A 249303-nucleotide genomic window follows, 5' to 3' on the forward strand; every position below is an offset into this window, starting at 1 on the left:
TATTGGCGATGTTTCCAATATATCGACAACGAATCGTTTATTAAAATATGTGTGCGTTATCATATTATATTTTATTATAATATTTATAATTATAAATTATGGTTATAGAACACGCCGACCACTCGAGACGGAAATCCGGCGACTACAATACAGAACGTGGTAAAAATTAAAAACTAAAAAATACTTAATTTCGGTCCTATTTAAACGGAACACGCGTCCAGCAGAGGATATCCTCTCGGGCCCGGCGCACCGCGTACGTCCACCGATAATATACAGCGCACAATGCCGTACCTCACATCACACAACAGCGTAACCCAAGGGTCACTTCAGCGTTTTTTTCGCCCCTCCGTCCCTATTGTTTTGCTCGTCGTCGTCGATCATTACAAAGGCCACCCCGGGAGCCTCTCGCAACTGCACACTTTGTATCCTATATAATATATTATTATATACACACTATACCTACGTATATATCCATAACAACAACAATTATTATTATTTTTATTATTATTACGATACATTAAAGTCCAGCCAAGCATGTTTTTTTTTCCAAGAGTGAAAGAGCAGTGAGAGGGCGAGAGAGGGTGACTTGCCTTGTATTTATTTTTTATTTTTTGCCCGTTAGCGAATAATATCTCGTGTACCTATACATGTATAATATTTTATTTATTTTTTTATTCTCATTCTATATACGTACCTATACATATATATTTTTTAGTGTGTGCTCCGTCCCATTTTCCGCCCCGCCGTGATCCGATTATGGATGTATACGAGTTTTTCCGACGCGCGGTGCTGCTGCAGGTATATAATAATAATAATAATAGTATGGTACCTATAATATTATGTGCGTAATACGCATCCGCGAGGACCCGCCGCGCGTTTGCTGTACACACTACATTATTATTATATATTATTAATATTACACGGTATAATTTTATAATATTATGTACGCGCACTGCCGGTCGGCGATTTATTTGGGTATTGTAACGTGCCGCGGCCCGGAACAATGCGGCGCGGCTTCCCGCTGCGAATCGGTTGCATTCGGCCGGATTTATGACGGATTATCTTCATTTTATTTTGATGTTTCAATGGGTTTCGCGTGTATATAATAATAAAAACAACAATACGCGTATAATACATACGTATGTGTACCTATATAGTTGTAGTGCTCTGGTGCGTGTGAAGATCGCGGACGTGCGTATAGACAACGACGACTGGTTGCGTCCATTTAGTAGGTAGGTACCTAAAAAATAAACAGCTAATTAACGATTGAGAAAAGAAATATATAGATAATATTATACAAAGTCGTAGCTGGGGGGGGGGGGTGATGGCATTAAACAGCTGAAACGTTAGTTACACTTTTCAACTTAACTAGAGTTAGTTAATTTTGTAATTATATATAGTGACTTGACAAGTTTATAATCATCGACAATTTAAATAACTTTGCTTTATAGGTTGATTTAAAAACTAATCCATCAAACTATAGTGAAATCATTTTTATTTTTTTTTTTTTATTGTTAGTTTGAATGGTTTTGCACTAGGTACCGTATAAACTACAAAAATTTTAAAGTACTTACTTAAACAATCACATAGTTTTAAATAAAAATTATCTATGTTACAATTTTAACATGTTTTCTGATAAAATAATTTTATAAATTAAAAATATACCCAGAAAACTATTGATGTTATCCACGTAAGTAAAAAATTAGATTAACTCTATAGAAGTTGAGTTGAGTTAATATATTTTCTAGGCTAACTTCAAATTTGGTGAGTTATATGTTTTATATTATGTCAACTATCAAATTTAACTTGACGATCATGACAATCGCTTATAAATATGACACGTTCACTAAAGATAATAATATTTATCTTGAATTAATAATTTTCATTAACTCGTCAATCGGCCATCTTTGAACAACATTCGTATAAAAATACTAATATATTATACTAATGTGTTGGTAGTTATAACTAGTTGTTTTCATTGACCACTATTGTATGATAAAAAATATAACAATTAAATATAATACACGTCTCATGGGTTTTCGGAACATTTCATACCTATGAATGCTGGAAAATGGGGAACGAATGAAAATTCCCTATAATTTATTTTCACTTGCAGACCCTGTGTCAGTGCAGTATACCTGCAGTTTTCCAAATATACAGTATGATCACGATAAGTGGAAACACTAAATAACTATGTGCAGACATCATATATTATGTTACTGATGTTTTGGCTTCTAAGTTAAACAATTGCCGAGTTATATTTGATTTTATGTCATTTGCATGGATATCACGGATTATAAAATACGTAGTTAATAAGAATAAAAATTAATATTTTTATTCATAATAGTTTTATAACAACATTCAACACGAATTAAAAATTCTCAGTTAAATAGACTAGTTAAATAAACTTTGAACGAATATAATATTAAGTACCTATACAGACTACAGTTACAACGTGTATGTATTACCTATATAGTCGATGACAGTTTATTTGATTCGGATCAATTGTAGTGGGGGGTGAAAACTAAAAAGTCACTCTGTATACACACCTCTTGTGTGTGATGTATATATTGTGTTCGGCGTTCGGTCTGTAAACTGTCGCCGATTTGATCTCAGCCGATCGGTGTGTTGGTTGAAATATAATATATATAGGTGCCGGGCTTTTTGATGTGCGCCGCCGATGTAAATTTCTAGTGAACCGTGGGGATTATGTGCGCAAATTTTTATGCATTTCGGGTGAATTTATTGAATAAAAAGTGTACACAATGTATAATACGCGATGCTCACACGCTGTGCGGGATTTTGAAGAGGGATTTCCCTTTGCCCCAAACGCACCCGCCGCAACAGCCGCCGTCCCGTCATACATTTATATTATTTCCAAAACAATCGCATTACAGTAGCGGCTTTTGACCGGCTTAAGGTGTTTGCGGACATTTGTCGCATGGCACACTCGAGATATTAGAATATTCATGCTCAAAAAGGTAAACCTATTACTTTTGTGTAAGTGCATTTCCATATAATAATGGTCTTATAGTATATTATAAAATTGGCCAATGAGTACCTAACCTATACCTATAATGTTTAGCTGGGATCAGTCACTGTTTCGGCTACAGTCGTTCCCATGCGTTTACCGCATTATAGCTTATTATTATTATTATTATTATTGTTGATGTTTATGCATGTTGAGGTTTATTTTATTTCGTGCTTATATATTGATATCGTCGTTCGAGACGATATAGCTTATGATGTACAGCGAAACCTCGGAAAAGCGGACACTGTCGGTCACTCAAACGTTGTTAACTTTTCAGATGCAAATTTTTTTCTTGAACTTTACTAAATTGCAGGCGCTTAAAATTCGTTATAAACCATTAATCTTAGTGCACTCTGCCTTCACATTTTTTTTTAATTTCATTAATTTTTCCGCACTGATCGTTTCCATTTTCTTTCCATGCTTTATAAATTTAAACTTTCTTTAATACGATATCCGTAATCCGAGTCTGTCTACTTAAAACTTTTCTGCTAGTCCACTAACATTTATGTCAGCTATGGGTGTCTCCAGCCAACCAATAGCTAATTGATATTCTGAAAATGTATTAAGTCTTTCGATTATAATATTGAAAACTATTTAAACTAATTCTTATAAATCTTTAGTTTCATTACTTCTATAGTTCTATATATCTATCAAAACAAAAATTAAAAATTAGCCCATGATATCAAACCGTATCATAGATTTGGCTCACTGTAAAAAAAATTGTCACCGTTGATCAATATGTTTTTGAAGATTTTTGAAGTGATGAAGTCAAAAATTTCACTTTTTACACAAGACAACCTCTTTCAAAGGCCAAAATTGTCACAGAAAAGATGACAAAATTTCGTATATTTGTGTAAACTGTGATAAGTTTTCGTAAGTGTGTCTATGATTCTGAAGTTTATAGCTATATTATTATATTTCGTACTGGTCACCAAATTAAATGTTTTCGAAATATAACTGTGATGGTTAACTTCCTAAAAATGCGATTTGAACCTACTATTAAAATGTTGTTAAATTGTAGATATTTATGTTTTCGATTTATAATAGTTACCTACTATATGTAATCTAAATTTTAGATAAAGAGTGTTATTGAACACTAGCTGAGACCTTAAAAATTGTCTAAAAAGTTATTAATTTAGAAGTTAGGATTTCTAACTTTATTGAGTAATCTTCAAAAAGAAACCTAAATATACCTACATAATACATCTAAACACTATATTTGCCGAATAGATCTTAACGATAGAGTAGCTGCTATTATATGTAATACATTCAATATATTATATAAAATCGTGTCAACTTTCATTTGTGAATTCGTATAAAACGAAAACAATGTTTCAAAACTTTAGTACGACGATAAACATCAGTTAATTACAAAACGTATATAATATGCATTATATATTCCATGGTGATTTCAAATTTGGTGTAAAAGGTTTCATCAAGGATTCTGAACACGATTCGCTTGTATCTCCGTTTAAATAAATTAAACTAGAGAAATATTTCCATTGAGCGGAGCTAAAAAGACTCCAAAGCGGGTAAAGATGAATAGCTGTGTTTAAAGATGTCCCTCCTCGTGCAACCCTTTTGCCGCGCGCAAAAGGTTCCGGAAAACTTGTATGAGCTTCTCAAACACACTGTTTTCCACCTCGGATTGTTCGGGACGATATGACCGAGTGCTTCTTCTTTGCAGCTATCCCGGTTCAATTTATTTTAATTAGCCCATTCAAAAAGAGAACTAAGAAACTGAGAACGGAGCTTTCTAGTTTTATACGTTAATTAATCTACTGGTGCAGTCACCACCAGCCGCCATCGCATCCCACTTTACCCTGGCTACGACGAACGGCTCAACTAACTTTATCCTAAACGAACGAACGAGCTGCCATTCAGAAAAGAGAAGTAATTTGTTCCCATAACAAATTACATTATGAATAACTGCCACTGCCTGCACAGCGCGAGTGGAAAAGATTATATAGTACCTATGTGTGGTGTGTAGGTATATAGGTATAATATAGATTTATACATATTATTATTATCATCATATTATATTATATACACGTAAAACGTACGCGATAATAAGCTACCACGGGCATAATGTTTGCGTATGTAAGCGCGGAAAGTTTCTTGGCGGTATTCAAAAAAAAAATCCACTTTGAAAAAAGCCTGCAAAAAAAAAAAAATGTATAATATATATAGGGTATCTATATTACTATTATTATTATTATTATCATCGTGTACAATCGACCCTCTGCCGAGGAACGATTCATACGCAATCGGCTGAATAGACGGATGATTAGCTTTCTCGTGTGTGTGTGTGTGTATGTATATGCGCGCGCTCTGCAGCAATCCTATTCTGTTGTTGGAGACGGACAGGATGTATATTGGAGACTATATAACGTCGAATTGGCTAAGGGTCGGAACATACGTATAATCGCCGTACGTAGACAAGCACACACTCACACACACATCATTTATATAGTACACATATTTTATGTAAGGTTTACACCGTACACATTGCAGTAGTGTGTATATATGTATACATGCATTCATTTATATAAATACGCTTCATGAGATATACTCTTTCGAGCTTATTCGTCTTTGAGTGAGTGTGTGTGTTTGTGGGTATAGAAATGTCTGCGCCGCGCGCCGATAAAAGATCAATTGTAGTTTTTCGCTAGCAATCATTTGACTCACTCTCTGCTCCCCTCCACCGTTTCCCATTCTTTACACACATCGACCGACATCATCGTCGTAGACTTTAATTCCCCAAGTAAACTCCGATAAAATGACAAGTTCAGCCCGGGTTTCAGGCCCCGGAACCGTTAACTCTAAACCTACATCGTCACGGCTTGGACATAATATGAAATATAAATATTGAATTTATATCGCCGAGAAAGTATATTAAATGTTTATACCGGGTTGTTCATTTAACGTAAGATATTATCAATATTCCAAAAATATTTATTTTTATCGACATTATTATTTTAAATGTTTACTTCGTTTAATAACAACATGCATTTTCAATTCTTTATTCCAGAACAGAAATTTTTTGGAGTACTTTGATTTATAAAAATCGAATTTTGGACGAATACATTATGTGTTATTTTTTAATTATTTTAATTATTAAAAGTTATACTAATAGTAATAGACTTGTTCAAAATTTAAATTCTATAGATTGAAATACTACAAATATTATTATGATTTAGGATATGAAATCAAAAAAGTATGTCATAATTCAAAAGAGTAAAAACATAAATAGAATATCGATGGAAAATCATAAAAAGATCATTTATTTCCATTGTTTTATTAAAATTATTTAAATAAATACATATTTTCGAAAAAAAAATGTCATGTCAACAATGAACTTATATGAAATGCATATGGGTTAAAGAATTGAAAATAGTATATACATATTTTTTTATTTATAATATGTATTTGGATTTATTTATTGGTTTTACAGTGATGTTTATTTCTTTTTCTTTTTAATTTTTATTCTGTAAACACTTTTTCTCCTTCTAAATTGGCTCAAAAGTATCAAGCGTAGTATTTTTTCTGAAAAATAATGTTTTTGAGCTGGTACTTTAAAGAGGTCATTTTTTGATTTTCGAAACGGTATTCGAAATAAAAGTGGTTATAGGAGAAAATTAGTTTGTTCCTTATGGTTTAAGGTTCGGAAACTTTTAGCCATTTTTGAGCTATATTTATAGAAATTTTAATTTTGAAGATTTTTTTTTTGTTGTTCGGTTAAAATCATTCGTAAAAACTTGAAATTTGGGATGTTTACTTATATTCGCATTACCTAGACATGGTAAAATTTTCAAAACATTTGAGTGGTTTTTGAGTTTTTTCTTTTTTTTCATTTTTATGATATTTCTTAATTTTAAATTACCTATTTATATAAATCGTTCTTTAGCTGTTATTATAACGCTTTGTTTATCACTATAGAAACGAATAAAATTAAATAAAAAAGATTCCCTCGTCCGTTCAGAATCGTTTTTTATCGAATACAATCATTGCATTCAAATCGAATACAGTAAAATTACACTATCCTGTTCAAGGATCGAAGGGACGATGGACACACATCCACCACCGAAATGCTGACCTATTTTTTTAAATAATAAACTGTCTAGTATAGTTAATAAACTTACCTGTCAGCTGAATGTCACTAGAATAAGTCAACGTATTTAATAATTTTAATATATTACATGCCTACTTATGGGAGTTAGAACACATGATTTTTCAATTTCCTAACTCAGCTACTTGTGCTTCAAAATATTAATATGTCTAAAAGCCAACATATATATGTATACCTTATGTGTAAGTTTCGTATTCGTGTTACCAGATATTATATTATACGAACTGCATGTACCTATAATAATTTTTTTTTCCTTTATAGAGTATTATATTGTATGACTAAAAGGCTTCAATGAAGGCCAATCGAATGATAAAAAAAATGTTTTCTTCTCCTATAAAACTCAGTTTGCTTTATTCACTGAAAACCAAATATTGGAAATGTATTTTAAAAATCTACAACAACGGCTTAGAGAAATGCGGCGAGTAGTTAATGTAATAGTTTAAACACGACATTGATGTTATACAAAAGAGTTTGGTTGGTAAACCAATGTTGATTTTTTTTTTTTTTAATTTTATTTCACTCAGTCTAGCTGGGGAATGTAACTAAAAGAGCTTTGCTATAGAGATCAAAGAGTATTGGTCATATACGGATACCAAACGCGTTTTCCCGCCGTCAAAATGCGCGTAAAACTTTTAATAAAATATACATTCATACAAAGCACTAAGCATAAAAAGAGAGATCTGATAGAAGTATACATATTATTATAATGATGAAGGGTATTGCCGCGTTATGTACTGGGATTAAAAAAAAAAACCCCTATACGATTGTAATAGTGACTGTATCCCACCAAAAAACCTCGTGGTCAAAAGTTAAGCACAAAAAAATCCATTTAATAAAAATACAAAAAATATACCCTCACAAACGGAAGTATATATACAATTTTAAATTGATTAGGTACCTACCTACTCGCCGTTTTTGTCGTAAATACGGAAGAAAATATTGGTTTGATTTCACTCATTCAGACATATTATAATGAATGTAATCAAGTATTTTCAACTTAAGTTTAGTAATTAATAATTCACGTTGCATAACGAGTACCTATATATACACTAGAAGTAACTATATACTCGTAATAATTAAATACTCTAACATTTTAAAGAGTTAAGTCTTTGGGTAAATATATTATGTTTATTCCATATAATTTGATTATTTTTAAACTTACACAGATTATCATGACGCGATGATATAAAGCTCAACATATTAAAATAGTATGTTATTATTATTTATTATATCAGTAGTTACGTTACAAAAAGGAATACTATAAACAGCCCCGACCAATTTATTATACTATAATAATAATACTATGTATTTATTTATACAACAAAACGAGCTTACATCTTGCAAAATATATATTATTATGCAAATTTATAATTTTTTTATTAAGTTATACCTTACTGCTATACTATAGTTAATCATTATTTTGTTTATTATTGATTATAAAATACGCGTCAATATCGACTGTGAATTTTCTAATTATTTCGTTTAAGTAAGAAGCGGATATAATTAGAGTATGAAATATTTCAAACTTGAAATTTTCAACCTTCTTGAAATAATTAAATTTTTTTTTAAATTTTTTGTTTTTGGTATGTTTGACAAAATCATCAATAGATGGTCACACTGATTTCATAGCTGATTAGAGATTAGCGGTTCACAGTCATATTTTTCTTTCATGTTTATAAATTAAAATAGGGGGACGAGGTGGCCGAGTGGTCTAAGTGGTCTTAGAGGTAGAAAGTCTTAGTGGTCCTCGACCATCGGGTGACATTTTTCTCCGGGCAAGTCACGGTGTCCGGAGAACAAGTGCCGCCATCTCCCACACCGGGGCATGGAAGAAACCTACGGGTGCCCCAATAGAAATTCTGCCAAATAGGCGTCTGAACTAGGCCTTCGGAAATGAAATAGCGCCATAGAAAAAAAAAAATTAAAATGATAATTGATAATTGATAATACTAATATATATATATATATTTTTTTATTAGAATTAAGTCTCGGCAACTATGGCCATTGGCAACAATGGGTTTTACACTCAATTATTTACAAGTTATATATTTTACATCTTAAATACTATTGATAAGGTTGGACTTAATTATAAAGGTTATTATTTGTCTTATGTTGTCTGGGTGGAGGGCTTCTGACAGGATGTTTGAGATAATACTAATATAATATAATATATATAACATATTAATATAAAAATATATTATATTAGCCATATAGGCTGTAAATTATAAATTATAATACCTAATGCTATTATACTTAGGATTTAATAAACAAAAAGTTTTTATTTTATTTGAATTAAAATAGGAATATTATATAAGGTTTTAACTCATAGATTATTATAATAGGAACTCTGCTCATAACTGTACCTAATTAGTAATTATACAATATTAAATAAACATGAATTAAGAAATTTAAAAGGTAATTCACGTGTTATGAAACTTTTTTAAGTATGTTTATATGAATTTTATTTCATTTGTATAGGTATACACTACTACACTAGGTATGTAAAAAATATTTTAATAACATTTCTACCCTAGATTTAAATAAAAATTATTTTTATTATATTTCATAAAATATAAAAAAAAAAAATTCTATGAAATTTTATAACCCTAGATATAATATATGATGTGTGACGGGCATAGTTGGATGAGACTTAAAAGTTACTGTTTGAGATTAGGTTAGGTTAGTGGTATCGAAAAATCAATAATGACATCACCTACGATTGCTCGATAAATGTAAGACCACTAAGACCCACCAAAATAATTATCAATCCCAACAGGAAAATAATCGATATTGATTTCAATTATTATTAGGATGTGATAATTCCCTAACTGCACCTATGTGCACCGATGTGCAGTTTTAAATGATTTAATACAACCATCATTATACATTTCATTATAGTGTATTATTGTTATATTCACGACTATCATTCGTTTTTCTACAGCAAGACGTAATTATTGGCGTTTAGGTATATGTATAACGAAAGTGGTTAAATTGAATAGTTTCAGGTTACCATACGAAAAAAAAAATGTTTAAAACGAAACTTACGTATGTAGGTAGGTACATTTGTAATGAATAACGAGGGTCGTGTACATTTCATAGTGCGGCTCTTCAGGGATATCGAACAAAGCGTTTCGACTAAATTATTAAACAAAAAAAACATAACAAAATCGCATTTTAACCGAAACAGCTGCCGCCCCACAACTCGACACTTGGTCGTTCGATTTTGATATTATCCCCCAAGATGGGCGGTTTCCAACGCGTAAGGTGTCGTAATCAACAATTACTATTCGTAATAAGTGTATACCGCATAATATTATAGTACTGGCCGCGCAGGAGTTTTATTGTTACATCAATCACGTTTTTCACACGTTTCCATCTCCCCCAAGGAGTGCTGCAGTGACGTAGGTACATTAAATTATGCGAAAATCAACCCGTTTCCTCCGGCCAATGATATCCAAACACGAATAATACACATCACGTATATGGCACGCCTCCGAAGACTGTGTGAAAACGGTCTGTTTAGTCTGATTTCATGTGTGTAACCCTGCACCTTAAATATCACACACACACACATATATATATATATTTATATATATAAATTTGATATTTTGTATACAACATATAGGTACGTATATTATAGGTACCTATATGACGACGTATATAACTACGCGCGTTGTTTTCGAGTCATTAAGTCAATAGGTATATACCTATAGCAAACAGGAGTTTTGCGATCGTGTAATAATAATATTACAGTAGTCGCCGCTTATTGGACTCACTTTGGGACCCGACAATTTGAGTCAATTAACCGAATGAGTCAATAAGGCGAATGACTCAAAAAAAATTTAAGAATGCTTAAATTTAAAAAATTAAAAATTAAAAATATGTATTGAAATTCAAGGAATAAAAAATGTAAAAATCTAGCTATATAAAATAAAATGTATTATATCACCTGCGAAAGATCATGTTGACATAATAATTATCTCACATGACCCAAATTTTAATCATCATCGTATTGAATACGTAGTGATGTGGATAAATCTTCAAAATTTTTAGGTAAGTCCCACTCTTCTCGATTTAGAGACCGTCGTAGATCTTTTAAACATCTCTTTCTATGCATCTTTAATGGTTAGAACTGTTGAAACTATGAAGTTTGGTTCAATTATTTGGAACCTTTACTCTATAACAGTATATGGCAGTCGATTGAACGAGTTCGACGACGCTTTATGAACTGTATAGCTTTTAAACTAAAATATATTCTACTGGAACCCTATATAACTACGAACTACGGTCCAAATTGTTCACTGCAGCAACTGATTTTCACATATATAGGTACTTAAGTCAATTTACGTAAAGTAGCGGGTGTGATAGATGTATATAATTATTTCTATAGAGCCTTATTATCGATGGACACTTTAATTTTCTGAATCTCTGTATTTTTAAGATCATATTCGGCATAAAGTTCCTCTTCCTCATCACAGATATTCTTCACTTATCAACGTGCCATATCAAAATACTCTAATTAAAAAATAAAAACTCATCTCTATCCAAATATTCTCTTGGTCCCTGTGTCCAATAATTATTCTCGCCTCGAATTCTTTTCTGATACCTAATACATTTCCGTAACTATAGAGATTGGCGACATGGGCGCTTACCAATGGTGCAGTAAAGTAGGGGGCGCATTTGAGCTAAATTAAAATAGTTTTTTTTTTAAATAATATTTTTTCTCTCATATATTGTATAATGTTTTATTAAAATTAAGCGTAAATGTGTAATGCACAAACACTACATTTTGAATTGTGCCTTGATGATGTTTATTAGTGTTAACTACATCAACATTTATATTGTACACTGATATATTATAGTGTTATTTTTATTAACACGTAAGAATGTTATATTATTACATTTATATATTATAAAATAAAACTAAAATAAGCGTCAAAATAAAATTCGCCAAGGGCGCCACGGGGGCGTAGTTACGGCACTGATCGCTCCGCTCAGAATCTAAAATGTCAAAATAAACAACATACTTATTTACGTTTGTTTTGCTATAGCCAATAAGTCATACACACATAAAATGAACACTATACAAAAAAGGAGTTGAAACAATTATAACATGTAATTAAAAAATGAAAATTCGTAAAAGTATAACAACACAATGTCATATACGCATCACTGGTCATTACCATTAAGTGCGGTTATTTATAGCGTTTTCCACCACACTGTACCAGTGCATATTTTAATATTCCATCGGAAAGATTAATGTGCACTGAGTGGACTTTTTTATGTTTCACCTCAATGCACCACGCTAGTTTTTTGCACCCAGTGTAATGATAAGAGCTCCAGGAGCTCACGAACCTTGTTATTATCATGATAAATACCAAAATACCATAGATATTAAAGGATTTTTTTTCAATACCCATTAAATATTTTATTATCTTTATATATATCTGTGATAAATATAGGTTTTATGTTTTATCTACACTTGCACCAACCCGCGGTAGGACGATTATCAATGAACTTTACCAATGTCACCTTGGTGCAATGGTGCAGTATAGTGAAAAACTCTATTAGAAAAATGTGCCAATAAGTAATCATATAGGATATAAATAACGGCTTCTTATATTATATTACAGTGGTTCCCAAACTTTTTTTGCTCTTTTTGAAACAATGAGTTTACATGGTGCCCCTCATAAAAAATAATAATAAACCAGAAGAATTTGTAATATATATTATGAAAATATTTATATAATTGTAATAATTGCAATATGTTATAAGACATTATTTATATATAACATTCTACCGCAGCGCGGCACATCTGCAAAGACACAAAGTTTAGGAACCGATTTTATATTACATTATATGATTTTTGGCGTATGGTATTTAGGTATAATATAATCATATACCATACTACTGTATTGGCTACCACCTTTTTTAGTGTATTAGACGCACCTATAGGTGCTATGTACAACGATTATGAAAAAATACGGAACGCTAAAAATGTAACATAATCAATTTTTGTCAGTGACACAGTTGACGAGGTATAAATATGATTATAATATGACCAACTCGTGGGAGGCTACTCCAAACACAAATAAACTTAAGGAAATCAATCCATGGATAACCCCCTCACCTTCATCCAGGCATGAAGAAATAGTCATCACAAGGTCTCGAATTGGACACTCCCATCTAACGCACTTATACCTTATTAACAAAGAAGACTGCCCGGCCCGCATGCGACAAACAATTGACAATTAAACATATTACTCTTGAATGCCCCAAGTTCAACACCTCCAGAAAAATTCTCGGAAATCCATCATCGATGAATCAAGCACTTGGAGAAAAGAACTGAAAAAATATATATAATTTTTTCACAAATTATAGGTTAATCAAAATTAATGTAATTAAAAAAAAAAAAATTGTACATAATATATTTTACACCCCCCTTAATCCAGAATAATAAAATTTTTGTAAAATGTTGCGAAAAAAATAAAACTTGAATTATTTTCTTTATTACAACTTGAACATAGTCGTGACTCTCATTTTGATTTTATACCATGTAAATGAAAAATTGAAAACAGTGTATGTTTTTAAGCGATTTTAAAATTCAATATATTAACAAAAATATATAAAGCAATATTTACTCAAAATCAAAAAACGATTAAGTCACTTACGTTTTAACATCGCAGTTCGCTTTAAAAAACTATTGTGTTGAGGTTCACAGCGATTTCAGCTACCATTTCTATCAAAATGATCGCCATATTTCTCAAACATACACCATATTTATTCATGGACGTCAAGTCAACTTGATCGAATATTAAGGGTAACAATTTGAACATACTCGTTTCCAAAAACATAAATATTAACATTTATTGAGATATTCCATAGTATTCATTTTTATAGTATAAATGACGTAAATCCATTAGACGCAATGTTAGATTTTAGTGATTGACTTATGACGTTTCATGACAAATTGACAACTACAGTGCAATGTACAAAACGAATATTTCCTTGATAAAATAATTACCAAACAATATAATTCTTTAATTTTTAAACCACATCAAAACACACTAGCTATTTGAAATTATATTTGGCATAAACGATAAAATAAACAATGTTCACTTTTCATACATTTTTAAATCACATTGTACTATTACCAAACTGAAGCGTTCTAATTCCCATATTTTAATTTATTTCACTAATAAATTAACGTTCCATTTTTGTAAACTTACTATTTCTACGTATAAAAATCCAATAAACTTATAATATTTAAATGTTTCACTTAAAAGATCAAACATAAAATTATTGTACATTTTGACTATTTATAAATATTATGAATAATAATTACCATAATAAAGTTACATTTCATCGCAAAAATTAAAATTAAAAATTAATCTAAATACCTTGTACGTAATAAATCGATATAAAATCGCTTTTTTTGGAAAATCATCACGTATTAACAACACCGTTGGTTTTGATGACATCATTGTGCACTAAAAACGTGATTTTAAATTCCAAAAAATTTTCCTCTATAAAAATTAAAAACCATAATAATATTTACGTAAATACCTACATGGGACAAAAAAAATAAAATAACGGTAAAGAATGGACAACTCAGGACAATATATTAGAATACAATAAATATAGATAAGAGAATAATTGTGAGCAATGTATATATTGACTGTACTTACAAATCACTATTAAGTTTATCTTATACAAGTTAAAAAACTTGACCATTGTCTCAAATAGAAGTTGGCTTTAGGGGACTTAGTATCTCTAAATTCTAAATGAGCCCTCCTCCACAATTCAAAAGTTAGTAGGTACTGAATTCGCCCTAAAAATCTAGGTTATTAGTGACTATATGTGGATTTTACTATACATTAAGTTATTTATATTGAACGGTGGTGTTATGTTTTGCAAAGGCCGTGCATAGACTTTGTGAACATTTGTATTATGTACCTATTATTATTCATAATAGGTTATAAATTATAATTGTATAACTATATATTTATAGTTATGATATTTTATTATAAAAATGTTTTTATTAATATTATTTATTATATATTTCTTTATTAATATATTGATGAATCAATTCAAATTTCTACGGAAAACAGCAAACTATAATAAAATTCAATTTGATGGCGTAAATTTGAAAATAAATAACACATTTCTAAGCAGTTTCAATTTTTGGAATTTTCAAAATAATCATTTAGTATAATAATATTTGTTTTCAAAAAATTATTAAAATTTACTAAATATTAACCAACAATTGCGCTTTACGTTTTCGATATTATTTTGAGTTAATACAATATATCGATTGTTAGTCAGATATAAGTAATAACAGTTATATTAGTACTACTACGCTACTACTTGGAAGTAAAACATGATTTATTACATTTAAATCAATATTGTAAATGTATAAGCACTATAAACATTTACAGTCAAATAATCTATAGCTGCTACATTTCGAATACCAATTACCGATATAGTGTAGGTAGCGAGACCCGGTACCTTAGATCACATACTATGGAGTATGGATAGAGCTACAGCGTATTATTTTGAAACCAATATTAGAGACAAGTCTCTGAATTAAGTGTTCGATATGGGGATGCGTGATTCATTTCGTCACATAATTATCTATAGGCAGTACCCAAGGTCAAAATATAACAATATAACATGTGGATAAATAAGTGACGAATTACATCATGCATGCACATATTGAACACCTAATTCGGTGACTCGTCGCTAATATCGGCTTTAATCTTTTATATTGGAATAATACGTTTTGGCGTAATCCATAGTTAGTACCTATATAATCTAAGCCCCAGTACCGTTAGTAATAACACAAATATTAATTATTAATACATATATTTTTAATTTATTATATTTTTTTAAATAAAAACATCGTCTTTAAGTAAATAAATATTCTATAGACTCTTTTATATAAAAATAAATATTGTATATATAAACTTTATGTACTACAATACATTATGTATTATAGGTGCGCTCAAACTTAAAGTCACAGTTATTCAAAATGCATAATTTCTTTTGTGTACATAACTCTCCATATCATGGTAATAAATTGGAGATTTCAAAGTTTTCTTTCTTAAAATATATATTTAATATAATATAGTTATATGCATATAGCATATATCTTATAACATTGATGTACCAGATCGGTTTAATTTTTTATCCATATCCTTTTAAAGATTTAGTTAAGAAAAATTTCTATACACATCATGTTATAATAGTATAGTATAAACATTTATTTATTCTTTTTATAAACATTATACATTTTTTTCTGTATTTTGGTTTTCATAGCTAAGCCTATATAATAGTATAAGTTTCCTTTAAGGTATTTAAATCGCTAATATTGCAGAAAGTTTAGGAAAATAACGCGCTCGGAATTCTAATGTTGCTGGCCGATAAGAACGATTACCTATCGTACTCGCTGACTAGTAACAAACGTTTTCGTCTAGGAGATTTTTAAATTTATCGGTCTCTGTGTTGAAAGGGACGTTTTTAGTTCATTTGCAATTCTCAATTCGACCAGCGACTACATACGCACATTTAAAAAATGGATACTCATTACCGTAACATACACGAAATCCAAGTCGAACTAGTCCATATCCTGCATGAAATAGTTGTGGGCTTCATGGACGGATTGTATGACGATAACTACAACATGCACACCTGGCTCCTTACTTTCCTGAATTCTATCGACCAAGACACGATATCGAAACTTGTCGAGCTGTTTCAAGAGTCGGAACCCGTGGATTCCACTGTGGTCCTCGAAGACGTAACGCACGACGCAGAATTTACTAACGACACCAATGACCAGGTCGTGTCAATTTTCGTCAGCAGAAGTGCAATATTGTCGAGTGGCGACGCGCCGTCCTTGGAGTTGGGGCCTGTCGAACCCACCCCGATTACCGAGGACGGCCCACTCGACGATACGGTGAAGAAGACGTGTGAAGCTGAGAATGAAATTGAGCCGGCTCAGGGAATTGAAGAGCCAGACAGCGGTGAGGTCGTAGGTAGGCTGGACCCGCCAGCAACAACCGGAAAATCCGACCAGCCACGAAGGTACAAGACCTCGTGCTGGAAAGGCGTCAGGCGGATTTTCCGACGTCTATGTTGCTGGCGAAGAGAAACCGTCCGCGACCCACGTTAGTCTGGCGGTCCCCTAAGGGCCGAAGATGTCGTCAGGAAGACGGCGACGTATAGGAGGGGAGGATACGGGAAAGAGCACGGAAGGTGCACGGCGGTAAGTCACCCGAACGCGTTTCCCGACCACCCACGTAGCGACGGGTTCACGAGCGTAGCGCGCTCGGTCGTCGTTGACGCGCGAGACCCTCTGGCGGCTTGGCGAGCGCCCGGCAGTTACGGTCGCGTGGATCGACGGACGATGATGTCGACGGCACGGTGGTTAGTTGAGGCGACGGCGAGGGCAACGATTCCGCCCCGACCGTACCTACGATGATGACGACGGCGATGGCGACTCGTTACGATGGCAGTGGCGGACACCTTGGCACGGGGTAAGTGATATAGAGATTTATGCGCTAGGAACACGGACGTCAGCGGCACCGGACCCGTGGAAACTATGAACGTTTCAGGGTCCGGTGGCGTGCGACTTCGTGGCGACGGTCATTGCCGGACAAAGACGCGGCTGAAGCGACGACGCCAGGACGAAAATTACCGATTGTCAAGGATCGCGGCACGTCGCTCGTGCGGCGGTCCGATGGCTCTCGCCTTTTCGTCCCGCGGTAAACCCACATCGGCCGGGTCGCTTGTCCGCATAGCGATCACCGTCCACTCCGCATGCGCCAAATCTCGATTCTCTCGCTTCGTTTCCAACGGTATCCGCCGCAAGTCTGTCGCTAGAGTCGTCTCGCCGTCAACCATCAAAGCGCTAACATCGCGCACTAGCCGCCGTTGCTTGTCGCCGTCGACCGTCGCTCCCGCAGCCGTCTCGGTCTGGCCTCGCCGGCTGGGCAAGGTCGTCACGCGTCCGAGCAAACGCGCCCGTGACACTCGTCTACCCGTGGGACCGGTCGTGAAACGTTGTGGAGGTGACCAGTGGCCAAAACTGTTACAAATCCGCACCCAATCGCCATCCCGTATCCTCCCCTCCTTGTTTTTGTGTCTCCTGACTGACGTATTTTTTTTTTTATTTAATTTTATAACTTTTTTTTGTGTATATACTGTTGTTGTTTATAGATTCTTCTACATTGTTTGTCCCCCTCCCCCCTTTTCGACTAAATCTTGTACATGCAATATTTAAATTATAGTCATTTTGTACTATTTTTTCTCTTTTTTTAAAAATGTTTCCCCTTTTTGTATTTGGACCGTGAGCATTCCTCCTACCCCTTTTTTGACTTTGAAAATCTTTTACTTGTAAAAATGTAATAATTTAGCCATTTTGTGCTAATTAATAAAAATTTATACATATTGTATCTTCAAAAATGTTTTCCTTATGATAATAGCAACTTTGCTATGTTTTTTTACTGTTATAAAATATTTTTCCAAAACTGTATGTTCATTTTTTTTTTTTTTTTTGAAACATGTACCTATATAAATTTATACATATGTAACTGTTCGATCAATTGTTATAGTATTTGAATTTTGTAATTGATTATAAATTTGTTAAATTAATAAACGATAATTTTTGTATACACAAGCAATTTTATGTTCTTCTTTTTTTCGTATTGTTAAGTGTGTAAATCAAATGTTAATGACTAAAAAATCATTAAAAGGTATAATATGTCTCACGTTGTACAATATAAGGTATATAAAATAATCATCTTAGAGTGATTTACTACATTATTCATTTTGTGACTAGATTTTATTTGCCCAAATAAAAAGAAATACGAAAAGGTTTGATGTTAAATTGACAATTCTACATCATCTGGAATATTTAGTTTTAATTTTTTGAGCCCTTTAAAAAAAATAATGAATATCTTAAAACGTTAAAACTCTACCATCACTTTCTCTCTCTCTCTCTACCATATACACAAATTTAACTCGAGAATTCCTTATCAAATATTCAAAATAATACCAATTTTCTTTTCCCATGCATTTCGATATAATAACATGACAATAGTAGGATATCTTCCCCTTAACCTTTTTTATAAAAATAATTTCTATTTAATAAAACTATATAACTTGTAATTTAATATGAAATTATTTATTCTTTCTGTTGTATAATTTTATCTAAATATAGAATACCTCATATTCATATATCAGAGGTGGCGAACCAACTGCACGTGTGCAAAAAGCGGAAAGTTTGTCAAATTTCAATGGCACGCGAGAAAGTAAAATTGAGAAAAATGTTGTTTGTAAAAAATTAAAATAAATAAATTATAAAAATGTTTAAAGTTATAATATTCCTATAATATTATGCAAAATTTATCATGTTACTATATTATCACTATATTTATTATGTTCTCTTTAGTGTTTACAAACCTTGGGCACGTAAAAAATTGTCAAATCCTTGCAAAACTTTGGCATTTGACCCAAAAAAGGTTCGCCACACCTGTTATATTTTATATATGATAAATTACGCATCACTTAAAGTTCTAAAATATACTATTTTTATTGTTTTCTATAATCTCATATTCTTACGATCTAACTGCAGATAACATTATTATCATTATATTATATTTTATTACGTTCTGTTGTTTTCAAAATTTTTTTCTTATACTATATCCTTTTCTGTCTATTTTACCTATTACGTTTATATATTAACCCGTTCGATTTAATTTAATTATAATATAATCTGTTATTTAAACTTGCGTAGCTTCTACCCGTTGTATTCAAATGAAAAATAATTATTATTTAAGACCGTCCCGATAAATCTTTTCAAATCGTTTCGGAGTGCGTATTCGCTTGATGTATCTACCTATTTATAATTTTTTAATAAGGATAAATAAAGACCTATATATTAGGTATAGTATGAAAGTATAATGTAAGTATAACCTATGGAGTATATTATATAATATTATGTATAGCCGGCTGCTGTAAAATAATGGAAAGACATCGTAAATACAATAATAATATAGGAAATATTGCGGTCCGAAGTACGAACAATAATGGTTATTATCGCGAGACTGCGCTCGGGTAGATAATATATTATACATCAAGTTATATCATGTGAGAAGCATTATACTTGTGATGTGTAGGTTATGTTGTAGAGGTGGGTAAGTGTACCTACAGTCGAAATCGGTTTATCTCCCGTCGCCGTCGCCAAGCCGGGGAGCATTTACGCGTTTCGACACCACAATGAACACAATATTATTCGATATTTAATAATAATAATAATAAGTAGCAGGAACACGAGCAAGCCGGCTGCAGTGCAGTGTTGGCCCGTAAAATTTACGCCGTTTGCGCCTATTTCCGCCAACGTTATTGTTGTTCACGACACCGTAAACATCGGTGTTGCGCAAGTTCCCTGCAGTCGTATCGCGCATTGTTGTGCGTTTATTGGTATAGGTTGTTAGGTATCTCTCTAGACGGTTATTTTATATATTTTTTTTCTCGGCGCCGAATCACTGTTGCACCAGTGCACTTGCCGTTTGTTTCTCACCCGCGCGTCCCGTTAACCGTAAAATTAATTCTATTAAAAAAATATATATTATATTAGTAAATAACATATATATATATATATATATATATAACAAAGACCACACGCAGTTCATCATAATAATATAATATATAACACACAAAACCACTATTTTCATGAATTATTCGACAACGACCAGAAATCAACGTTTCGACGGAAAAGGTATATACATAGTTAGTATTGCAAGTTTTTGCGTTTCTTCTTCGTCTACTTCTTCTTCTCCTTCTTCCTCTATAAAAGTATATATATATATAATGTGTGTGTGTACTTGCATTTACTTTACCAAAACGACTCACTTCATAAACACACTCGCTATAATGTATATATACTTCGCACTACCACCACCGATCTACTTATGTGTTTATAGTACTGCAATGTATATATATATAATAGCCTCGATTATTTTATACGCGCTGGTTTTCTCTTTCGGGGCACAAAGATAATGCGGCGAAGAATGTTAAGTGCTTAAGTGAGAAGTTAGCTGCGGCTTTTCGCGTTTTGGATCGAACTTTTTCGGTCCTTTGGGGACTCCGTCCCTTGTTTTAAACACATCGATTTTCCACCGTCTACTCTTTTTCTTATTATTCCTCCACCCCACACGGCCGGAAACCCCCGACACCGCAGCAACCGTACGTAGCCGGTGGGTACACGTACAGAACCGGATCTGAGTGCTAAAGCGGAAGACCTTTTTACGTTCAGAGGCTGACCCGCCGTCATCCAATTATTCGGACAACGACGCGCGTATGCCATAAGTGGATTCCGAGACGAGCTTTTAGAGGACGCATATAATGGTAATGGTGGACCCGTTTACAAAAGAGAGTTTTGACTTGGAAAGACTAACGCAAAGCGGGCCGAGTGGTTCAGATATTAAATTTGGTTGTGTTCCAAAATGTATACGCCATGTGTTGACCTTTTATATGTATTTTTGTATTTTTCTCATTCCTTTATTAAATTACGACCACCCCTCTCCGGTAAGTGACATCAATTCACTTGGAGAAAAGTCTTCGTTTAAAGGGATTCACACTGCAGCACGATGTGTTAAAATAATAATAAGTATATTGCATATGTATATAGATACCGAGATCCATTTATCATCCTCATTATTTAGTTTTTTTTTAAATATTTTATTCGATTGATAAAACATTTTTATTTACTTAACAAACTATACCCATACTATATAGTACAAATATCTTTATTAATTGATTTATGATATATCGAGAAGAAACAACATTTTTTTTTTTAATCCTCAGTTTTCGAAATGATTCTATATCTGCACATGTGCAAAATGCATTTTCATTACATGGTTTGTTTAAAGCTACTCGTAGGTATGTACTTTATTTATTTGTACATTAATAGGTAAATTTCCGTTTATAACTTTCAACATTTTAAATGTTATGTAACTTAGCATCATCAAATTAAATTTAAATTTATTTTATTTTAACTTTATGGTTTCCCATAAGTATTTAAAAATTACTTTATAAACATTTTTGATAGAATATGTAAATAATCTGTTCATAGTTGCCATTTAATCATAAATTCATAACTGTTAACATTATATTTAATATTTGTAAAGAACTTATAATTACTTTTTTTTTTTATTTTAGTTTAATTGTATAAGTCTTTCGGTTGATTTATAGTTTATTTTTATATCCTGCAGAATACGTTGAATATGATCGAAACTAAGTTATTAATTGGCATTGAATTGTTCTAACTTAATTATTATACCAAAAATAATAGCTATGAGTATTTGGATCACAAAAAATCAATTATTGGTACATCATATCATATAATAATGTTTAATGATACGTTATACGTATACGCACTTTTACGGGAAATCTAACAATCTGTTTTAAATGGTATCAAATAATGTTGTAAATCAAAATAAAATTTAACAGTTATGATTAAAACACTCATATGAATAAATTAATCTTGATTACAATGATTCATAAGATACGATAATTTTAAACAATAAATATTATCCTGTATTCAATACGCCTTATTATCGTATATGCTTTATCTGCGGAAACGCACTGAGCGTATGTACTAGCCACCGTTGCTAGCTCTCGGATGGGTGACCACCCGGAATTTTTATCCTTGCCACACTGCATACACAAATACGTGTTACAACCGAACAACTTAAAAAAAAAACCTTAAAAAAACAGCCCCTACCGTACCACCTCACATGCAATGGCCTGTGTTTCACGGGTTCTTCCTAATAAAAAAAAAATTCTAATGCGTTGTTACGTACAACGTGCAATGAACCATGCGATTTTTAAGGATGTGCTTTATGTCTATGTATGGACACCCAATGGAGTAAGATTTTGGTAACTTTGTGTGCAGGAGAATAAATAGTAGTATCTATAATAACTATATAATAATATATATTTATATAATTATTATTTTTTAGATTCTTCTAAATAAATATACAACGCTATACGGCCTATACGTCGCTTTAATTGTAAAAAGGAGTAACTGGAGTGGTCACTAAGTTAAGGAAAAGGTGATTTTCTACTGGTGAAACTTATTTATAAGGAAAGAGAAGTGAACGCGCAAAGGATATTCACAGAAAAATAGCCTAAAAAGCACATACAAATATGTCGAAATTTTGTATAATTAACGCAAAATTTATCTGCATAAATGTACGCGAGTCAAAACGGTCGAAGACCACTTCCACTGTACAACAAAGTTTTTGAATTTCAAATTTACCGCAATTATATTATTGTGTATGAAAGTATTGTATGTATTTGATTATATGTAATATTATGTAAAAGTATAGCAAAATTAATTTAATTAATTAAAATTTTCGTTGGTTTTTTCCCACTTCATCTCAGATTCAATCAGTTATAATTTGGGCTGTGTCAAGTTTTTTGGTGCCGAGGGGCACTAATACAAGTCAAAGAGTCGCCAACAGTGGTTTCTCAAGCTCGAAACAACCCTCTATTTTATCAAGCTATGGCGCTCAGTGGTAAATTACCTCTTTGCCCTCCCCTCTCTTACACGACCCTTCAGGTTATGATAGACTTAAACATTGTGCTAGCCCGAACGTGAGTTTCATAACTTATAAGCGACGTCTAAAATCTGTATTAATTAAGTTATTTCAGCCGCAGTTACCATCGCACGCTATTATTGTATTATAATGGCTCAATAAGATACTATATTTTTAGTATACATGCGTATTCTTATTGTTTCTATTTAGAACAGATTTAAAACACAAAAGAGATAATAAAAACGCATCAAGGATTAATTCATCAAATCGATTCTATATACGAATCTAATATTTAAGACTTACTACAATAACGACAGACTGAATATAAAGACGAATTTTCGTGTTGTCAATTTTTTTTTTAAATGTATCATTGTGCATTTATAGTGTTATAGTATAGGTAAGTACCTATCTTAAATTTTTAAATTTGTTTTCCAACAGCAAACGATTACAATATCTTGTCTCACTGCAGTAGTCATATTATTATTATGTTACAACCAACTTATTTCTTGCCCTAACCCTAGCTATATAAAATAAAGACAATACCCGATGAATAAAAATAAGCGGTAGGTACAATATTACGTTCACAACTACCTATATATACATACATATACGTGTAGGCATATATAATAACAAAATACAACATAACTTGTGTACAAGCGTTAAACGCATGTTACATATATATTATATACAATATTTAATGTATATATAAACTACACCGAAACCTCACGTTTTATCTCACCGTTGTAATCAAAAGATAAATACATCTCTGCGGATCCGGGATCATATTATTATGTATGTATATATACCTAACTTGCTACCGGTGCCAACCCGCCGAAATAATCGTTTACTCTCGTTCACAACAACAATAATTGACGCCGGATCAATTATAGTTTCACGGTCGGCCGAGCGGCGGCGTCCGTCCATCGGAGTGGCGGCCGATAACATAATAACATATATAATATGTATGGGCGGTTTACCTACTTATATACATTATATTTTATTTTATAATATTATAATGTACCTACAAGGGCCGCCGTACGTCGATAATGAATAGCTGTGCGAACGGGTGCGAGTGCGACGGACGATGGAAAGCAACCCCTCCTCATAAAAATAATAACAACAATAACAATAATAATGGTGAGGTACCGCAGTAATGTGTAGGTATACCTACGCTGTAGCGTCGCCCGTTTTCGTAGATGATTTGGCACACTGAACACGCTCCCGGGATAATAATATTGTCTTTTGTTCGCGGTGTTCAGAGTTTTTAACCTGATTGTAAGTACCCGTATATAATATATACTCGTATATATAGGTATTATAGGTACATGTACAGGGCGATTGCATGCTTAGGCACCCCATTTTTTTTTTCAAAATAACAATTTCACTCAAATGTTGTATACCTATATTAGAATTTTTAAATACACCTATAGATTTTCAAATTAATGAGATTTTTTGTACTACTCGTAGTTTATGAGTTTCTACTAGCTGTGATTACTGGAAATTGTTCAATGGATAAGTTTTTCAAAATTCAAAAGAGTAGTTCTCAAGTTATTTAAGTAGGTATATGTTTGCACTTAAAAGTTAAATGTCCTTCAAAATAGTTTCATAAAAACGTAAAATAGATGTAATATTGGATCTATAGTGTTTATTAGTTTATTTGTGGCTATATAATTGGATTTATTATTTTTTTTTTTGAAAAATATCTATGTTAATAGATTAATATTAGTTACTATAAGATGCTCAAGTGACAATAGACTTCATATCGTCTATTATCAAGCCTACTATATCGTAGTATTTTTTTATCATAATAAATTAATTCAACAATTCGACACTCGTTTGAGCTTTGATTTTAATAAGTCCAAATTTTTAAAAACACTATCAGATGGATAATTTATAGTAGAAAAAGAATTTTCCCTTTTCAAAAACTGAAGTTAGTATCTCCACAGGACACTCCTAAAGTATATAGTACCTACCTACAACGAGTTTATGGATTTTGATATAGGTACCATATTAATATGATGATGGTCTTTGAGTAAGTATAATAAATCTAAAATTTCCAAAAATCCTATTTCGAAAAACTGCAAAATTACTGTAAAAAGCGGTGTTACCATTTTTGATGAATCACCCTGTATATAATATATCTACCGGTTTTTTCCCTCTTATTTTCTCGTCACTTTATAGGTATACTTATGAATATAATAATATAGTATTATATAGGTGTAGATACTATATAACGTCCGTCTTTATAATATACACGCGCGTTCGTATTCTACCTATTTCTTTTTTTCGTGCGATAAACACAATAATAATAATAATAATGATAATGTATACATATACACAATACACATGCACTCACACGGTGAATGCTAATCCGCCGCGTGCAGCGTGTACGACTATATATATAATATATACGCTTCAGCCAGATACAATAATATATATATATATATATGTATATTATGATCCTATTCAATAAATCGGTTTCTGGCTGTTTGGTCAGTCTATATACATATAGTATAATATACTGCGATGGCTCTCGCGGGGACATAATGCGTGGTGAAGAAATCGACGCCGCCGAAAAAGTGTCCATTTGACACCGTCAGTTCGGGGAAATAATGACCTTTGTTCGAAACGCGTCGGCAGCCTTTTCGCGACGAGACGTCCGTCGTCGTTTATATTATTATTGTCCTGCAGATACGTATCTGCGACGACGACGTTTGTTGTGTACCTATTATTATTATTTTTTTTTTCGGCCATTATTATTTTTATGTTATTGTTATCTGCATCGCGATGGATTTCTACGAATAGGCGCACGATAATTAGTCGCGCAGTACACAATATATATTATACATAGCATCACATTATGGAGGGTGAGTGAGACCCGCGGGTTAGACATAACATGTTGTACTGCTACCAGGTATGACGAAAAATAATCCCGAGATTAAGACGAGTAGCTGTAGTTATTATCGAGTACTGTGCTAATATATATGTATTTTATTGATGTGTAGGTATTATACATATATATATATATATATTATATATATAGATAGAAACTCACACAACGTTCGGTTTTATGAGAATAACCGGCGAAAATGTCACGGGGTAGACGTAATCCGATACCTATTAGCCTAATACATATTATACAATATAACGTATTATTATTATTATTATTATTATTATTTTACACTTTACGTATTGTATTATATAGTTGGATAACAACGTATATACACTAAATGGGTATATCGAATTTTACATGGAAACCTGTTACACGTCCAGACCACTTTAAGCAGTGCCGGTCTGAAACGAAAACTTCGTACGATAACCACCCCGCGACGTTGCAGGTACACTATATATTATTATATTATTCATTATTGTTATTTATTATTATTATTATTATTATCATTATCATTATTATTATTATTAACTATTCTTTACGTGAGAGATAAATACCATATCTTTACCGCAGTTATGTAGAAATATTATATGTATCGTTAAGCCGGATTCACAGCTGTATGTAGTATTGTCTCGTATGTCACATCGTGTCGATCAAACCACATTCTGATTGGATGTTTAACTTTTGGTATGGTGTTATAGTAATCAAGTTAAAACCGAGGACACCAAGAATCGAATACTGCTCAACTTTTAGACCAATTTGGTTACCAGTTGTAATCATAGTTACCACAACCTCACCCGCAATACAACACTCGACGTAGCTGTGAATACGGCTTTAAACTTAATTATATTATACTACCTACCTTATGATTGATGCATGCGGTACCGGTTTTCGTTTATTAGGTACAAAATTTGTTAATTTGTTTAAAATATAGTGTGACCTCTCAATAGCGTACCTACAGTGTAATAATACCGGAAATTCCAAGTCGCTGAAATTTTGTGGGCTATTCAGAGGGTTCAAATTGTTGAAAGCTTATATATAGTTGGTTGCCGAGAAAATGTCCTCTATTTTGGAGTTATCCACTATATTGGAATGTGTCAGTAAGGTGAAGTTTTACTGTATGTATATAGGAGAGTTTAAATGTGCCGGCTATTAAGGGTTAGGTGTACTATATCTAGATAACTGCTATAATTCGGGTGCTATAATTAAGAAGTGTCCGCTATTAAGGTGGGTGATGATGTCCTTAAACAGAAGTTTCGCATTTCCATTATTTTCTATTGCATTATATAGAACTCAATAGAATACACGCAAATGTTTAAGCTTGTTTTTGTTTTCTATTCGAAGACAATTATTTTAAAAGATACTAAATAAAATAATGGTTTTACTCGGTCCGATCTTTTTTATACTATACATAAATAGTATATGCATTCTAAAAATTGATGGGAAAATAACTACATATGCAGACGATACATGTTTGCTTTTTTCTGGTCCCACTTGGAATTCAGTATACCAAAAATCAGGAAATGAACTGACAAAAGTTATCAATAATTTAAGTTCAAAGAAACTATTATTAAATATTAAAAAAACCGTTTTTATGGCTTTTACTATAAACAAAGAAAATGTACCTTTCGATAAAATCACTGTCCATTATTATAGAAATAAGAAGCAATGTAATGATAATACTTGTAAATCAATCTCAAAAGTACATTTCACACGATACTTGGGAATTACCTTTGATGAAAATATAAGGTGGAATGTAGGTACATATTATATAGATAACATAGTTATGCGTTTAAGAATATCAGTGTATAAATTCTGTAAACTTAAAGACATTTTTCCTATTAACATTGTACGTAATATATATTTATCTTTATACCAAGCAGACTTTCAATATGGCATTCGAGTATGGAGAGGTCTTACCTAAAAAGCTATTAAACCACTACAACTGCAACAAAAGAAAACTGAATATGTCTAAATAAATACAGTTTAGAAGGTTCTACATCTCTAAATTATAAAGAACTCAAAGTTTTGCCTATTAATTCACTGTATAAGAAATTTGCTATTATACATGCGGCTCTACAACTTCAATGAAACACATTCTAACAGAATGCAGACATCATAGGCCCAATAAAAATTTGACATACCCTGCAGCGCGAACACCTTCATGACGCAATGAACACCAACGAAGGTTCCATTAAAAAATGTTATTAATTATTATGAAATATATATAGATACTTGTACAATAATTAAAGATGAATTACAAGCCAATGCGGTCCTGTTAACGAGGCTTCAATTCTATAAAAAAAATTAAGCAATCATATAATAATAAGTAGGTTGGTAATATTACTTGTTTGAGTTATTCAAAAAATATTTTTAGGAAACTTACCTTATACCTATATATCATTTTAATGTGCTATTTCTATTGCCTTATTGTTAAAATCATTAAAATTACAAATTGAATATTGTTATGATAATGACTAATGAGATGTATACTTGTATATTGTATAGGTATATAGGAACTTATAATTAATATTTGTGACTTGTAAGTGATTCGCGGATAGGTGTGTGCGTATACGTATATATCATACGTTTAACTTTTAACTTTTATGTATCTACTACAATTCTGTTGTAACGCAAAATCCAAGTCAAGGCTGTTTCATTGTTGTATCTATTGTTACCGATTATTATTAATTGTTGCAATAATTTTTCTGTGTTGCAGTATCGAATACAAAAAAAAATATAAATATATAATTAAAATACTTGATCACTAAACTTTACCACCGTTATTGTTACATATTTTTCTAGCCTGAATTTGCAGAAGCATGATAATACCGATAAAATTCGCTATAGTACCTACTCAACTGTAATATTGACGTTTTGAACGATCACCCTTCGTAGTGTCGCAGTGTCGCGTACATACAGACTTATACTTATGCAGCAACGATTGTTTTGGTATTTATATAATTGTGTGTGTGTGTGTGTGTGTGTGTGTGTGTGTGTGTGTGTTTGCGCGTGCGCGAAATCGACACGCGTGAGTACAACTGTTATATTATTGTGTACATACACACACACACACATATATATTCGCAGATGATAAAATCCGCGCGCTATGTCCGCCACCGCCACCGTCGAGCCATTATCATCATTACGACCCCTCGGCGAACGCGCGGTAACCATTATAACCACCATAACCATTACCAACCGGGTTACAATCATCATCATCATCATCATAAACATCATTGCCGCGCGTAGTCGACGAGAAAAAGCTTTTAATAGCTTTGATTGAGTGCCACCCTGAATGCAGCTCTCGTCCCTGCTGCTCGCCACCCCGCGAGATTGGTTTATTAATACTGAACACAAGCTGTTCGAATTTCCTGCAGGGGATGTTTTGCACGGCCGCACTTCATCTCCCCCCCCCCCCCGCCCGGGGCTTTCGCCCACGCGACATTTGTTCCGCCCCATCGGCTAATATTAATTCTGATGCACGAATTCCGCCGGGGATAACCGCCGCCCAGCATCATTATTAAGCTGGTAACATCATAATCGCGCGCTTTTGCGAGGGCTGTTTTTGTTTTGGTATTAATATTATTTGTTGTTGTTGTTGTAGTCGTTTTTTAAATCTCTCCATGCAATGAGGGTTATTATATCCACTCGATTGGAAATGGTTGGTTTTTTTTTTGTTTGTATTTCTGACCTAGGAAAATAAGTTATATTGCGGTTACCCAATACTATTATTATACATATTATGTGATGTTATATACTTATATATAGTTCATTTATTATATTTTTCAGACCACGGCGGCGCGGGTTCGGAAAGTACCTATACATAAACATTATTTTATCTCATTTTGATTAATAAATGTACGCTAAAAATATTTCATACAATAATATATAACGACCCTATAGTGTTATGGCGTATATAATAGTCTGCAGACTAATAATGTCCTGCAACTTTTACAATAACTTTTAAGAAGACCCAATAATGTTACATGTTATGCATACAGTGATGAATTTATTAGTTATAGTTCAACGATGATATATTAAACGTTTTTCTTTTAACTTCTAGACTAAAAATTATAAGTCAGCAGTTACTCTTATATCTATATGATATTCTTAAATATTCGATAGGTACTTATATGAGAATATTTAGGCAACTATAGTTGAAGCACTAAACTAAATACTATAATATTATCAGTTTCCTTATATTATTGTAATTCAAAAAAACAAACAGTAGGTATCTATAATATATAATTATATATGGTGTGATTTCAGCATTTTAATTTCAAGGTGCCAGGCTGACGGACCTATACAGGTAAACGATATAACCATATAGCTAGATATTTTAACTTTATTACAGATTTTAATTGACATTTTAATTTATTGACTCGTTTACATTACTTATAATATATATATATAGATAATATGTCATTAACCACAGTTATTTTTAGGCTAAGTCAAAATATTATATGATTGAAAATCGGAAAATTTAATACCAGATACCTATTATCATAGCAATATAAATTCATTGAAAATACAAATAAGTATAGCCACGATTTTTTTAATATTATATGTTTGAAGATAGAATTTTGAAAAATTCGTTAAAATCACAAAATTTTCAAATTATTCTGTTTCAAAAATTTTGTTTTATTTCACAATAAAGCTTAAAAACATTTAATACAAGGCTAATACTCAGTGCTGATAAGTTTTCTATCATTAAAAAATATCAAAAATACATAAGCATATTTTTTATATACTACATATTATAGATTTGAAGTTTAAATTTAAAAAATATTTTATTTAAATGTGACCCATCATTCAAAATAACACTCATTATTAATATACCTACATGCGCTGAAACTTGAAAATGTAGTTTTATTTTAATATGTATATTACATTAGCCAATATATATAGCTTTATAGTGTATGAAGACTAATAAATAATAGTTTTAAATTTTCAGCTATACCTATACGCATACCATATTATTATCTATTTATGAAACGGAAAAGTTATAGGTACCTTATACAATGGACATAAGTCCATATTAATATATGAATCCTATATAAATAGGTACTATACATTATCATAATGATACCACCTATACTAACATTATATTGTTGCATCTATTGTTTAAAAAATTTATGAATATATTAATTTGTTTTGTTTTGCATTTACCTACAGTTCTGAATTGATGTACCTACCTACATGAATATTATATTATAATTTTCTATAATCAACTATATGATAATGTTTCATGTTTTTTCACACTCTATTACATTATCTGTTAAACGAATCTGTAAATTAATTAATTATAATTTTTTCCCCTCCAAGAAACACACGTTATATAGTATATATACTATATATACCTACCTATATATTTTTATCTATATATTATAGAATAATATAATATGCACACATATGCAGTATAATATATATATTACATTTTCGGGACTTTTTTTGCGTTTAACATGCTTATAATAGTTGAAAAACAAAATCGAAACAAACTTATAGATACATAAACACGCCCTTATAGGCTTAGCTCAACATTTATGATATTATATTTTATACAAAGTATATTGTGATGCATAAGTATAATAAGTGTCAGTTAGTCTTAAATATACACGCGTTACCACATAATAATTATGGTTATATATTATCAATTATCAACTCGTATTATCTTAAAAACTCTCGATAGATGATGTGTGTGCAGTGGGGTAGAATTGGTGAAGAAAAATGTACACATCCATGCATATATTAGGGATATATAGCCATATAGGGATTATACCTGTTATATAGGCATTTACTACAGCTGTTCAGACGTGTTTTAATATCATTTAAAAATATATGCGTATAAATATATATATATATATATATATATATATATATATATATATATATACAATTTACATTATTCTCCTATAAACCGCGCGCCGCAGTAGATTATAACCGATTCGAAGGAGGCAGCCGCGGCGACTTTGACGTTCAAGTGGAATCCGATAATCGTCGTCGCGATTTACCTACGCGCTAGCAGTCTAATATATCGTACTATTAAATACCAATATTATATAGTTTCACTCGAGGCCAAAGACGAGGGTAAATGACGACGGCAGACGAGGGTAGACGACGACGACGGCAGCGGAGACGCGGTGGTATTATAATATGTATATATGATCGCGCATAGGTATATACGCGCGCGTGATGGGTGGGTCGGTCCGGACGCGTGCGGTGGGGGATGAAATCCGTTTTTGGACCAATGGAGTGGGTGTGTCTGTTACGCCGGGGATGGGCGGAGCGTCGCCGGCGCGAAGGCGGTGGCCGCGGGGTTAAAATGTCCGCGCGCGCGGCCGTAAAAACCGTGACTGGCGTCGATCGGTAGGGCTGTTGAAGTGGGGGTGGGAGGGAAAAAAACCCGACAAGGGAAGGAATAATAATAACGATAATAATAGTAATAGTAATAATAACAATACGGCGGCGGCCCGCTTAAGTGCTCCGACACCGCAAACCGTAGTCGTCTCATCAGTTAGTACAACCACCCGACCGCTCAGCGACGACAATCGCGCGCGTACCGTCGTCGTACACACACGCACGCACGCACTCAATCGCTAAGTCGATTTACGCACCGCGATCGCCGTGTCCGACAACCGTCGTCGGTCCGTCACGACGACGACTATATTATACGCACAGCGAGTGTTCATCATAGATGACGATTTATTACGCTACCTAATAATTAGTGTTCACAATATTATTATAAAATTTCATTATATCGTTCGTCCTATTAATAATAACATAATATCGCGAGAAAAACGACAAAGACGCGCGCGTATCGTCCTGGAATAGTATAATAATATTATTATTATTATTAGTATTATATAAATTTATCCATCGTGCGGGCAACACGTGTGCGAATATTATACGTGGGTGCACACCCGAACGGCGCATCACGAGTACGGGGTATAATAGTCATCGGAGAAACGGATTTTGCCGTTTGTTTCCGACGTCGTCGCGCGAAACGTTCCGGTTACCGTCACATTCCGTCAACATCGGTTCCGCCGCGGATATCCGCGACCGTCGCAGCGACCGCGGCATGTCCGAGTCCCCGCGAATCGACGTGACCGGCAACGACGACGACGACGAGTTGTGCTGCACCAACGACCGGAGCCCAACAACCGGTGCCGGTAACGGACCGATGACGGCGGCCGCCTGTAAGACGATGATGATGGCGACGGCCGCGGCCGCGATGACGACGGGCAACGGCGGCGGTGGCGGTGTCGGTGGACGCGAATCGCCGGCTGTCAAGTCGGCCGCACCGCCGTACACGTCGTTTTCCATTTCGAGCATACTCAGCAAGGACAAACCCGGCGGCGGCGCCGGCAAACAGCACAGGAGCGTGGGCTCCACCGTGTCGCCGGCCACCGCGGCGGCCGCGGCGGCTGCAGCGGCCACTTTCGACGTCACTGCGCATCTAGCGGCCGCCGCCGACCATGCTATGTTATCCAGGTAAGTCCGCTGCAACTGCGTTCACTTGTGTCTTGCAGTTATACACTACGTATATATAATATATAGGTAGCTGAAAGGTTCGGTGGATAAATGTGTTCATATATGATTATAACCGACAGATTTTTGAAATGGTCCACAAGGGCTACTGTTTTGTGATGAAACTACTTATGTCTTAAATAAAAGTATAATATGTGCAACAAATGGCGGGTCCATACTATAGACAGTGGCGTACGCAGGAGTAGGGTTCTGACACTCCCTGAAATTACTTCCTTTTACAAAAAATCTTATTTACCACTATTTCAATTTTCAATACACTGCAGAGTCGATCAATTGTTGGTAATTTTTAGTAGATATAAAATACATTTTTATTCATTATTGATTATAATTTGTTATAATTATAACTAATACCTAATATAAAAACTGTTTAGCGAAGAATAATATAAATTATTTACTCATATAAAACCCTAACCAAACTAAAATTGCGTACGCTCTATATGCTGTCTATAGATGCACATGCGATAAATACGGTATATGAAATCCCATTATCACTCGATCTGTTCTAAGAAATTGTTGCATCACCTTTATTCACCATTATCCTTTATAAGTACTTGAAAATACCTTTATAACATTATGTATATTTGAATCAAAACCTTTTCCGGATACCTTTTCAGACTTTATTCCCCAACGTAATCAAATTACCGTTCGATTTTGTCGTAAAATGTATTCTACTGCTATATATTTTCGAGCATAGATTAAGATCTCAATACGTCGTATAGATTCCCAATGACAGATAATTGACTCTGTTCTTCTCTCCATTAATGGAAATACAAATATACAGCCTGATTCTTATCCGTATTTTAGCATTATAATACTGCTGTCTTAAGCCACTAAGTTTTTTAGAAAACAATAAAACAGTTTTCAACCTTAAATTAGACCGTAGAGTAAAAATAATAATTTTTTAAACATTAAAGAGATCGTAAATTATTGTATTTTTCATGAGGATACTATTGAACACAAAAAAAAGTTGTTGGATACATCTTTATGGGTTTTAATGGACTTACTGTTTTTTGGCTTATATCAGTCAAAAGACTAAAAGCATACTTTTATTTGGATTTACTGCCAAATGACTTCTGATATAATTGCCATGTGTTGGAGATACTGTTTTCTGAATACAATAGTTACTAGAGAAAAAATCAGTAACTCCAGGAGTTACCTGATCACTTTCTGCTTTTTGTTCTAGTATTAGGACATACTGATTTTTTGCTCATTTTCTTATAAATTTATATGGATTTCTAATGAGATAAACCTTAAATTATATTACGGGAATCGATAAAGAATTAAAATCTCTATTGATAGACACCAAAAAACTCGATTTTGACAAAAAACTGCTTGATGGCATATGACGATATAGAATATTGGACGCACTGGAATATAAGCCATAATATAACTATATTATAATAACTTAATACCTATATATTATATTACACTATAGGTATTGATTATTAATTATACAGTATAAATGTTATGTTGTTATGTACAATTAATCATTGACATTAATCTCATTAGTGAAAATTAACATTTAATAAAAATAATATAAACATATTTCATATATTATACCATCTATATTATAATATTATTTTCAATTTCAAAATTTATAATTTAAAAAGTAAAAACAATACATAAATATTAACAACACAAAAGTATGGTAGGTACATTTATATGTATTAATTATAAAAGTGAGTTATCTATTAAAACAATATTGTTTAATTGTAAATGCACAAAAATTATGAATATATTTTAATCAATTATTTTATTTTCTAAGTTAATTATTTTTTAAATATTTATAAAAATATTCAAAAAATTTTTTTTGAAAATTCTATAATTGTTGGATGATTTAAAACAAATTTGTTCTAATTCCTCTTCTTTATTATTTTCTTCGATGAAACCCTTTTTTTGTATATAAACCTAAGTATTGATATACCACAATATTATACTGACACATTTTTCATTTTTAAATACATTTTTTAAAGAATATAGGTATAGCTCGATATATACGGATTTATATGAATAAGGTTTAATTTATTTTGACTATAATAAATTATATGAATGATAAAATGATAACAATACTCGATACAATCATTGCTGTTGTTGTCATCATCAACCTTTTTTTAAAGTTTAAAAAAACTTTAAGCTACCAATTACGCTATATGAATCCTTGTGTCACTGGTTGGACGTGTCTCGCCTGTTGCCCTTAATCCAGGCCTGACTTTATTTTACCCTGGAGTGACGCTATTTTGGAAGATAGATAGTATTGCGTTTCTATACACACCATCTAGATGTTTCGTAATGATCTGTATGAAGTCTTTATCATATTATATTATATGTGCGATGTTTTAAATGAATTTCTCTATGGTCATTATGCGCTTGCAGTTTATCTAATTTTTCATTTCATTCAACATTACTGTACTCATAGTGTCATGCATAGTGCAGTTGTGGTTTTCTCAGTAAGGTTATATATATATATATATAATATATACTATAATATTTAGTTTTATTCGTTTTTATCTCTTACAGAAAGACTGCAGTTGTTAAACGAAATTACATGATATTAAATTTTCTACAGCAAGAAGTATAGCTGTATCACGTAGGTTACACAAAATGTTAATACTGATATTTTTTTTTTTAGGTATTCAAAGAATATTATGGTAATGACGTTGTTTGAGATTATTTTTTTCATTACTGTCTTTTAATTTTTCTTTTGTAGTTGTGTAATAATCTGTACAACTATTTTAACAATGTTTAAAACTGTGTACATACTACATACCTATTATGTCATTTTATTGATGAGTATAGAGTATATAGCTTGTATGTTGTCATGAATAAATCTCTGCTTTTAATTTTGCGAAGCATTATATTATTATATCTATACCTAGTAAATAAAAATACATTATTATTTTATATTTGAATTCTAGAGAATATTTTCAATACATTTCCAATAACTTATAATGAGTAAAAACCGATTTGACCTATACTTTTTGTTTAAATTTGTTTTCGTACCTTTTAATTTTTAGTGAAGTTTACAGAAAGGCGATCAGTGTACATTAAACATACATTATTTTATGTGTTTAATGTATATGCCATATAGTATAAAGTTTTTTTTAACTGTGGGTATTGATGATGCAATAATAATGTACAAAAACAAAAATTAAGATAAAGTTATAGGTGGTATAAAGTAGTTTTTTATGTATTTTTATCTCCATAAATGATAAACTCATATAATATCAAACAACTGAGAATTGAGTGTCAGTTCTGATATTCATTAAATTCATTTATTTATTTTTATATTTTATTGTTAAATCTAATTACAATGTATAACATCTTAAATTTGTATACATGATTAACTGATGACAACAGCAATAGGTTTGGTATTCAGTTTAATAATTTTTTTTTTTTTTTAATCGTAAAATTGATTTGATAAACAAATAAAATAAACAATATTTACCTTACAGTATACCTAATAGTTAAATATATAATGTATGTACCTACAATCTACATCTTAATGGCATGATAAGCTCCTTATAGTCCTTAGTCCTTATATTATACGAATGTATACTCAATACTCATCGTATCATTATTATTAATTTTAATAAATATACGTATTTTTACTACTAGTGTTTATAATTATTATCAATGTTAATTGTATCATGATTTTTTACTGGGAGGAGGGGGGATATAAATTCAACAACTTTGGATTGCACACAAACGGGCGTAAAGAATGATACCATCGTTGTTAATAGTATGCCTATATTCTAACATCAAAATTCGCGATGATACCATATTATGGAAAATAAAATAATATATTTTTTCATGTGAATATCAGATTAATATTGTAATGCCATTTGTTTATTCCACTGTGTATAATAATATTATTTGGGTAGGTGCCATAACATTATATGCATATACTTTACATGATAAGATCGGTTTACAATTTAAAACTAAAAATGTTCAATTGGGCTTGATAAAAAAAATTAATAATAATAATAATTAATAAACAAATAAAAAGTCTATTATGTTGAAACGTCCCGTTTAAGATCTATTATAAAAAACGTTTATATAATATTATTATGTTGTTTGGTATTATAATATTTTGTGTGTAGGTATGTTTTTGTAAAATAATCGGCGCGAGTCGACGGATTCTCCTCGCCACACACACTGCGGCGACACGCCACCCCATATGAATATGCGAATAATAATAAATAATTGTACTGGCACAACAAAAAGATTAAAAATCTACTAAAACGTTTTCCTATTTCTTTTGTGTCAAACGTCCCAATTGTTTTAGTCAAGAATTGTTGTATATATATAGATACCAATCCAATATATATATATATATTTTTACTGGTATATATATAGATACCAATCCAATATATATATATATATTTTTACTGGTATATATAAATTGCTCTCTTAACTCTTTTTTATTATTCACTTTTTATTATTATTATTTTAAAACGACCCTCTTAATTACACGAAAAACGCTGCTCGAGCACTCAATAGAACGCCCGGTCCATCACAAAAGACGATTGAAAACGGACCCCTTTTCTCTTTTCTGCACAAAAAAAAAATAAAATAAAACGAACGAGCTATTCCGCTGCCTGTCTGTCCGATTGATATCCAGTTTCCTCCTGTATACAAACAAACAAACACACACACACGTCCACACATATTATATTATATACTTATTTAAAATATTACCCCGTCACACCGATTTTGTTAATTACAATCGACCGGCACTGCTGCAGAACCGGCCACCGATTTAGATGTTTTTATTTGTTTAAAACCTGTGTATAGTACACGGAGCGGGACCGTATTTTCATTATATCGTATATAATAGCGATGAATGTGGAACACCCAACGCGCCTTTTTTCAGCGCATTGGCCTATGCAAACGGTGGTGTTTAATGGATGAGATGTTCTTTCGTTGGATGTATATAATTATAAATAAAACAACAAATAAAAACATTTTCGGCAAAATGTTTCGTTTATTGAATCCGACGTGTCATTCGTGCCATCGTGCTAATGTGTCATATAGGTACATACTATATTATTTATTATAATATACATGTTTGACTAATAACATTGCATTGCCAATAAACGTTTTATCTTAATAAAAAGTCATAATATGATATAATATTAAATATCACGAATTAAATTCTTTAGTTCTAACAGTAATTGTAAACTTGTGGTTATAGTTCATACATAACTGACAACTACCCATATAAATTATTATGCGTAAGTGCATAAGTATTGACAAAATATAAATAAAAACTTGTGTTGTATAAAAATATATTTAACTATTTCATCTACATCCAAAACAGTATTTTGATGATACACAAAATAAAATCATTTTATTTCTGATGAGTATTATATACATTAAATATTATTAAGTAAAATTTATTTGAGTATTTCAGACTGACTACTTCAGGAATACTACATACCTATCTATACATTTTACCATTAGATAAAAGTTACAGTTTAACAATTAAAAAACCGTATAATTTATGTTATGTTAGTTAATTTAATTATGATTTTATTTATATACTTATTTTATTTTATTTATAGTTTGGGAACACTTTTTCATTAAAAATACAATATTTGGTTAATAAGATTTATATAACACGTCCATTTTATTTGTTTATAAAATCGTATTAGTTGGATATAATATAGGTACCAAAGTGTTATCTAATTATAATATATAGAACGTAAAACTTATTACCTATAATGAATCATTTTATTTTGAAATATATATAATTTAATATTTTTTATTGCACTTTACTCAAGTTCTGTTAATAATTAGCTAATTTAAAACCACATATAGATAATTCTGATTCATAAAGCACTTAAAATTACAGATAGGTAGTTAGGTAGGTTTACATAATATAACGAAAGCATTTCGTTATCATAATTAATTTATAAAGTGAACTAATAGAAAATAACGGGGTATATAATATATATTTACTATATTGTTATTATTGTGTCATAAATAATATTAACGAAAAAAATGTTATGACGTTTATGAACTTTTTGTAATTTAGTTAATTTGCCATTTGGAAATGAAAAATGTATAAAAAGGTAACGTCGAATGTTGCTATATTATTTTTATTCTTTGTCGACGGAAAAAAGCACTTTTAGCATTATAATATTATTGTGATTGTGGTTTAGGTATGTGTTTATAGTAACTAATAATAAATTGTATAATTTAAAATACTAGGTAAAAATATAATAATAATACCTGCAATATTGCATCTTTAGCTATCTTGTAAAACATTTTTATAATTAATTAGACGCAAAAAGCATTTACGTACATTCACATCACAATACTATTTTGATATCCAATAAAATACTGCACGTGATAACGCTTTTCCCTAATACTTTAGCGCTTTACCAGGAAAACATAATAACGTAAATAATACTAACAAATCGTCAAATCCATAACGAAGCTGATTTTGTTGTAGGTATTATTATATTATCCTACAGTGCGACATGATATAGTATTGTGATTGCACTTTGAATGGTCGCCAGACTGACGACCGTGATGTGGTCAAAATAATAACCGTTTTTGTGTCGAAGTAGGTACCTATAAACTATTTACAGGAAGAGTAGAAACGAGAAAAAACTATATAATACAATACTATTATCATGTTATTATAATGATGCAATATCACAATATTTTATACCGAAATACCGTCCGCAGTTCGATGATGCATCATATATTATAATACCGAACTAATAATATCATAAATTCATAATATATTTTCAGCGAGAAAAAAATTCTTCAAACAAATGTGTGAGAGAGTAAGAGGGATTAAGATAGAGAGAGAGAGTGAGAGAGAGTGAGTGAGAGAGTATGGCAGACATATAGGACGAATACGCGCGATATAATGATAATAATGATAAAAATAATATATAATATAAAATATTATTATGACGGGCGATAGGCGCGCGGTTCAGCGAGCGGGCGGCGCGCAATCATAACTATCAATTACGGCTAATGCATTTGTCAGTATAAAGCCGGACGCGCCCGATATAATTGGCAAACGGCGGCGGCAGCCATTTGTGACGGCGATAAATTCCACCGTGCTTTGGGCGGCGGCGGCGGCGGCGGCGGCGGCGGCACGGGAATAGCGGATATAACGCGATGACGGCTGGCGGCGGGTGGAATATAACGGGCCCGAGTGGGTGCGTGCTGCAGGCGTGTTCGCCAGGAATTCGTCGATAACCCTCGGGACACCCCTGCAGTAGCAACCGTGTACATTGGCGTATGTGTGTGTGTACATACCGACCGATGGACCTATACGGACAAACCCATTCGATTCGGTCCCCGTTTCAACCCACATACCCAGCAGTCACCCCATCCCCCCCCCGACCCACGGCTCCCAATGTAATATATATATTATATTGTATGTATAAACACATACTGCGCAGAGTTGCTCTATATAGGTATTGGTTGCTGGTTAGTATAATATATATACCTACACGTAATATGTTGTATGCCCGATAGGATCGCTTTTAATGGGTATTGTTATCATCGAGTATATTGTACATATACAATATATTGTCAAAATACTATATAATAATGTTTATAAACATATTATATGTACCTATACAGAAATCATTATTATTCCTTTGACGGACAATCGAATTATTGCAAGCGATTTGTATAGGCGTATATTATAACTTTATAGGTTATCGCTATTCAAAGCTGAGTGACACTGCACGCTGCGACAGTGTAATATTGTGAGTAATAACAATTATACTAACAAATGGGTCCAATGGGTATTCCAATACGAATTCAAATTTAGTGAATCATTGCCCAAAGTACAGAATACAGTAATACTCGTATAATACTGTAGTAAAAAGGATTAAAATAAATGTATGCACATACTTAAAAATAATGTATTTCTATTTTCTATATACACATTAGGTATAGATATACCTACATATTATAAAAAATAGTTAAAACGCGTGTACCTAACCGTAATTTAACTTTGAATTTTAACGCACATGCGTAAATATTTACTTTTGCATTTAAATGTTTATAATATACAATATATACGCACACGTGTATATTATACTACGTTATATTTATACTGTATTAGTGGTAATAAATATATTTTACATCCCAGCCAGTACCCAACCATTAATAATAAAAATTGTCGGACATGAAGGTAATCCAACCTGAATGATTACGTGTTTTATTGTTTAAAAATAAATGGTGTATAATTGTTAGTACTGTTTTAAAAATGTTTCAAATTTTCAATGAAATATTAATTTTTTTCGTTATTTTTAAAACAAATATTTATTACTTTAACTGGTGTAGATTTACTTTAATACTTGTGAAGTTAAATATAAGAATAATGAATTTCGGAAAATATTATCATAATTTATATTCCATAAGTTTCAAAACTATAGTTTTATTTTTATATAATTTGATAGAATAACGACGATTTTATACAGGTTAGGTTAAGTATTAATCATTGCTTCAAACGCTGTAGGATAAATAGGTAATCCCGATTTACCCAACGGTTTCAGAATAATTAAATTTTAGGCTGTAGCTATATAGTTGCGATTATTATATATTATATAAACATAAGTACATTATATTATTTCGTACAATAGATTCAAAATTAAAAATAAAACTTGCAGTAAGTGAGTTATTAATTGTAAAAAGGTTTAGTATAATACCAGCTATTATGCTCGTTATTAATTTTATCAAGTGAAACTTAGTAGTAAGTACCTACTACACTGGTACGTGAGTTCAATGTACAACTGTTCAATATAACCAACCCTATACCCGATGAGATTATATAAATAAATTATATGAATATATAATATATGAATATATAAATTATATATATATGACATGAATACAATATAACCTAGTTGGTATTGTTATTTGTTACTAAAATAAATACGAATTACTTCAATAATAATGGGATGTCGTTTTCTTCAGCTATGAAAAAATTACTTTTTTTCTCCACTCGAACGAATTTCGCTGAGCTCCCAAAAATCGTCATTACTATACCTGCAGCAGCTGCAGCGGTGTCACGCGAAAACAAGATTTCCGGATCTCAAACCGTTACCTAAATAATTTTTTCAAACAACCAGCGACGATTTTCTCGGGAAAAATAAAACGGCCTCGAACCAACCACACCGGTCGCTTCATAATCATATCATAAATGGTGTTTGTTTTTCGTTTCACGCACCCGGCAATTTTTCCGGCATTTCGATTTCCCCTCGTCGAATCCGCAATGCCGCTTCTGCAGGAATCTACTATAATAAAGTAGCGGGTAATAAAAAATACATAACGAGCGACGCCACCGCCTTTGCAGGGATATCGCCGTCATTATCATCATCGGCGGTGAAAATGGCGATGGCGAGGCGAAAACGGTCGGAGGAGGGTGTGTCTCGGAGCATAAGGATTTGGCGGGGCCTAAGCGCGTTATATACGCGTTCTAACACGCACACTCACATAAAATGATTATACACATACATATATACTTATTACTTATATATATATATATATATATATATATATATATGAGCGAAGACGGTTTAAATGCTTTTAACGGTTCGCTGTTTACGGCACACACCGCCGCCGCTCCTCTCCCCGCAGGAAGAGGAAAGTTTGTTACGCGCCCGCGCCAGCGCCATTATCGGACGATTAAATATTAATTTTAAACTAAACTTTACCCAAGTCAAAACTGTTTAGCTTAAAGTTTCAACAAACACGGCCGCACACACACGGCGCTATATTATATTAGTATAATATATAATATTATGGCGCAGTGCAGGTGGTTCGTATAATGCTCTTCCGGGTATATATGTATACGGCGATGATGTTGCTGCAGATAATATAATAATAACATTATTATTATTATATTCTTACACGCGCAGTGTGCTGCAGGATGACGAGCACTGCAGAGCCGTATAGAGTGGATCCTGCAGGATTCAAGACCGAGTAGGAAGAGGACGTCGTTTACATGTATATATACGCACCCACACTGCACAGATGACGATAGTTATAATAACATGATATTGTTATTATATTCACCTCATCGTATACATAATATTATTATTATTATTATTTAGCTCGTCGTATACATAATATTATTATTATTATTATTTAGCTCATCGTATACATAATATTATTATTATTATTTAGCTCATCGTATACATAATATTATTATTATTATTATTTAGCTCATCGTATACATAATATTATTGTGCATAGGACGTACATGTTTGTAGGTCAATTGAAAAATATGCGTAATTCGTGTCGTCACAATTCAAACTACTATATACGAAAACGAATATTATGTTTATTGAGAACGATACATACATAATATTATCTTGTATCACTCCATTATACTGATAATCAGGCTACTGATATTTTAATTTTAACTGTTTCAACGAAAGATTTGTAATATTGTTATTATAAAGTGCAATATATTATTTACTTTCATAATGCATTCTTTTATTATATCCTACATTAGATTGGTTTTCTTTCCGCTGCACTTTGAATTGACTGCGTTGAATTCAGTTTTGGCGTCGTTGTCTACAAAAATGCCTTTCCTTCTCCTCCTAAACTCCCAAACAAACAAACAAATGTAAATAAATAGATTAGCATAATAGAATCTATTTATTTACATTTGTTTTTGCAAAAATTATCGTTTAATATATTTATTTATTTTTTACTTTACATAAATACTAATTGTGCGGCACTGACGACGCATCGTATCGTATAATATATTATTATACATATACGTTTTGTATGATATGTGTTTCATATTATGTAATTCATTGTATTCGTCATGATTGACGAATAACCTAACCTATAAGATACTCATTGAAACTCATATAGGTTTTTAAGTTTGTGAAATGCACTATATTGGCTGTATACCTTTTGTTTAAACTCACATATATGAATAGTAAATTCACATACACAGACTGAATAACAAGATGAACCTCTACCCCGCTGTATACTATTATTATTATTATCATTGATTGCAAAACGTTCAATTAGGAATATTGCATGCCTGTTCATCGAAAAGCCGTATAGTAGTACGTATAAATTAAACAATAAGTGTAACGACCGGTTAAGTGGTTAATATAAATATTAAATGTGCCCACGCGAGCCTGAAAGCGAATAATCAATCGAAACTCATTGTATATTCTTACCGAGAATAGCAGCTTAAAACGGAAGTATTGTAAAAAGCCGTACAAATAAACCGCATAAATTTTTAAACGCGATTATGAGTACGAATTGTTTTTTTTTCTCGATTTCTAGATACGTATTTTTCAGGGGGAATAATAATTATTAAATTACACATCGATGATGCGTACATTTGTATAGGTTCCTTCGCCAATATTCCGTATAACTATCTACCAATCTACGTTGTTTTTATAAATTAAATGCGCAGATGACGGACATCATAATATTGATTATACGACTCACTAACCAAATGACCATTTCACCATACTACCAATAATTATTTACATATTATTAAATTTAAAATTTATAACATTAAATGAAAAAAAAATAGATATAGGTTTTTTATTATTATTATTTGTTTTAGTTTTTGTCAATAAATAAATATAGAATAGATTTTTGACTCAGTGGAAATTTGTCTCGTTATTTCAAAATTTAAAATTTAGAATTTTTTACAACGTAGTTTTATACGTTTCGGATTTTATGCTATTTATATATATATTGTAACAACAATTTAAACTATTAATACAATTAACTAAAATGTTTGACTTTAAAAATAAAAAATTCAAAAAAAATTAAACGATTATCGTATATTAATAGATACAATTATAGGTACTTAAAATACTTAACAAAAAAATACAAATTACATACACATAATTGCTGTTTATAAACTATAAGCTTGAACAAAGAATCGTAAGTTTAATTTCTCTGTTAATAATATTATATTATCAATAGCGATGATCATATTATACATAATATATATATTATAATGACAACATATTTCAACGTGTTCCGAGCCCTAACTAACAGTGTCACTTGATCGAAAACCGTATATAATGTATATAAATATAGGCGTAGAATGGAGGACTTAGGGGGCTACAGCCACACCGAAATTTCGTTTAGCCCTCCACACGTTTCTTTACCATTTTTAGAATATATCTTATATAGATAGGTACCCGAAACGTTGTAAGCTAATGACTCCCCCTCTCCCCATAACAGTTCATCACGCTACGCCTATGTATATATCCATATCATATTTGAATATTATATGCTATCACACAATAATAATAATATGTCAATCAATATTGTTTACTCGACGTTTTTGTGCGGTTCCTCTCGTGTAATAGCCAATCGTTTTTCTTTTGCAGACTGGGCTTGATGAGCCACTTTGGAGCACTGGCCGCAGCAGCTTCTGGTCGCAGTCCGTTCATGCTGTACCCTGGAGTAGGGATCGCGGGCACCACAGCCAGCGCGCTGGACAAACACTGGTACTCCGCATGGTCACAACCCTTGTCAGCCGCCATCAGTCCTACCGGTAAGTAACGCGTCCTCAGAGATTTTCGGAAAACCTTAAAATATTCACTGTTTTTCTGTTTTTTTTTTTTTTTTTTTTTTTATCCCTTGTGCCAGCGGAGACCGAATTGTTTGCACACAATAGTGATTGACCCCCCCCCCCCCCCCTCCTCGTGTATACGTTTTTGATTGAAATGTTTATGTTTATTGTTACGAAACGTTAGATGGCACTATTATAAAGAGCCCGGGACTATGTTTTTCTTATCGTGTGTTTGCATATAGACTCAATAGCTAGGTTCCGTTAGGGTACATCACGTATGTTGATAAAGTGCATCAATACCGACCATTTTTAAATCGTATATACTTGACCATAACAGAGGTGTATGCGTTTTACTGCATTTTAAAATGGACCTGCAATAAAAAAAAAAAAATGTCGTTATTATTGAAAAATAATCATGATTATTAACTGCAGTTACTGTAGCGGGCAGTGATTCTGTTGGTTGCGCAAGCACTTGAGCCCTTCAATCCATGAGATCTGCAGTGTTTAAAGATTCTTGAATTTTTGTATTCTAAACATACAATAAGTAGACATTTTAAAAAGTGAAAATATTGATTTCATGTAAGCTGCATAGCGAATTCAAATTTGTTTCGATTTTCTTATCGAAATTCTATCGTCAAAAAAGACAAAAGGACAGAATATAGTCAAAGTACTTATATAGTTTTCGTCAAAAAAAAAAAAAGGTCGGAATAGAATCCCATAAACCGGCATAAGCTGTATAGACGTGGCAGTAATACAAGACTGCAAAGCTGTCGTCTAGAGTTGAGCAGTAAATCTCTATACGTGCAGATAATATATCGACGGATACGTTTAAATATTCTAATATTATTACGTGTAGATAATTTATTGTACAGTGAATAATTTAAGATTGATTCATTTCGGTAAATATTTAATATTATACATTTATACCTACATTAACTTGACTTCAACGAGCCATTGCAGTAATATACAGGGTGTAACAGTACTATTTGACAAATACAGTAATATTTGTAATGTAAATTTGTTAAATAGTCCTTAAATACACCTTATATATAATATATAAAATAATATTAATCAAAAGTAGATACATTTTACTATTGACGATGATACAATATAAGTTACATAAAATATTTATGATTGAAAACAATTGAATTTTTAACCGTAATATAATATTAAATTAATCAACAATTTTTTTCGTACCTATAGTTAAATTCTATTTCCTCGTCCGAGATTATTGACGGACACACCATAATATGATAATGCATAATTATCGAAATTTATGATTTTTTTTTTAATCCTATACACATGACGTAATTTATTAATAATCACATCATTTTGCGCTCAAATCATCGGTTGATGATATATTTTTCGAGCTTAACATTTCACGGCTATCTTCAGTAAAACATTAACCGGTTGAAAGAGTATTTGAGTAAAAGAACTTATACGTATTTGAATACATTGTCTATAAGCGTCAAAATACTTTTGAAAATATATATATTATGTACTTGCAGAATACTTTAAAATTGTGTCTTTTAAAAAACAGGCTATGATGCATTATGGCATATTATTTTGTTATAAATTTATATTCTCCATTAACCATTTCACCGCTTAATTATTTTTTCTTAGTTTAAAGCACTGTTCTGGGAAACAGTTTTATTTCTAAATATTTATTTTTGTCGTGTTTTTAAATATTGTTTTAGTTCAAATATTAATTATCAATAACATTTTTTTTTTTAGTAAATTTTAGTTGATTAAGTTAGCTTGTTATGTTGATTAATTATTTACCATCATATTTATGATACTATCACATTATCGGTAATAGCTTTTATTGATTTTTAAAATGATAGGACTCGTGTTTGTGCGGCGGCGCCCATAGCGCACTAGAGTCGTTTACATTGAACGCATAATATAATATGTCGTATAATAGTTATGTAGTCGTATTATACTCATCGCTTAGGTATATAATACGGCATTGTAAAAAACGTGGTAGAAATCCGATAGGTATTACAATAAGCATATATATATATATAAGGTATTACCTATATCGCGGCGATTCCGTCGGAAGTGTCATTTATACGGATACGCAATCTACGTGCGCGTCCGGAGCAATAGCAGGACGCAATAATTTGGGTCGACTCGCAGGCACGCGACGCATATATTATAGAGGTGATGGTCGTCGAACGGCGGCGACACATTTAAGTGCTCGCTGCTCGTATGTATGTATATACCTGGGTACATAATATATATAACGCACGCACGACACACGGCAATATTATTATTATGTAATGTACCCCACCCGTGCAAGCTATATACCCATTCATATATATATATATATATACCAGCTAGGTATTATATAATATATAGTTATAGTCGTGATTATATTGTAAGTTCCTATATATTCGTACAGCGGATGGACTCTTTTTTTTTGTCAATCGTCTCGCGCGACGAGGGGTGGACAACCCCCTCCCCCCGTCATCGATGTAAAAATATTGTGCTGAGAGTTAAGTTCGCCGAGGTATACATATATGCCTTTGTACTTACGGTTGATTGCTATATATTATTATAATTCTCGTCCGTCTGGCAGATTTTTTTTGCTTTTCGCTTCGCATATTTGATGATTCCATACCGATAACCGGATAATTCCATGTTCGTACATACACACACACACACTCACACACACGACTCACCGAATGCCCACGGTTTAATCGGCACGAACCACCACCGCATGCAATCGCGGTATATACCCGCCGACCTTCCAGTGATAATATATATATATATGACGGTGCATAAATCGCACAGTGACGAAAGGCTTCGCTTTGCACGTGAATACCTTCAGAGGCTTCGTTTTAAACTGCCGCCGCCGCCTCGACGGGTGTACGGCTTCACGTTTTAGATCGGTCCCGGCACGCCGACGGCAACCCACTCGCAATCCGCTCGCACGAGCGACAAAGCTATATATAATATTGGTATAGCAATAATAATAATATGATATTATTATAAAATGCTTGTCTACTCGACAATAATAATATTATAAGAACGCCAGAATAGCATCATCGCATATTATACAGAGTGTGCCGAGCAGTATAATTATAATATAATTATAGCTGAGGATTTCGGATCGATGCGGCAGCACGCATACGACCATCTCGTGTAAGTCCATAGTTTTTTAGAATTTGCTCAAAAAGAAATAAAATAAAATCGAGTATGTATATATATATATCTAATCCGACGGCGCCGGCAGTGGATTTCAAAAGGTTAACAAAAATCGTTCCGCAATATCTTACCTGATATAATATATATATGAGTGTGTGTCCTTATCTGTCCTTAGATGTCATATATATCATTATTGGGTAGAAATCACGACTGAATGTCCGCCATTTTTGGGTAGTCGCAAATAATCCGATCAGGCTGTACCTATTTTCGACTGAGTTTACGTATATCGAATAGGTACTATGTATTATCGTAATACTATAGCCTTAGCGATTAAATTATTATATTATTGAGGACACCCTGTATGTATATAATGATATAAACATATGGTATATATATATATATATTATTATATTGTTGTACGTATTATGTTCTATTGTTTCGACATGACGTGACACAATACATAATATTTTAGCCCCTCGTTGTACGCGCACACACACACACACAAACGAGCCCACCCCGTATTAATATAACCGTTTCATTAGCCTAATCGACTTGTATCTGTGACACTCGATATATAAACGTCCGTAATCAGCCGTATGCGCTCGTCCCGTTCGCATTACGCAATTATAATAATATACGCACCGCATTTATTGTTAAGATATATTATATTTGGTACTCGTCTAATATGCTACCTACCGCTACTTCGTTGGTGTAGTACGCTACTTACCATAAAATAATAACAAATTAAAACAATTTATTACTAAATAATTTATTTATTTACCGTTTCAAGTACTTCATAATATTTCAATACGTCATTATATATTATTATACATTATATACTATTTTTTTTTATAATATTTCAATTCGTCATTATATATTAATATATTATTATACATCATATACTATTTTTATATCATTCCAGAAAACTTCTAATAAATCGTGTTGGGTATTAACGAACCGCCACCATTCTTCTATTAATTGTCGGTCTAACAAATCTGTTGTTCTTCGGATTTTAATTCCGTATATAGTTTTAACATGTCTCCATATTATACACTCGATCGTTTGTGTTTGGGCGCGTTGTAGGATCAACAAAACACTCGGAATGATTGACGGTTTCGTGGTGATAACCTATATCTTTTAAGGTACTACTCGCCATTGATCTGAATAAATAATTTTGTATTATTGGTAAAAAAGTTGCCTAACTATGGTAGGTAGCATACTAAACGGCACCCGCATACAGTGTTTTGGTAGATACGATTTTATGGGTAGGTAGCATATTAGACGAGTACCTTAAACTCATATTTCCTCATATTTTCATCATTATATCATCCAAAATTTAAGGTGATTTTGGTTTTTGATGTAACTTTAAAAAAAATGACCAATGACAATAGATACATGACATATTCAGCGAATATTTATATAAGTATATTCTATCTACCATGCAATTTTCAAACTATTTATAGGCATATGAAATTTTAGATCATTATTAGTTTTTTTTAAAATTAATATCGATAAAAATGTATTTGTTAGGTATAGAAAACTAGAAAAGCTTGAAAATGTAATACAAGGCTCCTAACGTATTGTTACAATAGCAGTTGAAAAATAAAAGAAATACGCAGTCACAATTTTTTCTACAAGCATTCAATGTTTGAATTTTGACAACATACGTAAAAATCACGAAAATTCGCAAATTATTTTAAGCTAGAAATTTATAAAAAAATTTCTTTTTAAATATAAGATTTGAAAATTTTTAATAATCTATAACATATCCTAGGCAGATAAACCGTTTCCGCTCAGAATCGTTTTTCGTATACAATGATATAATATTATTGGATTCAAATTTAATTCCATCCATTACAGTAACCCACTTGTTAACCTACTGTACAGCAGAGCGACATCCACCACTTATCCTCTTTTTTTTTGGAATTTCCCTTAGTTTTCAAAATTAGAAAATAGTGACAAAATAATACCAGTTATTAAACTCAATCTACGGTCAATATAATATAATCAATGTCTATGGCCTCGATAAACGATAGATAACGATTTATTAGTACGTGTTATTTGCATTTGAACTACTGACAGTGGGTCAGTATATACATACATTAATGAACGGGCCTAGTTTTAATTTCGTGGGTTTAATCTGTGTTCGTTGTTCGTTATTTACGTATGTGTAAATTATCAATATTGCCAAAAGTACGATCGTCTAAGACTTGAAAAGCAATAATTCATGTTAATACTAATATTGTAATCAAGATGATTAGATAGTTGGATAAATATTTTTTTATATATAGTTCATTATATTATTAATTATTATCATTTTTTTTTTTTTTTTTGATAATACATTTTATGAATTTTTTAGCACATATTTATGTACATATTTTTGTCGTATAAATACATATAAATACAAGCCCTAATGATGACATATATTATATACAGGCGATGGTATGTCATATTAAACGTAGCTACATGAATATCATTATTATTGTTTCACGTATAATATACATAAAGGCATTGTATTGTTATACATATAGGTATCACATTGTGTTAACATACATGAATGAACACGAATAACATTGGACGTGTGTAGGTATTGTATTTTATTATTAAAAATTACAATTACCATGGTCGAGTTGGATTTCAATTTTAATTGTTACCCCGAAGATATATATAAGTGGTACGTTTCATTAGACGAGTACATCGAATGATATGTTATTCAGAAATATCAAAAAATATTTGGCATTTAACTTTGATTTACGATATGCTATTTTCGACTGTTTACGTACGTGGTGTATTTTTCACGAATACAATCCGACCTTTAAGTAAAGTTTTTTTTTTTACAAAATTAATGGGGATAGTTAGATAAATAATAAACATACCATTTTTAGAACCTATTACCTATACACGCGGATGTATTATCACAACTATCTATGGGGGGAAAAAATGTTCACGTATTACAAGTGGTCTTTAATCTACTAAAAAAATTTAATAAATTTTTATTTATTAACAAGAAGAAAGCCTCGATAGCGAGACCATTGGATTTTTAACATATTATGAGGTACTTAAATATTTTAACCTAGATTGCACAATTTAATATTTTTCATAAATAATAATATACTTTGGATGGATTCTTCGTCAGAACCCAGTGCGTCTTGAAATCGCTCAGGTATGTTTATTTTTGTTGGGCATCTTGTGTGTCTCTACCTTCATAAAGTGATCATGTGTTTGATCGAGGTTGGATGTCCGCGTGTAAGGCATATTCTTGATGGCTCTTTTATCTTTAGATGGCCATGTGTGTAGTGTGCAGTATAATGACCTATTCTGAGGCGATTTAATATAACTTCGTCTTTTCTTTTGAAAGGTATTGGGCCATTTTTCAATTGTTCTTTTTACTTCGTTTAATTTTAAGCCATTCGTTTTGCATTTATTTCTTATACGGTTGTAAAACTTTATTTTTAGACCTTGTCTAACTTTATATTCTAGAGAGTTTGTTGATGTAAGTTAATGGCTTTTTCCTTGGCAAGTATGTCCGCTCTTGCACTACCAGTTATTCTGCAGTAACCGGGTATCCATGAAAAGATTATGTTATTGTCAAATTTATTGGTCAAGTTGATTATTTTATTATCAATAATATTGACGTTACTAATATTACTAATACTAGTTAGATAAAGTGCTCATTGAGTCTGTTAAAATTATGTTATTCATATTATTCCTATTAAAGCTAGTTACTAGATAAATTAACTCATTAATAATAATATGTTTTTAACGAAAAAATTTCAGATAACAATATAATGATTAGAATCCAAACAATTTTATTGATTTATATTTTCACTGGTAGACTGGTATTAAATAAAGTAATTTAGATAAAATGTCACTCGGGCGACTACGTGCCGTCTTGTCTTAGACTTTTAGTAGAGTCATAGCTAATGGACAGCTAGTGTACAAACCGTTCGGCGCATTACACTATTTACTATTAATTTTATATTGTAATATAAAATTAATAGTAAAAATAGTAAATTAATAGCTGCAAACTAATTTTACGTATTTTATCTATAATTCCCGTTAAACAATAAATACAATAATTATACACCGGTGAACGGATTATTATAAATATGAAATACATCCTATTTGGGCTATAGTAAAATGTGATTCCTAAAAGTGGCTAAATTAATAATATGCGTACGGTAGTTGCTTTATTTTTCTATTATTTTCGACGTCTACAATTCACTCATTAACCATGATGATTAAAATCGAACACTCTGTGTCGCAAATTAATTTGAATCGGATCCCTCTTTTTCCTATTCATATATACCTACAATTTTATTGTATCGCAAATAGTTTAAATTTTTCTTACTTATTTATTACTTGTCAAAACTTGTTATATTAGGGTAGATACTTGTTTATTTGTTGTCACATTGAAACGTTGTACGGCGTATATAACTTACTGATGTCATATATCTTAAGGTTAAGTGGTTTCCCCGTTTTTTTTTTTTTTAAATTTGTTTTATATTGCTGTTGATTACCGTTGAGGATTACACATATTATATACTTTAGTTTTAACGCGATATTCGACCTACTTATAGTAATAATACGATGTATGTACAATATATACCTATATTATATTGTACTCAAGTAATTTTAAGTTGCCTAAACCCGAAGTTCTCGAATCGCGCAATAACAAAGCCACTATATATATAGGACCTACATATACGTAATATAAGTGTCTACGAAACCTTTCTTTACAAACCATCAAATGGAGAATCCATCCAAGTGATTTGAAAATCATTGTTTTAAGTCGATGCAAACATGTACAATATTCTTTCACGCATGCACATACCCTTAGGTAAGTACGTAAGTACTCACATAAAACATGTACGACATCGGATACATCCGTAAAAAATATAATATGTGATTTTGATCGAATTTCAGCGATATAAAACTGCAAAATAGTCGCAAGTATGTTATAGTGTAATCTAATAAGGACTGTGTGCCGATTTATATTTTTGTAAAGCGTTAAGTGTTAATATACCTAGTAATATCTTAAATATATTTAACATATATTCATGACCACATAAGCGTAGATTTGGTTAAAAATATAGGCCCCGGGAGGGAGGGGGGTAGAAATAATATCAACTAACATAATTTATTATACTTGCGAGATTAATTTAGGAAATACTTTTGGAGGGGGGTCTTCAGTTTGTTTTAGGTAAGCCCCCAAATCCCTCTCCCCTAATTTACTTCTATGTTCATGACGTGTTTTGGATTAAATGTTTTACAAAATTTGTTTAAAGATGCTATCATAAGCGAATCAGAGAAATGGCATAGGAGCTATCAAATAATCGCAAAAGTGACTCTCATACTGTCCTGCATGCTATAGTGTAGTATATAGAGTCAACATTTGATTCATGATAAGAAAAATAGCGTGAACCAGGAAATCGTTCAATAAACCCAAAATTGAATCGGAGTGATTGGTTTTTTTTTTTAACAATGTGACATATTATAGTATTGTTTTTTCTCACCAAACCGTGACATTCGATTTACAAAAGTTGTACAATGTAATAAATAAACTCAAAACTCTTTCGTCTCAATTTCCGAACAAAATTCGATTTGGGAAAAAAACGGTCGGTTAATATAGGAGACAAAACTACAATATAATATTGTACACTACAAAATAATATAAAATAATTATTATTTCACAAAAAAAATAATAATAATAATATTTTTAATTTATAGTTATTATTTCGACTTGATAATATAAATAATAGATACATTTTATTAAAATCTAATAATTCTAACTATGCAGTATTTCTGTTAAAAGTGTTAATGTTGGTAAATGCATTGGGGACGTGGGGAGAGATGATATAGGTGAACTCTATCAAATATTTAAACCCCCTCCCCTTAATATTTTCTATACAGGATTTGCGTTTAGCTCCGGTTTAACGTCCAGAGAGCTTAAATATTATATTCCGAAGAAGTATCAGCTCTTTATTATGCACATAAACACCGATTTGCATATAAAGTGCATGGACACGCAAACCTCTACACTCTACGAATCTAGCGTAGCCTGAGGGGAATTTCAAAGCTGATTTTAAGCGCAATCGGTCTCACGAACGTGAGGATATAAAATGATTTACATACGACGCGATTTATAATATAATATTATTATCATCGTATTATAGATACGACCCACAGTATTAGGTAGGTACTTATAATTTATATGTATAACAATATTATTATTATGTCGTCAGATCATGGCGTAGAATATCGACTTTCGAGTGGGATATAAACAGGCTGATGCGGGTGGGTGGTTACAATGTTGGACTTAGACATTTGAATTTTCCATGATTTCAGACACAAAGATTCAAAGCGTACGATAATGCATTGTGTTATATTATATTTTCATACTACACGAACACATATTATATTTAGGGTGAGCGGAAATTTTAAATTTTCTAACTCAGCAGAAGCCCGTGTAAGTACAATAGGTACATAATATTGATAATTCGTATTAATTATTGTACCTATACCTATATGAGTACTTTTGTATAGATAGAGAATCGGCTAGTGTACTATATAATAGCTTTAAATCTTTTTTTGTTTTTATAGAGTGCGGCGTAACAGTTTTAGAATATCCACGCACGTACTACTTCAAAAACAACGCTTATTAGGACATAGTTATACGAGTAGATTAAATGGTTTATAAAAATTGTGGAAAACTGATATTTATGATTATTATATCCAATACCAATAAAATCAAAAAATTCATATTTTATAAATTACCAAAAAGTACAAAATAGAAAAAAAATCGAATTTTAAGTGCTCGTGTTACGATAACAGTTTGAGGATACAATAAATACACTCGCTACATTATTGCTAAACCATATAGCTATATTTTACGATGGGTGCCCATTAAGGGCGTAAATAGTATAGAAGATGAGTGCAAAAATAATTTATGTCCTATTTAATACTGAATCCCGTTGGGAGATTTTCTCTCCACACCCCACATCCATCATCACCACATATCCACCCACTCGAACACCCTCGATTACCGGTCAATAACGTATATATAATCCTAATATAAAATATCACGACTTGACTATATATTAATATATAAGCCAACTAAATGCTAATGAACGAAACACTTTTTCTGTGTTCTCAGGCGGATCGAGCTCGGCGAACGAAGAGAACAGCCGACCCAGCACGCCGCACAGCGTGGGGGTCAACACCGGCGGTACGTCGTCGTTGGCCGGCCACAGTCCGGACGGATGGTCGACAGGCGAGGACGGCGGTGGTGGCCGCGGCCCCGGGTCGCCCAACCACCAGCGGCGGTTCGTTGGCAACTGCGGCGGCGGTGGCCGTTACATGGACCAGTCGGTGAACGCGGCCGCGTCCATGGACGACGACGACGACATGGCAGACGACGGTCCTGACGACGATGACGCCGGTAAAAAGGACCACGGTGGGTGCGGGACCGGTGGCGGTGGTGGAAGCGGAAGCGGCGGGGCGGGTGGCAAGCGGAAGAAGAAGACCCGTACGGTGTTCTCCCGGAGCCAAGTGTTCCAGCTCGAGTCCACGTTCGACATCAAGCGGTACCTGTCCAGCTCGGAAAGGGCCGGGCTGGCCGCGTCTCTGCACTTGACCGAGACCCAGGTGAAGATCTGGTTCCAGAACAGGCGGAACAAATGGAAGCGTCAGGTGGCGGCCGAGATCGAGGCGGCCAACATGGCCCACGCGGCCCAGCGTCTGGTGCGCGTGCCCATCCTGTACCACGAGTCCAGTCAGCAGTCAGCTGCCGGCCATCATCACCATCACCACCATCATGGTGGTATAGCCGCCTCGGTGACCACGGTGGCCGGTGGTGGTGGTGGTGTTGGCGGAGGAGTCGGCGGCGGGGGTGGAGGCGGCGGAGGCAGTGGTGCACAGACGCCGCCGCACACGTCCGCGTCCACGCAGGCGTCCGCGTACCAGCCTCAGCAGCCGCCACCGCCGCCGCCGCCGCCGTCGCTGTTCTATCACCATCAGCCGCCGCCGCAACACCACCACGCCGTCAGCACGTCCACCATCACGCACACCATGTCCAGCAGCCCTAACGCGGTGTCCAGGGCGCCGCTCACCGGACTCGTCTAAATAATATTATTATTACGTCATCGTCGCAGTACGAGTGACTCGCCGCTCTTCACATATTATTACCTCTTATGCATTTCTCTCTCAGCCGTCTCCCACGTTTTTATAGCAAAAATAATATAATATAATTTATGCGTTGTGAGTTCTCAACCAGTGGGTGTGGGTGGGTGTCTATTGTGGGTTGCCATCGACCACCACTATAATAACACGCGTTGACGACTAGGTATATACTTATATATTTTGTAACCTATATAAACGTGTGCACGAAGATGTAATAATATCAGCTGATTCGGGGGGGGGGGGGTGTTTTATCGAGAAGAAGATTGGTTGAGAATTATCACTGGCGTACCTTATTTATTGTAATACGATGCCTCGTCCCAATGTTTTTCGTACATTTTTCTATATTCGTGAATAATCGCCTATAACTGTAGAAAGTGCCCTGTCAAGTCCATATCTATATATTACATGATTATCGATTTTGATTTAGTCAGGATTTAATATTTGTTTAGTCTAAACAGTTTAGATACTCATTTATTACGTATGGTTAACAAAATACGTCCATAACGAGCTTTTTTGTCTCCAGTAAAAAAAAAAAAAAAATACAAAGATTCGGTATATCTTAATGGCCTTTCTGCACAGTCAAAACGATTCAAGCGTACCATTTGCATTCAGATCAATTATTATTATAATATATTAATTAAATTTTCGTTCATATTATTATAATTCACTGCAGTTTTATTAATACACACACACACACATATATATATATATATATATATATATATATCGTGTTAGGAATCGACTGCTGTTGTACCTACTCGTAGGACCGCCTCGATACGATAATATTATTTTATGTTATAATATTCGTAACAACGCAATAATAATAATTATTGTTAATCGTTAATATTATTATTATGGCCACGATATCAATTTTTAGTCGTTTGAATAAAAAACAAAAAAAAGTTTTTATTTTTAATTTAATAATATTAAACTATTGTACATAATAACATAATGGGTGTGTAAAATTATTATTTATTTACGACCTTATCATTATAATTATCATTATTATACTAATTATGTAATATTTTATGTAAAGTCGCCGAAATCCGTAACGGGTTACCCGCAGCGCAGTTATTTGTGCGGACGCCGTCGTGTACATAAACGAACTATAACGGTTTTTAGAATAGTGACACTCTTCTAATTTATTTTAATTAGACCATAAGATACAGCGTGTAGATATTATTATTATTATTATTATTATTATCTAAAAATAAAATAAAATTATTGTTGTATGCAACATACTGTATATTATAATATTATATTATTCGAACGGTAATTCGGGCCTCGTGTTTTGCTATACATATTACATATATTTATATATACCTATAATAACATGTGTAATGTATAATATTATGAATTTTTATTGTATCATAATAGTTAGCGATTTATTTTTCCAGTTACCAAATATTATAAGAGTAATATTATGTACCTACTTAATACATTGTAATTATTATTGGATAGTTCGTCTGTTATTGTTTTTATTTTATCGGATTTTTTACTGTTAATTTTTTTTCGACTTTATTACTTTGGTTTAAAACACGGCCTAAATTCCGATTGAAAATGTGTCATCTTGCTCTATATTATATTATGTTATAGTGCGATGTTCAGTGAATAAAATATTTTAATGGTACTATAATATAGCTAGATAAAATACTAATCGTCGTTTTTCTGTGAACACGCTTCTTATACTTGACAGTTGGATCTCATCATACCATTCAAACGAACCCATAAATGTTTGAAAAAAAGTGTTATCCTATGTAATTTTACGCATAGTAGGTATGAAGTTTTCTTTTTTACCTGGGTCCGATGAAATATGAAAACACAATAAATACTGCATCGTCTAATCGGTGTAATTAAAATAATTGGATTATCGAAATATCGTAGGGAACGAAAAAAAAAATTTAATAATTCATGGGCATTGTACCGCATCACCTGGTGGTCTGGGGTAGGCTCTTTTTTTAGAAGGCGTTGTATGAACAAAATCCCAAAATAACATTTTTTGGAAATAAAATAAAAACGTACCTATAGGTATTTGGTAAGTACGATCTATGTTCACATGCTGAATCATGTGACAAGAATAAATATTATGCAAATATTATAATAGAATATAACCTTTTTCAATATAAACTTCAATATTCTATTTATAAAAAAATGTGTTTTAAAAACATCGTAACAAAAAAAAGAAATACTGATCAGCAATAAGCCGAGTAACCAATTATTTTCTGGGTAATCAGAAGTTGCACTCACAAAAAAAAAAATGGTTTTGATAAATATTTTAATTTCGATCATATGAGCATATTATATTTTATTTAGGATAACTTATGTATTATACTGGCTCTGTGCAGTAGTGGCCAAACATTTCGCACACCAATATGGATTAGATGATATAAAATGTATTTTTGTCGCATTTCATTCATACGAAGACGTCAAAATGTATAGTCGAACTTTTCGATTAACCAGCGATTAAAGATTTAAAGGGCTTGTCTCGCTTTATCTATAAATTTAAATTAAAAAAAGAAAAAAAAACAATACAATAGATTGTTGGATTGGCCCGTTCGCTCTTTGGCGCAATATTTAATATGAAAATATACTTTAAAATATTTATTTTTTGTGCGATCGAAAATCGATAGCGATTGAGTTTTCTATCTATTTACCATATTATAAAATGCTACTTTATAGTGATATTTTCGTGATCGAAATTATAACACTAATCTCGTAGACGAACTCGTCGAGTGCGTAGGTACTTGTTAAATTTATCGCACCTAATTTATGCGATATTAAACCAAAATAAACTATATACATAATATTTGAATCAATCAGCGAGTTTTTTCTTCTGTTCGATACTGCAGCACACACTTAGTGGTGTAACGGAGTAGGCAACACACGACTAACAAAAAAAAGTCAGTTTTTCGTGGGCACCGCACACGGATACACGTAGCTCGGCTAAATTATATTATTGTCATTTGGGCGGATTTTCATCACGCGTCGCGGGCTACGACGAAGACCTGCAAACAATCCGATTTAATAAAATAATAACAATAAATATTAAATTACGGAACGTTAAGCACGATAGTGATGGCGGTTAATTCTCTTTTTTTCGTTGGTCGTTTCACGGCGGACAGAGAGAGAGAGAGAGAGAGAGAGGGAGAGAAACATAAAAAAAAAAACTGCAGTGTTTGTACATCAACCGGAGCGTGCAATGTACGTAAATACGAAATAATATAACATGATGTGTGTGCAGTAACTATATACCTACCCACTGCAGCATATAATATATTGTTGTACAGACGACCGTCGTTCTTATATTATTATATCGTTTTTTTAGTTTTCGGCGCTGATCGCATTGTAAACGGTAATTCGTGCGCGGAAAACCATCACCGGAAGGATTGCCGCTCGAGAACTACTGAGCGACTTCAGTGGCGGCGGCCGAAGGGTACCTACTATAGGGTGTCGCGTTACCCGCCGCGTGGTTGCAGCTAGAATTACCGCTATCGTGGTACCTACGTACCTATATACCGAGCGCGGTTACTAGTGCAGTGCAGTGTTCACCGGGCATAGACCTCGCGACGAGCACAAATTGTGTGCGGTCCGAATACGAAACACGTCGAGGTGAGGACTATGGTTGTTTAAAAAAAAAAATGATCATCAAAAAACCGTATCGTGAGAATTCGCTGTTATATTCTTATAGGTAATAGATAACGTATAATATTGTCTAATCTAATTCATATCTAGCCTAACCTACCTATATAGGATACTGTTCTATTCGTACGAGCCCGTCATATTATTTCAACAAACTGCTGTGATACGAAAGAATAAGTTTTTAATTTTTCGACAATATATAGCCCGCGTCTGTCGAACAAATGACGAATCGAAACAAAAACGAATCATCGCAGATTTTTTTTCTTATACATATATATATTTTTTTTATATATATTGTATAATTGTATACCTACGTATATCTTAGGTAATATGTATAGGTATATATTATTTTTATAAACACTCTTCCGGTCTTCTGGACAAAAAACAAGTGCCCTTAAAGTTTTTTTTTGCCTTATCAGCTATATCGATCGGAAATCTATTCCGTATACCTTTATACATACTTTATTTATACCACATATACTTTGAAAAGTATATAATAAATTGTCGATGGTCTCGATGGATTGCCTTAATGGCCAACAAAAATGCAGTTTGAGTACCCTTCGAAGATGTTATAAATATCTACGATTGTAATCCTTTTGGGTTATAATTAGGACTTAAGACTTAATTAGAACTTTAAGAAGCAATAGAGTGATAGAGTATATACAATAGTGGCCAAATATAAATAAAACAACAAACTTAAAATGTGTTAAATTATTTTTATATATTTTATAATTGTGTAAATATTTATTTTACTATGGCGTGTAAAGGTGGATAAAAAAAAAATTGGTCAATTTTCTTTCGTTTACAGTCCAAAAAATATTAACCATGCAAAGGTGCTTGGATCGGTGTCTTAGACAACTTGAATGAATAAGTGTATATAATTAGGCTTACACAATTTTAATAAATTTGGTATATAATAAGCGTAAACAATGTTAAGAAAAAAGGTTTCACATAATTATATAGAAAGTATACTTGACTTGGAAAAGCAGTTCATACTGTTGATACTCCACGCTCTTGTGGGGTCTTGGCTTGAAAGGATCACGTGGGAAGCATTAACTAAGTGGTCGGTAGGTCTCATCCTTTCATTTTTTCACCAGTTCGAAATAATTTTTTCTTATGAATGTCGTCTGCAAGGAGATCAGTTAAAGACTTCAAAATCAATAAGAGACAATATTTCGTAAGTTTTTCTGCAATAATTTGTTTTCATTTAAATATTACATCCTGCAAGTCTGCTTGTAAAATTTGATTTGCGTCATAAAATTTCGAGAGGCATTTGTGATTAATCGAGAAAATATACCAAGTGCATGCGGTTTGTTTATTTTGAGTATAACTTTTGTGCCGTGAATTGTGCGTATCATAATAATATTATTTTTTTTTTTTTTTTGGCATCATATAACACGTAATAATATAGTAACATAATTTATGAGCTTCAAGTTCATACAGCATCGCACCACGTTGGTCAGCGTCGGAAGTGTGTGGGGTGTCGCGCTACAATGGAAAACGTTATTATATTATCATAATTGTCACGTCGTTATTGTTGTCGTACGTCCATATATTATACAATCATAATATATAGTTGGTACAGCCTGCAGTGTGTCAGAGAGAGAGAGAGAGAGAGAGTATAATAGTATAATATTGTACCTATTTGGTCAGGTTTGGCCGTCATTATTTAATAAATCGCATCTAGCTCGAACCGAGTAATAGCCGCCGCTGTGCCGCCGCGAAGCTGGAGTGTTCGGAGAGAGGCGAGTAAAATAGGCGTCGGATAATAATATATAATATTATTGTACATAGCGAGCCGAAGCGCACAATGGGGGTGCGGTAGTTTTTCGTATTATTTTTTTATTCGACGTTATGTTGTTTCGGCGTATCGTTATAACTTTTTTTCAGTGTTAATATTATATTATAGTCCGCACCGTACCACGTCGCGCCAACCGAGATAATAACAACCCGCCGCCGTCAGAGTGAATAATATTTAATTATTTCCTGTTTTTTGAGGAGCCGGTGCTACTGCAGCAGCAGCGTGTGTGGTGTGGAAATAAACAACGAGCCGATCAAACGAACTCTTTTTTTCGCACACGTACACACAAACAAATGTAGATATACAATAATATAATATTATTATTATACTCCCTTGAATTTTTTTTTTTTTTTTTTTTTACTCAGCTTTCTGGCCGACGACGTCCACGGGGTGAACCACTGCAGTGAACACCGGCTACACGCTGTAAGTGAAAAATACAATACAATAGTAACAACACATAGTGGGCGGACAAGAAAATCGCCGGGTTTGTATTGTGCTTGATATATAATATTCCAAGTATATTATATATATATATTTATACATGTAAAAAAAATAATGAATAAAAACGTAGTGCGAAAATGAAACAAACAAAATATAATATACAAACGTATACAATAATATTTATTATTATTATTATAATATAATGTATACACTGCGAGTTCCGCTCAATGGCGATTGTCATGTGGTGGCTATTATTATGGGTATTAAAAGGCTTGACAGTTTGTTGAAATCAAAAACGAAAAACGCTATCACCGTTTGCAACGCCGACCACGATAATAAATAAATTAACGTAATATTATTATGGTGTGTATCGATCGAATCTTTGTATTATTTATATTTCATAAATAACAGGTATCCAGATCCCCTCCCATCAAGGTCACCTGTACAAAACGATTTAAAATATTATTTGATATAAAATAAGTATCCTATCAAAATTACAAATTTATTTCAACAGACCACTAAAATAGTGGAAACCCTGAACCCAAGGCCAAAAGCCCCTCTCCCCCCCCCCCATACACTTTTGGAGTCCTACAAATAGTTACCAGCATCAATGTAAATGTTCAAACGATGTTATGTACGTTTGAGAGGAAGTAATAATGCTCACGTGGTTACCACATGCAGTGGTTTATAAAATCAGTAGGAAAAAAAGGTAGGTACCAATACCATATTGTTTAATATCGACATCATAAGACAAAAATTAATTGATATTATACACACATACGAGAATCTTAACTTTTGGCAATTACGGAAAATAAATTATTTGACGTTCAAGTGAGCAATACAAATAAGACGCTAAAATATTGACAGTTTTTTTTTTCTTTAAATGAAACTAATGTATGACGTGTTTCAATTGTATTCAATTTATAACACGATATTAATATACAATATAATAAATAATAATAAACAATAAAATATGATTTATTAAAATAGCTCAACGTCACCTACGGAACCTGCACGTTCTATAGAAACAATAAGAGAGCTATGATTTTTGAAATTAATTTTTGATGCAACTTTTTGAAGAGTTTCTAACTCCAAATTTGTGTGAGAGGGTGGAGAAATCTACCTTATCGCCCTCCCCCCCGCTTTTCCCCTGTACAATAGGCCACTGATGTGGAGGTTGACCTGCCAAAATCAATTATTACAATGAAACCACCATAACTATTAACACCACTAAATAACGGACGTCAGATTTTTTAGGAAACAGCGATATTAATTTCACTAAGTATACCGAGTCTTGCCGAAATGGCGTTTATACAGAGAGTGTTCGTCGCAACGAGGATATTAATGCGTATACACAGTGTGTACGACAATAATATACCGTTTTGTCAACAACAAAAAAAAAGGCTTCAAATTTCAACTAATTTTTAACTTGAGTCGGGTACCGCACACACACACCACCTAAACGACAACGAAGGACCGGGTAATGAACAAACGGCCGGAAGGGTCGATCGCCGCGCGTGTGTGAGTGTGTATTTTATTTTATTTTATTTTTTTAATTTTGCTGTATACCCCGAGGGCTTGACGTACCAAGTATGTATATAATGCGTACGGCGACTGCCTAGGGGCAGGGTTGGTTTCGAGCCAAGTCTCTTTTTGTGTTCGCTCCCTCTCGACGGTACACACGCTCTTTATATATGATGTATAATAAACGCTACTTCGCTCTCTTCATCGCGTTTTACCCGATGTACATATAACCATCATCATCGTCATCATCCCCTCGTGGTACGTCCTATATTGTGTAAAATGTAAATTCTGCAGTGTGTGTGTGTGTGCAGATTGTGCAGACCACCTCCGCCGCTGTTTGCCGACCGATTCTATCATTAAACATTTCCTAATTGACCAAACGCGCTCCCCCTCGCCGCCACACGTTTAGGCATACACACACCATACTATTAGGCGTATATTATTATATTACGATAATGTTATTATTATTATTATTATTATTATATACACGTCATGAAATGCCATCATTGCGGCGTTCCGATGTTATTATTATACTAACGCCAAAAACGGATGATATTATAATACAGTTTTGTTATGGTGCTTATTATAATATTAAGATGAATGTGCAGCGCGCGTTGATTGGTGCTCGTTGTCGTCGTCATGAGGTCTGCTGCGAGTAATGAGCATACCATAATAATAATATTTATTACAATCGTGGTTCGCTATAAACATTTTACAAACAATAATGACGACGGTAATACACAAGCTGCTAAATATTAACCAGTCCCGTCTGTCGTTATTTTAATATACCCGGAAATGGGATTTCGCCTTTTCGGTACGGCACTTTGTTTATGATTTATCTCGTCTGCGGACAAGCCGCGGGTTGTCGCGTATTCCGCCCCGCGGACAATACGAGCGTGAAATTAAAAGAGCTAAAAAAGCCGGTGGGAAAGGGCGTGCAGAGCGGAAAGAGTTGGGCTCTTTACAATGTTTTGAATGCTTTACACTATATCCACATTGTAATAATATTATATTATTTATTGTTGCGCCGTATATGGACCTACATCGAATCGGCTGCGGGGTAAGTGCATTATTATTATAACGTGCCAAATCGGCGCGAATGAAACGTGATTGGGATTAATCGGATCAGATTTGTCTATCGATCGGAAGTAAATGTATTATTACTTCCTATTATAATATTATATACCTACGTTACAGACAAGAACGTAGTGAACGTTGTATATGTTTTAATGTGAGTGTTGTCTTGTCATCACAAAAAGTCTATTAACCTTTACCATAAAGTAAAACTATAACAAAAGTAAAACCCACTATTCATGTGTTTACTTTCACGGTACTGCCCAGATTATTTTTTTTTTTTAAATGAGGGACATTTCAATTCATGCCTTTCCTTGTAATTTGCATGATGGATAGTCCTTTTCAAAATTCAAAATCCGACCATTAAAGGTTTATTTTTTTTTTCTTTAATAGATATAGCCTAACCTGAAAAATATTGAAATATTGGATATTAGGACAAATGCCAATTATTAATATATTAAAAAATTAAATATGTGATATTTCTTATATAAATTTAATGATGATTGGTAAAAATTTAAAAAAAAATTGACCTGGGGGACTCATCTAAAATCCAATAGAAAGACTCTAAATTCTAGATTTTATTTACTATAAGACCTATATTAAAATTCAAACTTTACCTCTACATACCAAATTCTTATCTACATGTCATTGCTTAGACAAATTTGGTCATACGGGGCTCGAATATGGGGCTGTGCCAAACCATCACAATTGAAGCTTTCCAATAAATTTACCTCCACATAATCACTTCCAGTCTTTGGTATGTCTCAAATCTTACCCTACATAAAGACCTAAAAATCCAATCATTTAAAAATGTAGTTAAAACGCACCGTAAAAAGTTCTACTCAAAATTACTTTTGCATCATAATCCACTAATTGCTCGACAACATACAGTTATAATCCCCGACGACCCATCTCGCCGTCTTAAAAGACGTTAGTGCCGTGACCTTTTAGTTTAAAATAAGGTCTTGTCAAATCTAGCCGAAACACGGCTAAAGGGTTCTTTCATTGGAGGATAGCTTCCCTTCTTCACGTCACCATGTCCAATATAATACATATTATGTTCACCTATTTACTTATTGTAACTTGGACCTTTCGTCGGGACATCATGCGAGATACAAGTATGGGACAAAAGGGATCTCTATACTCACGACGTTTGTCGCATGAGTATATGTACCTATGTGGTGTTTGTAGTCTGTAGATGACGAGAATTTCCATGCATATAAGCAGGTAATAAATATATTATATTATAATAATAAAATGATGACGATTTTGATCAAATGAATAGGTACTTATCAGTTATCATATACATGATGCACTTATCAATATATAAAACGTAAGCTTTCTATCATTCTTATATCCTATATCATTTATATAATGCAGTTCTTGTATACCTTTCGTGGAAAGTTAGTTTATAGTCTACTTATACATATTTAAACTATATGTGTGCCTAGTGAAATAACATTATAGAAAAGTAAATTATGAAACAAATCTAAATATAGGGTTATTCAGGTTACCTGTACGCATGATACCTACGACGATTATTCATATTTTTCTTCGGTATTATCACAATATAGCATGTCATAAGCAGTTCATTTTATGATCTTAAGGGTTTTAATTTTTTTTTATTAGAAACTATATTTAAAAATGTGTTTTTAAAAATAATGCATTTGATCTGTCTCTAATATGACAATAATTATTTGTATTATAATTTATAGAAGTAATCATATTATACATAGCACCAATACATTTTACACATTAATATTTATATGCGATATAGTATAACTGCAATAGAGATAAGTGGTTAAGTATAAAAAATTATATTTAATGACATTTCGTTATTAGTTATTTCTGTTATCGAAATTCTGTTCAATAATTAACCTTAACTTTATAGATATTATGTATTTTAAGTTCTAACAGTTATATTATAACGATTTTATGAATTGTGCGATAAACAGTTTAAATTTAAACCAATTTGATACTAATTTTCTCTGTGATTATAATTTCACTACGTGAAAATGTTTAGATAAATTACATTATTATTATTATTATTATTATAGCCTAAAGGATATTTCTATTATATTATTAACGTTGCGATTTTAGAAGATAATTTAAATGTTTTACTTGACATATCGTGATACATCCGACATTTCGAACTTCATATAGTATTAGACCTCTATCGACTATTATTACGTAAAATAAAATATCGTACGATTTGAAAAATGTATTATTATACTGTTGTCTGTATAAGATATTATAAGTTTTTTTTAAATTATAATATTTTGAAGTTTCGAGAAAATCAATCGTACCTATATACGTCTTATAAATTATAATATTGTGTGCAGTAAAATAATATTGAAACGGTGCCAAAAACACAGTTGCCGAAACCCTTGACGTCGAATCACTAACGTCCCCTGAGTATCTTATCCAGCATCATACACGAATCAAGAATCAAAATAATACGTTTCCGGTGGCTGTGCACGCGAAACATTTTACATGGAATTCGGAAATCAGTCAGAACTCTCCCGTTACCGCGGCACCGGATATTGCCTTGGATACTGGATATAGCCGTATAGGTACACCATGACGTATACCTTGCAGTAAATAATATTATAGGAACCTACGACGCGTGTGGATGAAAAAAAAAATAGTAATAATAATAACAATAATTACGATGGAGATGACGATAATAATAATAATAACACGAGCCACCGCGCCGGTGTCTTCTCTAATATGTTTCGAGTTTATTAATTACCGAGTAATGTATGCGCAACAGAGTGGTGCAGGTTCGTAAATAATTGATGAGGCGCACGCCATGTCGTGAGCGTTTCGGGGGTAGATCCGATAAGACGCATTTTGTCGGTAATTGATTTAAATTAGGGGTTTCTGGCCAGTAATTCCGTTAATGGCCCTCTGCATATACTGTTCTGTGGTAGGTATGTATATAGGTACCTACACGGCCGAGGCGGCTACCCGACGTCAGGGGCTGTGTAATATTGTATAGGTTATATTAATAAGTAGGTAATAACTAATCGTACTGGTATAATATTAATATGATGACGTACCATACGTATGTGCGAGCCGACGAGTACATACCGTTCGTTTTCGACGAGTTTTCTTCTATTCCGCAGATAAATAGTTTTGAAAAAAAAATTTGCCATGAACAATAGTTTTAGTTTAGACTGAATAGTATAATAGTACTGTTCTATGATACAAATAGTGCAGTGACAATATTTTGTGGGGTAACCTGCAGTGCCATTTTCACGCACACATTAATTTTTACATTAAAAAAATATACTTATCTACTGCAGCTTAATCACATTGCAGCTACTTCAGTTAGGAATTCGATTTTTATTTTTAACCATGGCATAACATTGTTTGGGTACCTATATGAAATGAAAATAGTATATAATATAATAAACTACGTGTACAAAACCAAAAAAATAATAACGATATAAAATAGTAAAAATTTGGTTTTATTTTAGATATGACTTTAAATTACACAAAAAAATAAATAAATATATTTGACATAACGCTGCACTTTGAGTACACGAGTGTTTATCTTTAAAACAATCACTTTATTAATTAATATTAGATAGAACGGCCACAACACGTGCACACAATACAATAACTATATACACGCAATAATGTGTCCCCGACCTAACATGAAAAAAATTCAAAATTTTTTCAATCGAATTTTTAACATGCAATTATCATTTAATTACGGTTGAGGACACGCACGTCATATATACTTAACTATTATGACGTAATTGTTCCGGATAAACAAGTAATATACGAGTAACATCGTTCAGTCGTTTTTAAGTATTAAACGTAAAATAATGTCACACTGACAATATTATTTTGCAATCGCGAGCAAAATATGAAGTACAGGAGATCGTTCAACCGCATCATAATTAATTAAATAGCTCACTTAAATCCAATGTGAATAATGCCCCTTCGCATATTTATTACTATCAAACGTATAGGTAGTATGATATGATATTATTATTATGATCGTAATTAAAAATATGAACTTTTAACAACTCGACATTCATTTAAACCTTTGCAGGTCATTAAAAGCGTAATTCATAATATATCGTGTACAAGAGAAAAATTATGTGATTAAGGTTTTCTTTCTTTTCTTTTTTTTTTTCGTGCATTAATTCATCAAATATTTTATCTACTCGCTACTTTTAAGTCCCGTGTAATTAAAACACACTAAAAGTATTTTTTTTCGCCGGCCGAGATCTTATTATTATTATTATAATTAAAGTAATCTACCCGCACTGCAGGATTTAGTATCAGAGCTAAACAAAAAATACTAATAATCATAAAACACATTGAGTTGTCCAATCAACGAAATTAAATAATACGTTTGTTTCGCCCAACGATTTTCTGTAAATTTCAATAAATATTATATCATATATTTTAGTTTTTCCATCTGCATGCGAGACGATTGTCTATATTATTCTATTACGCATGATAAAATAAATGTTATCCAAAATGAGTCAATACCATACACTTTCGATGAAGCCGTTTTTGAGATGGCAGTGATGATACTTAGGTGAAATACTATTATTGTTTTATGTAAAAAAAAAAAACACTCCATAGATATCCATCTAATGCGTCTAATCCATCCATTCTGACATGCGGCCGAATCGTAAATCGATCGCAGCCCTTACGTTGAGACGGGCATAGCCGTTTTCAACCAAAAACGTACCCTTCCCTTTTCGACCAAAATCGTGCCTTCCCTTTTCGGCCGATTCACTTTTCGACCAAATTTAAAAAAGACTGATTCCCTTTACGACCAAAAACAAAATTTTTTGTAAAATTATGGCAATTATATAATTATATAATTTTGACAAATTATTAAAAGTAAAAGTTGGTACTGAATAGTACCAAGAAATTTGAATTCGATTTGAAAAACCTTCAAAGTTCAAATAAATGAAATAATAGGGATAATTTTTAGTGTGTGTGTAAAATTGATATCGTTTTGTAAATAATTTTGTCACGAATTGTAGTTTTAGGAGTATTGTTATATTTAACAACATTTTATGCAACTTATAAAAACCTATATTATGTAGCAACAATTATATTTTTTTTACATATATTATATTCATTTTTATTTTGGCCGAAAAGGGAATCAGTCTTTTTTAAATTTGGTCGAAAAGTGAATCGGCCGAAAAGGGAAGGGTACGTTTTTGGTCGAAAACGGTCTCGCCCGTTGAGACAATATATTAATAATAATTGTTCGTTGCGTAAAAAAAAAATAACCAAAACCAGTTTTATGCGTTTTATTGCGACTGATGGAAGTTACACCGTAGTACATATTTTGATACTTCGTCGTTTCTAATTGACTTATTGTGTTCGGGGTGCAATTTGGTGGATACGACATACGCAGCACGCGTATATTAATAGTCATCGGTGTCAATTACAGCAGATTATTGCTGTATAATAAATATTGGGCATATGTTTTATATATAATTCATGACGTAAAAACAAAGAATATACTAACGAAATATAATTTAGGAAAAAAATAACGATAACAATACCTTTAATTTAATTTATTTTAAATTGACGTCTATAATAACCTACTATATGACTATATTATTATGTGTAATAAAAGCAAGGGCGTGGATGTCGGTTTGCTGTACAGTAGGTTACAAGTGGGTTACTGTAATGGGTGGAATCAAATTTGAATCCAATGATATTATATCATTGTATACGAAAAACGATTCTGAGCGGAGACGGTTTATCTTTCTAGGATATATCATAGATTATTTAACATTTTCAAATCTTAGGTTTAATAATAAAAAAGCCGCTCAAATGTTTTGAAAATTTTACCATGTCTAGGTAAGGCTAATATAAGTAAACAACCTAAATTTCAAGTTTTTACCAATGTTTTTAACCAAAAACTTTGAACTGTAAGGAACAAAATCCAAAATCCAAAATACAACATAAAAGATATCTTGTCATTTTTCATTTGAAGCAATATTTCTGGTAGAAAAAGTCGTCCGTAATTATTTAATATTATAAAATCATGAAATCGTACGTTTTTCTCCTTTAACCACTTTTATTTCGAGTACCGTTTCGAAAATCAAAAAATAACCGGGTACTTTAATCAGCTCAAGAACATTACCTTTCAGAAAAGATGCTACACTTGATACTTTTAAACAAGTTTAGAGGAAGAAAAAGTGTTTACCGAATAAAAAAGAAATAATCATCATTGTAAAACCAATATATTCCTCGCTCCGCTCTGAATCTAAAATACCTGCAATGTCACCACAGGTATCGGAGTTCGAAGTAGATATTATATTATTATGCAAATAATACACCGTGTATTTATAATTTATAAATGCTGTTTTTTTCTCGACAATTATCAACGTATTATACAAAAAATCCGATTTCTCGAAATTTAGAAAAAATTGGTTTTCGTGCAGTTTGATTTAATTAATCTATTCAAAACAAAAGTATAATAAATTACAACGGGTTAAAGGATGTCTGGAAAGATATTTTTCATATTTTCAAACATAGAATATAACAAAAACTCTTATAAGATCGCTTTCGTCTTAACTTCGTTCGAAAAATCTTAGTCCACAAATTGTTTTGGAAATCTTGAAAGTCAAATATCGTACAAAATACGTTTAATAATATTATAATAATATTTTAGCGAGACTATACGATATCGCATCAGCACTCCGCGGTAATCAGTATAATAATTATTTAGATAGGTTATACCTGGGCGCGATACGATTGCGCGCGGTCCTTATCAGCGGTACCTTTTGATTTTTTAATTTTAGATTCTGAACGAAGTGATGAATGTATTGATTTTACAATGATGTGTGTTTTTTTTTTTTTTGTTTTTTTTTTTTTGTGTCTGTGTACAACATAACTAGTCGAAATAATGCTTCGATTTCAAACTTTGGGGGTGGTTTCCGATGTAAAATTGAAGATCCTTGGTGCATTATAGAGGTCAAAAGTAAACATTTTCCAACAGTTTTCAAAAAAATCGAGAAAAACAAAAAAAAAATGACAGAAAAACGGGAATTTTTACGCAAAATCAGTTTTCGACCAAATCGATTTTTTTATATGGTTGTAATTCAAAAAATAATCACTTTAAATACTTGAAATTTTCACCAAATGTTTATGTTAGTGTTCTCTATATACAGTTTAATTTTCAAAAATTGTTGACTTTTTTTGAGTTATTTATAGACCACTGAAATTTACACTTTTTTTGAGAATTTTTTTTTGAAGTGTCGGTAAAAAAATGTTGGACAACCAAAAAAACTTGAAAATTTAATACAAGGTTCCTTATAAGTTTTTCTTATTGTAGCTAAAAAAAATTAAAAATCGTAAGTCACAATTTTTTTTAATAAGCTTTTATAGTTCAAATTTTTACGAAATCTGTCGAAAATGTGAAAATTTGCAAGTAATTTTGAAGCTGAAAAATCATAAAATTTTTTGTGTTTATAACTAAAGATTAAGAATACATCACTAAGTTGTCCATAAGTTTTACTTCAAGTAGCTATAGAGAAAACTCGAAGCGTCATTATAGGAAAAATTTTAATTGCGTTTGAATTTTAAATTTTTACGAAATAGCGTAACGATAACGATTTATCCTGAAACGATTTTAAATATTTGTTATTATTCAAAAAGTATGAGTCCTAGATACTTGAAAATTTTACCAGTTATTAAGATTGGCATTTTCTTTACATGATTTAATTTTCAAAATATTTTGACTTTTTTTGAGATATTTATAGACAACTGAAATTTTCAATATTTCTGAAAATTTTTTTGGAAGGGTCGATAAAATTTTTTTGGCCCTATCAAAATACTTGAAAATTGAATACAAAGTTCCTCATAAGTTATTCTTATAGTAATCAAAAAATTATAAAAATACATAGGCACAATTTTTTTTTATTAGCATTTGAAGTTCAAATATTGACTTAATACGTAAAAATTACGGCAATGTTCAAATTATCTTAGATAGAAATTCATAAAAATTTTTCTTTTTTGATCTAAGATTTGAAAATTTAATACAAGGCTCCTATCATATTTTTACAATTGCAGTTGAAAACTAAAAGAAATATATTGTCACAATTTTTTTTTATAAGATTTTACAGTTCAAATTTTGACCAAATACATAAAAATTACGGCAATGTTCAAATTATGTTAGATCGAAATTCATAAAAGTTTTTCTTTTTAATTCTAAGATTTGAGAATTTAATACAAGGCTCATAATATACTTTTGCAATATCAGTTGAAAAATAAAAGAAATATATAGCTACATTTTTTTTTACATGCATTCAAATTTTAATTTTGACAACATACGTAAAAATCACGAAAATTCGTAAATTATTTTATTCTATAAATTCATAAAAAATTTTCCTTTTATACCTAAGATTTGAAAATTTAATACAAGGCTCCTTATAAGTTTTTCAATCTTTATCACAAAAAAAATGTCCATCGGAAATTCAAATTAAATTTTTATTAGCATTTGAATTTCAAATATTGACAAAAATTCGTCAAAACCATGAATATTTGCAAATTATTTTGTAGTTCAAAATTCATAATATTGTTTGTATTTATATCTAAGGTTATACAATTTAACACCAAGTTTTCCATAAGTTTTGCTTCAAATAGCTATAGAGAAAATTTGAAGTGTCATTATAGGAAAAATGTTTTGAGCGTTTGAGTTTTAAATTTTTATGAAATCGCGTAATGATAACGATTTATCCTCAAACCAGGTATTCGTATATCTATGATAATATAAGGTATTATGAATTATGATAACTACACTAATTAATTAACCGTGCCTTATGCAAAATGCGTCTTAATTGAAAAATAAAATATTTGTTTCAAAATAGAATATATGACAATATTTAAATATAATATATCCTAGACTGACAAATCATCTCCGTTCAGAATCGTTTTTCGTATACAATGATACCTATCATTGCATTCAAATTTAATCCCATCCATTACAGTAACCTACTGTACAGCAGAGCGACATCCACGACTTACCCGCTTTTTTTTAATTTATTAATTTTTAACCTAACCTACGAGTATTATATTTTTTCAATTATTAAATTTCTTTATTTTGTATTATTTTTTTTTTTGATATTATTAACTTTTTTTATTTTTTATTATTTACGTTAATTTTTTAATTTTTTTTTAAATAAAATTTTTTTAATATTATTAACTTTTTGTATTTTTATTATTCACGTAATTCATTTGGCAACGTCGCACCCAATTTCACGCGCAATCGTACGCCTTTGAGTAATTAAAATGTTGTCTTTTGTTATTCTGGCACTGCGCGCAATCGTATACCTAAAAAGGTAAAACGCGTGCAACCGTACTCCGCCGTTATACCTAGCTAGATAGATTTACTGAAAACGTCGTATAAACCAGTCAGAAATCGTATATTGAAGATGCCCGCTCGCAGAGCCGGTATGAGTTTCTATATAAAATATTTATACAAAAATAATATCGTGTAGATATTATATTATTACATTTTGTCGGCCAAATGTCGCGGTCAAATAAATTACACGGTTAGGGGTCTCGTGCGTTTACGAATTTTTTTTATCTTAATTTCCCGACACGAGCTTAAATGGACTGCTAATAATTCAACGAGCCTATGGAAAAAAAAAAAAAAAACAAAAAAATGTTAATTAATTAACGTAGGAAATGACTAATGACCGGTGTAAAGTATAAGGGTGAGGTTTTTATTTTTATTATTATTATTTTCGTAAAAAAAAAATAACATCGGCATCGCAGACGATATAATTAAACAGGAAATGAACTCCTCCTCCCGTGTATGTGACTACCGAATGTAAACAATGAATTATGTAATTGCTTGTAAATCTATAAACCAAATACGCACACACACGCGAATAGGGCACATGGCTTCACTGCCCCTTTAAATATACACGAGCGCCCTTCTACGGGTTATCAGGTTTTAGCATCTGACAAACTATAGTCCTCTTTATATAATATAATACATTGTATATATACGCGCCCGCGCGCGCGTGTGTGTGTGGGTATATACGACGTGTGTAAGTGCCTATTTGCCTCTTTTCGGTCGGCGTACAATGTATATACCCGCCGCGTATAAGTGTATTTAATGTACATAATATTATATATCTATTTATTTAAAGACCGTCCTATCCATCTGTTTACAGATGGATGGAACGGTTTGTGGAGGGTCGTACATATTTTATAGGAACACTAGCACAACAAAGTAACTGGAAACACTAGTTTTGGGGTCAACCGTTGGTAATTGAACCGGTTGAAATTAATATATATATATATAAGTGTAAAATATTAATAACAATAAAAACCGTAAATCGATTTGTATCTATTTCAGAAAAAAAATCGGTAGGTACTTGTGTTATTGTAAATGTTTTACGCGTCCATCGTATATACGCGGTGTATTCAGAGTGAATATTAAAAAAATGTATATATTTCCTAATTTAACACACTCTATTGAAAGGGGTCAATCAATTCAAAATTATTCTCTCAAAATTATTTATTTTCATCATCGTTACAATAAAAAATAAGTCTAGAATGCTACTGGATATTTTTCCTCTTTGAGGAATACAGTGCAGTGAAAAAATATACATAAGCATGCTACAGTTTTCTTAGTAATTTAATATTTTTTTTTCGGTTTTATTGTTGAATTGTGTTTGTATGACATCGAAATCTGCCTCGACAAAATCTATTAAGAATAAAAAAAATTATACCAAAAACATAATATGTATGGTAACATTTTTTGCAAGCATAACTTCCTCAGATAATACATATTTTTGGTTTTTATTGATCTAAATTACATCGACAACTAGGCCATTAGTAAAATAATTTTTTTTTTTTGGTTACATTGTTATTATTTTAAGTATTCACATTTTTTATATTACATTAAATTGTACAATTCTGTTTTTTTTTTTAAGAATAAAATTAAGTTTTTTACGTCCTGTGGGTTTGGTCCAAGTGCTTCACAGATTTGTTCAGAGATGTGAAATTGATTTCGATACTGGTTGTATTTTTTATATTTAGTGATGATGTGGTTGATAGTTAAAAATACGCTGCATGAGTCACATAGTGGAGGATCTTCTTTACTCATCAAGTATATAGCTGTGTGTTAAGTGTGTGTAATACATTTTTTGTTTTGTCCAATCTCACAATATCAGCCACTATTATAATACACGACACAAAATCCCACCCGTGATCAAAGTAATACCAGTATACCACACGTCACGATATATTATGTCTTCTGGAAAAATCCTAACAGAATGAAATTTATTATAATTTCACTAATCCGTTGCCTGTTGCCTGTATTCCTAAAAACATCAAACATGTAAACTTTAATCAATAGGATATCCAATTGTATCCACCTTTCTCTGCTCTTGAAAAAGGAAAAACCGCATCAAAAAAAATTTATTATACTCAAAACACTTTTATAGGTTTTTACATCATTTCAGAACGAAAGCATTTATCTTATTCATACCATAAATCCATTATATATAACATATACGTCTATTCAGAGGCAGAATATTTTTCTGGGAATTTCATAACCTGTATAAAAATCGATAAGAAAGTAAATTTACAATTTATATATTGTGTGTATTTAAAGCTTATGTGACCTGAGTAGTGTGGTGGAGCAGTGTGAGGAGGTACTTATTATAGACACCAAAGTTTACCTGGAAAAAAATAAATATATTTCAGACGTCAATATTTATCGGTAAAATGAAACGTTTCACCGTAAAAATAACGAGTCAATTGGTTTACATTATTAAAAATATATTATTAAATTATATTTAATTTAAATTATTAAGAGTGGGTATTATACAAGTAAGAGAAGGATAGAAAACGAAAAATAAGACAGTAAAATTATATAAAGTTATAAAGTTTAGTTCCTTGTAGAAATGTTATTATGATGTTGCTGCAGTTTTCAAGAATGAGTCCTGCAAGTGCTTCCATATAGTTGATCCGAAATTTTTAGAGATGTTCTGGTATCGGCATAGTTAGGGCAGTGTAGGAGAATGTGTTTGGCAGTTAGACCTTTCCCGCAGGTAAATCAATGGGCAGAGTTATCTTCACGTCTCACGAGGAAGCTATAAGTAAGTCACGTGTGCCCAATTCGAAGTCTGTTGGTTATGACATCATGACGTCTTTTAGTAAAGAGTGCTGACCAAGGGTTTATAGAAAACTACACAAAGTTATAACAATTTAATATGACAATACAGGTACTACAGATGTCCTACAAATGGTTTGCAAACAAAATACAATAAAGTACTCACTGACGGAAAAACGATATTGATTTCAAAATATTGTATTATTATTAATTTGATCGGATGGCACGAGTTTTGATTGAAAGGATTCGTTTTATACGTCGTCACAGTTTATTGTTTTAAAAAATCGAAAACTCGTTGGCTACCTATATATTGTCTATTTCAAAGAACGAAGAATATACGATATATCAAATCGACGTTGTATTTTATGATAAATATAGAATCCAAGTGCCAATTATGTGTTTGTTTTTTTAGACATGATGTTAGATAGATATAGGTAGATAAATAAATATTTTACAATACTGCGGGATACTCATCATTACCTAATCGTATGTTTTTGCTACCGCGTCTTGTATAAAATAGGTAAATAAATATTCTAAAATATATAATATTACTTTGGGTATAAAATATGTGTAGCATTTATATAGTATTTAATATTATAATAATATATTTTAAACATTATAAGGTAGATAGGCACATTGTATTATATATCCAATATCCATACGAAACGTAATCGCCCCGTTTGCCGAGTTTTGGCTCTTAAACTGTCAATCCGACGATGGCAAGTGATTATATTAATATTATTACAACAGTAATATTATTATAACAGTCTATAATATTTAACGACCCAACTCTATTAAACGCGCAGCGCCTATTATCGTTTAATGATGTCGGGTGTGTGGGCTATTCAAACACACCGAAGAGACGAGGCGGGGATTAGCCGTAACTCGAAACAAGGATTAAACGAGCTGGATAGTACGAGGGCGGCGATCGAACATGATTCAATTTTAAACATACGTCGCAACTACTATAATGCAGTCCCCCGTAGGATAAACACAAACAAATCAATGACAATGAGAGCGCACCAACGCAGTAGAATGAGGAAAATAATAATAATATAATAACAACAACAATAATAATAATAATAATGAAAAAAAAAAAAAATACGAAACATAAGTCTCATACCAGTTTTAAACACGGCCAGAAGCGAGTGTTAAGTTTTCCGAAAAAAAAACTCGTCTAGAATTACGACGAACGCGTTCCCAAGAACAATACGGCGGGGATAAAAGATTGAACAAAATGTGCCAAAGGGGATGTGTTTGTTATCGGAGACGTATTTAACACCTACCCGGTTAGAGTATTGTCAACTAAAAAACCAATTACGATAATTCCAAGAAAATGTATTTTAAAACGTCTTCATTTTTATTAGGTATTATTATTATTATTATTTACCGTCTGCCTTCTTTTCTTTTGTCGTGGAAACTTTTATAAACACTTCAGACGATTGGAGGTTTCATTCTTTTTCTCATTCTTTCCCATCCACTCAACTCCCATCTACCTTTATTTATTTATTTTTTAAGTAATTCCGTCAAAGTTTTTTCAACTTTGTCGAATAAAACAAAAATATTTCATCACTTAAAATGAAATCAATAAAACATCATTGCAAAAAAACAATATTTGACTTGTGAGACCTCTTATATACTCTTATATAATTAATTTTTATTGTTTCTATATTATATTGCAATTTTAATCCTTAGGTGTATACAGTTAAATTCTCGTCATCAACCGTTTGATAACTTTATATATATACGTATACTTTGGGAAAATCAGGAAATATGACATTCTGTGAATATTTTTTTAAGCTAGTTTTTGAGCTAGCGGCACAAATGCCTATTAAAAAATATTTGTGTACTTAATCATACTTGACTGTATTTTTACAGGCTACATGACACACGATTTTTAAAAGAAGAGTTCTTATTCTACCTGTGTAAAAAAATAAAATAAAGTAATGAATAAATATTATATTATCTTCTCAGAAAGTACCTCTTATTTTAAATAAATTATTACTCATTTTTATTAACTTTTACCATTTACTTTTATACTTCCTAGAATTAATATTTATTTTTAATAATTATAAGGGAGCGAGCACGAAATAATTCTATCATTTTATAATTTAATGTTTATTTTTGATCACCCAGTGAAAATTCCTTAAAAAATATACTGAATATAACAACAATAGCTAAGTGCTTATGGCACAATGCACATAATATAAAACTTATGCCACACAATTTTAATACTATTGCATCAGGCTATGGCTTATGAAAGTGGTATGGTAAGTGCGAGCACTCAACAATTTTCACATTCAGTCGAACTCGAATAAATCATAGACCTAATATAGTTGTTATATCTATTATTCAACAATAATAATTACTACGTTTTTCGTTTTACCGTAATACTTGCAGCGATGGCTCCGGGACAAAATGCAATTGGGCTAATGAAAAACTACAGCACATTAACATCCTACTAGTTGCATAAAAAAATTTTGTTTTTTATTTGTATTAAAACGTGTACAACACTAGTATACATTCCAACACGAATTTTCAAAATGAATTATTCAAGTCCACAATTATATTAATATTAGTGTTGGGAATATACAAAACATAACTGTGAAACTGCAAATTCCTCTGCGTTAGTGTAACTTGTGTAAACGTGTAAGAATAATATAATATACTATAATGTAACGTAATTTATTATTATTATTTTTTTTTTTTTTATTAGATTTTAACAAATACTTATTTTAATGATTTTGAATTTAAAATTTTAAAATCTTTTTAACGACTGATCAACTTTATCTAATCAAAAAAATTATATTTAAAACAAAAAAAAATATTAGTAAAATATGTATTAAAAACATTTAGTGCGACGTGTAATGATTTTTTTTTTTCGTAAATTCGCGCGTGGTCTCAGTGGACGTATAGTTGGGTGAGTTGGGTGTGACGATCGAACTTTTTATTGTCGTATAATTCTTTACTCGTGCAATCTATTGATAATTGATGTTCAACAATTGGGAATCAACTCATATACCTAGTACCTACCTCTTAATGATTCGGGAATCAATTCGTACATAAAATAGGTCTCGAGAATCAACTCACCTATAAACCAGTGATCACACAATTAAGCGGAACTCACTGTATTATTATTATTGTTTGTCCACGTCGCGGTATCCCCAAAGCATTTTGACGTTATTTAAAAACAACAAAAAAATCGGATAATAATAATATTAGACATGACGTAGTTGGATATGTATATAATGTACACAAAACAACAACGATGCCCGTTCGAAACGCTTTATATTATAATATGATGACGGCCGTCGACCGTTTATCACTGTAATCATAATAATATAATGTGCGCGGCAGTTGCAGTGTATAGTCGTACGCCTATATTATTATTATAAGCTGCAGGAGCAGCAGTAACCCGAAATAAGCTTTCATTCCGATTAAAACGTTCGTCGACCCGCGGGATTCTGGTATTGTGTATATGACGTGCGCTGTATATACAGCGTGTGTGTTACTCGTTCGATGTAATTTGATAAATTGAACTGGAATAAAAGCCACACACCACTCGTCCTGCTCCTTGCTGCCAAACTACACACACACACACACACACATTCGCATACAAATTGCACCAGGTCGTGTTGTGTGTGCGCGCGCGTCTTCACCTCGCACCCATTATCATTATTTTGTATTATTATTATTTTTATTATTTTGTGTGTGTGTGTGTGTGTGTGTGTTGCACAGGGGCGAACGACGATGACTAAAATCCTGCATCGTTCGAGCCAATAATATTATATACATCGCGTATATATTTTTATCCGACGCTCCCCGAGGCTACTGCGGTGGGTTTCCCGGGCATCATAATATATATGATGCAGGTACTATCTAGCTTTATAAGAATTAATAACATCTCGATCTCGGCTGTTGCAGTAGTGGTATATAATATTATTATAAACGATGCCATTAAAAAAAAACATGACATAACTTAATATATATTATGCGTGTTTTCGTGGAAAAATTATACCTATACGCGGAAGGTTTTTATTTTCCGGACAGAAAAAAAAAGAAAATATGAATTTGGATGCATACCCTTTGGGAAGAATAAAAATACATATACCGACAGACAACGACTACGCTGCACGCGAACGACGTTGTTAGGAGTCGAATGTTTTTCCCCATTATCCCTTAAATACCTATCCCTACGTCGGGTTCGTTTCAAACTATCTCGATCATTTTTAGTGGACCGCGTCTGCGTGTGATACGTATTCTAGGCCATGACAAAACTGGTAAGTAGTTGGCACAGTTGTAATAGCTTTTTTCGTTATGTACATCACCTTCACCTCCGGCCCACGTCGTAGTTCTTCACTTCTCCCTGATTGATTTTTGTCTATGTCATATATAATTGACAACCAATAAGAAGTAGATAACTGAGATAGTTATAGGTGAAGTATAAAGAGCTGAGGATGCGCGTCAAAAACCATGAAGATGCCTATAATTATATAATTTATTTATAGATTTTGTAATGTTTTAAATTTAAATTTAATATAATCGTTGATAGTGATAATAATATAAATATGATATTGGACATTGGTCATTATATGTTTGCAGTCGAACGATGTTTCAGCAATAGGTACAATAGTCTATACTCTATACTCTATAGGTAGTATAATTAACTGATTAAATATTTTAGATTATACGTCTTTTTAAATTTACGAATTTCAATAAATATAATTAAACATTCTTCGAAATTTGCAACACATAAAAGTTGACACTAACATAATGCATTAATAAAATTGATGTTAAAACAAATAAAATTTTACAAGGAATAAAATAATTATATATATATATATATATATGTGTATGTGTATATGTATGTAACGCATCGACATTTTGAATTATTAATTAGATATAGGTAATATTATAATATTGTAATCCTTTTAAACTTTAATCATAAGAGATTTTTGCCAAACACTACTGACAAGTCAAAATCAATATTTTACATTAAAATGGAGGGATTTTACAACAATGATATTTATTTAATTATTCACCAGCAGTAGTTTTAATATTATAATAGCTTCGTTGTTTGTATTTACCGTGCGGTTTTTAAAAATATAATGGTTCCCGCAGGTATAACCGAAAAACATGACATTCGGTCAACTGACACAAATTTTAAATGGGTTTAATTTCAATAACTTGGTACACGTTATTATTATATAGATATGAAATATCCATAAGTATCAATAATATTTGATATCATTTTCGAGTTTGAAATATAATAAAAGTATAAACATATTATAATATTTTAAGTTCTAATACTTTTTATGTTGCAGTTTATTGATGGCTACATTATTATAGGTACGTATATAATATAATTATATAAACTATGTTTTATTCAATGATTCAAATGATTACTATAAAAACTAGTGATAATTATATGTATGTATAAATTTTAATTTAAATAAATAAGCCTCGGCGTCTATGGTCATTGGCATACGCATATAAGGTTAACCATTTCTTAGGATACAGTATTTGGATAAACAAATTACTGATTATAAACTATTTATAAGTTTGGTCTTAACTAAAAAAATCATCTTGTGATTTATGTTATCCGAGTGGAAGGCTTCCGACATGATATTTGATAAATATTTTGAATTTTTGATATTGTTATAATGGTGTTTATGCAATATGTAATTTTTATTAACGATAACTACAAACATATTATAAAAAAAAGATAGTGAATTTTTTTGAAATTAGGTAATTGGACATTTATCATTTGGCATATTTTAATCGTATCGTACTCAAAATTCTAGTGATTCTGTGTATGTATATGAAGTATTCAAATTTATTTCAATACTTTAGGAAAAACGAATAGTTACATTTATTTATGTTTATTTTATTTTTTAAATATACACTTTTATCTGCTATTAGACTTTAGTGACCACGTCGACGTCGTGTGCTCCGCCCGGATGCGGTCACAAAAACACATATTAATCACGAATAGAATAATATATTTTATATGTTATAATATAACCGAGTGGCGTATAACAAACAAATACTTAGTTGGTGCTCGGTATAACAATACGCTCGCGACCCGAGTGCATATGAAATCGTCGTGCAAAATAATAAACAAAGTATTGTGTGTACCTATATGGCTATATATATTATATATATATATATGTTATATTGCACATATATGTATATTATATGAATATTATATATATGTATATCATGTATCGTGGTTGCAGTTGCAGTGAGAGAAGACGCGTCGTCGTCAACGTCGTCTTTGTGTTGGCCATTTGTCGCCTACAGTATAATAATAATATGACGTATACGTTTTTGCTCTTTTTTATTTTTTTTTTGAAAAACGCGGAAAAGAAATAATAATAATAATAATTCTGATAATGGCAAAAGTGGTGTAACGTTGAACCTTTGCGGTATTGTTTCGCCGCACGAATAAAGACCGAACCTGAGACAATGGTTGCGAATTGTAAATTTACGCGCGGACGGCGCGCACACAATGCGAACGGCGCGCGGTCGTGGTGGGTGGGGCGGTGAGGGGGAGTGAGGTAGAGACGCCCAAGACCTTTGCAATTTTGAAAATGCAATCGTCTGTGTAACGTGCACGAACATGAGCAACGGCTGTTCGTCCCTCTTCTCCTTCCCCTCCGGTCAAACACATTGTTCTCCATGGTTATCATTGTCCGTACACGGTTGTCTGTCATTATTATAATTTTTTCTCTTTTTCATGCACACACACACATTATATAATAATAATAATAATAATAATATACGTTTTGCGTGAGGGCAAAAAACTTTTACCGCCGTAAACTCGTATGACGTTATGATGTCTACGAGTGTACATATAGGGTATATATTTATGCGATACACACTCGACCGCCGTACGGTCGTCATCATTCACTGTAAATAATATTATTATGGTAAAGAGACAATTATTATTTATACTTTTGCTAGGCAATATATAGTGTTATGTAAGTTTATTAAATATGTTTTCTGTGACCATTCAAGTTTAATAAGTTAGGTTAATGGTAAGTGCTGCAGGTTATGAAAAAAGAAAAAGCCGAAGAAAGTCGGAGACAAGCTCAGCCAACATGTTGGTTGAGTAATAGGTTGTAGGCAAATAGCCAAAATAAAGAGCCTTCATGCTTTGTTATGTATTAAAAATGTAAGAGTACATCCTAAGGGGGTAGTCCCGAAGATTACTATAACAACTGTAATTTTTTAAACAAACGAGGGAATTCAAAGACATCTATAGGTTAAGGTTGTCGGTTGATATGTTTATAAAAAATTTTAAGTTAGGTTTTGTATAAAAACTGAATAAGTGCATTAACGCTATTACAATAATTTATTTATCATACGTTGTTCATATTATAACAACAGTAAGCAAATAGCAATAAGACTTCATTAATATAAAACTCGGTACCTACATACTTTTAAATAAATTAACACCATATTTAGGTATGTTCAATAAACCGATACAATATATATATCTCAAACGACGACGCTTATGCTTATTTGTAGAAAGTTGACTACGATCAACTGAGTATTAAATTATTGAAAATGTATTCTTGAAATCGTTATTTTACAGTGTGTCAGTGAACCGCGCGGCGCATAAAGAAACTGAATAATATTCCGAAACATTGTGGAAATAATATGAATATCTTTGACACCTGTTTGTTTCCATTATGGCCTACAACTATTAACAGTGGGAAATACGGGAGATAAAGCATGCTACTCAATCTGCGTGAAGTGTGCACGAGGGAAATGGCCGCCTTAGATCCACGACTGGCCCGTGTGTACCGAATATTGCGCTTTCGATTCCTTCATTCTAATTTTTTTTATATTTGCATTATATTATTATCTTAGATTCAATAATGCATGAAAATTCAGAGTTCTAAAACTGCATTTCGCACAACATGCTTTTCGATCGTTTAAAACACTGCAGACATGGACGATATTTTGAGATCTCGGAGCAAGGTTATAGGCTGCGATATTGTGAATATTTTCCGGCGTAATCGATGTTTACCTGTATTTGAATTGGATAAATCCATCGACGCAAAAGATGTATACAATAGCTTTCAGGTAATCAAGAAAAATCGGTGCAATTGACGAACAACAGACTAGTTGCTTATGCATATAATTTTATCATACATGTTTACTTTGCAGTAATTCGAGCTTATAAACAGCATAAATATAACCAATTGTAAATATAAACTTGATTTAACTTAACAACAATATGAGCATACGATTCGTGTTGGGTTTTTATGTTTATACGTCAATGTTGTCAATAAACATTTGATTTTATTAACTATAATATAGTGATCACATTGAGGGTGACTCCCTGTAACGTGTTATCATTATGCGTATTACACTTATATTATTATATACTTATCGTGGCGGTGCATCGCGGTTTTCCGCATCCGATTCGAGCGCGTGCTGCAGACAAAACGTTTCGCGGGTGGTGCGCATCGGCCGCATGATGCCATCGCGGGGTCGGCTTCGACCGTGACGAAGGGGGGAGTCTTGGGGGGCAGGTTGCGGGGGCGTCGCTCGGAGAGCCGTGTAATCATTAGCGCGCACGAGTGCTATCTGCAGGGGGAGTTGAACGCAATTGGCGCAGGGTCGGCGCACGGGATGCTCGTATAGGTGGGCGCACGGAATGGTAGGGGTTGGCGACCGGAGGGGCGGCACACGGGCACTCGTTGAGGGGCGCATAAATTATCAGCGCTATCTAGGCGACCGGATCTGTCGGAGGTCACACACAGATGGCATGTGCCAGATAACGACGGTGTCCCTCTTCGCCCCACAACCAAATATCGGTGGCGGTGGGGCGGTGGCCGCACGCGCATTAACACGTCTTATTCCCACTCGTCGGGGTCGTTTATTATATATAACACAATATATTACATAATAATAAATTTATTTAAAACATATGGTCGATATGTTATAGTATACGACGACACGCGACCGCAATAAGAGTATTATTATTATATTTATTATTATTACAGTCGTAGTCTCAATCGGACACGCGTGGCGTATATACCAGTTAGAGCGAACAAATTAATTTATATGAGATTATATACCTACTCGATTGTAATAGAGTACGCATATCGAACCATTACAAAAAATATAAGTAGTGTATTTTAAGGAAGGGAGAGGAGATGATGATTAGTGAATAACTCCAAATCAGGTTAGGATTCGATTTATTGTTTTATTTATAATTGCAATTGCAAGTGTATATAGCAGCTATAAAAATATCGGAATTAGTTAGGTAAAACTACTGTGTGATCTACCGAATTGTTATTATCAACGTTTAGTAAGCGTCATGCGGATTAGAAAGTGCATACAAATTATAGAAATATAATAGAAAATAATATTATGATAATATACACCTGGAGGTGATCACATGTAAGACCATAAACGCTACATTAAAATAAAAATTAGTGTAGGAGAAAAAATACCAAAAAATCAATTAACGCGGGATGTCAAGAGTTTTATCTATATATATATAAAAAATAATAATAATAAAGATTAATCGCATTGTTTTTCTCTCCCTCTTTCTTTTTTATAGTATCACACCCATAGAAGTTGAGCTTTGCTCACACCACTGATAAAGATATTATTATACACTTCAAATTGTAGTGTATCGTACATATAAGATCGAACGCATCTGCGAGAATGTGAAAAATGCAAAACATTTCGTTTGGCAGTTTGGCGTGTATTATTATGACAAACTATTGCCATTTAATATGCGAGAATAGTGCCGAAAAATTGTATCATCGTATAATATAATAATAAAAATAATATTATAAAGCGATTTGTTATAATCTAACGTCGTTACGTTGACAACGGGCTTAAGTATTGCATTGCAATGCTCGAAAGTATAATGACGATACCCTGACATAGTTTTACAAAAATACACATTACGAATAAAACGTATAATTCGTCGAGCGTATACAAGACATGTACATTAATAGTTGACAGTAAATTAAATTTTTATGAATAATTAGTAAGTCATTTGAAAGTGTCAATTTGTATAAATGTAAATTGATGATTGTAAGTTTAGCCGTTTTTATAGTAAAAAATTATTAAATCAGTGTTTATTGATGTTTATAGGTATTAATATCGAATTAACAGCTTTAAAATCATAATGGTCACAATGAAAAAAGAAACTCGAATAGTCATAATAATTACCAACATATTATATTAAGTTAGCGAGGTAAAAAAATTGTTCATTTCTAACGGACGGTTGAAAAATAGAACATTTTTAAAGTGATGTAATTTTATACAGAAACATTTAAGGCTCTTATATTTGACAGAGCTTTATATCTAATTTTATTTTAAATGTGAATCAAAGAGAATTTCTGAGTCACCAAACAGATAAGTTACATATAAACTATAATCTAATTGAGTGTTACCTACTTTTCTTACTTGTATAAAAGAACACTGGAGAACGCATTTATTTATTATACTTATTAAGCTTTGTGCCAGTGGTGCGTTACAGAATAATTATCTAAATCTACTATTCATACGAGTGCACTATTGTAAATGTATAAAGATCATGCTAACGAAGTTAAAAAAAAAAAAATTTTAATTTCTTTAACAACGGAGCAACTAAATATTACAGTATATGCATACAAAGAAAATATTATTATAAAACAAATTGCAATACACACAGTAATTCATATTATTGTCGTCAGTAGTATAAATAATATAACAAACATGTGAAAAAAATGCACGTTTAGAATTAAATTGAAATATAAAATTATAGTTTTACAGTGTGTGTATGATATGATGACGGGGTTTTTTTAAATACCTAAAAAACAATAAATTATTCAATATTATCCTCATTCAATTGTATTCTCTGAGGATTAAAAGAAGTTGTTACACAATCATAAATTATATATACATATAATACGTATGAAAAAGTTCTGTAACTTTTTAATGAAAAATAATACGAATAATATGTTTATTTTTTTTCAACCCAAAAATTTGCTTCATTTTCAATTATTGATATCAATAGTTATGTTTAAAACTTTGTCAAAATAGTTCGTTTTAAAATCAATAAATCTATAAAAAAAAGAAACTTTTATATTAGGGAAATATTCATTAATGCATACACTAGACTAGATAATTACCATTATTCTAAGCATCATATAATAACACTCGTATCTGTAATATAATATATATATATATATTGACGCTTTTAATGATCACCGAAACTTATATAAATAACAACTATGTTTTGGTTCTAAATAAAGTTATATAAATTTAAACAAAGAACGTTGGACACACGAAAAGTTAATGTACGTCATCAAATATTGTCATATACATAATATGACTTTTATTCATTTTGTATATTATAGCGGGTAAGCAAAAAGTGGACTGATTTTGTAAACTATAAATTAGTATATTTTACAAATACAAATAAAATTCAGACGGTTATACTCAAAATCGATATCGTTAATAATAGAGAGAGGGTTTGAAGCCCCCAAATTATTGCTATATCTCTCCAAATCAAGTTTTTATTAAGTACCTACCTACTAAGGAAGTATAACTTTTAAATAGAATCCCATTAAGAGGACGTTATACCCACATGTGTTGTCTCCGTCTTACAAGTGCGTAACATAACAAATTTTATACTCGGCAGATCACGTTTAGCTTCGTGATGAGTTTTAGTAGTTTAATTTTTTATTGGCGAAATAGGGATGCGCCATGAACGGTTGTTGTTGTTGTCCATGGAAAATGTTGCGAGAGTATTGTGATATTATTGCGGTTACTATAAAAACGTTGTTTATAACTGGCACTGGAGGAGTGTCTACAGATATAGTTATAATGACAAACGGGGGAATATAATAGAATTTATAGATGATATAAAAGACACTTCATTAAACCGAATAAATATATTTAATGTTTATCAAAATAAAATATTAATAATATTTTTTTTTTTATTCACCGATGACTAATTAGTAATATGCCAATATACACGGAATAATAAGTGATGAAACGACTAACGAGACTATAATTAGTTATTCGAAACATTATGTTATATAGGTCAAAAGATTATTATTATAAGTTTTGCTAATTTATTAAAATAGTTTTTTCTATATAGTTTTAGCACACTGTTACAAGAGAATAAAATAATATAACACTATAAATATATATATTATGTATACTTCTCAGTTCGCCTATTAAATAGTAGAAATAGTGAAAATTATCCAAACAAAAATTTATAATTTGAAATAATCATTATAATTACATGAAAAAATAGTTTTGATGGTAGGGTGGGTGGGATGGGGTGAAAGCCTTGTTTTAATCGATACAAACATCCAGTGGAGGTCTTAATTTTTAATTCTTTGTGTCAAATCTACAAAAAAAATTATTATTATTATGGCTCAAAGTTCATAAAATTATTTTATTCTTGCGTATACATACATATTATACAACAGATATATATATATATATATTGACTTTATTATTACTAATTATTAGCCGTTGCAAGCTTATATTATATTACGACGTAAGTATCGCTTATTTAGTTTTAATCTCATGCATTTTTATAACTTTATAACTGCACTCTAAAATAAACAAACTTTATAGGTACTAAATACAACTTAATAAGGGTAGGTACAACAACTTTTTTATTTAGTAAGTGTTATAAAAATTTATTTATTTTTTATATATTACCATCACGGTATTATATTATTTTAATAAACCATTATTATCATAAATGAGTTAAGTAAATTTTATGATAATATTTGTTTTATGTTGAAAAACATATTTATATTTAAACAAAGAAAACATCAATAATGGACTAACTATTGTTCGGTTAGTATGTAGTTAAGTATAGGTATGCAGTAAGAATAAAAATAAACTCGTAATTATTATATAATATTGATAATTATTTGGTACAATTTCTTAATTAATGTAAATAGTATATAATTTATATTATACTTATTATGTATTATACTGTTTCAATTCAAAGGACTTTGAAGGAGACTGCAGGATTTGTCCGAAATTTAAAACTTGCACTAAAATGAGTCTTATCTTCATTCAGTCATGTTAAGATGTTTTGTTACATAGACAGATTTACAATACCTGCATTGTTATTATTATTTTATTTCTCATTACTTGTGTTCAATTTGAAAAGTAATTTACTGCGAATCGGAAAATTATAATACGTACGTCAAATACATCATTTGATTAATTTTGATAGGGTACCTCCGTCATAATACCGTTGAACGTTGATTAGTGAAATCACGGCCGACGACGTTCGTATTTAGAACATATCAAATTATTTTCCATTTATCCGTACCATCACACATATGTGAGACATTTGTAGGGATTTTTTTTTTTTAATACGTATAGTACGTATACGCTCCGGTGAATAGAAAATTCGAGACGCTTTCCCTTTGATCAGCCCTCCCACAGTATTAAATCCTAAAATGGAACGGCATCTGGGATTGTGCATCCCATTTAATCTTCTTGTACGTCAATTTCCACTCTTGGTGAATTACTTTTCGCTTTATGAACAACTTAACAGGATTGTTCTGTAAGTTGCTCCTTACTCTAGCCACGCCGTTTTAGGATTTAACGCCCCTCCCTCCGCCGGAACCCATAACCTTAGCGACCGCAAAAATCAATAGACCAGTACCATTTTCGACCAATAAGTGGCAACCTTGTTACTAGCTAATCTAAGTATGAGAATCTTGTGATAACCATTGAGTCTGCGTATGTAAAAGTTCATACAAAATACAACGCCAAACAGATTTCTATCATTTAACTGACTTAAATGCGTATATAGGTAGGCAAACCTATATAATAATATGATATGTATTTGAACAAAATAATTTATTGAGTAAAAATAATTTACAATGTATTATGAAATATGAAAACCATACTTTTTAGCACTATACGAGTGGTTGTTATTTAATTTAGAACGATGAATTAAAATTAAAAGAAAATAACTCCTAGCTATATTAAATATACTTCTTATTATCAATTTCATAAAAATAATTGGTTTAGATAATTTTAGACAATGATTTTAGATTCATCATTTTCGGCTCTGACCTACTTTAACCACTTTCAAAGTTGTTTTGAACAACATTCCCGACAAAGCGACCAATGGCGCATATTATAATAATGATTCTTAGTAGTATGAGTTTTAGTATTCACTAAAATAATGTAATTATTAGTCGATATTTAAGCATAGAAATAAAAAACAATGAAAACATAGAACCATATAAAGATGTTATTATTTACGACTATATTATGTTTAAATACTGACAACAAATTACAATTAAGAAAAAAAAAATTGAACTTAAAGTGTTTTATTAAATTCAAATTTTGCAATAAGACAATATTTTAATTTAGAGACATCTACGTACTGCGCAGTTTCTAATAAATCGTAACGATCCGCTGTAGATTTATTGCTGTCGTATACTAGCTGGTATATTATAAGGTATATGAATTAATTTATTCTTGCGAATGTACCAGAGTGTGTTGTACCAACAGATACCATTATTGGTACATGATATTCATATATACATTTATACGAAGTGTACCTCGTAAGGAAAATTTATTAGCGTTTATACTCGCCGTCAGTACAGGTATTTAACAAATAATTAAAACATACATACGTTATGATGTACCTATGTATTTTCATATCCATTAACATTAACAAATTACGATAAAAGGTACCTACCTACATATAGACCGAAGTTGGGATTAATAACTAAATAGTTTCACGAGCGATAAAGTTTTGTTTCAGTTATATTATTAAGTATTTAAAAGCAAAATTAAAAACAAAAACGCTTGATATTTCCGCTGAGTTTTAATGCCCACTTAATCCTTGTTATTCCTGTAATAATAACGCAAAGTTAATAAATTGTTTTGACGAGGCTTTTCAGTCGATTATTCGATTTTCGCTGAGCCACCGTTTCTTCTTCATTATTTGTATAATGAAAGCTGTTATGTATTTAAATGATGTGTTCTTTGTCACTAATTATTCTCCGTTTTTATTATACTAACTACTCAAAATTGTCTAATCGTTAAACTGGTTTTTCTTTTTGTATGTGTTTTTTTTTTTCATTTCGTACACATCGCACGTGTTGTTACTTACAAAAAAAAACCCCCAATTACACGACAACTTGTCTTTATTTTTTTTATGTCTTAATTTAAATACGCGCGTCGCGCACATGTTAAATACACATATAAATAACAAATAACAATGACCAGTATTATAGCCCAAGGTACGAATGAAACATGTCTAAATTAATGATATAATATAGAGGTCGTAATGTTTCTACACGAGCTGCTATTGGTTTAAATGGTCAGTACGTGCGCAATAACCGTATACCGCAGTAACCGCATAATATTATGGTAATTGAAATAAATTAAGATCGACTGAATAGACAATCCGAGCGTGTTGTTATTAGGTTCGAAAATAAATAATAAACTAGATATTCGACGGATAAGGATTATCATTAAAATAATTAGTTAATTGTTAATTTAAACCTAATTAATATTAGCTATATATGATGGGTGCAGCATTATACGTATACTGCGTTATTTTTCACTCCAGAAATAAATACAGTAATTTTTAAAAACCGTGTTCATTTATTTGGCTTCAACTGAAACTACATTCCCCAAATCTCTTGAAATATTATGTTACACGTTTGAGCGTTAACATATTATTATTATTAAAACCCTTTCGGCTGTTTCGATATATACCTCTTATAACAATGTAATAATAACTGTGGTGCTCGAGTCAAAAACCAACTTGAGTTGTCCACCCCCTAAGCAAGAAAAAGGCTTTTCGATAATTATTATTTATTGAATAAGAAGAAAAACGCGGTTGATGATGTATTACTCAGGTATATAAGTAATATAGGAATCACCTTTATCTCTGTTTTTCACAAGTTCGTCCCACAAACATTTAAGTTTAAATACATTATCATGATATAGGTAGCTAATAATTGTTGATGACTGAACACGCAGATAAACGTAATATTTTTTGGATTGATTATACTTTTGAAAAATACATTTTTGAGCTATACCTATGCATTAACCAAATGCTATGCTTTTGTAATAAAACAATTGTGCATTGATGCATTTACTTGGTAAGCCTTTATTGTTTTATTGTTAATTAAGCCACAAGTATACTTATATACGATACGTATAAGTATCTACTTAATGAAAATCTAATTCTGTTTGTTTAAATTGTTCTATATTATAATACCCTTGTAACAGACTCATATTTCCGAATCATGGGGTTTCACATATCAAAATAACGCGTAGACCGCTAAAAGGATCATGTTACGCTAATTATAAAAAATAATCAATAATTTTTTTAATGCCAAGTGGGTGTATATGTAACATAATGTTTATTGTTATCTCGTAAACGACATTTATATAAACACACTGATCGAACTATCTATTTGATATATATAATATATATATATATATATATATATATATATATTTCAATCAAACAATATAATCGATGTATTACCTATATTATATATTGTAATAAACGTTAACATTTTTCAAACGCGGATCCATTACACAACATTGCTTAATCATAATATAATGTATAATATTATTTTAAAATATTTAAAAAATAGTTAACTATAATATATTATGATAGGTATATGGATATATTTATATTGTATGTAAAATACAATATGAGAAATAGTTCAAAGTTATGTAAAAATGTAACTGCTTTGAACGTAGATTTTTACGCTGGGACCAGTGGATTAAAAAGTTTCAATGTTACCTATGCAATGTGTAATATTCTCAAAAACATATTATTTTTATGTGAGCAATTCTTTATATTATGATGTTTATACTTTATAGTTGCTTTAAAAACATATCTACTTATATTGTGATTTGTAGTATTTTAAAAATTATTTTTGAGGATAATATATACTATTATACTTAATGTCTTCATAATATTTCGTGGTTTAAAGTCATTTTCTAAATCAAATTATTTATTATTTTATATTTGTCATTATGGGTACACCAATCGGTATACTGTATCTTTAATTATTTAGTTATTTTTCAGTAACATATCACCGGAACTCGCGGCTTAAATAGATCAGTTTATGGCAAAGTTGGACTATCTACTCGTAATTTATTGAGTGCACTGAAAATAATAAAAAATTAATAATATCCGGTCAAATTAAATTGAACTAATTACAATTCAGACAGGACCGCAAGTAGATTTAGAATTTAAGGAACTATTAATATATAAAAATAATGTAAATTGAAATTTAAGTAATGATTTTATAGGCATAGACACTGGTACTATTCAAATTTTTATGGGTTAATCATTGTGAATACTGCATAATAGTATTAACATTTCCAATCAAATACGTATATATATATATATATATATATATATATATATATTACAAGTATATACAAGTATACTTGTATTCATGATTTATTTAATTAAATTGTTTAATTTATCATTCATCAGGGACAAATATTCGCTTACAATAAATTGATTGTTTTTGTTAAGGAAATAGATTTCAGAACGTTTTATTGCTATATCAACCCCGCACGACATACATTCAACAGTGGGTCACGTTTCATTGTTTCCACCATTGTCTTATACTTATTGTAAGTCGTATATCATTGATGTTCACAATAGTCGTTGTGCGATAAATCGACGTTCAAGCGTTCCCTTCAACGTCATTTATGTGTATATATATTTATACACAATACATACAAAAGGAAAATCGTGAAATATTTACCAAAAATACCTACTACGAATTTATTACTTCTACACTTCGTCTTCCTCAGCGTCCAGTCCGTTTGTTTGAAATCATAGTGCCGTCTACGTAATTCACGATTTTTTTTGTACACAATATATATATTATATGCACGAAAAAAGGCGCTTATTGTGTGTGTGTGTGTGTGTATTTGTGTGTTGTTATGTCTGCGGAGTGGCAATGAAGTCGATCGGTGAGGGTTGCGGGTGGAGATATGATTTAGGGGTGGACGGCGTAAGCAATGCGCGGTGTACTGCTGCTGTCGTATAGTATCGACGACGAGCGGGTCGGGCCAGAGCGAAGTGTTTTGCCACCGAGAGATTTTGACACTCGGCTGATCATCAAGCGCGCGCACCAGCTGCTCATCTTAACACACACACAACGGTAGTCTATACATTATACATGTAAATACCGAGAAATACGTTTCCCAGTCCCTCCCCGTCAACAGCGGCGTACCCCTCCATTCACCCTAAACATACATATACTTACGGAACGGCACTCACACTACCGTTATATGTATATGCATAAATATTATGTGTACGACGTGAATTATTATGTACATACATATATACGTTCCTAACCATCACCTCCACGCTTCACATCGTTTGCCGCCAGTAAAGTTTGTTTCAACCAAACGCACGCACTTCTGCTGCGTAACACTCCCCCTCCTAACCATCAATCCATCCCAGCCAACACGCGAGCCCGTTCCGAAATTTCTTTTGTGCCGGTTGGCACTGAGGCGTTTGATCTCTTCTCTCGGGCTGTGTTCTTCCATCATCGACCCCCTCCCCCCTTACGTTTATATATACTTCCATGTCATATCCCACCACTCAACCCCACGCCCCCTACCGACAGACACCGTGGCGGCGCGGCGGCGGCGTCGTCACAAAAGTATAATGAAAAACTTCACGCGCGCTGACTTGTGACTTTTGGTTCCCAGAAACGAACAGTCGTGTATATTATATGTACAATACATACATATACATGTATATATACACACACAATATATTATATGTATATATGTCGCTCGAAGCGCGAATTATAACCCGACCGTGATGAAAAGGAGATTTGACAAAACGGTACTCTTTAACGACACCGCCGCCGGAGGGGCGTTTTATAACGTATATTATTATAGTGTTTTTCGACCGAGTTTCATTACTCACTGAAAACAAAAAAAAAAAAAGCCATAAAGGTTACGGGCGTGTTTACATAGCTGCACCGATGATTGCACTCGCTAAATTACATTCGTAATCCTTTGCCGTAGCAGTGCAGGATTCGCGACTCTCTAAAACCTTTGGAAGATTATTGTTTTTATAATATTTTTATGTTATGAAAAAAAAAAATAATAAAATAAAAATTACGTCTGTAGTGAGATACAAAACCGTATCTATAACTTACACTTGCTGCACTACTGAATTTCAATTTAACATACGTTATTTGTATACTTATATAGTTATATATTTTCATTTTGAATAGTGACGTTTACATTTTATTATATTATATAATAAATGGATGATAATATAATTAACGGGTTTTCGATAATCTACCTTAATATTATCGTGAACTCGGTATTAATTTAAAATTTTGTTTGATTTGCAAATAACTTTTAGAGACAAATAAATATTTGATCTATATATTTAATATTTTATGTTTTATTTTGATTAAAATAAATAAATAAACCACGAACATGTATAAAATTTTAAATATGATAAATGGAGGGGGTCTGGCTTTCTCAAAGACACCGATTTATATGTATATATATGTTCAAAATGATTTATATAATACACTATTTAATAATACTACATACTCTATAATCCACATGATATATATTATATAATATTTAAATTATTAAGATATAGTAAACACTTATAAAAATAATAAAAATAACTTTGTCCTTTAAAATACATATAATATTTTAAAACCCTCCCCTCCCCCCCCCCCAAATCGCTGAACATTTTTTTAAATCCACCACTTAATCATGATATAATATTATCACAAATATAAATAAAGAAATCTTTTATAAATGATACCTAGTTAAAAACAATTTAATAATAATATTAAATTGTTTTAGTGCAATGCTCATTAGATTTCTTTTTCTTTTTAGCTTGCAATTGTCATAAAGATTGTTTTAACATATTATTATGAAATACATTATGAAGTAAATGTTTGTCAATTATTATTGTTGAAAAATATTGTCCTTCTGAATTAACTACATTGCGCTAATAATAATCCAATGCAAATATTATATACGCAATCGCGCGCATGTGTGTGTCGCATTACGCGTGTAAATAATAGATTTATGTATATTATTATGTACATATTATATACAACAACAACAACAAAAAAAAAAAAAATGACGGGGAATCTTTTATTTCAAAAGAATTTATGTCTAATGCTTTAGAGGAGTTGGTTAAGGATTTCGGATAGTGTTATTCATTATAGACTTTTGTGGACAACTCAATAGACGATTCAGGAAGTAAGTATATTTACTCTCGAAAAGTAGTACAAATCCTGTCAAAAACTGGCAATAGGCTTGAAATCTCGTTTTCAGAGGGTTCAGATAGTCTCACGGGACAAAGTTGGGGACAATAATGTGTTCATCCATCTGCCCCGTGTCTTATTTTACTTAAAAGGACCTCAAATCGCCAACCCCGAGGAATTTAAATTTCATAACTTTAATATATACTTCAAACTGCTACATACTCGATTAAAATTATACTTGACAAGTGAGTTCAAAGTTTACTTAAAACTTTTTTTTACGTGCAAATGCTATAAGAGAGAAACAACCATCTATCTGGAGGTTACGCCTTTACTTTCTATTGTTGACATATTGATTGTAATATATTTTAGCGAGAAAAGTATTTTAATATGATCTATTAAATAATAGACTCGTGAATTTGTATCTTAATACCTATTTTATTATAATATAGATATACTAAACATAATCAAACTAAAACAACAAAATATATAATAATATGAATATAATAATAATGAGTAGATAATGATATGGAAAATCCTAATAAATGAAAAATAATTTAATTGCATGTGCTTGTAGTAGTTGGTAAATACTAAATACCATATTATTTATTTTATAACATTCTTGTAAAAATAGTTTTATTGAATTTTTTCAAGTTGACAAACATAAATTATCGTTATCTATTATTATTATTATTATTATATAGTTGAATGATATTATGTATGTCGTGTTAGTTGATAAATATTAAATCAAACATTACACGCGATGCACTTAACTTAATGAACATATTTTAAAACCCCTTAATACATTTATAAAAAAAAAAATACCAACTCATTTTTATTTATTAGAAATTACTTTAAAATCTGCTTTCAATAATAAAAATGTTTCAAGTGTTGTTGGTTTTATGACTGTCAAAATAAATAAATATATCGTTAAATTTAAAAAAAATGTAAGGTATTATTTGTGAAATGTTTGGATCATTCCTACTCGTGATTGAAAAAAAAAAATGAAACTCAAATAAATAATAATAATAATGAAAAACAACTCAAATCCTGATATAAAGGATTATATCGTTGCGTCATGATTGAGCACTTTCATTTTTTAATACCTTAAAAAAATAACACGGCTCTATATACCAACAGGAAAAAGCAAATTCACAATAAATTTTCCATATCGACAATAATGGTATTTTAAAAACATAATAAAATATCATCATTGAACTACTATTAGCACATTTTAGTGGTTGAACATTTTCGCAAGTAATTATATTGGACATTGGTAGATTTATATTAAAATTATACTTATTGGTACATTACTTAGATATTAATAATTATTAAAAAAAAAAGGGAATCATCGACTATATTATTATTATCGTTTCTGATTGATAATATATTTGCTGAAAAATATGAATAAGGAGTAAAATTCTTCGAGAATCGATACATCGACTCCCTGTGTTTGGGAAGAAAAATTGTGAATTTAAAATCTTGTCTCACCGGTGTGCGATCACGCTGTAACTTTTCCATACAAACCAACGTTCATTTTATTTTTTACATCAACGTTGTGATGATGTAACAATTATTTTTAAAATTATAATCCAAAAAATCATACTTTCACGTCATAATATGAAATAATAATATATACCACCGCCGTGTCACTGTACAGCTATAATATTTTAAAATCGTCCAACAATTTCATCGCGTATCGGACGTATTTTGTCTTTCACACCACCGAAATCGGTAAAATCGTTGTTGAGATAATTCGATCGTACTGGCACGGCGGGGTTCTGGAAAGTCTATGTGACTGTATACCGTTTCGTGACTTACATGCAGTTTCTCCTTACCAAACAAGCCAATTACGTGAGCTGAAAAGCAGGATAACCTTTGTTAATACAGCCTGTCGTCTCGACGGCACTACTGCAGTAATCCTGCTTTGAAATACGAACAGGCATTTTGGATTTAATAGTGATCGGCGAAGGCGGGGATGGTGAGCGCACGACGCCGGACAACACGGTTACTGGTTAGGTATTTATCGGTAATCACTACATCGCCGGTGTGTTGATTCGTTAAAGACTATATACACGTAGAGTTTCAATTTTCATACACAGCTAGACCTGTAATTTTTATTGGAGTCCAGAAGATTGAAATAATGAATAAATGAGGTCCAATGAAAACAATTTTTGTCAAATCTTTATATTTTCATAATAGTATTGCCAGGAAAAAAAAGTTAAGGCATGTTACATTTTTCTTTCATATTCCATGACAAAATGTATTTGGAGGGCATCGCTTGATGAAAAAAAACTTCGATAAATTTGTCAAAGCATTAAATTGTGAGTCGAGTAGAGTAGTACTGCAGGTACTCGCAGAAGGTTGTCCATATCTAATCTAATAGCTTTAAATCCTTTCAAATTATAACTCAAGACCGACTTTAATTAATTTGCAACTTTATATGAACACAAGATAAATCAAATGGGATTAAATATACTATAGGTATCTATATATTATGTATAAAAATATACATATTTTATTTTAGTACATAGTTTTTCTTTATACAGAATTTGTAGTTATATATATATACGGTATATACGGAAGAATAATATAGTAATCAGGTAGTGGTCTATTTATCGGATACTTTTGAAAAATTTAATCCATCCTTTTGTTGCACAAATTGCATGAAAAAGTTTGATATGTAATGAATATCGTAAATAACTATACCCGTTAAAATAGTACAGAGCCATAATACTGATTAGCTTTTTGCTATGTTTTTTTGTTGGTCCTGTAAAATATAAACTAATATCAATAATAAGTGATTGTTGCATAGAACAATTTATCTGAGTTTACAGTACATGAAATATTTTAAGTGATCAAAAACTCTAGTTAATAATATCAGTTGTTAATAGAAGCATGTTACAATATAAAAATAATACCTTGTGCATAAAAAGGTTTTCCATGTATTGTAATTTCTACCCTTAAAGTTGGAGGTTGGTTACGCATAATTTCGTGTTCATATTTAATCCCCGGTATAAGTTGATGCAGCGGTGCGACAGGGTTTATCGATTGTTTTTTCAACTCCGTATTAATCATCGGGCAATGAGGCTGAAATTGATGTGTGTAAGTTTAAAATTTTAATATTTTTATCGTAAAATAATATATGAAGTAAGTTCTAAATTTAAATTATATATTATTTTTGATTTATACCATATAGTCGGGTAAAATAATGAGAAATCTCAAATAAGGGTAGAGAGAAATTTAAATAAAGTGTTACCTCCGGAGGTAATATGTCATTATTCGGTAAATTCGGAGTTGGCATTTCGGTACTTGACTATTGCACGATTTGAAAAAATTACGCAATAAATTTGATCATTTACAAGAGTAAATACATAGGAAATTAAGTAGTATTTCTCAAAAATATTTTAAAATTTAAAAAACATTAATCAATTGTGTTCAGCTTACTGTGTATCAGTTATTTGTTTTTCGTCGTCTATATATAATGATTGAGCAACCGAAGTACTCGGCCCATGTATTCCATCTTGTTCGCTCTAAAATTTTAAATAACAATATTTTATAAAACCGGATTGCGTGAATAAATGGATATTACTTTAACTTTTAAGTTTTAACTCCCCCTCCCATAATTGTTAATTGGTTTAATATTAGATTAATGGTCTTAAAATTTTAAATTTTTATAAAACAAAACTAACTTAAATGAACATAATATGAACATTATTTGACATGATTATAATTTGTTTACCTTAAAATCTGCTCTTGTTTTTTTATACGAATATTTTATTCTCATAATATTTTTATAGTAAAATAATATATTAATCTATGAAGTGAATTCTAAATTATTTTTGATTTATACCACATAGTTAGGTAATCATAAAATGTCGTGATATTTGATTAAGGATCTTAAAATTGTCAACTTTAATAAAACAAAACGAACTCAAATACCACTCGTGAATATATTTGGCAAAATTATAATTATAATTTGTTTACCTTCGAATCTTCTTTTGTTATTTTATACAAATATTTTCTTTTCATCCAAATTAATCCAATCCCTACAACGTCACCTAGTGCTATCAAGGATTTCATCATCATTATTGAAATACAACAAATGTTTCTAGTCCAAAAAAATTTCAAAAATTTCCACGGACTCATCCGATTCGATTACAGAAACCTAACAAGCAGCCCAATTAGAAAATCACGTGTAATGAATAACAACTGAATCCAATAGATCATGTTTTTTCAAATATATGGTGATTGTTTTTAGGTATAAGAGCTCTATATTGAGGACATTAAAGTCTTCGAATAGTTTTTTGGTCCGATTTTTTTTATTTGTGACCCTGATTGATTTGCTTTTATGATTGTTTTTAAATGTTTTAGATATGTTTGAGATAGCTGATATCAGGCGAAAATCTTCTTTGTGTGGGAATTATTATAACAACTTTAAATCCATTTGGTACTTTATTTTGTGATATACATAAATTAAAAATATGGCTTATGGTTTACAAAATATTAAACTATGTTTTTTTAGTAAATCAAAGGAAATCTTATCAATACCTGGTGAAGATCCATTTTTTAATTTAGAAATAGCTTCCAGAATTTCATTATGAGGTATTGGATCTAATTAATCAAAGCAAACCTTGTTATTATCCTTACTGCCTACTCATAAACTAGGTCGGTACTCGTTTGAATTCCGATTTACCTATTTTCAAAATTATCTCAAAATAACATTATTAAAATGTGCAATCATCATTTAAAAACAATAAAAAATATGTATCTTTACATATACTAATTTAAATTATGCGAAAAATGTGTTTGAAAATATGGTTTTTAATTAATTTATACTAAAATATTCAAAAATCGGAATTTTAATAGATTAATAACAAAAAAATAGTGGAGGTGAGCTGGATTGGTAGTGGATCTATTGTGTATCCTAAATCCTATGTGGTACCTATTGAATTTCCGTATTTTTTTCAAACCATACGTTTATCACAATATTATGATATTTATTGGATACGATTTACTCCTCTGGTAAGTTGTATAGTTCGTGAAAAGTAAATAATTTAACTACTTAAAAAATACGAACGTCTTATAATTGTGTTTTTCGAGAGAGAAGATTGATCATCATAGTTGTGCGTAGTACTTTGCAACTTTCCGCAATTCGTATTGATTCAAAAAAGTTAAATAAACGGAGCTGACGAATAACGAGTATCTGAAAAGTGTGTTCAATAGATTGCTCTAAAAGTTGTCGGGAAAACAATATGTTTTGCAAGAATTGTTTGTGACATTTTGAAACGTATTCAACCACATTTGACAAATAGACGTGTAATGTAAAGCGTAATGTTTTTCGAAATATTGAACGTGGGTTTATATAATAGATAACATTTAATCCATCTGTGCTATATCACGCTTTGTATTTGTCAAATAAATTATTATGCAATTAGTCATTAGTGTTTTTTAATTAATTTTCTCCTCAATATCTATTGAAATTGTCTATAAACACATCATTGTGGAAGTATATTTAGGTCAATACGTTACTCTTGGTTAATAGCATTATTTTTTATAGGGTATTTTTTTTTTCAATGATAGTTGGAATATCTAAATTTAGTGAATTTACAAAGAAGACAATCGTGGTTTTTCAAAGACTTTGTGAGAATAATGTTTAAGCACAATCTATATATTTTATTCTTTCTTGTCAAGTATAGCTACTAAATAATAATTACATTAAGAAGTTTGATTTATAGGTTTTTGTTTTTACTGTCCAAATGTATATTATTATCTTATGCCTTTACAGTTAATACTTTTGCTGTAGAGGCACATAAAATTAAATGAGTTGTAACTTGTAATGCGGTTTAGATGTATAATACCTATAACGTATACAACAGTTTATTTTATACAGGGATACCTCAACACCTGCCATATATAGATGTATATATTTTCAATTTCAAAAACTAACAACAGCAATAAAAATGAAAACCAATTATAAATATTATTCATTTTATATCGGTAAATAATCATAACGTATGGTTAATTTTCTGTAACAAGCTTTATTAATTTATAATAAAATAATTATATTGCTCCTTTGACATAAAAGTTAAAACCACATTGCAATCATATACAGGCAATGTTAAGACGTACCACATTACTAAGTATAGTTGTTATCTAATACATTTTTATTAATACAATAACATTTTTTAAACAATTAAAAATCATCTATTTGTGTCGACTTTTTGTGTCAATAATTACGTGTTTATTTTTATGCTCTGAGAAGAGCAATATAATATACCTATATATTGTGTATTTTTGAAAATATAAACGGGAAAAAACATTGGGAGAAAAGTTGGAAATTTTTACGTTAAATCTGCAGATTTGGAAAAAATTGTTTTGTTTTTTGCTAGCTGTATAATAATAATAAATAAATAACTATATACTATGGACTTGAATTTTTTCTCAAAATATTTATATTGGAGTTTTTTTTTAGAGTTTATAATATACATTTTTAAAAATATTTAGGCTCTCTATTGAAATTTGAATCATTTCGAATTATGTAGATATAAACAATTTTTTATGTATAAGTAAAAAGGTTAACAATTAAATTAACGATTCGACATACGTTTGTCTTATAAAAACTTATAAATATGAACAATATGGTTATATAAAATTAATTTTCGTAATGGCTTTTGGTCCAAATATTTACAAACATCGTAGGTATAAATCGCACGAAAATATTATGAAAATCATTAATAGTTGAAAACTTAAAACATTTTTAATTTTTACATATTTCAAGTGTTGAAATTGTAATAAAATACTCCCATTATTTTTTTTTACTTGGTAAGTTAAGCCTCTTACATATATTATTATATGATTTGATTTTGGAAAAAATGTTTATAGTACAATACTAATTACTATAATATTAAAGTAAAATATATTTATTAGAAAATATACCTACTAAAAATAAATGCAAACTGACCGTTCCCTTCTGAAATGTTTTTTATATACCTAAAATAATTTATCAATAACCATATAATTAAAATTTAACATTCATTACATTGACCTATTCAATAAAGACCAACTATAATTAACCTACACTCGAAATCTACCTTTAGTACTATACGGAAGAGAGACTTCTTTTTTTTATCGTTGTACCTACTTATTTTTAATTTAAATTTATTTTTAAAATTCACGCTGAAGTGACTTCACTGGTTAGTTCTCCCTTCAAGTCACTCAAGCCAGCACATAATAAATATAAATAAACCGTTCTTTATGCTTATTATACTACTATTTTATTTAAATTGTATCATTTCTAAACTAAAAAATAACGAAACAATTTTTATCTAGTGAAATACGCGTCATTATGTTTTCATTAAATTTATCATTAATTATAAATTTATAATTAGTTATAATTTTATAAATATTATAATATTATGTACAACTTTAATATATTATTTTTGTTAAGTCTTAAAAGAGCACATACTTCTAACACATGATTTCAAAACGCCCTATCGTCGATATGTAATTCGATTATCGCAGTCGAATATTGCCTATAAAATATAATTTCAACAAATATAAACATTAATTGATTACTGAATATAGGAAAAAGCTCACAAAATAGTTTTCATTAGGTAAATTTTATATCAATTAATTATACAAAAATTTCTAGATAAAACACGTTCATAATATTATTAATTTAGCTGTATTGGCGACGTTGACGATCCAAACATTCCTTCATATTATCATCATTCATCGTATCTAATGTGCACAAACATTTTAAACGGTTACCATACCAATAAAATGAGGCGATCGTAATCGTATAACCCCCCCTCAACATTAGTCGAATTAAATGGTCCGTCTCAATATAGTTCGGGCCCGGACAAAACGAATGCCGCGTATTAAAAAAAAATTGCGCGGGGTCCTTTAAAAATAGATTAATATATACAAACAACGCAATCGTATTTAATGATTCTAACGATCGGATAAAGTCTTCGACGGAGGCCAATTGCGCACACTTCATCCCCATTAAAAAAAAATAAAACTATATATTCCCCCATGTGTATACGTGAACAACGCCACAGGGGGCGGACTGTTAAAAAGTAGCCGACGACCCATCTGTCGCCCGTTTAATGTACAACGTTGCCGCGCACACACACACACACACACGCACGCACGCACTTGTCCAGTGTATAGCTCGGCGGTAAAATTTCAGACGAAAAACCCATTAGACGATCGTTTGTTAACGAGCCCTTAACCAGTGCACCTATATTATATATAATATACCTACGGTTGTCGTTGATACTTCAGTGTATTTTTTTTTTTTAAATTAAAATCGTGTCGTAGAGCAGTTAATTCCGTTCGTCAATACGCCGTTGCGGTGTTCGGGTATTTTAACGAAATTAAATAATGTCATATACCTACCTATACAGGAAATGCTTACAAATTGACGGCGACCGTTTTACCTGCAGCCGAAAGCGTCTCTGTCCTCAGTCACCGGGTATATTATAAGGGGTGAAGTGAGGTGTTGCAGGGGCCGAAAAACCAAATCCAGAGCCCAGAGGGTGAGCTATGTACGAAAACAAAGACACACAACAGCGGGTGGACACAGAGGACATTGTCCCATATAATATACTGTTGCAATGTAGTGTAAGCTAATAAATAGTGTTCGCTATTGCGTGCGCTGACATGGCTTTTTCCGAGGTAATCAGAATTTCTCCTGGAGCACATAGGTACTCGGAAGTTTTAATTACGTCTGCGCTAATTGATCGTGGTTGTCCGTCATTTAACGGGGGGAAAAAAAAAAGAAAAATTTAATTTAATTTCGACCTTAATTGATAATAGTCACGATGTGTTTATTATTATTGTTTTTTAAGAGCAATTTGTTTTTTAATATTGATTATGATCTGTATGACAAACGAAAGAGTTATAGTCATTCAAATACTCACGAGGGAAAAAATAGTTTCACAATTACGTCGTAACCATTATAAAATGTACAATAAATTATGTATTCATATAATCATGTTATTTTCTTTTTTTGTAATACACAAATTTAAAACTTAATTTTTATTAATTAAATAGTTTATATTTACCATAATGTTATAAAACAAATTTTAACAGAATAAATAGTATTCGAAATTCATTAACATTATATTTTATAACCAATAATATGAAGTATTAATTAGATATAAAAATAATATTATATTTAATAGAGTATTTAGGAAACTCACGGGTGCACCCATTTTTACATCTCAAATTGTTTTTTACATTCAGACCTAAAACTAAAAACAGTAAGTGATAAATCTAAGTGTTTCTCTACAAGATTCTTCAACCACATAAGTACTCATTCGAATCCACTTATCAAAAATTTGTCCTACGCTACGATTCCTGGTAATCCCCCCCAAGACGCATAGAGCGCACGTCGTGTCATAAATAATTTATTATTGTTATATGAAAAAAAAAACAACATATTAAAATAATAATAATTAAATGTAATAATCAAGCAACCATAGGAAATGTCATCATTGGGTGGCTTCTTCCATTACAATAATGTTACTGTCAATTGTGCTCTTAGCATATATTCTTATTGTATAATGTTATAGGCATTAAATTATATATTGCTTGTAAAAAAAAAAAATTAGAGTATTTAAAGTTGTTAGAATTGAAAACTGAAAAATTGAATGAATAATTAAATAGTTATATAGGTGTTTTAATGACATAATCAAAGAATTATTTTTTCGAATCTGGTTATAATATATTTTCGTGCAACAAAATGTATACCGAAAATCTATTCTACAACATTTATAAAGAAATATATCGTTCAATAAAAATATTTACAAAATTAGTACAAAAGTGGGTTCTTAATTTTCAATTTTCTGGTATATTATATTATAATTTTAAAAGATATTGATACAAATCGTAAAAGAAGTTTAGTATACTATGTAATATATCCATTCGATCAATTGAAATCAACGGATCCACAAATTAAAAATTTCACGTTACAAAACCAAACTTTGTAGATAAGTACCTAAATAGATGTAAAAAAAAAAATGAACATTCATTTTTGTAAGCGGCAATATTGCTGATATTTTTATTCGTTAGATAGGTGTGTATGTGGATAAAAAATGATAATTATTTATAAAGAAATAACGAACACAATATTGTAACAGGTTTGTGATTGTATGAAATAAAAATCGATTACATTTAATTAGAATATGGCAAATAAGCGTTGCATTGACTTACAATTATATGTTTTATAATATTTACCGCCTCGATGCAGCTGTTCTAAAGATGTTAATCTACGGTTTTTCATTTAAAACTATAACGTTTAAACAAAAAGTAAATAAAACAGGTTTCTTTATTTACATAACCATTCAAAAAATTCTTATTAGAATAACTTCAAAATAATTTATTTATAACACACTGAAACATTAATAGGTAGACAGTGAATTATAAACCACAGGTAATCGCTGATACATTTTTACTCATTAGTTTCCGACATAATATTTGGTTATTTAATTAATCAAAACATTTAACATAAAATTAAAAATTAGTGAGTTATTTATATTATATGTACCTTTAGGGTATAAATTAAATACCTAGGTGATGCATGCGTGAGCGTAGGTTTATTTTATAATACCTAATATATACAAAATAGTGAAATTTATAAGAAATCCGCAAATTAAATACACACCAACTAAAAACCTTCTCACTAAAATATGTTTTCAAACATGATTTTTATCGGTATTTTTTTTTTTTTATTGGAATAAAAGGCTTCAACATCCCAGGTCATTAGCCTAAAAGTAATTACAAGTTAATAATATTATGGGGAGACATTTCTATAAAGGGAGATGTAAAATATATTATGTACAACTTTTTTTTTTACTTTAATTTTGATAAACCTATATTTGTGAAAAAATTATATATATTTTTGTAGTTCTCTTCTCCCAGTGCTTGATTCATCGATGATGGATTTCCGAGGATTTGTCTGGAGGTGTTGAACTTGGGGCATTTAAGAGTTATATGTTTGTCGCATACTTCGCAGGTCGGGCAGTCTTCTTTGGTAATAAGGTATAAGTGCGTTAGACGCGAGTGTCCAATCCGAGACCTTGTGATGACTATTTCTTCATGCCTGGATGAAGGTGAAGGGGTTTTCCATGGGTTGATTGATGGCTTGATTTCCTTAAGTTTATTTGTGTTTGGAGTCGCTTCCCACGAGTCTTGCCAATGGTTTTTTGTTAGATTGTAGATTTTTTTAAGTGCGTCTTGGAATGTTATTTTGTTTATTATTATTGAGCTGGGAGATGTTATTGCTTCAATGGCTACTATATCAACAAGTTCGTTGCTGGTTATACCAGTGCGCGAGGGAACCCATAAGAGATCAATTTTTTTTTTGAGTGTGTTAATTTTTCTTGAATGGCTTGTATAATTTCATTTTTGAGGTAGGGATTTTCGAAAACAAGAAGTGCACTAAGAGAATCGCTGATAATGAGTATTTCTTCGGACACTAAAGTCGTCGCGTGTTGAATTGCTTTATGGATGGCTTGGCTTTCGGCAGAGAAAATGCTGGTTTCAGGCGGAGGTTTGAACAAGGTAACAGGGGTTATTTTTGTATATTTGCTTGTAGGTTTTTAAGTGGGTAGGGTTGTAACTCGTGTTTATGTATGTGGGCAAGGATATGTTGCTAAAAATCCGGGTAGAACACGATTCCGTACGGTCCTTATCGGTGTACGGAATCGTGCCCTTTTAAAGGCACACGGTTCCGTACGTTTTGTACCCAAGATTTTAGTGCAATGTTGCCAGGTTTCCATAAAATTACGTATATATTTAACTTTTATAGTGTTTTACACTTTTAAGTACGTTGTGCGTATTTGTAACATTGTAACTATAGTGAGGGCCCAAACAGAGTACAGACGATCGGATTTTGCCTACCGGTCACCGTGTTCCTCCAAACGCAGTATGCCGGAGCCAACGCCAGGCGTACTTGGCGAACTGACCGATGCCGGCGAAAAACGGCATTTTCAGTTTACCATAATCGAACTCTATATATAAAAACCAGACGGTAAAATCCGGTCATCTGTTTAGTTACATGTTAAGGTTAACGTACCACAGCGATACAATCGTTATATACTTATATATATCTAATACCAAAATATACCAAAGTCTTGAAAGACAAGTTTTGAGAGAAAACTGTAAACGAAAGGCAAGTGGTTCTATTTTTGTCCGACCTATAAAAATAATTCGAACAGAACTTGTAAAAACTGTTAATTCAGAAATTGAACATAAAGATATACAGTCAATCAGAAAAGCTATGTACGACAAACGACGACAAATTTATCCGGCATTTCCAAAATCTGTTATAGAATCAATTGAACAACTTAAAAGTATGGAGAATTATGATGTACTTAAATTTAAAGGTGACCAATTTGTTTTTGTACCCGAAAACAAATTATTCGTTTGTATTACTACAAAGCAAAATCTGAGATGTATGGTTGATTCATCAGATTTTTTTGCCGATGGTACTTTTAATTATGCACCAAAGTATTACATTCAGCTTTATACAATTAGTTGTTTACAAAATGGATTTTATATACCCGTGGCTTATTTTTTCTAGCCTGAAAAATCCAAACAAACTTACATTGATATGTGGATATTTCTTCAGGAATTAAGTGAAAAACTAATTTTCAAAAGACTTATTATTCGCAAGTTACATTTAGACTTTGAGATAAGCACTCATGAAGCATGTAAAGAGGTATTCCCAAATGTGGAAATTCAAGCATGTCTATTTCATTTAGGGCAGTGTTGGTGGCGAAAAGTAATTACGCTTAAGACATATTATAAATATACACACGATAAAATGATAAAATTTAACGTATTGTATTAACTTTACAGATAAATTCTGAGCAGCAACTCCGAACATCATATACGAACGACGATGAGTTAGGAAAATGGTTAAAACTATTTTTCGGGTTGCCATTCGTACCACCACATGACATCGAAAATGCATTCGTTGAACTTGTATCTATATGTCCAAATATATATATAGCTAGGATGCTTATTTTCTGATTACATATTGCATACTTACGTAGAAAATGATTGTTTATTTCCACCAGCAATTTGGGCTCAAGAGCCGTCAGAAAATCCTCGGTAATACTGTTATAACTATATATAAGGTGTAAAACTATTGACATAAAAAATTAATATCTATAACGTTTTGTTTTCATATTTTTTTTTTTAGTACAACAAATGTATCGGAAAGTTCCCATAGGACATATAATGCACAGTTTCATAGTCCACGCCCTTCTATTCATTTGGTTATGTCAGTTCTGAAGGAAACACAAGAAGAGACTTGCACAAAAATAAAATCAGTATCTAAAGGACGTTTTAATCAAATGGCCTTAGCCGACAAACAACGTTTATACCACACAATTGACGAATATAAAGAATATTTAACTCACAAAAATATAATCAAATATTTGTAACAAGTATCAAGGTATCAAATTATAATTTTTATTTTACATATTTTTTTGTACAACTTACCTATACTTTTTTTTTTACATATTTTTTTATTTAACAAACTTTCATCAATTTTTTTAAATGACAAATTGAAAATAAATATAATAAATGGCAACATTGCACATAAAATCGTACGGAATCGTGTTGTTTTTGGGGTCATTTTGAGAATCCATTGTTTGATCAAAATCGTACGGAATCGTGTTCCCAAAAAGGTAAAACGTACGGAATCGTGCTTTACCGAAAAATCCCGGGTGGTCACCCATCCGGGAGCTAGCAACTGCGGCCAGTACCCTCAGTGCGTTGTCGCAGATTAAGTGTACGATCGCGCCTCACCAAGCCACCATTCCATTTAATTACAAAATTAACAAAAAGTCAAGTATAGCTATAGGAATTATTGTATAAATATATCTACCTCTATTTTTATTTTTTATTAAATAATTCAAATTTTTTTCTGTATACCTTCTATGATCTAGACACATGTAAAAACTTATTTTACAACAATTCTTTTTGAATAGGTATAGTAAATGTGAATGTAGAGTCCAGCTGTCCCGATAAAAAGTTTCAAGATGAACAATCCTCTTGGAATCAAACTACAATAATTTATGTAATATTGTATACAGATTATATAACATTTTTTCATTTAGTCTTTCACTAAACATTTCTGTTAGAAAAACCATCTTTTTTTTATTAATAATAAAATAATCGAGTACCTATTGATTACTTGATTGACTGATGGATTTAATTTTAAAATTATTTTTCTGGCTTGGTGACAACAATATTGCTACTCTGAAAAATATGTTTATTGTTTTCCTACTCCCCCTTCGAACATTTGTCGACACAATAAGTTTCGATATATGTACTTACTCGTTCTGGTGTCGTTTAAAGTTGATAAGTGTTTTTTTTTTTAAATTTAATTGGTATAAATGGTGCACTTATGTAAAATCATTTTACTAATTTATTCTATTTTGTATCTAATGAGCTTAATATAAAAACGCTATGTGAAATAGAATAATTCTCTCAATTTGCTCGTAGTAGGTATTGTTCAATTTAAAATGACGTTTTTGTGGAAATGTTTCCATAATATGGTCGAGTCCGATGTTTGTACAAAATCAATGCAACGCATGGGCACATATGTTACGTAATTTAATTTATATTTTATGTCAGACCTATGAATGACACTTTTCTCCTCAATTCGATATTGGTCTGATTTGAACGCCAATAAATTACATGCTAATTATTGGCTATAGATTTTAACTGCAAAACAATTTGCAAATTTTTATCAAAACGCTCATTAAAATGAGTGTGACCTTAGAGTGAAATTTTATTTTGGTCAAAAGTAGAATAACTATGAGGAATCGTTTATTCAATTTTCGAATCATAGATGTAAAAAACACGTTTTATGAATTTTCAATTCAAAATGGTTATCAAATTGTTGTGTTTTGTACTAATTTCGTCTCTTCATAGGCAACACTAGTCCATTTTCTCGCTGCCATCGGCCTACAACAAGACGTAGAGTTAAATGTTTGGTTTTATAGTTATTCATAAAATATTGCATTTATTGCATGACATTGGCTGACGCCTTAAAACGTATTGAAATGCAACTCATCATGCTGCTTATACTATGATTTAGGTTGCTTACATAAACAATGGATATAGGCCTTCCCAAACACTAGCTGTGGGGCAGTGCTTCCGATGTTTCAATATATGACCAGCAGTACCACTGTTACTTGTAGTAACCAATAGGTAACCATTCTGATTAATCATTATAGGTACTTTTATACTGATATTCAATTTTTTTTTTAAATATCAATATTTTCGTTAAGTAAATTACGATCAAGTTTATGTTAGAAACATTTTAATTTCAAATAATATAAAGTTTTTCAAAAATATTTTATTAGACTATTTTTAAATAAGTGCATGTTAAAATCTAATTATTTTTTTTATTTTTTTTATTTTAATAATATGTGATGTATAAACTATAAATTACTATAATTAACTATAATTTACTAAACGAAAATATTGATATTTAAAAAAATTATAAGAAATTAGCCATTCGACTTAAATAAGTGTTTTACTATAAATTTTTCTGAAAATCAGATTTACCAATCGGCTATATTGAATAATATTTCGAAAAAAATATTTTTATCAATTTTTATATTTTTTATTTTTAGTATTAAAAAATAAAAACCGTATTCTAAAAATGTAGTGCAAGTATCTATGAATTTTATTTAAAAGAAATGTTTAAAAATATTGATTAAAACAAAAGTTATTTCATCTCTCAGACCTCCGCGGGATACCCTGTATATACATATATATTGTTATTTTTAATTAATTTTTGTAGGAATAAATAAACTGTGATAATATTATTCTATCATATTTTGAACAGCACCACTGTCCTCTTGTATAAATTACGTTCTTCAGTCTTTTAAGTGAGAAGGAAAATTGCGAATGTCATCATCGATATAACCCGCGGGCACAACTCGTATGAATCTTGAAAATATCATCACCACGGGTGCCACCATGACGAAATATAACTTATAGATGCAATTCGGTTAATTTTGTTATCTAGTTTAGTAGTTTGTCCATATGGTGTCCGAACCGAAACTACATATAATACTCTAAAAAATCGGTATTTATTTTGTCTAAAAATACGAAGCAATCAGCAGAGATAACACCGTACCGTGATTATAGCACAGTCCCATCGTTTACACATAATTGTATTTGAAAACTCACTGCATTGAAATATTGCTTCGTGATTATAGTTTTTGAAAACATATCAACAACTTGAATATATTTTATTGATTTTTTTGTTTATATTAATGATAATTACTTTAATTCAAAAATTCAACTTGTAATAGGCTAAAAATATAAAGTTATTTTTAAAACCGTTTTTACCAAGTTTATTTTAACATCGAACTCATTCTAAATTTATTATAACTTAAAATATAAACGATTTACATTAATATTAATGTAAAATATTACGAACATTATAACAATCGTTACAAAAAAAGGAAATAAATTAACTCTTGAGCATATTAATACATTATTAATATAGAATACGTATATAGTAGGTTCGGTTTAATACGTTAAAATGACAATCGCGAATATAATAAATGGATTTAACGTGTCTCGTATTATAATCAAATATAAAATATGTTATGGTATTGTTATGTTGATATTTTTTTCGGGCAATCATTTCCATAGGCATCTGCCATCTCTATCGCGCCACACGCATTCCGAAGCTATATAATATGTATTATTATAACAATATATAGTCTTACCACCTGTACATAAAGGCTGTATAATATTATTGTAAGTTTTGCAGTGAACGCTCGGGGAGTGAAATAAAAGCCGAACGTGTAGCAGTCTACAACAAACCTCCGCCGCCCCGTTCGATCGTGGTGTTCGCGGATTAATAAAATATCGGGTCGACGACGAGAGCCTTGGGAGCCATTTATATCAAGTTCGGCCCACAAATAATCAAATCAACCGTTTGACATTACGGTACGGAAGATTTACCGGTGCTCTGGTAGAACCTCTATACACCGTGTCTCAATGGTAATGCAGTCCAAAATGCGATCCGTCTCAATTTGGCCGATACCTCCGTCGAATATTTACGTTCGCGCGAATAATACATAGGTATATATGTACGGATGTGCGATATATACAATAATACATATTATTTTATCATATATATATATACGCACATCGCATAATATATAGGGGTGGGTGAATACGACGTAGGGTGACGAGTGGTGAGTGGGTGGGTGGATACGTGCCGCGGCAGAGATGACCCGGCCAGGGGGTGGGGAGAGACGAAGAAAGAACTTCCGCGTTTACCTGCCAATTAATTTATTGGTCACCAGAGGATTATCCTAACGGCAACTATTGCTCGGCGAACCGCGCATTGATCCGACGAAATCGCGTACAACACAGTCATCCATTAGGTACTTGTACTCACTATCATTATACCGGTGTTTATAGGTATACATTTTAAAAACCATCGAATTCCGTCAAAGTATCCATACGTGTGTTTTGAATAGGTATATAGTGCGATAGTTATAATATATACATATATATGTAATATGTATCTGGTATAATATAATACATGATTGAACACGCTTGATCTCAAACTTTTATTTTCCAGAACGAAAGTTATAGCGGGGATCCTTTACACGAAATGTTTTTAGGTAGAAAATAAAGTCGGCAACGATTTTTACATTCATTATAATATCACTGCGATTTATCACTGTCAATTTACAAATCATTTAAGCTCCACTGTAGAATTTAATGTTATAATAACGTCATTATAGTGTTCAACAGCATATATCGCAGTTTTGTAAAAACAATGCGACAATTATTGTTGTTTAAACATTTTACATTAATTTTAAATAACAATAATATTATATGAACGGGTTTGACTATAATAATAATATCCATCATAATGGCGAACGGGAAACCCAAGGTTTTTATTCTCATTGTTGAGATACTATTATTAAAGTCGAAACTCGTAAAGTTAAGATGTTAAGGACATGAGATAGTATAAATATAATTATATCATAATCCGGAGTACGACTCTGAAATAAAAATTTAACATTAAGTCGTTAAAATTATAACATATAAGCTCGGTGAGTTGATGAGCTCGTTAAAAATGAAAACCGAAAAGTTTATGAACAATTTAAATGAGTTAAGTGCGGATCTGGATTAAACACGGGAGACAATTAATACTTATTTGTCCAACAAAAACACTCTAAATGCAAATGTAATGCATTAATTTTGATTCTTGCCGTTGAAACATATTATATTATAAAATAATTAACGTACTGCAAAACAAATGCAAAGTTTTGATATTATGTTTCTGTCACGGTGTCACTACGGTTCACAAGAACCACATTTCAGCCCGTGAGGAAACTTCGGCAAGATGTATGTATTTATTTTGTTATAAAGAAAATGTATGTTTCTAGAAATAATAATTATAATAATGTAATAATGTATACATCGCAAACAAAAATATAACGTTATCGTTTTTTACAATACATCATCGCGAGTAAGCGTGGAGTGTTAAAATTAAAAAATGTATATAAATTATTCCAGATGAACTAAAAGAAATAAATAACATTAATTAACCTATTTTATTTTGTGAACGTAAACAGTTCAAAAAAATATATTTACAGATAACTGTATACTTGTATACTTAACTGTTCATTTTATAAACTATAGATTTTATAAGACTAGCAAATGGCAAAAAAAAACATCTAATATACACACGAGTTTACGTGATTTAAAGTCAGGAATAATTTGAAAAAAAAAAACATCTTATGTAATCGTTTTCCGATAGTGTTAAGCGTTGTTTTTCAAATGCACAAAACGCACAAACCTATTGTCTGTTAAGATGATAAAAGCGTGGTAGGACGTGTTTCGTACAATACTTAAATTATCGATGTGTCCGGCTTTATTTTAAAATAATATTAAATAATATTATTATTTCAATAGACAATGATTGTGTAATACGGCGTATCGTATAGGCAATTTGGTAAGTCAAGTAGATTACTTACATTCAACGTGACAAAAAAGATAAATTAATCGTCTGAAAAAGAAAAAGAAAAAGTTTAATATTTTAATCTTTACATTTAAATTGACTTTCCAGTAGAAACTTTTCTATTGATTAAAATATACAAATTTATGATGAATGATGTTTTAAATTTTTGATTTTTGGAATTAGAAAAATTTCTATGAATTTTGAACTTAAAAATAATTTACAAATTTTCGAGATTTTTATGCATTTCAAAATAATAAAAACTTTTGTGGATTTACGCTCAACTTTTTTTAATTTTAAAGTTTTTTAACCAAGTGTAAATTTTTACATCACAATTAATTGTAAAAATACTATAAATAATCGAACATATTTTCATATGCCTACAAAAAGCTCATTATGATTTAAAATATTCTTAAAATGTTAAGGTATAAATAAAACTTTAAACTAATATAAACATTCAGTGAATATTTAATTTGTTTACAGTGATATTTTTTTAGAGTTATCCCTCAAAACAAAAATGGGTTTTGTCGAAAGCTAATTTTTCATAAAATTACAGTTTTCTTTAATTTTTTTTTTTAAGTGTCAGCGTTTTTAAATTTTAATAAGAATCTAAAATGTTGACTTCTTGAACGCATCAAATAGGTTTACTTCCTTACCGGAAAATATTAAATGAAAATTCTATTGTATATCGATCATTGCTTGTAACACTATCTTAAATCTATTAATGTAGGTATATCGTTAATTTGATAACCTAGTTATTTTTATCTACTACATATTATGTTAAAATTGTTTTTATAAATAGCTAAAAATGTTGTACATTATACCTAAGTTTAGATGAATTTGTCAGGAAAACTTTATAAATAATAAAAAAAAAAAACCGGGAAATATACTGAGATTGAAAATCAAAGCACTATTATGTAATGCTATAATTACAGTACTTATCGTGTATAGGTACATACACACACACACATAAAAAAAACTTTTACATATCATTGTAAAATCAATACATTCATCGCTCTTCTCAGAAAGTAAAATTTTGCTAATGTTTTATTTACGTACCTGTCCAATATAATTTAATTTTATACCTATTTGAAAGATTTACAAATATTCATTTTATTTGAATTTTGATTGTCGTTAATCATCGTGACATGAAATTGTAATGATAACAGCAAAAGTACAACTGTGGGAAATTGTTTTCATTAAAGTATAATAAAAGCTTGCAGTTGTATATAATTTATATTCCTTGAAATATTGAAAGTGTGGTGAGGGGGGAGAGACAATAAATTCTTCTCATTGATCTGAGAAAATAAAATATGTGGGTGGTGCAATTGTAATTCTCTTGTATTATCTGATAGAAAGATTGAGCCACCATCGTACTAGGAGGATGTAATTTTCTTTTATATGTTTTAATTAAATAACCAACAAGTTGTATATTATAACGAGTCATTATATTTTTCATTAAATTCTGAGTGGATCTATGAGTGCAATGATTTTATTATGAAATGTGCTTTTTTTTTTTGTGATACTACCACTTTTTGGAGGTGGTTTTTATATTCAAAAATATTATTCGTTAGTACTTAAAACTTTTATGCACCTTTAGGCATTATAGAATTTTTTTTACACTTCAACATTTATAAAAAATTTAAATTAATTTAAATATATTTCTTATTTTTAAAACAAACCCATTACTTTTTACGGTAAGTCGGTATTGAACTAAAAATCCATACTAATAATATATAGTCGAATGTTATGTATAATGTTATGAATATAAAATTTTAAAATGATTAATAATAATAATTTCAATATAAAATATATACCTTAAACTATAAATATACATAATAAGGCTTACTTTAAAGTCAAAGTTTATGAATGCTTTTCATGCAGATAAATTACCAATAAAAGGTACTTATATTTTTACTAATAATTATTTTATTTACTCATTAGGTACACTTATCAAAATCATTACCAAATTTAATGTTTGGCCCGAAATAAATCCAATATTGTTTTTTCTTTTTTATCTATCCTCATACATTTCTATGAACAAAGCAATTTTATTTTCTCTATGCCCCACAAATCATACGGATGTTTCAGGCTATAGTGCAGGGCACAGGCGATATACCTTCATAGTATTAATATTATTATCATCGTGTATAAGTGTACAATCGTAATATAAAACGTATATAAATAATTATTCGTTTTTTATTTTAAAATTAGCCGTATTATCCTACTTCATTCTTTTAAAAATGAAGAAACACACAGTATATTAGTATAACGAATGCAGTACCTCATCAGTTCGTGATCGAAAATCGACGTCGGTGCACCTAGTTTCGAAAATTAATTTGACCAAGATAGGCAACCCACTATTATGGCAAATTGGATATAGCATTTAGTATATTTTCGAACGTGGTTAAAACTATATTATGTACTCTCTACATTTTCCTGAATTCCTGATATCTAATCGAACGATTAGTAATTTTCGTATAAATCAATTTTTCAAGATTAACGATTAGTTCTTGAGTATATACGCATTATAAGCTACAAACATAAATTGATTTATGATATGATTCAGATTGATTCATTAAACATGCTCACTAGTTCACTACCTATTTTCTTCAATAATGCAGATTATTGTAAAATATTTGAAGCAGGTTTCAAAAACGGAAATTTATACTACAATCCCAAAAATCAGAATTAGAATAAGTGAGCATTCTTGATGAATCACTCTGTTTATTATATATATATATATATATATATATATATATACATTATACATATTATATAAAAATCCCTTTTATATCTTCAACCTCTGACAGCCTATGTAAACAAAAATCATGCAATATAATTTTCGTGTATATAAATGGAATTAATATATAAGCTACCTAATAGCAACCTATATAGGGATTAAAAAACAAAGCTGCCAACATTTCAGGTCACACATGGTCTTTAGGAATAAGAAATTTTTTCGATTTACGTATAATAATGTGTTTGTTTCGTATAAAAACTTTGATATTTATTATAAAGTTTCTAATTATTATAGCGATTGGCAGTTGTAAAGTATACCATACAGTAGTACTTATATATATATAATATGTACATACATAATTTGCGTATTTGACAAAACCAAATTTATTTTAATATCAAATAAAAACAACGCCCGAGATGGTGAGATCGCATTGCTGCTGCCAGTTGTACCACTGCAGCTAGACGGCACATCATTGTGGTAATAAATTATCCGGCTTAGAGAACAAAGAATATAGGCAAAAATGCCAAAAACAGACCTAAATAAAGACCATATCGGATTTGTGGACGGGAATATTATCATTTTTTTTTTTATTTAACAGCGACTGCCATCACATCAGTCACTGTTAATTCGGTGAAGTTCATGTATTAAGCATATAGGTACGATAGTCGTCAAAGCTTGGGCGGGTGACGGGACGATTCATGGAGGCGGGAAGCAATGGCGCGAGAGGAGTGAGCAGAGTGTGAGAGAGAAAGAGTGAGAGAGTGGAAGGGAGGTGGCACTGATGACAGTTTCCATTACTGTCGGTATATATTTTATTATATAATACGTGCGAGTGTATATATTTACCTGCGGGGAAGTGCTCGCGCACGAGATAATAACGACGGTATATATATATATATATATATATAGGCACGTATACATTATATTATTTAGGCCCTCCTCTCTTTCTAAGCGATCATCGCGTGGAGCGGGCGGCGGGTGTTTTAAATTTATTTAGCCAACGACGCGGAAACGTCAACCGCGCGCGGTATTTAAATGATAAAATAATACGCGTGGTGGCGGGTGCCAGCCCCCGTGACTGTGAACCGCTTGGTAAAGTAAAAAGCCGTGTTTTTGCAACCACGGTTACTCTTCCCCTCCACCATAATCGTTAAACCGCCGCTTGCGATCCCTTCACCGCCGCGGACCCGCCAAAAAGTCACTCCGTCATGGCGCCGTTCGCTATACTACGGTCGCCCCTGCAGCAGCCGCCGCCACACAGCCGCGGAGCAAGTGGCGGAGCATAGCAAAAGTTTGTTGACGCACACGCGATGACGATAATGATGATATCCACCCACCACCCGCGTACCCACCAAACAAAATCGGAGCTGCGGGATATAACCAGCTTCGCAATCCTCAGTCCTCGTAGAAACAAAGGATGTCATTGTTGAGGATACGCCGACGAAAACGTATTGGCGGCTGCTTCAGGTGCGATAATAGATAAACGTTAATGCATACTATAATAATAATATGATGTAGTAGTAGCCAGTATAGGTACGTCAAAATAAGTTTGTATCAATGACTAGAAAAATAATTTAATATCTGTGTTAGTAGGGCTTGGAACTTAGATCAAATCCACTTCGAAAATAAACACTTGGGTGGTTAAATCTATGTTAATACATCTAAGTAAATCTTTTAAACGATTAAAAATTCTAAGTATATTCTAAAAAAAAATGTATTGAAATTTGAAAGACATAAAACATTATTATTCAATTAAAATCTGAAAAATATAATTTTTATTTCAAACATTTTAATTTATGGGTACTCCTAATGTTCCAAATACGGTTAATAGTTAATATGATAATTTATAGGTAATAGCTTTTAAATTTAATGACGTGGTTTATTTTTTAAATTTTTATACGTTTTGATATTCCATATATGACAAAATATAATAAAAGTACTTAATTTGTTTTTAATTTATGACATTTTTGTCATTAACTATAAAATATGCATATCAAATTTTAATAATAGCAAATCAGAGCTTTATATTCAAACTGTTAATTATTTAGTTCTAATCGTCATGCTTCAAAACTAGTTCGTACGAAAATATACAGACAGATCAGAAACAGCTAAACTATCTGTCAATTTGTAAGTTCTACACTAAAAAATATTTACCGGATAATTAAAAGAGTATTATTTAATAAGTGATGCCAGGAAAATGTTCTCTCGATATTATATAGAGTATATGAACAAATTTGTGAACTATTTTCAGATTCTTGATGTTAATAAATAGATAAATAATAATGTTATTAAATTAAATGTTTTAATTTGGAACATGATTATTGCTTAAATTATTAATTTTCATTAACATTAGGGAAGAATAGGTCTTTAACAAAGCTCTAATTAACAATTGTAGAAAATAAATGTCGTTTCCCCCTAACCCAAACTTGTGAATAAAAGATGGAAAACTTGGATAAATGCAACAATTTTCTACGTAGATGAATTTGAAACTTTTAAAAATGTAGTGGATAACTTAGAATACGATGCAATAACTATTAGGAAACTGAAATCGTTAGTTAACAATAATGTAGTTTAACATTTTAAGAATTATAAATTTATTTATCTGAGTTATCCATAAAATTCAAAAGCTCATATATGAATAAAATTGCTAATCACAAAAGTTAATAGTTTAAATATATTTAGTGAAATTGAAAATTTTTTTTTTATTTAATGAGCCTCGGCTGCATAGGCCATTGGGTTTACATAAGTTTAGATTATATTACATGTTAAATCAAGTTACATATAGGAGAAATTAATTTGAATTTTGGATTGGAGGTTTGCTGCTGTGATGAAATGTATGGTGTCGGCTATGGCTTTGGGATGATTGTAGAGTATCTTGGCAAGCGATTCAGGTAAGTTGAGACTTGATCGGAAATATTTTGATAAATATGGTATTGTTATTTTTTTATACATAAATTACAGTAAAATGTTATTCTTTTGGTAAAAAAAAAGCATCAAAATTAAATACAAGGCTCCTAATAGATTGTTACACGACAGTTAAAATATATTAAAAATATATAATCACAATTTTTTTTAAATAATAATTGAAAGTTTGAATTTTGACAAAATACATATAAATCACAAAAATTTGACATTTATTTTGAATTAGAAATTCATGAAAATTTATCTTTTTAAATCTAAGATTTTAAAATTCAATACAATGTTCTCCATAAATTTGTATACTCCTATTAAACAAAACATCTCTACCGGAAAGTCAAATTCAATTTTTATGATCATTTAAATTACAACATTGGACATTTGAAATTTTCTGTTTTTTAGTTTCTTGTTTAGTAAAATTGTCAATATAATTTTATTCATTGGGTCAAAAAACTTGAAAATTTAATACAAAGTTCCCCATAAGTTGATTTAATAGCAATTGGAAAATATTAAAAATACAAAGGTAAGGTTTTTTTTACAATATCTACTATACCTGCATCTGCACAAAGATATTATTTTTATTGCTGCAAGCCTACAAATAAATAACTATGTTATAACTAGTAAAAAAAATTAACTTAAAATCAATTAAATGAAATCGAAAATATTTGGCCAACAATATTTCTTAACGTAATACATTAATATCAACGCTGATACGAGAATGGTTGAAATAACATCTATCTGTTCTGAAAAATAATTTAAAAATAATTAAAAAATAATTATTGTGATAGCCTGTAGATAAGTACTGATAACTAATAAAAATTTCATGATGTGGCGTAAAAAACTTTTTATAATTTTTTATGTTATTTACTTATTTTTCAATGGAGTTGTTGCTATTACATGTAATGCTATAAAATTGCATACCCAAAACGCCGTGTTACTCTAGATTCTATTATTATTATTTCTATTCTATTATTCTATTATTCTATTCTATTCAGCGTTTCCCAACCTTTTTCCCTCGCGGCACCCTTATCCCAACCCAAAGTGTGCCGCGGCACACTTGTCTTGTCACTGACTTATATATGTATTCATATTTTTTTTTATACTAAACTTTCATCATAATATCACTTATTAATACTAATGTAGTTGTATATCAGTATAATATTACTATAACAGTTTAAAATGGTAAGATAGGAAAAACATATTATTATAATTATCCTAAATATTAAATTTATTGAAATGTAAAAACAAGATACATTACAATCACAGCAGACAACAAACGACTAATTGACTAATATATATTTTAAACTTATTTAATAAGTAATAGTGAATAATATCCCCGATAAGAGAATCGTTAAAACTATTTTAACCAATTACCGAAATTTTACGTAAACGTTTATTAATAGTCGTGAAATTTCGGGCCTCGCGGCACACCAATGAAACGCGAAAACCCTGCTCTAAAATATTATATAACGTAAAACCATTTTTCGTAAGTCAAAAAATATGCTTCAGTAATTATGTTAAGAACTATACTATTTTCATGTTCTTTAACGCATTGATGAACATGTGTTCATGTTGTCAGTCCCAATATAAAAGTACTTTTTTCAATACTAAAATCCAATCATATATAGTCCAATAAAGTTCTTTACAATTGAATGATAGCTGTAATAAACGTAGTGTTTTATCTTCATTAAATAAACTTTATTTGAAACAAATGGAATTTTATGATCTAGTTGGTGAATGTGGAATTCGAAAAATCTATCTAGAACTAAGTTTTTTAAATATAAACAAATTTAACTCTAAACCCCTTGATTTTACCTATGATTGGATATCGTCTAATAAATTGTTGTAGTGATATAATTAATTAATGCTAAGTGCACTAGTAGATATATATTAAATAATGATTTTAACCAGACGTATTATTATTGAAATAGCTGGAAAAAACTTAGTCATTTCTATGAAGTCTATAACTAGTTAAGATATTATGATAATTAGAAAATGATTTAACTGGTTTAATTGAGAAGTTAAAAAATAATAAATGAACCTTAACTTTTTAACTTTTTTATGCAGCCCACCTTTTTTAATACTTATATACATGAATACTAATTTATACGCAAATAAAGTAAGTTAAAAAAAACTCAAGAAAAATATTAACTGGGAAATTCATAAACATATTAAAATAATAAATTTAATGGTATCCGGACAATTTCCCCTGGACATTTTCCCCAACTGTTTTTGGCGTAGTAGGATATTCCCCCCCCCCTCCAATATATTTTCGATGCAGACATTTCCCCCCTTTTTTAAGTTTATTATTGAATAATATAATATAATTTATTATTTAATAAGAAATTATTTTTTTTTTTTCATAAATATAATTAATTATACTATAATTAACTTTATAAATTTGTATTATAAATTACATTGTTTTTTTTCATAAATATAATAAAAATTGTATAATAAAACGTAAAAAAATTATATAAGTAGAATAGTCTAAAAATTTCGGCATAAAAATGATATATTTTGTGAAAAACATTTAATTTCTGATTCTTTTTTTATATCTAAGCACATATTTTGTAATCGTCTTTCATATTTATTTTTTTTTGTAAAAAAACCATACCTGTTTTAATTTTAATAATTTATTAATTGCCATTGAATTTGAATTTTGTAGTGCTTCAATGAACATCCAAATATTTGGATGCTGAGTTCTTACCAAAGTTTTAAATTTATTATTGAAAACTTCACTTATATTATTTGTTCTACCTGTGTTTCTCTTTGTAGCATTATGTACATTCCATAAATAAGGAGGAAATATTGGTGAAGATCGCCATAATGATAAACCATTTGATTGTGTAGTAGTTCTCTTGTAAGTCCCATCGACGTACGTTCTATCAAAGTATAACAATAGTTCATCGATATCTGGATCATTGAGGTCTTTTGATAAATCATACAAACAGACATACCTAAACAATTATTAGTTTAATAAAACGTACCTATATAATATTGGTTATTGTAATAATATTTTTTTTTTTTTTTTTTTATTTAACAACTATCCGCGGCGTTTATGGCCATTGGATGTAACAGTACATTATATATTAGTATATTTACATATTACATTAATATTTAAAAAGATATACAAAGTGATTTAGTATTTAAAACAAGACAAAGTAGTAATAATTAGGAGTTAATGTAATAATATTATCAACATATATAATAGTACATACCTTTCTTAACATATTTTAAAGGCAATAATGCTGAACCTTTAATCATGCCAACCATTTGACGAATATTTTCATTTTCTTTATACTTTTTACTTTTTAGCTAATCTTATGTTTTGAACTTAACGCCAAATACTTTGGAAAAGATGATAATAACAACATTGAATATTAATGTCGACAAATACTAATTCAATAGCTTGAATCATTGATTGTTCAAAGTCAATACTTATAGTTTTTAATTTCAACTCAGACAGCATACTTTTAAGTTTTGATAAGAGTTCAACATAGATTTCTTTATTTTTTCTTTGTAATAAAGCATAAACACACGGGATTGATGTGTTTTTAATACATGCATGAATTATGTATACTTGGTAAAATTATTTAGGACAAGTAAAAGATGTTCCATCCATACACAACTTAGTCGATTTTGACAACTCTAACATTCCTTCGGGAGACGCAAAAACAATTATTCGATTGTTATTGTTTTCATTATCAAATAATAAAAATTGTTTTGGTTCGGCACCTCCTGTAGTAGCCCAATTACTATTTATTTTCAATTCTGATAAAGGGCATAGCGAAGGGTACTTTTTATTTCGAATTCTTCTTAGTGATCTTTTGATCGATTTTTCATCTGCCAATAAAACCATTGCAAATTCATAAATTAGACGTTTCTGCAAAAACTCTGGAAGGAGTATCAAAATTATTTTGGGCTTTAGTATGCATATGGCTTTTGTTGCTTCTACTTGCGCTGAGGACGGTAGATTATTTTCATGTTCAATATTTTTCAACATATTTAAAATCGATTGATCAGTTGTTATACTACCTTTACATTTATTCTTTTTTTTTTCACACACTCCCATCTAATTTCGTTGTTAGCAAGTTTTTTTTTGTTTTGTATACATATAATCATAAAAAACAATCTTTAAACCTCCTCTGTCTGTTTTAATAATTTCTATTTTATCCATGATCATAAAGAAAAAAATTCTAACGATTTCTATTTTATACCTTTTTCACTTTACGAATTTATTACGAGTTACAATCACTAAACCACTACTAAATGACTACAACTGCTTTGAACAATTTTTATACAAAAGTACAAAACCTTTGCTCATGACGATATAAGATTGTAGAAGAATATTATCTTAATAGTCTAAATCAAATAATTAAGATAGTTTTTGACAACCCAGCAATTGATTGGGTTTTAGATACAATTTTAGATTTCAATGTTACTAGCGAATAATACAGTATGCTATAGTACTATTATTTTTTATTTAAACAATCTTATAATAGGTAATTATAGTATAATTGAGGTATGGTATAATTAATGGTGCAGGAAAAACAATGATTTTTTGATTTTGTGGTGCCAGGGAAACCTACCTGTATAATTGATTATATTTATGAAAAAAAATAATTTCTTATTAAATAATAAATAATATTATATTATTCAATAATAAACTTTAAAAAAAAAAAATGGGCGGAAAATGTCCGCATCGAAAATATATTGGGAGGGGGTGGGGAAATGTCCTACTACGCCAAAAACAGTCGGGGGGAAATTGTCCGCCATTCAAATTTAATGGGAATGGGACATTTCGGCGCTGCCGTTTTGGCGCTGCCATATCGGCGATAGATATTTTCGGCGCTGCCGTTTTGGCGACGCCGATTCGGCGATAATGACAAAATATATATTATATAAGTAGACAAATAAAAAAATAAAAATGCACTATAAAATTGCATTTAAATTATATTTATTATAATAACAAAAAAATTGGAAAAAAAATTTATATTTTATTTTTACAGTATTGTTACTATAATATTTATTAGTTGTTTAGTTCTGGACTTACTAATTGGTTACTATTACTGCTAGCTATGATAAAATTGTTATCGAAGATAATTTGTACCTATGTATGTGTAATGTATATATGTACCTATAGTGTAATAAAAATAATAATAACAGATACCTAGCCAATAGTAATGGCAATAATTTGAACGGAAAGGCCTAGCTATGATAAAATTGTTATTGATGATAATTTGTCATACCGTCTCATTCTAAATTATAAGTTTTAACACTGATATGTAGTGAAGTGTATATCAGTGTGTGTGTAGTGTTGTGTCATGCGAAGTGCAGTAAAAATGGCATTGATTGAATCGAAACGTAATCGTGAAATTTTAAGACACGATGGTTATATGTACATTTTCGATAAATTTAGTGCGAATAGTCAAGTGAAATTTTGGAGATGTCTAGAACGGATACACAGTATGAGCATTTGGTTTCGGGTAATAGTCCACGGAAAAAGTTAAAACAATTTAGAGACACAGACAATCGTATTTATAAACTAGTTGATAGATACGATAAAAATGACATTCCAACATTTATCAGGGGAATATCAAATAATATAGCGTTGAAATAAAATGTTGACTATAATTGTATAATCACTATAATTGTTAAACTAAAATTGTCTAAAGACTAATTAGTAATTATTAGTAATTAATATTAATTGACTATATTATTTTTTTTCCTAATAATATTTTTTATGAGACCATAAATTAAACATAATTTTTTACTAAAAAAATTTGACTATTATATTATTGTTATTATGTTATTTTTTTTTCTAATATTTTTCATGAGACCATAAATTAAACATAATTTTGTACTAAAAAAATGTTCACTATAACGTGAATATTGTCATTATCGCCGAAACGGCAGCGCCGAAAATATCTATCGCCGATACGACAGCGCCGAAACGGCAGCGCCGAAATGGCAGCGCCGAAAAGTCCTAGACCCAAATTTAATCACTACTGTAGTACTTAGTTATTGTATTAAAACTGACCTGAAATGTTATTATTATTGTTATAAAATAATATGAACCTTGTACTTCCTCTATAAAATTATTTTTAACATTGTGGAGCTGAGAGGTTACAGTAATGATGTCACAATACCTAATTATTAAATTAAAACTGACATAATACGAGCACTGATATTAGTAAACAGTGGCATACCTACTTGTTAACCACGAGGTAGATAAGATAAGGTGACACCGCTTGTACATATTTCGGTCGCAAATTTTCTCGGCAGTATGGTAGGTAGCGCTCTCGCCAGAAGGCCGGTTTTTATATTGTGATTACATTGTTTTTAATGTAAAATATAAAAATTAAATACATTTTTGTCGTTTTCGATACTATATTCGTTAAGAATTTAGGATATTAACCAAATAAAAATTATTTGTAAGTAATTATTCTATTCAATTATGTACAATTTAATATAGATTTTATGAAGGAAGTTTTATTTTAAAAATATTATATTTTAACAATTATATGTTACATAATGTAACTTACATTGTTATACGAGTTTAGACTGCTTATTGCTTTTTTTTTCTTTTTTATTTTTTTCTCACATACAAAATACATTGCAAATATGTAAATAAAATGTTATTATATTTTTGGTTAATGCATTTGCATGTTCATCACACCCGAGTAATTTTATATTAAATTTGTCTGTCCTTAGCTCATCTAATATTAAAAATAATAATTTTTTTTGTATTTTAGTTTTTGCAATAATTGAGCAAATGGCATCTTCGAGCTAAAACTAATAATAATAATTATTAATTAATATACAAATACATAATATATTAAAACTATGTAAATTGTTTGCGTGTTTATATTTATTATATATTTATATATTATTATATTACTTGGTAAATAATTTCATAAAGTTCTTTAGATGGTACAAGTAAATAACCAATTAGGTACCTCAATGAGAATTAAAAATAGAATATTTTCAATTTATAAGTATTATTAATTATTATTATGTATATTATATTATTATTTTAATTGATGATATATTCAATACTCTATTGTAGATCTATTTTCTCTACATCATACTTAATATTTAATTTATTTTTCTTATATATTATATGGATACCTACATAAATATAATTAAGATTTTTTTGTTTGGGTATTTGGGTGTACCTACTTTGCACTTGGGTTGGTAGGTAGTAGCAGTATATTTTAGCTTTTATTAGCAGTTTGAACTAGTTTTTTTACGTAATTTTATATTTTATATTGTTTTTTTTTTTTTTTTTTATACAAGCTTAAGTTCGCAGTGCGCCGAGTCATTGAACTTCTATTATTGTAAAATAGTATTGTGAACTAGCTGTAATTTAACAGCGCAATCTATTCCATTATTTATATTATATTATATATTGTGTTACATTGTGTATTATTTGACTGAACCAAGCACCCAGACCAGCCCAGACGCCTAAGGCGTTTATTAAGTTAAATATTCAATGTTACATAATAATAACTAAACATTAAAAATATACATACAATTGTTTTACATTACACGAATAGTCATATTTTGTAAAAACGAATAATGGCCATACTTCGTTACGGTGCTCACTGGTTACGAGCGACCGTTATGTATTGAAATAAAAGTCAGTTGGTATTGAATAATTAGATTGGTTTATTTCTATATTAGGATTATATACAAGTGAAGTTTTGGGGATGGAAGATTCGCAGTTCCCTCTACCGTGGATACGGACGTTGGATCCGAGACCTTCGTACAAAACATGGAATATTTACAGTGTACAACTCAAGGATGGGTTTGCCTGGATAACGTGGCCTAAGCTGGCGCGCTTGGAGGGACTAAATTAGTCACGGTTGCCCTAAGGGGGCGCAATTTTTCGTGTCTTCAGTTCCTGGTATCGTCGTTGGTCTCTCGGTCTCTGATTCTCGCCTTATGAAGTTTCTCGGAAGAAGATTGGTGGAACACGTGGCTAGGAATTCCAGTGTTTGCGGATCGTCACCCTAGAACTGTTTATAATTCGCGTTAGGGATAACAAGATGTTGTTTGGTAGGAATTTAAGACCCATGTTGGCGATGAGGTCGTCACCAGGGGCTTTCTTTTTGTGTCTATGGTGGTAAATAGGTTGGAATTAGTTATGTTGAGGTTGTGTAGTGAGTAGTAATGATCCGTTAAGTTTGTATCGGGGCCTATGTTAGTTTGAAATTGGTGTTTGAGTCAGCTATCAGTTCATCACGATCTTTGGGCGAGAAAACTAGACCGTTTGGGCCGGTTAGTGGGTGGGATGCTGGACGTTTGTGGAAGAAACACTTGTTAAGTTTGTAAATGGATCTGTCGTGGAGGTCTGTCCAATTGGTTAGTTTTGTGAGATTCAAGTAAGGTACGGATAAGTGAGATTTTGGCGTTAGGTTTTCGTTTAGTAGTCGGGTCGCGGGTTCTATGCGATTCACGACGTAATTTGTTTTTCTCAGTTATTTCGTTTTTGATATAGTCTGATAGTAGGAATGAACAGTTTTTAATTTTGAGTATGAAAATGTTAACTTTAATTGTGTGTTGTACCTTTTTTGTCAGATTGATTGACTGTCATTGGTCGGTTGAGTAGTTGAGTTAGGTAGGTTAGTAAGGATTGTTTTGTATTTAGTCCAGTTAATGAAGCGGTAAACCTAACCGATGGTGACAGAGTTAAACAATTTTGGATTAAGTAAACATATTATTGCATGTAACGATCATCGAACAGAAGATTGTTAGTGGTAGAGTGGTGTGACAGATTTGAATCATGAGTAGGATAGGGTCAGCGGTGACTTGTATTTATATTATATAAGCGGAAATCAGAAGGAGAACGGCAGTAGTGGGTCGACCCGGGGGAGCTATTATCACATGCTCTCACCCTGCAGTCGCACTAAATCTCACCCCTCCCTTACTCTCTTACTCTCGGTAAACCCCTTTTCTATCTCTCTCTTTCTCCCTCCCTCCCTTTCAGTCTTTATAGGGTGAGAGACTGCTGTAGTGTATCCATTGCGTATTCGCCAGGGGAGGGATTTGGGCTTTATCGCTACAATAAACATATTTTTCCAGTTGCCCCCGGGCCAGCGGCGCACACAATAAAAGTCGTCCACGTATAGCATCAGCTCTCCCCCCGCACCCCCTACATCGCACACCGTTTTCTGACGCGGTACACCTCTCTCGCTTTCGCCCTAATCAACATTTACGGCGTCCATTAACCGAGTTTTTCATTACTTTTACACGAGCTTTTCCGGGGCCGCAACACAGCCCATCACCCTCCGTACACCAATGATGCTTCACCCTCTGTCGTTCCCCCACCCTGTCATCGACCGCCGCATTCGCGTGTATTATGTATTTTAATGGTTGGCAATTTTTAGACGGTGTTTTAAGCGTTAAGAGCGTTTTGTTATTATGATTATGACTATATTATTACACGCGTTAGGTATGGCTTTTCGTGTAGCTGCAATAGTATAAAAAAATAAATCATGATGACGTATTCACCGCATTACCACAACGTTTATGTTACATTATATATGTGTATTGCACAGTGGTGGCTCTGACTCTACAACGGAATTTATTTGTTGGTATTAATATACTATGTATATCTCTATATTATTTTTCATATTAAAATAAAACCATAATATTTTATTTTATGTGAAACTTTATTATTTACATTTTAAAAACTGTTACAATTAAAATAAAATATGACGTGTATAATTTTCGGTTATACAACCCTGATTTCCTATCATTTTATTATAATAGTGTAGTCTCTTCTATCACACGACTATATTTTGTTATTTTTTTGTAATAACTAATGTTAATAATTACAGATTAAATAAATTATATTCGTTATACTAATAACAATAAAAGTTGACATTTTATAGATGTAATACTAAAATTAATTACGAAATAAACATATTAGATTAATCAAGGAAAGTTAAATAATTTTTTTTTTTTTTTTATTCCATATTCTATGTAATATATATTTCGTAACTAAAAAAATATAATTAAAAATGTTTACTTTTGTATTTAAAATTAATTCATTATATTATTATAGGTACTTATAAAATTTGCTATTACAGTCAAATTGGGTTAACTCGTAAACCTCGAACTCTTTCCCAACCTCCAGAATTGTCTATTATTGACAATAATTGGTTGGATAACTTGTACTTTTTTACCGGTCACATTTCAACTGTGAGTTAACCTAGTCCGGCTATCCGGCTAAACTAGATTAAAAAAAGCGGGTATGTGGATGTCGCTCTGCTGTACATTAGGGGGTGGGGTGGACCTCTGACTAGGGTAGGTTAGATTTGAATGCAATGATAGGTATCATTGTATACGAAAAACGATTCTGAACTGAGATGATTTGTCAGTCTAGGATATATTATACTTAAACATTGTCATATATTCTATTTTGCAAGGCTGGGCATTAACGAGTTAAAAAGTTAAAGTTAAGTTAAAAAGTAAAGTTACTTTTAACTAAGTTATTTAACGAGTTACTTTTATTTTCAAAAGTAACTTCCAGCTTAACGAGTTTCTTTTTTTTTTAAACAACTTCTAACTTAACGAGTTAATTTATTAATTTGTCCTAATATAAATTTCATATATCTAAAATTATATTTTGATTTTTATAACTTATTGATATTATATATACATATATGTATATTATATATATAAAAATAATAATTGTGGGAATAACCAAATACTTTACGATATGAATGTGAGTGTTTTGCATTATTTCTATATTTGAAATTCCAATAGATATTAGAATAACGTGTATAAGTACAACTATCTACCTATATAAAATTTGGGAAACGATTTACGAGTATTAATAATAGTATTAGATGATAATATTTTATTTTATCCTGCTTATTCGCAGAAAATATGTATATATATAATATATTATTATAGAACAAAAATGTTATATATGTGTAATTTATCTAATTAAATCTTAATAACAAATTTAATAATTACAATTTACAAATTTAATGGGTATCAACAAGAAAAAAAAATTTTAAGTTAAGCCATCATTTTGGAAAACGTGTAGGTAAAAAAAATACATTGAAATAATTTATTTGTTTTGTTAGATTTTATAATTGATTGAAGTATGTAAGTATTACTTACTAAGTACCTACTGTAATTAATACAATTACATATGTTTATTGAAAATAGTTAGACTTCCATTATATTGTGTTATTTGTTAAGCTTTGATAAAAATGTATGATAATTTATTGTACATGAAAAAAGAAAATTAACTTATTTTTAACTAAGCTAAGTTACTTTTTTTCAAATTAACTTTTAACTTTTATCGAGTTAAATAAATAAGAAAACTAACTTTTAACTTTAAACTTAACTTACATTTTTCTGTATTAACTTAACTTAACGAGTTAAAATAATTAGTTAACTTGCCCAGCCTTGCTATTTTGAAACAAATATTTATTTTTCAATTAGGACGTATTTTGCATAAGAAATGTTTAATCAATTTTTCCAAAAACATTGCATGTAGTTATCATAATTCATAATACTTTATATTATCATAGATATACAATATACATATACCTGGTTTGAGGATAAATCGTTATCATTATACGTGATTTCATAAAAATTTAAAACTCAAATGCTCAAAACATTTTTCCTATAATGATTCTTCGAGTTTTCTCTATAGCTACTTGAAGGAAAACTTATGGAAAACTTAGTGTTGTATTTTTAATAATTAGTTATAAACACAAAAATTTTATAATTTTTCAACTTCAAAATTACTTGCGAATTTTCGCGTTTTCGACAGATTTCGTAAAAATTTGAATTATAAACGCTTATCAAAAAAAATTGTGCCTATGTATTCTTATAATTTTTTAATCACTATAAGGATAACTTATGAGAAACTTTGTATTAAATTTTCAAGTTTTTTTGGCTCTCCAACATTTTTTTAGCGACGCTTCAAAAAAAAAATTCTCATAAAAATCAAAAACTTCAGTGGTCTATAAATAACTCAAAAAAGTCAAAAAATTTTGAAAATTAAACTGTATATAGATAACACTTACATAAATATTTGGTAAAAATTTCAAGTATTTACAGTGATTAGTTTTTGAATAAATTACAACCATATAAAAAAATCGATTTTTTTGAAAACTGTTGGAAAATGTTTACTTTTGACCTCTATAATGCACCAAGGATATTCAATTTCCCATAGAAAACCACTCCCAAAGTTTGAAATTGAAGCATTATTTCGACTAGTTATATGCTGTACACAGACACAACAACAAGAAAAAAAACACACACATCATTGTAAAATTAATACATTCATCACTTCGTTCAGAATCTAAAAAGTTATTTAAATTATACCAATTCTATATTTTTATTGTAATCTTTTTTCATTTCATTCGATAATTTATAAAAACTTCTCCTGCAATAATTTCAATCGTGCATAATTTAGTTGCCGTCATGCAAAAAATTTCTAAGCGAAATGTACCTAAACATTGTTGTTAATTTAATCATTTTTAACTTTAAAAAAACCCCATTAAAACGAACTTAACCTTGAGTTATAATAACTTGATAATAACTAGCAAAATAGTTTAAAACTTAAAAGAGGATAGATAAGAAAATGACTAACTCATATCACCTGGTCAACAAGTGTAAGAAATAGAAGAAAATTACTTTTATCACTGAGCTGCATTTTATTGTATTTTTTAATATAATAATTATTTTATTAATAAAAGGGAAAACAGTGTGTCTATTTGATCACATTTTTCGTCTATATCGTTTTGTAATGAAAACTATCACTTGATCATAAATTAATGTTTTGTAAAAATTGATAAAATACACTTGGACAATTTTTCCACACTTAGGTAGGCAGTCAAAATATATGACAGCCCATAACTTGGTATATTTTTACTATTTGCTTTCCAACCGTAATAAATATTAGATTAGTATATTTCTGTAAATATTCGAGAGCTTTTATTTCGATTACATATATTCGGCCGCAAAACAAAATTGGTTTTTGACTTCATCAGTGACATGATGTTATTCACGTAGGTTGTACAGAAATAACCCGAAACACTGTTAATTTTTTGTTTACCTCGTTCATAAGTGAATTGAAATGTTCATATTTTTCTAGTATTTAACCTCTATGATAAATATTTGCCCTGCTGCTGGTAATTTTAAATCGTTTCGGTTAAGTTTATGTTTTTCGTTGCAATCATAGAGATTTCCGTGGAAAATTATTATAGGTAAACAAAAAAAAAAAAAAATAAATATAGATTCAGTTATGCCAAAATAATCATTTTGTGTAATACACAATCACATGTTTAGCCTTTCTTGACTTTCTCGTCTGAATGATAAATTATAACATTAAAGTTAAACTATGCAAATTGAAATAATATATCTAAAGTAATTGATAAACGTCGTTGTATTGATCAAATATAATACGGAACGCAGCTACTGTTTTTAATTTCGATCATTACTTTCATGTATGATATTTTAATAAAAAAAATTATAACAGAGATATCATATTCGTTGGTGGTACGTACCTAAATATACATTTAAGTAAATACCACCTACATCTTTAATGTGATGAATATAATTTTCCAAAGTAGTTATAAATAATAACAATTGTATTTAATAATAATACATTAATAAATAATATATTATATACAATACAACAAGGAAGTATTAAAATTCTATGACTACATATTTGAAACTAATTAATATCACATTAGTAAACTTATTATTTGTATTATAATTATTAAAATATTATATTATACTTAATTTAGAGCTTAACTTAATAACAATAAATTACTAAATTATTGCGGTTTATTAAGTAAAATTTAGACATATTTTGAGTATAATTATGATTTTGGGATGCTATGAATTGAAATTAATGAAAATAATATCGTTGATGCCAACAATGATTGACAATGAAAATTTTTCAAAAGACAAAATATTACCATTGTGATGAATAATAATATTTGTTATAAGTTATAACATATATTATTAAATAAATAATGCCAAAATCTTGTAAAATAATTTGTTTACATATCTATTTTTTTTTATATATTATATTCTAAAAATATCCATTTTGATGGAAAACATTTGATTCTTCAATATAATACTTATCCTAACAATTATACATAAAAGTGGGTTACGAATCGACGAACGACATTGCAAAGATTTGCTCTTAACAGTTTTTTTTTCTGAATGGAAATATTATATAATGTATTTATAGGTATTCTTATTATATTATTATTTATTAAACATTAAAAAAATAAATAAACAATCCAAAGAAAATTATTTACAAATTATAATAATTGAGGTGATTATTATTAATGAATATAATATTATAATAGAATAAAATCAAGAATTAAAGTATTGTTTTCGTAAACATTTTTTATACCTACAACTGAATATTATATTATTTTTATATTTATTTTTTTTTTTTTTAATTAATTTGGAAACGTTTGCATGGAAATTGTTGATTAATTTGCATGGTCGAATTATTATTAAAACATTTATTTTCAAATTCTGTGACCAAATGTATTATATTTCATATTGTTTTAAATAAAATTTAAATGATAAAAAGATAAAAATACAAATTTAATAAAGGTAATGATTGTGATTATTTTTTCACTGTTCTAAGCTTTACTATATATTTATAGATTGTGACAGGGTTTAACAGATAAAGTTACTAAACATCACGTGATGTTAACATCGTTACTATTTTGATTCAGCAGCCCATTCAAACTAATTATCCTTCTAAATGCAATATTGTTTCGTTCGAGCAATTAATTTCATTCTTTTCAGTCGGAATAACAAAAATCGATTGGAATTTATAACAATAAAATATTATATTGTCGATGATTGACCGGATAAAAACACAATTTCTTTAAACAAATTATCATTTATAATATTTTTACCTAAACATTTCCGACATATTTTTAATAATAATTTAGAATACTTTTAAACTATATTACTATATACTCTTATATAAAACAGTCCATATTTTGTAGACAACAACGAAAACGAAGGTCTATGTAACAATAATTATAATAATAATAATAAAATATTTTAGGAGGGAAGTACGTAAATTTTGGCGTGGATGGCATTGCGAGTGGTGTGAGGAATGGGGATGGATACGAGGGCTTGCAAAAGTAAGATAATATTTTGATTTTAAAACTCTGTACAAAATCATACTGTAATTTTGTGTCATTTGACAAGATATCGGTTTATAAAAAAAAAAAAATAATAATAATATAATAATAAAAAAATATGCGTATACGAGTCGATCACATGTTATTATAATATTTAAGTACCCATAATACAATTATAGATATAACTACACAATATAATAATTCTTCTAACATGCTTCTATAGATTTAAGTCTGAGGAGATTTAATAGCATCACCTATATTATATTCTACATACCACCCAAACACCCTTCACAATGAACTCCCCAATTCAATGTAAACAATTAAACTCAACCGAATTGTACTGTCCGTACCATCAAATCTGAAAGTTTTTAAGACAATCTAAGTTGAATCGGTCATCATTAATATTATCAGTCGTAGGCTGGACATAATATCGTCAATATCATTATAATAAAACTTTCGTATTTATAATCGACTCGTTTTCAAAAAAGAAATGTAAAAGAAAATTGTAATTCCAAACATGAAATCGGTATCGATAGGTACTAAATACAAAGATTTAAAGTTTTTCGAAAGTTTCACGTAGGTATATAAAACGTTTTGGAAGGTTTTCTTTTCGAAAATTCCTTGTTTCAGTCCCCACCTCCACCACTCACTGCTAGTTCGGATATCACTACCTAGGTTAGGTCAATCGGAAATTGGTTCGACGGACGATCCGTACGCAATACGAGCCAAGAATATTAATATAAACTATATTATATTAGGGCGGGAGACGGTAAAATAAAATAAAAACCACAGCGTGAAAAAAAAACGGAACGTTTATCACAGAATTCGGCAATATTTGCTCTTATTTTTCACTGGCGTGGCCGACATTGACGGCGTGTGGGTGGGCTGCTTGCCACCACCGCTGCTGTAGCCCGGCGTGGACGCCGGCGACGTGAATACCGGCAAAGACGCAGAACTTATCATGTTGTGCTGGTCGGCGGTGGTCGCGGCGTCGGACGGTTTCGCGGTGACGGAAGTCATGGAGGCGGATCCGCCGCTGCTAGCGGTGCTGTTGTACAGCGACCGGCTGACTCGGTTCCGGAACGACCGACTGGACGTGGGTTTTTTCCGGAAACTGGAAAACTTGGCGCCGTTCCGGTGGAGCGCCGAAGAAGTATCCAGATTCAGGTCGAGGTTCTGCTGGATCAAAAAAAAAAAAAAAAAACAGTTTCAATGAGTTCAGCAGTGACAGCGAAGCGAGGTGCCACATTGATAATATCGTATTATAATAATATTATCATATGAGGCATAATACACGTATGGGATGGATTTACCCCCAAGCGTGCTCACCAGTGTTTTTTATTTCATTTGACGACGAATTTATTTAAATTCTTCTTTTTGAAAATTCTTACGTAAAATAGGTTCATGAAGACTGTATTTTTGGTGTCTTAAGATTAATTGTAGTACACTTAAGAAGTTTGTTGTGTTTTCTTAATTAGAACCACATCTCTACCCCCTTTAAGTAAATTATTCAGTGGATAATTTTTTTTTGGACATTTTTATGTACGCAATTCACAATTTGGACGAGTAGTTATTCAAATGTTTATACAAATATAGGAATACGAGTCCTTGGAAATAGATTTACAATTGAATTAAGTATTTATTATGTTCGGACAATCTAAAAAAAAATATATATATATTAATGCTGGTAGATTAATATTGATAATTAAAAACTAACATTTTTAAAATACCATCGACCCCATAAATCCCAAACATATAATTATACAAAAAAATAATAGTACACTTAAATAATGTATAGAATAAAAATGAGAAAGTATACTCGAACAGAATTCTTTATCTACTTAGGTTATTCCTTAAATAGGTAATACGAAAAAATCTCAGATGTTTTATAATAAAGTCTTCTAGTTTATTTCAAAAATTAAAAAAACAGATTTCAAATAACTGTATATTTAAGAAAAAATGGGTGAACATGCTTAGTATGTGGTTTTGGTGGTATTAGTGGTGGTGTGGTAAATAGGTAACTGAATATTGGTATACTGGTATGAGTGATAAAAAAGGTATTTAGGTATAATACAAAGATGGTACCTATTTCAAATATCTTAAAACGGAACAACATTGAACACGATTTGAAGCGCATTTAGAACATTAAAGAGATGTTTTGATATCTTCTATATTAAATCTACCGGTATTGTAGTTCTATCAACGATCTCGCGTACAATTCAAACGGTTCAATATAAGTAATTTCATCGAAATTTATTTATTTAAAAAAAAATCATATTAGATATAATTTGTTACTAATTATTACACAATTTATTATTGAGGATAGGTAAAAAATGTGTTGCGTGAGGTGGCCAGTCTTATTCAACCTTAAAATAATATATAGGGATATATTTTTTTGAATTTTAAAAATAATGAGTGGCCCAAAAAATGTGATAAAATTTTGTGAAATTTAGAAACAAGAGTGTATAATATTGTTATCGTGTGACAATAATAATATTATATACTAAAGAAGTACAGTGAGTAGTGCTAAAGGAAAGTTTCGATTCTAAATGAATGTATTGGGAATTATATTCTATTTACTTATGTGAATATAAAACTATATAAGTTATGCATAGATAATACAATGTGAGCCTAGAATATAATATAGGTAATAAAATATTATAACAATCGTACTTTATAGAAACTTGTTTATAAAACAACACACAAAACAAATTATAATAATGAAGTAAGTAATCAATATAATATTATCATTTAGTGTCTTTTTTTTGCTGTAGGTATAAGCCATATAAATTCATTCTCCAATGAAATAAAAAATTAATAAAAAACTTCAACGTCCACGGAAATGAAAATATGTGTGTGTAAATATATCAAGGTGTATAACATGTTGCCTATGACATAGCATTCAAGGCTTATAAAATAAATTAATAATTAAAAATATGAAAAGTGTTCAAATAATTTTTGTTACGGTCCTATTTTGGACTGTTGGAATATATATTAATATTTTTTAAGATCATATGAGTAATGTTTACAAGAAAATTAATAAAAATAAAAAAAAATAAACAAATTTTAAGTGTTATGACTTTTTCAAATTTCTAATGAAAACATATTTCATTGCTGTATGATACAAAAATAACTTTTAAAATACATCGCTACATACAAGAAATTTGGAACAGATCTTTACCAAACGGTGCTAAAACTAATAAAATAATAGTGCTTATTTTGATGCTTAACCATAGTTAAAATTAAATATTCAGACAAACCAATGATGATCATCACAGTAGGTTTCATAATATTGCCATTGGAATAGTCATAGTTCCGATTTTTATTTATTTCAGATTTCAAAAATTCTTCAATTCTCAAAATAAAATTCTTCCGTGGTATATGACGTAAATTATTAAATAAATATTAATCTATTCAAACCTGCTATTTAAACAACAATAGAATTTAAATTTTTAACAAACAAATAAATAAATGAGATTAATTTCATTAATTTCATTAAATTTGTTATTAATTATTGAATAATTATGACATTAAAAAATATTATGTAACATTACTTTTAAATCTTATTTTCTAATTTCAGAATAAACAATTACAATAATTTGTATATAGTATTTTATACATTCAAATAAATTCAAAAATTAAACTTAAATATCCATAACAATAAGTAATCTATAATTTTATTATATTTTCTTAAATGTGATATCATTTTTATATTTAAATGAAACGAATACAATAGAAACTGTAATAAAAATTTTATATGATATTTTTTATATGTAAATATAAACTATTTATGATTAATTATTTATTATGATAACAATTATTCAATATTTGTTTGACGTTTTAGGTACATTATAAAATATGTATTTGGTTAATACCAAATATCCAATACTTCTGATAGAGTATCGAAACTTCCCTTATTATTATTATGAACAGAAATTCAAGGAAAAAATATAGGTACCTTAATTAGGTATGTTTACCGTGTTTCTTACTAACTTTTGTATTGCTTTTCTTCGTTGAATTTTGGGTAGTATTCAGTGTGGTTACTGTAAACTCTATGTCTTTCGTGCTTTTGTGAGCTACAAATATACAAATAAATTAAACACTGCGTTTAAAAAAAAATTGTATAACTCACTAAAAAATTCTTCGACAGGAATTTCAATTTTGTCGTGGTCAATCCACGTCAAGCCCATTTCAACTTTTTCTGCTAAATCTTTCCAGTGCTTTCGATTTTCTAGTGTACCTTCGTACAATGGCGTGATCCACGGGAAAGTGTCACATAATACCTACAAATAAATTTGAAAATTTAGCATATTAAATAATATCAAACTTGTTGAATTCAATATCATTACTTTGTACAGCGGCAAACAAATTACATCAATGAATTCAACTTGCATCTGCGGGAGTTCGTCTTTTTTTTCTCTATCCATCATAGCCTATCAAAGATTGTTGACGTTAAAATGTATATCTTATATTTTATCCTACATAATTGTTACGTTTACCATCGGTTGTTGGTTAAGTTGTAACTTTTCCAAATCGCCTTGGTCAAAAAATTCGTCGGCCACGAGCTTAGCCATTTTATGTTGAACTTCCCAAGGCTTTGCTATAGCGCTCACGTCGCAAGCAGTCATCAAAATACCACACAATACTAAAAAAACAATACAAATATTACAGGCATTTAAATTTGCCATCATAAGTTGCGTAGGTATGAGCTACAAATCGAGTAAATAACAACAACACAATTTTAAAACCTATGCATGATAAATTCCAATGTTGACTCAATTGTCAAATAAGAAATTTGTATTTTAGTATAAAAATAAAGTTCTTAAGAAATCCACTCACGAGCTTTTTTTTCTTCACTTTGCCAATCAAATTCACCGTTTTCAACGACCTCCATAAATCTGTTTTTCTTTTTGAAATACATGGCAAGGTCTGTAGACAGAATCGAGTTCTCCACCAATTTCATAACACATCGATAATCTTCCGGTGACAGCGCTTGGAATATGTTATTGCCGTCGCTGTTTAGAATCATTACGCATTGATCGAAGTGATGGTGTTCCATTGTACTGGTTGTATAAAGAATTGCTAAAGGTGATTCGGTCTTCGTCTGGAAAGCATTGTTCGTGCCCCGGTGGTCGAGATCGTGACACAAACATGCCACCAGCAATCCCAAAATCTAACAATTTAATTCAACCAGAGGCATAACTACCATGATATTAATTATTAATTTATAATAATCATCAGGCGTAAACCCTTACTTAGAAACTAAAACTATAAATAAAAATAATAACACGATCGTGATAGTTTTAGAAAATTATATTTAAGCATTATGCTTTAAATATAAAAAAATAGTGTTAAGGATAGTGGAGATTATTTTGTCATTTGAAAAAACTCTTAAAAATAATAAATTAATTCCACAGTTCGTAATAAATTTTGGTATAAAGAAAAAAAATTAAATTACAAGTAATTCTAATAGAGATTCTAAATCCAATTAAAATTAAAATTTTTGGACATCTGATATAGCTGTTTAAAATATCATTGACAAACAAATATTCATCAGATCATGTTTGATCGAATGAAAATCTAACCTTATAAATCCCTGAATCAAAAGAAAAGAATCTCTAAAGATTTAATTCAGTCGATGACATAAGAAATTTTTTTAGAAATTTATGTTGGTTATTGTCAAAATCATTTAAATAAGTTGAATGATTACCAAATCAAGTTAATGAGTCTAATTCTAAATTATATATATTAACGGAAGCAGTATATAATTTTTTTTATACACAAAGCATTTTTAAGGTTCTTAGTATTTTTGCTGTTAAAACCCAATATATCTTATATGCTTTATTTATAATTATTTTACAAATTATTCTGTAGGACAAATCAGATTCAAAGCAAATATCTAGATCGACTAGATTTATGATGAAATAATATCTTTCTATAGAAGATAATATAAGATATTATAATATGATATGATTTGTCTAAGAAAAATAAATGCATCTTTTTTAATTTTTTATCTTTTTTTTTTTTTTGCTTGCGTACAAAACACAGTCATCACAACTGACTCGTTCGATGCTTTTCACCGGGGTTCTTCCATTGGTCACTGAGTTTGTCGTCAAGTGAATACTTATTTTGGAGCTAGGTTAAGATTACTGTGTACTTACAATGTACACAAACCTGCTGCACCACAACCAATTACCACGAATCAGGCAGAAAGAGGAACTAAACAGCCAGTTGAGTCAATTACAACAAATATAACATTATAGGAGACATGAGATGATTTAGATTATCGATTCATTTGGGATATCATTCGCGTGACTAAGAGATGCCACATGCGCGCATCGAACACGCGTCTTGTAAGTACCAAAGACAGAAAATAAATATTAGATTTGAAAATGTATTTAATTTAATCTACCTACCTATCAATAATCACTCTAAAAGTGTACAACTAAGAACTTAAAATATATAAATGTTTGTAAGCATACAGACGAATCCTGATAGTAACGAAAAACAGGCACTCTTTGCTAGCACTATATTTTTTATTTACTTATCTATTAATGATACACATAAGTACATAACAATAGTACAGAGGATAACTTGGCAAGTCGTATCGGTCCAATAACCGTATTATTAATATTAACGATGAGATATTTAATTGTTCCGTTACAGTATCGGTTTCCAGGGATGATAAAATAAGTTATATTACACAATTTTACCGTTATATCGGTAAACGCTTACTTCCAAGTCACTCATGAACCTTTCCATCTTTCCGGTTTTCAGCATGGCAAACATAGTCTGTGCCACGTTTAGCGCGTGTCTCCAGTTATGATATTTTACTGGTCGATAGTTTTTTCTCACACTCAAAACCCATTTACAAAGGACCTGGAAAGATAATACAAGAAATACAAAACAATAATTATAAAATATTGGATAGTACGCATGGTCGATATGAATTAGGTATTGTAAGTCAAATATAGGGTTTTGAAACACGATATTTTTCGATTCATCATCGTTTCACCGGACAGAATATTATTATTACTAAATAATATTATGTTAATTAAACTATTAGTGTAATATTCTGTAATAATATTTGGTAATTATATTATAAGTATAATACTAATGATATTATATTGTATAATTAGCGTAATGATGCATGTGTTTTGAGTTAGAACTTCTGACTGGCGGATTAATATTATACTATAATTTGCTATACTTACGTGATATGGAATTTGGAATTTTTGCACTAGATTGCACTGCAGGAACATACGTATGGTCGCTTTACATGTATCGTCGTCTGACAAATCGAAGTCTATGAATTTAAAACTGAAATAAAATATAATAAAATATCAATAACAATAATATCTCGATTGAAGTATAAATTTTAAATTACATTGTAAAAATATTATATACATATATTTAACTATACTATCTAGGTATTCACTGTTCAGATATTACTGATATACTGTTCAGATAATAATTATTATAATGGTACCTATTCATAATAAAATGTATTTATTTACATTTTATTATAATGTTTACGATAGTTAATTTAGCTTATATTTTGAATTTGAATTTTTAACATTTAAAATATACATTAACATAAGACTGTTTTAAATTGACACATTTATGTGCTTTAATATGATGTATAATAAACTACAAAGTATAGTTTACGAATTATCTCGATTTTGATTATTTATGAATATTAAATTTGAAATGCATACACATATAAAAACAATTATGAGTAGGTACCCATGTGTTTTCGATATTTTTTAATTGTTAAGTATTATAGGAAAAGTTAGTGAGATATCTTTTAATATATTTACAAACTTTTTAAATCACAAATAAATATCACATAGGTAACATATAAGTCAAATAATAAGAAATAATAAGTAACTGAATAATTCCAAAGACTCAAAATATATTTTTTAATTTTCTAGTGTCTAGAAAATGCTTTTGCTTAAATAGTTCATGACAATGTCAAGTAGACTTTTAACGATTATTATAGAATTCGAATTATATCAAAATAACGAAATCAATTATGTCAAAAACAGATAATCTTAATTTTCCGTATTTTTTTGTCTGTTGTTCCAGATGATGTAATAAAGTTCCAACAGGGAATCGTAACTTTTGACACCCTTACCCTCCCAAGTATCAACTAGATCCAATTTGTCCACCCTCAAAGTTCCTTTGTTCCAATTTAACCATTCTTCTGTCCCTGTAAGAGGTGTGTCAGAGACACTGCAAAGGAACACATTATTTTAAACTCTGTACATTCATCACTCCGCTCAGGATAAATGTTCAACATTAATATTGATAGTGATTAATACTTGAGTAAATAACTGTTGTTTTAATACTGATATATATATATATGGGTAAGTAGGTAACGGATGTTATTATCCGTTGGTTTTGTCCAATCAATCGATTTAATTAGTTAGAAATAAACAGACTAGATAGGCAGATAAGTACCTATATAAGTTGTACGTCTCGGCCGAAGGAATTTTGTCTTGCGCTAATTTGATGGTATCGTCTACGGACGCGGTCGCGTGGTACGACAAACATTCGAGCGCCACTTTTTGTTTGGCCATTAGTTTGCCTGAAACACGAACACAATACAGTGAAACGATCAAGTCACGGAAGTGGCGTATCTAGGATTTTATTTGAGGGAGATTTCACCGAAATACTAATCATTTAATATAATATTGGTATCATTATGGTTAGGTCACAACGTGTATCACATAAATATTTTTGTATACTTAGTTACAAAATAATTAAAATATAAAACGTGCTAATAAGGGGGTGTCATTCCACCCCCACCAAACACCAATTCCCTCACATACGTCACTGATCCACGGTAATAAGCCAACGATACTCACATGCGCTTTCATACATCTGAGTGTTGTGAATGCCCAGACCGCAGAATATGGCAAAAGCCTCGAACGTCGCCACGTCACAGTCGGTAAACGGAAATCCGGTTTCCTGTACATACGAAATCAAACCACACGATATCATTACTATTATATACAGGCATTTAATATATCACTTAAGACGCTGTCGTTACAAAAAAAAAAAAAAACGAATGAATTTATATCGTTTCCATACGTCATCGTTAATCTCCGTTCATGTGATTTACACCATATTATTGTGTTAACAATTCTGAAAATATTGAACTATAAGAATAATGATATATCACTAACCATCGTTCTTCGGTAGGTATATCTAAGATATATTGCGCAGATCATACGCTGAATGCTATTCTACCAAAAATGCTACTGTTATTTTTATATTTTCAAATTTAGAAAATGCAAGCCAGTGTTTAGGTTTCGTCTAAAGTTATTAAATTTCTAAAATTCTTGACTTTGGGTTTTGTACTGCTGTCAAATTTATAAAGTGCAGGAAAACATAATTATTTAATGTATCCCATTCGAATATTTTTTTTTAACTCTATCATTTTATTGTTTTTATTTTTAAAATATTACAACTGATTAAATAGTATTCGTATAAATTGTAATTTCTAATGAAAGCTCACGCTTGATCAGATTATAAATACTTATCTCGTTTGATTATCTCTATTAAAATCGTATAGTGGTCTTAGGTATTTCGTATAATAATATGTAAGACGTGTTGTAAAAATAGATAAATGACGGAGACAATATTGTTCCTTGCACCTATATAGTTAATAGTTAGAAAATTACGATTTATTGAATATTATAATATTTTCGGTACAAACTAAGCGCGCGCGCACACACACCTTATTTATCAACTGTGCAACTCCGATCACGTCCTTTTTGCCGTTCAATATCGGCATGCACAGAATGGACTTGATGGGAACTTGATCCGTACATCCGTCGTCGCTCTCCATGCTCGGTTGTCGGCTTAACGAAGCGGCCCACACTTGCACGTCCGCTATGTTCAATAACTGTGGGCGCCAAAGCGCTCGGGATTAGGTACAATACGCAATCATTACCTAGGTTATGGTATCTATGACGTGTCGTGCTACCCGAATAAATCGCGTTACCTGTGTAGAGCTGGCCACTTCTTGCGCTATCTGAAGTAGTTTGGACGGCTTGACGTTCTTATTGATTTTCTTCACACCGAGTTCCGAACCCAATTCAAAAACCGTGGTGAAATTGATGTCCTGAAAAATATCGATCGTTAAAACAATTTGCACAGGCATAGGAAGAGGTGGCAATATTATTTCAATCGACAGTGTTGTATAAGACAACACCAATAGCAACTGTGTACGTACATAATAGATCTTAATATTGAATTATTTTTATCATAATAGTTCGGTGTGGCGATAATATTACTAACCTTTTGCTGTTCTTGAGTGACGGCAACCTCTTCGGCCAACGTGTCGGTGCTCTATAAAATACAAGTGAAACACATCAAATCGCATTCAAATTTCAAAGTGAATAATGAGTATGGTTACTCTTATTGTGTGTTTATTTATATATATATTTTTTTTCGTGGTCTTATTACGTTTTTGGTGGACGCTTTTTTTTCCAGCGAATAATTCCCTGGCTTGGCTCCAAAGTGTTCCAAATGGCTCTATAAAGGAATGAAATAAACTGTACACATACAACTGCACACACGCACACACACACATATGAATTGAAAAATAACGTTGCCAAAAAAAAAAATCATACCGCTTCTTCGCATTCCAAGTCCAGCAGGAAGACGACGCAACGTTCGCATTTGATCAGATCTCTGGCCTGGGTCATGATCTTCGATACTAGACAATCAAGATTGTTCTGTTCTTCGAATATGCTTCTAGCCAAACTGAGTAACATCTAGAAAAGTCGTACGAATACATCACAAATAGTTAAAATATTGTCGAACATCAATTACCTATACATACTTAGCAATAGTGACCAAAATATTGGAATAAAATACATTTTTTTTAACCCATATAATATTACAATACATTTAATGATAATTATTATTACATATTAATACTCGCAATTTAAAACGGAAAAATGTAGGTATGATATGAAGAATTAGTTTTTATTAATAAAATAACTAAGTAATCAAATTATTCCCATGAAATAATGGCATTGAACACTAAGGCTAAAAGTTTATAACACCAAACTATTGAAATCACTTCAATGTCGGAAGATTTATAAGAAAATTTCTCCGTGGTAGTTGAAACGCTTTACAAAACTTTACATACATTATGAAGTGATGTTAAGAAATTAAATTGTTTAGCTTATGCAAAATCAATACACAAATAACAATTAATTTAATTATCACAATAATATAAGTTATGCATAATAATGGGTCTGATATGTTTGCCCGACAATACTTTTACCCGACACTACCTTTACCCGACAACTACATTTACCCGACAATACATTTGCCCGACAATATATTTTACATATTTTTACTGTACGTAATACTAATATACAATCCATATTATTATTATTATTTATTAATATACAATAATTAAAAAAAACCAAAATCAGACGTATATTTTATCATGCGGATGATGTCGTTCTATGCGTGAAAAAGTAAGATAAGTAAAATGATATTGCGTTTTCGGTCACGAACTATAATGCTATTCACGATAAGATTTTAATTGCCAAATAAACCGATAGGCGATACTGCGATAGACAAATAAAATTACCGTAGGTTTTTAATGCGACATTTGATAGTTCAGTTCCTACAGTACAGTTATAGCCGTTATAGGTACACATTTAGTACGTAAAGTATTAGTATTTAGTAAAAATATTATAATTTTGATTTTATCCAGTTTGATTTTATTTCAATTATTTTTTTAAATATAAATCGGAAAATGGCACAGATTTGTGAAACTGTTTTATCAAATAGAGGTGGTATAAAACTTGTTGTCGATGGTTATATAATGACAAAAGACAAAAATAGAGATGATTTATATTATTGGTGCTGCGAAAAGAGAAAAACTCTCCATTGTGGTGGTTATGCTTGTACCATTTTAATTAATGGACAACATAACTTAAGAAATAAAAAAGAGCACAACCATAGCCCCGATGCTACTAGAAAAGATATTATCACGGCTGTTCATAATTTGAAACGAAAGGCTTGTGAGACTAATGACACGCCTGCACAAATAATACAAGTTGAAACCAATGCTGTTTCTAGTCTAAGTCAACCATCGTTACCGAATAATCATGCTTTACGTCAAATTATAAAAAGAGTACGCAGAAAAGATTTACCGATCCAACCAACTTCTATTGACAATATAGATGTGCCATTACCCCTTAGAACTATTAATGGACAAATTTTCCTAGCAAAAGACGCAACCTTTGACAATGAGAGAATACTTTTGTTTACAACTAAATCTAACGTTGAACATTTGAAAAAAAGTTCATATTGGATCATGGACGGTACTTTTAAAACTGTTCCGACACTTTTTCGACAATTATATACAATCCATGCTTTAGTAGGAACAGGAGAAAATGCAAAAGTATTGCCTCTCGTGTATGCTTTAATGACTAGTAAAACAGAAGAATGTTATACTCGCCTTTTTGAAAATTTAAATGATTTTGCAGCCGAAAATGAATTAGATTTAAACCCTCAATTTATTTTAACTGATTTTGAGCAAGCGGCTATAAATGCTTCAAAACGTGAATATCCTGACTCTAATTGTATAGGTTGTCTTTTTCATTTAGGGCAAAGTGTATGGCGTCAAATTCAAGCAAATTCTCCTAGTAAAAAATATGGAGAAGATGAAGAATTTAGTTTGAAACTACGTCAAATTATTGCTCTTGCTTTTCTTCCACCCACCGAAATACCAGGTGCATCCGATGAACTGAAATCTACTATTCCCGAAGAAGCTTCTGAAATAGTGCAGTGGTTTGAAAATAATTATGTGCATGGTAGAATTAGAAGGGTAATGAGAGGAGGTAATGTAAGTCGCACAGCTCCTTTATTTCCACCAAAATTTTGGTCCGTGTTTGAGCGAATGGAATTAGGAATTCCTAGAACTCAAAATCGAGTAGAAGGTTGGCACAGACGTTTTGAAACTATAGTTGGAAAATGTCATGTTGGTATTTACACAATTATTGATGAAATTAAAAAAGAGCAAATTCAAATTGAACGGAGAACCGAAGATATAATTCGTGGAAGGGCACATACTCCAACTCGAAGAGAATACGCTGAAAGAGAAAAACGTATTAGTATAATTATAAATGACAGAGGAAATCGATCAAATTTATCATTTCTAAGGGGAATCGCTCATAACATTAAATTGTAAAAAGTACCTATAATGTTATATTATTAGTTGTATAATTTTAAATGTAAGATTAATTTGTAAATAACATGGTGTAATATAATATTTTATTGAAATTTATTTATTTATAATATAATTTGATATTGTCGGGCAAATGTAATGTCGGGCAAATGTATTGTCGGGAAAATGGTGTCGGGCAATTAAGATGTCGGGCAACTGAATGTCGGGAAAAAGTACTGATCCCATAATAATTTATTCATTTTGAAACACGTATTTTACACAATTTATAAATCACAGACTTGGAATGGATTTAAAATAAACCTTTCTGCTTATTCAAGATTTATAAAAATATTTCTAGCTCAATAATTATATTTACCATTCATTTATTTATTGGTTTTGTTAAAATTCATTAATCAATTATATTTATTATTCTTACCACTAATAATCGAAATCGTAGATTTATTTTAGATTATTGATTGTTATGTAAAATTGTATACATTTGTATTCAGATATTATCCAAACTCCAAGTGTTAAACTAATATTATTCATATATACATATATAATATATATAAATATTATTATTTTTTTTATATCGTTAAATGTAGGTTTCTAAAAAGATAAAATTTCAATTACTATAAATTTTTAATTTATGGAAATTAAAATAATAATAAGAAAATGGGTTTTTGAATACTTACATGTTATATAAAGAAATGAATTCAAATTAAATATTAGAAGATGAAAAAAATATTCATTCGAGCAGAGAATATTTTAAAGAACTAAATTAATGTATATTTCGTTATATATTATGGAAAAATATATGAATTGGATTTGAAAAAAGCAATAATCCAAAAATGTCTAGCGCAATTTATTTTACTATGATGTATCCTTTAAAAATGCATCGACCTGGTAAATTTTCTACATTTATATTATAATATTTTAAATTAAAATATCATTACCTACGAAACTATCAGTGAAAAGCAATTGTTCATTTTGGTTTAAATTGAAATAAAAATATTATGTAAAATACAAAATGCGACGAGAAATTGTTTCGTTTTCAAAGGATAAACGCCGTGCGCCGTGGGCTATGAGACTAAAGCAGTTACTATTATATAATCGTGTGAAAGAAATAATATTTTCGAGGAATTTTTTGTTATTAAGGTACTTAAAACATAGAATATTAAGTAATTTTATTTTTTAGCCACATAATATCGATTTAGTAAACATTTAGAATTATATATATGTATAATGGTAAGAAATGTATTTCTGTATTTGTGCTAAAATACTAGTAATACTACAGTCGGCTATCGGTAACTCAAAATTTTCGATATCTTGAATAATTAAAATTCCCTTTCAAATAATAAAAACACTAACTGTCTTATCCAAATTTGTACTGCACACAATTTAACTTCGACTTTTAATGATATTAAAGTGCAGTTTTACCTCCTAATACTACATCTATATTACAACCATTAGACCAAAGCATGATGAATAATTTTAAAAATATTTTACCGGAAAGAAATGGTAAAAAATATTGTATCGGCTATAAATGATACCAATCAAATTGTAAAAAACTTATTGGATGCTATACGGCTATGCGATAAAACATGGCGACACGTAAAAAAAGAAACAATCGTAAACTGTTTTACAAAATCGGGTTTTAGAACTTCGACGGAAAATATTCCTTATGAACCCTTTTCTGATGATAATAACGATGAATGGGATCAATTAACTGAGAAAAAATTTTTTTTCCCTCTTGAACTTCGAGTTACCGAGAGTCGACTGTATTCTAAACTATTTTTAAGGACCTATTGACAAAAAATTAAAGTACATTACATTACATTATTTTTAGTATATTTTCGTATAACAAAATAGTTATATGAGTATCTAGTATATTATGACTAAGCAAGGCATTGTGATTATTTTGTACAAAATTAATATTACTCCTCACTTCAGTTACATAATCTTATGCATTTTTCTTGAAAAATTTCAAAACATTGATTTTTTTAAATATTAGATTAAACACTAAAACTATTTTCAAAAAATCCTAATAGTTGTCAGTTATTGAATTTATAATTGATTGTAAGTTAAATTATTTCAGCCAATTTATATTGAAAATATAAATATTTTAAAATTTTTTCTCTAATTTGTTTTATGCATTTTTTAGAGCGATATCACCGATTTTTAATTTCACACTTCAATGCGGAATAGGTCTTTTTTACCAATACTTATGTACCGTCGATTAATATCTATAATAACCGATTTAGTATTTGTATATTATAATATATAAGGTATGATATTTTTAAAATTTAAAATCGTAGGGCGCATAATATTTGTGGTCATAGAGTGGAAAAAAACGTAAAAAAATGTTTCATTTGTTCTGTCAATTTTAAGTGTTCAACACTGTTCAAGTATACTCGACGTATAAGTTAATAGTTTATTTAAATATCGATAAAATATAAAACCCGAAAATATGTTTTGTTATTACAATTCTTCATCATTCACAATATTCTATAAATACTGTCGCTGCAGTAGCGTGCGATATGCATCAACCTGTATTTTATGTTGTAGAAAACTAGAGAATATATCACTTACTTGATTTCTCTGAAATTCCTGTATAGACTTTTCGAACAGTTGAGCATTTTGTATTCCGATTGCACAGAACGTCAGGTACCTTTGGAATATCTGCACACGCAAACGAGAGTCATTAGATACAAGCTGAGACGTTGGTGTTGTTAGTTTTTTATTTTTATTTTATTAAAAGAGAAAGACCAGCCGTGACGGGTACATGTATCAAACAGGCGCACAAAACAATAATTCCATGATAATTATGATGGTTTAATATGAAATAATTAATATTAATATTGTCAATCAAGTCGACCGGACTCAGTCATACAGGTTGTATAGGTAGTAATCATCCGTGGGCGTAGAAGAGAGCTTTTCCTGTACACTACACCTGTATAAATTTTAAATAGGCACTTATACGTTTGTAGCTTGTTCATTAGTCGTTCGAATTTCTATTTTTATAATAAAATAATATCGAGATTCCATGGAAAATAATTTGCATTGCTAGGAATAAACAAGAGATTAAAAAATGTATGATGCCACTAAAAAAAAAAAAAAAATGATTATTTCAAAAACGTTCAAATGTTTCGTGAAAATTAGTGATAATCTTTAAAACAATCACAGTACAATTTATATCTAGGTGTATATAAGTAGTATACATAATAATATTATTATATTAAAATTGGACGTGAATTATTTTAACTAGATATTATATTGCAGCTTATTATTATTATTTTTTTTTATTGATACGGCTTCAACATTAAAGTCATTAGCCGGGAACAAAACATGTTTACAAGTTATTTACAGTCATCTTATTGCTTATTATTGCTATTACAATTATGACAAATACTATTAATCGAGTCGTACAACATTGCAATGACAACAATAACATCGACCACAATAAGAACACGCCTAATTTAATATTATAATATTATACCGTTGTATTGACGACTGTCCGTCGTCGTTTGTATTCAATTATTATAATAATATTAGACACTTTTAAATGTATTATTATTGAACTTGCCTCGACGTCGTGTTCGGTAAATGAGTGACTGCCGTCGGTCTTATTGATTATCTGAGCCACTCCGATCACGTCGTTGTCGTAGTTGCAGATCGGCACGCACAATATCAAATTGGTCGTGTAGCCCGTCATGTGATCGATTTCCCGGTTAAACCGCGGGTCCTGCACAAACACGAATAATAATTACTATCGTCGTGTAAGTACCTATATAATATTCATATAAAATAAGTCATGGGCGATATGGTCATAAAAAGTACGTAGACCGCACACGCGTATATATATATATATTACATATGTCACGTGTACAAAGCGATTCACCGAACGACCAGCACAACCCCGTCGGTGTTCTATTATGTACATAGGTTGTCATCTATTGAAATTTTGATTTTTCAATTGGGTTTTCACAATAATATATTTTTTTTAACGTTTAAAAAAAACAAGTTTGTACGCCACACTCTTCGTATAACTCAAGTAACTCTTCATACTCCTCACGCGCGACACAAAATAATCCGAGCGTCTACTTGCAAATATTAAAATATGTGGCAGACTTAACAATTCCAAAACCCCTCATAAATGTAAAATATAAACGCACAGCAATGCGTTGGACGATATACAATGTGAACGAGCAAAAAAGGTGAATTATCCGGTATAGTTCTGTATATATTTCAGTTGGTTTTTTTGTAGTACACATCAGATGCCATAATATTGTTTTGAATGCTTAAAAAAAAACAAATTTGTGTCGTCACGGGATAGACTCCATTTAACATTCACACATGACGTAAAAGAATTTCAATACATTTTTTTCTTTTTCATTTATTAATTATAATTGTTTCAACAAAATGTTTGTTTTATTTCAATAAATAAAATATATAAATAATTATAACAATTATGAATCAGAATTTTAGATACAAGCGAACAATACTGGAAGATGATACAGTGTAGAGGAAGAGAACGAACAGTGAACCATCCGGGGTATAATCTATATAGGTAATATTATTATATAATATAACGTGTCCTGACTGATTCATCATCACCTAGCTAGAAGCGCAGAAGCTATATGAGTATGAAATTTAGACAGTAGTTTCATTCTATAATTTGAAAACCCCTAATAAAAAAATTTTCATAATTCAACCACTCGTGGTTAAAAGGATTAAAAATTAATGAAAATGGGAAAAATATATTTTTGCATGCATCGCTTTAAACAGTGTATTTGCACTATTTGCTATAATTATCTAAGTAGTTATTGTTAAAAATGTATCATAAAGATATTACAGATATGTTGTTTATTATATTTGTTAGTTAAAATTATTATAATAATACATTTAATGAGACCACTAATAGTTGATATGTATCGGATAAATTATATTAATGCCTATATTCAACATCTCGTCGATAACATATTATATTACATTTCGATTTTCAAGAAATAATCACAGCGGCGCGTGTCATTAGTGATTCTGTTTTTAGTATGTTTATCTGTTTTTGGTTGCTACTTAAACCTGTAATATAAAAACTGATAAAAAATAGTTATACCTAACAAAAACTGCACACGGATAAACATTCAGCCAGTATTAATATAATATAATAATTATATCTGTGATGCAGATATTTGTTTTCCAGAAATCTCATAATTTCGAGTAGACTTAGTTTATTAAATAAACTGAACACGACCAAATAAAATACATGCTTACGCTATATATTTTAATATTAACTGTATATTTATGTTTATTATATATTATATCGAACTCGACATTTTTGATATACCTAACCAAAAAAATATTATATGATCAATTCGTACTTCTCAATATAATGCATTATGTAATATAATGTACATACATCACCGTGGACAAAATAATACAAAATATTCAACTCGGAATAGTATTATTACGATTGCGTGACGGCGTGCTATATTATATAGCTGGAACGTGTGAAACGTGAGTTTAAAGCTTTTTTCTTTAAAATGGTACACCTATACTATTATAATATGTACCGAGTACGCATAATATAATATTATCGGTTTTAACTACTATACTGTATAGTCATTATTATTATTATTATTATTGTATTTTGTGTTGTATAGACCGCTAAATAAAGGAGATTCACCTAACAGTTGTAGGCATAAGTTGTTTCGAAATCGATTCATTATCCGACATCGAAAACAAAACGAAAATATGTGTGTATGTGATTTGTATAGCTGCAGATACATTTATTATATCATTGTTTTTTCCAATAGCTTAAACGATATAATATTGTGAACGCGGTAGGTGTCTTTTAGGAGCCTACATTTTGATTTAACAAGAAAATATAATATCGGTTAATTTCGTTCTTCGGTATAGCTATGCTGTGCTAGTATAACGAATAATATCCATTTTTTCTTACAGCAAACGCATTTTTATCCGCTATAAAATTAAATACATTCATTAGGTATGCAAAATTATGAAGAAACCTAAACGGGATAAATGTCCAATTAAAATGTTTAAAAGCATCTACACTTTTTAAATTTATATGAAATTCTAGCTCGTTGAATATTTTAACATTATAACAACGTTTTGATTAGCATCCTTTAATTAAAAATATTTCACTTTCAAAAACAGAGAAACATGTTAGGGCTGTGGTATGATGATAAATTAAGTATAAATACGTCGAAATTTGAATTATAAGGCTTAAATTTCCAAAACTTTGCTTGCAACTTTTTACTAATTTGGAAAAATTATAATAGCGCCTTCAGTTTCTAAAAATATGATAATATTTGAATTTACTTTTTTTTTTAAATAAGAATTCGCAATAAACTTAAGCCATATTATAAATTAATTAAAATATAAGCACAATAAGCAGAGTTTATGTTTTAATTATACTCGTAATTATAATAGTCCATATAGAATGCTTCCAATACGTAGATGATCGCTAACACTCTAGATGAACACTACTAAGACCTGACGCGGGCACAACCACACCAATTCTTATGTTCTTAAATAAAACCAAATCGTATAATCTAATTTAACAAATAATAATAATAATATTCTTTTAATCATCAAACAAAATATTATATGATACAAATTAAACACATTATGTTCAAAATTTTATAACAAGGATAATAACATAATATGGTTATTTGTTTTTGAATAACAGCAAAGTAGAGAAATTGGTTTTGTTAAAAAATGGTTTAAAATTTCAGATTTCCGATAAGTTTGTTTGGTTTTCATTGATTGTTTTTTAAGCTAATGACATTAAATATATCAAATTCGCTCTACCAGAAATCATCTTCGAAGTTTAAGATTAAATATTTTTACTGGTCCAAGTTGTGTAGATGACAAACAAACAAACAAAAAAAAAAATAGTTAAAACACTGTTTAAATGATCGCTTTGTTGTTCGGTGTACTTATGACGTGGTTCAGACTGATTTGTAATGGATACGTTTAAAAAAAAAACTTCAACGATAAATCATTTTGAATGCGATGAAAAACGATTCGTGAAGACAGTCTAACTGTTTGGTAACTTACTAGGTTACCAAATAATTATTTTAATAATAATACTAACATCCTAGCAATTATTAATTTTCGTGTTTTTTTTTTTTTTGCAATTTCCGAAAAATATAAAGGATTTTTACCTTTGATCTCTCAAAGTACAGAATAAATCCAATTTTCTACCTGCAGAAACCGTCCTGAACGTGGAAAATCAAAGCATTTTTTACACTATAAAAATAATGTTTAGATACAAAAATCATACAAATACATATCAATGTAAAATCAATACATTTCTGCTCAGAATCTAAAATAACTGTTAGAATATTTTGATAGTATTATTTGTATATATGTATTATAATTTATAACATTGTTTATTTTGCTCAAACGATTCATTAATAAATATTTTAATACGAAAATGCTAAACATTAATATGAGAATGAAACGCTGACCCTGCAAAACGTGCTACTGTCAAACAGCTGAAAAATTCACTAAACACTTTTTACAATACAATGTGAGTGTACAATATATGCGTCGAAACGTGTACGATAATAATCTATCGGGCCAATATGTTAAATCAAACTCGAAATAATTAAATATATAATATATAGTTACTAAACAATATGATGTGTTCCAGATGCACGCGTGTAGTAGATTTACTCAGAACTTCTGAGTCAGAAGTAACCCCGTATACGTCATCGTATGTATATATTATGCAAATTACCAAAAATAATCAGAAAAACTGGAAATAAGTAATTTTTTTTCTTGAAAAATCGATGAAGAGAGGTGCAAAAAAAGCACTTTTATATTTCATAATTGAACGTGTTGTAACATGGCATACACTTCCATAGTACTCTGCTACATTTTAAGTCGATCCATAAAAATAAGCAAATGCTCCAAGTCCCGATCCCTGTTAACATATATAATAATATATAATATGTTCAAACAATTTATTTTGAAAATTTTCGTATTGCTGTGTGTATTTCATGTGCACGTCACCGCACTCGGTCATATCCAGAAAGTTTGTTTACTTTGTAGACGTGAACTTCCACGTAAGTGTGCCAGTGGCATTGGAGGCGTTCCGTCCTATTGATTATACCATAATAATAGTGCCGTTTGTAAAATATTATTTACTTAGAATCGAGGTTTCTAACACACGCTAAGCATAAAGGCGCATTAATTAAAAAAATTATCAATTTAATAGTTTAAACACTACACGCCGTGATTATACTATGCAGTATAATATGCACAAACAGTCGTCAACCTTATTTTTAAACTTGCCGACGGTTTTATACCAATAGTTATTTCTTTGGTAGTTAAACAAATGTGGATTATATAGTTACATTACGTAAATATTCGATTTAGATCTACCAACAAATTCCAACTCTTAATGTTTATTTTCCGTTCAGTCGATTTTGTTTAACAAAAGGTTACACGCTTGTGGCGTATATTGTTTTGTCTCCGTCTTATATTACTATATTGCTCATAAAATTGCAAATTTGTGTCTAACAAAATCTGCTTTGTGTCGTTAATTTTAACTTAAGGGTGGATTACTTATTACCGCATTTATAGTTAGGAATAACTTATTTATCCTATAGCCTACAACGGGACGGGGCTTCAATATTGGTAATCATTTTTTGTACCAAGCTATATGTATTTATGTTCGATCATGTTTTTACATATTTTATCAAAATCAATTAGACAATTTCCTATTTTATATGCGAATTGCATGCCTATAAACAATATAAACCTAGTTGTATAACAATTCGATTTATAATTAAAACATCAATAAAAAACCTTTGACATCACAGAAATAATATTTTTATTCTTGAAATTAATTTTAATAGGTCGATCCCTTACCCTTAAAATAAAATTAAGCAACGCATTCTCTTGAACACAAATATTTTTCGATGTTGATCGTTTGTATGATTAAGACGTAGACAACACATGTGGGTGTAAGAAAAGGATTATAAAATATATTGCAAACAGAGAACATGGAGAAAATATCAAGTTCGTATATATCGGCGTTGTATAGAATATATGACATGGCATAAAATTGTCCATGCATAAATATATTAGTCTAATCAATAATATTATAAAAATAAAACGAATATGTATGCTTTAATAATTACAGTAAAATCGTAATAAATAATAATATAAAAATATTACGATAGCTTTCAAAGTCAAGAAATACACATGCAGGATATTGAATACAGACAAATATTTTCAATATCTGTGAGACTTATTGAAATCAAACAGGATATGAAGGAAAATTACTTTTAGTAGATATATTTTATTTTATTTGTGCTTTATGCTGCGATATACACTAAACATTTCTACGTCTACAACTATTGTGTTGTATCTATTATTGTTTGACTTTTATTTTGAAATGTTCAAAAATTTAATCCTCTCTAGCTCTGTCCGCAATAATATATAGCGTTGCATTTTAGATTTTTCATTTGATGTTATACTATTATTGTATGTTTGAAAATATATCGAAAAGTTTCATAAGAGATAACTTCCGTAAAAACGTCACTTGAAAACGTTAAAGTTATTATTAATTTTACTTTGTGAGTTCGGCAACATGAAAAAGTTTTTTTTGGTTTAAGTTTTATCGTGGTAATTATTACCACATTGATTATAAATATCATGGATTGATCAATGCAATATAAAATACACCGTCCTTAGTTTTGGCGGGTGCAGTAATAATCGCTAGTTCAGTCTGCAATGACGGGAGTGAAGTCTATTCTATATTAGCAGTTACCTACACCTATGTGGAGGACCGAAAAGGCGAGAACAGTCTACAAGACGTTTTTCCATTTTGGTCACCGATTTAGCGTTTAAATATCTAAAGATAATAAAGATGGTCTATAATATATCAAACATTATTGAGTTAAAATTGACAAAAAATTTTATGGAGTAAAATAATGTATGCACACTGTAATGATTTTGAGTCGTCATAAGCCTAATACATTATTTTAATACTCACCTAACATTAAATATAAGTTACTAACTTAACAAAACACTTTTGCCATTTAGATGTCATTACATTGGTTCTTTATTGTATACATCTTGAATATTAGCCAATTTATTTGAAGTACATTACTTTTATTATGGTTACTTGGACACAATATAGGAATCCCCAATACTTAAAGAACCATATTTGTTATTTGTATTTCATTCTTCGAAATAAAAAACAATTTGATAGTACTAATTTCACAAAGAATAATAATAACATTACACGAGTTATGCATATTCTATAATATATCTAATTATAAAATGTTTGCAACTAAACACTGTGATTCACCAAGAATAGGTACTCATTCAAATTTCATACTTTAATAACTATATTTTCAAACACTTTCAATGTTCGGACAATAAGAGGCAACCCAAACTCACTACTTAAGTTTGATTTTCCAAATGTTAGTATAAAGTCAAATCAAATTTATAAATAAATTTAACAAAATAAGAGATGTCAGTAAGCTATTTGAAACGAAATTGATATTAAATAACTCGATAAATGTATATAAAGGTGTAAACGGCAACCATATTTCTTAGATTGAAAAATTACTTAAAAGTTAAATTCATTTTTTTTCACACAAAAAAGTTTGACCAAAACATTATTGAAATATAATACGCTTTAAAAATTTATGGACTAGATAACTTAATGTCATTACAAAAGAACTTTTCGCGTATAGTTTTCCTTAAAATTATGTTAAAAAGTTTTTTTCCCGAGTACTTGAAAAGTTCTCCACTTTATTCTCTATCCCTCTAAATCATTATACGTACTTGCCATTCTTGATGGTGAATGTGATAATAAACACTAAACTAAAATAATCGAAATTAGAAATAGTGTTTTCGAATGTTTGAGCTGAAACGTGTAAAATATAACAAATTATTCTGATAAAGTGTTTTTGTTGATCTAAAGCTAATAATCAATATTTTAATAATAGAACGTAAACATTTACAAAAACATAAAAACATTGCAATCTTTTCACACTGTCTTGCATGGAATTTAATTTTCAGACGTATATTAAATAATATAAATTACTTATTTCATGGTTATATTTTCTTGATATTATATACAAAATGTCAATAAATACATAAAAATTGAATGTAGTTAACATATTTTAGTATACCATCAAAATATTACAAAATATATTTTAGGTATTTTAGAAAATCTATGTTTATGATTGCATACAAATAAATTTTGAAAATGTTAGTGGTACTGTACCTTACTGCAAAACTAAAAATAATGAGCAAACCAAATTTTAAAAACTATTTAAATTTAAATGCGTACTGTATACATATTTTTAAATAGCAAAATTTCAGTATGTTTATAGTATGATGATATTGTTTATCGTTACTGTAAGAATTATTAAAAGTTAATTTATGAAACCAATTAAAATGCAAAAGAAAAAAAAAACCATAAAAGTAACAGTGATTGAAAATAATGGTGATTTGGTACCACCCGAAAAGATAAAATACAAACATATAAAATTTGTGTCGTTTATTGTAACTTTGATGTTTTGGAAACGTATAATTTGGTCAAGCTATACTATATAGATCTCTCTCTCTATATATATAGTAACGTTTTGCAACCTTTTTTTTTTTACGTTGTTCATTCAGTGAATTTTTGAAGCCGTGCCAATTTGCGTTTTATACTTTCATGTAATATATTATAAAATACAGCACGCACGACCGTAAACGACGGACGACCACGATAATAATAATATCTGTACAAGCGCTGGCGATTACCGAAAACTCGTACACGTCCTACAATAAATTCGATTCGAAATACGAATTTGACATTGATAATTGCGGATAATTAATAATGTACCGGATGAACACCAACTCGTGGAAATACAATTATTAATTGTCGTATAATTATTGTGATCATCCGTTCAATCAGCAATCCCAGCGGGCCAGTACATAATAATGCAATTTGATCATTCATTATAGGTTTTTGTTCGTCACCTGCTTTTTAGTTTTTGTGGTGTATATTACATAATATTATAGGTATTACTGTTTTGTCTCTTCTTCTTTGTTTTCTGTTTTCACTAAAGCACTTTGTACTCGCTTAAAACTCTACCGACGCGCGCGTCCGATGTAATGGCGTACGATAATAAATAGAGCTGCGATTTCGACGCATTTTCATTTTGTCTGTGTGCGTGTGTGTGTGTGATTAATAATACAGCTTTATAAAATGGAAAATGTGCTTCACTTGTAGTACATTGTTCATGTATTATACCGGCTACATTGATAAAACTTTATATTGTATTTTTTTTTCTTTTTTAGGGTATTTTTTGAGTTTTTTTTTTGTGCTTTTCATTATGTTTAAACTTTTGCCTAAAATAACGAAATAAATTAGGTACCTAGGTACGCAAACAAAAATAAAAACAATAATAATAAACAGATCGGATTACTGTTGCTATGAATAATTAAGATTAGAAAGAATTGGTTAACAAATAGAAAAACATCGAATTGAATAACTTTTCATAATTAATATTTTAAGTTCTTATTATTTTTTTATTATAATTTAAACACTTTTTAGTTTTTATATAACTTATCGTTTGAGAAATCCAAATAGTTGTTACATTCTATAAATACAACGTTTTAGGGAGCATCAAAATCCCAACCTTAATCATTATAGTATATAATTGTGTTGCGGTAAATACAATGTTGTAAAGTACTCTAGTAACCTTACTGTATTTGAGTAAAAATATTCAAACATTTTAAGTACTCATATACGCATTCTAAATGGTTTTTCGAAGTATTTTTATTTATTTAACATCAAACACTAATTTTCAAATATTTTAATAATTCTATTAAGTTTTTACGTTTTGTATTTTAAAATTGAGAATATAATATATTTTTTTTTTATTATTTTAACAAATGCCTCTGCAGCTATGGGCCATTGGCTACAAAAAAATTACATAGTATTTATATAAGCAATAGATGAGTTACATTAAATATGGTAGGTACATTATATTTATAGCATATTATATTCAATTTTTTTATGAAGTTCTGTATCCCTTAGGAATTTGAGATCGTTGGTTGTGAATATAATATTGTAGTATTGTAATACTGTGAATAATACTTAACTAAAAATCAAATTATTTGGATACGGAAAACAATCGGGAATTTTAAAGTTCCGCCAAATGATTCTGTGTAAAATTCTCTAAAAAGTTAATTTAACACCTGAAAATCGGTTCAGTTGATTTATAAAAAAAAAACATTTTATACAAAATTTGAAAATGTTTGTATCTGTACTCAAATGTTTTTTTAATGAGCCTAGTCAAATACGTTTCAAAATAAGTAATTTTATTTGAACTTAAATAATTTTTTCTAAATATCATTTACAAGACTGTGGATATATTATATTTTTTAATCATTTGGTCAGATGACGATCACCGTTGTATACAACACATAGAAATATTGGAGTTAAATTCAGATTCAATCAATTGTTAAGTAACTAAATGTTAAATTAACTGTGATTTGAATATTAAATAACAACATTGGATTGTTGTATTGAATGTTGAGACTTACACTACGTATTGTTAGAACACCTATTACTTATATTCATTGTTAACCATATTCTATATTTGAAATGAAGAAAAAAATGTATTCTAAGTATATTAACGATTAAATTAAGTTTTTGTTATATAACTTTAAAATTATATACGTTAATAACTTAACAATTCCATGTTTAGTCATTTTAACATCCAATATTTTGATAGCTGACAAGCAATTGTTGTTAATATAATCATATAAATGTTAATTTTACTCTTGATAAATTGTTAAATAGTATAATAATATTTGTGGTTAAAACAACAACAGAGCTTTTTTTAATTTTAACAATTTTTTATTTTAAGATTTACTACTTACTATGCTTATAATAACAATCGCTGAATCGCTACATAATGTGATTTTGAATTATGAAGTTGCTTGTTAAATTAAATAATTTGCGGTTAAAAATTGTCTTAATTCCTGACATGCAGGTTATAAAAATAGCATATTGTATACATAATATACAGGATGATTCATGGAGCGTAAAACACTCATTATTTCCAAAAGTGTAAATGGTTTTGAAAATATAACTTATAGCATCGTTCGACATAAGTCGTTTACAAAACAATGTTTTTATTAAAAAATTATATTTTTAACATTTTTTTATCCCTATAATTTTTTAAGTTTTTTACTTTTTGAATGACAACATGATGTAGTTTTAATTTGACATTCCAAAACAGAATATTTTTCTAAGTATTTCGATTCATAAAAATTGAATTTAGGGCAAGTAGTTTATGAGTTATAAATATTTAAAGTACGGATGAGCGGAGTAGTGTACAAATATGTCGCGGGGTAACCCAGTACCACTCTACTCCGCTCATCTAAACTTTAAATACCTATATCACGTAAACTACTCGCCCTAAATTAAATTTTTATATATCAAATTACTTAGAAAAATATTCTGTTTTGGAATATCAAATTAAAACTAGATGTTGTCATTCAAAAAAGTAAAATACTTAAAAAATTATAGGGATAAAAAAATGTTAAAAATATAATTTTTTAATAAAAACGTTGTTTTGTAAACGACTTGAAGCTATTTAAAATTATATTTTCAAAAACATTTACACTTTTTGAAATAATGAGTGTTTTACGCTTCATAAATCACCCCGTTTATATATATATAGGTATTTACAAATGTTAAATAATTAAAAATATAAAATAGGTACATGACTTTGGAGAGTCCAATAATCCTGGAGACTAGTAAATACATCACCTCCAAAGTAGGAAAATTAATATATTATAATATAATATAGGTACATTTATTATATATTATATGCATACAATATATTATATGTATATAGGTAAAATCATTAGTAATGTACCTAACACAAAATGTGGAATATGCGAAGATTGTGACAATGAAAAACAGTGTTTTGCGGGTTCTATACAACTTCCAATAATGAAATACAATCCATGTCCCATAATTTTACTTGTTTAAATAGTATATTTTTCATACAAAATACAACCCCGATAGGTAGTCTAATGGTTTACCGTTAGGTAGGCGTAGGAATGTAGGTAGGACATTCGTTAGGTAGTAATTGTGGATGATAGTCAAGGATTCAAACTCCGTTGAATGGGAATAAAACTTGATAAATTTTTTCTAAAGAATTACAATATTTTAACTGTTTAAAATTTTTGTTAATTCAACACTCCGATCGACAGTTATTGATATCACATAAAATTTATTTTGAACACAATAAAATATTTTTAAATTTGTATAGGTACTACATGTTATTTTTGAAAATAAGTGGAATTAGAATAATCTATGATTGGTTGTGTAATGATAAAACATTTATGGATGTTAAATTAACTCCAAAATAATTAAAAATTACTACCTTTAAAAGAACTTATTTTGACTTATACGTCTAATGTGGTATCAACATCTAGCTTCTAGTGAGTGAAAACCTACACACCATCTTAGTAATGTTAACACCAATTCGTTTTCGAAAAGTTTATTTTCAATTTGTCATCACAAACAGGATTTTCTTGTTTCCCTTTACCTGGTATGCGTTTTTGATGTTGACGACTTGCTTTGTTTCTGCCACTGTGCCGGCCACCCCAACTCCAAACGGTATTTGAATTTCTTCCTCTTTCGCCTTGTCGACAGCTTCGCTCAGTTCTGTAAACATAACAACAATGATTACAATACGATATAATTACTCGGTAGTCGGGACTTATTAAGTAGTGAGTACTTATATTTCATTTGACAACGACGTTTGTCGAGGTCACATAGAAAAAACATTTTAACTAATTTTGTTTTTAGTTTCTAATCTTTTTTCTATGTCTAACGGATAATTCTAAATTTTCCACGAAAAATGGATTAAAAATTCACCACAATTGGTATTGTTTCCGATTGAAAAATATGGAATTTTGATAATATTCAAGTAGTTGATTAAGAATTCTCAAAAAACTTTAATGTAAAATAACGGTAAGTCTTGCAGATGACCAAAATCAGATACCCTATATATAATAAGTAGGTAAACTTTAATATAAATGTATTATATTTTCACAACTAACATTAAACGTGTTTCAATCAAACCTATAATGATGTTGTCAAATTTCAAATAGATAATTTGTACAGATATAGGTCCAAACAAAGTAGTCGTATCAAAACTATAATTACATTGTTGGTATTTAGTCAAAGATGAAAATTAACACTTGGCAGTAAACAAAAAGATAAGTTGGTTTACCTATCTAAAGAAATCTAGAAATAAAATGTATGTAGGTAAGTACTATACATAAATATATTGTTATGTGTTTAAACGTTACCTATTATAGGTGACTTATTAAAAACATAATGTTATGGCTGTGAAGGCATTTTCAACATAAAAATGAATGTTTATATTGTTCCAAATTTAGCAGCTTATATTAAATGCGCGAAGACGTAAGCTTATAATATAAATAAATGTTTATAATGTTTGTATAAAAATGTTTAAATTATCAACGTTTATTAGGATAGCAACGAGTTTCGATTTAATTCGTAATTTAAAACGAAACAAAATGTATTTTGAAAAAACTAATGTACAAGAATAAAATGATTAAAATGTAGTGCAAAAGAAAAGTACAATAATATGAACAGAGGTAGGACCTAAGTATAAAGTTATTGGACATTGGATACCAAAAATGCATATATCGTACATTATAGTCGTTAAAAAGTTCGATTAGCCAGCCGTTTTTATTCAATTATTATCTACGGCTACTTGTTTATAGTGGGGAATAATAGTCGACATACATAGAAATATACTTCAAAATAGTAAAATACGTCATTTTAATTATGGTCACAATCATAACTTAACAATAATTCATTATTTTGATCACGAATTAAATTTTATATAGCTTCACCTTTTAAGCTCAACTCCATGGACGTTATAAGCATTGACCTATTTAACAATAAATAAAAATGTAAACAAAACTATAAGTGTAAATTAAATTTCTTAACGATTAGACATGTTGTTTTTTATTTTATAATGGTTTCATTAGAAGAACAAACATCTAAACGTAAACGGTAATGCTTCTAAAAACTGATTGTGTGATATCCTTTATTAACAAATTTTATAATGAAATGTTACCATATTTAGAAATGATGTATTATATAAAAATGTATTCATTAATTTAAATCGAATAATTTGTTTGTGATCATAATATAAACAAATTATATTTTTATTGGTTTTAATTATTATAATTTTAATCGTTTTATTTCTTAGGATACATTTTTTTAATAAGTATATTGGCATATTGATATATTATAACTAACATTATTATTTTAAATTACAAAATTCGTAACTATTTAAATCAATTGGTTTTCTTTTAAATTAAAAATTATATATAAAATAAAATATAGTAATATTATAATGTAGGTATAATATATTTATATTTTTATATATTTCATATATTATTCTGCGGTATCATCGGCTGTAGTTGCTGTGACTTCGCTATAATCTCAAGATGAATTGTATTGACACGTTCTCTTCTTATAATATGTAAAATGTTTGAACACTTGTAACGCTGCGAAAAGTGGTTATTTTTCCGAAGGAAATGAAAACGTCCATCTTAACGTAAAGCCAATATCCATCTCATTATGCTTCGCTGAGAATGTATATCATTATCATAATGTTCAATTTTAAATTTTAAACACATAATTTATTCACATTCCGTCTACACACAATGTGTAGGCACACCTGTACTCGGTATCTACCTACTACGAGTTTCTAATAATATGAATTCGAACGATATATTTTACCTATAATGGTACGTTCGCAACAATAAATTACAAGACGTCAATAATAGTTCACGTCATATGTAATGATCGATCTTAACACCGTCACAGCGGTTAGTTTAAGTTAGGTGCCTGTTGCGAATGACGTCAAAGTTCGACAAAAAAAAATTATAATAATTGGAACATCGTGTTTGAAACTTGGTCATTTACCAATCATCGTAACGAATAATTATTTCAAGAGTTGTAAATAAACGGCGAATGATACGATGCAGTAGGATATACGACGCGTTGAATCGTCGAATATTATTATCATGTTTTATACCATTATTATTGTCGACTATTTAGGGTGATATCATTTCCCCTCTATAACGTCTTATCGTCGAAACACGGATGTACATGATGAAAGTGATGAACTACGTTTTCTGTACATCGTAATAGACAAATAAGTATATTTTTTTTTTCCGTATTGCCCAAAGGCCTAGTTCGGACGCCTGTTTGGCAGAATTTCTATTGGGGCACCCGTAGGTTTCTGCCATGCCCCGGAGTGGGGGTATGGCGGCACTTGTTCTCCGGACACCGTGACTTGCCCGGAGAAAAATGCCGCCCTATGGTGGAGGATCGAACCCGGTCCGGCTTAGCCACAGCCGACGCGTTAGACCGCTCGGCCACCTCGTCCCCCAATAAGTATATAGGTACCTCCTACACTCTGCAGGTATAAACCACCTTCGCCGTTCAAAGTTTAACTTACTCTGGCAAAAGACACTCGGGTATGCACTTTGAATTGGCTGTTATAAGGTATATAATATATAATATCATCGATAGTTATTGTATTATTATTAACGAATAATCATTTACAATGATAAAATAAACAATTGTTTTGGCGTATAAAATATGTATTTTTAAATAACACCAACTACCTATATACCATCGTAACTCGTAAGTATAGGTAACATTATATGTGTAGCTAAAATAAACAAAAATATGCTACATATTAGTACCTTAAAAAGGCCTTGGGTAGGAAAAATTTGAAAAGCCACTATTAGTTTGCGGATCGTCATCCACACCTAATTTGCGTTTGGCAAATAAATTGATAATAAAACATCGTTTTTAAAAATTTCGTAATCAAACCGAATTGAATATAGACTTCTAAAGAGTACATAATACTACGCACTCTGACGCTGTAGAACGTCGAATCAAATAAAATATTTTATTCCTTTATATTATTATTGTCGATTTCCGACGATTCGAATGGGTAGGGTGACATTTCCCATCCGGGACACTTATCGTCAAAACGTGAATATACTGAAAGAGCCAGACAACATTTTCTGTACAGCATAATATTATATTACGTCATGGTATCAAACATACATAATTTACGATGGTAAGATTTAGCCAGTGTAGGCAAATAAGACGTGCTAAGACCTACTCGCCACTTCTTCCATCCATGATTTCTAACAACGTACCTAATTAGTTACTTTAAATTTGGAAAAAGATACTTGTGAATGTATACTTTGCATAAGTATGCGCAAAATGTATATAATTAATGATTGTATTATTCATAACGAACAGTCATGTACATATCTCGAGAAGATGATAAAATAATTTACAATACAATAAACGATTGTTTTGGTATGTAAAATATACGAAATATTTTTAAGTAATAATGTAAACAAATACATACGTGATACGTGTACCTATAGCTAAAGTATAGTTACTGATTATAAAATGTTTAAGAGAATGATATGAATAATAATTCGATGGTAAGGTAGAATAATAGAACACCATGTTAGGCTTACAGCAGAGTCAAAGGTATAATAATATGCGAAACCAATTTTTTTTTTTTTAAGTGCCTTTTAAGGGGCTTGGTAAAAATGTTATAAGTTTTCCCTGCGTGAGACACAAGAAATTAGATTTTTATCTAATTTATGATTTATAGCCCTTTATCCATACTTAATTTTTTTTTCAAAAATGTATTGTATTATATTTAATTATCATAAAGTCGGTGATGCCAAAAAAAAAAAAAAAATATATGGAAATTATTGGATTTTGGGTTATGCTCAGAAACATGTTTCTAATACTTTCTTGACAAAATCATTTTAATATATTACATTTTTAAAAAGGTTGATCACAGAGTAAACATTTTTATATCGACGTATAGATATCGGGTTATATGTATACGATACATACGAGTTGACACAATTTTTTGATAATTATATTTATATTATATTACTATCATGATAATTATATGAATACAAATATTTAAAAAAGATTTACATTTAGTTGTATCTCTATAATAAGTCTCATCTATAAAAAAAAATGTTTTTTTGCGTATTTTCAATTTTTTATGTATCTCTTTTTATGAATTTAAAATTATAATAGATTTAATAATAGACTATATTATTAACAAATATAAAAAAAATAACTACTTACAATAGTAACAGTTTTATTTTTTATTTCATACAGTTCTGTAATTTATATTTTAATAAATAAATAAATAAATAATAATTTAACGCTATTTTAATAGTTATTTTTTTATTTTTTTTGTGTGTAGTTTGGGTGAATAAATTACTACTCATAACTAGTTTTAATGTCAAAATACATTGTACACACTATTCCGAAATTAAAATTGCGTATATTATTGTCTTTAATATCTCAAACATTTTAATTTAAAATATAATTAAGTTTAAAAAATAAGCTTTTAATTAACATATTTTTATAACGTGGAGAATATTCCATTAGTTTAAATGTATGATGATATGAATACACAACAATCATTATTATTTTAAACTATGTATAATATCGTACTCGTTATATTTGTTTTAGTCGTGTAAATACGAAAACGTGAGGGGAAATGATAATAGTAATAATTTATACCATTATGTTTGTCGTGTAAAACGAACGTATTCTCGGAGATTGGAGGTCCAAAAAAAAAAAAATAAATAAATAAAAATACGATACAATATAATTTCAATAATATTGTTAAGTCTCGATAAAAAAAAAAAAAGTCTATTCGCATTAAACAAGGTAAACATATAGAAATCAATAACCATCAATCTCATTTTGTGTGCCATTCGTGTTACGTAGTGGCTTGTGGTTAACAAAGGAAACATTACATTTTCCGAAGAATAAAATTGAAAAGTAACTCTTGTATACCTGAAGGTTTGATTGACGCCTGTTGCACAAGGCAGCCTATAGATATATATTATATATATATTTGACACAAGTATATACCACTTTGGTTCGGTAACTGAATGAAAAATATCGTATTTGGTCGACGTCCACGTTTAATACATGATTTTCAAGCTTAAATTGAACGTTTTCAGATTGATGGGTTTCTCATTCACACCACGTTGTACATTGATTGTGCCAACAATGAGCTTGACATATTTTGTAAAACAACCATTATTTTAAATAGCCTTTCTCGACTTAATATAGTAATATTTTATGTATGAAAAAAGCCTTGAAAGACATTCAACGATTATCGCTTTGTCCGCCGTCGGAAGGAAGAATTTCCTCCAGACAAAAGCCACATTTAATTGATCGTTCCGTTCCACGATTTCATCCCCTGGGATTACGTTATACACGAGCAAATTAAATAAAAGATAATAAGCAAACAATCCACAATACATAGAATATAAAACGATAGTGGTTCTATGTTAATTAAAATTCCTTGTATTCGACGAAAATCCAATTTTGTTGAACGCTTTACATCACGAGTTTTGGTTATCAAGCCAAATGACAACTATTAATGAAATAAATTAACTTCGTTGCATAATATTGACAAATCGAGGCTTAGAATATTTTAACCATCATAAACAAAAATTTTGGTCTATCGATCTAAACGTAGGTATAGGTGTATAGGTGCAAGGTGCCTATTGGAAAGTATATTATTCATTTACCGATCGCAAACGGTTTGATTTATTTATTGTTTAGTTTGCAAAAACTCTGCAATATATTCCGTCCAGATATTTTTTCTACCATTCATTAGAGGGGTATTATATTTATCTATATTTTTCAACGTTTCGTACGTTTTTATATTTTATTTACCAATTGTCAATACCAGGGAATAAAATATATCACAGATAATAAAATTAAAAATGTTGGGCAATCCACGTTTTTAATTATCAAATCTGCAATAGTTACATCACGCAATTATGAATAATAAAATAATATAAAAATTTTCATACATTTTATAATATACTCAAAGAGTAGTCTAGTAAAGGTATCCAATTTGATATTTGAGTATTTCAACTTTTGTTGTTATTGTTGTTGTATACACAATACATATACTACATATAGGCTATGGCATTCTATTGTGTTCCATAATACATAAGGCCTGTCAGCGATTTTATTAAAGTTTATAATATTATATAATAATAGTCCATTGTCTTAAGCTCACTATATTCGCTGTCCATTTACGAACATATTTTCCACGGCAATATACGTTAGTAGTTAGGTAGTAGTAATATAAGCTTACTGCAGATTTTTATAGCCATCATATACTGCAATTCTAGATTAGGAACTCCATTAAGAATGGAGTTTGAACGAATTCAAAATGATTTAAGCTCGTTCGCCATGTTTCGTTGAAAAACGTCCATAATAAGGATATAAAAACTACAAACTGTTCGATTAAATTAATATACCTTAATGCCAAAGATAGGTTAGAGGATCTTATAAACTTTTTACATATCCGGGTCAATTTGTCAATCAATGAAACGAGATTAATTTAAGGAAACGAGTTTTACGGTGTTCCTTATCTATACGTATGTAGTATTATACTAAAGAATAATATAAGTCTGTCTCCGATGTGTATTAAAACCATGTCACACAATAACAAGATCATGAATGATCGCAGTAGTGGCCAGACAGAAACGTCACCCTTTGAGACAAGGATGAGATAATTCGTGTTTTGGGTATGTTTTATTACAACAATATATTCTTACATCCGAGATTGCATATATATATAATTTATACGGACGGAACACAATATCATATTATTATCATAATTTATTCACGTTTTATTTCATTTGTTTCCATTTTGTACGGATAAATTCTGACGTTGTAAAATTGGAAATGTGTATTATTTTATATACGCATCGAAATAGCCGTTTTAAAAGTTTACATATCTATATGAATGTATATAATATTATAAAAGTATAATACAAAAGGTATGATATGAGGATAGTGTTTCATTAAATTATGTTCTACTGCAGGCGCACGTCGATCATTGCGTCGTAAAATTTCCAAAGAGAAATCGTGAGATAAAACGAAAAACAGAAGAAAAAAAACCGAACCCCTAGAGCTCTTCTTATTCAGTCTACGTATAGCATAAAATGACGATCGTTTAAAAGTTTCAATATTTATTCATATTTTTACGCGATAGAGTGATATTACGAAACCACGTGGTAGAGTGCTTTTAGATATATGTATTATTATTGTCATGTATATGAATGATATAACAGATGTGGTGGTGGCCACTAAGCTTACCGTTATTGTTTTAACTATTAACTTTCACTTATCAGTTATTATCCGATAATTTCGGTTGACATCTGTCAACCGTGCGGCGTATCCGAATTGAAACTCGCTAATAATTTAATCTTCATGCATGCGCAGTCAAAGACCATTATCTAAAATTAGTAAAGCTGATAGGATTATTATTACTATGTATTAGATTATATTGTTCAGTTTTGGCAAAATAACAATATAGACAAATAACCCAGAAACTACCAGATTGGTGTTGTTTAATTGTTTTGTTTAAATTTCGGCCGAGAACTGATAAATAATTATCATTTCAAAAACCATAAATTTAGGATGGTATTTAAAATGGAGCGTAATAATATTTAAAATATATATATATATATATATATTATATCATTTAACTAAGTCTACGATTCCTACATTAAAAATAATGAAAATTTATAGACATTCAATTGAACGCGGATTATTAACATTCTATTATTTAGCTCCTTAAAGTCCTATCAATTTAATGTAAATGATGATTAATAAAAATAATCGAACGTAAACGAAATCCAAAAAAAAAAAAATCGAAACCAAATCGTTCGTTTAATATTGCGTCCTCATTCAAATTTTATAACAACAACTCGGATCAAAAATTAAAATAATGCCTATCATAAATTATCTACTCACAACAGTTTTACCATAACATGCGGTACAGCTATCCATAAAAATCACAACAAAAAATCGCGGGTAATTCGTGGATGTTGCTCTGCTGTACAGTAGGTTACAAGTGGGTTCTGTAATGGATGGAATTATATTTGAATCCAATTATATTATGTCATTGTATACGAAAAACGATTCTGAGCGGAGGCGGTTTATCTGTCTAGAATATAATATTATAAATTATTAAAAATGTTCAAATCTTAGATTTAAAAAGTCGATTAAATGTTTTGAAAATTTTACCATGTATAATTAGGTTAATATAAGTAAACAGCCCAAATTTCAAGTTTTTACCAATGTTTTTAACCGAATTACAAACAAAAAACTTCTGACTTCTCTAAGGTACCAGCTCAAGAACATTACCTTTCAGAAAAGATGCTACACTTGATATTTTTGAGCGAGTTTAGAGGGAGAAAAAGTGTTTACAGAATAAAAAAAAGAAAAAGAAATAAACATTATTGTAAAACCAATACATTCCTCGCTCCGCTCAGAATCTGAAACTAACCACCCAAATCAATGCCCGGCTACATCTAAAAATAAAATGGCATTGTGGCGTATTTCAGTTTAATATAACTCTATAAAACAATCAAAAGGAGTGTTGGTTTAAGTTAGTTTGTCACCAGTAAGCTTAAGTAGCCAAGCTATATGATATACCCTATCATCAAATATTCTTATCACATTAAGTATCACACAAATAATATTTTTAAGTTAATTTTTGTTTAGGAAACATGTTTCAGATTTATGAAGTGGTAAAAAAGCTCGAAAATATTCATTTATTGATTTTTACGAATTATTAAGAAAATGTGAATAGCAACAAAAAAGACCAAAGTTTTTAACAACATCTTCACCGTTTCGGCTGGTTACCAATGTTTGAAAAGTTTCTTTTTTAGTAATTAAATTACCTACATTACAAATTACTTTTCAAAATTGTAATTAAATTATTCTTTATTTATTTATTTTTTCTATTTGGCCTGGAAGTACATTACTTTTGTGATAAAAAAGTTACTTTTTATTTTCAAAAATATCTGTAGAACTTATGTAATAATTATGTTATCAATACATTTTCTTAATAATTACGTCAATGAAAAATATGAAATTATTATAAAATGTTCATTCAAGGAACAAAGAAGACGTAATATTGTTTAATAATATTAAAAAAATTTCTAATCAACAATTTATAGTTTCAATCTACATAATATAACCACCTAATAGTTAAGAATATTTTTTTATTTTTTTTTTTGATCAAACCGTACATTATTATATTTAACGAAAAAATCGAACTTTAATTACATTTTATAAATTGCTTTGTAAAATAAATTTATTAAATTAAAATAAGGTAGAAATATGAAAATACTAGATAGTTTGGTAATTTTACTACAAACATACAGTGTTGGGTAGTAACGTGACAAAAGTAACGTGTTACTGTAACGGCGTTACTTTGCTTGTAACGCGTTACGTAATTTCATTAGAATTATTTCCAAGTAACGAAAATGCAATGGAAATTACTCTTAATAAGTAATTTCTATTGAATAACGCGTTATTGTTTCGAATTGTTAAGTACCTATACCTTTTACAAATTGAACAAAAATAATATGTCTATAATAAAACATTATTTTTCAGATAATTAAATAAAATCAAAATATTTACACTGCACTGTTATAAATAATTATAGCCATTTGGCATTTATAAGAAACAGTTTATTTTTATAATTTTTTATTTTTTTTTCTAAAGAAATAACCCTCGGCAACTTGGCCATTGGGATAAGATACATTTTTTTTTATAATTTTATAAACTCTCTTATTGTATTATATATTATATATTATATATATTATATAATTCTATATTAATAGTTATTTCCAAAATTTGTTTGGAATATTTTCATTTTAAGTAGGCATTAACTGTCAATGCAGATTTAAATAATTAGATTAGTTTAAGAAGATTTGACTATTCACACTTCTATTATTTAATAAATGTATTAATTATAATAATTAGGTAATTTACATAGATATACAAATTATTAATTATGAATAATATGATGATTCATAGTGATATTTAATATAATGATGATTTTACAGGATAAACATGATATTGATATTTTAATCAATTCAAAGGATAATCAAGTTACCACAGAAAATGTTAATAAACGTGCATTTGATGAAGATAATGTATCAAATAAAAATAAACAACTGTCTATCATTAATGCGACCTGCTAATAAATCTCAACCTCCAACTATTAATCAAGGTACTATTATAGGTACAACCTACCTATATTAATATAGGTAATATATTATTTATTAGAAAATATATACATACATTACACTAACTAAATTTTTTTAAACATTTTAAAGTAGGTACCTACCTATCTATTTAATTCAATAAAAATTATTAACCTATAGCAGCCAGCACTCCCTTAATGCTTATTAAAATTTAACTTTTAAGACATGTTATGTTAAATCAAAATTATCTATAGTTTAAATATCATATCATATAAGAATGAGTTTATTAAATTTAAACTTAAAAAGGTTTTAATAATCTAAGCTTATGCCCACTATTAGTTAATAGATAATTTGATACTTCCTTGTTATGCAAGACTAACTTGTTTTTTGACAACATTACAATACTGTTATCTAAAACTACCAAAGTGGTACTTTCCTGTTATACAAGACTACGGCTATTTTCGTAACTACCACCCAAGGCTACCTCTGTTATCGCGACTACCACAATTAGCTGAACGATATCCATAGGCTGCGTTTTAGCGTCGCAAATACATATAATACACAATAAAAAATTTAAAAAAATTTAAATTAAAAAAGCGGGAAAGTGGGTATCGCTCTGCTGTACATTAGGTGGTGGGGTGGACCTCTGACTAGGGTAGGTTAAATTTGAATGCAATGATAGGTATCATTGTATACGAAAAACGATTCTGAACGGAAATGATTTGTCAGTCTAGGATATATTATATTTAAATATTGTTATATATTCTATTTTGAAACAAATATTTTATTTTTCAATAAAGACGCATTTTGCATAACGAATGTTTAATCAATTTTTCCAAAAATACTGCATTTAGTTAATTCCTAATACCTTATATTATTATCATAGATATACAATATACATATACCTGGTTTGAGGATAAATCATTATCGTTATCGTTATCATTATACGTGATTTCATAAAAATTTAAAACTCAAACGCTCAAAACATTTTTCCTATAATGACGCTTCAAATTTCCTTTATAGCTATTTGAAGAAAAACGTATGGAAAACTTAGTGTTCAATTTTTTAACCTTAGATATAAATACAATTAAAAATATACCAAATAATTAACTTAATGTTTCTTGTCAGGTGGCACTACTGAGGGACTTCCTTTTCTAATATTCAATGTCATATAAATAAAATTATGTCATCATACTTACTGATTATTGTAAAAATAGATTGTAAATATATTCTTCTAAAAATATTTTTAAAAAAAAGAAGATAAATACAAACAATTTTAATAAAATTTTGAACTACAAAATAATTTGCAAATATTCATGGTTTTGACGAATTTTTGTCAATATTTGAACTTCAAATAGCAATAAAAAAAAATTGTGCCTATGTATTCTTATAATTTTTTAATCACTATGATAATAACTTATGAGGAACTTTTTATTAAATTTTCAAGTATTTTTATAGGGTCAAAACAATTTTATCGACACTTCAAAAAAATTTAAGAAAAATTGAAAATTTCAGGTGTCTATAAATATCTCAAGAAAAGTCAGAATATTTTGAAAATTAAATCATGTAAAGAAAATGCTAATCTAAATAACTGGTATAATTTTCAAGTATCTACGACTTATACTTTTTGAATAATAACAAATGTTTGAAATCGTTTGAGGATAAATCGTTATAGTTTCGCTATTGCATAAAAATTTAAAATTCAAACGCACTTAAAATTTTTCCTATAATGATGTTTCGAGTTTTCTCTATAGTTACTTGAAGGAAAACTTAGTGTTGTATTTTTAATCCTTAGTTATATACACAAAAAATTATATGATTTTTCAACTTCAAAATTACTTCCAAATTTTCGAGTTTTCGACAGATTTCGTAAAAATTTGAACTATAAATGCTTATAAAAAAAAAAATGGTGACTAACGATTTTAAATTTTTTTTTAGCTACAATAATAACAACTCATAAGAAACCTTGTATTAAATTTTCAAGTTTTTTTGGTCATCCAACATTTTTTTGCCGACACTTCAAAAAAAAAATTCTCATAAAAGTCGAAAATTTCAGTGATCTATAAATATCTCAAAAAAGTCAAAAATTTTTGAAAATTAAACTGTATATATAATATAACACTAACATAAACATTTGGTGAAAATTTCAAGTATTTACAGTGATTAGTTTTTGAATTACAACCATATAAATTCGATTTGGTCGAAAACTGGTTTTGCGTAAAAATTCCCGTTTTTCTGTCATTTTTTTTTTTTTGTTTTTCTCGATTTTTTTGAAAACTGTTGGAAAATGTTAACTTTTGACTTGTATAATGCACCAAGGATATTCACTTTTACATCGGAAACCACCCCAAAAGTTTGAAATTGAAGCATTATTTCGACTAGTTATGCTGTACACAGACAAAAAAAAAAAACAAAAACACTCATCATTGTAAAATCAATACATTCATCACTTCGTTCAGAATATAAAATGGAATAATAAGAAATACCTACAATATAAAAAAAACTTATGAAAATTAATTTTAAACACGAACAAACGACGGATTGTGATAGGTATTTTATAGTAATAATGGCACATTTTTTTCGTCGAATTATTAGATTATTTATTGTACGATGTATTCATTGTTATACTTATGGATGGCAGAGCGATAACAAACTTGAGTAGCGGGGCCATTAATTTTTCACTCACCACGCCGGAACTTCAAAAAACCAGTGCCGTATAACAATTGTGGCCGTCGTATTTCACGTATTTTTCGTTATATTAATTTGGATATGGACGTAAATTACGTAAGCGAGAAATTAAATTCACAGTCATTTTAAAAACAATAAAAACTCAATTTCCACCATTACACTAATGTTATTTCATTTTTTTTTATATATACATATATAATTAACAATTTATTAAATAATAAATAACAATAGCTGATTACTGATTAGTGATTATAAAAAAAGTATTTAAATTAAATAAACATTGGTGTTTCATATTTTCGTACATCAATGTCATATTGTATAAAGTATTAGAAGATTGTAATTCTTGGCTTTCTATATAGGTTATGGAACCCTTGGTAAAAGCCCTTGTTGTTTTACTTGGAGACAAATCAGTTTGTATGGGCTATCTTCTACAAACAATTGGAAGAGTTTAGTGTAACTGGTGGTTGCTACAAAGCATTAGCTGCTACTTGTGTCCAAGGTGTGGACCAGAGGTACAATTATTTTAGCAGCAGTATCACATCCAAAATTTAAGCCAAGGTGGATAAGCGGAGATGAACAAAATGAAGCAAATGATCTATTACAATCAGAAATTGATGAAACTCCAAATGCCCATATCAATGATGAAATTAGTTCAATATCATCTCCAGGCGAATTTCTCTTCAATGATGAAGTCGTTGAAGAACCATATCCAGAAATTGAAAGATTTCTTAAAGTTCCTTATACAGTTGATCTCACAATTTTGAATTCAATGGCATCAGTAAAGAATATTTTTATTAAATACAACACAGCTTTACCATCCAGAAACATCCAGTTCTTCTGTAGAGCGATTATTTAGTGTTGCAGGGGACATTTGTTCTAAAAAAAGGTCGCGTATGAGTGACAAAAACTTTGAACATACACCATAAGTTAATTTAAAACATAGATAAATACAAAATAATGATATTGTTTTATTTGTGCATCTTTTTCAAATTATACCTATTTAGTATTTACTATAGGTATATGTATTTCTAGTAATATTACTGCCTGCACATTGCACAATGATAATATTGTCAAGAAATATGAAAACAATTTTTTTTTTTTGTAACGAGAAAGTAATGAGTTTTCAATTTGAAAAGTAAAATAATTTCATTACAATTTTATTATGGTAACGAATAAAGTAACCCTATTACTTTTTAAAAGTAATTTACCCAACACTGCAAACATTTTACTTTTTATAAATGACTAGCAATAAAATGCAATCAAATTACCGTCGAATTACTTAAAAAGTAATTTCGTTACACTAATTTGTAACTGAGTTAATCGCTACCCACTTTTCGAAATAGCTAATTACTATTATACTCCTAAACTGTTCGGTAATAATTTATCGTTTCAATAAACGTTCTACGACTGAGGGTTAAATGATTTTTACGTTCGCAAATCAATATTGTTCTGTCACTTAAATAATAATCCGCACGAATTGAATTAGAGTTGTTTAAACAGAATTGAAATTATTATTGGTTCTCCGTAGTAGTGTAGTGACGTCGGAGATGCGAATTATAGTTTCGGTTGGTACACTAATCAATAACTACGGTTTTATTTTAATACAATTGAGTGTTCTTTTCTTTCTTTTTTTTTTTTTACACACAATCTCCCGAATACTATTTGTACTTAGTGTGGTTTTTATTATTATTGTTTGTTGTTTCAACTAGCGTCGTCCGAATGTATTATTTGTAGGGTACTGGGGTATAACTATTGATTTTGTACTGTCTGTTGTGTGTATATTATATTATAGTGGCTATATTTTCGGTAACCGACTATAAAAATAAAATAAAAATAATACGTATAAAGAGAATCATATTTAAGGAGTGGTCTTGCATTTTTATCTTAACTAAATATTATTATGTATTCTGTACGAGATAAAGACGCATTTGAAAAATTAGTTTACAATTATTATTATTATTATTATTATTATTATTATTAATACGACGCGTTCGAAAAATATAATAATATATTATAAAAAATAACCGATAAAAAAATATTTCCTCGGTAAAATTCCTTTAGCTCTATAATAAATATTGTTATACGACAATAATTTATCATTAACCACTCGGCGATAACTACTGCTGCAGCGTGGTAACGCATTAAAGCAGCAATCGGTCTCGATATTATTTATACGTGCAAATGTTTCGCCCTCGCTTACGAATTATAATACTTGACTTTAAAGTGCATCCACTGTAGATATAATTTACATTTAAGTCGAAACCGGTGTATCGTGTACTGCAGTAATTTCATGCTGAATGGTTATTATTGTGAGTACGTTTCATTAATAATTCACGAACACTTTAGGCACTGATCTCGTTTATAGTGGATAGGTAGTTGGTACCTGCATTATTAAAAATGCAGTTTACTCGAATTATGCAGTATTTAACAAATTATTGCCATTTATAAGTTCGTTTGTTCGTTTATTTTCATTTGATATAAAACTATAACATATCAACATGCCTTTCAAATTCCCTGCTCAAAGGACTTTTGTACCACATATTCAAACACAAAAGCTAACGAGAAGAAGTACATACGCCGTTTCGGGTTGAATAAAAAATCAACTATTCCGCTCCACTCGTATAATGTATTTACACTGTAAAGTGTACACTTGGTGAACACTCGGTGTACTCATTATGTGCAACATGAGTACATGAACTAATTTTCTTTTTTTAGGACAATAAACATTGCTTCATTTTATCTATAATAGAATAAATGATCTATTCTATTTTAATAGGTACTAATATGACATTTTTAGAAGCTCGTATATAATAGGATTATTGTCCATTTGAAAAGTCTAAATTAAAACTAAATACATTATTTTAATATTAAAGTAATATTATATTAATATCTTTGTATTTTTCTTTCCGTCAACACTAAAATGTTCAAATATTTCATTAATTGGTACCTGCTGTCATTGTTTAATTTTAAAACCGAATAATTACGTAATTACATTTTCAAAAAATCATAGGCAATTCAAAAATATTACTCAATTTTAAAGCTTAATCATTATTTACGAGAAAGAAAATAATTAATTTTACTTCTAATAGAAATAAATAACAAACCACATAATTTAATTTTTATGATTTTAGTTGAAAAAAATTTTAAAAAACAATTGGAGCTCATTAATATTATTCTGGTTGTCACTATAATACCAATATAAATTATCGATGCAAATTAGAATAAGGATGATAATATTTTTAAAATGTAAACAATTGTCATTTGCATAAAATTGACATTATTTGGATCAATACATTATATAATAATATCATGGTAGTATTCTTAAAATATTACACAAAATGCAGTTATAAAAAGTCTTTTTGTCGTTTTCAGTGTACATATTATATTATATCAATAGTTACCAATATTACCATGACTGGGGAAGCTCAACGAATCGGAATCTTTATATTTTAATTTTTTATAAATTTTAAAACATATCGTTACCTCCAAGTTAAGTGTTGCTATTGGGTGACTTCTCAATCGAGTAATCAATGTAAAAAAAATACCCTCATCACATAATATGCTTATTGTGTAATTTTTCACGGATTGTATATTTACTTAAGAAAAAAAAAGTATCGTTATTAATTCCATGCAATAAGTGTATTAAATTATAGACGAATTTAAACGAGTTTCGTTATTAAAAAATCATTTTTGTATCATGTTATCCTATTAAATACACCTGTCAGTGAATCATAACTGTACGTTTAAATTACACAGGTGAAAAAATCACACAGACTCGACAGACATTTACGAGTGTAAAACCATTTTTTTTTTCATTTATGTCTGTTGTGGTTGTTTAATGTCATTCATAACAGTAGAGAAATATCAGTTTGGGTACAAGTATAACAATAGGTCACAGGTAGTAGTCACATTATATTTTATGTTATACGAAATATATTAAATTCACTTTGTTATTAAAAACCATTTCGAACACAAGATTCTGTCTACGTTGATTTTATTAAATAAAAATATAGGTAATTGCATGTTGATTGTAAAATTCACTTAAACGCTTTTCAACGCACGTTATATAAAATTAAGTTAAGTTAGTTTGATTATTAAAAGTTACTACACATACCAATAATATAACACTTATTACTGTTTTTATTATTTGAATGCTAAAATATTATGCAAAAACATTGCAATTTATGTAAACATATTGTTTACAAAATGTATTATTTATTATTGAAAAATGCAAGATTTTTTAACTATTATTTTCCATGTATTTTTTTCAATGATTCTCTCAAAAGTGGTGAAGCTCGATCACCCGTTCACAGATCAAACGCCAACATAGTATATTTCTTACAGAAAATTAAATTATACCACCTAACTTAAACCTCAATAAAAATAACCTATGCCCTAGTAGCCAATGTTTTAATGTTCAATAAAAAAAATATTCTATTAAGTTTTATTAAAAAAAAAAATTAAAATTATTATTTATTTATTATATAAAAACGAACACACACACACACACACTAATAAATTAATACGTGTTATCGGAATTTTCAGTTATTAAAAATCAGCTGTGTTCCATAAATTATTATAAATTGATAAAAAATTAAGGTTTTCATTAATATTTTACTTATTTGACAGAAAATATAACATTTTTGTGCATACGTATAATATAATTTTTAACAAATACACTTTTTTTTTATCACAACCACTATTATAAATGTTTTTATTTCATATACGTTGGCATATAAAACAAATCAGTTATAATTTTCATCATCCGATTTGATACGATTATTTATGTGTAGATAACTTGCAATGGATAAAATTTTATTTTTTAATTGTTTCCTATAATTTTTCCAGAAAACAAAATATTTTTTTTTTTTTTGTAAATTGAAATATGGTCAATAAATAATTATGTTTTACTTGCACAATGTAAATTTATATAATTAGTAATTTACACATAATATGCATCTTCCTCAATTTCCCCTTAACTTTGGAAAATATAATGTGCTTTATTTTAAAATCGTATAAACATGTCGAGGGAACGTTTATCTTCTACAATGCAGAAACCATTAATTTGCGTTTTTGGTATGACTATAGTATACCTAATGGTATAGTACACACCAAACAATAATCATCTGAAATGCGTATTATAGTGATTATAATCCTTATGAGATTCAAGCAACGTAATATACATTTAAAACAATTTTGATAATAATAATATTCCAAAACTACGTTTCACTTAAATATACTTTAATGAGCATCCTATTCATCGTTATCTCCCCTTTTGGTTTTCAATAAAATGTATACTCATTATGTGATGGGATTGGCCTCAGATGTCGAAGCAGAAATTATTAATGATTTAAAGATCAATAAAAAAAATATCTATATTTATAAAATTATAAACTCGTATTACACAATATAATATAATTATATAAATGCATCAATAACTTTAAACTTAATAATAATATCATATTCATTCATTAATATTTTTGTCTTTAGTACAATATGTTGTGTTTGATGTGTTTATATATATAATATATATATTGCATAAGATACTTGCATTAATATGCTTTTAGAATAAATTAAATTAAACCTTAATTTTATTCAAAAATATGAACGTTCGGAAAATTAATGAAATAAAAAATTTTTTAAATTACATCATTAGATACTTTAAAATAAATAGCCAAAAAAAAAAAAAAAAAAACATTTAAAGTTTTCAAAAAAGTATAAAAATAATAACAAATGAAATTTTTTTAGATTATTTTTCCCAGCTGTACATGTTGTAGTTTTTTCTCCATAATGTTGATTTCTATTAATTATATTTGTTTCTTTCATTTAATAATTTTTACTTCGTTTAAAAACTGATACTAGTATATCAGTTGAAATAAACGTATCTCCGAATAAAGATATGAACTGTTTTTAACGTTTAATAATTTTTAAACTTACAATTTTTTATTGGTGTTTTATCCGTCATTCGCTCATATTATATTATATTTTCATTTTGTGAAATTCAACAGATTTGGTGTACTCTCGTACCAACTCAATATGACTCAATCTGGTGTAAAAAAGCAATTTTAAGATTATTGAAATCGGAGGAAAGAATCAGAAATAAAAAAACTAGATCGATATAATATACTATTATACAAAAATACGATATAAATATACCAAGTTCTGCGTATTTTTCAACACAATAAAATGTATTTATTTTTAAATTCAAAGAACTGCAATAATAAGAGCAATAAGAATACGTTTACTCATGTATAAAAATAAAATTTAACTCTGTTTATTTAGAATCAAAATAAGATAAAACGAACGAATTCTTTTACAGAAATGACCTTTCCAACGCAATATAGTCATAAAAAAAAACCTTTGCTACTAAATTCTAGTCGAAAGCCACGATACTCGAAATAGGTACTAAAAGTTTTATCAGCAAAAAAATCATATTCAGCTATACAAATCAACTACGTAATAAAGTACGAACAAAATATTCTTACCCGTGTCTACAGTTACGTCAAACAGTTTGGCCACCAGATGTCTGCCTCTCACTAGGAATAGACTGCCACGGTCAGCTCTGGTTAATATACCGACGTTCACAAGTATTTTGTGACATAGGACGTCGATATCCAATTCGTTCGACACGTCCCGGATGAGCTCCATGAAAAGCTCTCCTTCGTCTAACAAACCCAAATGATGTCTCCATTCACCACTGCTCCGTGTCACTCTGTTGAAATCATAAAGGTTTTTGTTTGGATAAATAATTTGTTATATACATTACATCCAACCGCTAAATATGCAGTCTATTAAACATATTCAATACAAAACCATCAAATATAAAGATAGCTAGGTATATATACTTTGATAGTATAAGCAAAATATGTATACATTTACATAATTTTACCCTTATAAACTCACGACTATACACATTATAGCTTAATATAGGTAGGCAATGCGTAATAACATTATTTAAATTGTAATAATATAGCCGTCTTGGAATATGAACATAGCCATAGCCCATAGGTAATGTTTTACCTATTTCCCGTTGGTAACAATACAATATTTTAAATTTAGATACTAGGCGAAAAAAATATAGAACATAGAAATGATTTTTTCTCAAACAAATAGTATATAATATATTTGTAACTTTATTGCACTTGCTGCTTACTGTAACATTATTACCAGATAAAAGGACCATATTTTGGTCACTACAATGATTAGTTCATAACAAGCATGTTATAAATTAATTATTATAATAAACTTAAAATGTTTTGTTAATGCTTTAAAACGTATTTATTGTCTACTATTAACGGAAATAAGGAAAAACACAAAATATCATTCAAGCAGTGACGTAATTAGCAACTTGGCGAGGGGGAGATATTAAATAACGATAGTATTTAGACTGAAGAAAATGAAAAATTAGTTGAAAAAAAAATGTGAAAGTAGGTAACCAATTGATTGAGCAGTTTTATTGTAGTTGTGGGATGTAACTGTCATTGATTGGGTCAATGTAACAACGTATGTGTTAAATTTACATTCAATGATATATACCAAGGGAGGTGAACCTTTTTTTTTGGTCACGTGCCAACATTTTGTAATCAAAGTTTTAAAAAGAAATCCACGTGCTAGTTATATAATATGTCCATAGATACATAAACAATTTATTTTATATTAAATATAATAATTACATAGCTGTAGTGTAATCATTGTTTTTTTTAAATTAATTTTATAATAATTTATTTAAATACATTTTTTAATTGATTTAATTTTTTTTTTATTGATATAAGAAATATTGTTAGTAAATGTATTTAATTTATATGTGAAGACATCAGACCGAAGAAATATTAGTTTAAAAGATTTAACCTAATAAAAAAAGGTCCCGTAAGCCGAGGACTGCATATCATAAATGTTTCAAGTAAAACAATTACTTATATCTGAAAATCCTCGAGAGCTGTAAACAAAACCAATATGGCAAATTGGATTTTAAAAGTTTTAAATCATATATTTTATAAAATATTTAAGCAATAATACTTTGTTCCAAGTAATTAAACTTTTAATAGTTTAAGAAATTAAGATATTTATTAATATAAAATATTTAAGCAATACAGTGTTCTAGTTAAACTTTTAAAAGTTTAAGAAATTGAGATATTTACTAATAAAAAGATTGCTATCTCTTTGAAAATCAAACGGCGATTTATTATTATTATTAAATCCCTATTAGATATTTAAAGGCTTAAATAACGTAGATTGGACTTATTAATATATTATTACGCATTCATTATTTTTTTTTAAATCTGTTAGGTATCTCATCGAGGACATAACACTTCGTGTCAATAAGTAACATTTTTTTTTTTTAATTTAATAAATTTAATTGAATGATTATGTTTTTAAATTAATGTTTCTTAGATACCTATCAATTGATATTGAAATATTTTATAATCAAACAGTTCGACGGAAGGAAAAATATAAAATAAAATCAACCTTACATAAGTATATTTCGAGTACAAAAATTATGAATATAATTATGGAAAATCATAAAATTATGATTTCATGGAATTCACTTTCTGAACTATTCACTTGTTATATTCAATTTTTTATGAATTTTTGACTAAAGTTACAAGGTATGATGGAAATCCAGAAGGTGAATTCTATATCACTTTGGTTCCCTGATTTTTAACATTTTCTGTGAATTTATTGAGATAGTGAATTGTATATTATGTATACAACATCCGAGAAATGTATTTAAAAAAATATATATATAGACCGTATACCTGCCAGTTGAAAATCTTAGCAAAATATGGTTGATACACTTAATAGTGAAGAAATTTGAAACGCATATCAATAATAATATTTCGCTAATTTGTTGCTTATTGAACATTTTTATTTGACTTTCACGAGATGCTTAATTCTGCCTGAATTAAAATATTATTATTATTTAAGGTTAAAATATTATTATTGAAATACACAAAAATATATATTTAGGGACTTTTGATATTATGTGCGAATAAGAATGTGATTGCGTGTGTGTGGGACGGGCTAATCAAAATATTATAAAGAAACGAAATATGTTTCGAATTGGAAAACCATCAATAACCCATATTGTATAAAATTGTACATCTATCACGACTCTTTTGGATTTCATTCGATGTCAGACGATGTTGGAATCAATGAAGATTTGTCTTCCAACCACTCTTACGACTTTACAAAATAATTTATTTGCTGACAAGTTCACAAAAATCAATAAACGGAATTTGACTTTTCGGTTTTACAAGTTTAGACTTCTATGGCGTACGCAGTTGTTGCAGTCCTCGTCGGAATATTATAATATTCAACATATAACAATATAGTAAGATTGAAATAAAAAAAAAAATAATATTTCGTAGGCATATGCCATTCATAATCATTTAGGGTATTATATGGCAAGAAACGAATATGCTTAAAGTTGTCCAACGAAAATGGCCCTAATTTCAGCAATAACTTTTACAGCCCAATGTTCCTAATCCTCGTCGGGAATAATTGATGCTGCAGAAATTCCAACAGACTTACTGCAGATTTACTAATAACAAAAACACTAAAGTCTCAAACTTTTATGTGTACGTATATAACTATAAGCTTATACGCCCGCCCTTCACCCATAAGTACTATAAAAATGTACTATTTACTTAACTACCTAGGTATGTATAATGCTCGCGTTTATGTATATACGATTATCAGGTCACTCATACACTAGCCTAATTTACGTATAAGAATAATAGTTTCTCATAAAAAAACATGTAATGAAAAGCTTTGACAACGTAGGTGAAACCAAAGGAATTCGCTGTAAATTATAAATAAAATTTTTCCCCTAGACAATAATTATTAACTCCCCTTAGCATCTGCGGTACACAATTGTTGGAGTATAATAAAATTATTACACTATCCCGTGAATTTGTTTAAAGTACCTACTTTTAAAAAGAATTTTAAATACTTAATTTCCGACGAAAGCTCTGCGCAGGAGTGGTGAAATTGTCTAGTCCGATTTTTTGTTTCTCTGGTAGGTGAATATTATTATTATTATTATTATTTTTATTTCAATAGAGACAATGTCAACAGACGAATCCCCAAGAGCATGATACATATATACCATAAAAGGAAACTTTGTGTTTTTTTACAGCGTTTTCTATGTTTTAACACGAAATCACTAAAATTACATGAGAATATAAAATGTTCAGTGGAGAATGGAATTTTTCAGTTCAAAACGTGGAGTAAACAACTCGAAAATACGAGTAAGGTCCATGTCGATTCTTACGAAAGAAACAATATTGCAGAAGCGCGCAGGCATTAATATTTTGGGCTGCAGGCCATTTGCGTCCCGAGGGATGTGGACAAATGTGCCTGAATGTACCTGATGTTGTCGTTGTGAATTTGTGATGCATAAAATAGATTAAATATTTATATCTTGATAGATACTTAGATTAATTAGATTGGTAGATTATAATGCTTTAAAAATGGTTATCTAAATCCTATGTGGATTAAATTTAATAATTTTGTCAAAATATTGTAATAAAAAAAAAAAAATAAGTGCCCAAATTTTGTAATTAATCAACACTCGAGTGATTCGCACTAAGTTTTATTTACTGTAGTCAAAATTCATCTCATATAAAATGTTATAAAAAAACATTTTAAATAAAAAAATAAAGTCATTAAATACAACACATACATATTTTGTACCTACTACCCTTGTTGACATTATAACATGACTATGGTTTCGTTATACCTGTTAGGCGATCTCGACCGTTTGATCGGAGACGACGCGAGCCAAGTGTTGAACATTTCAGACGTCATGGAGCCGCGTTTCGCCCGGTTTATCGTCAACGACCCGGTGCGGTGTTGAAGCCGTGCCCGGATCACGCGGTCCACCAAGTCTTGTGGCGCTTTTTCGCACAGCCATCGCTCTACCTCGTCAGCGTCCAGGTCCATCGTGGTCAGGTCAATCACTGAACCGCAACAGCTGCTGCACGACTGCGACCCGTCCGAAGCCCCGTCCGAACCCTGGAAAGAAAAAACAGCGAACCCCGCTCGATCGTTAATCATCGCATAATGGATATTATGATAGTTTATAATAACAACAATAATAAATTTATACGAATAATATTATGCAACGTTATTATTTTATAATAATCGCGACGAAAATAATATATATTATTATTTTTTTTTATTAACTAACCCGCGCCAACACAAGCTATTGTGTATTCTTGGTAGGTTTTTTTTTTTTTACTGCCGGAGTTGTTATTATTGGTCAAACACACGTGTATGTGGGACAGAGTTTTGCCACTAAGAACCACCCGGGTGGTCACCCATCCGGGAACTACTAGTGGCAGCTGCCAGTGTGTATACTTTCGATCACGTCGCGTGACTGATGCAGCGATCGCGCCAGGCCAAGCCACATAATAAATAATTGTATTATATCATCATCGTTTAGGTCCAATCGCGACGACAACAACAATAGTAGAGATATGTTGAATATTATATAATTATATAACTATATTACTATATTATAGTCCGTGAAATGGGATATTTTATTTTATTTTTTTTAGTTTTTTACTCACAATATTATAATAAAATATATTATAATATTGTAACGTTCTACCTCGAAATCCGCGTCTGTGTGATATTGTGATTTTTTGACATCGTCTATAATATATTATATTATTTATACAGCTACACGTGCGAGTAATTTATCTTCGTCTACAACACTGCAGTACACAATATTCTGCGTTCGTGCGCTACTATACATAACTCCCCTACACGGTTTTCGAACAAGTAAAAATCACCATTGATAATATAATATTAATGGACCGGGAAACTCTCTTTTTTTTCTTCAAATTTCATCACCATCATATTATTATTATTATTATTTTTTTTATCAGTTACAACGTGTAATTCCAATTTTGTATATCAAAAGTCATGCTAAACTTACACAAATAAAGAATAAGAATAAAGATTATCTTTGTAACGTTTTATATATTTTTTTTAAATCTCTTAGGAGAAAGCATATATATGTTTAAACGTTGGACATAAAACGTTATCGTTTGCACCTGCACCTCCCCTATTAAAAGCTGGTTTAATCATCTAAGCTTATTGGAGTCTTGAAAATTTCCCTATTCGTTTTATATGATGTATGTTTGTAATATATATCACTATTTTTGACACCATAACTATCGTAAAATGGCGTTCGACAACGTTTGGACGTCCATTATTATTTAGACGCCTATTAAAAATACTATACATAGTCGTACAAATCATCCATTTCTTTATCAAAATCAATTAATGCATTAACAGTCACCGATCTTATTTTGTTTAATATACTAACCCACGTTAAGTACCTATCTGCTATTGATATTGGAGACATTGCAAAAAGTCATAAATTCTTTTAAAATTATTCAAGAACATCTCATCCTCGTTGAAAAGTGAAACAAGGAAATAAGTATGAAAAATAAAATTTAAGAACCTAAATCCATACACTCCACCTTTAAGTTTCATTGGCAAAAATATCTTCTACTTATTCTCAGTATATAGTTAGTGTCTGAAGTGAACTAGTTTTATGCTTTTTTTTTACCAACTGCACAACTTCTCCGTTAAATACTTAATTCTTGCTATAAATACAGGAACGAAATGCCCCGTATTCACATGGGTACAACACTAGATGACAAACTCTTAACTAAACGTTTTCACGACCATTGATATCTTAGATTCCAATTACGCAAAATTAAACTACAAAATATAACACTAAACTACCAATCAATAAATTTTTCATCAATGCAATTAGGAAATAAGGAATCCAACTGTGTACCAATGCTAAAATATTAAACATCAACCGTAATCGATGTTTTAAATTCAAACCTCAACAAGCTAAAACAAATGAATCTTTTAACGTATAAAATTACTCCACTACACCCAACGATATGTAAAATTATAAAGTAGCCAAACCGTATTGTAATCTAGTTAAGTAAAATCTCAAAAATCACATAGTTCCACTAATTGAATAGTACTATTGCATCAACTTACTAAACCTGGCTATCCAAAAAAAGCGTAAAAAAAAAATAGGCGGTGGTTTCGTAACCAGCTTTAGTATGCATCCATTATTAATGTAAAGGTACTATAATTAAATAAATTTGTTAATAGCTATTATAATAATTTGTCTTCAACTCACTGGTTTTTAATTAACAATAATTGTTTTTCCTGTGGGCGGATAATTAATTCATTCTGCGAATTATGCTTTTTTATTCGTTATGGGTATGATATTATTCATAATCACTTATTATTATTGGTTTATTACATTTTAAAATTAAATTAAACTTAGATCCAAAAAAATACATATTTATATTTTAAGATTTTGCATCCGTGCATATACAATGCTAAACTGCATATTAGATATATTTTTTTTAGTTTTAGATAAACAATCTAGCGCTCAAAATTAAAATATTAATCTAAATTTAATTTTTGATAGTTGATACCAAAACGCGATTTTATGCATAATATAATCGTCAAGATTTCCAGATGTTATAACTATCTACGTTATAGTATTCGAATAACCACTCTGAACAAACAATAAACCCAATCAATGCAGCATGGAGGTTAATTATTTTGAGAAGTAGCTCTATTACTTTTTTCGAAAAAGGTACAAAACTATAAGATTAAATTAGACAGATTGTAGTTAATACTACGCCCAAAACATTGACAATAGTATAATCAAATAACTGGTACCTATATATACATATCACAAAAAATTAAAATACTGTAATTTTCAATAGTAAATATCGTAAGGATAAGATAATATAATGTACAATTCGAATCATATCTAACAATCTACAACAGCTCACAAAAAATCCGAAGTTTATTATGATTTTTTCTAACTATTTCTAGTTGGGATCAGTGTAAACCAAAATAATAATAATTATGTAATCTTCTATAAAATAAATAGTTTCTAACATCATACATGTAAATAAAAATTAATATTAATACATTTATGATATTCTCATCTTAAAAATATTTCTAAGTAATGATGATAGTTTACAATTAGAACCCATAACTTTTATAATATGTATTATAAACATTCATACATAATTTCCAATAACTGAATATCTAAAAACTATGCAGCCAACCGTGCTATTACCGTGGTAAAAAAATAACAAATTTTGCTCCGTAAAAATAGATATATTAATATTAAAAAAAAAAAAAACAATATTAAATAAAATAATAATTTAATAATTAAACCTAAATAGGCTTGAAAACGTACAAAGAAAATATAACAATGTTCAATTGTTTCCTTTCAACAGCAACCAATGAAAAAAAAAAAAAAAATTATTCTTTAAATCCCATACTAAAGCATAGTGTATTTGACAATTCAGTATATTAATGTCACACTGTTCAAAATGTGTCTCGTGACGGTTATTGCATCAACCTGTTTAGCGTCTTCATTGAACTCAGTGTTCACTATTTTTCATTTTCAAATCCAATCTACAGCAGAGGAACGGCACTTTGATGTTTCTTTCATTTATTCCCGTAGATATTTTCAATTAAGTTTGAAGTGGAGGTCGATAATTAAATTAAGTCGAACGCACAAATTTATCGAAATTTATATTTCTAAATAAAGTCTACCTAGCTGTTTTCCTTTTCATTAGGTATCTGTATGCAATTCTAACATAACAAAGATAAAATATACTATACTTATAAATTGATAAATCTCAATAACTATCACTCTATTTAATGATTACTCACAAATATTTCCTAACCATATACTAATGTCATTTTTTTACAGATCTGGATTAACTCAACATTTATTAACATTTAGTATATAATTCAGCAATGAAATATATCAAACATTGTTGAATGGACAGAAAATTACTGTTAAAAATCTAATAAATCGTACAGTAGGTGTCAATTGTACCTAATCATTATTGAGGACGAGTGACTGTAATGGATAATAATATATTTAAATTTAAAATTTCATTTTTGTATAGATAGTGACGATTCTCGTCGGGGTCATTAGGTTATTTATTAAGGAATTTATTTGTACAATAATTATTATTAATTTTTTTTTCTATTAAAGTAATGATAGATTGATCTAATTTTTCCTAAAAATAAATCACATATTATTAATAATATATAATATGATTATGATATTATTATTTTAAACATTATTAGTTGCTGTTATTTACTTACAAATCAATACCATACAAACGGTCTGAATAAGTTTGGGGTATAAATAGAATCAAATTAATCAAAATATAATTTGAAAATTATATTTATACTGTACAGAAGATAAAAATATACAATGTCATAATGGCAAAAAGTTTCAAATAACTAAAACCGTTATTTTTTGTTTATTTAATAGGTAGTCGGCTATGTCGTAAAATTTGAATTAAAAACGCTCGTATAAAAGGTATGTGAATGAATGCTAACCTTTTTGTATTATTTCCAGCAAAAAAAACTTACGAATTACAAGGAATCTTGTATTATGTTACCAAATTTTTTACTCACAATTGTATCGTATTATGTTGGTCAAAAAAAAAAAAAATTTAATAGCTTAAAAAGAGCAAAAATATTACGAACGTTTCATATTAACAAATATAAATATATATAATAAAAAAATCAAATATTTTTAAACTATACAAATTGTTGTCTAAAATTTTGTTGCGTAAATATTAAAACATTATTTTCCTATTTTGTTTTTGTTTTCGCAATTAATTTAAAGTACTGAAACATTTCTATATAAACTAGATCTGATTATCTACCAGTAACTCACTGAATATTATATTATATATTAATATATTACAACCTAATCGGTATCAAAACTGTTTTTCCTAGCATTTTACATTGATTGATATTCAGTAAATAGTTTCCACAGTTTTTATTACTAAAAAATAACCATGTTAATATGATTGGGTATTATAATAAAAATATACTAATATAAAAATAGCCACTATCTAATTTGTACTCTAAAAAAAGAGCCATTCTGAAAAAAATATGAAATATATAGGCGTCAATGTAATACATTTTGTATTATTATAGCTTCCAATCAGAAAGAAATAACAATTAATCAATTAAAACTATTACTGCTGATTCGGCAAAATAAACAAATTTATTAAGTTGTTCCAAAACAAAACATTTTATGCTAATTAATAACACGTGACATTTTAGATCAAACGATGTTTGTCTACATAATATTTTAACTGAAATACTATCTATTTTTTTTTTTTTGTATACGAACCTATTCCTCTCAAAATTTAATTTTTTTTTTCATGAAAATCTGTGATAATTGATATCACATTATTTTCGCTTTGACGACTTGATTAGACACCTATGTTATCTTTATTTTTCAGATAAATCGCAAAATTATATATTATATTGATTGTACTCTTTAAAATATTTATATCATTAATATCACACATAATTGTGCCGTATATTATTATGAATCTTTTGTTTCTTTTAATTAAAAAAATGTCCAGGTATATAATTAGTTTTAACGCTTATTTAGAACGGTTCGTAGAACAAAACTTTTAGACAAACCACACTAAATAATTAATAAATATTAAAAACTAAATAATAAACCAATATAAAAAAAATTTTTTTTTTTTATGTTGTAATATGTATTTTGTTATATCATACATTCACAAAAAACTACAAACAAAAGGTTCTATCACTATAACATGACACCAGTCAAACTCCATTAGTCTACATAAACACGTATATGCATATGACATAAAACTCAATTTAAATTCAAAAAAAAACCCATCTTTCAAAACAACGACAACAAAAATGTATATTTCATATTTCTTGCCCATAAACCATAATATAATATTATACAATATTTACAATAAAAATATCGTAGTTCATCTTTATACGTCAAAATCTGAAACTTTGTACAGGTTTAAAAAAAAAAAATACATCAACATCAAACTCTTCGCATTTATCCTATAGATTCGCATTCGCTTTTATATATAAGTGAATATCAATGTCGTTGTTATACTAATGTTATCGATAGAAAACTATCCCCACAAATAATTATAACATGTAAACCGTCCGTCATATTGAACAGTTGTAGATATGTTAGGTTTTGACCTTAATATTATGCCAATATATTCAACAAAATAATTTTGAATTCATGAAAATTCCATATCATAGTAGCTATCATTATACGATGTTCGACAATATTCAACATTAGAGGCAATATTTCATTGGTTTCGTATATAACGTTTATAATAAACAGATCCAATATTAAAACGATGTATGGCTCCGATCAAGATGATAATATAATACATTTAAACGTGGTCATTTTATACTTAGATTTATAAAAACGTAATCGACCCTATTACAAAAGTCAAAATTATAACTTTTCAAATAGTCATAAAAATCGAAAGTTTGCGCCATCATCCTATATAGCAGTTAAACCAGTGAATTATTTTTTAGTTTAAAACAAATCCTTCGTTCAGCCGGTTTAAATATTATTTAATTATATTTTAAGACGTGAACAATCGACTGTAATTGGTTTTTTACATAGGTTTTGAAATTTGTTTACTTCACAGTATGACTTCGTAAAATAACACAAGTGGCGATGCGTCTTTAACAAAAACCGACGAGATGTTTATTAGGACACGCTGCTGATTCAATTAGACATTATTAGCACCAAGTACTAGGTTACCGTGGCAGATTATGAAATTTTTTTATGTTTTAACTACATTTTAATCGAATAATATTGATATAGAATACTACTATCAAAATATATATAGGTAATATACTCAAAAGCATGATAAATGCCAAATCGTCTAACTGTATAGTCTATCTATTATATAATATAATATAATATAATATTATAATATAATATCTATTATATAATCTGTGGTCTTACCAACACGTGATAGAGAAGTCTATAACTGGAATTTTAGGTTTTTATTGTTTAAAAAAAATGATATTGGTCAGTTATGTAAGATAATAATACAGATACATATTATGAAATCAATCATATCATTGATTCACTTAAACTATTTAACGTAAATAAGGAAATCAAAACATAATTTTCTTGGTAAAACATATTTAAGAGCCATCATAATATTTTATGATACAGTAATTGTGAGTACATTTTTAAACATTAGTATATTGTGTTATACGATATAGGTAACCCTATAAATAATAAATTTTATTGTTAATCATTTAGAAGGTAATTTATTTAAATTTAAAATTTATAGTTATACAACCAAATATTCTAAATCATCGATTAAAAAAAAAAGAATGAAAAACTACAGTGAAGTATTCAAATTAATTCACAAAGTTCAATGAACAAAAGTTCTGTAATTCATTATTCACTTCATAGAATATTATTGAAAGTTTCTTATTCGATTTTAATTACATTTAGTCGATGCTAAGCTATTTTTTAGTTTAAATTATTGCTTCTGTGGGTATTGGGTACCTAACTGAAAACTTTTAGAATCTTAACGTATGATCAAGATATGGTGTGAAATGAATACTTACTCCATTTTGTGTGGAATTAATCGTACAAACCGTGGATGTTAGGTCCCAATATTATAAATGATTGAAAAACAAAATTGATTTAGATGAAAATCTTAATATTATACAAATTAGTTTGTGGACACCCAAACGGGTAAGGCTGTTTCACGAAGAATACAAAAGGCAATTCATTTTGATATGTTGCGGTAGAAATACTTATTTTATAAATACAATTGTATGACATAAAATTGATATTAAGTAGTAATCGTGTATGTGATTCCCGCATTGTTTGTAATGGGTTTCATTTTATTGAAAGTATTGTATAGGGCCCAAAAATATATTTAGTACCTGTCCTACAAGGGCCCAACATTTTATTTGGGTAGTGTTATAAAATACTTAATAGCTTTATAGGTATTAGGTACTCGCGGCAAACATTTAAGCAGAATAATGTTGTATGATAATAGTATAATGAATTTAGATCGCATAAAGACGGAAGCTGATAGGAGCCTACTATTTTAAATATCGATCATACACGAGGGACGAGTGTATCGTGTCCATGTTTATGCGATTACTATAGCTGTTTCGAAATACGCTGTCTTAACATCCAGAATAATATCCTATTCGATTCTATTGCAATTAGGTTGATCCCGTATTATAATCCCATGGCCGATCGTTCATAATCGAATCACGATTAGATTATAAGGCAATATTATTGTTGTATATATTTTGTATAAAAATAATATTGTCTATATTTTATATGACGAGTAGGTATCTAACGCTGTTGTTTATAATATTATGTGGCAAGGACGGTCAAGTGCCATGACCTGAATGCGTTGCGCAAATATTATTATTACGCGTGATGATAATATAAGCTTTATGAATCATTGTAGGTATTATGTTCATTACGAATCATAATAAAAACGAGAGTCCGCGTATTCGCTAAAACCATATAGGTGTTGTTAATGTTTCAGAATTCATTTGACAAATAACTACTGTCCGACATATTATTTTAACTAATATTTATTTTATAATGTAATGCGTACCTACAACTGCTATTATTTACTCGTATTATACCCATAAAAGTTAACTCGCTGGAATGATACGATTTAACAATATATGATATACAATCTTAACAACAGTACCTATCTCCACTTGATTAATCTTCTTTTCTCATGACGTGCAGCTAAATTATTCAGATAGGTAGCTATCAAAATAATTCAATCAAGATTTCAACAATTTTAGTATGATAATATTATATTATGAGTGAATTTATATTTCACGTCACTTGTCGCTACATTAGGTAAGTAATTTATTGTTAAGTACCTAGATGTGTGTGTGTTGTTTCTTTTAACAAATCGTTTCCTTTCTTCGTCCACTAAAAGCATTTCTATCACTCAAAGCAACAAGTAGAACAAAGTGGCTCAGATAACAATATAAAGTCCTTTTTCTTTAATATTGCCACATTATTTCTAGTTGAATTATGTAAAATGAAGAGCACATTACAACGCGAAAACAGATAATGGGCGCAAATAGTGAAGTGTGTTTTCGTGGTTCTTTGTTTTATAATGTATATTATGAATATTTAGGTAATAGTTTATGTTAAAAGCTGTAAATTATGACTTCCAAGACGACGAGAAAAGCGCATATAAGCAATGCGTAATTCAGAAGTGTATAATATATATATATATATATGTATGTATGTGTATTGTATATAATATAACCTAGATGGGCCGAGTGGGAAATCGATGATTCTCCATTTAACTTGAGTGCTTTTCGAGAAACTAACTCTCAAAGACTTTCTCTCGTGGCCTATACGTCTATACTTAAAACCCAAGATAACGTGGCTAAAATATTAACACACCTTTTAGATCTATCGTTCCCTTACATAGTTTCAATCAAATAAGAATAACAACCCTCTCAAATTAATTAACCTCCGTGAAATACAGCCCCTCATAGATGTAATATTTGTTGATCTCGGCAGGAATCTACAAATCTTGTATAATGTACATCAATAGCGTTAATCATCACTATACAAATCTAAAAAAAAAGATACTTTCAAGGCTTACATTAAGTTTTATTTACTATATTTTTAACGACGCAATAACGGGAACTTGTAAAAGACGCAAAGCAGATGAAGATATATGCAAAATAATAATTATCTTTGTATTTTCAAGTCTAATAACTATCCAAAAAATTAGTGCTAATGGTATAGAATAATTTATAATTGAGTTTAGAGTTTCAACATGTTCATTCAAGTTACCCAAAAATGACTTTAATTGTAATAGCATTATTGGCATCAATAATTGGTATTTTTCCGCCAACATTTACATCCAAAGATGACAATATTTTATTTATTTAAATAAATTATTATGATAGAGTCATAATATATTAGTACCTTTCTACATTATTATGAAAAGGGTTACAATTTGCTGTTTTTAAATTTTTTAATCATTTAGATAAATATAATAGTAATAGGTAAACATTTATGGTTTAGATTATTGAAAATGTTTTGCATGACAATATTTTTGTTAGTAAAAACAAAATTCTGGTTTATATTAACAGGTTTTCAATCTTGGTTGAAAAAACAATCCATAAACATTGAACTAAACCAGCCAAGACCGAAACGATTGTTTATTTCTACAAGGCTATAATTTATAACATCTTTGAAGTTACTATATTGGTAAACTTTTCCTACGTATAATATTGTAAATAATCAACATCAAATAGTCATTTTTAAATTTGTATTTACGGTTTATAAAATAATAAAATTTAATGAGCTCTACCATAAAAATAATTTAAACAAACTATACATTGGTTTAAGTGTAAATTAAACGGTGAGAAATTATAATTATTTACTTTGTGTGTAAGTTATATAGTTTATGTTTTTTATCAACAAATATAATGAAACTGAAATAACTTATTGTTTTTAAAGAAACTGTATAATTTTTATGAAATATACCCGACAATAATTAATTTAAACTAAATATACCAACCAACTTATACGAATCAATCGGACCCGATGACTGTCAACCCGAAAAAATCATGTCATTCCTCAGGACAACCAAAATAGATAAATACATTTAATTAGAATAAATATAGTCAACAGCCATTATTATTGTAATTAAATTGTCACCTAAAACATATAAATTTTAAGTAATAGTATAATGTAAATTATGTATAAAGCTAATGGCCCATGTCGCCGAAGCTATAAAGATCAATAAAAAAAAAAAAAAAATTAATTTTAAAGAAAACTACGCTACTCGATAAACATACCAACAACAAATTAAACTTATAATATAATATATATTCATAATTATATATGATATCTTAATGGTTATGTATACATAAAGACTTATAGGTACTTCTTGTTTGATTTTTAAATTAAAATTGATAATCTATTATATTATTTTAATATCAATTGTAATTAATCCGTCGATTTAAATTCCCCTACTTGATACATAATAATTGTATTTTACGTATATATTTTCAAACTTATGCTAAAATATCAGCTCAAACTGCAAATGTCAATTCAGCTTTATAAAGCTTGAAACATATTATTATTATTATTATTTTTTTTTTTTATTAGAAATAAACAATCTATACAAATATGTACAATAAGCTTATGTGCTAAGAGAAGACAGGACGTGAGAAATTGATTAAGAGCTGTCAACTAGCAACACTTATGAATTATTTATACCTATATATATATATATATATATATATAATTTTTTTTTAATTATTGATGGTTGGAATTGTGTGTGTGTATACATATATATATTATATATTTTAACTTGGTAATTGTAGGAGGTCACGATACCATTTCCTTTTTAGCCTGCGCCTTGGATTTCCTGTGAAAGTTAGAGAGGGGAGGCTTTTAATAAAAGGATTTTGGTGTGATAGAAGTCACATGCGGAAGGTTAGGAAGAATTGAGCTTCTTCATTGATGGTTTTCATGTGAAAATCATTATGTAATGTTAGGTTTGAGACGTACAGTGGTGCATTGGAGAGTCTTCGAAGAGCTAGGATTTGAAATACTTGGATTTTATTGATGTTGGATTTTTTTGCTGAACCCCAGAACTGTATGCCATTAGACCAAATATGTTTCAGGAGAGTTTTGTAAATTAGAAGTTTGACTTTTAGATTGGTGTTATTATTTCTCGATATTAGAGGGCTGAGCATGCGCATATGGGTGTTGAGAGTCAGTCTTTTGGGTTCGTATATGATTTTTCAATGTTACATATTATTTTTAAAATAAATCGTCTCAATAATATTATTGTGTCTCCATTATATTATTCAAATATGGTATAGCATATAACTTTGGTAGCAAAATAAATAAATGCCAAAACAATTCTTGTCGATAGTTTAAAGTTTTTACACATTAATCATGGTACCTAGCTATATTTATTATAATATTCAATTGGCAATTATTACTTACGTATAAAATCTAATATTTATATTACGAAATGTACACTATAGTGTGCATTAAACGTTCAACTGTTATTCACCGTTTAAGCAATACAATTCCTATTGCAAAAACCATTATTTTCTATACTGAAATAGTTTATTCCAATATCCCGAGTTTACAGTATATAAATATTATTATTAAAAGAGAAATCGGTTTACTTGAGTTATATACCTGTTTACTATCCATGATCCGTGTAAACCACTGAATCAACACATATCCACAGTGTTATTTTGCCTAAAACAATATTATACTGTTGGTCTTAGGTTTTCAAATTTTGGTAAACTGGCACGATCCCGCTGATTGGCAAAACAAACTTACTTTAGTGATATACATGTGTATATGACAAGTACGAATTAGGTCAAATTTCAATTTTCATCAAATAACTATGTTTACATCACTATATCGTTCGGAGTGTCGATATATATATATATAGGTATACATTTAATATATAAATACATTAAAAGAGCAGACTGCAGGCATCAATATATTTGTTAGGACTTTGCCATAAAAATTACTGATCGATCTTGTCAACCGTACAATCAATATTCAGTTTACCTATTTTACTAGGCTAATATTTTAATAAACGCTACATAATAATTAAATAAATATTATGCAAATTGTGTTTTAATCAGGTTGTATCGAGAACATAATACATATAAGTTTCTATAAAATACTATTGTAGATATGATTAATAAACCTATTATAGCCGAATAACGCCATCAAAGTTTTGAGGTCCAAGCAAAGTAAATATATATCAATAATTGACATCAAACAATTAATGAACACACCCATATATTTTTAAAGTGTAATTAATCATTCAAACAACATAATGAACATTTTTTATGTTTAGTAAAACATTAAAACAATGGAAATAGGTAGGTTATTGATCAATAGCTAATAATACACTTAATTCAATTAATATCCAACCTATAAGTCCAATACAGATAATTATTATAAACATCGCCAACATACAATCTACAAATAATACATAATTTATTCGTCAACTCTGATCATTAATGTTGATAAGTATTAAGTATTTTTTTTTGATTTAATTAAATAAACGTCTATGGCCATTGGGATACAAGGAGTTTAAAGTTAATAGTTTTTAAGGATTCAGTATTTACAAATTACATAGACAAGAACAGATTATAAACTATTTATAAGATTGGTTTTAATTAAAAAGGCAATCATGTGACATATCATGGTATCTGAATAGAGAGCTTCCGAAATCATATTTGATATTCCCAGCTACTCGTTTGCCCGTTTCATAGAACGAAATTCAGGTAAAATGTGTTTGATTAATAAGAGTGTACCACAACTGACACATATGAAGTCTTCCTCATTTTTGATAAGTATGAATTTAACGTTATTATGTATAACTATATACTTAAAACGATATGGCTTAGTTGGTTAAACAATTAACCATTTTTAAGTTCCGTAAAAGTAAAAGATTTTATGTTAATTTTGTATTAATTTCAAATAATAATCACAAAATAATTTTTGGAAATGAATACTTAAATAATTCATATATTAATATAATATCAATGGTATGTTTAGTATTAGTTTTGGAAAGCAAACTAACTTATACAAAATGTTTTCACCGAGAGTAAAGGGAAAAAAGACTTCTTAAATATTTAACGATGATGGTGCGTTAAAATATTCTGAAAATACGAATGAAATCTAAACAAATGATACATTAATTATTCCAATAGTTATATAATTAGTTATTGTTAGTACCTAAATAATTTGAGAAAAAATAAAATGTATTCAAATTCAAAAGCCTGTAAATAGTACGTATACATATGTAGATACTAAAACGCTAAAAATAGTTACCAAAAATTAATCAATTAGACTTCTTTCAGTGATCAATTCAATTTCTTGAATACTTTGGAAACAAAATTCGATAATTTTAGATATAAAATTAATTACACTAGAAACGCAAAAAAATCATTACATTACACAAATCACAATGATTAAACCTTTGAAAAATAGTAATCTAGAAATAATTATTAAATAAATCATCAAATAGATGCTATATTCTCACGAAACTGTAAAAGTGCTTAACGGGGATGATTGAATATCAGATTCGACCATTTTTCATTTTTTCATTATTTATATTATTATTTAGTGGTTTGACGTGAAGCGTATAATTTATTGTTACGTGTTATAATTCAAATTTAAATTTAATTTGATTTATTGTATTATTATTTTTATTTTGTTTACGGTATTTGATTCTATTCAAGAATTAACATTTTTAATTTTCTGTGTTACACAAAATAAATATTAAATTAATAAGTTCGGTTTTATTCCATTTAATCGTTAAAAAAATAACAACAATAATATTTGAGTGTTTTTAATACATTTCTAATTTACTGAAACTATTGCATTACTTGAGATGGAATACTAATGAACAAATGAACAAAATGACACTTGAAGAAAAAACCTTTGCTTAAGAGCTTAAAAAAACAATTGAAAAAAAAATTATACATTAATTAAAATATTAATTAATACTTTTATAATACTATTCATTATAATAATATTATTATATAAATGAAAATCCCAAAGTTACTTACGAAAATAATTAAATATCGGTACCCAATAAATATTATATGCGATTAAAACCCAGTTTATAAACAGAAAAACTACTCACAATTTCACAATAATAATTTAAAGCGAATTATTATTTTGAAAATCATTCAAAGTGAAAATAATATTTAGTTAAGTACACTCAAAGACTACTTATATTTTATATTACAGACAAAAACACTAAATATATTTTTTATTAAAAACGTGAAACTTGAATTTCGAAAACGGCTATACAAACATCATTACCTACTATACTTCGTTTTTTGTACTTTTTTTACACTTAAATTCTTAAACCTTTGATATAAATGTATAATCGATCAGTAAAAATATTTTAATTTCTCTTCAAATTGAATAAGACTATAATGCATTCACAGATAAAAAATAATCATGAATAGCCCGACCAAACAGTAAAATAAATTAGACCTAGACCTCAAGAAAAATAAACTTGTTTTGTTAATATATTTACTCGTTGTCAATAAATACGAGATTTTCAGCCTAAAATCGTGAAAAGCAAAAACATTTAAAAATTATTTATTAAAATGAATAGCGAAAAATTAATTAAGTATTTTTAATTGTTGAAAATACTATTTAACATAAGAAACATATTTTATGAATATGAATACTATAGAGTAATACTGATTAAAGATAATAATTATTATTATACACAGTAAACACTACTTATATTTTTGGTGAGTAGTTGACAAGATAAATATAAGCCTATATAAAAAATAATGTATAATAATTGACATTGACGTTTTATTAAAGTAGGTTACATTATTTTAATGTTGGATTTTATATAGTTTATGTACTAAAACATTGGAACATATTAAAAGCTTTTCGTATTTTCCAACTACTTTCATTAGGTATCAGAAAAATATGATTTCGAACACTGCAAGCAAAATAAACAGTAATTTATTGACGTCCACTTCAATTGGTTTTATTTGAACTATGGTATTAAATTTTCAAAAAATAAATAAATAAACGAGAGATAGAAAAACACAGAATTAAAAGTATATGTATGTTATTTATTCATAAATAATTCGATATTATTTTCGTACCTACGAATAATATATTATAGAAAAAGAGCTGGAGAGCTTATACACACGAATAATTATCCCAATCAAACTCGGAGTTTAAACCCGTTTACTATTAATCTACCGTGGTTAACAATTAGGATTTCGTCCAAAAACCTATATGCGATATACGGTTACAAGGGTACAATAATATAAAAGGTATATGCACGCCCACGCACTTTGTAACGAAAGGTCCACGGTGAGTCCAGAGGATGTAATGTAGCTGTTTTGGGTGGTGTTAAATTAAATCCTGAAGAAAGGGACAAATATTAGTGGAAGGTTTCTCTCATTCTGTCACATTACCAGTGTATATGCATCAAATGTAAAACAATCCCTTTCACAGATCACACACGGCCCTGAAATGCCTCTGTTATTTAGGGAAATACCTGCACAGGACATTAATTGTCACTTTAATTCATATTATCGTTCCATTGGCCCTATTATACATGATTATGATGGTGGTGGCGATAGTAATAATAATATTGTGAGAATAATGTGATCTGGAGTTGAATGGATTTCTATTTTACAAATCATCTACGTCCAATTCGTGGTTAGGAAACGGGTGCGGGCAAGTAGCTAAACGGGTGATTGTGCATGATGCCATGAAAGAAGCCATTTCTAGGATACCTAAGCCATCAAGGTCAGAACCTATTCCATTATTTTGTCAAAAACACGTTTTAAGAGACCATAAGCTCGTGATATAGCAATAAGGTGGAAAATTGACGATGAAACAGTGTGAACTGCGCGAACTTCAACTATTTTTGAATTTACATACATTATTTGGTCTTAAACATACATCTAAAATCTTAGTCAATTATTTATCAATTTCCTTATAAAACTAATATTATCTTATGTAAACTCATACGCGATAGTTATTTTACTTAACAATGTATGAGCATTTATGCTCAACGAATTAATTTTTTTATATAAAATAAATAGTTACTTATAATACATATTACTATCACAATATCCGTAAGTAATTTCAATTTTAAATTATAATTTGTTTTAAACTCTTTGATATAATTTGATTAATGGACTAACCTACTCTATAAAATATGACATTTTATGTCAACCGATCCTTCATTCAAAATAAGTTTTAAGTGCTAAGTTTTAGGGCTTAAATAAATATGGAAAATTTTTAATTATTATTATTCTCGTTATAATTGAAATTAATCTTGGAAAAATATTTTAATAGAATATTTTCATGATAAAAGTTCTTGATAACCTGTCAAAGTTAGAATGTGACTCATTTAAGTGTGAACCAAATATAATATTTTTAATTTAAAATATATTATTAAGTATAATTTTTAATAAGTTCAAATAAACGCATGTAATTAAAATAATATAAATTAATAAATAATATGTATAATGTACCTACACTAATGCCATTATAATAACAGTTTTTTTTTATTATTATAATGATTATAATATCATCAATTTAGGTTTAAGGAGCTATACCAAATTTAAATGTAATGAATTGGAAATTATAAATAGTACCTACTTAAAAAGTTTGAATAAATTATTTTTGTTACTAAGTAAACCAAGCAAAGCATTTTTTAGAAATTTCAAAAAGTTAAAAGCTAAACAAAAGCATATCTTGTCTTATCTTTTTTTCGACTGGATTTTACGGATATGTAATAAAATCTTATAAAATACCTAATATATTAATATATACTAAAATATTTCTATGTTTTACTCAAAAATATTTAATTTATATTCATTGAAAATCGTCTGTCAGACAAATTTTAAAATTAAAAGTAGATAACTAAATCTGTACATATCTGTAGTACATGAATAACATTTTCGTTCGAAAATGTATTTTCTTGTTTTTTAAAATTGAAACTTGTATCGGTAACTTATAAGTGTAATAACTTTTATTACTATTGTTATACAACATAAAATTGGAAATTCTCTAGGGGAATTCTCATATAAATTCATTTTATGAGCAATTGAATATTTAAAAAACACCCTTTAATATTAACACTATTATAATATAGGAAACCGAATGCCTCTCAGTATCTTTTTGGGTACAATGATTTATTATTGCTTTCAAGTTTATAATAATAATAAACAACACTGTTCTGCCATAAAAATGAACAAAGCGAAACAAATTCCCAACACCCGATTTCTGTATCCTATCTGTTTTTTTATCTTATTATAGCCATTACTCACATACAAAATAGAAACATTTTAAGAATCATTATTATAATTTATAATATTATATTGCATTGTAAGTAGGCTCATATACTATATTGTAAATTATAAAATACCAACTCACTCATTTATACAATATTATAACCCCTCACATATATTATAGTTACACGATAGACACTAGTCTAGCCATTAGTTAATATGTGCCAAAGTTTGTCATTTTAAAATGTAAGAAGAAAAAATACATGCATACCAAACCACGAACTGAATATATATTTTGTATAACATGTAATTTGTAGGATAGGTTGTAAAGAAACTATTTTTTTCGTCTTAGATAATGTAAAACAATATATATCGATATTACTGCTTAGCTACATATACAAAAGATTAATTGTAACAAAAGCGAATGAAAACTTTGAAATTTTATCTATTTTAGTTCTCATCCTAAAACTAACGGTCGTAAAATGTTTCCTAAAAAAACCGATACAGCTACTATAATATTCTTATTAGTTTAATATTTTCATTAAAATAATTTATAACATACCTAAGGTTTTTTGATATCTGGTAAGCTGAATACGTACATTTTTCTTTCTCATGATATTTCTAAACAAACAACGAGTTTTCTTTTAATCTAATAAGAGACTAGGTTATGAGCTATGAAAATGCCACAAAAAGTTGTAGGATAATTCTTTCTTTTTTCCAATAAAAAACATGTCTTCGCAGAATGTTTTAAAAAATATATATCAATGTGAAACTAATAGATGCATTTCACTTCATTCATATTGAAAACGTAATTGAAAAATGATTTTATTCCTCACTGCACTCGGTGCACTTTGATCATAAAACAAGATTGTTAATCTAATACTTTCTATACATTCATTGTTCCACTCAATAACTTACAGCTTTATAATTTAACAAGTTTTGTTTACTCAAAAATATATATGCAAATGAACTTGAAATAATATTTCAATATGAAATAAAAAATATGCTTTTTTGAAATAATTTCTTAAATTAATTTATTCATACCATGAAGAATATTAAATTATAAAAATGTTATCACTGGTTTCTTATAAAATATGTCAAAATAATGAAAGCTATAAATTTAAATTAAGGAGAATACAATTAACCTATTATTTCCATTATTTGCAGCATATATTAGTATAACTCGTAATAATAAATACTCTTAATTATAATATTTCATCATCATAAAATTTAATTAGCAATGACAAATGAAAATGCATAATATTCCTTAAAATAATATATTTTATTGTATGCTAATGGGCATAGACGCAGAGGCTTATTAAATTTAAAAAAATATATATACCTATGTATATTTATATTTTCTTTCGTAATGCTGAATAATTTACAGTGCTCTAATTTTAGAAATAAAAGAATGGTGACTTCGAATTGTTGAAAACAACCTAAGATTCACTTCTCACATCCTTCAACAACCATTCCTCAAACAAAATGTAATAAAGTAACGACTACTTATGAGTTATAGGCGGTAAAATGAATATTTTCGAACAATTGTAATTTCTGCTCATTAAACTATTAAAGTAACTTAAATTAATTACTTATATAATATTAGATCTATAGTCGAACAATGTAATTTTATTTTGAACAATGATTAGTGATATTTTAAATATCAAATTTAGTAATTAACTATTAACTATTTATATCAATCAATAAACAAATAATATTTTTTGCTTAGGGTATAGGTAAATCTCTTCTACAACTTTTTTAAATATTTTTTTTGTATTAATTATTTTCATTAAACTGGAAGACTACGTTCGTTTAAACACGGTATTTTAATTAAACTGTACAAATTCCATACCACTTATTATTATGTTTGACTGCACAATAGATATTGAATATAATTTTATAGTAGTTTAAAAAAATATATAAACTAATTAAATTACTTTATATATTTTTTTAAACTACTATAAAATTATATTCAATATCTATTGTGCAGTCAAACGTAATAATAAGTGGTATGGAATTTGTACAGTTTAATTAAAATACCGTGTTTAAACGAACGTAGTCTTCCAGTTTAATGAAAATAATTAATACAAAAAAAATATTTAAAAAAGTTGTAGAAGAGATTTACCTATACCCTAAGCAAAAAATATTATTTGTTTATTGATTGATATAAATAGTTAATAGTTAATTACTAAATTTGATATTTAAAATATCACTAATCATTGTTCAAAATAAAATTACATTGTTCGACTATAGATCTAATATTATATAAGTATTATAGGTACATTTTTTCAATTTCATTTATAGATCCGAAAATTTCAACAATGTTTGTCATTTAAAATATTGCGATAGAATAATAATTGATTTCAAAATATTCAAGGAGATATAAAATATCAAAAAAAATATTTATCTTCATGTGAGAAAGTATTAAACTTTTAAGGTTAGATTAGATTTAAGATTCCTATCTCGGACACCTTTTATTAGGTAGATAATATATGTATATTTCTCTAAGAACAAACATTTAAACTAAAATTCATTTAAAAATGCATCCCAATGAATATATTTATTTACAGTATTACATTAGATAGACGCATTATTTATGACAGAAACATGTTATTTACTTTGTCAGTTCTCTTAGGCATGTTTGAAGGAATTCATATAATTTTAAGACCTTAAATAAAATATGGAGTTGCGGTGTTTTGATAAAAACAATAATAACGACGAAATAATCCGTTAACAAAATTACAAATTCACAAGTGCTGGTGACTACCTAGTTAAGTAAACAACATTTCCTGAATTGTCAATTAGTTCCTTAATACTGTTATGTTATTCAGGTTTGCAATATAGGTACATATTTTGTCAAATACACCAGAAAATTCAATAATAAATGTACTATAGAACTAAATTATGAACGTAGTTTATTCAAAACGAATATTTTATAATTGTTTATATAGGTATATATTTAAACAAGCAAACGGAGAGCTTTAATGATAAAATTGTTAGTCTCAACGTGTGCAACTATAGCCAGAAATACAGTTTAATTTGCCTTTACCTTATCCTTATATAAGTATATTTAGATGAAATAATTATTTGATTAAACGTATTTACAATACATCATTAAATCGGTTAGGGTTACAGTTTTTTTACTCTTTAATAATAACTCACCCTACTAAAAACATATTAATTATTTTTATTCATATGTCTCGTTTTCAATATTGGATCCTAAAATTGTGTTGTCAAAGCTTAAGTTTTTTAAACATACTTTGATTTTTTATTATCAAAAACTCGTGAATTTTAGTAATTCCGTCGAATATACTCACTAATGAACGATATTCGGGTAGCGTTATGTATATTACGTAAAATGTATACCTAACAATAAAACATGACACAAAGGAAATTGTTTCATTTTTCACAATGTGATAATTGCATTAGTCATTAAGACCAAGGCTCAAAGACTAAAGAAAAAAATCCTATAGTGGAAAATTAGCGAAATTACATCAGCCCTGCTGAACTATAATATATAAAATAGAGGCTAACCTAAGAATTTTAGTATACAACACGAAGCATCGGTTCATCTCAGAAAATATTCTGAACAGTTTTTGCCATGCTAACGATTATGATAAAATATTTGAACATAATATAATAATAGTAGAAAGAACCATATACTTAAATTTTGAATATAAATAAGAATGAAAAAGAACAAATTATTGTACAAAATATTTAGGTATCAATATTATTGAGGTATTTAGAATTTAATTATTATACCTAATACGATAATATTAATTTTTACATTAAATCTTCAAATCTAAAACAACACATTTAATCAAATTCATTTGGTATTAAACTCTAGCTTTGTACATACTGAATATTCAAAACATATTGTGTTCTCCAACCAGTGTTAAGTTTCCAATTGATGAATGCACAGAAGCATAGAAAATCAGTAAGAACACTTATTAATAAAATGTTTACATGTATTATTATATTGAAAATCACAACGAACAAACAAAATAATATGCATTATTTAATATTAGGCGTAGCATATTATAGTTATAATTTTCAATTTATTGTAATAAACAAGTAAGTTGTTTTTTTTTGAGGAACTCAAATGGTATAAAAATCATAATATGTAATATTATTAAAAAATTTTTCTAGTAAACTTAAAAATTCCAAAAATCCGTTTTCAAATAAGTTTTGTAATTAAAGGGAAAATGGAAATAAGCGTGTATATTATATAGTGAATTACACTGTACAAAAATTATGTAAAAATAATAATTAGCTTCGAATGTATACCCATGTAATATATTATCTTCACGAGTTAAATTAATTCAAAAAATTTAATAAGTCAATTTTACCAAAAGCGATTCATTACACTGGGTATAAAGACTTCGAGTTTTCCCTAATTCTAAATTATCACCGCTGGAAAATGTGTTAAATTTATATGCAAATTTATCGTTTCGACTACCATTTTTCTATGTCTAAACTTAAGTACCCACTTACTCAGAAGTATAGTTAACGCACTGATAATAACTTAAAATATATTGATGGCATTATTCACGTACGTACCTACGATCTACCTATCTGTTGTATCTGTATATGTTTACCATATATATTATACGAAATATATTTGAAAATGTTTGTCTTGAATTGTTAGTTTTTATTAATTGGTATAAAAATCATAAATAAAAATGTAATCGTTTTTATATTTTTCGGTCACCAGGATCAGTTAAGTACGTATTTACTCGTAGTTTATTTAATTTGAAAACAAGATTTTACATAAAACTCAATATCTCAACTTAATATTGTACATACGTATATATTAATAGTGCATTTTACCACATTATACTATTCGAAAATGGTGTCTTCATCAAAACATAAATTATATTAGTATGCTATAGGTATATAGTTACTATAGAGCATGTATTCTATATATTATATTAAGTAAAACTTAAATTAATAAATAAATAAAATTCATTGTATGTTATTTATGTTTAAAAATATTTAGAAATAATACAAATTGACTTTTTTAGACACTCAAATATCTATTATAAGTTAACAGTATTAACATAAGCATCATGTATTATTTTACCAGGGTCCAATAAAATAAAATGTTGTATATAAAAACGCGTATTAAGTATCTATATAGCCTAATAATAATATAGTACAGAAGATATGACAAGGTTTTAAAATGAGCTTTTCATAATACCTTGTCCTACTTACATGCACCATATATAACCAGGTTTAAACCAGTTTTTTCATAACCATAATGGTATAGAGTATTATTAGTTTTTATTGTTGTTACAACATTTGAATATTGTAAAATTCAAAGAGACTCATTATTTGTATAGTAAAAGTTGTAAATAATAATGCTTCCAGGTTTTTATTTTAGGATTTCTCATCTTATTTATTTATACATTGTGCATATAGTATTAAATTATTATAATTTCTCAAACATTAGTGTACACAGTGCCACACATTCAGGATATTTTCCTAAATTCCCCTATGTTCATTCAAATTAAATCAATATATTGAACTTTATATTTAAAAATTACAGTTATTAAAATATTAATTGAAATACCTGTAGCTTTTCTTGGACATTTTGATATCAGAGTTAGATTCGGAGATATCTCTTCACTAATTTATTCAGCCAACTAATGAACTCATTTCTTTATGTTCTTTCCTACAAATAAAAGTATTGATTAAAATAACATCCATTGTAAATTATATTGACTACACGCATGGATACAAAAAGAAGCGATCTATGGGGAATAAATCCCTCTCTTAGGTCTTAGATACTTAAAATATTTTTAAGATAAAACTAATTTAATTTTCAGTTTATTTCCTAAAGTAAATATGTTAAAGGAGACAATTTGGTGTCACTATTTTTCTGGATTTCCAACGAGGATAGCAGTAACTATATAGTCTATATCCTATATCATATACATAAGTATAATATTATGATCTAAAAACTGCATATTATTAAGTTTGATGTATTTCGTTGATTTATGCTAAGAAGTACTATAAGTTTCATTAGAATTCCAGAAATATTGTGACACTAAGTTGAAAAAAAAGTTGTAAAAGCGAATTAAGTACTGCCTTATTCTTTATGCATGCTGAAACGTACATATACGAAGATCTATTTAAATATTTAGCATTATTGACTATGTAAAAGTAATTATATAATATACGGATTAAAAGCTACCTAATTTTGTTATTAATTTTCGTTATAATATTATTATTTTATATAATGTGAATATAAGATAAATATTTTTTTCACTAGGTAAAAATAACCATAAGCTTAATGCCTTAATGTAGGTACTTGTAATTTACTTTTATATTAAGGTTCAAACTAAAAGTTTCTTCAAGTGTCTAATTAGTTTAAATTTGGAATATTATAGAAAATTATTTTCCGAGTTAAAATATTCAATTTATAATATTTTTAATATTATCTACTCATTTAAACAAAATTTTATAAAAGTAAAATATTATTTATTTTATAACTGATTTGTTTTAATAGTACCTATATCATAAAAGTTTTTTGAAAAGATATATTTATACAGTAAATCACATCTAAAGTACCTACAAACAGTTGTGCAACTTCTTAATTCTAATTATAAGTAGTGGACGGATTCAAATTCTCTAAAAAAACAAGAAAAATGACTTAAACATTTTTAAATAAAATTTGTTAATGCACTCATAACAATTTTTTTTAAAATACACTAAAAAATGCTTTTAAAATTATTTTTCAACTTTGAAAAGATTTTTTTGTTATTGTAAGAATAAGCATCTTAATAAGATAAGAATATTATCTCACATTTCATAATTTGTTTTTCTATTCCTGGGGTGTTAACAATTAAGTATTAATATTTAAAAAAATTAAACAGAAAAAGTAACTTTAAATAATGAAAGTTTTAACAAAGTTGTTGATTAAATTATGTAAAAGAATATCAGATGGAAATCGAATGTAGCTATATAATCTTGAAGCTCACATATTTCACAAAACAAATCAAAATTATACAGAAATTTAACAAAATATCGTTGCTATAAAATTTCTCGTTCCGTATTTAATAATATTATAAGAAAGTAACCCACGAAGCGTCGTAAACTTGCAATTTATATTATGATCGTTTTTAATATACACGCCTGTAAAATATATGGAAAAAAGATAACAATACTACCCGTGCGATTTATTCAGAAACAAAAGATAAAAAATAAAAACCTAATAATATAAATATAAAAATGTAGCGACGAGGTCCAACCGAATGAAATATCGTTTGGCGCACGAATCGATTTAATTAAATTCTCCTTGTCCACAGTATATTTTACCAATTTCTTTCCGCCGCTGCTTTATATTATGCAATATGTATACGTAGACGATTCTACATCATTGACACAATATTTCCTTGCAGTCTCCGTCTTGTGCAGGGCACGTGGGGATAATTTTCTCAGAAAAACATAATAATGTATCAAATTATTATCGTATATACTACAGGATGATTCACAACGGATTTTTCTTTATAAGCAATACATTAATTTAAATTCTGGTTTTTGGACTTTTAAATATACTGAATTTATAGGTACCTTATTATTTTACAATTCTTGAGATTTTTTCTACCACTTGAGAAGCATCCTGTAAAGTTATAAAACTTCAGTTTGTGAAAGAAATCCTTCCCTTTGATTTTTTAATGTAAATTCTTTAGAAGATCATTTTTTTATTAAGAACTTTGTGTACGTAATCCAAAATTTATAAAATAGATGGAGTTTATATTTGATATTTGCACCTAGAATTCAATACTGTGCTCTCAAATCGCTACCCCATTTATCTTCCAAACTCATTATCACATATGAGTATTCCTCCTAATACACAAAGTTAAATAACTTGAAAACTACTCGTTCAAATTTTGACACGTCAAGATGGCTGGAAAAATGATCCGCTGAATGGATTATGGTATAAAAAAATCTCTTCCAGTCTTTTTAGAAAAACAGAAGTTTGTAACCCCATAAAACACTCCTCCAGTAGTATCTACTTCGTGCAAATATGCTTCAATAATCTAATATTACTGATATTATTACTATTCCAATAATAAAATTTTAAATAACTGAATTACTAAGGAAAATAGGGGTAAGCATACTTGGTAATTCACCCTGTATATAAACACACATACACAGGCGCGTGCACGAGTTAGACGCGTGATCATTCAAACACGATAACGGTCGTGGACTGAACCGGAGCCAACCGCATAGCGAGCGTGCACTCCCCCGGGTGTCGTTTTGCGGCCGCCGAAACAATGAGAACTGTCGATGACGGTAGGTTTTCCGCAATAAACGGAGGAGAAGGCTTGGAGAATGGTTGCGATTATCTTTATTTCCACCGAACATGACCGCACGCGCGTACGAACAGTTAAATTAAACCGAGTTAAAGACGTCGGATTAACAGCGATACCAAGTACTGTCGTGGTATGGTTAGGTATAGGCACCTACTTATTATAATAATATTATGGAACTCTTTGGCAAAACGATGATACACTATAGATAGGACCTACTGCAGGTCACAACGGAACTTTACCACATCGTTGTTTAGAATGATTAAGTCATAGTTACACGATCATTGATTGTAAATTATGTGTAGCTATAGTTAATATTTATAATCAACGATATGATGTGTAATCGTCAATCATCATGTACCTAGGTACAAATATCTGTACCTATATATTCGTCGTGATGTATCATTAAGTTGTCTGACGACTATTGACAATTGGGCATTTATATACTGATGGTATTATATTTTTACTTTCGTCATAAATTGTATATTGTAATATAATATTAACGATGATATTGCAAATCGATTAATATTTAAGACGTTATTCCGTTATCACCGACCGTTTCTCTTGGTGAGAACTATGTATAGTGGATACTCGACACGGATTCGAAATAATGTATTCATATTATTTTTGTGTTTGTCTGTTGTGTCTTGATTAATAATATTTTCATACAGTGGGTGACAGTGTTAACTATAACGTGTGTAGATTTAATTAAAACAAATACGTATTCGATTAGAATTTAAAATAAACAAAAATATGTGACTGGTTTTTTTAACTGTACCTATACAATAAATTCACTACACTCGTTTTATTAAATATAGGCAATTAATACACAACTGTAATATTACTGAAGTATAAGTAAAGTATATTTAGTGATATAAAATATTCTATATATAATAATGTAGTAAAATGTATTCCAAAATTTAATGTACACATATATATATTCCTTTCTTTTTCTTGTATAAATTTTGATTAAAGTAGGCTAAAAACCTGTATTGGTAAAGCCTTAATAAACTTTAAAAAAAAATATATATTCTATTATAAATTTGATACGAGTTTAATAGTTACATGTAACGTATATTAATATATTATGACAAATAATTGTTTAATGGATACTAAAACATTAAAAAAACATAATAATATATAAGAACGATAACATAAAAATCGATGTTTCGCGATTCTACGAATCATCAATAATACAAGAATAACGTACCTACTACGTTTTTCCTTAAAATATTTCTAATCGTTTACCACAAAATTACACAAAAACATCCCTTGTTTTTTTTTATCGTTTCGATGAAATATAATCAAATCGAGTTTTGCGTCGCTAATGATATTATAAGTTAAAAACAAATACGTTAATCCCATTGTAATTAGACTAGCGAATGCCTTTATTATTTTTCTTAATTTTTTCCAATGTTCCTGTACATTATAATATATTGTTACTGTTAGATATTACTAGCCATATACGTATTTAATTCAACTATAATAATGTATTTAAATAAAAATCCTTTTTATGTAAATTAGAAGTTACAACAAAGTAGGCATATTGCAATTGAAAAACCTGAGATTAAATAAATACCTAGTAAATTATGGGGCACATCATTTATATGGTATCTGAGTACCTACCTCTAATGAGAATAATAATTACCATGGAATCAGTAATTGGGACGTATTAGTCCATGTCATTTGATGCCAATTACCCTTATAACTCGAACCAAGAATCGTCTCCAATGGCCTGTTATAAAAACTAATCAACTTTTATCGGTGTTTTGGGAGCTGACAAAACGAGAATGGTGATAGTGACAAAACGAGAGAATATAATATATACTTTTCTTGCTAACTCAACTCCGTAGGATTATCAGTTTATCACTGTTATTTCATTTGGTAATTTATTGAAAACTATTTTATTTTTTTTTGTTTTTATGCACGTGAAAAAAAACTTACGGATAATTAGTAATCACTGAGCTATTGCTAGATATAGACTTTTAATATAATATATAAATATTCAAAATTGGGATCGTCTTCCGTAGGGTATACGCGTATTGGCGCTTTTAAGTCAGTTGCAAGAGCAAAATTTTAGCAGCAGGTATACGGTAGATGATTGCAATTACTTTAACAATTGTCGTATATAACAGAAAATGGAACTATAAAAGATTAATCAATCTTGGTGATAGGCTCGTTCAATTACTTTTTGTTTGCAAACTTTTGCATTGTCACTTGTCCTATTGGGAGTTTAAATAGTTATTTTTACTGAGTTCGTCCAAGAACGGGTTTTATACACAATTTCCAATCGAAAACTGCGAAATCGATGTCTACAAAATTCAATATACGTCATTAGTTAATACGCGACTTAACCAAAACTCCACATTGGAATTTCAGACATTTAAGCTTAAATTGATTTATAAGTAGGTAGCTAGGTAACCGATATATTTGATTACATCAGTATAGCAATTTATTCTGATAGGTTTAAAAATAATTTTATATTTGACGCATCTATTATAGTTGACTAGCGCACAATGCGTTTCAAACCTTATTTATTGTAACTATTTTTTTTAATTTTAAATCAACTAGGTTTATCACTACAACACTAAATTCATGGTAAAACATAACCATTCTCAATTATTAGATTGCCTCTCGTGATGGCCTATACAGCAAAATATACATCGATCGAAACACTACACTGTGTGTAACGGCTACGATGTCCATACCATACGTTATTACGTTGCTGGTTATTTTTCCACTTCGATGCAAGAAATATTATTTTTTTTTATTCCAACATAAAATATATTATGCACCCCGTTTCACGAGGGTTTACTAATACTAATTTAAATATCGGCAGTAATACAGAACCGCACCCGTAAAATTCTCCTTTATAATAATAATAATAATAATAATATTAAAATATGAAATATTATTACATAGGTACCTAAAGAATTTCATTGTGGAACACTCCGTATAATATTATCATTATTAAATTTGTACACATTAAAAACCCATGGTCAATTAAACCGCATCATAAAGGTATAGAATTATCGTGTAGGTCATGTATATATTAATAATACGTGCAATAAGTGTTGCACCCATCATTGTATATAATTATATAAAAAACTAACTAGAAACCAATTGAACAGGGAGGAAATCCAGACGCGGCAGATATATAATATATGCATATTATACATAACAATAATTAATAACATACGATACTGGATGGTTTTGTCGCGAAAATACAAATGAAAAGTCCTCGGATCTATCAATTAATAATTAATTGAATGTTTTGCGTATGCCTTGATTGCAAGATTTCCATAACGCAAACGCCCTCAGAGTTAAATGAGATAGGGACATCTGGGAGATAATTTGCACTCTGGGTTTATATTAATGCATTTAGGCATCTATATAGCATTTTACAATATATGTATAGGCGCATTTCAAAATTTTCCGGCCGCTGTGATTTAACATATCCATTAAACGTCCGCAAACGAATTTAAATCTAAATACTTAAATATAATTATTATCATATTATTAGGTATAGCATTGATAAGTAAGCCATTCTGTTTTGAAGAGGGAAATTCCAAATAATAGATGTTCTGTAGATAAGTCACTTTATCAAATGAGTATCGCCCCCGTAGATAGCAGAATTGAATATTGCAGTTAGTTGAAATTTAGTCTGATAAAGAAAAAATTAATAACAATAATTTTTATCATAACACGTACAGATAAGACGATTTCATCTCACGAAAAATAAGCCAAATAACATTCCTAATAATATGATATATTATAAGTACCGAATAAGTAGGTATAAAACAAGATAGGAAATATAGAGTACGAAAAAAACTGGTTCGTCTCGACGAGTGTAACACGTTTTAACTACAATATATTTTTTTGTTTCGTGAAAAATGTGCTTTTATTTTATTTTTTATAAACACATCATGGCACGAATATTATACCAATAATTGTAGTGGCATAAAAAACATGCAATGCCGAGCTTAATGATCATAATATATTAATAATATTCCGACAGACCCAAACATAAAATTAAATATTTTATAGTACCTATAATGTTCGGTACATTACGTATCAAAGATATTAAACTCGTAATATTATTTTTATTTTCATCTTAAAGAAATTTAAAGATAATAACAATAGTTTTTGGTATCATAAATTTACACAATTATAACAGTATAGTACTAGTAAATAAACTTCTGTATTCAATCGTTCAAAAAAAAATATGTCTGCTTATTTAAATGCAATTATTATTAACGTAATATTATTCACGATCATATATTATTGATTGGTAAATGAGTTATTTAAAACTTCCCAGCATAGATTTTAAATTAGAAATCAATTTATGACGTAGGTAATTAAGTATCTAAGTACGTACTAAAAATAGTAATCAGTCATTTATTACCTTTTTCAGAAGTCATAATATTATTTATGTATCAACTACATTCAAATAAAATAAAATAATTATGTTGTAAGAATACGACGTCATCAAGAAATACACTACTTAAATAACTAACAATTAAAGTAACTTAGACAACTCTTCTTGTTTATAAAAGTTTAACTTTAAAGATGTTTATTAATCTTGAAAATATCAAAACTAAAATAATTTATTATGTAGAATACACAAAACAACAAAATAATTTAGATTTAGATAGGAGTATATAGGATAGAATAAAATATTACTATCAATTTAGCTTCGCTCGCTTTTATGCAACTTATCTTTAAATATTAATTTGTGATAGGTACTAAATTTTAAAGTTAAATTGATAATCGATAACAGCAATAGGTAACCGTTACCTAAAAATCAATTCTAAACTAATAAAACCACACATGCTAATATATTATTTTATATTTTTGATGATGGTCAGTAAATTTTACCTACGCTAAGGGAATTAGGGAGAAAAAACTACCCCTCTGATAATACTTTAGAATAAATGCATTGACCTGTATAAACTAGACGATATTTCTAACCGATAGATAAGTTTCTTGAAACTTTTTTTACACTTTTCTAAAAACAAGTATTCACAGAAAAATTTAATAAATATTAAAATATCGTTTTGAAACCAATATATTACATTGATTTATTTGATCTAAGGAAATTAAAATATTATATAACTTGATGATATACATTTTTTTGGAAAAAATATAATATAATAATTAATTCAATACCATATTATTTAAATAAATAATTATGGTTTTTATCGAATTAAAGTATAAAAAGGTAAATAATTAATTATTACAGATTAAAATTATATTTAATATAAACTAATTATTTGTCACAAAATATTTTGATCTTAGTTTTATGATATTAAAAAAAAAAATTTTATATTATTTTTTCATTGTGGTGTAATTATGCTCACAACCATAAAAAAGTTTAAATTTAAACATGGACTAAATAATTTATATTTTCGTCATGTTGATGTTACATTTTAAATACTGAATCATTAATTGTTGAGGCTTTGTCTACATCAAACCTTTTTCCTAAATTAAATAACGTTCCTTATAATTGTATTTTTAAATTGAAAACATTTTCTGGTTGAGCGACAAAAAATATGAAGTAATTTCCAAATTATGGCCAAATTTAATTAACAGTAATAGTATTTATTTGAATGGACAAATACAATTAATTCAAATAATAATATTACAATTCTAGTTAATTAATATAAAAAAGGCGGGTAAGTCGTGGATGTCGCTCTGCTGTGCTGTAGGTTACAAGTGGGTTACTGTAATGGATGGAATTAAATTTGAATCCAATGATATTAGATCATTGTATACGAAAAACGATTCTGAGCGAAAACGTTTTATCTGTCTAGAATATATTATAGATTATAAAAAATTTTCAAATCCTAGATTTAAAAAGAAAATTTTTTATGAATTTCTAGTTTAAAATAATTTGCGAATTTTCGTGATTTTCGTGATTTTTACACATGTTGTCAAAATTTAAACTTTGAATGCTTGTAAAAAAAAATTGTGACTATGTATATCTTTTATTTTGTAACTGCTATTGTAAAAATATGTTAGGAGCCTTGTATTAAATTTTCAAATCTTAGAATTAAAAATAAAAACTTTTATGAATTTCTATCTAAGATAATTTGAACATTGCCGTAATTTTTACGTATTTAGTCAAAATTTGAACTTTAAAGGCTTATAAAAATAAATTGTGCCTATGTATTTTTAATATTTTTTAACTGCTATTGTTACAATGTGTTAGAAGCCTTGTATTAAATTTTCAAGCTTTTCTGCCTCACAAATACATTTTTATCGATATTAATTTTAAAAAAACTAATAATGATCGAAAATTTCAAATGCCTATGAATAGTTCAACTTAAGTCGAACATTTTTGAAAATTTCATGGTGGATAGAATATACTTATATAAACACTCGGTGAAAATTTCATGTATCTATGATCATTTGTTTTTAAGTTACATCAAAAACCAAAATCCATTTTGTCGAAAAATGAGTGTGCGTAAAATTTCCCGTTTTCCCCTTAATTTTTAGTTTGTTTTTCACGATTATTTAGAAAAGTATTAAGAATTTTTTACTTTTGACCCCCCCAAAGTACTAACTAGATTCACTTTCTGATCGAATAAAGTACTGAAGTCAAAAATCGAAACATTTTTACTGCCCCAAAACGTGATGACAGACACAAAAAAAAAACACATATCTTGGTAAAATCAATACATTCATCGCTCCGCTCAGAATCTAAAATAAAAAATGAATTTAACTCTCTATTCAATAATACCTACTTATTTATTTCAAAAGTATCTATCCACGACGAGCTCAAACAATTTCATAACATCACTTATATTCGTATAGAAAATGGAATGAATAAAGAAATGTGATGATACGGGTATTCTATTATTTGAAAACTTCAATTTAATATTTCAAAGTTGAATCAGTGTGCTAACTGAGAAAACTAATTTGGCAGATAAAAACTAATTTAGTATCTGAGGTGAAGCACGTTTACATATACGTATTATGTAGGTAGTGTCCTGAAACCAACGCATAGAAGTTGTAAAAAACTCATACTTACGTTGAATACTAACGACAGCTCAGTAAACCTGTCCAAACAAAACGGACACACTTTATATCCGGTGTAACCTACAAACTTTCAGAATTATTGCTCCGGACTCACGTAATGTTTATATTTTTTATCATTACTTTTTCTTTGCATACATATTATTATACTCTATACGACGGGCGAGAACACAACATGAAAATTCAAAAAAATATTACAGCTTCTCCTTCAAATGTATTCTACCCCGTCTAGTAAACTAAAAGGATTGACGATTAAAAATGTTACTCACTTGACCCTTTTTTTACCGCGCATAACTTTTCAAAACGGTTGACAGCTTGTGTAATTTGCGGCCCATCAAACAGAAGCTTCAGAAGCTTTTAATATTTAATAACCAGACGTCATACCTATTATATATAATATTATATATGTATAAAGTATAATATATAAAGACATCCGTTTTGCGTAGAGATATCCTTTTATGTTAAAAATCTTTTATTTTTTTCCCATAAAACCGCTATAAAAATGATTTCTTCCTTGTCGATATGGTGGGTTCTGAGAGCGCCACTTTAGTAAGGAATACATTTCTAGAAAAATAAACGCATTCATTTATCGTTCAAACAATTTATAACTACTGTTTGTGAACAGATTTTTTTTTTTTAACGCGGGTAGGTAAACTTGTATAACGTGTAGTTTTTTTGTTAGGATATAACAATTTGTAATGAAAATAATATGATCATTTGATTCAAGTCAAAAAATTCCATATCATATTAAACTTAAAAAAAACCTATATAAATGTTTATACACGCGAAGAATTAATTATATTACATCAAAAAAAAGTTTTAATATTATTATATCCATGTAAATCGATTTCCCAGCCTTTATAATTTTGGTGGCCATTAAAAAATTGAAAACTTTAAATTTATTATATTATGCACATATGCGATATGCAACGATTATAATTTCCAATGAACAAATTTGATTTTTTTAGCACACCTCTAAGCACAACATATGATATAATTTTCATCTATTCGATCAGTGTTTTCTTTTCATATCTCTCTTAATCAATATTATATTGGCAAGCAATAGCCTTGTTTAGCGTGAGCGTTATTCTATTGGGTTGTTAACCCTATTCCATTCAAGGAGGTGAACAAATCTTCCCGGTCAGCATTTCGATATTAATTCAGTGAATCCTGAGGGATACGAATTCTCGGTGGGTAGTCTTAAAGTGGGACCTGATATCAGTAATATAAAGTGTTCACTGTCATTATAATAAATCCCCAATGAAAAATGGATATATATATATATATATATATTTTTTTTTTTTTTTTTTCATTCGATTTGAGACTCAGTTTGCAACTTTAGGGCACGATAAAATGACCGCTGCATTTATATATATTATATATATATATATATATATATATATATATATATAATGTACTTATATTAGCATTCCTGTATCGAAACCAACCAATTTACGACATACACTCACATTTTTGTGCAACATTGAATTGACGATTACAGTTTTATGGTCAATAAACACGTCGTGTTTTACTGAGAAATAGAACTTCTCAAGAAATTATCATGACTCGTTTTAAAAAAGGATCCTTCCTTGAGTGAGTTCCTCTCCATCATAATCTTCGAAAGTTTACCAATCATATTAGAAGATAAATATATCGATGTTTTATACTATGTATAAGGCTTAACCTAATGAGTTACGATTTAATTTATTTCAAAAGTATAAGTACTTATAATGAATTTATTCATTAATATTATATATTATTCTTATTATAATTTATTCTAAACTATATAGTAATAATAATAATAATAATAATAATAATAATGATAATATGTAAGTTTACCTAAGTATAATTAAATTTCAAAATGTGTTGAATTTTTCGTTTGATTGTAAATATTTTAATATTGCATTCGAGTTTGTAAAATGTTTAATACTGCATGGTTTTCGATTCCGAAGTATCCGCTTGATGTTTAGTTTGTACAATCAGACTAGATAATTATTCTATAAAAAAATTGAAGCATATAAATATGCTTTTAAAATAAATTTTAATAAAAGGTAAATGACACTTTAACTACGTGAATATTCTCAATACCTTTTAATTAAGTGTAAATACTCTAGAAATGTCTTTATTTCATACCACTATAATAATATGCCGTAATAATTACCAAGGATAATGATTTTTAGTTTATTATGACGCCATATCTTCTACCGTAATCGGTTAAGTGGATTATATCCAGTTTATAATATTATGTTATAAAAATATATTTTAACGATAAAGCTATAAAAACAATGATCTAAAAAAAAGTACCTATATATTATTGTTTTTTAGATAGAGATTGTATCTAATTACAATTTGTAAATGGATATTGAATAATTATTAATCATAATCAAATCTGTATAGCATTTAAATTTTTTCTTTGGTCAAATCATTCTTAAAAAGGTATCATAATAATATCATAATATTACAAATCAATCTAATAAAGTAATAGTTGACTAAGTATTTCTCACTGAAATTTACGACCAAACTATATTATACACGAGTGTCGTCAAATATTTTACTATAAAATGTTGTAATAAAATTTAGAGAGGATATCAAGGATATCACTTTGACAAAGTAACTGTACACTTGCAGAATATCTGCGTAATATTTATGTTCAGATAAAAATAAAACGTCGAGTTCAACTGGTCCGTTTTTTATTATCAATCAGTCAGTATCATGACACATTGAAAACATAAAAATGAAAATGTAATTTATATATTGTGTTTGAGTTTCAATTTCAAAATTTATTTTATACATGACAACAATATTTTGTCACTCACTATAAGAGTCAACAATATTAAAACATACAAAATGTTTAATGTCATCAACTACCATTATACTCGTAAATGCCTACACATAATGCAGATACTAAAGTAAAAGTATCAAACTAGTTCCTTCTCTATAAAAAATGTATCCTAAAATTGAACTCTATGGAGATTTTCAATTCTACACATCACCTTATTTTGTCTTTTCTCGTTAATTCTTTAATCAGTTGTGCTTATTGTACATCATTACTTTATAGATAGTACAATTTTCTAGTTTAAAAAAATACACCATCTAATCATTTTGAACTGCTATCGACCATTTGAAACTAGGGTAATCTTAGACACTACGGAAAATTCCCTAACAATATCAATATTATATAAACTTTGGGCTGAACTCATTTACCAAAGTAGTGTGTGTTTCAAATACCTTTCTGCTACTACTCTGTGTCTAAACTTGAGATAGTTTATTATCTTAGTACCTACGAGCTACCGGTACAGCATACATACACTTGGATGGTGCACGTATTAATTATTAAACAACCACGTTACGAGTGAAACTTATTTTAAAACTCAATATATTATAGAGAAATGTATGACTATAAATTATTAAAAAAAAAATAACCAATGTCATTTATTCAACCATTGAATGTCCATTTATAAATACTGATCCATGTGCTGACTAATCAGTTTTAATTTATTTTTAAGTTTATTAACTGCACTCATTATGGTTGGAAATAGCTCACGATAATTACAAAATAATAGCAGCTAGGCATATTACTATAATGCTGAAAATTAATTTTATACATACAACAATTTACCGTTACAACACATTTCATTTTAAATGATAATCATTAATACTATACTAAACTACCCCTCCATAATTTTAATTTAATGCAATTCGTTTATTAAAATGAGTCTCAGTTTTTGATTGTTTTTTTAGAATACTTAAGAATTGATTATTTCTGTTTAAATGTAATTTTTTTATAATTTAAAACCATTGGATAACACGATAATATTATTTATAACAACTATCTTAAAATACGTAATTTACATAATAATTATATATATATAATAAACTTACATAATCTATAGGTGGGTATGCATTAGGAGGTATGTATTCAAGTAAAAACTTTTCAGTAAAATACTTATGTAATCACATCAGTTTTTATTTATAGACCGATACAAAGAATATTGACTGACGCAAAAAAAAAAAAATATTGTTACAGCGAAGAATATTTCGATTTGTCTTGCACGTCGTCGTATTATAGTTCCTACCTATGTCCTATATTATATTATATTAGTCCAACAAGCACCGGGTGGTAAATGGTTTTTGCACGATATGTGGTCAGAGTAGAAAACAGGACATATCAATATTATATGTTGACCAGTACGCTACTAATTGGACTGTACATATATGCAGGATATCGATTTGTATGCTTGTTTTAAAAGAACGGTCGGGATAATGCGATGGGTAAGACTATTGGACTTATTGTTAGTTTTTTCAAGAGTATTAATTAAAGCCATTCACGTCCTCGTGTACATCCATCCAATTAACCGAAGAAGAAAATTGAAATTGTGCCGCATAATATTATATATACCTACGATGGCATTATACTTTAATAAAACCACGACGTCGTAGCTTTAATAATAATGTATTATCGTATTTAACACTTTTGTTCAAAATGTTTTCTCTCGCTTAATATTAATCCAGCAAGATCAAACGACGAACAGACAGTAGCTAGCACTACAAAAGAAATGAACGGAAGAAAGTTTTGAGATGATTTCGTGATATATTTTTTAAAAGTCTGTGGTAAAAAAAAACTTATGATATACCTACCGCATCACCGATGTATAAAAGACAAATGTATGTATACGTATACATATTATTATTTTTATTACGTAGAAAATAAAGGGTATGAACATGTTTATGTACATCAGCAGCCATTATAGTACATATTTTATTTATTTTCATGGTTTAAAGTTGAATGGCTATAGTAACTCAGTTTGAGCATAAACGCAACTGCGGCAATAATCGACGTGTTTAATTAAAATGCCAGAATTCATATTGTTTAAGTGCATCGTTATTAAAGATTTACGTGATTCATATTATATACGTATTCAACAGAATCCACTGTCTTTTCGACGCAAATTAACTACATATTTTAATTAAAAATGTTTGCATACTATTTTAAGTACCTACAACAATTACAGTGAAAAATTCCACTGAAATAAAAATCACAAAAATAGTTACCTAAAGCTAATTATTATTAATTACTCATCACGCTCTATATTAGTATACTATATGAATAACAAACAATGGAAAACTTTCAAACACAGGTTGATTCTCTAAGCATATTCATTACCTCCCTTTTATACATGAATATTTATTCGAATTCTGATTTTTTAGTGCACTTGAAGACCATATTTCAAATACTTAAATTTTCTATACAATTTAAAAATATCTTGTGGCAATACAAATTTATTTTTCAAATGAAACCTACCCTTTTTACTATAAATTATTTGTCAGATGCATTTTTGAAAATTTTGATGCATCTCTAAATCGGAATACATACGAGTTGTTTCAGAGTTATTGAACTTTACTAATTAAGAATTATAACCCTTAATAATAGTTTTAAATCAAATATAAAATATATACTTTTATGCATTGAGACTAGTATTTATTAAACTCAACATAATTTATTTGAGTTATAATTTTATAAACTACTATATAATATTATGGTATTGTTATAGCATTACTAATACTATATATTAATATAAGCTACTATACTTTTCAAATAACCATAGCTCTCAAATCTTTAAACCAATCAAGTTCAAGGAATTTTATCCGTAGTTACATAAAGTTTATAATTTAAACTTTATATAATATGTATATTATGTATTAAACTTCGAATCATGATGTATATTATACATAAAAATTATCTGCTTAACAATATACAGTAAGATTGATGGTACTCATTAGAAAAGTTTGTATCAGACCTGGAAACTCCTTAAATTGCTTAAAAATGCAATTATTTGAAAATGTATAATATGATTATGTATTGCTTAATATTTTCATAAACCTAAATATGAATAAAGTTATTATTAAAATAAAAAATGTGTGAATAAAAGTGCATGGTACACCATTTAGATTTAACAAAAACTAATGACCGATACATAATTATGAAACTTCTGATTAGCACATACCTGCAAACGTATACATTTATTTTTTTGATTTCGTGGTTTAGTTCAAATTTCAAATTTGATTTATTTTTATTTTTACTCAATTAAGTTATATTTGATCTTTTGAAAAAATTAGACATTGAGTTATTAAAAATGTATTTAAACATTCTTATATTTAATAATTATTTTTTCATTTTGACTGGCAAACAAGTTGATTCAAAAAGCTTTAAAAAAATTTTGTTTTATAGTTTATAATTATAAAAAACTTTTTTAAATCTATTATATAATATCTATTATTCACATACATTGAATTTAATATTATATTATAATAATTACTCATTATTTTGCAAAACTCTATTACTGAAATGAAATATCTGATAATCAGAAATGAAACTATATAATATAGGTATTAGATATTAACAAAATGATACAAAAGTTGTATTCAAGAAAACCTACTCAAAATAAAAGAGAAATAAATAAAAAAAAATTATTTGCATTATTTGTTTTGTTTGAAATCTACCTTTAGTGTAGACTGTAGGTACATAAATACAATTTAATACACGGTTTATATTATACAATATTATTTAAAAAAATGAATATAAGTATTTAAGTATTTTAACCCTTTTTCAAAATACAACTATTGCAAATATTGTTATCATTAATTAGAATGTAAATAATATAATATAAGTACCACGCTACTAAACTATTTAAGTAAATAAGTATTGTTTAAACTCATACACAAATGAAATGTTACGATTAAAGTATGATGAAATTTGAATTACATCCATCACAGTGAGGAATATTATATTTTATATTTATCTGTGACTTTTGTCACCACCTTTGTTTCCAGTTTTACTCTTCCCTTACTCGTTACTCGTTACTTAATCAGCTCCTTTAATATACTTTACAACACACCCACTTCAGTAATATTAAAACAATTCATCTCTTCAAACATAAACTTAGCATTTTATTTTTAAATATTGTACACTTTTTATAACTATTTGGTATTTACTGTAAATAAATGTATTTTTTTAACATTTAATTTTTATAGTTTTATTTTTCTATTATATTTTATACAACCATACTAATATGATTAATGGGTTATAGAAATATTTGGTTAATAAAAAAAAAAAATACACGTGACCATTATTTTAATTTTTCATCGTAATTAATCATTAGGTACAACTTTAAACAAATAAAAAAATTAGCAGATAGATCAAGGAAAATTTCAAACTTTAAATTTAAAATAAAATAAAATTATGTCAATAGAATCGGATTGTGAATTTAAAAATGAATATATTATTTATATTTTGAATTTCAAAAAATAAACTAGAAATGGAAAAAATACACTAAAAAACATATTTTTTTATTTATCAAACTATTTCAATGTTTTTTTTTTTTTTTTTTTCATATTAAGTAGGTACTAAATAAGAACTCTGGCACTGTGGCAGCTTCAATAACCATTATTGAGTTTTGAATTTAAATAAAGATGTTATTTTGACAGAATGATGTAAATATATAGTTAGGATCAAAATAAATAACTGATAATAATTAATTGCGATCAAAATATTCAATGAATCAAAGAATAAAAAAAATTGTATGTTGGATCTGAGTTTCATTCAATAAAAAAATTGTATTAAAATAAATTACGAAATTAAATTATTTTCTTTTTAATAAAATAAACCAATGTTTAAAAAAAAAACATCTATTGAATTAAAATAATCTGTATTTGATCTGTAGTTGTTTTCACAATAAGCATAATATGTGTGAAAAAAATATGTATGTATATTATATACAGGACATGAAGACGTGAAGATAAAAGTCACCCTCAGTAACATTCAGTAAACTAATACAAATTTATTTTATTTAGTATGAATTCCATATAATATTATCATTCTATTTTTGAAACTTTTAGTTAAACGCTTAGATCATATATTATATATTAGTATATGGTCTACGGTTAAATGTATCTACACCATGATATATCTATGATTATATAGTATAAAAAAATGTGTACATATATTTAAAAAAAAAGCTAATTCAATGGAAAAAGTAAAACTGAAATTTCAAAATTACTATATTATCATGATATGCCTAATTAATAATAAATACTGTCAGAGTTTTAATTACTTCAAAAATCATTTATGTATAAAATTAAAAATGAATAACAGTAAATGTTGATTGTTGAATATAAAAATATAAATTAAATATACACTAGTCTTGCACTCAATAAATTTAACCATTATAATAATGTATAGTAAAATATTAATAACTAACCATTAAGATATGTCAATATATTATTAAACACTTAAGGAATATAAATATTGCCGTGTAAGATAATATTTCATATTATTTAAATTGAAAGGAAGGCCAATACAGTTATTCTTTAAATTTTTAAAGAGAAAATAGTATAATCTCGATATCTATAATTAATAATTAGATCAAGAAGTAAACAACTTATGGACGTTTAATAAGACATAACACCTTCATACCCAACGTAATGGAATGAAGAATCAATGGACTCAAAGTAAGGGGAATTCCGAAGAAGACATCATACGTAGGAGAAATGATTGGAATGGCAACTAGTGCAACGGTATAAAGACAATATAGTGTAAAGAGAGATTGACGGAAGTTCACTTTTCCTATGAATCTCTGGAAAACATTAAAAATTAAAACTTATATGTACTAACAAATAACTTATGATAAAGTGCAATCTTAGCCATAAACATGTGACATTTTAACATAATTCAAATATGGATAATCCACCAATAAAGAATCTAAACCATATTATATAGGTATCTGCCCAATTATTCGGATTACAAAATAATATAAACTGAGTAGATATTTTCAATCACACAAACTCTTTAAATGTATTTAAATTCACAAACTTATTTCATTTTAGATTATAAATGGAGCGATAAATCTGGTTAATAATTCACATTAATGATAGTTATATATTATTATTATTATTATTTGTTTTTGATTTGATTTTTTTTTTGGGAAGCGGTAAAAATGCTCAAAAAGTTCCAAGGTAAGAATTGTATCAGTAACCCACACACCCACAACCTGCTTGTAACTTGTTTTATTCTTTTTCTCTGTATTATAATTATAATTATAGTTTTATACTAGAAGCGTTAAAAATTAAAAAATAATTATATTTATTGTACATTGCAATATTATATTTATCATTTATTAAAGTTTTGTTGTAGACTCAGACAATTACGTATAGAAGATTATCGTAAAGAAAACATAAAGGTATAGGTAACTTAATAATAGTTTTAAATTTAAATTGACGTCACAAATTATAATACCTACCATAATATAAATATAAAGTTTGATTAAAACTGTTATTAATGAAATTTTTACTATAATTTATTAACTAGTTATCATAATGATATAATATATAGGCGCACTAATATTGCATACTTCTACAATAATTGCATTATTATATATGTTAAGAAAATACACATTGACCTAGGTGATAACCAAGTATAGATAGTGCATATAGTATATAATTTTATAATTTACACATGGTTTATTTACAATGAATTCTGATGCATAACCTAATACCTGTACATTTTAATCGTTATATCATCGTGTAATATTTTATAACTTTATTTAAACAGTGATTTATTATTTTATTCAAAATATATTATGGTATATCATGTAGAGGAATAGTGATAACAATATTATAACCATAAACACATTTTTTTATACATTTGATTTTTTGCATAAAATATTACAAAAGTATTTGGTATACTCGTACTTTTCTTTAAAAAATAATTTAAATAAGTTCTACTTCTTATATTTTTTTTTTATTATTATTTGAATTTAGCCTCGGCAACTATGGCCATTGGCAACAATGGGTTTAACTCTAAATTATTTACAATAAGTTACTTATTAAATTACTTCTTATATTATATTATCATATAGGAAGGTAATTAATTGCAAATATTAACTTAACTACCTATATAAAACTATGAAAGTTTACACCTTTAATAAACGTATAAATTACACAGCTATATATCAATTTAACAACAGCATATAATATTATAATAATACATTTATTAAATATTTTGAAATCAGAAAATTTTTTCAAAATCACATTTCAATAAAAATAAGATAAATCATTTATAAATTCAAAAACTACTTTAGAATCCAGATTTTAGTCATAATATTATTGTTAGTAAGTCCCACATTATGATAAATCGGTTTTTTATTAACTCGTTTTGCTTTTTATGGTCAATTGGTAACCTACCTATATATATCATATATTGATATATATTGCGGATATATTGCGGATATAACAATATAACATAACTTTTATACACCTATAGATAGTTATTACATGTTATGATGTATTATAATAAATAGGTACAGACTCCCGCCGGCCGCCACACATTCAATTTTGGGTACATATACAAAATACTGTTGTGGCCCTTATAAAATATTATTTAATGAAAAATAAGTATTTTTATTAAAATTTCCAAAATTACAAATTAATTTCAGCGGGCCCCTATTCTCGGTCCAATAGCCAATCCCATTATGGGAGGATGGGGGAATTGGGAAGATAGTCACTATAAAAAAAAATAAATAAATAAATAAAACTAATTGATTAGTTTTAATGATGATATTTATGTTCAATATAATTTGATTGTTTTTTAAACCAGTCAAGTACCAAAAACGTACTTTTTCGTAAAAACAGCAACCGCGTACTCACAGCATGAGTATACTAGAATATTATTGTTTTTCTGTAAGGCTAGGTAGTGAAATTTGTGTATATTTTGTATTATATGTATCGCTTAAAGTGGTAATATAGTATGGTACTGTAATAGGGATTATGTGACTGATACAAGTTTAACTTTTAAGTACTTATGAAAAAAAAAACAAATATCTCCGGTAATCTATATAGGTATAGGTTCGACGCAGTCCGCGACGGATCTAAACGTACAGATACGCTGCGTGAGACAGTTGATCCATTAAATTAGACCTCCCCACCAAAAAAAAAAAATTACCACCTTCGTGATTGCAATGACATTTTGACGTCAAACTGTCTCGTAACCAAACACCACCAACAACAACAAATATTATAAAAAATAGGATTCCTACTTGTGTGTGGACACGTCTCTAATGGGCACGGAACGACTGCAGCAATCGGCGGCCGGCACGTGGTGGTGCGGTGGCTGCAGCGGAGACGCACGGACAGCGACCGTCGTGGTTGTGGCCGGCGCTACGACGGACACCGGTATTGCCGGCGGCGACGGCGGCGCCTCGACCGGTGCGTGGACGGCGGTGGACGTGGTTGGACGGCCGCTGCCGCATGACGGCTATGCGTAAACTACGCGTGGTGACGATGCGGATTTTTCGATTCTCCGTCACCGTAAATTAGTATAGCGGAAAACGCGATCGGAATCGTCGTCCGGCAGCGGCGGCGATGACGATATTATTATTGTCTATGGTTACAATAGTAAATATAAATATCGTTATAGCACGTGCGGCGTAATAATATTGTGGTAGGTGCTTATTGCGAAACGGATGATGTTTTGCAGAAACACACGCGTGGGCTAACGCACGTGTGCCTACTGCGATGTCACGTCACATAATATAATTGTAGCGCTAGACCGGTTGTGTTACTTTCGCCCCGCAGTGGCCGGCCGGCGTGAAAGAAAATCTCACCGATATATGACACGACGATATTAAGTGGTATGTAATTATCGTATGACGGCGCAGGTCGGTCGTAGTTGTGGGTGGGAGAGGGTGACTTGGTTGCCAATTATTAACTGGTAATAGTTATTAAATTATATATTATTATATCGACGACGACAGTAAAATATTACAATTGTGTCGATCGCGCGCGGAATTTCGTGCGGCGGTGTGTCGTGTGCGTGTGGCGCGCGCGACCGGAACGTACGTCAAGTGGGCGCCTGGCCGCGACCGTTACGCTGTGTGTACTGCACAGCTCGGCGCTGGGATCATTGCGTTTGCCGCGCGCGCCAGTCGTCGTCGTCGTCGTCGTCGTCGGCGGCGGCGGCGGCGGCGAGCGGTACGGTGTGCTTGCGCGCTAGTGTGTTGGTGCGTTTGCCGGTGAAGCGAAGGCATGAGAGAGAGTGATCGCCGGACCGGTGATGGGCGAGCGGAGGGGAGTGGTGGGACGGCGTCTGTGAGCGAGAGAGAGAGACACGAAGCGCGCGACACGTCAGCCACCGCCGCCGCCCGCCCAGGCGCGAACCGTTTCTCATTCCCCCTCATCACCCCGGCTACATATACGCTAACCACGCGCCCGGCCACTCCATCGGGCTTCGTCCTCAAGCTGCGGCTGTAGCAGCGAAGCACGCGACGGTGATCCTCCCGTTGCCACGGGTGACACAAGCGTTGCGCGCGCATCCTCGTCCAGGGATAATTTTTCCCATCCCCTAGTCGCCGACGCTCAAACACTGCAACTGTCACGTCTCTCTCGCTCCTCCACAATCTCCACCACAACCCAACACCGATCGCTCGCTCGCTCGCTCCACGCAACCCCCAACCCTCGCCAACCCGCGGTCGACCGTTTGTGTGGGACGAGCGGGGCAGAAGCTTTATTTTTATATTTTTTTAGCGAATTTTTTTTTCCGTTTACCCTCTTTTCGTACGGCATTTAGCTAACGTACCGTGCCTCGTTCCACACCCCGTCACACACACACAACTCGTAAGTTACTCCGACGGAGAACGCGGACCTCACTGTAGGCGGTTGGAGTGCGTGCGTTGGGCGATCGTCCAGAGCGGACGAAATTTATAATTTCCAAATTAGTTGCTCTATTCCTCCGCTTGACCAATTGACCACAAAGTTATTTGTTTGGGGGGGGGGGATGCTTTAGTTACTGCCTGTGCGGGGTAAACGTCGTATAGGCTTGTAGTGTAGAGTGGGTAAGCTTGAAAATAATCGTAATATTTCCGGTCCTGAAAAAAAATGATAAGTGGGTTATTATACTTATTACCGGTTTACATTCGTCAAGTTTTCGTTTATTTATTTTCAAATAACAGTTCGCGGAATTAATTCATTTCTGCCGTTTCGCCACCGCCGCTGCTACTCAGCCCATCACGTGGGTTTTTCAATTCTGCTGCATTTGTAGTCTGTTGACCCTATCCATCACAGGCACAATACCTTTAAAATTACGTCAGTCCTTACTTTCTTCACACAATTTGATCGATTTCTTTTATTTATTATTTTGACAAAATAAACGTAAAATAAATTTTAACCAAAAATCGAAATATAGTTCACACACAATAATAATAGACATAGGTATTATTTATTATATTATTATTATAATTAATCTAATTGCAATAAAAATCGCACATAATAATATAATTAACATTTTAAGATTAATAGGTCGATACAAACATAAAGCTTTTATTTGGTTTTCTGTTTGTATTAAATTATTATACTTTTTATGTATTTTACACTTACGTTGGTAATGTTAATTTTACCTACCCATTTACCTATTATGAACACAGCTTTCAGTTTCTTCGATTGAATAAAGAGAGAAAAACTGTTTAAAAACTTGAATACTCAAATACTTAAAATCGTATTACAAAAATTTTTTTTTTTATTTTATTCTACATTTTGAGATAATCATCATTATTGAACACTACCAATTATAATAAACTATAACAACAAATATGAATTGAATGTGGTAATTAACATAAATAGATTCTTTTATGTAATACAATAAAAAAAATTTAAATGCATAAACTTTGCATAGACAACAAAAGTGGAGAATATTTAAAAATTTATAATTTTAGAAATATCATGAATTCAGTTACCTATACATCTATTTATAATCAAAAAATTACAAAAATAGAATATCACGGTCAAATTTGTATCAAACATATTATATTTTTTGCTTATGATTTATTTATTTTTATTTATTTTAAGTGTTTTTCAAAATTAGTAATATTGTTACCTACCATCATTTAAAATGTTCCAATTATTGAAATATTAATAATAGACCTAGCTTTCACAATATAAAATATACTATAATCATATTAGGTTTAATAAACCGTTATATTTTACACTCTTTACAGTTTATTCGAAAATAATAAGTAAAATTTTGTGTTTATTGTATTTACTTAGGTTCATGAAAAATATTATATAAAGAAAGAAATTACTATGCTGTACAGTTATTATCTCGTAATTCAGTAAATCGTTATAATATATATATATATTAAATTTGAATTCAATAATTATTAGAATTATATTATTATTGTTATTATTATTGTATACATGATACTTTTTATTATTATTATTATTTCTGAAAATTTAGAATCTGTATTTCATAACACGATAAGTAAAAAATATGACAGACATAACACTGCATACATAATAAAAATAACACATAAAGCACAAGATGACAGAAATCATCCAGTGATGGTAACCTCCACTACATAATATTCAAAAATGATTTTGAGCGAAGACAGTCTGTCAGCCTATAAATTACCAAGTATATTTTATGATATATTAATATATCTTTTATACTTCTAGATTATTTTTCAACTGGATTATTTTTTGACTAAAAAATTTTATTTTTTTATTATTATTATTGTGAACTTTCAGTATAAAACTAAAAAAATGCATTTATTATATATTAATGCCATATTATAATATTAATAATATTATTATTAATATTTTGGAAAAATTTAAAATTCAAATACGTAGTTATAAAAAATATCGTACGCATAATTTTACCTATATTATTTTTAAATTAACATTTTTTTATCTGTCCATTATCTTTTAGAGTAGTTATGCCTAGGTTTTCAACTTTGAGGGTGGTTCTGGTAGCAATTTGGTGATGAAAAAAATCCTATTATTTTCGAAATGAGGGAAAAAATGAATTAAATAAAACAGAAATTCTTACGCAAACCCAATTTTAGTTCGTTTTTTTTACCTGAACAACAATAATTTAATCAGACATAAATCGAAAATAACCTATAAAAGTGGGAATTTAAAATACCAATGAATAGCACAAAAAGATCTAAAATACTTTGAAAATTATTTCATATGCAACGAAGATACCATATTAAATAATTTAACAATAGTCAAAAATTTATCTGAACCTTATGTAAAATAAATTTTAAAATTTTAAATATATTAAAATAAGTTAACAGATTTATTTTAGGAACTCGAATAATTAAATTTAGGTAAATAAAGGTAAATCAAGACATAATTCTATAGAGTATTTCAATCTGTTAATGTAGCTAAATATTACCCAAACCATTTGTGAACTATTTAAAAAAAAATTTTAATTGTTCAAGACATTTTAAGAATAATAAATTACATTGCCATTCTAATTAATGCAATCAAAAAACTTTATTGTTCAAAAAATACTAAAAACGTTTTAGTTATATTTTTCAATTACTAAAAGAGTAAAGTTTAAATCAAATAATGCACCATAAAAAAATCAAAAGAAATCTCTCTACTGTAAGTAATGTATCAAGTGTTCTTATTATTCATTTATTAGATCACTATAATAAATAATATGTAAAATTTTAATTTAATAATTAATCGGAAATACGAAAAACTAATATGAGCGGAGATGGTTGACAGTGAGGCATGTCCAAGTATTGCCCAGGATGACATTTTTGAGAAAATTTAAAAATAATTGAAGATTGTGGACATAAACATAAATATAAAATAAATATTTTAAATAGATACTTACATATTATATGAAAGATTAAATTATTTATACCCAACATAATTATTGATATACAAATAAAAATAAAAACATTTATCTAACATCATTAAAATAATAATAAATGTTATGAAAATTGAATTAAAACAAAATTCTTATCTGATTATTATTTATTTGTGAGTTTCCCATGTACGGTTACGAATTAGGTTTGTACATAAATACAATGGGGTTTTATCGATTCCGCCGTTTTAACATCAATTCCGCTGGCTAACGATTCCAACCGATATTTGTTTATATTGATTCCGCCGGTTATCGATTCCAGCGAGCTTTTTTATTTATTGATTCGCCGGCTATCAATTTCGGTGGTTATTTGTTTATGTAATCCCACTGACTATATTTTTAATCAATAGTGTAGGACAGGTATAAGATCACCCAGTTTACCATATTTTTTTTAAATTGAATTATAAACATTTAAAAAACAAAAACAAAAAACATTCTCTTAAATAAAATTAATTAAAATAGTAAAATGTGGCTTGGTGAGGCGCGGTCGTACGCTCAATCTGCGGAAACGCACTGAGCGTACGTACCGGCCGCAGTTGCTAGCTCCCGGATGGGTGATCACCCGGGATTTTAAGCAACATATCCTTGCCACACACATACACAAACACGTGTTACAACCCTACCCACTTAAAAACCTACAAACAAACATACAAAAATAACCCCTACCGTACCACCCCACACCCAATGGCTTATGTTGCCGTGGGTTCTCCTTACAAAAAAAAAAATATGTTTTAAAATTAATTTAACTAACGACAAAACAGCAAAAATAATATAGTAAAAATAAAATAAATAAAAGTAAATAGTAATTAAAATTTAATAATAACATTGATTGATATATTTTTCAGAATAGTGCTTTGAAGCCAGTTTCATTACTTAAATCTATCAATTTTTGTATTTAAATATTCTTCAAAACTTGTTTCTATATATTTATTTTTTCTTTCATAATTTTTATTTTTACTTATTTTATTATTATCGAGCCCTCTATTACATAATATGAATCAGTTTGAATCTTTAAATTTAATACATGTGAAACAAAAATATATTAGGATGTGCTTTGTCGAATTGAGCATTAAGTAGTTTGTAGTTTGTTAGGAAGAAATTGAAGAAGACGCCCACATTTTTGGATTAAATTTTGATGTTTCATCAATATAATTATACTTACTTTTATTTCTAATACAATCAATGTACCTACGTGTAAAAAAATATGTTTACAATTTTATAGATTATATTGATTAAGATATATGAAAACCGATTCGATTAAGTTCAGTGGAGTCGATAGCCGGCGGAATCAATATATAAAAATTTCGGCGGAGTCGGTAGCCGGCGGAATCATAAGATTTTTTACAGATAAAAAGGTAATTTTGGCCAATCGATATGCGCCCAAATACAATCAATCATTACAATTAAAAATAATTTAGAAAAACTTTAAAATTCTTAATAACAATAAGTGAAAAAATTACTATTCGCTAAAAACCACGAAACGAGAACAGTTGCTAACATTTAATTTAATCAGATAAATTTGATACTCATACGCTTACTTATCACATTATTTAACTACAATCAAAAAGTCTAACGACTGACGTGATAAAAATAAAATATACTGTTTGATAAAATCTATTGAAGAAATAATAAAGAAAAGCTGATTTAATAGTTTTAAATGAAGGAAAATATACGCAGAGAAACGTAAACGAAAATTTTTACTAAAGACTTCGAAACCGTCAATTCAGACGTTGAGTTAGATACAGAAGAAGATAATCTAGAATACGATGTTTTGAATCGATAAATTCAACTTTGTTATGTTTATATTAGACATTTTAAAGGATATGAGAAATTTTATCAGACGTTATTTTTTTAACTGCAAACTCTTTAAAATCTATGCAATAAAATGACTTAAAACACTGGGTCATATTATTAATTATTACGACATAAATATTCCAAAATTATAATTGCTATTTAAATCAGTGACGTATTTAGAATGAATTTTTTATTATGATAAAACTTAAATTTTGGAAAAAATATCAATTAAAAATAATCACGAATAAAAATTAGTATTTTATTTAAATTTACGATATGTTTTGGTATATTCAGGTGTCAGGTCATCCAAAGCGAAAATAATTTAAAAATTAACCCCCCCCCCCACCACCAAAAAAAAATTCAGATCTAAGTACGCCACTGATTTAAATTACAACATTCGTCATCGATGTAATGATAACATTAGATAGATAACATATTATTTTAAATTCTTAAAATGTATTCATCTTGATACTCTTCAAGATTACTTTTCAAAATAAAGTAATACACACTTAGAACATTTTTTATCATATCAGGAAGGAACTGGGAAAATATTTCAAGTTAGAAATAGGATGAGTGTATGGATGTTTTATTAAAACGTATAGAATATATAATGACATTAATTCTTCATTTTCTTATAACTAATAAAATTTGTTGAACTGATTTTTGCAAAAACAAATTGTAGGTTAGGTTAGATTCTTACTTCACTTGAAATATGTGTATAAAAAATATGTTTGACATATTCTTAGGTTCCCGTTTTTGTAAGAATAAGGATAAAAAAAAGAGAAATAAGAAATAAATAAGAATAATAAACCTTGTGTTATATTAAAGAATAAAATATAATATTTTATTTTATTTTGTATTTTTTATCGATTTTATAGGATTTCGTAACGAACAAAAAAATCAAACTCAAATATGAATCCTTTTAAAACCTACCTGTAGATAACATTAATTAATGGTTACCTATTTAAGTCGTAACCTAATTAATGATTAAAAAAAAAATGAATTTTTACCTACTTTGTGTAGATGCAAATGTTGTACTAATATAATTTATTATTCGTGCAATTAGAAAACATTGGTACAATTTTTAAATTTTCATATAAAACACTTCAAAATCCTCTAGAGACCAGACACATATTAATCACTTAAAATATATTAAAAATTTATTTTTTACCTTTCCAAAACCCTTTTATCAATTTGTGTTGTTTTCCGACAATCAGCTTGGAACTTTTTTAACTTATGATATTATTAAGAGAAAAATTCCATTAAGAAACCCAACCATGTCGTCTAATCTCTTTTTTCCTATAATTATAATGTATATATTTTGTTGAACGTAAGTTAAAATAATTCAAAAATACACAAACAATTGTGAATTTATTGTGAACGATAAAACAAATAGTTATTAGACTTATAATTAGTACGTGCTCAGAATTTCCACCGTTATTTAAGATATCTACCGAACGAATTTGTTAAACCTAATTGTTCAAACTAATACAACATGATACCTTTTCTAATGGTTTGCATTTGTTATAAACGTTTCTCAGATTAAATTAAATTAATGAGTATAATTTATTATTATAAAGGAATCATTAAATAAATGGTAACAATATGTCGAATTTTACTTATACCTTATGGCTTATTTGAACATGAAATTTCACAATTTATAAAATATGAGATTAATCAACAAGTATAATATTTTGGCACTTGCTGCATCTTAATGCTAAGCCCGTAATTATTTTAAACTAGAAACTATTTAACAAAATATAATTTATATAGATTAATATTATTCCTCATAAATCATACAATTAGTAATTCAAAAGTGTGATACATAAAATAAACTAATAAACTGAGCTAATATGTAGAGGGATGGGACGATACTACTTTTTACCAATATTCCGATATAATACTATCGATAAAAAATCGATAACCGATACATTTGAAAAACAATTCACGTAGAAACTATATGATAACCTATTGTGTTAAGTTATTTTACTTTATTTTTACAAGAAATTTACAACTCTATCATTTGATACAATAAAAATAAGAGTTAAAAATATGTTATAACAAATCTGACAAAAAAAAAAAATGTCGGCTATTAACCATAGCAGTTGAAGCCTGTAAACCTTTAAATAAAAAAAAATCTGACGTGTTTGCATTATTTTGATTTTAAAAATTGTATCTATCATTCCGTCATTTAAAATAGTTTCCATGGTAATTTTTATTACATTACGGCCTATAATAAATATAATGTTATACTTCAAACGACTAACAGACAACAGTTACATAAAATTCAAATACTGTAGGGGCGTCACGGTCAGGATTAATGATAAATTAATTAATATTGCATATAATTAATTATTGCACAGCGGCACAAAAACCTTTATTTAAATAAAAAATTAACGTATGACGAAATATAAAAATATATCAAAGAAACATGTAATATATAAATAAGAACTCGACATCGGGCTACTCCACACACGATGGGTCGTCGAGACGAACTAACTATTGTCTAGTGTCTACCAACACAAACAATATAATAATCATAGTATCATATTATCACATCATTACATTATTATTTATAACTACAATACCTACCTTTTGTATACAAATAAAATATTCATGATTCAAATTTCTCGTGTTATTATTAGTCAAAATTAGTTTGATTCCCCAAATGATTTAGTGCCAACAACTGTAGTAATGTATTACTATTTAAAATATGAATAGTATTTATTTCAATTAAAAATTATTTACTTTTATTCAAAGTGATTTAAATTAAAAGGTAACACTCAGATATTCAAAATCAGTCTCTTTTATGTATATTATATATACTTATATATATAATTTATTTTTAACTCGTTTATATAACTTGGGTCAATTATTATATATTTTTAACATTAATAAGTTATTAATGTAATTTAAATAAAATTATCAAATATATAATACCTACAATTTTTTTATATATTTATCTAGATTTTCCAAGATTTTGATCTTATTTATTAATATATGCGTAATGGCATATGCACCTAATAAATACTAATATATTGCCTAATGTACCTACCTATTTTATATGCACGCGACAACATAAAAAATAAGATGGATTAAAATTACCAACGATTTTTAATTAAATTTTTATGATTATAATTACCTATTGTGTACGATAAGATGAGAGATCTAAATGTTTTACCTAACTCCCTATATTCGTTCTTATGTTCATTTTTTTTTTACGTTATATAGTCACTTGGTATTGTAGTAGATCAGTGCCACGTCACATGAAACCGTTTTTTTCAAATATGTATTTAAGTAATAGTCCGAAACGATTCTTTAATCCAATGATTTATCGATATTAAAATATATATGTCCCTATATAATTACCACTCTCTGTTATAGAAACAATATAAAACAATAAAAACTACACTGTTTAACAAGTCAATATCATCAATGTTTTTAATTCATTAAATCATAATAACTAATAAGTTTATACAACTTTCTGATGCTAGTTTTTTAATATTTGAGTCTCAAGTAATCAAATATTTTAAGAAATATCATAAAATAATACTTATTGTTCATTATTAATATCATTAGTATACATTTAAATAATACATGGCATTTAAAAGAATATACACTTAAAAAATATTGGGCAGTTTAACTAAATCAATAAATGAATTAGTTAATTTGGCATCTAGATTTAATATTATAACACATTTTATGAACACAATATAATATGGTTCATGCTAGGTACCTATTATATTTTTGAATCAAATAAAACCAGAAATTCTGTTCTTAGAATACTCACATTCTTCATACCTACTTACTAGATAGTATACATATAAGGCATACAAGTTTTATTTATATATAACAAGTTGCATCACTACAACTATATTTAATGGTATTAATAAAACTGAATGCTAATTGGAAATTTGCCAATCTTAATGATTATAATATGTAACAAGGTTGAAGTGTAATTGGGTTACAATGATCAAAATACTAATCCTTATATATTATCAACTGTTTATGTCAATTTCACGATATCACTGAAATTATACTTAAATTTCTATAAGAATATCCTGATTAAAGTAGGTATGAAAACATTTCATTTTCTTCAAAATTTTAAATAATTCGAGCTCATATTTGTATGGAATTTTAATATATACAAAATATAACGTAATACCTTATCTGCAATAATGTAATATTGTCTAAGACTGTATTATAAATATGAATTTAAAAAATAATAATATATATGTGGTTTTTTTAGCATATTATATAGTTAATGAATAATGGTTATATACAAGGATTTTACTTGGATAGTATCTTTAAAAACACAAAAATAATAATACAAACACGTAAGTATTTACCTATTGTACCAATTAAAAATTATAAATTGTATAAACATTTGGAATTTTTATCACAATATTATTACAAAATCAATACATTTTATTAAAATTTAAAAGACATCCAATATTATTTAATTTAAACAATAAAATTAGAATTATTAATAATCCCATAATGTATAAAATAAGTACGTTATACAGGATTAATGATTAAAGTCATAAAAGAGCTAGGTATAAAAACGCATAATAAATCAATATTAAATCCTTATTGTATCCTTGGAATTAAAATAATTTTATGTTATATTATTACCAACCCATAAAAATATGCCTTAAAAAATTCTCGTGTGTAATAAATATTTACTCTTATTGAAATTTTGTGTGTGTGTGTGTGTGTGTGTGTGTGTGTGTGTGTGTGTGTGTGTGTGTGTGTGTGTGTGTGTGTGTGAGAGAGAGAGAGAGATTACATTAAACAGAGTTTAAGTAAGGATATATCCACCGGATAGGCCAGTCAAGCATGCGAGAAAATCTCGAAGGGCCGCTAACATTTTGTCTGGTATGATAAATTTTCCGCAATGCTCACGTTACGATTTTAATGACAATACTATATAATAGTATACAGTCAACTGACGTGATAAGGTCATTATTATTTATTGATGTTAAAATTCGTCCATATGGGCTATTATAGCAAATGCCGGGTCGATTGAAAAATATTTTCCGAGACCACCCAATCCGGCCCTGAGGAGTATCAGTTAGTTATTTATTATTTAAAGTACATATATTACGTTATCATATTTTTAACATTTAAACACGTCAGTTAAATTCTAAATAACCATTGTAGAGACGTTGTATCCCTATACTTATTTATTACCGGTGAATATAATAAATAATGATATGTAGCAGGGGTGGTATACGTCCACGAATTACATAGATAAATACAATGCCAAAATGTTAAAAAATACATTTTATAATTTTTATAATTTTATTGTTAATAAGTAATATTGGTTTTTTTTTTATAAAACGCGAGTTGCAAGTAGGTCACCTCTGATATACATAAATAGGTTCAGGTTGACGGTATTTTAGGTATAATGGTTATACTCGGTATTTAAAAAACACAGGTATATACCCTGTATTTTCGGTATTTTAGAATACAGTGGATTCGGTAATTACCGTTATTCCCAAAAAATTGAAAACACTTATAAATTCACCGAGTTCTGGTATTTACAATTGTATGGTATTTTCTATGATTGCCGTAGATACCAGTAGTAAATAAATACTGGATATACGACTGTCAAAATTTGAAATACCGCTAGCACTAAATTATATAGATGACCGATGTGTTTCTTACCTTTACGAACTGCCCGGCAGCTGACGATGCGGTCAGCCCGGATGTCATAAGTTTTATTATATCTATAATTATAATTGTATTATGAAGTCTCATACTTGATCATTGATTTTATTTCACCGATATTTCTCGTTTCACTGCAGTACATCGCTACGGTATCTATACGCAATCGGCGGACCGTAATTCAAAAACGGTTCAATATCGGACATCTTTGTCATTCGGACGATAGACAGACGGACGGGAAGAAAATCGTTTACCGACGATTAGGTACCGACAAAACATCGCAGTTATTCACTCGCCGTAAGTACCTACCTAACCATTTGCGATGATTTGAGAGGTATCCTATAAGGCTATAACGTATGCTTAAACCATAGACCTATTAACTAATAGACAGCGCTTAGAGAAAGAAACCAGCGGACGAGGTCAAACTGTTGAAGAGAGAAATAATTTTTCGTTTGAGAATACCTATCATGGAGGATATAGAGTTTTTTCATCCATGCGTATTATCATTATTATTTCCGCGATGTAGATATATGGTGTTAATAAATTATAAAAATAATATTAATAATCAATACTAATAATTTAGATACTAATATTATAAATACGTAATGATTATGACACAGAATACTTGTATTACCACGTAATACGCATGACTAAAAAACCACAGGCTTTTTACTTTCTTCCATCTCATCCCCGTGACCTATGGGCAAGATGGTGTGTTCGGCCAGCGAATGCATTTTAACCGGCCCGCAGACTGAGAGAAAAAGCCAATAATTTAATTATATTTTCATTAGTTTAAGTTACATAATAATTAATAAGTGTATATTTTTTTATTTAGAAATAAAATATTTTTGGCCAACCAGCATATTATAATAAATATTATGTAGGTACTTCGAATTTCTATGGCCCGCGAGAATTTTTCGAGTTCTTAATGTGGCCCGCGCAAAATATTAATTGGTGACCCCTGGTCTATGGTCCATAGTTTAAGAAATAATAATTATTTTGCTATATGTACAATGACAATTGACTATTTGGTTATAGTTATAAAATGTAAAATAATTTTTTTTTTTTAACTTTACGCTTTAATAATTCTCAGTTATATCGTGTTTAATAAATGATTATTAATCAACC

General features: G+C 29.3%; 3 protein-coding genes, 1 long non-coding RNA gene and 2 pseudogenes across 10 annotated transcripts; 3 read left to right on the forward strand and 3 right to left on the reverse strand.

Annotated features, from left to right (window-relative positions):
• The first annotated feature begins 16625 nt into the window (after window positions 1–16625).
• LOC149057168 (uncharacterized) lies at window positions 16626–17522 on the forward strand. The gene has a single exon (XM_089223524.1). The coding sequence runs from the start codon at window positions 16735–16737 to the stop codon at window positions 17329–17331; it is 597 nt and encodes a 198-aa protein (XP_089079650.1). The 5' UTR covers window positions 16626–16734; the 3' UTR covers window positions 17332–17522.
• A 15632-nt stretch (window positions 17523–33154) lies between these two features.
• On the forward strand, window positions 33155–59740 carry Hmx (H6 family homeobox). The gene is made up of 3 exons (XM_089224253.1): window positions 33155–34148; window positions 46568–46734; window positions 57059–59740. Exons 1-3 carry the CDS (start codon window positions 33736–33738, stop codon window positions 58024–58026), a joined length of 1548 nt encoding a protein of 515 aa, XP_089080379.1. The 5' UTR covers window positions 33155–33735; the 3' UTR covers window positions 58027–59740.
• LOC149057169 (uncharacterized) lies at window positions 46889–49577 on the reverse strand. The gene is made up of 3 exons (XR_016191117.1): window positions 49291–49577; window positions 47189–47281; window positions 46889–47123 (listed from the first exon to the last, which is right to left on the reverse strand). It is a non-coding gene; the product is annotated as an uncharacterized LOC149057169 (long non-coding RNA).
• A 50891-nt stretch (window positions 59741–110631) lies between the features above and the next one.
• LOC149057170 (uncharacterized) lies at window positions 110632–112088 on the forward strand (annotated as a pseudogene). The gene is made up of 2 exons (XR_016191220.1): window positions 110632–111752; window positions 111830–112088. The product of XR_016191220.1 is annotated as an uncharacterized LOC149057170 (transcript).
• Window positions 112089–126387: 14299 nt separating this feature from the next.
• Window positions 126388–127266, reverse strand: LOC149057171 (uncharacterized; annotated as a pseudogene).
• Window positions 127267–137050: 9784 nt separating this feature from the next.
• Pde6 (phosphodiesterase 6) lies at window positions 137051–236939 on the reverse strand. Of its 6 annotated transcripts, none has more exons than XM_015524561.2 (22): window positions 236096–236939; window positions 215222–215323; window positions 191663–191937; window positions 187407–187633; window positions 167625–167743; window positions 155597–155755; window positions 154603–154692; window positions 149450–149593; window positions 149283–149351; window positions 149115–149165; window positions 148819–148938; window positions 148552–148719; window positions 147677–147779; window positions 147270–147396; window positions 146021–146126; window positions 145542–145685; window positions 143646–143979; window positions 143306–143451; window positions 143156–143239; window positions 142939–143089; window positions 142800–142882; window positions 137051–139982 (listed from the first exon to the last, which is right to left on the reverse strand). In XM_015524561.2, exons 3-22 carry the CDS (start codon window positions 191863–191865, stop codon window positions 139623–139625), a joined length of 2988 nt encoding a protein of 995 aa, XP_015380047.1. In that variant the 5' UTR covers window positions 191866–191937; window positions 215222–215323; window positions 236096–236939; the 3' UTR covers window positions 137051–139622. The 6 variants fall into 6 exon arrangements, with proteins under 6 accessions (XP_015380047.1, XP_015380045.1, XP_015380046.1 ...); XM_015524559.2 differs by having other exon boundaries at window positions 137051–139985; XM_015524562.2 differs by having other exon boundaries at window positions 139845–139982; window positions 142765–142882.
• Between the last annotated feature and the right edge of the window lie 12364 nt (window positions 236940–249303).

Source organism: Diuraphis noxia, unplaced genomic scaffold, assembly GCF_037042655.1.
Source record: "Diuraphis noxia isolate RWA-SAM2 unplaced genomic scaffold, SU_Dnox_SAM2 contig0003, whole genome shotgun sequence".
NCBI lineage: Eukaryota > Metazoa > Arthropoda > Insecta > Hemiptera > Aphididae > Diuraphis > Diuraphis noxia.

What these genes read in the sequence shown, in the direction of transcription:
- LOC149057168 (XM_089223524.1), top strand. Translation starts at nt 16,735, where the DNA reads ATGGATACTCATTACCGTAACATACACGAAATCCAAGTCGAACTAGTC.
- Hmx (XM_089224253.1), top strand. Translation starts at nt 33,736, where the DNA reads ATGTCCGAGTCCCCGCGAATCGACGTGACCGGCAACGACGACGACGAC. An exon ending in GACCATGCTATGTTATCCAG is followed by an intron (nt 34,149 to 46,567) that starts GTAAGTCCGCTG and finishes TTTCTTTTGCAG; the next exon opens with ACTGGGCTTGATGAGCCACT. An exon ending in AGCCGCCATCAGTCCTACCG is followed by an intron (nt 46,735 to 57,058) that starts GTAAGTAACGCG and finishes CTGTGTTCTCAG; the next exon opens with GCGGATCGAGCTCGGCGAAC.
- Pde6 (XM_015524560.2), bottom strand. Translation starts at nt 191,865, where the DNA reads ATGGACCTGGACGCTGACGAGGTAGAGCGATGGCTGTGCGAAAAAGCG. An exon ending in TCACTCAAGAACAGCAAAAG is followed by an intron (nt 148,939 to 149,114) that starts GTTAGTAATATT and finishes GATATTTTTCAG; the next exon opens with GACATCAATTTCACCACGGT. An exon ending in AAGTGGCCAGCTCTACACAG is followed by an intron (nt 148,720 to 148,818) that starts GTAACGCGATTT and finishes TGGCGCCCACAG; the next exon opens with TTATTGAACATAGCGGACGT.